The 288,358-nt window shown below is 35.2% G+C and overlaps 5 protein-coding genes and 2 long non-coding RNA genes across 12 annotated transcripts; 3 read left to right on the forward strand and 4 right to left on the reverse strand.

Annotated features, from left to right (window-relative positions):
- Positions 1-824: 824 nt before the first annotated feature.
- LOC123563603 (inhibitor of nuclear factor kappa-B kinase subunit alpha-like) lies at positions 825-45,825 on the reverse strand. Its single transcript, XM_045356481.2, has 20 exons — positions 45,683-45,825; positions 36,591-36,721; positions 35,246-35,461; positions 32,715-32,873; positions 30,465-30,554; positions 29,796-29,920; positions 28,998-29,105; positions 28,649-28,781; positions 24,832-25,023; positions 22,745-22,879; positions 21,622-21,713; positions 20,924-21,025; positions 19,800-19,852; positions 19,205-19,269; positions 16,280-16,392; positions 13,411-13,460; positions 10,276-10,378; positions 9,277-9,421; positions 3,814-4,034; positions 825-3,468 (listed from the first exon to the last, which is right to left on the reverse strand). Exons 2-20 carry the CDS (start codon positions 36,678-36,680, stop codon positions 3,366-3,368), a joined length of 2,295 nt encoding a protein of 764 aa, XP_045212416.2. The 5' UTR covers positions 36,681-36,721; positions 45,683-45,825; the 3' UTR covers positions 825-3,365.
- Positions 45,826-63,727: 17,902 nt separating this feature from the next.
- LOC123562641 (serine protease inhibitor dipetalogastin-like) lies at positions 63,728-69,281 on the forward strand. The gene is made up of 4 exons (XM_045355262.2): positions 63,728-63,861; positions 64,422-64,538; positions 67,864-68,028; positions 69,119-69,281. Exons 1-4 carry the CDS (start codon positions 63,822-63,824, stop codon positions 69,208-69,210), a joined length of 414 nt encoding a protein of 137 aa, XP_045211197.2. The 5' UTR covers positions 63,728-63,821; the 3' UTR covers positions 69,211-69,281.
- Positions 69,282-70,983: 1,702 nt separating this feature from the next.
- Positions 70,984-134,930, reverse strand: LOC123563604 (protein NDNF-like). 4 transcript variants are annotated; one of them, XM_045356485.2, is made up of 4 exons: positions 134,742-134,930; positions 102,247-102,471; positions 77,919-78,034; positions 70,984-73,966 (listed from the first exon to the last, which is right to left on the reverse strand). In XM_045356485.2, exons 2-4 carry the CDS (start codon positions 102,462-102,464, stop codon positions 72,597-72,599), a joined length of 1,704 nt encoding a protein of 567 aa, XP_045212420.1. In that variant the 5' UTR covers positions 102,465-102,471; positions 134,742-134,930; the 3' UTR covers positions 70,984-72,596. The 4 variants fall into 4 exon arrangements, with proteins under 4 accessions (XP_045212420.1, XP_045212418.1, XP_045212417.1 ...); XM_045356483.2 differs by lacking the exon at positions 134,742-134,930 and adding an exon at positions 115,383-115,967; XM_045356482.2 differs by lacking the exon at positions 134,742-134,930 and adding an exon at positions 115,006-115,364.
- Positions 134,931-141,901: 6,971 nt separating this feature from the next.
- On the forward strand, positions 141,902-190,855 carry LOC123563605 (ankyrin repeat domain-containing protein 50-like). Its single transcript, XM_053533643.1, has 12 exons — positions 141,902-141,972; positions 145,028-145,297; positions 148,192-148,310; positions 152,313-152,526; positions 156,496-156,642; positions 165,561-165,674; positions 169,534-169,671; positions 171,644-171,769; positions 173,370-173,446; positions 173,884-174,010; positions 183,738-183,958; positions 184,658-190,855. The coding sequence occupies exons 1-12, from the start codon at positions 141,942-141,944 to the stop codon at positions 185,276-185,278; spliced, it is 2,205 nt and encodes a 734-aa protein (XP_053389618.1). The 5' UTR covers positions 141,902-141,941; the 3' UTR covers positions 185,279-190,855.
- A 12,126-nt stretch (positions 190,856-202,981) lies between these two features.
- On the reverse strand, positions 202,982-213,591 carry LOC123562642 (uncharacterized). The gene is made up of 2 exons (XR_006688594.2): positions 213,456-213,591; positions 202,982-208,647 (listed from the first exon to the last, which is right to left on the reverse strand). It is a non-coding gene; the product is annotated as an uncharacterized LOC123562642 (long non-coding RNA).
- A 3,100-nt stretch (positions 213,592-216,691) lies between these two features.
- LOC128552620 (uncharacterized) lies at positions 216,692-217,855 on the reverse strand. The gene is made up of 2 exons (XR_008369124.1): positions 217,120-217,855; positions 216,692-216,851 (listed from the first exon to the last, which is right to left on the reverse strand). It is a non-coding gene; the product is annotated as an uncharacterized LOC128552620 (long non-coding RNA).
- Positions 217,856-235,451: 17,596 nt separating this feature from the next.
- Positions 235,452-273,289, forward strand: LOC123563607 (transmembrane protein 104-like). 3 transcript variants are annotated; one of them, XM_045356489.2, is made up of 10 exons: positions 235,452-235,615; positions 248,807-248,928; positions 249,321-249,399; positions 250,888-250,960; positions 255,832-255,881; positions 257,737-257,767; positions 258,106-258,205; positions 258,762-258,876; positions 259,752-259,845; positions 262,267-273,289. In XM_045356489.2, exons 1-10 carry the CDS (start codon positions 235,571-235,573, stop codon positions 263,025-263,027), a joined length of 1,470 nt encoding a protein of 489 aa, XP_045212424.2. In that variant the 5' UTR covers positions 235,452-235,570; the 3' UTR covers positions 263,028-273,289. The 3 variants fall into 3 exon arrangements, with proteins under 3 accessions (XP_045212424.2, XP_045212425.2, XP_045212426.2); XM_045356490.2 differs by lacking the exon at positions 250,888-250,960 and adding an exon at positions 251,621-251,651; XM_045356491.2 differs by lacking the exon at positions 235,452-235,615 and adding an exon at positions 251,621-251,651 and having other exon boundaries at positions 248,869-248,928.
- Positions 273,290-288,358: the final 15,069 nt, after the last annotated feature.

Consider the following 288,358-nt stretch of genomic DNA (forward strand, 5'->3'; position numbering starts at 1 on the left):
CTTATTTTTAGTAACTTTTTTATTATTGGCCATAGGGAAAAACCGAGACCACTTTTCTGTGGTACAACATGGATGGTAAGAATTTTTTTTTCTTTTTGGTTAAATTTCTTCCCTTTGTTGTTCCTGTCCTTTGGACTTAGATATTATTTCTGAGGACCTTCTTGCCCTCAAGTGCAATGATAACAGGTGAGCGATATAGGGCCATCATGGCCCTCTTCTTTCTTTTTCTAGATCAATTACCAACCTCACTGGGTCAAGTCCCATAACTCTGACATGTATTTTGAGCAAATTATGCCCCCTTTTGGACTTACAAAATTCTGGTTAAAGTTTTACATGCAAGTTACTATCTCCAAAACTAATACAGATATTGAATTGAAACTTTACATGTGTCTTTGGGGTTATAAAACCAGTTGATAGCACCAAGTCCCATAACTCTGACCTCCATTTTGTCCAAATTATGCCCCCTTTTGGAAAATCCTGGTTAAAGTTTTGCATGCAAGTACACTCAGCTATTACTAAAAGGCATATAGATTTGAAACTTATTTTTTTCTTTTTCTAGATCAATTACCAACCTCACTGGGTCAAGTCCCATAACTCTGACATGTATTTTGGTCAAATTATGTCCCCTTTTGAACTTAAAACTCTTTTGATATTTAACCTTTTTGGGTAATATTTTCCTGCTTCTGGGACAAGATTTCAAATAGTCGAGCTTGGCTGTCTTATGGACAGCTCTTGTTTTCATTGGAATGATATCAGGATTACTGGAGTGTGGTGGATAAGTGTCTTTAAGACAGATAAACTGTAACAGAAAACAACGAAGCATGTGCTTCTCAATAACCTTTATTTCATCCTTCAGTACCTTACTGAACACATTTTAGTTATGATACAATAAATAAAATTTCAGTACATAAGCTTCATGTTATTCATAACAAAGGAATACATTTTAACATTATTTTATTGTCTTTTTAAATGCTTGCTTCTTAATGGCATTGTATTACTGGCGCAAAATGTATTATTTTCATCAATTAAAAGTAAAATTTCATTGGTATAAAAAACCAGACTTGTGAATTTATATATTTATTAGGTTTTGCAGTATATGTATCTACATTACCAGATTTATGTATAAAATATTGAAACTTAAGAGCCATTTCCATTTGGTGTGAATTGTAAATAAAACCTAAAATCAAGTATAATTTTTGTAAAGGAGTTCTACATTGTCTGTTTTTAATAAAAACTTCACAGTCTGTAAAATGTAGAAAGTCTCTCTGCATAATACATAGTGAAAAATAGCAGAAACTTTCCTCTACTGTGGATGTTTTGCTTACAAAATGTTAATGCATTTGTTGTACTGTCAGAATATGACTAATATATAAGGTAGTTCTGCACGTTTGATAAACCTGAAGTAGTGGCGTAACATCATCTATCCGGATAATGTAGTATAAAGCCTGGATTCGGTGTACGGAAATGAAAGTAATTCTATGAATTAATGGCAAACCGTGAGTAAATTTATTACAATGGCAACGTAACTATCTTTCTAAAGTTAAAATATGATATTAAGATATCTGACACGTAAATAATTCAAAACCTGCTTGAGATGTGTGTATCACTTTAATCATGGGCAAATCTCAAAAACAAGCACACGGACCTATATAATTTATTTCACCATATTAATTATAGGCCATATGTTTATTTACGACTGAGAAGTTTCATTAAAATCTACATTGTAGAAAAAATTCTATTTGCCAAAATGTTATGAAAGTTGTGATTTTCCCACAGATTCCCATTATGAAAAATTGCTTGATGTCCTAATTTTTCAAATCAGTCTAACAAAAAATCAAGCACACAATCCTTTCTTTTTTATTTGCTGAATTTTCTAAGTATATTCTGAAGTTTTAAAAAGTCTGGGTTTAATCAAATTCTACATTGTAGAAGATCCAAACATACAGAACTACCTTAACTGATAAACTTTTATTAATGTTGTGACACATGACTGGAGGCAAGCCCCTTCCATATCACAGTTTCAAATACTTCTCAATAACAAATGCTTAAATATTCTGATATAAAAATATGAAATATTTACATTAATTTACAGTCATAAACAACACATAATCAAAATCTCTTGTAACAGTCATGACTTACTTGCATAATACTGTAGTACAACCATTTTTAAAAACACCTGAAATATTGATATTTTTGTGCTTGCTATTTCCACCCCAAACCCTAGGCAAAGCTCCTGACAGAAAGTTAAGTTGGCAGTTTTCTGATGTACATTTATAACTTAGATAACACAATACTGCACTAACAATGAGTTTTGAAGGAATATTCATTGGCTAAAAACAAACGCACATGATGTATATTAATGGTGAATCATATAACTATTGTTTTATAATGCAGGTCATGCTAACAAATTCTCAACACTGTCCAGCTGTCAAAGGTCAGAAGTTATAAAACAACAAGCATAAGTACTTTTTTTTAACTGAAATAAAAAATTAAGAATATATGTGCTTCTTTTTATGTTGATCCAGAAATTGGATGCCAGCTACAAACAACTACTTAATAACAATTATGGAATTAACTATAGCTGAAATGATGATCATACTGACATTCTCAAAGTGATCTGAATCTTATTTCCAGATTGTACGACAAACAACTGTTTTATTTTGAAGGAACTTTGTTGAAGGCTGTTGAATTTACCAGCAAACCAGTTTTTCCTTGAAAGTATATTAGGTGAAATGTTATTACGGTATGGCTGAAATATTCTGCAGCTTCAACAAAAAATTCAAGTACAGTTTGAAAAACCTCAACAGTGCTCTCATACATTCAGTCAATATTTTTGTATAAAATAAAGTTTTTCTGTATTGTACAATAACAAAAACGACTACACAACACGTATTAAAATCATGAGCTTTTGCACATTTGTTTAACAAACTTTAGTTGCAGTCAAGAGTTAAGAAAAAATCTAATATACATGTAATAACCTTTTCAATTCAGGTGTCGTATAAATAGCACTCTTCACTTATATCAGTGAACATTTCCTTTCTACTTAAAATGAGTTTGCGAAAGAGCTCACCGGTTTATTGCATCATCCACACATCTTACAACACTGTGATGATAACAAATTTACATAGCTCAATTTCTATAGAACTTATATCCATACATAGTTCATTCAGTAGATATCTCAGTCATATTCCCTTGTAAAACTGGTTTTTATTTAGCTCTTTCACAGAATTAACAATACTGATACAAGTATGTTGATTTGTTCCTGCAAACTGCCAGTATCTGTGATAATCAAGACCCATAGAACACCAGCAGCTTACACCACCAACAGAAATTTATTTCGAACTCTTATCTTTACACAGCAGACATCAAGTATTTGCTGAATTTCCTACTCCAGAGAGGTCAAGGTCACTTATCAGTGTTGTGAAATTTTCATGCTCGTCCATAAAGCTCCCTAAAGTCTCTTCAAACCTGTCAATGCATCAAAAAACATAACTAACACAAAAGTAGAACATTATTTGACTTAGTCACAAAGCTTATTCATTTCAAAGGCAGATCAAGAGGGTGCTGATCAGTGCACCATCTTGCGTAAAATATGTTTAGTATACATTTTGCATGACCTTAAAAAGAAGATGTACGTCATACTGAACAGAACTTTCAGTTTGTTTTCACTGTAAAATGTGAACAGCAATAGACTCGTAAGAGCAGCTGTTAGGAGGGCACAACCACTAAAGAAATGTAAATGCACAAGATACTGCAGATACAGTTAGAAAAGGGTAGTTTTATCAAAAAGGGCAAGAAATGTACAGCACTTACTTTTTTGATGTTGCCCTTGAATCCTCAACTGCTTTTAATGACTCGACACTTGATGACATACTCATTACTGACTGTAACATACTCGGAGTGCCAGCATTACTACGATTACTTGTGGACAATTCTGGGCTAGGCAACATCTGAGGTGCCACCATGCGTGATACGTCCATAGAATCTGTGAGTGGTGACGGCAACTGAGGCTGAGATTTTTTAGCTTGCTGAACCTAAAGCATGGTAGAAAAGATCAGTAAGAACTTTTATAGATATACTTTGGTCAGTTGACTATCACTTGCTAAACATTTAACCTAGGCCCTTCTGAATATGCTAAAATGCAGCTATGTAATAAAACATCCCAAAAAATTTAAATACAGACAGGTAGAAATTTGAAAACATGGAGGTACAATGTCACATTTGTAATCGGTACGAGTACAATATAGCATCCAAGGTAACATCTCTATCATCACAGTAAGTTCTTCATTATTTTGTGAGTGAGCTACCAGAGAAAATGTTTTGTTTTGTTTGTTTTGGGTTTAACGCCGTTTTTCAACAGTAATTCAGTCATGTAACCGCCGGCAGTTAACCTAACCAGTCTTCCTGGATTCTGTACCAGTACAAACCTGTTCTCCGCAAGTAACTGCCAACTTCCCCACATGAATCAGAGGTGGAAGACTAATGATTTCAGACACAATGTCGTTTATCAAATAGTCATGGAGAACATACGCCCCGCCCGAGGATCGAACTTACGACCCCCGATCCGTAGACCAACACTCTTACCTAAAATGTGAATGTAGTTGCAGAGTTACAAGCAACATACAACAAATCGATGGGTCAGTGCAACACGGACGTAACTCAGTTTTTGAAAACTTTACAAGAGAAGCAAAAAACCTTTTGTATTTAAATGATGTAATGAAAAACAATACAATCTATATTATTTTTATCAAATAACAGCAATAACTACAATACTATGGGAAAAAATGTCAAAAAAATGTTCACTGAGGAGTTATCTGAAAGTTTTCCAGTTACGACCATGTTGTGCTGAAATGTGTGGAAATTTGGTAAAAAACTTAGTGCAACAAAGTCGTAACTAAAACATAACAAATAAATTATTGGAGATAATTCATAACACAGATGTTTATTCAAAAGACTATTTATTCAATATTTTTAAGCATATCCATTTATCTTTATCTGTACTTTCATTGACTTGTTTTAGTCGCAAAAAATGTCAAAAAATCATATAATATGTAGAAACAAAAATGTACACTACAAAAACACATTTTAAATTATTTAAAAGTATTTTACAGTAAATAGACAGTAAGAGCTTGACTGGTCCAAGATATTTGCATATTTTACTGAATATAGGCACTGAGAGCCTTTATAGTCAAAGTTATTTCAGTATTTTACAGTAAATAGACAATACATTCTCGATTGGTCCAAGGTATTTGCATATTTTACTGAGCACAGGCACTGAGAGCTTTTATTGTCAAAGTTATTTCAGTATTTTACAGTAAATAGAAAATAAGAGCTGAACTGGTCCAAGGTATTTGCATATTTTACTGAGTATAGGCACTGAGAGCCTCTGTGGTCAAAATTATTTCAGTATTGTACAGTAAGACAATAAGAGCTTGACTGGTCCAAGATATTTGCATATTTTACTGAGTATAGGCACTGAGAGCCTTTAAGGTCAAAGTTATTTCAGTATTTTACAGTAAATAGACAATAAGAGCTTGACTGGCCCAAGGTACTAGAATATTTTACAGTATGTAGACCCTGAGTGCCTTTAAAGTACAAGATATTTGCATACTTTATAGAATATAGGCATTATGAGCCTTTAAGTTATAGGGTATTTGAATATTTCTATGTTATTAGATTTTCATCAAGAAATATGCACTGGTTCTGCAGCATAAATAATGCATGCCCCAGGAGCACAATACTATTCTGCAAAAGAACATTGTGCATGCTTCTCAATACAAGTCTGAAAGTCTTTTTATTACATAAAAATCTACGCCTAAACAATTATCAATGGTATAAATTTGCTCTTAAGCTTGAGTGAAACTAAAGATGTCATAATTAAAGAACATGATAAACACTACAACAGTGTCACATGAAACTAACATCAAAAATGATGCCGGGGGCCTCCGTGGCCGAGTGTTTAAGGTCGCTGACTTCAAATCACTTGCCCCTCATCGATGTGGGTTCGAGCCTCACTCGGGGTGTTGAATTCTTTATGTGAGGAAGCCATCCAGCTGGCTTATGGAAGGTCAGTGGTTCTACCCAGGTGCCCGCTCGTGATGAAATAATGCACGGAGGGGCACATGGGGTCTTCCTCCACCATCAAAGCTGGAAAATCGCCATATGCCATATGACCTAAAATGTGTCTGTGCAACGTTAAACCCAACCAAAAAAAAAAAAAAAAAAAAATGATGCCACACACCTGATGTGAAATCTGAATACCAGTATGGTCTGTTCCTGGAAAATTTTGAAATATATATAATACTAGGAAATGGCAGCCTCTGGTGCATTTTTTTGTCTCAATTGTCAGGTATTAAGAGCATCCCCACCTCCTGTTAGGTGGATCAGGGAAGTCTCCCTCTGGGCATTTTTGAAATATAGGTATAAAGTGGAAGCCTCTGGTGCCATTTTGGGTCACAACTTTGAGGTACATGATGGGATACCTCCCTTCTGTTAAGGGGATCAGGGGGATCTCCCCCTGGATTTTTTTAAATATAGGTATGAAACGGTGGCCTCTGGTGCAATTAGGTTTAAATATAAAGGTAGAAAAGGGAATACAAAGGTAGAGAAGGGTTTCAGAGGGTTTCCCTTAGAAATTTTTGAAATATATTATTATTATACCAGATAAATATAGGTATACATAGTGGCTTCTGGTGCATTTTTTGGTCTAAATTTTGTGGTACAAGAGGGTAGACCTCCCTCCTGTTAGTGAGACTCAAGTCAGGTGGGGGGGGCTCTCCTCAGGAAATTTCTGAAATTTAGGTATGGAATGGTTGCATCATGTGCATTTTTGGGTCTAAATTTTGAAGTACTGCAGGGGATACCTCCTTCTGATTTGGGGAGGGGGGTCAGGGGGCAGGGTCTTCCCTGGATTTTTTTTAATTTAGGTATGAAACTAGAGCTGCTTTTGAGAAAAGCACATGTCTCCCACAACTGCCTAATCATCTGAATAGTAGCATAAGATAGCATGAGAAATGTTCGAGCATAAACCTTACTCCTTTGATATTCGTAATTCCCAATCAGACTTTCAGTGCTTTGATTATCAAAAACAACCCAATCAGACTTTCAGTGCTTTGATCAGGGTTAAAATTTAGACAAGCATACAAGCTAAATGCTAGTGAAATTTTAGAATAGCTAGAGGGCTTGGAATGTACTAGCTAATTTTAGCTAGTCAATAATTATAATATACCAAGCAAATGTCTTCAGAGCTTTAATAGTTTGTTTTGCAGGTACACATTTTTTCTTCATGAAAGGAACACATGTTATCATTTTATGTTTATAAATGATATTTAATTGTTCAACAAAACTCATGCCATTGTAGCTTGCATTAAGTTAACTTGGAAGGCACTGACTTTAGCTGGTTAGTGGATAAAAATGCCACTAGATATTTTAAGCTAATAGAAAATATTTTTGTTTGCTACTGGCTACTTAAAGAGATTAATCAGTTAGTAAGTTTTGGCCAATAAAATACAAATAAAGTAATTAAATATTATTGTTTAACTTTAACTGGTAACTTTTCGTTTTAGCTAGTGAACAAAAAAGGCACTAGCTAATTTCAGCTAGTAGAAAATGTTGTTAAATTTGATCCCTGTTTGATACAACCCAATCAGACTTTCAGTGCTTTGATTATCAAAAATAATGTCTCAAGGCCATAATTTCGAAGTGCCTGGGCCAATTTGGCTAGTTATCTAACTTGGCCGAGGACTTATTGGCAATCACATTTTGTTCAAGTTTGGTGAAGATTGGATGAGAAATGTTCAACTTAAGAGTGCAGACAAGATTTGTGACAGATGGACAGACAGGAGTAAATATGTCTGCCACCACACTGTGGTGTTGGAGACTTCCCTCCTGTTATGGGCTCAGGGGCATCTCCCCTCCTGGACATTTGGAAATTTATACAGGCATGAAATGGTGGCCTCTGGTGCAGTTTTGGGTCTACATTTTGAGAAAATATTATTTGTTTTCCAAAATAGTTGTAATTACAAGTATAAAAAGGTGCATTTTTTCCCCTTAAAATTAAGTCAGGACATTATGAATAGGGCTTCTGATGCTAAAAAATACTGAGTTTGGAAGAACTTTTGCTGAGAAATAGTTAACACAGTAATTTTCTAACAGAATAAGTGTTCTGGAAAAGTCCTAAATATGGGTCAATGCATTCTTAACACCACTATGGTAACAATATTAGTTTTATAGTATTATACCATTTTCTAAGATGTTTAAAAGCAAAAATCATCCTTATTTATCATTTAACTATTGTAATATTACTCACTTTAATGTGAGTTACAACCATGTTGCACAGAAATTTCAAAGTAAAATGGCATACTAACTCTGTGCAACAAAGACGTATGTTGAGTTACGACTATGTTGCACTGACTGAAAGTGTCTTCTGAGATACAACCTTTTGACAATTTTACTTTTTTCACTTTAATTTTAGGAATGTGATTTAGATATATTAACAAGTGATGTATTTATGTTAAATAAGGCAAATTATGTAAAAAAGTGTATTTGGTAAAAAAATCAAGTGACGACCATGCTGCACTAAGCCATCGAAATGTAAGTTCCGTTAATTTTTTGTTTCTCCCTTAGGCTACACAAAATCAAAGTTATGTTCCTGGACCTTTTATTCCTGCACTGCAATCATTTTATGTCAAGAAGGATCCTAAGAATTTACCAGACAAAATCTAGCTATCTGGCGAACAAAACATTAGAGATCTAATGCATAAAACCTAAGAATATAGGAGGTTAATCCTGAGAATGTAGCTAACAAAACATAGGTATCTGGTAGAGAAAACCTAGGGATCTAGCAGACAAAAACTGCGAATCTAACAGACAAAACCTGAGAATCTAGCACACAAAACCTGGGGAACTAGCAAAACTAGAATTGTGTCCATTGGGGAATGGATACCCCCCACATACTGCACCATCCTCTAAATAGCAAAGTTTTTAATACAGACCATCTTCACCTGAAGGATGTTCATCTAAAAGTTTGAAGTAAATTTTATTCAGATAAGGTTGTAAATCTGAGCAACTCTGAATCCATTCCTTCAAAAAGTGAAGATTTATGTGGGGGCATACAGCACTGCTGCTGTCCTTTCATCTGTCCGTTTGTAAGTCCGTCTTTTCTTTGAACAGGATTGAGAGGAGATGGGGAGCAGTCAATAATTAAAACTGATAAAGCTGATGACTATTTGGTATTCTGAAGATTTCAGGGCAACCATTGATAAAACAATCACTCACAGTTATTTCTAGCAGCTTCCATATGGCAGTTTGTCTTTGCTTCTGGTAGTCTAACAGCTTCCTAGAATTACTCTGTATCTGTTGTAAACATTCCTCTACTTGTGGCAGTAACGTGTACACGTCTGCTTTACATGCCCCGATTTTTCTGAAAATTTCACCTCAAGGATGTAAACTACTTTAATAGTCACTTTCTGGCAGGATACAACAAACTTCTTCATATTGATTAATGATTATCAATACTAAAGTTTTAATTTCTTTGTGATGTTCAACGAAGTTCTCTCATCATACAAACAATGTTAGAAAACTGTGGCTCCCAATCTCACCAGACTGCATCAAGTGAGGTTATTATTCTCACCTGCAGTCGACACCATCATGATAGCTGGGTAAAGACTTAAAATATCGTGTTCCATTTGGACCATCAAGATTTTATTTTCCTGAGCCCCGTATCTAGGAAGTTGAAATCACGAAACTAATATGATGAAAGTCGAAACCATGATGAAGAAAACATGAAACCATGCTAGCACATTTTCATCATAGTGTTTTCATGATTTCGATCCACACCATCATAATTTAGTTTCACCATCGTGTTTTTAATTTTCATCATCATAGTTTCATGATTTTAATTTTTAAGATAAGGGGTTCAGAAATAAAAATGTTGATGGTCCAAATGGAACACCGTACTTAAAAGCCTTTAACATTTTAATTTTTGATAAAAGTTTAAAACAATAACATCTAGAAACAAAATCTCTGCTTTTGGCTAGTAAAAAATGTCTGAAAGTAACATGGTGGACGACTTTTGGAATGGTCATGTAAGTTTTTAAGGCTTCTATGTTACAAAAACCTTGATTAAGAGAGCTTCTTGTAATTTTTGTATTTTGTCACAAGACAGCTGAATTGCAAAATTCAGTTAAACACTGACTTGACATTGCAAATGCACTGCTTTTTTCTTCTGATCTGGTTGTTCTTTTCTCTTTAGATTGCCTGTACTTCAGCACTTACCCTAGGTGAGCATATAAATCAGGCAGTTTCTTGTCTCTCCATAACACACACTTCACAACGACAGACACCATTGGTTTCTGATCTTTCACAGCATCTCTATTCTCTAACAAGGAAACAGAAAATTGTTTAAACACTATGCAATGCCATTATCAAGAAACCTTTATATTTAGTTTTAAGGAGGTAGGTTACCTTAATATTGTATGTGCGCATGTTCAACCGGAAGCTAACGTGACGATTTACAACGACGTTTACGACAAACTAAATGTGTTTGTATATCCATTCTTCTGGAAAAAAAACATAAACCTGTCTCCGATCTGATGCTTTATGGTTTAATAATGCAGAAAAAATGAATAATTGTCGCAGAAACGCTTTAAAACATGTTGCCTTAAAATGACGTCATTGACATCGTGACTTTATGTGTCAGTTACCGTGCAAAATTAATAGCTTTTATTTTGAAAGTACGTAATTCTGTGCATTTTCTTTATTTGAATTATTTTCAAACAGCCATTATCAGTCTTTTGCTCTGAATAATAATCAATATTTTGTTTCTTTTATGTAGTTATATTGAAATGTTAATGCGGAATGTAAGAAAATGGATGATGGTAACCAATGTTATTTGGAATATTGTTAAGTTGAAAGGTTACTTGTTACAGTCATTTTCAAATAAAAAAAACTGGCAGTTTGATTTGTAATACCTATTTTTCAGTTTCCGTTGATAATTTGTTACTTATATACTAAAACTAAGCTCTAAAATTGTTCAAATTTCAGCAGAAAATTGTGCTTTCTTGAACTGACGTTACCATGGAAACAAAGTCTGTGACCAATATATCTAAATGTAAAATTCAAAAGCGTTGACACTGGTCTATAATTATAGCAGCATGCTGAACAATTTTCCCATGAAAAATGCCAGACAAAGGGTACTGCTGTAAGTATTTTAAGCTGTGAAATTTGTTTAAATAAATGCAAATAACACGAAAATATAACTTACGTTAGAAATAATATGTTTTAAAGCTACATTAACAAGAAAGATAATTTTATTCAATATTAAATTATAAGAAATTACGACAAAAAGCAATATATAAGCTATTTTAAACATCTCTGTTGCCATGGTTACTTTAAACTTTTAAGAAAAATAGGGTACCATGTAAAGTGCTTGGTATTTTGCTAATAACATTATCCAAATATTCCATGTTGGTCATTAACAGAATGGCACCGAAGCCATCAAAAACCCTGTTTTTATACATAGTTGTTTAAAACTGAGAGAAAATGCATTACCATGAAAACACGAGCCCTGCGACATATACAATTTAAGCTTATACTAGAAAGCTAATGCGCATACTAGTAAAATTATCAATTTTGCAGACTTCAACAGATATCAATGAAACTAAAATACACTGAAAAGTGTTAAATATCCATATTTTCCTTCTTTCAATATAAAATACCTTTGGAGGGTCATGTTTTTCAAACGTGGATAAAAATGGAACTTGAAGGGACAGAGATAAATGAAATTGAGATTGTAGCAGTTAAAACATCATATTACACGAAATAAAAAAATTGCTGCAGTTCAACTAATTTGTATTTACCCTGGTAACAAGGTAACTTACCTCCTTAAGCTCAAAAATCCAAACTTGGAATTTAACCTAATCACTTTCTGTAGATTAGGTAATTTTATGCAGCATTTACTTTAAGATTTGGTAGACTAGACTTCAGTCATATCTGAGATGCAAAGTATGCAAAGTTTACAGCTGGTTTACTTTTAGTGATAATGCTGTCTAATATACAACACTGTTTTGAACTAGCATAACCTCCTCTAGGCCTCCTAATGATGCCCCAGGTCTGGTTTTTACAAAGAAGTGGTCTTAAAACGTAACAACAGCTCAGCTTTCATTGTGCTAATATTCACACAGGAGTTATGCTAGTTTAACACAGTGTATTGTGAGACAAATCTGCAACTTTTGTCATGAGTTTCTGACAGACACCTTTAGGTTAGATCATAGATTTCGGAACTGACATAAATCTAATACACATTATCCTTACTCAGAATAATTATACTCTCAATACAGATAGCCTGCAATTACATGTATTAGATACTGTTACTATCAACAGCAAGTTTATAACAGTTACAAATTATTTCCTCTAAACAGAGGCTGATGCAGTGACGGTACAACAGAAAAGTCATTAACGAGATGGTTTAGAAGTTTAAAACATCTGCATTATAAGCTCGGTCCGACTGCAACTCCAAAATACACTAATAACTAAACAATAATAAGTCACTATAATAGTAATATTTTCTGCCATATCTTTAACTTTTGTCTTATTTCAATTACTGTACAAATGATCAGGACAAACTTTCATATTGATCTAAGTTTTATTTATTTATTTATTTTTTTGTTGGATTTAACGTCACACCGACACATGATAGGTCATATGGTGACTTTCCAGCTTTAATGGTGGAGGAAGACCCCAGGTGCCCCTCCGTGCATTATTTCATCACAAGCTGGCACCTGGGTAGAACCACCGACCTTCCGTAAGCCAGCTGGATGGCTTCCTCACATGAAGAATTCAATGCCCCGAGTGAGGCTCGAACCCACATCGATGTCGGGCAAGTGATTTGAAATCAGCGACCTTAACCACTCGGCCACGGAGGCCCTGATCTAAGTTTTAAGTCTGAAACTTAGACTTAATCTCTTAAGCCTTACCCTGCTAAATTTCTATAATGAACCTGTCAATGTTTCAATATGGACAATACTATTTACTGTTAAAATGGAAACAGTGCAGATCATGATAAGACTGCACGGATGAGCAGGCTGATCATGATCTACACTGGTCACAAAGGCAGAAGCAGTTGTGTCCAGCATGATTAGGGTTAAAGCAGCAAATATTCTATTGGCCATAACTTTGTCTACAGCATATTCAAACTGCTGAAATTTTGCAGAGTTATCATTCGTTGTTGAGAGAAGATTCCTGCAAATTTCCTTGCAATCTATACATTACTGACAATGCTTCAAAAGAAATGAAAACTTAGCATTTTAAAGTTTAAGTTTCAGACGTTAAACATTGACCAATATGATCACTGGATGTAGGCACAAATCAAATATTCATATATGCCTTCGACCTCTGAACTCTATCACTCACCTCTTGCAGTTTGTCTGAACTCCTGGTACACACTTCTAGCTTGCTTCGCTCTACAAACAAAATTAATATTATTGCTAAATTAATATGCACTATCTCCTATTTTATATACATCAAAATGGAGAAATGAGACAAAAGAAAATTGTAACTGATTATTTTTTCCATCAATTTATCATTCAAACACACTACCAGACATGGAAGACTTGTAGATATTTTGTGAGCGTAGTGTAATTACTTACCATCTGATACATCTTATCTTTAACAGCTTTATATTTCAAATGTGGATTTGAAGGTATATTTATAAAGAACTGAAAAATTAACATATCTGCACTACACATGTGGACACACTGATCATGAGGGCAGACGCTTTGCTACAGAGGTTAAATTTACAATTTTACTGTAAAGAATTCAGTCTCTGTTCTATTACAGTCTGAACATGACTTTTTCATTATCCCAGTCACTACAGGAAACCATGAACTTGTATGAACTATATTTATGCCAAAAGAATGTCATAATGACAGAAGATTGTGTAAACACAAGAAAATACTGATACAGTAAACCTCGCTTATAAGGAACAGCTTGGGACCTCTAAAAATTGTTCCTTATAACCGAGGTTCCTTATATCCGTATAGCGAACTAATTCCTTGTAACCGAGGTTTGTATAATGAACACAATTTGTATAGCAAACACTATCTGACTGACGTTTGAAAAGGGCCCCGGGTCGACCATGAATCTTTATGTGAGAAAGTTGTGAGTCTAGTACCGGTCCTCTAGAGAGATGGTAAGATAAACTGACTGCGTGTATATGACTGAAATAGCGTTGAAACACGGTGTTTAAACCTAAACTAAGCCAAAATGTATGTCGGTAAGAATGACGTGATTTGTGTTTATTGTTGTCGGCTATTTCTATCTTCTTTTTAGGAGAGCACTACATTATGATTATAAGATATGTTGCAGCCCTTACCTTACCCGGCAGCATGTTATGTGAATAGGAATCAATGCTAATATAAAATAAATGTTCAAATAATTAATAATTTAATATAACAAGAGCACCGCCTTGCGGGTGCTGACGCTCATCTGATTTTTTTTGTATAATAGAAATATTGTCCTACCCATGATTTTCTAAGTCTAAAAAGGGCCATCACTCTTGCAAAAAGCAGGATAGAGTTATGTTTCTTGATGTACAGTGTCCACTTATGATGGTGAAAAACTGTTGCAAGTTTTAAAGCAATAGCTTTGATAGTTTATGAGAAAAGTTTTTTAAACATAATATTCAACCAAGAAAATGATTTTCTAAGTCCAAAAGGGGCAATAATTATTGCAAAAAGCAGGATGGAGTTATGTTGCTTGCTGTACAGGGTCAGCTTATGATGGTGAACAAGAGTTGCAAGTTTTAAAGCAATAGCTTTGATAGTTTAAGAGAAAAAGTAGACCTAAACATAAAACTTAACCAAGAAATCTGATATTTTCTAAGTCCAAAAGGGGCCATAAATCTTGCAAAAAGCAGGATGGAGTTATGTTTCTTGCTGTAAAAGGGTCAGCTTATGATGGTGAACAAGTGTTGCAAGTTTTAAAGGAATAGCTTTGATAGTTTGGGATAAAAGCTGACCTAAACATAAAACTTAACCAAGAAAACTGAATTTCTAAGTCCAAAAGGGCAATAATTCTTGCAAAAAGCAAGATGGAGTTATGTTTCTTGATGTACAGGGTCTGCTTATGATGGTGAACAAGTATTCCAAGTTTCAAAGCAAAAGCTTTGATAGTTTAGGAGAAAAGTTGACCTAAACATAAAACTTAACCAAGAAATCTGATAATTTCAAGTACAAAAGGGGCCATAAATCTTGCAAAAAGCAAGATGGAGTTATGTTTCTTGCTATACAGGGTCAGCTTATGATGGTGAACAAGTATTCCAAGTTTCAAAGCAATAGCTTTGATAGTTTAGGAGAAAAGCTGACCTAAACATAAAACTTAACCAGGCAACGCCGACGCCGACGCCGACAACCGCTCAAGTGATGACAATAACTCATCATTTTTTTTCAAAAAATCAGATGAGCTAAAAATGTTAAATTAGACTACCAATTAAAATTTAAAAGTAGGGTGTTTATGACATACAGTGCATTACGACTAGACAACGGCGCCATACATACCGACTAAAGTGTAAATTATACCTATAGTTTTGCTATTGTCCATTTTAGCACCTGATATAATTTTTACAATTGAAAATTTGGTAAACTGGACTGTTTGCCATTGTTAATCACGCGTAATTAACAAATTTATTTAGGATAGTATGACATGACTGTGTCCACGACTTATTTTCATTCAGTATTGTTATCATGAAATACCTTATACATGTAGCTCTCAAACATAATCTCGAGTAAATATAAATTAATGATGATATTATTTATTTTCTTTTAAACATATCTGTGAAATAAAACAAACTAAAGATCATAGAAATGAAATAATATGTGTTTATTCATGTGCATAAAAGCGCGTAAAAGTGCCGACATTACTCTGACGTCATCAGCAATTCTCCTGTTTATTTCCAGTTTTCAATAATTTTTTATTCTTTATGTCTGTTCGCTATGACCGAGGGGTTTCCATTGAATTTCGTACCTTGGGACTAGAAAAAGTGTTCCTTATAACAGAGTGTTCCTTATAACCGAGTTCCCTATAACCGAGGATTTTTACATTGAATAAAGAAGGAATTAAATCGGGGAAATGAAAACTGTTCCTTATAACCGAGTGTTCCTTATATCCGAGTTCCTTATAAGTGAGGTTTACTGTACTCTACTGTCATCACAGGTCCACTGCCTTATATCAGTTGATATACTCACTGACTGCATACAGGGAGAAATAATTTAGATATACATACAATTCCTCCAGAGTATCATCCTGTTTTGTTCTGGCAAATGGACTCTTCTGAAGCTCCACTATTTTAGTCTGCAGGGCAACAGCTTGACTTTCTAACTCCGACACCTTCAATTTCTGAAAAATTTATCATAAAATTAATTTTAGTGGGGTAAGATAAATGACCATAGGATGAAATAGACACTCAGCATAGATGTGTACAGAGAAAACAAAGTAAGTTAAGTAAGTAAGCAAAACAAGTGCCAAACATCATTTTAGATTATAAAAAAATTTCAATTATTTTGGTTTTCAAATTTTTTCAAAGATGAAACTATCATGAAATATCACGTCTTGAAGAGTAATACGTTGATGATATAATTTATCAGCAAACCACTAATTTATAATTCTTTAATGGCTAAAATAACTTTATGTCACAAGTTAACAAGAGTGCAAGAATGTCACAATATACGCCCGTCACAGCAAATTTCTTTACTCTAGCACCTGTATTTGCAAATGGAATTTTAATTTTGTGGTTGTTTAGTAATAACTAAGTGTTTTGTTTTTCTAAGTCCACAAAAAAACTCCTTACCAGGTAGAGATACCTTAAAATACACCTAAAATTGGAAAGTAACATCTATGTTGTACCACAGAAAAGTGGTCTTGGTTTTTCCCTACGGTCAATTATAAAAAAGTTACAATATAAGTTATTTATAGTAACAACTAAGGGAAGTTAATCTTAAAACAAGAGCACCGCCTTGCGGGTGCTGACGCTCATCTGATTTTTTTTGTGTAATAGAAATATTGTCCTACCCATGATTTTCTAAGTCTAAAAAGGGCCATCATTCTTGCAAAAAGCAGGATAGAGTTATGTTTCTTGATGTACAGTGTCCACTTATGATGGTGAAAACTGTTGCAAGTTTTAAAGCAATAGCTTTGATAGTTTATGAGAAAAGTTGACTTAAACATAATACTCAACCAAGAAAATGATTTTCTAAGTCCAAAAGGGGCAATAATTATTGCAAAAATCAGGATGGAGTTACGCTGCTTGCTGTACAGGGTCAGCTTATGATGGTGAACAAGTGTTGCAAGTTTCAAAGCAATAGCTTTGATAGTTTATGAAAAAAAGTTGACCTAAACATAAAACTTAACCAAGAAATCTGATATTTTCTAAGTCCAAAAGGGGCCATAAATCTTGCAAAAAGCAGGATGGAGTTATGTTTCTTGCTGTACAGGGTCAACTTATGATGGTGAACAAGTGTTGCAAGTTTTAAAGCAATACCTTTGATAGTTTAGGATAAAAGCTGACCTAAACATAAAACTTAACCAAGAAAACTGATTTTCTAAGTCCAAAAGGGGCAATAAATCTTGCAAAAAGCAAGATGGAGTTATGTTTCTTGCTGTACAGGGTCAGCTTATGATGGTGAACAAGTATTCCAAGTTTCAAAGCAATAGCTTTGACAGTTTGGGAGAAAAGTTGACCTAAACATAAAACTTAACCAAGAAATCTGATATTTTCTAAGTACAAAAGGGGCCATAAATCTTGCAAAAAGCAAGATGGAGTTATGTTTCTTGCTATACAGGGTCAGCTTATGATGGTGAACAAGTATTCCAAGTTTCAAAGAAATAGCTTTGATAGTTTAGGAGAAAAGCTGACCTAAACATAAAACTTAACCAGGCAACGCCGACGCCGACGCCGACGCCGACAACCGCTCAAGTGATGACAATAACTCATCATTTTTTTTCAAAAAATCAGATGAGCTAAAAAAAAAAAAAAAAAAAAAAAAAAAAAAAAAAAAATCAAAAAAAAAATTGTAAGTCCACACAAAAATCTTTACCAGGTAGAGACTGGTCAAAATACACCTCAAAATTGGATGTAGCATGCATGTTGTACTACAGAAAAGTGGTCTCGATTTTTCCCTACGACTAGTAATGAAAAAGTTACAATATAAGCTATTTATAGTAACAACAAAGGGAAGTAATTCTAAAGAAGGGAACTGCGCATGACACTTCGTCTCATGATGGTGTATAATTGTGTCAAGTTACATCAAAATCCCTCCATGCATGAAGAAGAAATGCTTCGGACAAAGTCATTCTTGTATCTGACCTTTGGCCTCTAAGTGTGACCTTGACCTTAGACCTAGGGACCTGGTTCTTGCGCATGACACTACGTCTTGTGGTGGTGAACATTTGTGCCAAGTTATATCAAAATCCCTCTATGCATGAAGAAGAAATGCTCCGGACAAGGTTTTCATTCTTGTATCCTTTGACCTCTAAGTGTGACCTTGACCTTACACCTAGAGACCTGGTTCTTGCGCATGACACTCCGCCTCATGGTGGTGAACATTTGTGCCAAGTTATATCAAAATCCCTCTATGCATGAAGAAGAAATGCTCCGGACAAAGTTTTCATTCTTGTATCCTTTGACCTCTAAGTGTGACCTTGACCTTAACCTAGGGACCTGGTTCTTGCGCATGACACTCCTTCTCATGATGATGAACAATTGTGCCAACTTTCATCAAAATCCCTCTATGCATGAAGAAGATATGCTCCGGACAAAGTCATTCTTGAATTTGACCTTTGACCTCCAAGTGTGACCTTGACCTTAGACCTAGGGACCTGGTTCTTGCGCATGACACTCCGTCTCATGATGGTGAACAACTGTGCCAAGTTTCATCAAAATCCCTTCATGCATGTAGAAGATATGCTCCGGACAAGGTCTGTGGACGCCGCCCGCCCACCCGCCCGCCCGCCCGCCAGGGGCGTTCCCATAATACGTCCCGTTTTTCAAACAGGCGTATAAAAAGTAGTATTAAAGCTGTGTTTTTGTCATTTTGATTTAATGCTTTTCTGAATTGCATTAAAAAAAGCTTACTTTTAATCATTACTTTACAAAAATAAAATTGCAACTTCAGCTATAGCTAAAGATAAGACACGTGTAAGAAGTATTTACTATTTGCATAAATGTCTGCACTTCTTTCTGCATTTTCAACCACTTGGAAAACATACTCTCTGAACCTGTACGAAAAATAAACAAAATTGCCAAGGAAGTGCATACTGCTTTTACAGTTTAGTAACAAATTTAATAATTTACGGGAAATACATGAACAACTGTACCAAAGATCTATTTTAAGATACCAAGCACTTCTGCATAAACTGGTTAACTCCATTTTCAACTTGCCATAATTTAGATAAACTGTATCTTGCTCTGACAAAAGTACTTTATTATTTCTTTTTTTTCCAAAGAGACTTGATAAAATCACCTTGGCAGCTGCTATATGTTCCTAAGTGTATTATACGTTCTCTATTTAGTAAAATGTTATTTCTCAAATGATTGCAAAGTTATGCTACAAGTAATGATTCAAACCAACTCCATGTTGTTATGTGCCACTGATTAATAACAATATTCTGTAAATTTCCTGTAATTTGTTTAACTATGAGTTTAAAAAATGGAACTTAAGGTTTTAAAAATCATAATGAAGGAATCAACTGATCTGTATCTTGCAATATTAGGTAGTATGTTTGTATTGGAAAAAAGTGATACATACTGACTCCACCATTGTTTGCTTGTTCATTGTAAAACATCATGTCATGGTCCAAACTGCAAACAGATGAAAACATAAACAAAGGTGGCTGGTAGTACTTGAAATGCTGTCATTAATATTTCATATTCATTTGGAAAAGTGCATTTAATTTTTTTATCTTATAGAAATGACTTCTTTATATACATGCTTATTGCAGTAAAACTCAGTTATAACTTATAAGGCACTCGCTGGGGTCACAAAAAATGTTCACTTTAACTGAAATTACACTATATTCATACAGTAAACTGTGTTTGATGTAAATGAATTGCATAACAAAATTTAAATCACCTGACAGAAAACAAGAGGGCCATGATGGATGTAGATTGCTCACCTGAGTTACGCTGCTTGCAGTAACAGTTTTGGTAGACGGTTATGCAAGGAAAATGTTTGTGAAATTATATTGAAATAGTGCCAGCGTGGAAGGTTAAATTATTTTAAGATCAGGCCAGCAGTTTCTTACAAGAATTTTTTTTTAAGCTTTCACAATATACATACAGGAAAAGGCGACCACACTCTCTGGCAGCCATGTTTTTTGATGAATCAGAATAATTTGAACACTCTCAATAGAATGTCACATGAGTAAAATTTGCATGAAATTATTTTAAAATTGGGCCAGTAGTTTCACACAAGACATTTTTAAAGTTTCCACTACATACATATAGGAAAAAGTGACCAAACCCCCTGCACCATGTTTTTTGACAAATCAGAATAATCTGACTGACCTTGGTAGAAAGTTACGTAAGGACCATTTTGTGTGAAATTATTTCAAAATCAGACCAGCGGTTTAGGAAGAGATGTTGTTTGAAGATTATTTGTTTTTTGCTATGGCAGCCCCTATATGCAACAAAGAGGAACTGTTTGATCAACTTGGTAGAGGACCACCCAAGGAACATCCAGGCCAAGTTTCATCAAAATCCATTCAGTGGTTTTGGAGGAGATTTCGTTTAAAGAAATTGTTGACAACAGACGGAGGACAGATGCATGACAGAAGACGGACACAGAGCGATCAGAATAGCTCACCATGAGCACTTCGTGTTTAGGTGAGCTAAAAATGACATAAAAGAATTAATTGCAAAATAATCACTTACCTTTGTAAAAAGAAGTCTGACTTTGTTAACAATTGGTCAAGTTCATTGGTCATTTTGTTTTTTGCTTTTACAAATACAGAATCAATTCTAATTAAACTTAATCTGAAAAAGACAAAAACACACAAAATATCACTAGTTAATAGCAACTCACTACACTGTGTTTATACATCAAACAGTACCTTTTTTCTAAATGTTCACACTCTCAGTCTGAATTAAAATTCCTTGAGTTTTAATAGAATGTTCATGTGGTGATTTCTATTTATAGAAGAACCAATGTGCATTTTAAGGCTCAAGATGAGTTATTTTGCAGAATTTGAATCAATTGCTGGAAAGTGTAGGCATCCATTATGGCAGGTTCCTGCAGCAGACGACTGTCATTACGTCATTGTACTGACATTGTATTACTTCTGGCAATCAAAGAGTTGAAAACACAACGGTAAGTCGTCTGCTGCAGGAACACCTTACAATGGATGTCTACACTTTCCAACATCAATTTTTAAGACTGGCAAACAATTTAACATTCAGTGTTACTCTAAACTCCTTTAAGTAGTGAAAGAAATATTGACTTATGCGAGAGATACAGCTTTGTTACCATATGAATTTTTTAACCATATGCAAGGGAAGGAGTATGTGATTGTTTGTGTTTTAAAACAACTATGATATACATCAACTCTCACACTAAATAAGTTAAAACCTACATGGCAGCTCTTTGACTTAGAACAATTCTTTTAAATTCCAGGTACTGTTCTTCACAGTAGAAAACTGATTCAGCCCAGGCTCTCTTTTGATCCTGTAAATATAAAATGCGTATTTATGGGATGCAACAGGGCAGTGTTAGACTCCTCACTTAGAGATTATGGGTTCAAACCTCATCAAAGCAGAGTTTGGTGTCTAAATTCCTGCACCAAGGAGAGGACACATCAGTATGGTGGAAGTGTTTGAAATGAGCAGTAAATATCATAATTTTTCAGATTTGTTTTAGGTTCAGCTTGTTCTATTTCAAATGCTAAAATAGTTTGTTTTAAGCTGTAAAATCCTGCAATACCTCTTTTCTCTTCTAAAGTCAATAAAATAACATTACATAAACACATCAGGATATATACCCTTTTCATATTTATATTATATGTCAATGTAACATTACACAATTGACCTTAGAAAAGAAAAAAGATAATCACTCAGGATCTCACAGCTTATACATGTATATAAATAAATGAAAAATCAAGTACATGACCCTATCTTTTTTATTTGCTGGCAAGGATGCTTTGAAATATATATACTAGTATTAACAATATATGACCCAGCCCTAATTTAGTATACCGTGTCATATGTCTTAACCTGTAATCTGGTAAATAATCAAACAGGCCTATCTCACCCCAGGGTTCGAATCCCAGTCCAGGCACTGGCAATTTCTGAGATGCTCTTAAGTATCTCCAACCAACTAAGAGGCCTGTACTGGTTCTTCCCAGGAAAGACAGCTTTGTGTGTATCAGTGCTATACACCGGGCATGTTAAACAAGCAGACTGTCTATTTGCAAAGAGCTAAGCTAAGTTAGTCAGTATCTAAAAATGATTTCTCTCTATCTGTTCTGGGGACTTTATCTCACTCTGTCCCACAGGTCAGATCGCTCTCTGTCTGTACTAGTAGAGGATGAATTTCACACCCTGTGTGGCTGTGTTTGCTATATGTATAGCGCCTTTGAACGTGTTTATCATGAAAAGGGTGCTATATAAATCTGTTATAATAATAAAAAAATAAATAGTATATCTAAATCAACTTCGAGGCAATTAGAATTAATGCTTGGATGGAATATTCAGACTTACATTAAATGGAATCATTGTATTTGGATCTTTTACAATTGTCTGCACCGCTGGTGGGAGTAATTTGTTTTTCTTTAGTCCATTCTCGAAGTCTCTATTACCATGCTGGAATAAATACACATAACTGCCCTCCTCCGTCTGAAATATTCAAGTGAAGAACTGTAGCAATTTTAAACTATTCGTCATAGCTGTTCCACATTTAAACCTTTGTAACTTATCAAAGCATTCATAATGCAGTGCTATTAAAATCAATAAAAATCTCAATATAAATCACAGGAAATCAAGATCAAGAGCCATAAAGGTATTGCACCTGACCCATTTTGTTACCCTTAATGATCCAGTTTCAAACTTGACAAAGATTTCATTAAGAAATACTTTCTATACTTTGACCTTTGACAGGAAGTGGGGAAGCAAGTTTTCTACACACACATGTCTTGTTTCTGCTAAGATGCTTTATGAATATGTAAAATGTGACTTCTAGGGTGTTAACAATGTTTTTTAATGATTTGCCAAACTGACCTAAGCTAACCCACATTTGACGACAATTATTCTGACTGGGTTTCTTGTAGATCAGGTAGAAATTTTGACTTTGTTTGTGTTCAAAACTTTTTTCAATGAGGTGACCTAGAGACTTTGTTTTTGACCCAGATGACCGATGACCAAGTCTAACAAGAGGGTCATGATGACCCTGAAGCGCTCACCTGAGTAATATGAGCCACATGTTTCAAATGACAAACTGATGCTAAAATATTAGAAAGTAGCTCAGTAGGTCACATTCATAGTCACCGAAAGACAGATTTAAGATTGGTGTGCAAAACTGTACATGTCATCCAAATTTCAAGGCTGTATCTTAAAAAACAAGAAAGTAGGTCAGTAGGACACAGTCAAGTGATCCCTAATCGCTTGGGTCATCAGGTAATTATAGTTAAACAGTCTAGGAAATATGACCTGATAATTTTTGAAGTATTTTTTCTTTTATAACTCATAATTATAACAAGTGACCCACGGGGCAGGGCCTCTTTTCACCCTAGGGGCATAATTTGAAAAACTTGTTAGAGATCCACCAGGCAATGTTACACACCAAATATCAAATGCCTAGCCCTTGGACTTTCAGACAAGAAGATCTTTATTTTTTTTCCTATATAAGTCTATGCAAAACTTGGTACCCACTGGGTGGGGCCTCTTTTCACCCTATGGACATAATTTGAATAATTTTGGTAGAGAAACACTAGGTAAGGCAACATACTAAATATCAAAAGCCTAGGCCTTGCGGTTTCAAGCAAGAAAAAGTTTTTTTCCCTATATAAGTCTATGTAAAACATGAGACCCCCCCCCCCCCGGGCAGGGCCTCTTTTCATCCCAGGGGCACAATTTGAAAAATTTTGCTAGAGGACCACAAGGCACTGCTACATACAAAATATCAAAGGTCTAGGCCATGTGGTGTTAGAAAAGATTTTAAAAGTTTTTTACTATATAAGTCTATGTAGAACTTGTGACCCCTCGAGCGGGGCCTCTTTTCACCCCAGGGGCACAATTTGAACAATCTTATAGAGGACCATAAGGTGATGTCACATGCTAAATATCAAGGCTCTATGCCTTGCGGTTTGACAAGAAGAATTTTAAAAAGTTTTTCCTTTCGGTTGCCATGGCAACCAGAGTTCTGCATGGAATTAAATTCTTTGAATAATTTTAAAAGGGAACTACCCAAGGATCATTCCTGTGAAGTTTGGTGTAATTCTGCCCAGTGGTTTTCAAGAAGAAGATTTTTTAGAAAATGTTGACAGACGCACGACTGATGACGCACCACTGACGATGGATGACGGACACTGAGTGGTCACAAAAGCCTACATGAGCCTTTGGCTCAGGTGAGCTAAAAATGAGACCTCTTGACTTAGTGAACTTGAACTGAACATTTATAATTTGAATATGTCCGAGGGCAGTTTGTAACTCCTCGGTATTCCATGTGTCATCAAGCTAAAAAGTCAAAACCTGTATTTCTAGTATTCCGTAATATAGCTGAAAGAAATCGAGTGTTCACAGGGTTTGTATGACAATTCTCAAAATTGCATAGATAATTTTAATAAACTCACAGGTTCAAGCCAGCACTGAGCAGCTGGTTTGTCCTTTTCTGGTGTAACTCCATTGGCAAGTATCACATCTTGTTCAGTTATAGGTATTTTTGTTTCCTCTTCTATACGTTTATGTAGATCTAACATGTTGTGCTGGTCTATCACAGGGTATGTCAACAGTTCATTTGAGGCTACATGCAGGAGGTATATGATCTGTAAAAACAATGAAAAAAGATTCACAAATCTAAACCTTTCTAATGAAACTTTAACAATGCATTTACTCAGTTCTCTTTGTTGGTATTAAATTTAGTGGGTTATCTCAAAAAGATACACTTGATTTTGGCTCATTTGCAGAAACATTTGATATTCTGGTCACTCTAGCCAACATTAACCTTTTACATTCAAGTCATTCAATTTCAATAAAGGATATTTTTCACCTTTGAGTATCCCACATGTTTTATCCAATGGGAATTACTGTTGAAACTTTATATCTCAAACTCACTTATCTTGAAACTAGATCAGCTTTTGAGAAAAGCGCATGTCTCCCACAACTGCCTAATCATCTAGATTGGCATTTCTTCTCTATTATGCATCTGAGTCAACCATGCTCCAAGACTTGTATCGCTGGCATCAGTATTTTCGGTTCAAGGGCCATAATTCCGAAGTGCCTGTGCCGATTTGGCTAGTAATCGAAATTGGTCAAGGACTTATTGGCAAACACATTTTGTTCAAGTTTGGTGAAGATCGGATCAGAAATATTCTTAGGAGTGCGGAAAGATTTGTGACAGACTGACGGACACACACACAGACAGGAGTATATTAGTATGTGTGGGAGACATAATTCCAGCTCTCTTGAAGACATTTTTAAGTCCTGTCCCGAAAACACATGCACAAAATATCATTTCAAGACAAATTTTAGTTATCTCGTAGTAAAATGCTCGATCCCCTGTAACTTGAGATACTGAGTTTCAACTGTAATTTTACATTAATGTTCATCTACAAAATACTTTTTGCCTTTATCTTATTTCTATGAAATTTAAATGTTCAACTTTGTTTGCAAAGGTGTTACACACAGTACACACATGTATAATAAAAATTTGGCAGTACAGGAATACATGACAAAACTCTACAGGACTTAAGAATTGGTGGTATCTGGAATTTTTCTTTCACTGGGAAAAAATTCTTAAGATCTTGTGATACTGGAACCTTTACTTTTATAGGAAAAATTCCCAAGAATTAGTGGAGCCTGGAATTTTACTTTTACTGGAAAAATTTCTCAAGAACCAGTGAAACCTGGAATTTTACTTTTACTGATTTTTTTTTCAAGAACTAGTGAAACCTGGAATTTTACTTTTAAAACTGGAAAAAATAGTCAAACACAAGGAATGCCTGGAACCTTTACTTTTTCCCTAAAAAAATTCTCAAGAGTTACTGACACTTGGAATCTTTATTTTTACATGGAAAAAATTCTCAAGGACTAGTGATACCTGGAATCCTATCTTTTACTGGGGGTGGAAGGGAAACAAGAGGACCATGATGGTCCTGAATCGCTCACCTCTTCCCACATGACCCAGTTTTGAGTATGACGTCGTTTTTTCTATTATTTGACATAGTGACCTAGTTTTTGAGCTCATTTGACCCAGTTTTGAACTTGACCTAGATATTATCAAGATAAAAATTCTGACCAATTTTCATGAAGATCCATTGAAAAATATGGTCTCTAGAGAGATCACAAGGTTTTTCTATTATTTGACCTATTGACCTAGTTTTCGAAGGTACATGACCCTGTTTTGAACTTTACCTAGATATCATCAAGGTGAACATTCTCACTAACTTTCATGAAGATCTCATGAAAAATATGGCCTCTAGACAGGTCACAAAGTTTTTCTATTTTTATACCTACTGGCCTAGTTTTTGACTGCACGTGACCCGGTTTCGAAAGTGACCTAGATATCATCAAGGTGAACATTCAGATCAAATTTCATGAAGATCCATTGAAAAATATGGCCTCTAGAGAGGTCAAAAGATTTTTCTGATTTTAGACCTACTGACCTAGTTTTTGAGCGCAGATGACCCAGTTTCAAACTTGACCTAGATATCATCAAGATGAACATTCAGACCAACTTTCATACAGATCCCATTAAAAGTATGGCCTCTAGAGAGGTCACAAGGTTGTTTTATTATTTGACCTACTGACCCAGTTTTATATGGCACGTGACCCAGTTTCAAATTTGACCTAGGCATCATCAAGGTGAACATTCTGACCAATTTTCATGAAGATCCATTCAAGGGTATGGCCTCTAGAGAGGTCACAATGTTTTTCTATTTCAAGACCTACTGACCTAGTTTTTGATCGCAGTTGATCCAGTTTCAAACTTGACCTATATATCATCAAGATAAACATTCAGACCAACTTTCATACAGATCCCATGAAAAGTATGGCCTCTAGAGAGGTCACAACGTTTTTTCATTATTTGACCTACTGACCTACTTTTTGACCGCACGTGACCCACTTTCGAACTTGACCTAGATATCATCAAGATGAACATTCTGACCAATTTTTATGGAGATCCATTCACAAGTATGGCCTCTAGAGAGGTCACAAGTTTTTCTATTTCAAGACCTACTGACCTAGTTTTTGACCGCACATGACCCTGTTTCGAACTTGACCTAGATATCATCAAGGTGAATATTCTGACCAATTTTCATGAAGATCCCATGAAAAATATGGCCTTTGGAGAGGTCACAATGTTTTTTCTATTATTTGACCTACTGACCTAGTTTTTGAAGGCACGTGACCCACTTTCTAATTTGACCTAGATATCATCAGAAGGAACATTCAGACCAACTTTCATACAGATCCCATGAAAAAATGGCCTCTAGAGAGGTCACAAGGTTTTTCTATTATTTGACCTAGTGACCTAGTTTTTGAAGGCACGTAACTCAGTTTCGAACTTGACTTAGATATCATCATGGTGAACATTCTGACCAATTTTCATGAAGATCTCATGAAATATATGGCCTCTAGAGAGGTCACAAGGTTTTTCTATTTTTAGACATACTGACCTAGTTTTTGATCGCACGTGACCCAGTTTCAAACTTGACCTAGATATCATCAAGATGAACATTCAGACTAATTTTCATACAGATCCCATGAAAAATATGGCCTTTAGAGAGGTCACAAGGTTTTTCTATTATTTGACCTACTGACCTAGTTTTTGATGGCATGTGACCCAGTTTCGAACTTGACCTAGATATCATCAAGGTGAACGGTCTGACCAATATTCATGAAGATCTTGTGAAATATATGGCCTCTAGAGAGGTCACAAGGTTTTTCTATTTTTAGACCTACTGACCTAGTTTTTGAAGGCACGTGACCCAGTTTCGAACTTGACCTAGATATCATCAAGGTGAACATTCTGATCAACTTTCATAAAGATCCCATGAAAAATGTGACCTCTAGAGTGGTCACAAGCAAAAGTTTACGGACTGACGCACACACGCACGGACGCTGCGTGATCACAAAAGCTCACCTTGTCACTTTGTGACAGGTGAGCTAAAAATTCAAGAACTAGAGATGGAAGGAAACATTTCTCAAGAGCTAGTGAAACCTGGAATGTTTAGTTTAACTGAAAACAAATCTGAAGAATTAATGATACTTGAATTGGAACCTTTACTTTTACATTAAGAAATGCCTTGAATCATTTTCAAAGCATGAGAGGGTGAACCATGACTTGGCACTAATTTGAACAGAAATTTTTCAGTTCTTAGAATGCTATAATGTGACAGATTTCTCTTTATTTCTCTTTATCATTTTCAATTCATATTTTATGTTTACCTTCATTTGTAAGATATTATCAAGCATCTGAAAGACAGCCGGTCTCCCAGCTTTCACAAGCCCTCCCCCTCGTGCTTTCGGATCCCATCGTAACATATTCCGCAACCACTGCTCCAGATACGTCTGCATTGATCTATTGAATGTATGTAAATTTTGTTTCACAATTTTCTGCACAAATGACTTCAAAAATTATTTCTCATGAAACAATAGATGTTCCTTTCACTTTTTATGCATTTTAAAACCATGTACAATCTGTAATGCTAAAATATGAAATAAAACCTATGCCATGATTCTGAAGAAATATGTAGGAATATATTAAACTATTTTGACAAGTCTTATGTTTTGCTACCTGCTAAGTCTGTTTGCTGTTGGTACTGTTTTATAAAATTTAACTTCCCCGTGGTCGTCAATCTTGGCACAGATATCTTCTGGAGACTTCTTACACACTTCTTTATGCCTGTAAATATATTTAGTAAAGTGTAAATCAGATAGATCCCCATGAAGCCACATATAACTAGCATCGGTGTACTTGTGATAATTAGCTGAATTTAATACTTTATCATTTCAGCCAAATTGCATCACAAAAGTTGGAAGCTTATTTCAAAATTACTTGAATCTCCTTTTTTTTTTTTTTTGAAAAACATTGAAATCAGCACTGAATTGTTTACAGCAATAACTCAGAGCTCAACATTTTCAATGTGCAGCACATCCACAACCATGGTCCCTTCTTATCCATACAAAATTTAAACTCTATATGAGCCATGCCATGGGAAAACCAACATAGTGGCTTTGCGACCAGCATGGATCCAGACCAGCCTGCGCATCCGCGCAGTCTGGTCAGGATCCATGCTGTTCGCTAATAGTTTCTCCAATTCCAATAGGCTTTAAAAGCGAACAGCATGGAGCCTGACCAGACTGCGCGGATGCGCAGGCTGGTCTGGATCCATGCTGGTCGCATACCCACTATGTTGGTTTTCCCATGGCACGGCTCATATGTTAATCACAACTTTTGACTTCCTATAGAAAACAACAGGGACCCATTCTCATGCGAAAATGTACAGTATAAACATTTACACAAAGAGATATACCAGTTTAAATATAAGCCCCCAAAAATAGTCCCTCTCTGTGAAAATAATAAAGAACTGACCACTGGACTGGAGGACTGTTAGGAAGGAACGGTCGATATCCTGTGATACATTCAAACACAACTGTACCAAAAGACCAGTAATCTACAGTACATGTGTACTTCTGACTGGCAAACAATTCTGGAGCCTGAAATATATTAAGCACACTTTATTTTTTATCTACTTCTTATCTACCCTTACAAACCATAGCTAACTAAATGCTGAGTAAATACCAACTAAATAAATATGGGCTGGTAATGTGACCTGACCTCTCACCCAAACACTCCCACTTCCGTGAAATTATTTCAAAATCAGGCCAGTGGTTTCTGAAAATTTTAAAGTTTTTCCTTTTGGTGGCAACCAGAATTCAGCATGGATGACCCACATTTGAAGGAAACTGAAATGGGAACACCTAAGAAATATTCCTGTGGAGTTTGGTTGAAAATGACATAGTGGTTTAGGAGGAGATGTTTTTTAAAGAAATTATAGAAGACGGACAGACAGACAACAGACATCTGATTATACTAAAAGCTCACCATGAGTACTTTGCTCAAGTGAACTAAACATTCAGCCTTCAAAAGTGCAATTAGAAATGATAAATTCTTTTCTCTCCATAAATTAACATATTTTTATGCTTAATGTTGAAATAATGACACTTGTAATATTGTATATATTTAAAGCGTTTTACTTACTAGATATTGCAAAGTTCCAACAAATGAGGTGCACACACTGCCTTGGTCCAACTCTTTAGCATAACCAAGATCTATAATCTTATATACAATCTGAAATAAAGTAAAAATAGGATGTCAATTTTAAACATAAAATCATTAGTAAAAAGAGTAATAATGATTCAAAAAGACTTCAAGATTGTTGTTTCCTTGGCTGGATGCTTCATACAGGTAAGCCTGCAGTACATTTTCTGTATGCATAGTCTGACTAGCACAACTGGGAGGGGGGGGGGGGGGGGGGTTAATGGGGTGGTTGTAATGTTACTTTTTAAGATATGCTCTTGACACAAAAAATGATGAGACGATCTGACCTTGCTGTGACCTTGATCTTTGATCTAGCACCCTGCTTCATGCACTCTGCACTTTGTCTCATCATCACCTACCTACATCCCTAGTTTGAAGTCAATACCTTGCATGGTTAATAATAAGTTATGCTCTGGACACAAAATATGACAGACAGATTTGACCTTTGAGCTCAATTTGTGACCTTGACCTTAAACCTACAGACCAAGTTCATTTCTCTGCATATCGTCTGATCACTACCTACCTACATGCCAAGTTTGAAGTCAACACTTAGAATGGTTAACAAGTTATGCTCCGTACACAAAATATGACAGACAGATTTGACCTCAGCTCAGTTTGTGACCTTGACCTTTGATCTACAGACCAGGTTCTTGGGTTTTGCACATCATCTCATCCCCACCTACCTACATGCCAAGTTTGAAGTCAATACCTTGCATGGTTATTTAGTTGTGCTCCGGACACAAAATATGATGGACAGTTTTTATCTTTTAGCTCAATTTGTGACCTTGACCTTTGACCTACAGAGCTGGTTCAATCGCTCTGCACATCATTTGATTGCCATCTACCTATATGCCAAGTTCAAAGTCAATACCTTTAATAGTTATAAAGTTATGCTCCAGACACAAATTATGATGGACAGTTTTTATCTTTTAGCTCAATTTGTGACCTTGACCTTTGACCTACAGAGCTGGTTCAATCGCTCTGCACATCATTTGATTGCCATCTACCTATATGCCAAGTTCAAAGTCAATACCTTTAATAGTTATAAAGTTATGCTCCAGACACAAATTATGATGGTCAGTGCAATCATGCAAGTGCCATCACATTATACGTCCCGTTTTTCCAAAACAGGCATACAACAATGTATTTAACATGACTTTCTTTCCTCATTTTGAGTTTTGTAATATAACTGTGAATATTTCACATTATGTTTCTGTTTGTTTACATTTTGCCGAACATGTGCACATGGCTGTGTCGTTTAGAGCAGAAGTTCACTATAAGGAAGTTCATCCAAGCTTTTTCTGTAATGTCGACAAAAGCATAAAATACACAGAGTGTCTCTACGATATGAAATACTCAGACAATGTGACTGGTGCACGATGGAAGATAAATTGCCACTTTTTCAATATGCATAGTACCCATTTACTGAACCGTGTGTTTAAGGTGAAAAATGCGCAATTGAAACTGGTTAAACATTTTCCTGTTCAACTCCATGGTTTTTATAGTATACCTAGGGGTAGTGTATATTATGTACAGTGTCATTTTCTTTCTGGTCTGGTGCCAGTGTTTTTGACGCATAAAAATTGCTTTCTAAACAACATGAAATTTTGATTTGTTTGTTTTGGGTTTAACACTGTTTTTCAACAGTAATTCAGTTATGTAATGGTGGGCAGGTAACCTAACAAGTGTTCATGGATTCTGTACCAGTACAAACCTGTTCTCAGCAAGTAACTGCCAACTTCCCCACATGAAATAGATTTAGAGCGAATGATTTCGTCAAAGTGAACATATGCCTCGCCTGAGGATCGAACTAATGATCAGTAGATCTGCGCTCTCCCTATTAAGCTAAGTGGTCCAGCTTCAAGTTATCCTTTGGGAGCAATGATCTGTCTAAATTCTTTGCAGAAATCAATTACACTACTTAAGGATCAAACTCACTTTCTACGACTCAAACGTAATACTGTGTTGCATGTTGGTTATAATGTTTATGCCAAATTATTTCATAGTCCCTTGATGTAGTATTGATATTGACATGAAAAAGCAGACAGGCATACTAATCAAAGTACAAGACACTGTGATTTCTACATGCCACTCTTTCACAATAAAACATGTAAGTACTGAGGCAACCTATAGCTTTCATACTGACACCAGAAAGTATTAAAATTCTGATAAATAATACATTTAACACACCTTGTCTTCTACAGTGTTAAGGACAATATTTTCTGGTTTCAGATCCCTGTGAATGATCTTTTTGCCATGTAGATATTCCACTCCTGCAGACACGTCATGTATCAAACATCGTATTGCAAACTCCTTCAGCCCGCAACAATTCTGTGGCTGATTCAAAATCTGAAATAATACATAATATTATGATTTTACAGTATAATGTTTGTTTCTAAATTATATGTATTTGCAAAGTTCACATTAAATGCCATCTGTTATGTAACAGATGTTATGCATAAAGAATATATAACTGATCAGTGATGAATAAGTAACCTAGATGTCCATCACTTTAGGCTACCAGTAAGCATTGTCAATACATGGCTAACATATCTACTTTCAGGGGCATAGCTGTGTATGTAAATTATTTTGAGGTGTCTGGAGACATGCTTGCCTGGGAATTTTTTTTTATCCTGAAGCAATACCTTGGGCAACTCTGACTGAATTTAAATAGTGTATATCATTAAGAATGGTATTACCAATAGCACTACAACATTCATCAAATCTATTCTACAAACAGTTTGGAAGTTTAAAAGAAGACAAGAGCTGTCTGTAAGACAGCGCGCTCAACTTTTCTCAGTGCTTGACTCTGAATTAGAGCTTTGCCAGTAAAAAAAAAATCCAAGTTAAAAAGGAATATAACTCTGTCAAATTTCAAACCAGAGTTATGGGAATTGTGTCTCCTGGTGTAGACTTTGATAGTAAATAACTATTTTGAGTTTCAAGTCAAAAGCTTTATTAAATAGTAACAAATATATTTGACTTTATCAAATATTTTAACAAAACATTCTAGTTTAAAAAGGGACATAATTCTGTCAAAATTCAAATCAGAGTTATGGGGATTGTTTCTCCTGGTGTAGACTTTGACGGTAAACAGATTTTAAGTTTCAAGTCAAAAGCTTTGATAGTAACAGAGATATTTGACTTTATCAGAAATTTTAACAAAAAAATTCTAAGTTAAAAAGGGGCATAATTCTGTCAAAATTCAAACCAGAGTTATGGGAATTATGTCTCCTGGTGTAGATTTTGATAGTAAATAACTATTTTAAGTTTCAAGCCAATAGCTTTGATAGTAACAGAGATATTTGACTTTATCAAAAACTTTAACCAAAAATTTTAAGTTAAAAAGGGGCATAATTCTGTCAAAATTCAAACCAGAGTTATGGGGATTATTTCTCCTGGTGTAGACTTTGATAGTAAATAACTATTTTAAGTTTCAAGTCAATAGCTTTGATAGTAATACAGATATTTGACTTTATCAAAAACTTTAACCAACGGCGACACCGACGCCAAGGCGAGTTCAATAGCTCTAATTTTTCTTCAAGAAGTCGAGCTAAAAATGCAAACCTTGTGAAGTTTCAAGAAAGTAGAGCCAAGATAAGCAGATGGTAACACATTTCTGTTTTTGATTTTAAGTTTATTCATACGTTTTTATGGGGAACTGTTGTTTTCTCATTTCCATTTCACAAGTCTGATTATTTCAGAAATCATAAACAAAAGCACTGTCCAGATGAGCCATAATAAGAAAGTAATCTTGGAATAAGATATTGCTTTCTGTCCAACTTTTTGCCAGATTAATTTTGAAAATTTTAAATAGTATGACAGGCTGGTTATTGTTTTTGTTTTTCTAAAGCAATATGCTGCCTCTCAATCGTTCTCACTGTTATCATTCGATGCTTCGTAATCAAAATAACAATGTCAACACAAATTTTAAAGTGCTTGCCAGTCATTGTGCCCATAATGTACCCCCAACACCAAAAACAATTAAAAATAAAACAAAGTGTACCTCCAACACCAAAAACAAGATAAAAATAAAACAAAATGTACCCCCCAACACCAAAAACAAGTTAAGATAAAACAACAAAACCCACTGGCATTAAGTAGGCTATTTACAATACACTACTAACATTTACATTAATGAATTTTGAATGTTTCAAGAGATTCAATGTATGACCAACTTAAGACCATGTATGATGCTCGCCAGTGTAGTGGAAAAACATCTTACAGTCTGAAAACAGAATAAACAAGAGCTGTCACAGGAGACAGTATGCTCGACTATTTCGATGATGGATAGTGAAATTGGGCAACCCAAGGAAGTTGGAGCCGTCACTGGAGTGTCAATTACTCAAATGTGGATGAAGATATTGGACAATAAATGTAGGGGCACAAGAAAAGCCTGCCAAACTCAGAGAATCAAGTATAACAATTTGGATCTTTAACCCTTTGCCAGCTGGCGGCAGTAATTCTGCCTTTGCGACCAGTGCAGACCAAGATCAGCCTGCACATCCGTGCAGTCTGATCATGGTCTGCACTGTTCGCTATTCAGTCAGTAAATTTTCAGTAAACACCCCTTCGAATAATAAATGGTATTGCCCAAATTGAATGATGGACCAGTCCATTATAGAAATTTAGCAGGCTAAGGGTTAAAAACAGAAATAAAAATAAGACAACTTACTTAAAACGTCCACTTACATAGATAACAACATTATTGTATCACTTACTCTTCTTAGATCTCCTCCTGAACAGTATTCCATGGCAAGTAATGGAAGCTCAGTGGGTTTTACATCCAGAACTGTCGGGACATTCATAGCAGAGATCACATTGTCATGTTCTAACCGCTGCATGATCTGGACCTCAAGCTGCCAACGCTGTTTGTGTTTATCTGTCATCTCATTCTGCAGGCGGCATTTCTTTAAAGCTATCTTCTCACCGGTTTCCTAAATATCAGTTTTTATAGTATTTTTGTGAAGAGAAAAAATCACTTAAAGATACAATACTGTAAAGCTAGAAAAGCCAATTTCATTAGGTATATGTTTGTTTTAAACCAACATGACTGAAAGTTGCATTCTGCACACAGACTCAGTAAGGTTAACATTTGCACCAACTTTGATCTTTTCAAATCTTCCAAGGGTGCAAAAAGATATGGAGCAGGCATGAAACATTAAATTTTGATCTTTTATTTGACTTGAAACTGAACCAACACTGATGAAGTTGCACTATGAAGATCCTCTCATTATGGTGAACATTTTAAAATTCTTCAAGCTGTTAAAAAAAAATCATGCACCTAAGAAACACTGCTTTTTGACCTCTGACCTAATTGTAAAGCCTTGAACCCATATGAATGAAAAGTGATTTCTTGCATGTCTTCTCATGTGTGCCAAATGATCTGAAAATCCCAAACAGGTTAACAGATATCTATAAGACAAGAAGCACCTTTGACCTCTGATCTCACGCAATTATTGTGACTTCCTTGACCTTTCACACAATACCTCCTCTAGTAGGCTCTACCTTTCACACAATATCTCTGACCTTCCACACAATACCTCCTTGACCTTTCATACAATATCTCTTTGACCTTTCACACAATACCTCCTTAATCTTTCATACAATATCTCTTTGACCTTTCACACAATACCTCCTTGACCTTTTATACAATATATCCTTGACCTTTCATACAATACATCCTTGACCTTGAACAGACAATGCTGACAGCTGCACTCTGTATGCTGTACCATTTGCCAAGATCCCAGTATTTGCATTTGTATACATTGTAGAAAGAGACAGAGGTGACACAATTTTGTGACATACATGTATTGCTTTTCCCCATTTAAAACTTTCATTTCACTGTTTAAGCAACCAAAATAAATCCCTAGATATGTACGCGCACTGTTTTATGATGGACATGCAGATAACAGTTACTATACTAAAATTCTAAAAACTATAGATAGAAGAATAACTTTACTTGCTGGTAGTGAACTATTTTTAACTTTTTAAGTACATGTACTGGCAAGTCAAAATTTACTGACAACCTCAAACAAAATCCAAAATGACATTACTTGTACATACCTCATTCTTCCATAATGTGACAGCCCCAAACCCTCCAGATCCCAGCATTCTCTCCTCCTTCCATGGTCCTTTTCTTATAACCTGAGACATATCCACACACTTGATTCAACAAGGACATTAATAACCTGAAACTATTTCATTTTCAACAATTCAAATTTAACATCATCAATGAAAGTCTAATTCTTAGTAAAAGCAAAATGTTATTATATAAAGAAACTGCCATGGCCATCTGAGTAGACTACATCATGTAGCTGTCAATTTTCTCAATTTCAACTATTTGATGACATTACCTACAGAGTGACAAAGGCTAATTATCAAACTTGGCCAAGATAATATGAGCTGCGCCATGGGAAAACCAACATAGTGGGTTTGCGACCAGCATGGATCCAGACCAGCCTGCGCATCGCGCAGTCTAGTCAGGATCCATGCTGTTCACTATTAGTTTCTCTAATTCCATTAGGCTTTGAAAGCGAACAGCATGGGTCCTGACCAGACTGCGCGGATGCGCAGGCTGGTCTGGATCCATGCTGGTCGCAAAGCCACTATGCTGGTTTTCTCATGGCATGGCTCATATGTCAATAACCATTCTGTCTAAGTTTGGTGGACTCAAGTTATTAAGCTGACACTGTCATATTTCGCTATTTTAAGTAATTCAAGGGCCATTACTAAAGACTGACAGGGACTATCCAAATGATTATTGAGCTTTTATTTTATGCCCATAAACACTGTGACCAACTTTGGTGTACATAAGATAATGCAACAGGGAGCAGACACTGTCAATTTTGCCTCTGATATATTTTTTTTCCCGGCACTTGTTTATTACAAGAAAAATATTTTATATTTCAAACATATAATACACAAGAGGACCATGATGGTCCTGAATCGCTCACATGTCCCCACATGACCCACTTTTGAACTGAGTATGACGTCGTTTTTTCTATTATTTGACATAGTGACCTAGTTTTTGAGCTCATGTGACCCAGTTTTGAACTTGACCTAGATATCATCGAGTTAAAAATTCTGACCAATTTTCATGAAGATCCATTGAAAAATATGGCCTCTAGAGAGGTCAAAACATTTTTCTATTATTTGACCTAATGACCTAGTTTTTGAAGGCATGTGACCCAGTTTCAAACTTGACCTAGATATCATCAAGGTGAAAATTCTCACCAATTTTCATGAAGATCTCATGAAAAGTATGTCCTCTAGAGAGGCCACAAGGTTTTTCTATTTTTAGACCTACTGACCTAGTTTTTAAACATACGTGACCCAGTTTCAAACTTGTCCTAGATATCATCAAGCTAAACATTCTGACCAATTTTCATGAAGATCCATTGAAAAATATGGCCTCTAGGGAGGTCACAAGGATTTTCTATTTTTAGACCTACTGACCTAGTTTTGAACCACATGTGACCCAGTTTCAAACATGACCTAAATATCATCAAGGTGAACATTCTGTCCACTTTTCATGAAGATCCATTGAAAAATATGGCCTCTAGGAAGGTCACAAGTTTTTCTATTTTTAGACCTACTGACCTAGTTTTGAACCGCACTTTACCCAGTTTCAAACTTGACCTAGATATCATCAAGATGAACATTCTGACCAACTTTCATAAAGATCCCATGAAAAATGTGACCTCTAGAGTGGTCACAAGCAAAAGTTTACGGATGCACGCACGCACGGACGCCACGTGATCACAAAAGCTCACCTTGTCACTTTGTGACTGGTTAGCTAAAAATAAAGAATTATATAGGAATATATATATCACAAATCTTATTATCTTTATAGGAAGAAAAACATGTTTTTAACTTTTCAATATTCTACCTAGTTTATAAAACTGATAAATATTTATAAAACATGGCATTCAGTAACAACGATGGATGCTCCCTGTCACGGAGATTGTGTTAACAGTGTTTTTATTAAGTTTTGGGGGAACGGTGGCGGGCCCTTAAGGAGGGGAAAACTGCACCGTAACCACTAACATAGAGGAAAAATTGTGTCGAGATAAAAGCAATATTTTTCATGAATATGTTACATTAAAAAAGAAAATGATTTAAAACATATTTTAAATGATACAGTTTTCATTATCATGTACATCTAGAAAGGGTTTTGTTGATTGAGATATGTAAAAAAAAATATAAAAATTTTGGAGGGGAATTATGCTGTCAGCATGACTTGTGATTCTTTAACACTACACTCCCTCTAACTGATCTCTATGAATATATGAAGTATCAAGTCAAACCTTATATAGTGTTCCAGTTATGCTCAGGACAAGGTTTTCAAAAAAGGGAGATAATTAAAAAATTGGACCATCACAAGTTATGGTTTTTTGTCACTGCACTCCCTCTCAATGACCCCTATCAATACGCAAAGTAAGAAGTCAATACCTTACATAGTATTCAAGTTATGCCCGAGAAAAGCTTTTCAAAAAAGGGAGATAATTCAAAAATGGGACCACCTAGAGTTATGGTTCCTTGTCCCTGCACTCCCTCTCAATGAGCTCTATCATTGTGTGAAGTTACAACTTAGTTTCTTCAATACTTTTTTAGTTATACTCTTGACAAGAAGTGTGAATTGTGATGGACTGACAGATGGACAGACAGACAAGGTGCTGACTATATGCTCCCCCCGCCCCTTCGGGAAGCATAACAAGAGCTGTCGGAGGACAGCAACGCTCGACTATTCAACAGCCTTGTCAGTGACAAGTGTGTGAAGTTTCAATCCATTCCAATTAGTGGATACTGAGATATCAGATTACATACAAAAATTTAACCAAAAACTGCTAAGTCGAAAAAGGGGCATAATTTTGAAAAAAAAAAGAGTAGAGTTATGGGACTTGCTTAGTGCATGTCAGATCATGTCAGTGAACAAGTATGTGAAGTTTCAATCCATTCCCATTAGTAAGTACTGAGATACCAGCTTACATACAAAACCTTAACCAAAATTTCTAAGTCGAAAAAGGGGCATAATTTTGTAAAAAAGCAAAATAGAGTTATGGAACCTGTGCAATGTAGGTCACTTCATCACAGTGAATAAGTGTGTGGAGTTTCAATCCATTCCCACAAGTGGTTACTGAGTTACCAGCTTACATACAAAACCTTAACCAAAAATTTCTAAGTCGAAAAAGGGGCATAATTTTGTAAAAAAGCAAAATAGAGTTATGGAACCTGTGCAATGTAAGTCAGTTCATCACAGTGAATAAGTGTGTGAAGTTTCAATCCATTCCCACAAGTGGTTACTGAGTTACCAGCTTACATACAAAACCTTAACCAAAAATTTCTAAGTAGAAAAAGGGGCATAATTTTGTAAAAAAGCAAAATAGAGTTATGGAACCTGTGCAATGTAAGTCAGTTTGTCACAGTGAATGGGAGAGTCCAATAGCTCTACTATTCTATGAATAGTCGAGCTAAAAAGGAATTTGTTTCTGTCTTGCCAACTTTATTCGTTCTGAATTTAAACCATGATCTGGTGAACATTTGTTTCTTATTTATTATTCTACATTTACTGAAATACATTGAATTCTTACAACTTCATTGCACACATCTTCATGGTTAGTGGGAACCCCACAACTGCCCTCCAATTAGCTACTATTGCATAATCACCGATTAGCGGCAGATGTTGGAGTTGTTTATTGGATGAGGGGGGTGGGGGACACTTATAATATATTTAAGAAATAATTTATAGCAAAAGAGTGTGTTAACACTATTTATGCACGATGCACCCTTGTGAAATTATTTGTATGACGTATTACCGCCCGAGTGCATAAATAGTGTTAAACTATGGTTTTAGTATAAATTATTTAGATTCTTATATGCCCTTAATCTGAAACAGTAGATAAAATATAGTAGCGCTCTTTCTTGGTCGCAACAAAAACACTGACGTCATTCTAGAGTAAGAGTGTTTTCACAGAGAAAAGCATATTAGAATAGTAGATCTACACCTTTAACATAAAAGTATTCAGATAATCATATATTTATGTAAACTAATCCATTACATTTGAGCACCACTGTGCAAAAACTAGCATTAGGGCTTTTTGACCAGCATGGACCCAGATCAGTGCACATCCAGGGCACTAGACAACTTTTGGGGACAGGTACCTATACCCTCAGGAAGGGGAATTTTTTGTCCTTTTAAGACAAAACGGGGAAGATTTTAGCCATATATAAGTACTACTTTTCACACTTATTAATACTGTTTTCAATCATTTCTAACTAATGTAACTATATTGCAGCAGTAACCTTCCTTAGAGGCACTATAATATAACTTGAAAGAGAGTTCATTATCTAGTTCTGTCAAACAACCTGTTATCAGGGGAATTTTCTTCTGAGAAAGGGGAAAAAACATTATTTTATGAGGGGAATGGGGCCCATATTCGACTCCAAAAATGGCCAAACGAGTGCCCTGACATCATAGTATACCAATTATTCGTCCCTGCATCTATTTCAGCACTTGTATGCAACTGATAAGTAAACAGTCTGACGTTGGTTTTTGCACAGCAGTGCTCATTTGTTACAGTAATTACAATGTAAGATCTAATTTATTAAATTTGAAAAAAGGAGCAAGTGCAACCTTACAGGTAACATTTTTTTGCCGTAACTAATTGTAATTCAATAGATTAAAATCACTAGCTTAGTCATCCAACTAGCTACGCACTGACACATTTAGTTTGTTTGTTTTGTTGGGTTTAATGTTACATCTACACCATAGGTCATATGGCGACTTAAGCTTCCAGCTTTAATGTAGGAGAAAGACCCCAGCCAGTTGGCTGACATGAAGAATTCAATACCCCGACTGACTCAAACCCACATTCGTGAGGGACAAGTGATTTAAAGCAAGCGACCTTTATCAGGTCCCAGAAATCTCACAAATTAGCTACATAGCTAAATTTAGCTATATATAGTTAGAATTAGCTATAAAACCATAACAATTACACAGAATATGCCAAAATCAAATGCAAAATAGTCATTTTCCTATCCCAATGGTTTATATTTATTGATTTTTTATTTTGTTGGGTCTAGTTTTTGTTTTTGTTGTGTTTAAAGTCACACCGACACAATTATAGGTCATATGACGACTTTCCTACAGCTTTAATGGAGGAAGACCCCAGGTGCCCCTCCATACTTTATTTCATCATGGGTGGGCACCTGAGTAGAACCACCAACCTTCTGTAAGCCAGCTGGATGGTTTCCTCACATGACGAATTCAATTCCCCAAGTGAGGCTCAAATCCACATCGATTAGGGGCAAGTGATTTGAAGTCAGCGACTTTAACCACTCGGCCAAGGGGGCCCCCAATGGTTTATTAAGATGAACGAAAATTATACTAAACTAAGATCTTCGATATCCTATTTTCAATTAATTTAGGAATCGTGCCAGATTTAGCCATACAGCCATATATATTCCAGATGATTGGGATCTGTATTACAAACTGTAGAAGTAGAAATACCATCTAATGAACTTGCTCATCTTTTAATAGTCAGTCCCAGACAAAGCACCTCCCAGTTATAATCAGTATTGACTGTTGGGCAGTAAACTGTTGATGTAGATAGCTAATTTGTGACTTTTCTTGGACCAATTTATAACCACTTGGTCACAAAGGTCCCCTCTGTAGTCCAAATAATAGGATGTTTCGGGACAGCGTGATAACTAACATTTGACTGTCGCTGTCTCAGTCACGTCCAAACTTATTCTGCATATTTCTGTTTGGAAATCCCCAAATAAAATCCGTTGGGAACATTTTCTGGTATTTGTAATGAATATATTTTGTACATCTCTGGTATTGAATTTATGTTGAGTCATTAAAGCATAAACTTGCCTCGCTGACATTTTATGTATGTATATTTTTTGTTTTATTTCTGTAATTTAGTGTCATATTGGCAGTCTGCTGTTACTGAAACCGGTGTCAGGGTAGACATCTCCTTGCACCTGTCACATCATATTTTTGAAGGCAGTGGCTAGGTAGCCGGTTCCGGCTGCCTAGACTAAAGGTCTAGGTAGCCGGTTCTATATATATGCATTATTATGTACACTGAAGTCAAGGTAGCTGGCTTTGATAAACTTTATTATAAAGGATCATTATATAAGTTAAATAAATTACATTTTTGTGACTTACTATTTACTTAAAATTTGTGATTTACCTGTTTATTTTGTCGTATTTACAAACTTGTATCATATCGGCCGATATTAAGTTATGTTATCAACAAATGATCAAAGTGTTGTTATCGTCATCCGCGTGTTTGAATGGCATGTTTAATAAAAAATTTAATAAATTTTTGTAGTTTTGAAATTGAAATAAAAAAGATAGATGATTTCAATTGTCTGCGATCCTTTAGAATTTGGCCCTTAGAATTTAGTCTTTTGATATGTACATGTAATTTCACATTTAACATTCATCACGCTACCTCAGGCCTCGATCTTAACCTACTTTTGCTGGTAGCCAGCAGGGCTACCAACTTGTGAAATCAAGTAGCCCGACCAGGTTTCTGGTAGTCCTGTTTTGGAAAAGAGAAGAATATATTACAGTCTTCGCCTTATTTTTTTCAGCACTTGTCCTTTCGGGCAATTAAGTTAAGAAAACCACTTGCCCGAAAACATTTTTAACTGTCCGAAATCATTTTGTTTATAAATATGATGTATTTTAGTTTATGCTTGATTCAACATTCATTTATTTAAATGGTAGGCAACTAACCTACCCACACCATCCATGGGCAGGCTAAGCAAAAGTAAGTGAATAACATGCTGCAATATTCAAGTAACTAGCAGACAGAAATTATGGGAGAAAACTGTAGAAAAAAAGTAAGACCTATACCAGTATTTAGTTATATGCCAGGCATGGGGTTCAAATTTGCACTACCCTTCTAAAACTTACTTTTTTAGCCAGGGCCTTTTAAATATAGTGTAGCTGTTCAAATTTAACTGCAATAATGGATCAGGCGGTATAATTGCCCGAGATTGTCATGGCATTACGTCATGTTTTCGCGCCATGTGACACATCACTGTCTGATCGTACGGCCTCGGTTCTTTAAATTGCAGAGAAGAAATCAGTAAAAAAGGTTTATTCTTTATTTTTTTTAAAGCGAATGTGCAATATCCCGTATAAACTGACAGGTAAATGTGTCAAACAATAATAGTAGATTCCTACCTCTGTTACCTATTTGCCCTCAATGAATTTACATTATTGTTTGAAAAGAATATCTGACATAGTGTCGAGTCAAATAAGACATGTACAGATATTCATTTACTTATTAAACTTATTAAAAACCACAACGACATCATACTGCTTTATGTTAAAACAATCATTGTTTTTATTTACGTTCATGAGGTCCCGTAACCTATTCATCCGTACTTGCAGAAATCTGTTTGCCAAAAATCGTTTTACTCGATGTATTTAAATTGCTGCCGCTTTTTCATTATTTAAGATGTTTTAATTCTGTTTTTTTTTTGTACTTTCTTGTCAAAAGTCTGAATTTTATGACCATAGTATGTATTATTTATTTACTTTTAGAAATAAATAAATAATTAAGATCGCGCTGTTTGAAATTTTACAAATTTCTAATTGTATGAAACTTCGATAGTTTTTATTAAATTTTGCCTACATTTCTATCGACATCTTATTAAGCTCGTTTTTGAATTCAAACTGTATTACTTCTAAAGTGGGGCTGAAAGTTTGAAGCAATTATATTAAAACATGAATGCACTATAAGCGTTTTATGTGTACGTGTCGATAAACATTTAAGTAACGGCGATACGATAGGTCACACGTGCTCGTGGAATGGAAAATTACTAGCATGACGTTTTGATATCTTTACGATTTGCGGGTAAATTCCAGTCAATCCAGGTAATTTTCGTGTTATGCTGACCGAAAATATCGTCGTCATTTAAAAGGAAACATCAGATAAATCGGTGAAATTTCATGCTTTTATTATTAACAAGTTTGAAAACTTAGTAGCCCGACGGACTACCCAGCTTGGGAATTTCGGTAGTCCGTCTGAAAAACTGGTAGCCTCGGGCAACCGCCAAGATCGAGGCCTGTACCTTAGAATAAATGTTCAAACAAACAATTAAAACCAATCAAGATCATTGACTTATATACAAATCGGCGAAGATATTAATAAGTAATTAGTTAATTAATTAAAGACGCACATAGAAGTGCGAAAGTGATGGTTACTTAAAATTTTCACTTAAAAAAAGGCATACGAATAGATCAAACGCCGTTATGTTCAGTAGAACCGCATCATTTAATGTATGATGATGCTCTTTGTTTTATGTTTTCTTAACTGTTTGTTTTGTTTTCTTTTAGGCTTCTTTAAAGATTGAATCAGTGTATCTCGAATATGTATCGAGTACATTTTAACATAACAAAATGTCCGCCGATATCATATGGGTGCGTAAATATGGCAAAATAAACAGGTATTTAGCATAAATAGTAAATAATTAATCACAAGAAATGTATTTTATTTAACTAATATAATGATCCTTATAATCCTTTATAGATACAGTTTATTTAAGCCGGCTACCTTTACTTACATGTTCATATACGATATGTATATATAGAGCCGGCTACCTAGACCTTTAGTCTACGTAGCCGGAACCGGCTACCTAGCCACTGCCATTTTTGAAGATTTAAGTCTCTTATTTAAAATTATAGATTAAATTCAACCCATATGAAGTTTCTACATCATTATTAATGTTTGATTTATTAAAGCAAGTAAGTCTGACCAGTATATTATGACTTTTTTTAATCGTTTCAAGTCTTTGTTTTCATAACAGTAAAATGCAGATATGTGTAAGGCTTAGAGGGATGACAACTATTAAATATATCAGATCATAAAATATGTCACCACAATACAAATGAGTAAGGCTACCTCTGCCACATTTTGACAAGGCTTTAGTTGTACATGCACTGAACATGTTCAACATATGGAATGCGACCACTATACTTTAACTCCTGACACTGAGTGGTGGAGGGACTAAATTGCTATGCCAGATGTGCGTTATCTATGAAGAAAATTTGACCGAAAATCGCTAATCCGGTTACATGGCGACTTTAATGTAAATTTATGTGATGGTGATATACTGACTCTATATATTACCTGTAATGTTCATTTAAGCGTGTAAACACATCTAACAGGAAGAATACCTTAATTTACGCTAATTATGTTGAGTTTAACAAAAACAAAACAACTTTGACGAAAAAGGACGGAAATTCCTATTGGTCACGTGATTACATCTATTTTTAAACTGGGAAAGACCCATACAGGTATGATATAACTAAATGTATTAGGTTGCATGACCCATACAATAATCTGGAACAATGATATATTTCTATCTTCTTCCCGGAAATAATTTATTAAATCTCGAGGCATCATTTTCAATACTTTAGAGCATTTTCAAAATATATGAAATAAAGGTCAAAATTTATCCAGCACCGGTCTACTTTCCGATGATTCCATGCTGTACAAGAACATTCGGTCTCAGGACCGAATAGTTTTATTAGTTTTACTCGTATTTTATTGTGTTTTATAGCGTAAACTGTACGCTTTGAAGTTTTTAAGACTGCTAGGACATTTTAAACGTCACATGGAGCGATCGATTTTAAATGTGAAACTTGAAAAACTCTTTGTTGAAATGTGGCGCGGAAAGGCTGTCGCCATATTGAAGACTGAGAAAAAAACTCAAAATTTCTTAAACTAGCAGTCGAAATTTTAACTGCATATAGAAAGAACATTTTAAACTTTTATGGATGAATTTTTATAATGACTGTGTGTTTTTAAAAATTGAAAATATGAAATCTTGTCGTTGGTGACTTCGCGAGATTCTGGCGTGACAGCCATATTGAGTAGTTGGACAGCTGTGAAAAATCTATTAGTTTTAAAAGACTTGTCTTATTATCTAGTCTTAATTGATTAGTATTGTAGACTGCATGCACCTGTAACGTTGATTAATTTTGACCAGGAAGGGACCTTTTAGACTTGACACAGCCGTAAAATTCACGATGCGGTCCAGAATGAGGGCTGTCAAGGTAAATGGTGAAGAAAGGGCAGATACTCGGTTGACAGTGCAGAAGTTGCGTAGATCTACTAGTGATTCTGGTATGAACAAGAATGCGCGAGGACAGAAGGTAACATTTACAACTGACTATGATTTAAATTTAAAAAAGACTGTGGAAAAAAAGATTTTAGCAGCAAAAAGAACATTCAATATTGAGGGTAGCGTCACAGGAGGAGGGCTTGTTGTTACAGCAGATGCAGCAACCTTCGAAATTTTGAAAAATGCTGCCATAGAGTATTATGAACATCTGAGCACGAGTAGGGGTCAACTCCACTTTTCTAATGTTACTGACAAATCTGGCGGCATAATAGTTCAAAATATTACCAGAGTCTTCGTGGACGCATTGGTCGATAGGGCTAAGACGCTTTCCTACGGAGGTGAAGGCCCCTGGTTCGAATCCTGGCTACGCCCATTGTGGTGTGTCATTGGGCAAGGCACTTTATCACGATTGCCTTAGTCGACCCAGCTGTAAATGGGTACCAGCAAATTGCTGGGGGTGAGGTATAATTGATTTTAACTGTTCTTAATACAGGGTCGCAGAAAAGCTCTAGAGAGCTTATGTTAATTGTTTCACCAAGCGACGGTAAATAAAACTTACCTTTACCTTTACCTTTACAGAATACACAAAAATACAAAACTGATCCTTGAGATAGATCTGCCAGGTATACAGCAGAAGGTTAGTAGTGCAATCGTGAATGGACAACCATTAGATATTGATGAGTTGAACTGTCTGATTATGGAGGGATTGAAAAACTTTTCTTATGTAAATGTGAAAGACCAGGAAAGTACAGTACCCACGGTCACCGCCGCAACAAGTAAGAACTCTGAAACCGATGACATAACATGTGTTAAATGCAAGAAAGACTATCGTTCAAAGAGTGTGTTTTGCACTAAAATTACAAATGCCTAAAACTAACTACTGAGGAAATTTCTCAAATTGAACAAAATGACAATGACGTTAAATCTGTTTGTTCACTGTGCAAAGATGTTTCTCTAGTTATTCAAGGTCGTACATTGCTGCGGTCACCCGAATCTTCAGCGGCAAGTGAAATTCTTCAAGATGAAGTATCCATTTCTGAATCAGTGAGTAATGCATCTATTCATGTATACATCACCCTGGAGTCTGGTGATGAAAAATTAAAAGACAGTGAAGAAACTATTGTGAAAGGTAAAATTTCTTCTGATAAGTTATTAAATAATACATCAACCATGGAGCAGAAGGAAAATTTTACTACTCCTGTGCAACAGGAATTTTCCAGTGAATCGCACTGCACGAAATGTGAAAAAGCGGCGGAGTTGAGATTGAAATCAAATAGACTAAATAAATGGGAAAATGAATTAAAAATGAAAGAAAGTAAAAATGCAGAATTGATGAAATCTAAACTTAAGGTAGATACATAGGCAGAAAAACCCTAGAAAACAGTTAATGAACTTGAACTGACAATATCGTCCTTGAATAGTAGAATTAACACGGTGGGGAAATCAAGAATGCAACGTCATAAAAAAGCAGCGCAAATGAGCTGACCACACACAAATTTACGTCGATTCAGGTAAGAAAAGTCTTGTAACTTTTTTATTACTGCAGCTTTCGCCTCGAGATAAAGAGCACCGTACCCGGCCTGGAGTATACTATTCTGCGGTAGTGTTCCATATTGTATGTATAGCTTGGTTTTTGCTCGAAAACGCGAACAGTTGGCAAAGAGGGTATGAGCTGTACCACACTTTTGTCTAAGAAAGTGAGTTTTGACCGTATTTTCGTGAAATGAGGACAGATTTGACGCTCATTTAATATCAGTGACTAGCATAATAGTCAACCATTGTTTTATTTTGCAATTTACAAGGATATCTGACGATATTTTATGCAAAACAAACAACATTATTAAAATGAGAACGTCCACACTGACGACTTTGTTGGAGAACATCCACACTCTTAATTACTATTATTGCAGTTATGCTTCCTAAAAGCTGTTTCTTAGGCAGTCAAGCTACGTTGTTCAACAACAAATGTCGTCTATACATACAATCAGCAGTTCAAACCATTTACCGCGAGGCTGTAGACCAGTTAAAATAGATCTGCCAAATCATATAGCAATGGTTGAGCTCATGTTAGGCTAACATTAATCTTTGTGTATAGTGTGGCATAAGGACACTGTGTTCAGATTGATTGCATCTTAGGAAAAACATTATTTTAAGATAACAAGACAAATTCGCATAAAAGTCCTGCACACAAAGTTCAAAAGCAAATAAAGGATTGGAATAATTATTGTATTGTTATTTTGTTTATAACTATATCCATCCCAAAGTGCATAAAACCCGGATATTTAGTACTTTAACTAAATATTATAACTGTAAGATATTTTAAATCTTATTTCAGCAAATGGAAGTCTCCTTCAAATATCAAATACAATCCAACCTTATACATAAAAGGGCATTATCACTTAAGGTGATTATGCACATTTGATAAACCGGCAGGAAGGCATACAATGTATTATCATTACGTAGACTAAAGCCTGGGTTCTGCATACGGAACCGAAATTTATTTATTGAATGGCAATCCCATGACAACAATATTATATTTCTAAAGATAAAACATGATATTAAAATTGTTCAAACATTAAATAGTTCTAAGCAGTGTCTTTAAATCAGCTTGAAATGCGCTGATCTCTTAAAATAAAGGCAACGTCTATAGCCTAGTGGTAGAGCGTCCGCTTCGGGTGCGCGATGTCGTGGGTTCGATCCTTGGCCCCGTCATACCAAAGAGCAGAAAAAGCACATGACACTATCGATTTACATTTGCCAAAAGTTGCAAGTTTATTCTATAATTCGGAGTTTAATCCAGTTTAAAATCAGTGAAGAAACAAAAATGGATCCGAACTTGTAGAACTACCATAAGCATCAATCAGGAAAGATTTTCATGTGACGCCTTAAACTTTCATCAGTATTTATACACCTTTCCACACTCCTCACATCCTTGGTTTTCTCTCTCCGCTGTGACTGTCTAAGTGTTCCCGCAGAGCAGGTTTTCCGGCTGAAGCTTAGCCTCTAACATCGCACTTCAATCAAATGCTGATTTATTAAAATAAATTTCCCATAATTTGAAATGTACTGCAATGCTATTGGACAAAAAATAATTTCAAACACTAAATACTGTTAGGCCACACCAAATTAATTTCTTGGTCATCGGATTTTTTCCAAAAAATTTAGGAGCGAGCGAGCGAAATAAAAATAAAAATATTTGTTTTTGGATTTCACCTATTTTTGGAGCGGGCGAGGAGCGATTTGAAGAAAAAAATAAAAAACCTTGTCACAAAAGTCAACAAGCACTGCAAAAACTTATCAAAATGGCTTGAAAAGACATACAAGAACCAAAGATCTTTAAATGTTGAAGGTTTAATTACAAACTGTTCCCAAAATACATTACAAACATTTAGACATTTAAACAAACTGGGGGGACAACAGGCGGATACAAGAAAATCTGGCAATTTGACCGTATTTCTAGTGTATAGAACTAATGTGTTTGCTAAGTTTTATCCTAGGCAAGCCAGTACCCTGGCCACATAAAGGGTTTTGCCTTAGATTCTATGTCACTACATAAGAATAAGAAAGCTGTTACTCTCATGTAGTGTATAACAGAAATCATTATATATATGGAAAATTCTGCAATCACCTCACCAGTACATTAGGTATACTCATGACCTATATATCATAGTGTCTGTCAACTTTCAATGCAATTTCACAAGATACCAGGAAATCCATCATCCACATTGCCAAATTCACTTGTAAATTCAATGACAAATTTTACACTTTCTGTTGTTCTTTGATTTCACATATAACTTTGGCAGATAAAGAAATAAAATCTGGAAAGTAGATCCCTCGGAAGCACCGAGAACAAAGCACACAGTGAAAATTGCAACTCGGTTTTATTGAGTCTGTTCATGAGCAGTAATGGAATATGTAACACTGCCCACGCCCACTAGCACCGGCATTTTGTTACTTTTGATGATGCAAGTCTTAACAATAAATGCATTATCATCTTCAGTTTCTTTTTGATAAATAGATCTGATGGTACCCATTAAACAAATCTGAAAAAGGATCTATAAACAGTTATATAATATTCTTGTTTTTCAACTCTGCTTGAAAAATAAAAAAGTAAGCCTTTTGTTTTCTTGGATTGTGAGTTTGTAAGCTCTTTAGGATTCCTTTGCCCTAATAAAATTCCATGTGCGCATGAAAATTGTGTTCATTTTACATAGCTGATAGAAGCAATGTTCCAGTCCTTAAAATCAAAGTTATTTAAACAATATATTATTTATGATGTAACACTGTATGTGAAGTCCAAACTGAATTATACTGCCTGTTCATCATTTAAGTACTACCAAATTACTGCTGATATGTGTGTATAATTTTAAGGATTGCAGCAAAACGTTGTTTTAATCACCAGCCATTATTAAATGACACTGTTTTAAATAATGAGATATTGGTGTTCATCTTGAGGAAAAAATGTTCTGCGGAAACTCTTTCTGATGATCTTTCAAAGATTTATTTACACAATCTAACTGTCATTTCAGCTGTCAGTTTTGCAAACTGGGGCAACACAGAGCCTCAAACATGTTCTTCTGGTGTTTTAATGGACAATTATGATTAAAAGTATTAAATTTTATGAATTACTGTCGCTTCACAGTGATAATAAGGCCCCTAAACAGTGAAAAACGCCCGCTCTGAAATTTTGAAATCAGTCTGCAAAAACTGAAGCGAGCGGAAGCTGATTTTCAAAAAAAAATATTTGTTTTTGATTTTGGAAAAAAATGGAGCGGGAATTCCGTTGACCAAGTAATCAGTTTGGTGTGGCCTTACAACTGTATTAATAAATTTACTAGTTGCGGACACCTATTCACATTAGCAGATCTTAATAATTTCAAACTGTTTTATAGAGTTTGAGCCGTATTGTTCGTTAATAGTAGTTCAGCCCGGAAAATTGTAAGGGTGTTTAAGTATAGGTTTGTGGTTTGGCAAAAGAAATTTACATATACTTTGTTATCTCGCATATGTAATTGGTGCCAAAATAATTTAAATGGGAGGAGAAGTTTTATTTTTCTAATTATTGGCTAACCTGTTAAGTGTTTAAAATTATTTTTTGTTTACATATTTAAGCTCCGCGTACAGTATGTGACTTACCGGGTTAATAAACGACTAGAAGTAAAGTTGATTTACCAAAATTACTTTCCCCATAATTCCAAAAATACTGCAATGACAGTGGAGAAAAATAATTCCAAACACTAACAAAAGTGCCAGAATGTCACAATATACGCCCGTCACAGCAAATTTCTTTACTCTAGCACCTGTATTTGCAAATGGAATTTTAATTTTGTGGTTGTTTAGTAATCATTGTAAGTCTTTTGTTTTTAGTCCACAAAAAAACTCCTTACCAGGTAGAGGTGCCTTAAAATACACCTGAAATTGGAAAGTAACATCTATGTTGTACCAAAGAAAAGTGGTCTTATTTTTTCCCTACGGTCAGTCAAAAAAAGTTACAATATAAGTTATTTATAGTAACAACTAAGGGAAGTTAATCTTAAAAAAATCCAAAAAAAAAAATGTAAGTCCACACAAAAATCTTTACCAGGTAGAGATTGGTCAAAATACACCTCAAAATTGGATGTAGCGTGCATGTTGTACTACAGAAAAGTGGTCTCGATTTTTCCCTACGACTAGTAATGAAAAAGTTACAATATAAGCTATTTATAGCAACAACAAAGGGAAGTAATTCTAAAGAAGGGAAACATATGATACTTCGTCTCATGATGGTGTATAATTGTGCCAAGTAACAACAAAATCCCTCCATGCATGAAGAAGAAATTCTCCGGACAAAGTCATTCTTGTATCTGACCTTTGGCCTCTAAGTGTGACCTTGACCTTAGACCAAGGGACCTGGTTCTTGCGCATGACACTCCGTCTCGTGGTGGTGAACATTTGTGCCACCAAGTTATATCAAAATCCCTCTATGCATGAAGAAGAAATGCTCCGGACAAGGTTTTCATTCTTGAATCCTTAGACCTCTAAGTGTGACCTTGACCTTAGACCTAGGTACCTGGTTCTTGCGCATGACACTCCGCTTTGTGGTGGTAAACATTTGTGCCAAGTTATATCAAAATCCCTCCATGCATGAAGAAGATATGCTCCGGACAAAGTTTTCTTTCTTGTATCCTTTGACCTCTAAGTGTGACCTTGACCTTAGGCCTAGGGACCTCGTTCTTGCATTTGACACTCCGTCTTATGATGATGAACAATTGTGCCAACTTTCATCAAAATCTCTCCATGCATGAAGAAGATATGTTCCGGACAAAGTCATTCATGAATTTGACCTTCGACCTCCAAGTGTGACCTTGACCTTAGACCTAGGGACCTGGTTCTTGCGCATGACACTCCGTCTCATGGTGGTGAACAATTGTGCCAAGTTTCATCATAAACCCTCCATGCATGTAGAAGATATGTTCCGGACAAAAGCTGTGGACGCCGCCCGCGCGCCCATCTGCCCGCCAGGGGCATTCCCATAATACGTCCCGTTTTCCAAACGGGCGTATAAAATGGTGGAAAAAAGATTTATGTTTTCTTTTCCATTTTTATATTATATATTATATTATATATAACACGATCTTATTCATGTAGAATCTACTCTACTGAATATTCATATAGATCAAACGCCCTATATGGATTGCAACAATATTTTCAAATTGACATTATTAAATTTATGTCATAAAAAGAAATAAATACTGTCATCCGAAACAAAATAACGAATGACGCGCAGATTGAATGCAGTGAAACTTATCACTTTTACTTTACTTTTTTACATGTCAGATTTTAAAACAAAAACGGTTTTGTCTTAGATTTTTCTAAATAGTGCATGATAATAGTGTGGATGTTCTCCAACAAAGTCGTCAGTGTGGATGTTCTCATTTTAATAATGTTGTTTGTTTTGAACAAAATCTCGTCAGATATCCTTAAAAATAGCAAAATAAAACAATGATTGACTATTATGCTAGTCACTGATATTAAATGAGCGTCAAATCTGTCCTCATTTCACGAAAATACGGTCAAAACTCACTTTCTTAGACAAAAGTGTGGTATAGCTCATACCCTCTTTGCTAACTGTTCGCGTTTTCAAGCAAAAACCAAGCTATACATACAATATGGAACACTACCGCAGAATAGTATACTCCAGGCCGGGTACGGTGCTCTTTATCTCGAGTCGAAAGCTGCAGTAATAAAAAAGTTACAAGACTTTTTTGACCTGAATCGACGTAAATTTGTGTGTGGTCAGCTCATTTGCGCTGGGTTTTGATGACGTTGCATTCTTGGTTTCCCCACCGTGATTAAGTCACTCGAAGGAAGTGAATGTGCAACGGAACCATCTATATTGACGGGTAGTCGAAGTGTAAAGAACAGAACTCTGATATTTCTAGTAGTAATCTTGAATTCACTGACAGTTTTAAATCTTTGCATAACAGAATTAGTGGAATTGTATTTGCACAGATAAACAAGTAGTTAGATACCATTGAAAAACCTATGAATGAACCTGTACAAAAACAACCGTGTGCTGAAGCCCCTGGTGATGTAATTCAGACTTCTGAGCCGCCACCAACTGCAACACAAAGTCAACAGGTGTTAGATGATATGCAAAAAACAGTCTGTTGAATCTCCAGTTGAAGTGTCCCAGACCCCTGTTGGGCCACCAACTGCAATCTGTACGCAACAACTGACAGGTAATCCGATTTTTTTTATAAAACTTCTAAACTCGCAGCGAAGCCGAAAAATAGTACCCAACCTTTGGGACATCAACAACGTTCACAGTCTCAGGCCCATGTGCAACAGAGTGATATGGTCCAATTGATTGACCTAACACGTCCACTTCCTGTGATACCTACGGCTCCCTCTGTTACTTCAGTGACCATGAGTAACGGCATATCAACTCGGCTAAATGCGCAAGGTCTACAGACAGGAAATATAAACCAAGACAATATCACGAGGACTGGTGAACAGCCGCCTCCTTTTTGGCAGGCCAACCATCCTCAAAACCAGTTACAAACGAAAAAGACCGCATGTCCCTGCGTATCGCTTCTTTCAATTTCAAGAACGTTAAGACTTCAGCATTTGCGATAAATGAACTGTTTAAAAGCTGTGATTTTATATGCTTACAAGAACATTGGTTATTTCAGGCTCAAATTAATTTGTTAGGTGAAATAAACTCTTCCATTGACATTGCTGGTAAGGGAGAGATTGTAAAAACCCGTTGCCGCCAATCCAGATGCCACGTGGGTATGGAGGTGTTGCCGTGCTATGGAAGGATTGGTATAGTAGATTTGTTACTGTACTTTCAGATGGTTCAGAGCGCATTCAATGTATTGAACTTTGAAACAAATCCAATAACTCTCGTAAAACGGACAGCTCAGTGGTTTGCACACTGGCCTTCCAATCCTGAGGTCGGGGGTTCGATCCCCGGCAGCTACTCGGGAATTTTCAGAAACGCTTTTCAGTGTTTCCCACCCAACTAGAGGTGTACTGGTCAGGAACCCAGGCAATCCTTGCGTGTATCAGTGCTATACACTGGGCACGTTAAAGAACCAGGCTGTCTATTCGCAACGAGCTAGACTAGGTTAGCCGGACAAGCCTGTATCTGATTTCTGATCTCTCTGTCATGGGGGCTTTGTCTCACTCTGTCCCTCTGGTCAGATCGCTCTGTGTCTGTACTAGTAAAGGATGAATTATGCGCCCTGTGTGGCTGCATTTGAACTATGTAAAGCGCATTTGAACTTGAAACTGATCATGAAAAGGGCGCTATATAAATCTGGTATAATAATAATGTTGATGAGCTTTTTGAAATTTTTGTTAAATACTTACCTACTCACAATATTCTAGTTGGTGCGGACTTGAATGAAGACCTTAATAGAAACGGTACTGATAGGAGATCAGTTTACATACGTGAATTTATTACAGACTGTAGAATACAATTCAGTTGTTTATCTTCAACTTTTATTCATCCAAATGGACATGATAGATCTGAAATAGATTACTTCTTCATATGTGGTGACCCTTTTTTTGCAAACTGTGATAAAGAAGTTGTCGAACTTGCATTTAATGTATCTGACCATATGCCAATAGTTACGAATATTTCTGTACAGTTGAAAAGTCTAGATAAATCAAGCTCTACTGGGAAAAGTAAATCACTAACTGTTAGAATAAATTGGGATAAGGTTGATAAAGAACTGTATTTGACTTCGGTGAATGCAAAATTGGAAAATTTTCTCCGAGTGATAGCATTGAACACACTGTAAACCAACTGAATAAAGTCATGACTAGTGCAAGTGTAGATGCCTCTGGTAGAAAGAAAAGCGGGAACAAGTCAAAACCCAAATTTTCGGTCTGGAATGAAAATATATCCAACACCTTAAATGCAGCTGGCATAGCACATAAAGCCTGGGCACGAGCTGGAAAAAAAGCTGTAATCCGAATGATTCCTTGTTTATTAACGTAAAAACTGTAAGAAAGAATTTAGGCGTCAGTGTCGTATTGCCGTTGCTGACGAGTTTGCAAATGAAAGAAATGAGATAATGGCTGCAAGGACTGGTAATACCAAACATTTTTTATAAGCTAATTAATAAGCAACTTGGTAAACTTAAAAATGCAGTTGATGATCTTTATGTAGGAGGGAGGTGCTATTCGGGTGAGGACGGAGTACTTGAGGGGTTCAGGAAACATTTTGAAGGTTTGGCAAAGTCTTCTCAAAGCGATATTTTTGATAAGACATTTCACGAACAGATAGAGAAAGGCTTTCCAGTTATTGCTGAAAACGTGAAAAATAAACCGATAGAACCGGTTACACTCGAGGAATTAAATAAAGCGTTAAAATCTAGACACACTGGTAAATCTTCTGACGTATATGGTGTTACTGTTAAACATATCCTTTTTGGCGGTGAATTTTTGCAGTATGAACTGTTGAATGTTATTAATGATATTTTTAAGCTCGCAGAAATTCCAACATGTTTAAAATCTGGAATTGTTTCCCCATGCAGTCTGTAAAAAATAAGGGACATCCATCAGACGCCGCAAATAAGTTATCGAGGTATAAAGGTATTACCAGTAGTTTGTAAAGTCATTGAACCTATCATAAGAAATCGTATTCAAGACAATATTATGTTAAATCAAAATGTTACCCAACGTGGTTTTACGAAAGGGTCATCTCCCTTAAATGCAGCTTACATACTGGAAGAGTTTTACAGAGGATGCGCTGATTTAAAACTGGACGCTCACATTGTTCTGTTGATGTCGTCTGCCATACCCATTTAATGAGAAGGCTTTATCATGCCGGAGTACACGATAGGCACTGGCTACTTGTTAAATCGCTACATGAAAATACTACCAGTGCGGTAAAGTTAAAACATCTCACTAGTGAATGATTCAAGATTTCCCAAGGTGTACGTCAAGGAGGAATCCTCTCCACTGACTTGTATAAAACTTATGTAAACCCTTTACTGAACCAGTTAAAGTTAACGAAAATTGGAGGGAAAATCGGTACTATGACTTTAAACAATTGTGCATGTGCTGATGACATATGTTTAATGAGTAACGTAGAGTATGAAACACAACTGCTGATAAACATCGCCAGCAACTTTGCAAATGAAGAACGATATCTTTTACAACCGTCTAAAACTGTATCCATTGAATTAACAAACCTAAAACAAACTAGTAGTAGGTGCTCAAACTTCAAACTGGGTAGTGAACAGTTAAGGAACGTAAACTCATCACAACATTTGGAAATCACAAGAACGTCGTCTGTGGTAGAAAATGCTGAAGTCAATGTGATCAGTAACCTGACTAAAGCAAGGAGAGCATTATATAGTTTGTTTGGAGCAGGTCTTCACGGTGAAAACGGACTTGACCCAGTAACTACAATTCATTTATATACCGGTAGAACATATGTTTTACCAGTTTTGCTATATGGAATGGAATTGTTAATGCCATCTCAAAAGCTTGTAGATAAACTTGAACTATTTCAAATGAAGACATTAAAGCAAATCTTGTCACTACCAGAAAATGCGGCTGATCCGTCGGTATACATCCTGTCAGGACTGCTTCCAGTACCCTTCATCTTAGATTGAAACTACTGACAGGAATATTTGTCCTTAAGACAAATCGAGCTATATTTAATCAAAATGCTGTGAATCCTGAATGTCAACTGTGCTATGCCGCTGAAGAAACCGTGGAACACTTCGTTTTTCACTGCCAAGCATTACAACATGTTCGTGGTCTGATTATTGATTCCATCACTAACAGTCTACGAGAGAATAAGTTCTATATCACCAAGTGACTTTTTGAGGTTGATTATTGACTATTCGAGTGTACTCCCCTCCTACATGCAAGGAACACATCTTTGTGACAAAATCGAATTTGACTCCCGAAGGCTTATATACAAACTATATAAAACAAGGGAGACCATCTACAGAAGTTCTCTTCCGTGTTATCAGCTGCCGGGTGCATGCGGTCTATATGCTCAGTAGTCAGGTTTTAAATTTATAAATATTGTGCGGTGAAGGACGTTTTAAGACATTATAATTGTGTTCATTCTGGTGGTGGATTACCTTACCTAGGGTCACCAGGGTTCGCCATTGTTGGCGGTCAAGAGAATAATAATAAGAAGAAGATGACGGACACCAGCTGCAAGCAGATTTTGATCTATGCTCGGACTAGCAGTGTCACCAGCATGTTACAATAGAAAAAGTAGAAACTTCACAGGTCGCTCAACACGACAAAAACGAAAATGTTGCAGGCTCGGTTTGATTGAGCCTGTTCATGGACGGCAGTGGAAATGCATGCTACCGTCCACGCCCTCTAGTCCCGGGTTGAGCAGAACTCTGATCTGAAATACAACAAACAAATACAATACACATTCTAAATATTACACATTTCTTAGAAGCAGCAATAACTGTAAGTTTTTCCTTCCTAATTTTCATTGCGCTGTACACATATTTTGCAAGATATCTAATGGTTCTAAAATTTGAACTACACATAACATTTGTACATTTGGCAGCAGATGCTCCTTTCCTTAAGTAAATAAATTCCAATTGTAATTTAAGTCCTTGATTTGACCCAGATCTTACGAGGTTAGATGTTTATTTCTATATGAACATCTTTTTAAAAGGAAATGTCCATCAAAGTTCCAAAGGATATTCTTACAGATTTTATTTAAAATTTTAAATATCATTTGATATGGTTGTTTTGATTTACAAAACAGCTTCGCCACGTGATATATTAATCCGAGTGCGTACTAAGTCATATCAAAGACATCTTATGTGCTTCAATAACTTTTATGATCCGGTCTAATTATGTGACATCCTTGAAATCTGTCTGCCTGTCATAACAATAATATCCCGTATATTACTTAAAACAGCAACTTCAGCGATAAATATCGGGCGCAGTGGTCCGGTGGTAACACTGTCTTACTACGAAACCAAGGGTCAAACGTTCAATACTGATACATTTTGGCCATGCATGGGGAGTTAGAGAAAGTAAAAGACTGTCAGGTTTCCTAGGCTACTCAATCCACCAAGTGCTTCATGACAGTTGTAATAAAAAAAGGTACAAAAACCTAACACCTTAATTCCCTTAACTGCAAAATATATATACAAATAAACTGTTGTGCAGACAGGAAGACGTTAATAGGGTTAAAAACAGAATAATAGCAAAAAGATTTGTACTGGAATTATGGTGTAAACATCAATGTAGCCAGTGCTGATTTGAATCCGGAGACCGTTTCAACATTGACTACATGTGGTGGTTATGTGTTCCACTGAACAACTCGTCACCTCAACGCAAGAAGTGAATAACTGCATTGACTTAAAGAAGGACTTGATCATTTTTTGCGCAAAGGTGACGAACTGTTCTAGGGAAGAATGATTTTTTTTTATAATAATCAGCTATAGCAGATGGTATTCTGAAATGCCCGATGACTGTAGTGTCTGGACTGTATTGTGTAAGGAGTAACATATTGTTTAGGATCAACATCTACATGGTAATAAACCATTTTTTGAAATAAAACTAGTCTGCTATATTGTCTTCTAGATTGCAAAGTATACCAATTTAAGTTTTTTATGATACTTGAGACTGTGTCCGGGGTTTTGCTGTAATTGTTTGTTACAAATCTTGCAGCTTGTCTTTGATTGTTTTCTAATTTATCTATATCATTCTGATGGTAAGGATCCCATACACTTGAACAGTCTTCTAAAGTTGGTCTTACAATAGTGTTATAAGCAGCTGTCTTGGTGGAATGAATGTTCCGTTTTAAGAAACCTAAGCTCTGACTAGCTTTGTTAGAAATCTTGTTTACATGAGGAGACCAAGATAAATTTGATGTTATTTCCACACCTAAATAGGTGGTTTGACTGATAATAGACAGAGGCTGATTGTACAAGGTGTAGACTGTATTTAAAGGTTTTCGAGTCATAGAGACATGCAAAATGTGACATTTGTTTACACTGAAAGACATCTTCCATTTCTGCTCCCACAATGCTAAATTGTCATGGTCCCCTTGCAGCTGAGCTGAATCAGACTGTGAATTTATAGTCCTATAAATTATACTGATTCGAGACCAGTTGATGATTCCATGAACACCTTAAACCTGAGGTTTCTTTGGTCCTCTGTAGTTTTTTGTTTTCCCTATATTGTTAGTTAAAAAGGTTTTACGCCTTTCCATATATGTACTTTTGTGTTATCCACTGTTTTTATTCACACTTATATACACTGTTGTACATTCAGAAGTGTTCATATCACTTATGTTGTAAAACTATTTATAATGTCACTTCACATGCCATAACTCACTTGTCTATCACTCATAACGTTTGGCGTAAAATTTCAAATGTTTATTTAGCCTAGCTTTAAATGCATTTGTGGATGGTGCTGTGACCACTTTATCGGGGAGATTATTCCACAGGTCTACAATTCTGTAATCGAAAAAGCCCGTCCTAAGGTCCGTCCTTGCCCTATTTTTAAATACCTTACGTCTATGTCCCCTAGTTACTGTATCTCTGAATGTAGGCATTTTATTGATGTTATTTAACCTTATCAATTCTTTTTGGGATTTTGTAAACCTGATTCATATCTGTTCTATTCCTCCTATATTCCAAAGTTGGTAGACAAAAATTCTCTAACCTTTCAGGGTACGAATCACTTGCCTCCTACCGCGTTTGGTTTCAGACCTTGATTGGAGATAGAATTGCTTTATGTCTGGAAGCCATAAAATTGGCTTACGGATGGCCAGTGATTCTATAAGGATGAACGCACATGCCTGAAATTCTACCCGAAGGGCGCCTTGGGTCTTCCTCCACCACGAAAATTTGGAAAGTCGCCATATGACTTATAATTGTGTCGGTGTGACATCAGACCGAATAAAAATTGTTCATTGGAAGGAACGGTCTTAATGATACAGAGTACAGTACCTACACTTATCAGTTATTGAAATAGGATCCTTTCAGAACGCAGAAAATCCTGTTACATATTCTTATCAGTTATAATTATCATGTAAAGCCGGGTTCAAGCAGTGAGGTAAGTCTAGGGAAACAACAATTTTAAAACGCATCTGTTACATTCTAACTTTTCTTGAGTACAGACTTTTCAGGATGTATAGGTGCAAATCCTATACACAAGAGCGCTTTATATTTTGAAGGAATTTGACAGGAAGCGTCCTTACGAACTATGAGCTTGCTGAAATATTAATATTTTCATTTTTTTAGAAATGTTGGTTTTGAATACTGTATCTGAAATTTGTAAGTGCCATTTATCCGACAAACAACTGTAGAAACCAACTAATTTTTAATGTCCTGAATGAAACGTCTTCTGCTCATTGAATGGATTCCAAAAATAGTGTAGGCATTGTAACTGAAAATACAAACTTCAAGTAGGAGCTATCTATATTATATGTATGTGAAGTTAACTGCATCAGAATACAAGGACTGAAAAAATTATCAAAATATCATTTCCTGAAAAAGAGTTATTTGAGCTGAAAAAAATTATCCCGGATGAAATATTTGGAAAAACTGGAGACAACTCCGCAAAGACTTTATGATAGGCTTAGGTGACAATTGACCTAGTACCTCATCCAAACTACCCACTGTTTACCTCTAACCATGATAAAAGCATGCACATTTGCCACATGGATTAGCAACCTCAATACAAAATTATGTAAAGATCAAGTAATTGATTGCCCTGGGGAAAAGTAGGACATTTTTGTGGTGAAATTTGTCAACAAACAGACGATTTTTTTTTAAAAGAGTCAAAACCCACAGAATTTCACAAGGTGAAATATGTTGAAAAGGCTACTGCTGGAAAGAGAACAATCTCAACTACCCATACATATGCGTCAAAGTATGGGAAAAAAATCTAGAAATATGAGAAAATCGAAGAAATCAATTTCAAGACTGTTAGATGCATAACTGTGTAATTATACATGGCATTTATCATAGATAGGTTACTTTTCCTTTGCACTGGTATAACATGGGCAGGATTAGGATTAAGAAACGGTGTTCACTCAAAAATTCCACTATATATTTAGATTGTTTCCCTTGCGTAAAAAAGGCTTAGGGTAAATCTCTACTACAGTAGTGTTTGACTTATTTAAAACTACAATCCATTCCCATTAGTAGTTACAGAGATAACACCTTACATACAAAAACTTAAACAAACTGGAACGCGGACGCAGACGCGGACTCCGACGCACGGATGAGTCCAATAGCTCTACCTATTCTTTGAATAGACGAGCTATTACTGTGTTGCCAATCATACAGACGAAAATATGTCCGTTCCCGTTATTATTATTATTATTATACCAGATTTATATAGCGCCCTTTTCATGATCAATTTCAGGTTCAAAGGCGCTTTACATAGTTCAAATGCAACCACACAGGGCGCATAATTCGTCCTCTACTAGTACAGACACAGAGTGAGACAAAGCCCCCACGACAGAGAGATCAGAAATCAGATACAGGCTTGTCCGGCTAACTTAGCATAGCTCGTTGCGAATAGACAGCCTGGTTCTTTAACGTGCCCAGTGTATAGCACTGATACACGCAAGGATTGCCTTGGTTCCTGACCAGTTCACCTCTAGTTTGGTGGGAAACACTGAACACTGAAAAGCGTTTCTGAAAATTCCCGAGTAGCTGCCGGGGATCGAACCCCCGACCTCAGGATTGGAAGGCCAGTGTGCAAAACACTGAGCTATCCGCCCATTACACATGTAAATAAAAATCCTTTGAGAAGACATTTCTGTACAATAAAACATTTCAAGTAATCGAGAACAAGGTTGCCTTACAGTTCACCCTGTATACGTTTTCCATGTGAACACGTTAGTACTCGAAAGACTCACAGGAATAAATGCCACTGATGGACCACATTATTATAACTTAAATATAGAAAATCTGTTAAGTTTTAAAGTCTTCGTCGGGCAACGATACGGATCAGATCATAAGCAAATATTGAAGTTCAACCGCCTGTAAGCCTGATGAATCAGTCCTAAAACACACGAAGAATGGGAATTACTGTACATTGAAGAGTAAATGGCAACTGTAGTGTTAAATGTTTGGTTCAAAATTTGTCTTTGTGGCTTCTACTGTCCGGAAAATGCAGGCAGGTAATGTCCACTTCAACACCTAAAAACAAAACAAAAACTAGAGAATATGACTACTTTCACTTGTATTTCTATACGATTGTCAACCTTTCTTTCAAAGACACTGCCTTATGACGGACCTTATTTCAAGATATTAACGTAAATAAACAGGACACGCACTAGTTGACCAGTGATGCCGACTTTGTTATCTAGGACATCAGTTATTTAGAAGATGTTCCTATGTTTCATGGGCGTAGTTGGTTTATTGTCGGGGGCAGTTTGCCATTGATTTTCTCTTACTAATAATAAACAGGAAAATACCAGAATTTAGCACTTTTTCAAAGCAAAAAAAAAAGAAAAAAAAATTTAAGAAATATTTAAGTCATGTTATTTTTGTTTTCATTATATAATAATCAGACTATTTTATCATCGCCAATATGACACCTTGGTCTACACGCTTGCTATAGTTTGGTTTGATTACGATATAAAATCCACATATCTTTCATTGTTTTCCAAATTTTCAAGACATAAGCATGTTAGCCGGAAGTCTCAGTTTTGTGATCTTAATCATTTGTAAGTATGAAACTTCTATCACTGTCTTATTGTTCTTTAATGTCACACCACCTTATACATGTAGCTTATTTACTTAGGTAAGCGGATAATATGTTTAGATACTACCAACTCTTCTACGCAGACAACAGTTTAATGTGTACACTGATTATGAAGTTTTAATAAAAGGCAAATTATGCCACGTGAGAGTACAAAGATAAATCCTCTCTATTAACGTAAATATTAGGAAATCATCTTTACAAAATTAGTGGTGTGACGCTCTTCATAAAATTCTTCTGGAGGATTTACACTAGAACCAGTAGTATAGTCTATGGTGAGAACACCGATAGTTCAAACTGTAGTGCAGACCTCGTACTGATGTATTGTTCAAACTTTGGTTACTGGTTCCAAATATTCAATGAAAATCAGTTAATCGTGTACCCGTTATATGTACTGATATACCCAGTTTCCGCCTCACTTGACCACTCGCCAGACTAAAGCTCTAAGTCAAATTTATCCGGTTGATTATAAACATAGTAACATTTTTTACTATCAGTAATAATAACCCTTGTTCTAATTTACAGTTGTACATGCAGGCCCACTTGAACGTCATCCTGCTCTCAAGGCGGTCAATGCATGTCCTCTATTCTGCGCGCAAGATGTTTTAGACCAGATGTGCGGATCAGATGGACGAACTTACGGTATCTATCTTAACTATCTATCTGTTGGTACTGTTGCACTTCTCTGTTGATATTCTGTACATGAGTGCATGTGATGAAATTAGTGATTAGCTGATTCTTTCTTGTTTCCGTTGGATTTAACGTCACACCGACACAGTTCTAGGATATATGGCGACTGCCCAGATTTTGGTGGTGAAGGAAGACCCCAGGTGCCACTACAAACACTTTTTTCATCACGGACGGGCATGTGGTTAGAACCATCGATCTTCCGTAAGCCAGCTGGATCGCTTTCTCACATGAATCATTCTACAGCCAAGGAAATATTAAAATGATACTGGGTAAGGTTCTTATGGGTAGTAAGAGTGTGAAAATAAAATCAGGTACCTTGTTAACTGGAAAATAAAGTAGAATAGAGAGAAAGTTAAAAGTAGTAAGACCAAATGTTATAATTCTGATACGGTCTCCTTGAAGGAGTCCAAGTCAGGCGTGGCAGAAATGTCCAAAGTACTGAAGCATGATATTTTGAAATACACGTAGTCCTCTTCAACATGAACGTGGCGAAGTCAATAAGGATGGATAAAGTGGATTATCGTAACAGAGGTTTGAAGATATGGGAGCATCAGTGTAGCGACTAAGTTATAATGCATAATAAGCCTGACGTCATTTGTACGATGTTCATGGGATCTCCAGATCTAAGCTGGATTTCATTTTGGAGACACTGGTAGAAGTGAACTAGTCTAATTATATTCCCAATCTGATTTGCACGGCGCTGTGCAATCTCAATGTCATTCATGTTTTAGTGTTGGGTTACTTAATTTTTGATGCGTATTCAGGTAAGGGACGGATACGTGTTTCACAAGCGAGCGAATGTTTTTAGTAACACTGTTTCTGCAGTTGAATTCCGATGTTCGGTTGTCTGTGGTGCTGACATTGTTGATGTGGGTGTTCTAAGAAACATCTAAAGAAATGTGTACCCTTAGATATTTTGCATTTCGTACTACATTTTGTAGTTTTAAAGCTTTTCCCGACCCTTGCTGTGGCTGTACTGTATGTCATACAGCGCTTTCTATTTTGCTTATGGCTGACAAACACGAAGAGCAGAAAGAGAAAAGGAATAAGTATAGAGTCAATTATTACTCTAGATATCTAATGGAGCATTTCCAGAGAGAAAATAAGTTGAGAACGATAGAGAAGAAAATATTGAACCAAGTTTTATACCTGGAGGAGAACATGATGGTTTTGAAGTATATAAATTATACATGTAATAGTTTCAGGTGGTTGACATTGACAAAAGCCTTAGATGTTTCCAGTGTTTTGTCCTTGCCTATGGATGTTATGAGATTATAAGCAATGTCAAGAAATTGAATCTGTCAAGAATATCTGCTCCGGAATCCATACTGCAGATCGTAAACGATTTTATGACTGGTAAAATGAGAAAATAGGTTAGATGAGACAATATGCCCAAGATGTTTGCATATGATAAATGTAAGGGAAATATGGTTATACAAGTAATTGGCTCAAACGCTGGGGTTGTCCTTCTCAGACAGTTTTGCCGCATTTGCGTGGAAGAGATCAAGATGATACATCGTTTAGAAGATAAGACAGAAGACATGGACAGTTTCTTTCCTAGGTTCGCGTAAGACAAGAGGTTTGACGAGAGCAGGTCTAGCAGGCAGCTTTGTTCACCTTAAGATTGGAGAGAAGCTTACATATACCGTGTATTTAATCAAGCTGCCTATCTTCTTAACTGATGTACCTCTTTCAATACTTGAGTGAATTGTGTTTTGAAATCATGTCCATATCTCTTCTACCGACAGCGAGTCTCTAGCTTTCTAAAAATATATGCTTTGGATGTGTTAACGTATGATTATTTGCTTTTTAAAATATGTATTTTAATTGGAGTTTTGGCCTTATATCAACAGAACCTCTCCGAAATACCATGATATATTTCTAGATTGTAAACAAGTGTGAGGTTAAATGTCTATTTTCGTAACGTGTATTTTCGCTTACTATTTGAGTAAGGCTGTGTGCGTCAAGAATACCAAAGAAGTTTTCTTGAGATTAACCACATCCTGATTTCATTGAAGGTACATGATTGGAGTCCCAGGAAAATTTGCGGAAGTTAAAACCACAAGGAGCCACTTCATGCATCTTTTGAACGAATTTAATTAATCAAGAGAGTTTTTAAGTTCGTGAAAGTTATCAAAGTTTGTTTCGTGTGGTCAATATTATAATGATGCATACAACCGCTTAGGACCTGTTAATTAATCTTGACACATAGTACTAAGTAGCTGCTGTTCAGATTAGATAGTGTTTCGGATATAAGTATAAAGACACTGTCTTCTCTGCCTTAACCTGAAATTACTGGAAATAGTTCAGTATTAAAATGATCTTAAGGATGTACGAACGTTTTTTTTCTTCAAGATATCCGTTATTTTGAAAAAATGTTTCTTCGAATATTTCTTTCTAACAAAAGTTTTGCCAAAACATTATGCTAGATAATTAAAGTATGGCTAACAATGTACCATTTTACCAACTTGAAACAGATTCTACTTGTTGCGATGTTTTTCTCACCCTTTATTTTTGCTGGCATTTGCCCGAAATTGATGTAAGATGTACAATGGGGTAGGGATTGGTAATTTCAAATATCTATGAAAGTAGATCAGGTTTGGTTCTGATATTTTTCTGACTGATATATATAATAATAAGCTACAACTGAAATAAAAGTTTTCAAAATAGCAATTTTTATGTTCCAAGAAATATCAGTTAAAACAAAAAGATCTAAAAATATAAAAAAAAATCATGTTTTTAAACATTTTTTTCTAAACAAATCTCTTAGATGCATAGTGACCCCAACTTTTTCTTTCCATTTTGAAGCAATTTTACGTGTCATTAAAGTTGCAAAATATTTTTAAAATCTTAACGTCAGATTTTTTTAGTAGATTTAAATGCGTTTATTCCATTTTAAAAAAATAAGGTGGGTGGGGTAATTATGTCAGCATGTAAAAATGAAAGAGATTTGTTAGTGACATTTATGCTTATACAATACTGATATCACCTTGTATTCATAGTAACCGGTAAGATCTGAAACCCCTATAACATTTAGATCTAGTGGGATATCATATGTTTTTTTTCAATTTTACAAAATTTCAGAAATGCTTAAACAGTGGGTGAAGAAATACTGAATATAACTCCCATGGACAATCAACCTAGTTATGAAATATTTGTGGCTAGTCCAACTCTGTTGCATTACCCGAAAATGCCATTATATGTACATGTATACACCGTTGATGCTTTGACACAAGATTTGACCATTTATCATTATATCTCTTTGATTCTTTAACAGACAGTATGTGTGAATTCCACCTAGCAAAATGCAGAAATCCTCGTCTTCAGATTGCGTTTAGTGGACAATGTCCAGTCCCCGTCCAGTCAAGAGGAATAATTTGCACGACACCCTGGTGCTGGCCCTTGGATGAACCAGTTTGTGGTTCGGACAGACTGACGTATAGTAAGTGATTTTACGTAATCGAAAGCAAAAATGATGTTATATAGCAATCAGAATTTGATGTAACTTTGTCTTGCAATCATTAGCATTGTGTTTCCGCAATGGAAAAGGGTTGAAGCTACACTCTGTACACAGGGCATGACGTCACTATTTACGTCAGTGAGTAATGAGTGACAAACTTGAACTGCTTTCTTTTACATCTATAGATATGAATGATAATTATCAGTATATGTCGTGCCTAGCTAGAGGACAGAAACGCTTCTGTTTACATTTACATTGTATGTAAATCTACATTTTTTTTTGTGCGACAACTTACGGTCTTTTCTCATTGTCTACTAAAGGACAAAGTTCACTTAAGCCTTATATGGCCTATGCAATTTTGAAAATTTTCAAATTGGCTAAAATTAGAAAAAACTATATAATATTTGCTACCAGAATGTCTATCGATTGTAAGAAATTAAGTTTTTTTATAAACAGTTTTATTATTTTGTTCAACACATATCACTAAATATTGCTGAAATTGCAGATTTTTAAGAAAATTGGCATTTTTTGCCATATTTTAGGTCACATAGGAATATTTTTAGTAGTGTGCACACTCAAGGACCACAAAAATATTTTGACCATAGGTCCAGCTTCTTTCACAGAATTTATGGTCATTTTTTGATTGTGGTCGACAGCTGTGCTCATAGTGAAAATTTCAGATATGTTTAAAAATTCTGTTAAAAACTTCAGGTTTCCCATACCCATAATGGTACACGTATTTTCAGTTAAGTCAAATATTTTCTTATATAATGAATATATTGTAAAGTATTTCGTGCAGTTTGATAAAAGAATACTTCTTGATGAAAGAAAATGTGTTCATTACTCCATTTAGAGACTTTCAGTTTTTAGGCCATTTTGAGGCAAAAGTGAACCTTCTCCTTTTAGTAAAATTGAGGTGCTAGTGTTTCAAAAGTTCTGTCACTTTTCAAATATACGAAAATCACAGCGCTTTTCCTGGAGTGAAACAGAGTTTAATAACATGAAAGTATATTAATAATTTATTATGTTTTCTTGCAAAGAAATTGAAGTTAATTGTTAGTATATTTTGCAGAAAACCAGTGTGAACTGAACAATGCAATGTGTGATAACGAGAGCCTTAAAACAGAGCATCAAGGACCGTGTAATCCAGCAACATCGCAATAAGTTTGTCATCTTTGTTTATCAGGCTGAAATATATTTAAAATTTACAGACAGTAAACTATGTTTCAAAGATAGAGTGCCATTTTTATTTTTATTTTAAGGTCATTTACTGATACAAATGTTAAATACCGTCTGTACTTATTTCTTTACTACGTTCCTTCAATAAGGATTTACCGTCACCTAAATTGGCATCGTCATTGACCTTCCGTGCTCCCGAACACATAAACTCTCTGCCAGTCTCTGATTTTTTAAATTCTACTTTTTAAATGGATTATTTGCATGATTGGTTTATTTGTATGAATCTGCTCTTCCTCAGGGTCTTCTGTGTAACCTTTACAAAAAGTTCCACTAGGCTACGGAAATATTAAGATCTTTCATTGTCCCTCGTCCATCTCCGTTAGATTAAACATATTTTTTGTTTAAGAAAATCGTGAATCATTTCAGGATTTGGACAGAAAGCTGTATTAGCTTACGGTTGTCCGTCTCCATTAATATCTGTCTTCAAACAATATCTCCTCTGAAACCATTCGATGAAAATTCATGAAAGTTCATGAAACTTGACCTGAATATTCCATTAAAAATCCTTCTACAAACTTATTCAAGCGGCTCGGTTTCATGTCATGGCCAACATACATTTCAACCTGAAAATGCTAACAATATGCAAAACTAGCCATGTTACTGAGCAGTCCTTCACGTTATGTTGAAATCCCGCAAGTATTTTCAGAGGAGTAACTTGACAAATTTTGTGACAGACAGACAGACTGAAGGACAAGAGAAAATCGATATTTCTCCTCACATAAAGGGCGACATAATAACGCGTCCTATGTATTCTTATTTTTGTATAGGATCTTCTTACAGATTTTATTAACTATCACAACAGCAGACCTGGGGGATCGTGGAGTTGATTCAGTTTTACTTAACAGAATTCCGCTTAACCCATTGCTGTTGGGGACGGGGTGAGGGGTGTTGAACATAACACTGCCTTTCGTCAACAGATTCACAGGTATTATTTTGCTTGGTCGCGTTGATCTTACTAATTATGCTATATTTTTCTTCTACATTGTTGCTATGCCGTCAAAAGAACTGGCCAGGTTTACTGGACTGATGATTTGTTTTTTTCGTTACAAATCAAATATCATGAGCTTTCCACAGGACACCCGGCTTCTATAGCATTGATGAAGAAACTTCGTGAAAAACTACATGTATTTTAGAAATTCTTATTTAGCATTCGTGATATGGATGTATTCAAATAATTTGGCAGCTACTAGTACTTCTTTGCAAAATCAAATATTCTAGGAATTAATCAATTAATCAGCTACATTTCTGCCAATTAATTAGCAGTTTCAAGTATAAGTAAACAATGGTTTTAGCAAATTGCAATTATTACCAAAAGTAGCGTATTTGTCCTTAGTGGGAGAAATTATTTTTCAACAATTTATAATATTTGTTAATGCACCTTTTCGTATATATATATTGCACAAGACAAACTATATAAATGTGACGGATGTATGTAAACAAACGTAATATATAAATGTGACGTATATAGATAAACAAACGTATATCGTATACATGTACATGATTATTGCCCTTTTTAATGGACGAAATATTTCATCAAGCAAACTCATTGGTCAGAATCGCTCGCCAATACATTTATTTAATACATTAAATGCAACATATATAACGCTATCACAGCCTGATGGGAGTTTGACGGGTATACATAAGGCAGTCTTAGTGAACTCTGAGCAGCTGAAATGAATTTCAAACACCAAAAACACATAATCTTTTATTCATTTTATTTACAACATTTTCAATAAAATATTCATTCAGACAAAACATAGTATTAACAATGAAATAATTTATACGGAATTACATAATATAATGATAAAATTAAATACAAAATTTGATTAAAATCATTTTACTGACCTTAAAATTTACAAATTAATACATATGTTCAACTGGGAATAACCGTAGAATTAATCTGTCAGGCCAGCGATCCAGTCCTTAATTTTAATACAAAACGGATGCATGAAGTAACAATGTGTCTGTTGTGTGAACAATATGGTTTTGCTTTTTCTTTTTATTTTATACAGCATTTATACCATATAATTCTTACGGAATTTTATAAACACAATTATTTTCGTTACATAAGTTACTGATAAACTGTTTGATTGTAATTGTATTTTGATTATTGACACTCCAGTCTGAACTATTCAGACGATTGTGTTCTAAGAACTACATTCTATATCATTCGGATTCCCTTTACTATTTTCGTACCATTTCTTTACCGTAAAGATAATTTATTTTGCAATATACCTTTACAATAGTGTATCAAAACGTAAGAGAAAAGAGTAATTACACTGTCAAGTACCGATATACAGTATTGGTGATCAGATTCCTGTCATATGAAATAGAAAAAGAACGTAGTGGTATTTTTCATGCTTTCTTGAAATATTTGAATCACGTAACATTATGATGCTCCTAATTCCAGTTAGAGAAAAATATATATTACTGAATAATTCATTATTTCTGTGCTTAGTTTGCTGAAGAAATACTAAATATTTGTGAAATCTTCATAGCGATTAAAGTTTTATAGTCGCACAAAAATATCCATAGCACTGACTTATTTCATTACGATTTTCTCCGGTGATCTGTTCTGAAATAAATGTGAAATAATATTTTTATATTAATATTTTCATATTTTTATGAATATATTCTTTTCTTTAAAACTTTTAAAAGTCATAACGAAGCTTGAAGCTTGTTGAACAGGTAAACAATAAATAGACTGGACAAGTTCAAACTATTGTACTATAAATGTATTTAACAAGGAACGTCTGAACACAGTTTTCAAATACAGCTGTGGCGAAGTTCTTTCATCGGTAAGAGTGTTAAAATGAAACAATATCGTTTTTGAAACTCCTTTCTCCGATATTTATTTGCTGGTTATACATTATTTGTGATTACAAATGCACTGATACTGTACGTGTATTGATACTGTACGTGTATATCAACAAGTAAGATATGAATAGATGGTATTTTACAACGACTTTCTTATCATGATCACTTCTAAAACCATCTTAGTGTGTTTTCAAGATTCGCCTCAGTCAACCTTTCATTAAACAATCTTTTACAAACTTTCGAGGTTTTCTTCTTGTTTCTAAGCTTTCCTGCAAGAATTCTCCGGTGAAATTGTTACGATATCCATATGCTCCATTGATACGGAGCTCTCCCGTAGGCTAGAAACAGTATATATGTGTATTTCGAATCCATCAGACACGTGATTACGACTGAGACGCCGCCATTAATACTTTCTTGGCACAAAAATAACTTAATCACATCTCCCGCCGTTCCCAATGATATACCTTTCTCCCCCGATAATTTAATTTACCACCTCATGTCGGAAGGTAGCAATCTGTGCTAGTTTTCGTCCGTACACTATTGTATGGAAATGAAAAATAATTTCCTTTATTTACAAATACATCGAATATATATGAAGTGTCTGGTTTCAAGCCAGTAACTGTTATTGCTAGAACAGATTTTTCCTTTTTGCGATACCTAAATTTTTTGCACGTAATTTTCTGTGCACCATTTTGGTGTCTATCAAACGCATCACACTGATTTAGTTTCTTTGAAATGGAAGTTGAATTATCAGGCGATGAAGATAACTCAGTTTTATATAAACAATACTTTTGTTTCTTTTCCGTTCCCATCCAGGCAACGGTTATACTATTACAGGTTGTAAGATAGTCAAATACTTTCACCGTTGTATCATCAGGCAACACAGGCATTTTCTTCGCCTTAATCTTTGAGGTCATTGAAATGTACACAGTTTGTCTCTTGGAGACAGACTTTGATAATGCTACAGAATACATTCCTGACTGCAAGTTTTTTAATGACAAAACTTGCGAAGATTTTATTCTAGATTTGTGGAAAGTGCCATTTTTAGACATAACCTCTACTAAAGTTGTCCCAACACAGGTACTAATTGCAAGATGGACATCTCTTGTCGACCGTTTTATTTTAAAGGAATAGGTATGTTTTTTCTTCTTACGAGAAAAGTTAGCACTTGTAATCTTTCCTTCTTTAAGTCTTGAAAACTTTCGTTTTCGTTTTTGTTTTGTTTTGATAAACACTCCATGGTATTGTCTGGATTTGCCGGATTGGTTATTTTTAACATAGACGTCCACAAAATACCCTTTTCGGCCTCGAATCTTATCGTAAGTAAATTTTCTATCACGACCGACACACTGAAAATATATTGAACCCTTTTTGGCTGGTTTGATTGGCTTTGCCGTCTGCCTAACAAGTTTTTTCCTAAACACATCAGTAGAAAATCCGAACCCGAAGTTAGGAGGTAACGTTGGCTTCGGATCTCCATGCAAATGAGACAACACAGAACAAAGTGTTTTGTAACTTCTTTTCCTATTCACAGCAACGCAATATTCAATATCTTTTCCAAAATGTCTTTCATCAGGGCTAGCATTCCAGACAACTGTGAAACTTTTGGCACTTTTTTCTATTTCTCTAACATGGCTGTCTTGCGGTAGTTCTGGGAACCTGTCAACGTCTGGCGAAGTGGTGGCAAATACTTTCACATAACTCTCAGTTTTGATTGATGTTATGTCTACCGTGTAGATCCCCTCATCGGGGGAGTCGATTCGTAAAGTTTCGGCGACCTCGCCTGATAATGTATACAGAGTATCTTTCGTATTGATGACAGGATGGAATCCTACCACGGAGCTCTCAACACGGTTGCCAAACTCTGAAATCATGAACAAACCAATTTTAAGTTCAAGAACCATTAAACAAGCTACTATTTTGTTGGAGGATACAATGATTTAAATATCAGACAAAGTACTAGTAGTTCTCGGCAATAGGTTTTGCAGACATGCCCTTGATATATTATTGTTGTTTTCGTTTCGGTCGTTTTTGTTTTTACTCCATTTGATAATCCTGTCTACATTTTGTTCTAGGACAATCTTAACAGTTGAAATGAGTAAGGAAATGCTGTGTTAGTGATACTCTTATACAAACGAAACGTCTACTGTAATACGGATATAACGGTGACTAAAAAACAACACCTAACGAGCAATTCGAACAGATCGAGTATATCTAGAGTCAGCACGAAAATGACAATTCATTATTTATTTGTATTAAAACCCGTTTCGGCCTCCGTGGCCGGGTGGTTAAGGCCGCTGGCTTTAAACCACTTGCCCCGCACCGATTTTGGTTCAAGCCTCACTTGGGGCGTAGAATTCTTCATATGAGGAAGTCTTTACGCTGGCTAACGGAAGGTCGGTGGTTCTACTTAGGTGTCCGCCCGTAATGACATAATGCCTGGTGGGGCACCTGGGGCCTTCCTCCACCATTGAAAGTTGTTAAGTCGCCATATGGCTTATAATTGTGTCGGTGTGACGTTAAACCCAACAAAAACAAAAACTAAACAAATGTGTCTCTTTGCCGTCACACAATGATTTTTTCGTTTGTCAAAGAGATAATGAAATAGATTCTATAAAACAAAATGAAGTTTTTGATAAAAGTCCTTGGTAAAGGCATCTCTTTATATCTTCATAAATGGTAAGAGTTCTGCATGTACTGAATAACAGAGTTAAAGAGAAGGAAATAAGATTTTTACACAGTTATATTAACAAACAATCTTTTCCGTTGTATCTTTTATTGAATACTATTACAAGCAGCCCATTATTCGTAAGTTTGATAACACTGGAAACCAATTAAACTACTATTGTTCTTAACTGATTTGGTTTTGTAATTTCATGGAATTTTATACCGCCGAACTATTTCCAGGCTTTTCCTCGTCACTGAAGACGATTTTTTTTTCAATCTAAATTTCTGAGACCTTATTACAAACTTTTAGGGTAAATTCAACGGCTTTTCATTAAAAGGTGCCCAAGTCTATCAGCTAACTAGATATTACTAGCAGCATGCTTTATAGTGTACTCTTAAAGTTAATGGATTCTTTATCTCGATGTGATTTTACGCACAATCTATCTTTATCCACCTCCTTTAATGGTGCAAAAACACATTTGTAGAAGCAAGTAATTGGATAAGAATTGCAATTCACAGATCGCGTTGATATGCCTCAAATTTTATGCGATTTTAAGTGATATCCTTCAAACGTATTATTTAAAAAGTTAATTCAAGAGCTATATTTTAGTAAACCTTACAGCGAAGTTAGCTAAATTCATCACAAAAGAAGGTTCTTTGTTTAAATGTAAAACAGACTTAAGCTTTATTTAAAATATCTTTTGCCTAACGCAAAAACTATGCATGCCCGATGTCACCCCACCGTTGCTATGGTACTCTATTTATTAAGTTAGACCATAAAGGATATTTCTTTTGGATTGTGCTCTTTCCTATTTTTTATAACTATTCTGTTAATATCTTTATATTTCCAGTAAGGCAAACTGTACAAATTTGCAAAAAACATTAATATCATCATCAGACAATTAGTTACACAAGACCCCGGAATGATGAAAATGCATTAATTCAACTTTTCAGAGACCAACTAAATTTTCCAATTTGTAAACTGTTTACAGTACAACCAAAAATTTGTTCGGAACCAACTACTCAGTTTAAGATCGCAAAACATTCAGATAAGACTTGGCAGATCCTCTCCAGTTATCTGTCTGCAACTGTTAAGCATTTCTGTTTTCTTAATGCATTTGTCTAGTAGTTTTGAATCAAATCTAAAAAAAAATCAGAAAAAAGTTTTGGCAGTATCTCTTCGATACGGTATCACCCTTTGTCGATAATCCCAAACTATAACAGGATCGGCCTTTTCAATGATTTATCAAAGAGTTGGCGTCGACCTTAACGTACCCTTTGGTCAACAAAACAACTGAATTACTGGCATGGGATGAGAAAGGAAGATTAAGGACATGTTTCAGGGTTTCTGAAAATTGCAGTTTCTGGCGTCGACCTTAACGTACCCTTTGGTCAACAAAACAACTGAATTACTGGCATGGGATGAGAAAGGAAGATTAAGGACATGTTTCAGGGTTTCTGAAAATTGCGGTTTCAGTCATGCCTAATACTGATAGTTAAAACTTTGATATTAGTGCCAAAGATAAACTGTAGTTGCCCTTTACCTAGGCTTAGTGTTGGTATTATTTCTGGCTTACTGAGACCATGGAGCCCATTCCAAGTTCTTTTGTAATAGAGATCCGCTTAAGCCAGTGCAGGAGGAGGGATGGGGCATGTTTTATTTACTTTTCATAATCTCTCATGACTATACTCAAACATTCTTGGCTGAGTTCTATGCTCCCGAATGATTTTGTAGTTTTCTGAATTAAGGAATTTCTAGATACTGCAAACGCTATGGTCTTTGTTTATTCGCTCTGTCTTCGAGTACTAGAAGTATTACAGATAACTTGCACTTTCAACATATTTAGCATTCGAAGTTATGGACTACAGATTTCCTAAGGTACTTTATAAAACAAAAACACTCCTTTCCAGAGAAATCTTAGAATACATGTAATTTGTTCGCAGTTGGTAACAGATGAATTATTCTCAATTGGGCAAGGTAATTGCACATACCGTTCTGGGTAAATATAGAAACAATTACGAACGTAAACAAAATGACAAAATAACAATAATTTACAACAGTAAACTTCATTTGATCCAACTTGCATTAATTTCCGCTCCCCCCCACCCCCTCCCGCACCCACCCCTATCTTATAGCTTTTAATCAAATTTTAAGTCATAGCAAAAACATAATATCAGGCATGAAGTCTAATGAAACGGATGTAGAAACACTACCACAAAATAAGTTATAGTTCTAGAGTTACATGTCAGTTGCCATTCTTATAATTATATTAATTTTCATGTCAAAAATATGTTTTCATAATAAAGATTCAAGCAAAATGGTTTGATTGAACTTAACTGTGTTTGAGAAGTAATGAAATATACAATAACCTAAACGCTCCTAATGTTACGAATATTTGACCAGATATGAGCCTCATGCTCACCGAACTACCTAGTTACTGTTTTACTGTTCGGCGTGAACACTTGGAACGATTCTCAACACAACTGATTAACGATGAAATGTTACGTGTTATTCAAAATGTTGTACAATCACAGATACTTCAGAGCATATGTAACAGATCACCTTAAATATCCATGGCTTAGACAGCGTCGCTAAGTACAAGGTCTGATGGTACAGATTAATCATGGTACCAAAAAAAAAACAGCAAAGTGGGTCATATCTTTCAGAGAGTTTCGAAATTGCTTATTTATTTATTTTGTTACATATAAAAGCCCTATTAACGTTTTTTAACATTTCCCAAAGAGCGTTTCTCAGAAAAGGAAGCTTTTATTGAATACGTGAAGAAACATACTTGTGAAATAAAATGGCATTTGCGCTCCCAAGAGATATGTGATGCTATTAATCAATGTTAAGACAAATGATTGATGTTAGTTATGAGTTGTACTTAAAGCGATTAATGTGTCTCGTCTAAAATATAATGTCTATCCTGCGTATTCATGTTACTCATTCGGGACTATTTGCATTACTAAACATGGATATATATTCGATATGACTCATGGAACGTTCCGTGAAATGTACACATAACCTATATTTCGGGACAATGTACGATTCTAGTATTGGATAATATGGACAGTGTCTGAAGAAATTTTCATCCAAGTCGGTATTCTACAGAATAAAAAACATTAACTAATATAAGCTAAGGTATTACCGTATTGCGTAGAATCTTTTCTTTGTTTGTACGTAACTTGCCAAATGATTGGTGACGCACAAGGTGACACTGTTATTTCCAGCCGGTCTATTTTCGATTCAAGAAGGAAGAAAAATCTGAAAATAAAGAAATAGGTTTAGTTGATGAACCGTATCGTCCGTTCTTACCCGGTTTCTCTTGCTTTCTTTTGTCACTGGCTGCTGTCGAATGTGTTCATCGTAATGCGTCGTTGATATCAATTTACGTATTTGTTATCGTCAAAACGTTATAAAACGGCACTTTAAAATTGACATCAGGCTGTTCTCTGTATCCAATATTTATGAACAATCTGTACTAGTTTAGCATAAAGTCAAACGTGTGCTCTCGTGTTACCCCCCTCTGCAAAGGCATTGAATACATGCGTACGTGTCCTTTAATAATTATTTACCAGATCTTTCTTGTGTTTAAATTTTGTTTCTACTTCCTGTGTTAGGAGTGCAACTGGCTGAGATTGCTTATATTTGTAATGTCCTATACCTTGTGAACATGGTGGGGATAAAGAGGGGAGTTTGTGGACAGTTAACCGGTTAAAACGCTTCATTGGTGTTCTTGTCTCTTACCACTCTAATGAGGAACACCTTCGTGTCCTTTATTTGTTCATCTTTTAGCTCCTTTTTTATATTCTATACATCTATGTTGAATTGTGTACACGACATGCAATGGTATGTGGGCTGTATTCTCGGAACATGGCTTTTCCTGTTGGATACTTTGCCCTTTTATGCTTCATGTATGGAAATTCATAACGACAATATTACACACACTCGTAGTGCATTTGTGTCATATGAGAAAAATATAATATTAGGACCTTTTATAAAGAAAAACTTGATAATTTTATCAAAAGCTATTTTATTGCAAATGAATATAAAACGTTACTGTGCTTTTAACAAGTGTGAATTCATAGCTTAAAATGTTGGAATTAGAAACGTTCTTACAATATATAAGAATGAAGAAAATTTTGCTTATTTGCTAAAATATGGTTTGACATCTGTAGGATAAGATTACTTAAGAAAATGTATGCACCATGCTAACCGCACTATTTCATACCTTCGTATTGTTTTACGAGGAGACGTGCAAGACAGTAAACGACCGATAGAAAAACATACAATAAAGAAATTAAACAGAAGCTAATGAAAACACATATCAGTTTGAGGGGATTCGATCTTGCATAATAAATACTTGATTATGCGATGATTAGTGTTGATTATGTGCATAAATTTAAAGTCAAAATGCACTTGTCCAATGAGCCTTAAAACGTGTAGGCGTGACATTTAAAAGGTCACTGTATGGTGATGATGCGATTTTGAAGTTACGAGACGTTGCCTGGCGAGAGGATATGCATCGTCATGCTAAAGATATAACACTCGTGGGTATTCACAGTACTCGTATTCAAAATCTATTTACGATCACTGCATCATCTAGGTGAATATATTCTCTTTGGTAGTTCGATATTGCTGCCATTATGTCAACTAAGTAACCAATTCGCAGTGACCTGCGTTTATTTTGCAACACGCCCAGTTCCTTACCAGGACACTTACCAGGATTCATACAAGGAAAGAGCGAACGAACACTGACCAGCCCCGGTCCATACCAGGACAGAGAGAACACTGACCAGCCCTGGTTCATACCAGCTCTGGCTCATAACAGGACAGAGCGAACAAACTCTGGCCTACTATAGTTCATGCTAGTACACTGACCAATCACTTAACCCACAACATTTATTTCTTATTTTGAAATATCAGCGAAGACAATGTCAAAAATACGGCTCGTATTTTACAAGTAAATACGAACAGGCAGAAATAAAGGCAGACAAAATCCGTATTGCACCTTTTGTATTGTTTGTTTAACATCGGTAAACTGTTGAAACACGATAACAAAACGATAAACAAAACTGTTAAGGTATATTATAAAAAGGGTCATTATAACAAAAGCTAGATCTGGGATTTTGTATTCGGCTCTCATGGATTTTGCAACGTCAATATTTTATATCTTTAAGATGTAAAATTTGTTGATTTTGTAAGTTTCAGAAATTACGAATCGTGTGCAATTTCAATACCACATTTCACTGTTCTGCAAGTTTTAAAGTATTTGAACGTAAAAGCAACATAATTATGCAGTTTTCAGTACTTTAATTTCGCCTCTATAAGTTTCATTCATAAATTTATACTCCGTTTTATTTCGTTTTAACAAAGTTCTTTTATGTAAAGCTGTAAATGTCACCTAAAACGGATCTTCGTTATGTATGTCAAAATATTCATTAATAAATGAGACACAGTATGAATATTCGTATTTTGTCTTTTATTAATTTGACGTTTCATTATACCCATTCTTGTTAGATAATAATTATAATGAAATATGTTGTGATTTTAAGGGTTCTTCAACATAACATTTGTGTCATAAATAAGTACATTATATTATTTTGTGTTGTATGCACGCGTAAATATGTCTTTCTAAACAATGCGATCAGTAACACCGATAGATACTCCCCGAAATTACAGTAGTATAAGGGACATTTTAGTCACGGAGAAATGTGGTCAGCATGAGTTGTAGTTCTTAAACACTGCACTACCTCTCACTGATCTCAATATGTAAAGTATGAAGTCAATAGCTTTCATAGTATTCGAGTTATGCCCCGGACAGGGTTTTCAAAAAAGGAAATAATTCAAAAATGGAACCACCTGGAGTTGTGGTTCCGTATCACTGCACTCGCTGATTTCTATCAATATGTAAAGTATGAAGTCAATACCTTACATAGTATTTAAGATATGCCCCGAACAAGGCTTTCAAAAAAGGCAAATAATTCAAAAACGGGACTACCTAGAGTTATGATTCCTTGTCACTGCAGTTCCTCTCAATAAGGTCTACCATTGTATAAAGTTACAACTTGGTATCTTCAATACTGTTATCCTCTGGACAAGAAGTGTTAATAAAGAAGATAATTTAAAAATGGGATCACATTGAGTTATAGTTCCTTGTCATTGCATTCCCTCTCATTGACGTCTACGAATATAAGTGTGAAGTCAATTCCTTACATAGTATTCACGTTATGCCCCGAACAAAGTTTTCAGAAAAAGGGAGATAATTCAGAAATGGGACTACATAGAGTTATGGTTTCTTGTCACTGCACTCCATCTCATTGACTTCTATCAATACGTAAAGTACCAAGTCAAAACCTTATATGTTATTCGCGTTTTGCCCCGACAAGTTTTTCAAACAAGAGGGCCAAGATGGCCCTAGGTCGCTCACCTGAGAAACACACCATAACACAACATAACAGTGTATACATGTTTGACCTAGTGATTTCATGGGAAAAAAATATTCTGACCAATTATCATTAAAATTAGAGCAAAAATCTAGAGTATAAGTAAGTATTTTCTTTGATTTGACCTAGTGACCTAGTTTTTGATCCCATATGACCCATATTCGAACCTGACCTAGACTTCATCAAGGCTATCATTCTGATGAGATTTCATGAAGATCAATTGAAAAATACAGCCTCTATCACATACACAAGGTTTTTGTTTGATTTGACCTAGTGACCTCATTTTTGACCCTAGACTATCCATATTCGAACTTGACCTAGATTTCATCAAGGCAACCATTCTGACCAGATTTTATGAAAATCCAGTGTAAAATGCAGCCCCTATTGTATACACAAGGTTTTTCCTTGATTTGACCTAGTGACCTAGTTTTTAAACCCAAATGACCTATATTCGAATATGACTTAGATCTTATCAAGGCTATCATTCTGACAATATTTCATGAAGATCAGCTGAAAAAAATTAGCCTCTATTGCATATACAAGGTTTTTCTTTGATTTAAACTAGTGACCTACTTTTTGACCCAGATGACCCATATTCGAACTCGACCTAGATTGCATCAAGGCAATCATTCTGACCAAATTTCATGAAGGTCAGTTGAAAAATACAGCCTCTATTGCATACAGAAGGGTTTTCTTTGATTTGACCTAATGACCTAGTTTTTAACCCCAGATGACCCATATTCTAACATGACCTAGATTTTATCAAGGTAATCATTCTGACTAAATCTTATATATATCCAGTGTAAATTGCAGCCCTTATTGCGTACACAAGTTTTTTTTAATTTGACCGGGTGACCTAGTTTTTGACTCTAGATAACCCATATTCAAAGTCGCCTAGATTTCGTCCAGACAAACGTTCTGATCGAATTTCATGAAGATCCGATGTAAAATGCAGCCCCTATTGCATACACATGTTTTTTCTTTGATTTGATCTAGTGACCTAATTTTTGACCCCAGATGACCCATTTTCAAACTCGACCTAGATTTTATCAAGGTTATCATTCTGACTTAATTTCATGAATATCAATTGAAAAATACAGCCTCTATCGCATACACAAGATTTTTCTTTGATTTGACCTAGTTTATGACCCCAGATGACACATTTTCGAACTCGACCTAGATTTCATCAAGGTAATCACTCTGATTAAAATTCATGAACCTCATTTAAAAAAAAAACAGCCTCTATCGCATACACAAGGTTTTTCTTTGATTTGACCGGGTGACCTACTTTTTGACCCCAGATAATCTATTTTCAAACTCGGCCTAGATTTCATCAAGATTATGATTCTGACCAAAATTCATGAAGATCATTGAAAAATACAGTCTCTATCGCATACACAAGGTTTTTCTTTGATTTGACCTAGTGACCTAGTTTTTGACCCCAGATAACCCATTTTCATATTCGGCCTAGATTTTATCATGGTTATCATTCTGTCCAAATTTCATGAAGATCAGTCGAAAAATAAGCCTTTATCGCATACACAAGCTAAATGTTGACAGACGACAGACGACGGACGACGGACATCGAGTGATCAGAAAAAGTCACCTAACCATTGCTCAGGTGAGCTAAAAAGGGAGATAATTAAGAAATGGAACCACCTAGAGTTTTGGTTTCTTGTCACTGCACTCCCTCTCACTTACCTCTATCAATGTAAAGCATGAAGTCAATATCTTACATAGTATTCAAGTTATGTCCCGGACAAGGTTTGTTTTAAAAAGGAGATAATTAAAAAAATTGGACCACCTAGAGTTATGGTTCCTTATCACTGCAGTCCTTCTCATTGACCTATATTAATACGTAAAGTATCAAGTCAATATCTCACATAGTATTGCCCCGGACAAGGTTTTCAAAAAAGGGAGATAATTCAAAACGGGACCACCTAGAGTTACGGTTCCTTGTCACAATGAGGTCTGTCAGCGTGTAAACGTACAACTTAGTACCTTCAACTCTTTTTTTTTAAGTCATGTATATCTTCCGGACAAGAAGTGTGACGGACGGGCAGATACGGAGGGACAGACGGACAAGGTGTCGACTATATGCCTCCCGCTACCTTCGGGGAGCATAAAAATTAGTAAAGCTAGAATTCTAAACCTTATAATCAAGAAACTGTAAAATGTCTTAAAACTGTAGATATTGTCCAGTGAATAAATCATGATATTTTCACAGACACTGATTATATTCCTACTGCAATTGCAAATATATCAAACCAATATAAAATAGTTTCATGAAAAGTCCTGCGGTAAATTTTGGATATATGTTGTTAACACTTGCATAAGATGTTCAAAATATTGCACACAACACAATGCATATGAAAATTAAACTTTACTTCATGTAAAATGCCATAACGGAACTGAAAAAACCTACTAAGATACATTTTGTCTCTATTAATTCACAAACATAAAGACCGTGCCATTAAGATTCCCAGATTATGACTTTCAAATTCGCAAGTTTGAAATATTTAAGAATTATTGGAGACATGCCTAAATCCCTAAAGCCCAAACTAATGACACACTGTTGAAAACATATTTATAGAAATGTCAGTGAATAGAAATGAACAAAATTATGGAAACGAAGTGTGATAGTATCTTGTATGGCATTTACATAATGCTGTCTTCATAAATATAATCTCTTGAGAAATCAATTTGACAAGCTGGATGAATGTTTCATTTAAGAGCATACAAATTGTATGGTCAACTGGACAAAAGCATGATTCGTATTGTTGACCAGTTGAGACGAAACTAGGTCATCTGAATGATCGAGGTCAAGATAGTAGAAAATAAGAGCAATGAGCATTTCTTCCAATCAGTAACTTTCAAAGTTTAGATATTTCAAAATTTCGTCTCAATACTTGTATTAAAGTGTCCAACAACATTAAAATGAAACAAAGCAATGATGTGTAAAAAGTTACTCACAATATTTGTTTCCAGCGTATTTGTATGTAAAAATGCAAATCCATGATCAGAAATTATTTGCCCTAAAGATTTAAAATAAAACTCCGCATTTCAGCTGCAAAAAAGTTCGACACTCCTTCAATTTACTACTTTATGTTAGAAATTGTTTGTAATCCACGCGTAAACATTTTATTTATATGACATTTTGTTTGATATAGAAACAAAATCTGTAAGAATTATAATATTGTAATTCATAAAATTAAAAAAAAACCACATACACACAAAAGCAAACAGTCATTTTGTTTTCAGATCTAATTAAATTGTATTGTTGTATCGACAGAAATATTTATGACACATTCTACTAACTATAGGATATAGTTGGTGAACATCACAACATATCAAGAATACAAATTTCTTATTTAGATTTATGCTGATCAAAAATAACAGCTTCCACCATTTTCTTATCAAAAACATGCAATTGTGACAAGTGTTCTTGATATTACCAACTAAAAAAGATATATAAACCTGAAAATCAGAACAGGTCATTTTCTCTGACAAGTACTATTAACTTAAGCGAAAGTCAAGCGATATAACGTCTGCTTCCGAATATTAATGAAAAACACACACACGATAATATACTGTAAATAAATTAAATCTTTTCTCTCAGTTGATTTTAAATGTTATGTACTAAAACTTAAATTTACCACTCTACCGAATGAATTACTTGTTACAATAAACATTCCTCAAGACACTGAAAATAATTTGTATAACATTCTAAAATATAAACTCTTGTAAAGTTCAGCACTGCAGCGAATCAAGAATGAATATATTATTTCCTAGATTTTTTTCTCCTATCAAGACTCTTTTGAGCATGTCACTTTAGAACTTTCAACTGCTTTTTCGTCTTGGACCCGGTGTTGTTATATTTTCTGGTCCTTTAGGATCATGGAGAACATTCATATTTACTGTAATAGAATTCCGCTTAACCCGGTGCTAGGGGGCGTGAGAGGTGTTGCACATTTCATTACCTCTCATGAACAGACTCAATCAAACCAAGTCTGCTATTATGTTTCTTGGTTGCATTCTGTGCTTCTAAAGGATCTTTTCAGAAATTGTCTTGGTTACGAGTGTATGCATGCCGGTCCTTGCTGAGAGTTTTGCATTTATTTAAAACAAAGACGCCTATCGTTAAATTGACCTATCAGAAACAAGAACCGTTATCACACTTTTTCAGGTTTAGGGACGAATATGCGCTTTCTCAAATGGACTATGGGGAAAAAATGTTACAACGTCCTATATAGCTGCTTATACTCTTTCAGCGTGAATACCCAATAAGTTCATATATGTGACAGACGGGGACAAAATACTTGCATACTTTGCTTGCAATAACAACATAAATTGATACAAGGCACACCACAGATAGTTTTTTTATGCAATGAATATAAAAGTGTCGTCTCAGCATGACATCTCAGTTTCAGGACTGACTAAAGGTTGATTATGGATGCATAAATAATGAACATAAACACACTGTTTACAGAAACTGTTAAATGTCAGTGGACCGTTAATGCACATACACTATAACGCATTAAAGGCTGCGAAATATCTTGTCAGGTTACCACCACATCATTTGATATTCTATTCTCGTTTTTTTTTCCTTTTTGCTATTTGCCAATTGTAATATAATTTTCATTTCATTTAAGCCCGTACACGGCTCCTTTGAATAGCGAAAAAATACCACCACATTTAAATGGATTTTAACTATATTCGATGCATCGAAAAATGCAAAGCGCAGATTTTGTCAAAAAGGGTCAGTGGCGCAGTGGTTAGCAGATCTGACTACAACGCCAGATCCTGGTCAAATTCCCAGTCGTGGCTGATATCCCGATTATTGTTCAGTGCAGGGTGATTTACTTAAATTGCTGTTGTTTCCAACAGTATTGGCCTAGACTTTGTGCTGGTGTGGAAAATTTGACACCTGCCATGGGATAGGCTGGAAGTAAGTTGCGTGCAAAAAGTTGTTAAGTGCATTGATATTAAGAAGCAGATAATCACTTATTGAACTGAGTTGTTAAGTGCATATTGATATTAAGAAGCAGATAATCACTTTTTGCACTGAGTTGTTAAGTGCATATTGATATTAAAAAGCAGATAATCACTTTTTGCACTGAGTTCTTAAGTTCATATTGATATTAAGAAGCAGATAATCACTTTTTGCACTGAGTTGTTAAGTGCATTGATATAAAGAAGCAGATAATCACTTTATGCACTGAGTTGTTAAGTGCACTGATATAAAAAAAGCAGATAATCACTTTTTGCACTGAGTTGTTAAGTGCACTGATATTAAGAAGCAGATAATCACTTTTTGCACTGAGTTGTTAAGTGCACTGATATTAAGAAGCAGATAATCACTTTTTGCACTGAGTTGTTAAGTGCACTGATATTAAGAAGCAGATAATCACTTTTTGCACTGAGCTGTTAAGTGCATTGATATAAAGAAGCAGATAATCACATTTTGCACTGAGTTGTTAAGTGCATTGACACTAAAAAGCAGATAATCACTTTTTGCACTGAGTTCTTAAGTGCATATTGATATGAAGAAGCAGATAATCACTTCTTGCACTGAGTTGGTAAGTGCATTGATACAAAGAAGCAGATAATCACATTTTGCACTGAGTTGTTAAGTGCATTGACACTAAAAAGCAGATAATCACTTTTTGCACTGAGTTCTTAAGTGCATATTGATATGAAGAAGCAGATAATCACTTTTTGCACTGAGTTGTTAAGTGCATTGATATTAAGAAGCAGATAATCACTTTTTGCACTGAGTTGTTAAGTGCATTGATATAAAGAAGCAGATAATCACTTTTTGCACTGAGTTGTTAAGTGCACTGATATTAAAAAGCAGATAATCACTTTTTGCACTGAGTTCTTAAGTGCATATTGATATAAAGAAGCAGATAATCACTTTTTGCACTGAGTTTTTAAGTGCACTGATATTAAGAAGCAGATAATCGCTTTTTGCACTGAACAGTGCATTGATATAAAGAAGAAGATAATCAATTTTTGCACTGAGTTGTTAAGTGCATTGATATAAAGAAGCAGATAATCACTTTTTGCACTGAGTTGTTAAGTGCATTGATATTAAGAAGCAGATAATCGCTTTTTGCACTGAACAGTGCATTGATATAAAGAAGAAGATAATCACTTTTTGCACTGAGTTATTAAGTGCATTGATATTAAGAAGCAGATAATCACTTTTTGCTCTGAGTTGTTAAGTGCATTGATATAAAGAAGCAGATAATCACTTTTTGCACTGACATGAACATTTAGTTCCTAGTTATGTTTTATTTCTGATAATATGTAATTTCTGTTTTAAAGACAGTGAATTCCTTTTGAATCAGCTGTTCAATAAAAAAAAACAATTTATCAATCTCTGTATATTAAACGGAAAAGCCTCATGCTATTCACATAACAATATTCATCAAAATATTATATTCGAAAGAACACAATTTTATACTTAATTTGAGTCGGTTGTATCTAAATACACATTTTGATACACATTGAAAACAGCGATAGCTCCTGGTCATTTCGCATTGTCATTATTTGTAAAGAAAATATTTAAGATAATCCATTTTTGGTAAAATCAACAAATAATATATTGGGTTACATATTTTCCTTATTTGTACAACATAGTACGGCGTTGAGGACAGTACCATATTAAAACGTCTTCTTATGAATGAACCATTTCAAACATAATATCATAATAACTTTAAACATGTTATAGGGATTATAGTGCAGTTACCATCTCCTCGTAAATGGAATCAAAATTCTTACAGTGTAACGTAAATAAATCATACCATCAACTTTTGGCAGTTTCTAATGAATATGCATTTCTTTATAACTGGATATTAATTGATTGGACTGGAAATTATTTATGTCTACAACACACGTGCTACTTCTAACGTTGGTGTAGCAACATGGCTAATACCAAAGGTTTCATACCCCATACAAAACTATTTGAATGTGGGTTAAAATACACACATGCAACAACCAAATATCCTCTAAAGAAAGAGTCAGCTATAAACATATACTAGTCCATGGACAAACAACAAATCTCTAAACGGCACAAATACAGAAGTACATTCAGATAAAAACTTTAATATCATTGCAGATACGGAGCACACAAATGCGTACATACACAAGTTCTTACGTCCCACCCAAACAGTATACCCTCACAGGCCCTCTTACATATAGTAGCACTGCATTACATACAGAGTAAGTAATACTAACACTTACAACAAAATAACTACAATACAGTTACGTTTACGTGAACATTACACACATATCTTTTAGCATATTACAGACCACCTGTAAGAAAGGTAGCAAAGAATGAACAATTTAGCATTAATATGGTTTTATCAGCCTAGATTACATGTAATGACCCTAGGTTAAGAGTATCAGAGGATAAATATTTGGAGCGTGCAGGGTCATGGCCCGTTTATAATTTGAAGCTGATAGGAACCGTGTCTGGATTATCGAGGAAGGTATGATCAAGATAAATGATACGGGATTATCGTAGTGTTTTATGAGCAGGTTTTCTTTACTAGTTTGCTTGGTGTATTCATATCCACTGTAAGAAAATATAACTGAATTTGATCCGGCAATGAAATACATTTCTATCTCGTAAAGCCACAGAAATACATGTTTTATATATCTAACTTATATCTAAATGGAGTGATATCCCCATTAAATGATCTTAGAACAGTGAAATATGGTAATAATATTAAGATAAAATATTCATAAATATGATAAATCGTCCGTGTGGACTTTGTTCTATTTGCGTTATTTTCATGGATTTGATTGGCTGAATCAATCAATCAAACTGAGTGCTTTTATTTTTCTTGGTTGCATCTTGTGCTTCCAAAGGATCTTTTTATAGATTTTATTACTGTTTTCTTCTTGTTTTGACCAAATGTTAACGCCATTGATTCCTCTATTTAAGAATAGAATAGGACAGAAAGGGACATTGACATGTTACCATCTGCTCTCAAAAACAGATTTTCTACTAGTAATGCTTATAGCCAATTTCCTCTTGAAGAAAAGGGCTTCTCAGACATAAAACAAATCAGTAAGGTATAAATATAATGCTGAATAAATTCACCCCTCTACTTATAAAATGAGTAATATTATGAAGAGGTGTTTATTGGGTAATGAAAGTGCAAGTAATGGAAATCTCAGACTATTCGATGGGATTATGTCATTTTCAAAATCGATAAAGAAGGTATTACACTGATTGTAGAGGATTTGAAAACACGGATTTGGCATGCCTCCACAAGGTATTAGCGCTGTAGACATTTTGCGCAATATAATATCCCCTGGAAGGGCAATCAAACTTTGATCCTGTATGATTTCTCATACCAAATGCATAATTACCAGCTAACTGTCCGGTGAAAGATCAGAATTAATCGTTGGTGTAACACGAAATTGCTGGCCGAAAGTCATAAAATATCTCGAGATGAAAGTGTTACCACTATGATCAGATTTATCACTGTCTAGAATACTGAATAAAACTTTTTTTGCAAGTAATCACAAATAGTGTCTGCATAAATGTAACATAATTAACTGTGTGGGTAATTTCTAGAAGAGATGGAAAGGAGTGTAATCTACACATGTTCGTTTGAAACTGACATAAAATACCAAAAAACTGCTATTTAACTGAAACATCTGATTTGTGTCTTTCCTATTATTTCAAGCTATAATTCTGACTTTTCGAAACAACTTTTAACATCCATAAATACTGGTTTTACCTTCCGGTGACAATGCGTGAATGTTTTTCTCCACTATGGGAAATTTACAAAAATGTATTTGAGAATGTAGAAATATATGAACAGGATTACATTCTCCAAGCAAATTCCTGAAATAACACTTTGACTACTACTGCTACGGGCAAAACTACCAATGAAGATCGTGACATCTTTATATATCTAAAAAAACTATTGTATGGTTGGGTGGGATACATTAAGCTGCCAAAGATTTTGATCTTTGTGTTGTGTTTTAACTATTCGGGTGTTAAATCATCGCAACTTGTGATTCCGGTGCGTCCCTAGCCTAAAAGCGAACTTAATCCGCAGTCAGTATTAGCCAAAGGTATGATTTTTGAACACAAAGTAGGTAACTGTTCGATCCATTACAAATGTAAAACAAATACCACGCATACAAGATCAATGAATTTAGTAAAAAAGCAAGATTATTATTTATCCAAGGAAATGCATTTTGAATATACATCTAAATAGTTTATGTATCTGTATCATCAATCCTTGTCTATATTGGAGAATGGCATTACATCGATTTGTGCATCACGGAGCACTTTCACATCTATCTACAGACATAGCAATGGAGTAAAGGGGCATTCAGTGTGCACAGGGTATCTGTGTAAAGAATGTTAAGAGACAAACAAATCAAAGCTATCACATTTTCTCATAAGTTACTCATTGTGTCAGTAGGTCGCCAGAATCGTCAAAGAAACACTAACTAACAAATTGCTGTTTCAAGAACCACTTAATTATTGTTAGTATCTACAACATCGAAAGTCACAAGTACTGAACATTAATCCGAAGTTGCAATAGCGTGTTTGGCTTTGTAGAAATTATAGTTCAAAGAAAATAACTTCTTGTAGTTAGGCGTGCAATGCTGGCATTCTTTGCAAAATGTCTTTTGTCGGCCAAGACAGCGGTACAAAGGTTGGTGGTACTGCACTTTTCTTACCTCCGACTATTAAACGGTAACTGTCATTGAAATAATTCTAAATGTCTTAATATACTATTTTACCGAAATACATATCGGCTATTCACAGGATTATAAGTTTGAGAATGAAAACATTTTTGCTATTTACAGTCTAATCATATAGACCAGACAGCGCTCACGTCCTTGAATACAAAAATGTTTTATTACAATCGACCGCGTTTACAGGTTACATTAGTTAGCAATTCATTACCCAATGATCTTTATGTTGGTACTAGGTAAATTCCTTGTAACATCTTAAAAGTCTAGCACTTTTTACTATCATTTACATAAGATTTAGCTCGGCGCCAAAAACATAAATTAAGAAAACAACAATATTAGTGTAATCATCAGTAGGCAGGTAGCGTATCTATTATCTATTAGTGTGTGGAAGCAATTACGGCAAGTAGAGCGCACTTATCCCCTGGAGTGGAGAGAATAGCTTTCTCAAAGTCTGGATTAACACACGAACAACGCGATGCTAACAGGTTGTAAAGAAATGGTAGAGAAAAAACAAATCCTCGTAAAGATCTGATTGTTTTCAAAAGCTTCTAGGTGCATATCTCTTCGAGTGGTTTAATTCATGTTTGATGTAGAGGACATCATTCAAAGATTTTCCAAAGTTAGATATAGATTAACAGGGTTTGCAAAAAAACATAAAGAGATATTTAGAAATTGCGTTTTATATGATCAAGTCTGATTTCTGAATAGAGAAATGAAAATGTCTTTTCTTCAAGAAACGACACCTATAATGTATTCAACCTTCCCAAGCAAAAAAAAATACAGACACTAAAAAGCAAATTAATATACGCTTGACCTTCTTCCTGAGTTTGAGACCTGCAGTCTGTCTCAGGTAAAGGGGTAAAGCTCACAAATACATTCTGATCGAAGTGGGATGTCCTTAACTATGAGAAAAAAAAGTTACATATGTAACAATTATCTTCTTGTCTTCTTTGACGAATTACATAAAAAATTTATTTGATAAGCTAACTAATTCGTGGTAATCGAAAATTATATCATTTATCAAAAATCAGCTGAAACTACTGGTTTTTACCTATTGCAAAATGTTACAGAATACACGATATGTTCCCTACCGCACATGGTAACTGTAAACAACGTATGTAAACAACGTATGTCTAACACCTTTTTCCCTTTGTCTGTTTGATAATGCGCTGCATAAGTGTAAATAAAAGGAATAAAGAGACATGTACAAGCAACATGTCAATAGGATACTTGTTTTAGTAACTATAATGAAAGAGTTATACTCCTTTCAATAACAAACCACCTAACGTATTTGTTTTGAGTACTTCCAGATTGCCAGCAATAGACTAAATATTTGGTCTCTAACACGCAACTACATTATACAACTATCCAAAAGCTAGATGTATGAAACAATAAAAGAAATCAGACGCTATTGTTTATGCTACGTTTATGTGGGATTACAGCCTGTTTCAATTAAAGATGAAAACTTCTAAAGCCAACTATTGAGTGTCCTGTATACATTATTATAGATCACTTGTAAGTGCCCCCTTTGACAATTGCCTTTTACTTTTATTTATTAATGCGTAGAAATCTAGGCCATATCTACGTTTTATTCAAGTTTCCCGATCCGTCACCGACAGCCATAGTTTGGTCCACATACGGAAACAAAAGCAGGAATGAAACTGTAGTAGCAAACAACACCTTTTTCGAGAGGGCTATTTCTCATGAAAGAAATTTGCTTATTTGGTCCACTAATGTCTAGTAATTTGTAATGTTAACGACATAGTGTTTATAACATTTGTTTATAAAAGAGATGACAATTTTAAGAGAGATATCACAATGTCTGATACATGTTCAGTCTTTACTATCTCTGGGATATTTGAAACATTTTTTTTTTCAAAGCAGCTAGATAAAAGGTCACACTTTGTTATTGTTATTTCCGCAATTTTGATTTATCATTGTATACTGTTTATATCAGACAAGAGTACATGACCTAGAGTTTATATTAATGGCTGCAAATCTACCCGATACAGGGTAAAGGCGCGTATGTAATTTGTTAATAAATTACCAGAGGGACGTACACATTTCTGTTTTATAATCTAATAATTTTAAAAATCATATTTCATACTATTTACAAACTGGTAGTGTTTAAAAAGATATTTCAATTTTAATTTCTTTTTATGAACTGACTTTAGTTTTGTACAAAAACTTAATTTCTACGATATTATTTTTTATTTCAAAATCAGCTGATAAACTGAAAAGATTATAACATTTGATTTATTTGGAATATTATAAGAATTTGAATCACTGGTAAAAAGTGCGGATGAAAATACAATGTTTAAGCGGTAAAGAGTCTATGCAGAGTGAGTTAAAGCAAAAAAGACAGTTATCCGAGAGCTGGATATATCCATCCGCACCAACAACCTGTGATGGATCCTATGTCTCGCATACTGAAGTTTTCAAATAAAAGACGTAATGAAATAAAAATGAATGCTTTTCATATAAGCACTACTTTATTATAGGTCTTCTGGCGTATGAATTTACGCATTCATTTACTCACAGTACGACAGTCATCTTACAGCCTGGATAAAAGACGAGTTTTCCAGCAACAAAACACAGGAAAATTCTGTCTGGCATGCAAGAAACTACACGCTTCACATTATTTACTTTGTTTAGACAATACATTCATAAGTAGCATATTAAATAGTATTTAGCATTTCTTGTAATCTTTATACACAAAATAACGCGGTGTCTTGCTTACTAAGTCTACTTTCTGATGATATACTTGGGTAAACACTATTCTGATATACTTGGGTAAGCACTATTCTGATATACTTGGGTAAGCACTGTTCTGATATACTTGGGTAAGCACTGTTCTGATATACTTGGGTAAACACTATTCTGATATACTTGGGTAAGCACTATTCTGATATACTTGGGTAAACACTGTTCTGATATACTTGGGTAAGCACTATTCTGATATACTTGGGTAAGCACTGTTCTGATATACTTGGGTAAGCACTATTCTGATATACTTGGGTAAACACTATTCTGATACACTTGGGTAAACACTATTCTGATATACTTGGGTAAGCACTATTCTGATATACTTGGGTAAGCATTGTTCTTAAATGCGCAACAGAATGAAAGAATGAAACTAATATTTTTATGAGTTTATGCCATGAAAAACATTATTTTTTGCAATTTAAATAATTGTAAGATTACAATTCATGAAGTTAATTTTTCATCTCTGTAAGTTTTTCATACTCATTATTCATACTTTTGATGGTTCATTATAATATTGTGTAGTCATCAACAAAGATAAAGTATATTTAATGAATCATTTTCAGTTCCCTTTCAAAGACTACAATTAACAAGAGCTACTTCAATTAAATCATTTCTCTCTCTATTTGATACGTGTAAGAATAACATGAGTCATTTCTTCACGCTGCTATATACATCTTTAGCCACTCAGTCAAAATCCATGCCCTTATTCAGCTTGCTTATTACATGCTTTGGTATTTGTATGTTCTCCTCTCACATCTACATCTACTAGAAGCTTAAAACAATAGTCTTAACGCATTAAGCTTAACGAGAAGTCATTTTTCTTCAAATGTATTTTCTGGATCTAGTGCTGTTATATAAAGAGAGTTTTCTGCATCTTCAACAATGCATTGTCCTAATATATAATTTTGAGTACACGAGGAAAGAATTCCTTTAATGGTATGTCAAACTGCTCCCGGTGATTCACAACAGCGTTATTCACTGCTTCTGATAATTCAAGACAGCGTTCCTCAGACGATTTATCAAACTGCTCCCGATGATTCAGGAGAAAGTTCCTCAGAGGTTATGGCAAGCTGCTCCTGATAGTTCAGGAAAGCGTTCTTCTGGGAATTTGTCAAACTGCTCCCGATGATTTAGAAGAGAGTTCCTCAGAGGATTTGTTAAACTGCCTCCAATGATTCAGGAGACAGTTCCTCAGAGGTTATGGCAAGCTGCTCCTGATGGTTCAGGAAAGTGTTCCTCTGGGAATATGTCAAACTTTTTCTAGTGATTCATGAGAGAGTTTCAAGACGATATGTTAAACTGCTCCCGACGATTCAGGAGAGCGTTCCTCTGGGAATAAGTCAAACTGCTCTTGATAATTCAGGACAGCGTTCATCTGAGGATATGTTTAACTGCTCCCGATGGTTCAGGAGAGCGTTCCTCACGGGATATGTCAAACTGCGCTCGATGATTAGGGAGAGAGCTTCTTAGAGGATATGTCAAACTACTCGCGATGAATCAGGACAGCGTTCCTCGGTAAATATATAAAACTGCTTTCGATGATATATTCAGGAGTAAGTTTCTAAGAGTAAATGTCAAACTGCTCCCGATGATTCATGAGAGAGTTTCTTAAAGGATATTTCTAACTGTTCCCGATGATTCAGGAGAGAGTTTATTAAAGGATATTTCTAACTGTTCCCGATGATTCAGGAGAGAGTTTCTTAAAGGATATTTCTAACTGTTCCCGATGATTCAGGAGAGAGTTTCTTAAAGGATATTTCTAACTGTTCCCGATGATTCAGGAGAGTTCTTAAGAGGAGGAAATGACAAACTGGTCCCGATGATTTCAGAAGAGAGTTTCTTAAAGAATATGTTTAACACCTCGCGATGATGCAGGAGAGAGTTTATCAGAGGATGTCAAACTGTTCCCAATTATTCATAAGAACGTTCCTCCATGATTAAGGAGAAGGTTTCTCAGAGGATATATCGAACTGCCACCCGTTGATTCAGAAGAGAATTTCTCAGAGGATTTGTCAAACTATTCCCAATTTATAAGGAGCGAGTTTCTAAGAAGAAATGTCAAACTTCTCCCATTGATTCAGGAGAGCGTTCCTCAGAGGATTTGTCATATGTCAATTCAGGAGAAGGTTTCTCAGAGATATTGTCAAACTGCTCGCAATTATTCATGGTAGAGTTCAACACAAGATTTATCAAACTGCTCCCGATGACTACTTTAAGAATATATGTTCATCTTGAGCATAAGAAGATGCTTCAAAACTGGATATGCTAAATATTTTACCGGTCAGTAGAATTGAAACATTCAAACTGAGTTCCAGTAGTTATAACGATGAGCAATCACGAATGTCTTTGACAATACATTCACCTTAGTCTAATGAATATCGATTGAAAAATTCTTCTTAAATTGTGGACAAAAAGTTAATAATTTAAGGACAGAAGGTTGATGTCCATCTGTTGAATAACACAAGCCACATATTCGTACTCTTTCGAAGTATCTTTCTTTAGAAGTCTTCTAGTCTAAATGTACACGACTGCAATATACCATCGGTACATGTTGAATTTTTTGTCTAAATACGTTATAATGAATTATTATAACAGGAAAACTGTATATTTGATAAACACATATCTATGTAGCAAAACCAATGAAGAGATAATTTCGCTTCTGTCTTTGGTTTCAAACACTTAAATCTTCCAGTTTTGAAATTAATTAGTGCACAAGTGTTTACAAAAAGGCATGCTTTCAGGAATTTCAGATGGGTATGAGTGTAGATTGCAAACATGCCAACATGCCAACATTGTGGATCCAAGTTTAAGACGCATGCACAAAATATGATAGAAATGTTAAGGTACATCAGGAGCAAAAGAAAGCATTGCAAAAATCGTGATTACTTAAGTACAGGAACACTTAACATACCAGAGACAGAGGCTAATTTAGCTAATGGTAGAACTATATGGACATCTATTGAAGTGATGTGGTTTCACAATGAAAAATACTACTGGAAGAAAACTTAAATAAAAATGTATAAGAAGCCTGCCAACCAAAGCACTCAGTACATTTGAATATTTCTTTGCTGTTCTCAGGTTTTAATTGTTATGTTGCATAGCTTTGTAACAAATGATTGCGAACTTCGTATAAATGCATGGTCTTAGTATTTTAATAATCTCCACCAGTGGAGAGTTTTAATTGTAGACTTGGTCTATGATTTTAATTCTTTTCTAAAAACTGTTCTGCTTGTTTGCCTCATTTAAGCAAGTAACGAAATACCAGTAAACATCATCCAGTCAAAACTTTATAGCCCCTATTACAGGACGATGATAACAAAACTATTTAGGAAAGCGGCATCGTCTTATAGAAACTACATCCTTGTTGTCTATATGCATCGCCGTATTAAATGTGGACAATGTAAGAACCTTTTTAGTTTTGAACAGTCATCAACATTGCATCGGCATTCAGACAACAAGTCTTACTGCTGCTCAGTAATTGGTGTTATAGTAAAAAAATCCTTTTCATTTGATAAGAGTGAGCTTTTCTTATAGCCCGGCAGATGACCATTCGTAATGAAGAAGTTAAACTGCTTTTGAATTTGGTATACCGACGCGGAAAAGGAATAAAACTCATAATTTAGAATTGATTTAATGATATTTTATTGCTTTTTTTCAGATGGCAATACAAATGTACAAGACATGCATGCTCAAGGCGAACTAAATTTAAGAATTTCATAGATGCATGGGTATACAGATTATATATAGAAGCAAAACAACATTAGAGGGTTGGCCCTTCCCAAAATTTATATCACCAGAGTTTCTTAAATACATCTAGAAAGTTAATATTCACTCTTTCAAAGGCCCTGTTATTTTCTCTGAATCAATGTTCTAATAAGATTTTATCAAGTCCCACTTTCTAAGCAATATCTCATCAAATGACCTTAGATCAAACAACTAACATGATTTGCCAGCTGAAATATAGCCAATCAGTTCACAACTTAACACCAACTTGCCGATTAAACAGAGAATGAAGTTTGGCAACCTAAAACACGCACTGCAAGCCCTGCAGATTCACTGCAAAGATAATTCTACACCGGTTACGGTTGTAGCTGACATAAAACTTCATTCCGTACAACGGTAGCAAATAACGTAGAGCATTAGGAGATAGCTTTCGGCTCTGACCTATGATAAGTAGCCCATTTATCTTAATACACGTCCAAAGCTTTTGTTATTCTGTATAGCATATAAAATATGTTATCTTATCTGCAAGTGACAAGATAATAGATCCTTACTGTCAAGCCGAGGATGACTGTGTGCCAATTCTAACAGGTAAAAACTTTACTTCAAGAAGAGAGGCATTTTCTTGATCTGGCGTTATGATAGACCTATAGCTAACATCAATTTTGGGGGATGTTCGTTTTATCAAAGTATTACTGTAATAGAAACAAAACAAGGTAAGAATGTGTCTTGTTAGAACATAAAAAATACTTTTGTAGATGTAGTATACTAGGAATCAAAAACTTAGTGATCTTTTTGTGCTTTGTTTGATAATCTTGAAATTTCCACCCAAAACTTAATACTCTCTTGGGAGTTGCACTGCACAACCTTGTAAATATCCTTCTTGTATGTTGACATGTTAAAGTGTAAAAAAGGAAGGAACATGATGTAATAGGGACTCACAAAAGATTAGCATTTTAGGATAAAAGGGAAACTTTGAAAAAAAATAGGACATAATGTAAAATACGAAAACAGCAATTCAAGTCTGAATATTTTGATGAAGTTCTAATACATATAGAAAGCAAAATGGTGTTGTTAACAATGCAAGAACTATAGCCATCTTGCTCACTTCTTTTTCTATCGTTTGATATGACCAGAATGCAATTTTCCCTCATAATGAAGTCAATTCTAGTTGTGTACAGCATACATAAATATGTTATCTTATCGGAAAGTGACGAGATTATAGACTCATACTATCAAGACAAGGGTAATAGTGTGCCAGTTCTCTCGTTTTATGATGTACCCATGACTAACATTAATGTTAAGTATTTTTCTTGTCTTGTGCAGTTGTAGGAACAATTCTTAATGTAGATTACTTAAAAAGCAATGAGAAATATCCAACAGGGAATGCAACGTTCCTAACAACGCACCCTCCCCAAATCGCAACTTACAGCATGTGGAAGACCAAAACACGCACGCACGCTCGCACGCACGCACGCATCAACAATCTTGTTAATGAAACAAATGTAAATCACATTTGAAGGAATTGATCTTTTAAGGAAAATAAAGTGCATAATAACATGAAACATACGGTACACATTTTACTAAGTACAGCAGCAGCCTTATAACAAACATATTTCAATTCCATGCCAGAATATTTTAAACTTAAGGTTAAACATAAAGAAAACACATAACAGTGTTGTTTAAGACAATTATGGAGTTTTAATGAAAGTTTTACAACAAAAGATAAAATACAATAACAACAAACCAAACTTTAATATGGTGGATGAACAAAGGCATTATGTTGTTGACAGAAAATGTCGTAGATATATTTCTTCTAACACAATGCCTAATTTAACTCATAAAACTCTTACAAAACATGAATTCCTCTTCATAATTAAATCAATTCTAGTTTTCCATTCAACAGAGACAGACGAATACAAGAGTGGCAGAACGCTTTGCACAGAAGAGAGCCTGCAAATTTAATTGATGTATGGTTTATATCGATATTGAAAGCTTTTAGATTTGGAACATCTTGTATCAACATTGTGGTTATCTCGTGTAGCATGCCTCCCGTAGATAATCATCTGAAAGTATACCTTGCGGTTGCTAGAAAAATGAAATTAATAGCTCTGCTGCCAATTACCACAAAGCAACGCTTCCTAAAGAACCCCCATGCCAGAGACAATTAGCTTGTATATATTACTTGCCGTTTAATTATAAATCATACAGGTAGAACAATTGGAATAAACGAAGTACTTATATAAATGGTGTGAAACGTTTGATGTGGAAAAAGGAAACGATAATGTTAGTCTCTAATGTCTTGTGATTTCAAAATTTTATAGTCAAACGCGACGGCAGACGTTTTAGGTAAACTTAAAAATTGTACACACGACTCCTTTACAAATGCATGAAGGTTTGTTACACATTTCTGTCACACATGTCAAGTTTTCTTTTTCATTTTTCGATATCTTAGCAATTCAAAAATATATATTCACGGAACGTATCTCTTTGTTTCTTATTTTTCTTTTGTCTTAGTCCACTTTTTCTTTTAGACGTAGAAATAACCAGGTAAATTTATACAAAGCTCTAATACAGACTAGTAATTGTTCCACAATACCACATCTCAGATTATGAAATAGTTCTTTGTCACTGTGCATCTAATTATATTTTGTTTATATCTGAATAAAAGAGAATCAAAATTTACATTTTATCATAATTATTAAACAAATCTGTTAAAAATGACAAGACAAACATGTTGACTCGCGGCAAAAACACCAAGTCGGTTTATATTATTAGATACCAAGCAAATTAAAAGTCAACGAAAATGAATTAAATTCAACAAAATGAAGATTTTAATGTCCAAGTTGAGAGATTGAGTACAGATGACAACTTCTGTCATCATATCTTAATAAAACGTCACTATAGTATCCTAAATATGCCTGCACAAATTTAATATTTCCTTGATATTTCATTCAGAAAATAATTATAGCCGTAGTTGTAAATGTTAGTGAGGACAAAAGTGCATAATTGTAAACACATGTTAAACGTCACTTGTCCAATTATATATTTTCTCAGGTAAGGTCACAAAATATTAGTATATACAAAAGTGATGTACGTTTAGTATGAACATTTTAATGACAGCTCGTCGATTTCCAGACAAACCTTTCACATATTCTGATTTGAAATATATAAAAAAAATACAAGGGACTCGTATGTATATCTTTTGGATACCTCAATCAGTTTGACAGATTAAAAAGTCCAAAGACGGCATTGCTTTGAATCATAGTACTGATAATAATAGTATAACGGATGCATTTGTATTGTATCATATATTTACACACGTTAATTATTTTAAAATGTCTTATTTATTATTACTTGTGTACAGATCACATGATAATAAATAAAATTATTTGTTAAGTGGTCAAGCGTATGCTTTTGTTACGTTTTATGGAAAAGGTCTTATCTAGTGTTTCACTGTATTCTATTATCTTGCTATTATATTATGTTTGTAAATGAGGTCTAATATTATATGGTATTGAAGATTAAAATGGCAACTTTAAACTTCCATAATCAATTTTGGTTGCTTATTTTACGCATTTAGGATTCAAATTCCATATCGGAACATGTTGCTGTTGCATAGTTAACAAAACCGGAAACACGTAATAAATAGATTTACATAAGGAAATGGCCAAAAGAATTGCTTTTGATAATATTCGCGAACAAAGACACTGAAAATCAGACATTCGTCTTCACAAATACATTTAGCGTCAGTCAAAAGTTGAGAAGCTGTAATTCTTACGAATCAAAAGAAATTTTATGATGAATGGCTGGTTTTAAACGAATTTTGCAGATGAATATCAAAATTTGATAATGAAAGTCGGAAATTATTTATGAAACTTTACTTAAAGTTTCCAAGCTGTCTGTTACATTTATGTTAGATTATACACCAATGTAATAAAAGCAATTAGTTTAAAAAGTTTAAGCAAATTAACGTTTGAATTGTCTAGAAAATTTGGGCCTTTTTCTTATGCAAATCCTACGTACCCCTTTTATCTTAAGTATCTTAGGTTAAATCAAAAATACAAATTTTAAGCCACTCAAAATGAAAAATAATGCAAAGACTGGTTTGAATTTTTATAAACATATGAGCCGTGCCATGAGAAAACCAACATAGTGGGTTTGCGACCAGCATGGATCCAGACCAGCCTGCGCATCCGCGCAGTCTGGTCAGGATCCATGCTGTTCGCTAACGGTTTCTCTAATTGCAGTAGGCTTTAAAAGCGAACAGCATGGATCCTGACCAGACTGCGCATCCATGCTGGTCGCAAACCCACTATGTTGGTTTTCTCATGGCACGGCTCATATCTGCAAACGTTAAATGCAGATAATGATGCAGTGAACCAGAGACCCATTGGAAGGGTGTACCTACTCCTTTGCGATTCTTGTTATTGTGAAGATAAAGACTCGAATGAAGATGATTACAAATCGTCTTGTTGTGAGAATTCCGCAAAAACAGCTCTAGGAATTTGATGTTGAATGGCATTTTATGACTTTTGTTTTCGCAGTTTTTGAAGGAAAGAACTTTTATGTTTACCTTTTTTTGCATCACAAAATTCTTCTTCTTAATATATAAGTTCATTTTTACATTGTGAAAAGCATCCAAGGTAAACCTTTTCAGAGAACATTAATACTTAAGTTGTTATTTTCTCTCTGTGCTCAGTTTTGTTGTATTAATGACGGTATCTTTGAAGAATTACAAAACCTGGAACACACTGCGCGATCTCTTCTTCATTGTTTACGTTGGAAAACAAAATGATTTGTACTTACTTTTTAGTAGTATTGAGAAACAGGTACGGGGAAACTTCTATGCCGTCGGGAATTCTGTTATTATCATAAAACAAATTCCTTTGGTTGATTCCGAACGCATAGTCCGTGTCTCGCGTTGGAAGCTCCTGGTTGTTACTATATTTAGCTATGAAAATCCACAAGAACACTCTTATGAGCAGAACTGTACATCCGGTGCTGTCAGGGAAGCGTCGCCACATTATTGTCCTAGTAAAAAGGAGAAAAATATTTTATGGTGACATAATAATACAACAGCCATACATATTCAGGTAACATTTTTAAGCTCTTCATATTATATGTTGTCACAGTCTTTATTGAAATGATTCACGAAAATTCATGGAATCTGCTAGCTATCAAGAAAAAGATTTAGGGTAAAGCTTAAGGTACCATGTCCCAAATTTAGAGCAATACGAGTCGCATAATATGCGTTGTTAATTATTATTTGTTCATTTCATATTTCAATACTGATACGTGCGCTTTATACTAAAAATACTATAAGACAAATGTTGTAAAATCATCATATCATTAACCTTGTAGAGTGCAGATTCATTATTTACTGCTATAATACTTAAATATCATTATTACTTTCATGTTTTAGGACTACACGTTTTGTCTTGGAAATAAACAAAAGTATTGCAATGATTAAAAGAACTAATTATAAATATAACCAGAGGGTACGTAGGATTTACATTAAAAAATGTCCCCCCCACCTCCTCCAATTTTCAGACATTTCGAAAGTTAAACATGTTTTTGTTGAACAGTACAAAATTGCACCATAGTCGCACTGAAGATGAATAGAAAATGTTTATCTAGTATCACGCGGAAGCAACGGCTATAAAACATCGCACTTTTCGAGTTCACGCCAATATCAGTAACATTCGGGTGCAATTATTAGTTTTTTTCATGCTAAAACACGTTCTATCTAAATTTGTTTGAAAATAATCTTAGTAAAGTATTCGGTGCAATTATTAGTTTTCACGCTAAAACACGTTCTATCTAAATTTGTGTAGAAATAATCTTATTTCAATTTGTATATTCCATATATATATTACTTTTTTCATGTTACTTTTCATACAAACGTGGGAAAACCGATGCAAATATATCCATAGCCGGGGAAAGTAATTTTCCAGGTGAAAAGAGTGTCTAAAACATGTCCTAGTATAATGACCTCACTACATGATATAAGCCAATAGGCGAGGTGGCTTAGTCAGTTTAGTTTAGTCACTAAACAATACCAAAAAACGCGGCTTAAATGATCTTTATTTAATTTTCGAATAAAACCGTTTCTTTTTTTTTTCTTTTTCTTTTTTTTTTTTTTTGACATTTCCATACAAGTACCATCCTGTACCTGATATTCGAGAAACAGCATCCCACAAAATAAAAGGTATTGTCTGTACTGTAACAGATTAGATTTAGAAGACGAATAACATTTTATTTTAGTTTGTCCTTGTTTTACGAACTTATGAAAAAAACATTATTATGAGAAACCTAGCATGTATAGGTTTATAGATAAGAAATGCAAGTTATTTCATGTTTATATTTAAATATCAAACATACATTGAACTATAGAAGCCAAATCTTATATGTAATGTAAAGTAAAACGAGCTTTACCTTGCTACGATATATTAACCTTCATATATATTGCCCTGCTCTTACATGTATTAAAAGATCTTGCGTAAAGTAAAAAAATATCAAATATTTTTTACTTTTTTTTAAATAAAGGACTTGTAAAACGATAAAATATGTTCTACCTAAAACTAAATCGCCTGGTAGCTGTAAATGTGCCATGTCACGTGATTACTCTATAGTAATTATATATTTTGTTAACATATAGATACTGTTCTCTGTACAAATCGAATAAAGTATATGACTCATGCGACTCATTATTCTACTTTAATTTACAACTGAATATCCCAGGTAACAAGAATATTCTTTTTTTCTTCTTTTTTTGGCACGGAATGACTTCGATATTTAAACATTTGGGCAATTTTTTCTATAATTTGTAAACTGCAAGATTATTTACAACAAAAATATATCTTGAATAACAACCAGTAAAATACATTGGTTTTATCAAATAATGTTGAACACGTACAGCTTGAATGTCTCAGTTATAGTTACATAAATGTGTGGCCATTTTCTGTACAACACGACAAAATTTCAAAACTCATTTCTCCTCACAAAGTGCTTTACCACTAGTCATACGTTGATTACTAATAATTATTTCAAAGCAAACGTTATTACAGAGGGTCCATTTCCTAAAAGAATTTCGAAAAATGTCCGATTTTAAGAGTTTTTGTACACGAAATGGCGTATCAATCTATACATAGGATAATTTTGAAACAATTTCTTGAACCGTAACTAAGATTTTTCATTACACGATATGTATTATAGTCCCTCACTTTCGAAGCTTCCAAAAATTTGGGGTCCATTCATCATGTAAATCCTACTTTGTCCTTTGCATGTTTAAACTTTGTTTTTAAATTGTAATATCAGATTATCCTTTCCTTTTATGCTATCCACTGTCAAACCCTTCGTACAAATATGACATAAACAGTTCACATGCATGTGTAATAATTTTCTAAAAAATTGTCATCAAACAGTTACTAACTTATAAGAAATACAGCCAAATATGTATATTGTGCGATGCAGCTAAGAAGGAAAAACTGCTGCTTCATAATGATCACCATATTAAGAACACGTATTTGTTACTAATGTTGTCGTGCAGTTGCTTATATTTTTTATATTGATGTTGTTTCTAAGCTTATATTTGTGATATCTTGCTCATCCTCCCAATATTTATAAATGGCCAAAGGTATATTTTATATGGCGATATGTCAATACGTCTGAAACTTCATTTCGTTTTTTCGAATACTTATCTCCAGTTATGTAAAATTATTAAAATACCAAACACCCGGGTTTTCAGGAGTTTGTTACTTTAAATAATGTTTGATACATTTCACAACGTTATGCTATTAAAGCTAAGCTTGAGAATTACCTGATTTGGGTTTAACACCGTATTTTATACTACTGTAAAAACAAACTTGAATAACAGTGTGTATCCAGATATCTTACTACCTTTTCCATCTTGGTCAATCTGACTAAAGTACATATCCTATTACGCTACGTTTAGAAGATCAAGTACTTTAGTCAGATTGCATCTTGGTGTATTTGAATTAAATAACTTACTGTGTTTGTTTAACGCAGTACTCGTAAAACAGTTACGCCATTGGTAAGATACGCCACGCTAATAATGTTAATAGATTTATCAAAAATCCTTTAGATATATCTAAACATGTAATCGGTTAGAGTCATTTCATTATAATGTCTCAAATGACAAAGTAAATTTGAATATATAGGCAAACGGCGTGAACAACCTGCTCTTTGGTCTCTAGACCAATGAATGTTTACATTAAGGACCAAAAATTGTTTGCAGAGAAACTTTTGTCTCACTTGTGTTGTGTTATAAAAATGATGTAAGAATGTGTTAAGAACTTGCCAATAAAATCATACGAAAGGTTAGTAGTTCATATTTAATTTTAATAGCGAAACAATGACTTTGCATTTTTATTCTGTTAGCGAAAGGACAATCGTTTCTATATATGATAAAATGATTATTTTAGTAAATGGTTTCGATACAGCGGGTTTTATTTTTATTACAAACTGGGGAACCACGAACATCTTAGGCAAGACAAAACTAACAGAGTCTCGCCTTCCTCAGACCACGACACCACCTCCTTATAACGGTGGAATAAACATGGTTCATCATTTGACATACCGTATTTCAGAGTTCAGTTGTCCGTTATCCACGAGTACCTTTGGCAGAGTGGTTAAGTATGGATGCCTTGGGTATTTCCATTCATATTTTCAGGTCTTAAATCCCAAGCTTTAGTTGTAGTGAAACTTAAAATGAACCACCTCGAGTATATATGAGCCGTGCTATGAGAAAACCAACATAGTGGGTTTGCGACCAGCATGGATCCAGACCAGCCTGCGCATCCGCGCAGTCTGGTCAGGATCCATGCTGTTCGCTAACAGTTTCTCCAATTCCAATAGGCTTTAAAAGCGAACAGCATGGAGCCTGACCAGACTGAGCGGAGCGCAGGCTGGTCTGGATCCATGCTGGTCGCATACCCACTATGTTGGTTTTCTCATGGCACGGCTCATATGATTCTTATATTATCTCAGTTATTACTACTTGTTGAGCACTACCAATAGATATAGACAATAATTTGCAAAACGCTATCGAAACAGATCATCAATTGTAATACACATTGTAGGCATGCTAACTGTAGGTATGGTACAAGTTACCTTACAGTTTTAATAATGTTGTGAAAATGTGACTTGAGAAATAGCATGATATCCCATGTTCATTTAGATACTAGCTTACATTTTTTCCAGCTGTACAAGCCATCACTGCTAATCATTTGTCAAGTTTTAAAGCAGTGAATTTATTGTTTGCATAGAAATGTTTTCAAATTTTCAAATTGGTAATTAGATAATAATCTTTTTATGACCAAGTTAAACAATTATTTTACCATAACGAATATCAAAGCAAAGCAGACATAAAAATTACATACTTTTTACATGTTTTATACTTCCTGTAAATCGATTAGGCTCATTGAAATTACAATAATACCTTACAGTAATATAAAATCCAGTTTAAATTAGCTTGGCCTGCAGAAATTTAGATAATATTCATTGTTTAACTTTAGTTTTTAAACTTTACATCCTGCTTACAATTCGAAAATATCTTTTTACTTAATCAAAAAACCTATCCCACAAAAAATATGGAATTTTGTCAAGCCCAGCTAATGACTTCAGTAAGATCCAACGACTTGTCATGATTAAATGTAACGTTATACGTTCACAAATCCCTTCTTGGCTATTTGCATATAAATGAAATGGTTCTTTCTACACGAAATACCATTTCTGTAAATTCCCAGACAATCCTGTCTTTTCATTCATTGATATTGCTCGTCTCGCCAGACACATTTTCCTTTCAATTAGCGGCTCGGATAGAATTTTCCAATTCCAGATCTAACGGTATAGTAAATTTCTTTGATGTATGATATGATTGTCCTTACTTCAATAAACTTCAAGACAGTTTTCTTCTGCTTTTGTGGTCGAATATGGTCGTACTAGACTCAGTGCTGTTATATATTTTCTGGCCCTTTAGGACAGACAATGAAGCCCATACAATGTGCCCGGATAATACAGCTCCGCTTAAGGCGCGAAGCTAGGGGACGTGGTGGATGTTGCAAATTTCATTTCCCCTTTTCAGGCAGAGTCTGTTATTATCTTGCCTGGTATCGTCCTGTGATTCTAAAGGACCTTCTGTAGATTTTATTATCTTCCCTGAAACATTTATTTAGTATAACAACACTATTGATGGTAGTTTGCTAAGAATTATCATTAGATATGAAATATAAAACATGAGCTTACTTATGACACTGTACAAATAATGAAATTATATTCATTTTTAGCTGTCATTTTTTGAGAGATTTGAACAAAATTGTCATGAGTGACATAAGGGTTAATAAGTGTATTGTGTTTATGTTTAACACATAATAAGTACTTTTTTCATGCTCAATAACTTAATAATACATGTTACAAATGGACAAGGGTAGCGTGCGCTTCTTTCCTCATTAGTTAAGGAAAACAAAGCAGTATGATTTCGTTAAATTTTCAAAGAAATATCATCCTTTTAATCCCTTATGGATGGGAATATCTAAAGACTTACTGTCTGTGTTATTCATATGTTTGTTACCAGGCATACATATGTAATGTTAGGATTTAAATAAAAAATATAAAACTCTAGTTTCGATTCCTTCATTAGTAAGATTTCGAAAATACCTGATTGTATTTGAAATGGCCTACTAGTATTCACGATCTCGAATATCGATAGTGATAGTGGGCACTTATTTATTTAAAAGGTACTATTTTCTTAAGGATTTTCCTGGATAATTTCTTTGCAGTAAGATCTGTTAACAGGATATGTACTTTAAAATGACAAGTCACTGCTATCATGCACGTTTCTATAATGAGTTATTTTATGATCGTAATAAATGAACATGATCCATATTGCTCTTTAACAGGCAAAACAACACTTAAATAAGGATTACTTTAGACACGAACATATTAGATATGACGCATTTTCAAATATTTTAGATCTAAGAGAAGCAATAAATATTACAAGTAAACTTCTTTCCGTTTAGTTTTTCATACATAAAACGTAACAAAATGTACTTGCAGTATTGTATTGCACTACATACCTTAACCATTTTTTTCCATTGAACGATACGTTTGATTATGCATTCACAGTGGCAATTACCGTTGTATATTTTGTCATACTACTGTCACTGCATTTCAGCAATAAAACTTGATTTTTTGACCTTTATGATAAAACAAAATATCTCCATATCATGTCCGGTCTTTGTATTCATAAAATTTATGAATGAATATTTCCACCAACGCTAATTGTCAAATATCGGAAAATAATTCCCTTAGTGTTGGGTGAAGCACATTTTTGTCCCGAAACAAATGTTGTTTACTTATTAAAGTTGTTTAATATTTATTCCAACCAACATTGATCACATTTTACTTAACATGCATTAATCTAGTCAAATATATATATATATATATATATATATATATATATATATATATATATATATATATATATATATATTTAAATTGTACAAAAGTCACGTAATTAGAGGTACACGAAATTTGAATGCAATTCCTCTTATCATAGATCCCTACCACCCAACTTTCATTTTTGTTCTCACACTATAATATAATGGAAGGTGCATTACGTCCAACCAAGCCAAATATCTTCCCACCACTGTCCCAGCCTTGTATACTTTGAAGACCCCTGATTTATTAAAGTATTCTGTTTCAATAGATTGTAATGGATACACTGATGACTTTTTAACTTTTAAAAATGTCAATTTTACATGCAATTTAGGCCCCCTGTACGTATAATTATCATTTTCATACGAGACGTTCACAGTATGAAAAGATATAGCCACGACTGTTTTAAACTGCATATCTTCAAGGCTTTGTTGGAGGGGGTCGGCATTTAATATGGTAAAAATAGATAAAACTCCTGTTTGGTCGAAATTTCAACAATTATCACTAATAAGTATACTCCCCTTGCGATCAAAGGCATTACTTATACTGATAAATATAGCCAATAAGTATTTGTTTGAAATCTCCAATGATAACACTTCATTTAAATACAAAAGAGACAATATTCTCGATGATACATGTACTATCATACCGATCGCTGATCATCTATCTGATTGAATAACAAATTTCCTGTCGATAATACAAAACGCATGCTTATACGTGGTGAAAGAAGAAAATACTATCTCGCTTAAGGTTATTTCGACAGCTTAAAGAAAAGCTTTTTTTCGGAAGCTATTTCACGTTTTATTCAAAGCAACGCCCTAATACTTATGCTAAAACTTTTCTTTCTATTTCCGTTTATAAATTTATAAAACTTTGAGATAGTAATGTACTTTCTACGGGCAATATTATATGTTACTGCATACCAGTAAATATATTTTAAGGGTGCGTGTAAGGGAAAAGTTTAATTACATGTTAAAATGGGACTGGGAATACACTTAAACTCTTGACATGTTACCCACAATCGCGAAGATTATTAACTTGGCCTCATCGTACGGAACCCACACTGGAAACAACAGTGCATTCTAGACCTATGTTTTATATTCAAAAGGAACCATAACTTAATAATTATCCAAGACCGATTAGGATTCTTACATTCAACTCTTCCTCTCATTGTCCTATGCCATTATTTGAAGTTTCTTTATATTTTCTTTAAATGGTTTCTAAGTTTTCAAGATGTAAATAATGAAAATCAAACGTACAGATAACCATTACTATTGGAAAAACACGGGGTTATGGGTGTTCCTCTTATATGTACTTTTTCCGATTTGGGTACATCAAGTAATACGGAACGGACAAGAAAACTTGTCTATTAAATCTTTGACCTTGACAGCCAGAATGCAGGGTTCGTAAGTCGGCTCATGTGATATGAACATTTATGCCAAGTTATATCAAAATCAGTAATGCGGTTTAACATTAATACGCTACGTGCGGACAGCTAGCAGACATACGAACTGACTGCCGGACGGGCGTTTGCAACCCCATTACGGTCTCGATAAAGTTACCAATTTATATCATTGTCTGTTGCTATAAATGATGCACACGGTTATAAATCCGAAAAGACCGTCAGTGTAAACAGGTACTAAGTTCGATAGAGACCCGTTAGAGGGCGCCTGGCATGCCAGTGGCAGCTTAGTGTAGACTGGAACGCTTGAAATCAACGCAGTCTGCTGTTGGGTTTTCTTTAAAATGAGATTAACCATCCAAAGTCACGTTTAAAGCACAGAGAACGGTCCAAACCGGACACTGTAACCAAGTTCAAACAGGTACATTTTATAATACCAGACAAAGGTTTTACAATCACACTATTATACATAAGATATGTTGTAATTTTTTTTTATCTGATGATTATGTCTCACTATTGTTAGCTTTCGTGTATGTTTCACGTGTACTTAACATTAACACGGAATAAAAACGACATGAAATTATCATATTATTTCCTAATAAGATCCAAAAGTAGTGTCATAAAATGCTCTTATATGTAACAACAGCATTTCAACTGCTAATATTAGATGCATACATAATGAACATTTATGTTTTGTCATGCGATGATATCTTTATTATGAGAATTTGGTAGTACTGCAACTTTCTTTTTAACTGCAAATTTACCTTCTTTAAAGCACAATATGCATGTAATTTATGTGGATCATTAAAGGTAGTCATTCACATTTAAACAACATTTTACAGCATTTATGACATTTTTACTTTTAAAAAAAATCTATTAGAGATTTGTTTAAGGAACAAAAAGACCAATTACACAAAATACGATCCCAATTTGAAAGATAGTTTTTTTTTATAGAATTTGTAATTACTCCCCTTTGATATGGAGGTGTTTAAAAACATGAGTGTTTCTTTCTTATTTCAAAATAATTTCTAGTTTTACCAGTGTATTTGATAGATATTGCCATATTTCAACAATCTAACACAAAGGGAAAGATTAAAAATCTAAATTCATTTATTTCTAACATAGGCAAAGGGAGGTAATATTAGTTTTTTTTAACTTTCAATTCTAACGAATCTAAACAAAATATCTAATTGATAATGCAAATTTTTAATAAATATAATACATTAGATCTTATATTTTAATAATTGTTTAGGCAAAGTATGTTTATCATTTTTTACTTATATTACAAACATATTTATAGTAAATTAAATATTTATACTTATGCTACAGACACTTTTATGGTAAATAAAATATTTCCCATTCTTAAGTTCAAGCGACTTTAGATGTTAATGAATATGGGTCCACTTATTTTTGATAAAGATCGCAACCAGGAGTCATCCTGTAACAAATTGCTGGCACTTAAGGCTATCATCTGTTAGCAAAGTTATCATTTACTGAAAAGATTAAACAAAAAAAATTAAATCGCATTTCAACTATTCCCCATGGATGAATTCATAAATATGTTAAAACATGAGTTTTTTTCCGTTTAACGAAAGAATAAAATAATCTAAACAGTAATCAACTGACAGGTATAACGCTTATAGGTCAAATTTATTTTATAAAATTATAGTCTTTCTGAGTGCGACTTTGGGTCGTGACATCACAAACTGCAAACATTTCCTTATTCAGATCAACTACCAAAGATAGACACTTGTTAATGAAATATTTATGGCTACCTTTACAATTTTTATCTAAACATTTTAACTGGCCGATGTCTATTTAACACACAATAAGGAATGCGTCTGCTTTTGAAATAAAATTATGAACTTTAACTGTGAAGATGACACAGTCAAAACCGAATATAAATGAGGAAGTAATAATAGGTTGTGTTTCGGCCGCTTGCAAGTCAAAAGGTACGGGATATTTATAAAATCTTTTATCACCAACTCCTATATAATCAAACGGCGTGGAATGTAAGCGATTAAAAGCCTTGAAAAGGTAGTTAAAACTAGGTTGTCGTAACCGAGTTAGTCAGACTGCGTCATCTGTTCTTCAAACATACAAAACTCTAAGTCTGGTGTACTGCATAGGTACATTTACCTTAAACTATTTCATGAACTAACACGCACGAAGTTTTGACTATCTTTAGTGTAAAACTTTTTTCAAAAAAGGGAAACTTTCTAAACGAAATTGTAAAATTCTTGATTCCATAGATTTAGAAAATGAATTGAAAGCAAACTTAAACCTCTTTAGCGTAATTTTGACGACCAGGACGACCTTGAAGATGTTAACTTTTAATATTATGCCCTAGTTTTATTGTTGTTAATTTCGATAACAGTTAAAATCACATATGTACAAATAAGTTTATTATTTCGTCATCAATAAGAAATGACTTACACCCATACACACTTCAATGTCCTGCTTCCGAACCACATTGTAGATAATACCGCATTAACAACCATATAGTGGATGTTACAGTTTGGAAACCAATGCACAAAAGGTGTATGGTTAAAAGAACGTGCTGCTATCTCAAATATAAAATATCACCTTATGATATCTTCTTATCTAATATATTTGTTATACAAGTATTATTCATTATTGTTCATAAACGTACGCATCCTCCCTTCACCATGCAACATCAAGTAAAAGTCCGGGGATCAACTCCATACTTATATGTTATATTATATTTCTTACACAAAAAAACTTCACGTTCCGTATCTGTGAGCTGTTGTAGTCTGTTTTTAGGATTAATCAACATAATGACGTCTTAATTGCACAAAACATATCATTTACATATGCATAAACATGATTTGACATTTCTAAAAATTGTCACTTAAAGATGCCCAGACTAATATATGTGCTGCAATCTAACCTAAGTCATGTATTGATGTTAATATAAGGTTAAATATTCACCACGCAGCATGAATTAACAGATTCTTTCTGCTTTTAAATACCATACAATTAGATGCCCACACGTCTATCTGAATAGTAAATTATACTTTAGCGAGAAAATTGTCTTGCAAGTTTTGATGAGAAAAACATACTGAGTTGTTCGTTTGTAAGCCGAGAAATAATTCCACTAAGGAGGCATATAAAACATAATAAGGTATCATTCAAATTCATACGCGAAATATTTGTTCAAACTTACGTACGTTTCGCACAGTCAAGTTGCGTATGGTCACATTTTATGTATATAAAAAGGACAGAAATGCAATGAGAATAGCGACGTTCTAAGAACTCAGCCCCTCTTAAACAAAAACCCTACAGCAGTGTGTAATATGGATGTGTACAAAATATATCTGCACACGAAGACACACAGTATGCAAACAACGAGGAAAAAATATTAAAAGAACGAAGTGCAGAACCGCCAAACACCACTTAGGAATATAAACCAGCTAATAATAAGATTAACTGTACACCATTATAAATACTTACAATACAAACGTAGCCATTATGGAATTTTCATTACTATTACTCAATGAATAGCTAGCATCTACGATGGAAAAAAAGAAGAAATAAAACTAAATAAATATACTTGACAACGTTACCTTAAACAACCAAATTTGATTAACTTCGTTGCTTTAGTTATTTTTCCTCTATGTGGACGAATTAAAAGAACACCACTTTCCCCATATATATATATATATGTATTGTATCTTAAATATTGTATAACACCTTGTCTGTCCACAGTCTGAAGAATTTATTTAATCATGTTGTTACTATTATGTAACCTGATTGCAAATAAAAGTAATTGTTGTTGTTGTTGTTACTGAAAGGGAATGAAATCATTCAGTTACCTAGGTAGTCGAAATGTACATAGCCATGCAAAATATTTGTACCGAGGATTGCTCTGATACTTTGTTCTTTCCATTTCAAACGTCAAAACGCTCTATTGCAAGATCCGCATACATGTATATAAAATCGGACAATCGTCCCCGTATAAAAAAATCTTAAATTAGGAACGTCATGGATTCGTAAATGAATAATTAGAAAATGTGGAAACTCCACAGGTCGCCCAACACGACAAAGATAATTTTAAAATGTTCAGGCTCGCTTAAATTGAGCCTTTTTCATGGGCGTCAGTGTCGGAATGAATGCTACCGTCCACGCTCTTAAGCAGAAATCAACATTCACACATGTTGCAAGTACAAAAAAAAATTATATTACATCTAGAAAGATCACGACTTGTTCTGCAAGAAGTGCTGGTGAAAAACAGTAAAAGATATTTTTCTAGCCCACCGCCTCCCCATCCGCAATAAACCTGACAAATGTGTACTTACCAAAACCAAAAACGGAAGGGCATTCTATAGTTCAAACTGATTGTAAAGCCCCCAAAAATTAGTTTAATCACGAAATGCATAATATCTTAATAAAATGTTAGAAATTCATCACGACTTTCTATAACGCTGTATTGCAAGTACATTTCTGTATGATTAAGCCGTTCTATCAATACATTTCCCAAAGGTATAAGACCCAAACGGTATTTTCATTTAAAAGCTCCCAACTCACAACAAGTTTATGCTAAGTGTTCATTATAAGACCATAAAACTACCTTAGACCAAACAAAGTTAACGATTCAATTCTCTTTAAAATCATAAATTCTATACTAACATGTGGCATTATTAAAACTTTACGTTAATTATAAATGTACATGTATCAATGCTTACCAAATAAATATCCTATTTAAGCGGGGAATGATTAAATCCCTTTGTCTTCGACATTCAAATGTACTTTTAGGAACGCATTGCTTTTGCGCACAAATTATAGATTCGTGCGCTGTGATAGTATTTGCATTAACAGTTTACAAATTACTCTTCGTAAAAATTGAATCTTTTAACGTGAAACACAGAAGATCCAACGAGAGCGAATATCTAAAAATCCAAGATCTTGTTCTAAAAATTTGGTTGCTTAAAATAGTAAAATCCATCAATTTGCCGAGGTTTCGTGCAAGGATTCTATAAACACTGTAAGAAGCTGTTAGCTGAGACGGGGCATGTCGTTTACCTCTTTTCTAGATATATAACCAGACGTAATGTAAACTTACCATCAAATTTCGGAAATTCATCTCCTAAAATATCATATCTACTCCAACAAGATAAAATTGTGTACTTAGCGCTCTCCAATTAATTTTGTAGAATCAGCATTTGAAAAACAAAATCCACAAAATATTTATTTTAATTCCATAATTTCAAATTAATTTGCCTTATGTGCAATCCATCACTTAAAATGTAAAGGCAAATGTAATCAACAAAACAAGTATCGCTTTTATATTCTATGAACTCAGAAAGCAATATATGCCTTTAATATAGATATATTCCGCTTCTCTATATATCAATAATCCAATTAAAGAAATATCCGCACGAGCTTACTACTATGATACCAGTATGGCACAATTTTACTGATGGAAGGTGGTTTTTGCCACACTATGATAGTAGCAAGTCTAGCGGAGCGAGCAAAACGTTCGCCAGTACTACACCGTATAATACTTGTATACCTGTCTACCAAGTTAAAAACTTTCTCTACCGTAATCAGTACAATCATAACACATATCATAGATTTTACAAGTTTAAATAATATCACATTTTTGTATCAAAATTGAATCTTATTACATCGTTAACGGCTGTTTTATACCATAACGGAACAGTAAACTCCACCACAGTGTTCTTCGGGATAAATAACAGATTCATTCCGTATCATTTTGAAAAGTAGCTACAAAATTCCAAATAGGGGTAGCCACGTCCAAAGAACGCCAAAAATCCTCTAAAATCGAATCTGTACTGATTTATTCATAAAGTATATGCATAAACAAATGCAGAGAAATTGGGATAAAACAAACAAATCGGAACACAGTTGTGCACTGCCTTGGAAATGTCACTCGAAAAAAAAAAAACACTGAGGAGTTTAACCCGTATATTTGCGGTCAAACGCTCACTTTTAATTTTTAGTGTTTCAAATCTTCAGGACAATGTAAAAACTATCCCTGCCATGTTAATACTTTACACGCGTAATGGTAACAGAATGAACGATGTGCAAACCACAGACACATGCCTGTGTAAATATATAAACAAGGAAATGCTAACCAACCATATACGCATGTACATAATGCATTTGCAAAAACAGATCAACAAGAGAAACGCTATCAAAATTCATACAAAACAAGCCAAAGCAGTACAGTTGTTGAACTGCCCAATACGGAGTCTTCCACCTAATCCATTTGACACAATCAACTGGGATAGTGTAGAGTCTAAGAAAAGGCCTAAATAATGGTGTGCGTTGAACAATACTCGGATCATCCACTTTTGTTTACCCTTTTCTTATAATTTTATCGAATTGACAAATATGACGCAGAATTTTACGAAGTTTGTAAATAACATCGCAGTGAATGTCACCTTGTGATATTTCTTGTCTCAGAAATATTTAGATTACTATCAAATTTAAAACCAATCCGAATTATGGTAAGAAAAACAAATAACATATACGTTCATTGCGACTACACGCACTATCCAAACCTTATTTAAATTTGCGGAATGTGTATCCCCATGAAATGCTCCTCTCATATAGATCTACATATATAAGTACCAAGACAAAGATATGATAAGAACATTAGACAGAAATTAAAGATATTATAGTGAAACTTTCAAACTGACATAGATGAAAATTATTTTGTACAAAAATGGCTTTGTTTAAAACTCGTTAGTTAAGGAGCCACACGTTTGCGAGTAAAGCAGGATTATCATAATTCCTTACAACGATGTAATCATTTAAGTGTGACGTCATATAACATTTTGAAATGTATCAAGTCGGCAAATGCTTATTCGAACGTGTACGGTATACCTGAGGAAAGCAAGGCACGCGAAGGAACGCAGTCATTATTTTCGCAGAGGCAATTTGTTTCATCAAAGAAAATTAACGGTACTATCATGTTACTGCCTGGGATCGAAGACGCTCAGAAGCCGTTCGTGATAGTGCTACGATATCTTTATTACAATTTTATACACATTTAAATCTTCATTTATTGCGTTTAATGTTCTTTCTATATCTAAATGTTGACCTTGTATATTACCATTTATATTTTTTGTTTTTATTCCATGACCGAAATATTCCCTCTTTGGTTTTATTTTAAATGTTATCGTAATTTCCATGCCGTTCAACAGCTTTCACGGCAATAGACTGTTTTATCTTTATCGTGATAATGGAGAATTGTGATACAATTATTTTTGCTATTTTAATATACTTTTGGCATTGAATATTCTTCTTGAATTTGCAGTCATCGATACAGAAAAACTTGGTCAAATGCTCTCATTTCTTCTTGTTCTCTTTTACCAAGAACAACCATATTATCTCAAACTGCCTCGTATTTTTAAGTAGGAAGTTACTTATTAATTACAAAACTCTGCACTTTACTATTTCCGTTAGGACCACCGTTGGTTCACCCCTTCGCTCTATAGACTGGAAAGAGCAGCAGTGCGATAATACGATGCGAATGCGGGAAGATGCGATGCGAAGGCGGGATAATACGATGCGAAGATACGATGCGAAGGCGCGAAGATACAACGCGATGGCGTGAAAATTCGATGATACGATGCGAAAACAAGTTGCGAAGACTTTCGCACCATGTTTCTGCGTGTTCGCATCGTATTATCACATTCGTTCGTGGACCTCGGGGCGATATTAACATCGCACTATCGTACTTTCTACATATGAGATAGCTGCAGTTTAAACGTAAGACAATGAATTACTTTGTAATGCCCAGTTTATGTATTCAAAGCTAAACTCGGGACAAAATATTTTAGGCGGGAATGTCTAGGCAGTTGTATTGGAAAATATTTTATATCTCTTGGTAAATGGAAGTGCACATGCAATCCTTCTCAGCGGTTCTTGCACAAGTAAGTTCACAGGGTCATAGCAGCAATATAATTTCTAAAAACATTTTATACTTATACGAATATGGTTTAATTTGATTTTTTAAGTACATAGACATCTAGGTTATGTTCATTGGGTGCAAGTAATTTGGTGATATAAAGTAACAGCATAGGTGTATCTTCTTACAGTAATAGCTTATAAAGTTTTATGACTGAAAACTTCAGTAAATTTCAGTTCATTTGTGCTTTAATAGCATCGGATTACTGTATTCCCTTGCAGATTGTTTTGTGCAGATTTGTTATACACACTAACTTATATATTTAGGACATATCAAATTTTTGACATTAAATTTATACACATTGAAATAAATTACTGGCTTTCGTACATCCGAACAGTCTCCCCACTATAATTGTATAATGTATATTTTCATTTGAAATATCAATTTTATTGTCATTCGTTATAACAAAATTTCAAAAATGTTCTGGTAAACCAGTTCATCTTTTTTGCATATATAACTCATAACTTGTATATATCATATGGTAAGATTACGACAAGTTAATAAAATACATTTATTCCATTCCTTCGAGGCAATTTTTATCCAGATTTGGTTTGTGGAACATACTTTTAAAAATCCCTTAATGTTACCAAAGACTAAAAATTATTTTATACGAGAACTTGATAAAAGGTATGTACGTGTTAGGTCCCTATACCACATTGGGAAAAAGAATTCCTTTCTTAGACTAAGACATGTTTGCAATACTTGGACATCATTACAAAATTCTCGTCTGTGAATAAAATCAAATGTCGATACCTTCAATACCTAAAGCAGGTCTTTGTTTTTATTTGGTTGTGTGTTACTGCCACATGAAGAAGTTCTGTTTAAAAGTGAAAAAAATGGACGTTTTAATTTATTTCAGCTGTTTTGGTATTGCTCTTAATTTTATAAGCAGTTTCGTCTGAACAAGGGAAAGTTAGTTAGTAAAATCATCAAATTCATTGATATTAAACTATTAAGAATATAACCTAAAATCTAAAGTATTGTTTCACCTACATTATTCATTTTGGGACTATGCTGAGTTATGCGTCTGAAATTTGGGGTAGCAGTCAATCGAGTTAACATAAAACTTTGTAAAAATATATAAAATACTAAACTAAACACCAGCATGTTGAGGTTGCTCCTTATGCTTTATTTATAAGTAGGTATGTAAGAATTATGAAATATTGGTTCAATTAGTTACAAAATGTTAATATTATTCTAAGAGAAGTTTATAACACGGTCTATGGTGACTATCGGCAAGGAAAGAAAAATGTGGTTATCAAATGTTGAAAATATATTATCTTCATATGGTTTTGATAATGTCAAACAGAATCCAGACTTTTTTGTAGTGAATCTTTTATTTCGGAATTTAAACAAAGAGTAATTGAATGCTTCGTACAAAGTTGCAGATAAACAAACATGTTCTGTTTAAAATTTGTACAACAATGTAAGAATACATATGTATATGAAACTTATATAGAATTGACACCTGTTAGGTTTAGAACTTATAACCAGCAGATTTAGGATGTCCTTATACTCATTACTGGTACGGACTGGGCCAGGGTAAGGGTGTAAACAGAATAGCTAGTAATGATAGATATTGTATATATTATGAGATGAAGAAGATAAATTATACTAAGGATGAATATCACTTTATGATATGTCCAATCTACAATGATATACGTAATATGTATTTATAAATTGCTGCTTTGTAAGAACAAGTATGTTAAAATTTGTCAAATGTTTGTCATTTGATAAAAAAAGGCCTTACTTAATCTATCATATTAATTAAAGCAGCAATGACACATAAAAAGTCTATAACTCATCGTTCATTTTTGTTAATCTTTTATTGTAGTATTGAAACCTGAAGTGTATATCATGTTTGCGTTGTTGTCTATGCTTATACAATAAAAATACGTCATGTTGTTCATGTACATGTATATGCTTTCTAGATAATGATATTGAATGATTGAAAGTCTATTGTCTCTGTTCCACAACTTTAAAGACAAACTGCAGACATAGATTACGACGTCAGACCGATTTTAATATTCCAATACATTGAGTTTAACTGTATTGTCATTACTTGCTTTGTTGGCCTACATACAAAAACAAACTCGAGACAAAGAAGCTATGCGACTTACTCCTGTTTGTTATTTTGCTGTTCTGTTTTGGAACAGATTGTATTTTCATTTTACTATGGCTTTTAGTGACACGGATGTTTGTATTTCAGTATTAACGTCCTTTCTCGTAATAATGTTGCCAATTTTTGAGTATATTCGAACTTCATTCAGCTGTCTTATTTATTTGCAACAATCATAAATTACGAACATTAATTCTTCACATGTTAAGCTATGATACTAGGTACACAGCACATAACTGACAGCTAAATGCTGATGAGCCTTCCAGCTGTACATGCTCTACCAGCTGTAATAACTTGTATGTTAGATTATATCATGATTTATGATATCATTTAAAATTATATTCTTGTCATCTTCAAAGATAAGGATGTGTTCCTTCTCGAAAATTACATCATTCAACGTAACTCATCGTTGCTCTCTTCTTATTTCTTTGAGACAACAAATTGTGATACTGTGAGATAATCTATATTATCAATAAAATAACACGTTATCCTGAAACGCAATTGTAAAGTCATTACATGTTTTGTCCTTGAATTTCTTTGAAGGACATCGGGTCTTGTTTATAATCGTTAACAACTTATTACATAGTATCAAAGGTCAAGGACATTCTGATTTTGCTAAACGTTCATGATGGTAATGGCTGCTAACTTGTTTCAAGGATATTGAAAGTTTGCTGTTCGTTCATGATTCTAATCATAGATTATTATAAATTTTCATAAGAGTGCATTATTGTTGTGCGTTTATTGTGGCTTGTGTTTCACACTATGCTTCAGTTCTACGATCATGTCATGTTTATAATTGTTGATAACTATATACAAATCATTAAAGATTGCGTTCAAGAATATTTTGTCATATGTTTATGTGGATAACTGCTGCTAATATATCATAAATGATTATAGATTTTGTTTAAAAGACATTGTAATTTTGTCATATATTCATGATGAATATTGCTACTATCTTATCATAGATGCTTATAGAACATTGTAATTTTGTCGTACGATCAGGTTGAATATTGTTGCTACCTTTTTTCGTTTTGTTTTTATTTTTCATAGTAATAGATTTTAAAAAAAGATGTTCTGTAAATGCATTGGAATTTTGTCGAACATTCATATTGATAATAATTGATAACTAGCTGTAAGTCATTATTTGTTATTATCATAGATTGCGTTTGAAGCACATATGAGAATTTTGTCGTACATTCATGTTGATCATCATGGGTAACTTAGTATACATAACAATGTAGACTTGTAGATTGTGTTGGGGAAAGCCCTAAATATAATGGTGTGACATTTTTGGTCCAAACTATTTGTATATATTTGTGTTAATGAAATGTGATTAACCTAAACATATTGTGTTTCAAACAAAGACATTGCCATTTTACCGAACGTTCGTGTTGATGATAATTGTTATACGAAGGCCCTGCAAAAAAGTTATGTCACTAACGGACTTGCGTAGTTTTATCCCAGGTATTTTTCAAAACGCTTCATGCACTTGAATGGTGAGTCCAATAGCTAACGATATCCGTTTATTTCGTGCAAATTGCTTCTCAAATGACCGAGTTATTTGAAATTGAAATACATGCAGCCATATACTCTGATCAATTTACTTGTCACATTGTAAAACGGACGAAAAGACTAAAATTCTTAGCTATTTTAAATGCCGCATTAGGCTTGATATAGATTCAAAGCAGATATTTGATGAATTACATATGGTATATATGGACCTCAGACCATTTCAATGCCAACAGTTTTTAGGTGGGTTAAAGCTTTTAAAGCTTACAAATTATCTGTCGAAGATGATACCCGTTCTGGTAGACCTAAAACCTCTGTTACCAAGGCAAAGTAGCTGTAAAAGCTGTGGTCGAACAGGATGCACAATTGTCAGTGAAAGATGTAGCCAGTTGTACTGGCATATCAGAAGGCAGTGTGCAAACAATTCTGAAAAAGCGTTTGTACCTGAGAAAGGTTTGCGCCTGGGTGGGTACCTCATTTGCTCACTGAGGAGCAAAAGAAAGAAATCCTTAAATTTGCACGGGAGCTTTTGAAAACATACAAAGGCTGTGATAGTCGGGTTATTTCTAACTTGCTAACAGGTGACGAAACCTGGGTGCACAAGTTTGAGGCACAGAGAAGGGCTGACAATAAGCAATGGAAGCTAAAAGATCAAAAGCGCCCCTGTATTGCTAAGAGAACCATAAGTTCGAAAAAGATGCTGTACGCAATTTTCTTCGATTCTATTGGGCCAGTCGCTCAAGTGCCTTGTCCATCCGGCCATGCAGTCACTTGACGATTCTACAAAAACTCAGTACGAAGAAAGTGAAAGTGTTTCACAATAAGAAACGTCTAAGCCACGGATGGTCAGGAGTCCATCTTATACACGACAACGCCTCCTCTCACAAGTGCGAGGTTGTTAAGTCCTTTTTTTTTTGGCTTCTGAAATGGTGGAACTTGTAAACCATCCACCGTATTCACCTGACCTGAGTCCCTGTGACTTGGTTTTCTTCAAGGCTTAAGAAAATGCTTTCTGAAAAGAAGTAAAAGTCCAGAAGTTCTCTTGGCAGCGCCATTTATCAGTGTCTCCAACAGATACCAAAAAGAATACTATTTATCTGTTTTTCGCGGTTGGGTAAAAAGTTACAAAAATGTGTTTCGGTAAAGAAGAATACTTTGAAGGTTTGTAATATAAATAATTTTGATAAAACGTAGCACTTAAGAAATCCGAACCCAATGACAGAACTTTTTGCAGGACCCTCGTATTTATGGTTATAGATTATAATAAATATTCTTCCAAGGCATAAGGTTTTTGTCTTAACTCTATGTTGATAATCATTTGATGATTAAACATTTTCTTATGGCATTGAAATGCTTATGTGCGATCATGTTTCTGTTGATACTCGTTGCTGTATTATCATTATCAGTTCTCATTACTTTGTTTTTTATAACATATTTTGCGCAAGAAATTATATTCGTTTCTATCAGTTATCAAATCAAACGTGATTGTGGCCTTCTCGATTCTTCCTGTTTTAATGGTTATAGCGTGTACCTTGTCTGGTATATGATAGTATGGAACTATGCCACATGACTAATTTTGCCGATGAATGACATATAAAGCTGTTTTCAGTTTGTGCTTCTGTGGAAGTTGGGACCATTCATGCCTTCTACACTTTAGAGTTTGAAATAAAACACATACAGGGTATTCCATAATGTGTTATACCATATTTAGTGTCTTTATTGCCTACGCACATTTTTAATGAAACATAATAGTCATACAAACATATAATGCATACGTTAAAGTTTTACTTTACATATAAAATGCATATACTCAGTTCTCAAAAATAAGATATTCACCATTTCCATGAAATATGCTTTCACATGTACCAAATATGCACAAAGTGACGCCCCTTTTCACGAATTTGGACCATCACTTTCCTTTCACAGACGTGTATGTTTCAGTTAAAAAGCTTCACATTTCCTATTTTACAGAAGCTTTTTCAATCAACTATTTTGCAAACGTATGTTTGTAAACTCCGTTGTTTTTTTTTCAAATATCCTCCTTTCCTCCGGACAGTCAGATTATGTGAGCTAACGTCATACGTTGTGAAAACAAGCGTCATATTAGAAAACATTCTGTAAATAATACTGAATATCTTCAATATTCAAAGGTTAATATATACATGTTATATATCAAATGAAATTATACATGTGGCAGTTTTTATATGTGGCTACATATTATAAAACTCTTCATAGACAATATTAACATAGGAAATGGTATCACATATTATGGGGCACCCTGTACGTGACGCACAGCATGTTGTATCAAGTATGGCAAAGGTTAAAGGTGAGTGGAAATGCCTTGTGCTTGTTCTACTGACTGTCGTAAACATTTTCATTAAACCCAACTTTTCTTCAATTATCCTGGTCGATATCTATTTTGATCAGGTCAACATTGCACAAATTATGATAGCAGTATCTTTTAGGGAAACAGTATGCAGATATTCAAAGTATTTTGCAAGTTTTAAATATGGTCGATTGGTTTAAAAGTAAAGCAGATACTTTCAGAAAATAATAGACGAATTAACATTTTTTTGTACTTTCTTAACAACGGAAGTAAAATTCCGCGTATGCGCACTAGCTAGGGTAGGGATTTCCGGATAAATACACATGTATATAAAGGTAGATTTTTCAGAATAAAGTTATTTTTCGGATTTAGACGAAAATGTTAAAATAATAATGTTCTTACACACGTAAAAACTGAAAGTCATTCCGTGTGATGTAAATATATTCATACACTTTACATGTGCGATTACATCTGCACTTAAAATTTCAACGATGACATTTTATATGATCAAATATCTCATATAATAAACATTCCTTCGTGTAAACTTCATTATCATTAGTGTAGACACCCTATAACGAAATCTAAATTATTAATTTAAACACTGTAAAATGAATTTCAATTTAATTTAATGGTTTTAAAACTTCCGAAGGTTGCGCTTTCAAACTTACAGACATGCATTGTCATGCTGCGACATTTCTCTCACGCGGAGGAACCTATGTTTATATAAAGATGCAATTATCTATCATCAAAGATTTGCACAAGACAAATAAATCTGATCAAATAATGAACTCTTTAGTTAAAGCAAAGTACAACTGTTACCAAAAATTCAGATTTTTAAACATTGTTACTGCGTAAACGCTCATCAATTGTTATGAAACTTTTTATTACAATTTTTTCAGAGGACATGTTATAAGTTTATACCAAATGAAATATCTTGAATTTTTTAAAAGTCGAAGTAAATGCTTATACTTCAATTAAAAGAAATGTAGGTTAGTAAGCCTGGGCAACATTGACCTATTTATCTTTTATCATTTTTATTATTTTAAAACGCAAACAGCGCCATGACCGGAGAAGAAGAAACCTTGCTCCAATTCATTACAATATTTTTTTCAGCCATGTGGTTTTTCAAACAGAACTCATTATTAGTATTCATGTTCAATGTTCCAACACCAGATACGGAAATGTAGCGTTAACAGCTCAACATTTTTCTCGACGTAATGATCAATTTTTGTTTCAAGCAAATTAACCTAGATTATGTTGGTTTTTTTTGCTGGCAAATGATAAAGCAGTTGGTACCAAGACGGACCTGACTGAAGGCACTGACAAACAACCTCCAAGTAATAAAACTGAACTTTGTAAATGGAATCATTTGAAACAATTTTGCACATGTGTGGTGATTTATAGATACAAATGTATTTAAAAAGAAACTGTTTCTGTGTTTTAACCCTTAACCTACTGGCGGCAAGTGATTCTGCCTTTGCGACTAGTGCAGATCAAGATCAGCCTGCACATCCGGATTTCTAAGCGAACAAATACCGTTAAAGAAATATTTCAGTATCAATGTGAATTGTATAGCAACTCTTGTTTATACATAAATCATATTTATATGCGAATAATTCCATGTAAAACCTGAAAACCTATTTTAGCTACGAAGCAAAGTGCTAACGATATATACCTCTTCAGAACTCCACGGCACAGTAGTGTTAAAATTGTTTATCAAGATACCTTACTTTAGTAAACAATAAAACAGATATGCTTGTAAACCAGATACAGTTCGCACTCAGTAGAGAATCTTTCAATTAAACACTACGTGTGGGTCTGGAAAGAACATGATTAGGGTCAATAGTCTATGGCGAAAAATCGTCAAACTTTTAAGTCCTAACAGCTTTATAATGTTTTGATGGCAATTACATAGAAATTAGAAATTGTTTAGAATTAGCATTACCCGGTGTTTTATTCAAGGTTTTCTGCATCCTTATACCGTTTAAGCTCAATGTTGTAAATTATTTAGAATACCCGCTCCTATTAAAAAAAAGACGCTGTATATATTTTTTTGCTCAAGTCGGTCGGTCGGTCGGTCGACATTTTGATTTCCGATCAATAACTAGAATACACTTTGGTCTACAGTATGATATTAAGCTCTTATCAATAAATTTAGGTGCCGATAGGGCAAAGGTATAGGTGACACTGAGGCCGAAAACGGTTTTTGCACTTAGGCCTACATTTGTCGCACTTTATGATATTTTTACATGTAGTCGCTAGATCATAGTAGATTACCTCTATTGTTTTGGAATCAGTAGGACAAAGGTTAAGGTCACAGAGCACTTAATACGTTAAACGAAATCAGATCAATAACAGGATAATGTTTTGGCCTAAAAAAGTCAATTTCCGTAGGATGAGTGCTTTTGGTCAGAACATGGCCCTATTATTTTATGGGTTAGTAAGTCAAAGGTCAAGTTCACATTGACGTAAATACCGTTAGGGAGAAGAAGAGTGCGTGGGTCTATGGCCATCAGACTTTACAGCACCATTGACTATGTTCAATGGATGACTCCTATTGATAAGTCCATGTTCACAGTGAACTTTAGACTTACAGTTGTCTCTAATTACTGTGAACCTGGAATGTCAAACTTCGACGAATGACTGTCTGTAGACGAACTTCATGTATACTATTTTAAAGGTCGATAGATCAAATGACAAGGTCACAGCGCCATTTAGACTAAAATTGGTTTCTTATCGAATTCATATCATTATCAGTAGATGGCCTCTATTGTGTTGCTGCTCAGGAAGTCTCATGACATTGAGATTAAATGAGTTTAGGATCTATAAAAGGGAAACTACGAGAAAACTTAATATGATGTGTGTCTATGAATAGTAGACGATTTCTTTTGTTTTGGGTTTATTGGGTCAAATGTAAAGGCCGCAGAATTTTTTTTTTTTTTGAAACTGAAAATAGAGAACAATTTACTTCCGACAGGCCATTTGTTTTACAAACAGCCTTTGATCTTAAATTGAGTGTTTGTTCGTACCTTAGTTTATTCACGCCCATATGGGTGACTCCTTCGGAAGGACGGTAGTCATTTTATGTTTTTTGGATAGTGAAAGATTCAAAAGATGCTACTATTCGAGTTTTTTAACGTGCAAGGTGTAAAGCTGTCTATACGGCACCTTGATTTCAAGTTACACCCGAAAAACATTTAGTAAGTTTTGTCGAAGGAAGTGGGTAGAACTCTCGACTTCTGATTTCGTAGTCAGCACGTCTTGCCACATTACCACTGCGTCTGCGTCTGCGTCTGCGTCTGCTTTTAATTAACAATCATCTAACATTCCATTATTCAATAACAAGAGACATTCATTATCATATGAGCCGCGCCATGAGAAAACCAACATAGTGTGTTTGCGACCAGCATGGATCCAGACCAGCCTGCCCATCCGCGCAGTCTGGTCAGGATCCATGCTGTTCGCTTTCAAAGCCTATCGCAATGAGAAAAACCATTAGCGAACATCATAGATCCTGACCAGACTGAGCGGATGCGCAGGCTGGTCTGGATCCATGCTGGTCGCAAACGCACTTTGTTGGTCTTCTCATGACGCGGCTCATATTATATCATTTTAGGCGTGTTTTTGTTTTGTTTTCCATTCTCTCTAGCTTTAATAGTCGGTAATTGAAACTGGAATCCATGCGTGGTGTAATCTTTAAACAATTAATAATCGGTCATACAAATATATAGGAAATACCTCTAAACTTCCACACATTTATTAAAGTACACATGTATAAGCACTCTGAATTCATCACTCTTAACTGAAAAAGGTGTATCTAAATTACCCATTTGCACAATACACTATGGAGTGCTACCATCCAGTAAACAAATCGTAACATGATTGAAGCTCTGTATGCTTCCGGTCCGTTCAGACTAATTCAAATTGACCAATTGTCGCTGGAGTAGAAGAGACGCCTTCAAAATTGAGGTTATCACAGGACTGTGAAAACCAAGGGCAAATCATAATGCAACACAAAACGGTATGTCCCTCTTTATCTTTAAGAAAACATGAGAAAAAAAGAAGAGAACTCGTGCAGCTAGTAAACATTAAATGCTAAAATTTCCTAGTTGGTGATTTCAGAAACATAAACTAGAAAAATGAGAGAACACAGGTATTATGGTACTATCTACACTTTACGTTCAATAGTCTATAAACTACATCTACAAATTGTTCTTACCCAGTTTTCAATTACTTAGTTCTCTAAAATTACTATTACAAATCTTATAGCGGACATAGCACTCATTCGTCTGGAATACGAGGGAGGTTCAAAAAGTTGCGATACGGAAGGTGTACATCCTCAGTATTTATGTTATTCGTCCGATGTTTTGTATACAAATCATTTGAGCTGTCAGACATTAAAATGAAATTGTTATCAAGGTAAGATCGGTAGAGCCATCGACCTTCCACGAGCCAGTTTGAATTTCTGTTGTGTGATCAATCATATTATATGCATTGTATAATTTTGTCAAATAAAAGTAAAAACATTATGACCTTCGATTTCGTGTTCAACCTTGTCCTTCCTCCGGTCCTAGTTTTATACAGTACATATTACTTAAAGCAGTAACAGGAGAATGGTATTTGTTTGAAACCAATATTTACATTGTTCTGTATTTGATTATCCTTCTAAGCTTCAGTGCGGACAAATCAGAACCAACCAAAACCACGTTTGCAGCTTGCATATCTGTGAATTAGATAATTGTAGTTTTTTTGCATCTAATTTAATGTTTCTTGGATAGCACAGCCTCGTTGCATGTCTCAATTACAAAGGTTTTGAAGTTCAGATACGTTATTTGTCCGCTAGAAGAAGCGGGGGAATGAATGGTACTTCTAGAAGATCGATTAAAAAGTAGCCCAAAATATAGGGGTCAATATTTAACTTGATTTGCAAAACGGTATGCTAAAAACGTTAAATACCTAATCCAATTTAGAAATTTAGAAATAAATAACTAACCTTTCTGAAATAGTGACTTCCATTGACAAACCCTCTTGGTCCGTACCGGAGGAATAAACAATATAATGGATAGATATATTAATTAACTGTACGGACGATTTGAGAATTTGTCAACATTTGTTTTATCGTGTACATAATATATAGTTCATATTTACCATGTTTACATTGGTTATTTATGTGTGAAATATTGTAACTGTTCACTTGTTTTAAATGAGATATTGAAATTCGGGTAATGTTTTTAGAAATTTTGTTTAAGTCTATGTGATACATAACATGTTAAAGGAAATACCTTGCTACATTTTATTTAACAAACGTTAGGACGGATTTGCGACGCAAGACGGCAAAATCACAATAGACGTGTAAATACCAGTAATTATTATTAGTTAATAAATCTTTGTATTTCAACCACGTTTCGCTTGTGGTGGCCAAATTCTGTTTTCCTACTGTGGAAACTTAATTAAATTAGATAAACATTTATGTTATTTACTAGCGCACAGCATTACAGCCAACATCGTACCGAACAAACTTAAAGGCCGTGCCAATTTATCTTGTTGTTTGATGTTAACCCTTACCTTGCTTAATTTCTATAATGAACTTGTCCATCTTCCAATTTGGACGGTAGCATTAACTGTTAAAAGGGGTGCTTACCAAAAAATTACTGATTGAATACTATATACTGACCCGATGCTATCTTATATTTCAGACTTGTTTCGCAAGGAAGAAATTTCGGGATATATGGCCATTTAGTGAAACATAATTATATAAGTCTGTTTATGTGAAGTACTGTTGCGAGTGTCTTTTTTTTTCGTGAATACGGGTAGTAAGCGAATACAGAAAAAATAAATCCACCGCAAAAATTGTTGCTTTTTACTGTACATGGAATAGGCCCTACCAAAGACATTCCTGTATCAGCATGCATATGATTTTGACAGGTATATGTAATAGCCGGCCATAAAGAGAATTGACCGGAAATTGAAAAAAACAACTGTAATTCAACTTGACACGTGGGAACGCACCCCCCCCCCCCCCCCCCCCCCCCCCCCCCCCCACCCACACACACACCAAGAAAATTACGTTGTTGTCAATTTGTCAACTGTAAAAGAAACAATTATTTACCATTGGCCTTAACTGATGTGCTATGGAAAGCATGCTGCTGATAATATATTCACGTATTTCTGTTCGTTTTTCCCTACTTTGTAATCAGTTCCCTTTTTTAAAGCTAAAAATTCAAGACGGATTGAAATTTCAGTAGCAATAAAAGACGCAATTTTAGCCGTTGATGAACTTGAATAAGCTGTAATTGTTACATTAATACGCCTGGAGGTATTTGTACTGATAAGATTTCATACAAGTTGCAGACTTTATAAAGAGAAATTTTAAACTTCGTCACATTTTGTAAATGAATTAATTAAAAAGCATTAGTTGACACATTGAAAGTTTAAATCATTTAAGTATTTACTCTTTGACACGCATCCCCACGAAAAAGTAAGTATCATTTTGTTGGTAAACACCATTCTTGAGCCTAATATTAAAAGTATCTGATATCTCCAGCTAGGAATTTTAAGCAATATAATGCATAATACGTTAAAATTGATTGAACGAAAAATAGGTTTAAGAATGTTGACGTCAGTGGGCACAAATTTTACGAATATTTTGTGATAAAACTCTAATTTTATATCGATTCCAGCGCCATTACGAAGCAGTCTGCATTGAGGATTAAGAGGTTGATGATAGCCGATGTTGATAACCCATGTTTTGTGATTGCAGTCGGAATTCGTGGTGGTCTTCTCTTATAGATACTGTGAGTGTACTATATAATGTCGTATCTCTAACTTATAGATCATAATAATGTTAAAGCTCAATATAAAACTTATATCAAATAATATAAAAGTTAATCATCGAGTATTCAAACTTTCATCAGTTTGTCTTTCATTGGGCAACATTTGTTGAAATCACATGCAAGGCCTGTGCTCCAAACAATCACACGTAATCCCGAAAACTTGCATTATAACCACAACTACACTTAGTACCAAAGTCACAATCGAGCTGCGACAACCATGCGGCCATGTCAGTCCAGGCTTGGTCCAGCTGTGCATTTTTAGATGTCAGCCTAGCAGTCATGCAATAGGACCTGGCCTCAACTAGTAGATGTGATTTTTATTAGACTGATGGCATGTCTTGTGGCAGGACCTGGGCGATTTCTCATACCATAATCCATGTCTACCTACGATTGTCAGGAACCAGCCGCACGGCTAGTTACGACTGTTCATAACTTGTTACGACTGGTCATGCAACTGGCCGCGACAGGCCGTGCGAATAGTGGTGCAAAGTCATGCGACTGTTGGACAAGGGAAGAGTCCCATCATCAACCAACTACATTGTAGAATTAACAACTCAAGACCTGTAGCACAAAATGTGCACAGCTGCTGAAGACCTATGACCAGTTTGGACACAGGCACGCTTTTGAGCATGTTCGGAAAGCTTCCGTCATGCGACTATCTAATACCGCCCAAGGCTAGAACGATTCCCTGCGATTCGACTAGTCGCCGGTCATAACCTGTCATCTCTCATTGTGAATGGGGATTTAGTATGAGATTTAGTATGGTGGCTGATTAAGGACATTTAGATATGTCGTGTTGGCACGTGCAGTTTATTTAGCACATTTCGTTGTGCCGTCCTGGTGCGCACGCCAACGCGCCATATAGTTTTCTTTCTTTAAACTTGTTAATAATGACTGACAAACTTTCTAACACTGGTCATATCAAATGTCCGACAAGACTGTTGCGTGATAATGTCCGAAATCAATCTGCATCTGTAGGGGACGCAGTCGCTTACTCAATTAGGCTATACTCAAATAAAAGCAGAGTACTTTTGCATATTCAAATAAAAACTAAATTATTTCCGGAATGTTATCTAATTACAAGATCAATGTGACACATTTTATGCTGCACATTATCCAAACAATAATTGATAGTAAATTGTTCTGCTTTTACATTAGTAACAGCTCTATCTAGTCATTTCGTATTTTCTATTCTATTTCAAGGCGTTACCAAACGTATAATATTACGGTATTTAAATCCGTATCTAGTCTAGCTATATGTTTAATTAAAGACTATTGAATACAGGTGCTTTTCATGTGTGCTGATCCGTTATTAAAATTGTATCTGTCTATAAAACGTCTCTGCAAGCTGTTAAATATAATGTCTGCTTTTATTTTAGATTAATTCATTCCAGTACTTCAATCATATGAAAAGAGATTACAGGCGGATTAATAGGCCATAAAAGAGCTGCACTTTTTGCGCATGAAGGTTGCCTGAAGCAAAGGTATATTGTGTATACAACAACAATCAGCATACAGAAAATCAAACATAGAATGGTGAAAATTCCGGAGCTGTATGAAGAAAGAACGAAGTCACTGCGTTTGAAAGACTCGGAGAAAATATTTCAAAGTTATTACTTTTAACCTTCACTTTGCTAAATTTCTACAACGGACTGGTCTATCATTCAATTTGGGCAGTACCATTTATTATGCGAAGGAATGTTAATTGAAAGTTTACTGACTAAATAGCGACAAGTGCAGACCAAGACCTGCCTGCACGGTGCAGGCTGATCTTGGTCTGCACGGGTCGCAAAGGCAGAGTCACTTGCAGCTAGCAGGCAAAAGGTTAATCATTCTTTCATTATACTGTGATTTTCATCGCTTTACTAAGTAAATCCTATATTTTTAACCGACCAATACATAGTGTTTCCAAAACAAATGACTTAATAGAAAGAAGATACTGTGAAATCAGGACGTGTAATTACATACTAGTAATTTGTTTTACATAATAAAACTCCAACGCTATCTTATCCCATTAATATTTTCTTAATCGCAGCGGTAGCCTAGTGGTAGAGCGTCCGCTTCGGGTGCTGGAGGTCGCGAGTACGCTTCCTGGCCGCGTCATACCAAATAATTAAAAATGATCGAGAAACGTCCTCGCTTTGAGGACAGCTCTACGACTGGTTAGCCCTGTACATGTCAGTACGAAGTGACTGGGTGGGATATCATGTCATGAATCTACCGCATGATATTCCAGCGATGCAGCATTATAAAGTTTGACATTATGCTCACAGCTACAAGTAGCCACCGTCGCCTTTTTATATGACTGAAAAATTGTTGAAAAAGACGCCTGACCCGAACAATCACACATTAATTCTTTAGTTTATATAGAATAGCTGTATCGGGATGAGTTATAGTGCCAGTGCGTGTTATTTCTTAATTCAAAATATCGACTTACTTACTCGAACTTTCGACTTAGTATCTCAAAATTTCGGCTCGCCAACTAGGTTTTCATTCGAAATTTTGAGTTAATACATAACACACACCTGGCACAAATGCCCTTCCATAGTCTACAAACTATATGAAAATAGAAGCTTTTTGCTCTTCCCAAACAAATTATTATCGTATATATTTCGTACATAAATCGTAACAAATAAACAGACAGACGACTATCCCTAGCTAATGTAGGCGTTATTTAATATGCGGGGTTATGGGGAATCTTATTTCAGGACGAGCGACAAAAGTAAGAAAATGTCATAAATAACTGTATAATAAGTATCTTATTGAACAATCAACCCACGCTACGCTTCCGGGATCAAGTCAGGCTTAAGTGGGCTCTAGACACATTATGCGTTTTAGTTCCAGATCTGCCTAGATTGTTTTTATCATCTGAGTGATATAGAAAGAATTTTGTTCTGTAAAATGTTTTCCATTTTCTATTTTTGCATCTTTTACAAGTTTTGAATGTTTTGATGGCAATCCGTATGTTTTCGATACAGGACGTTATAGCAACATTTGAAAGATTTAGGATACACTTATCGTGGTATTCAACATGCATCATTAAAGTTCAATAAAACAATTAACCCTTTACAAGTGCACACAGATAAGATTATTCTTCTGTCATTGTTTATTTACGAGCTGAAGCAACCTTTTTTTTTAGTTCGCAGGGTACTTACGGTAGTAAAGGTTAAAATAAATTTATTTACAATAGAATTACAATCGTTATATTTAATTAAAAGAAACAAGTGTTGTTTTTTTTTCTGTGCATAGTGCATAGTACACATATTTCTTATGATTCAGCAATAAATTAACAACTGAAAAAGACATTTCTGCAAAAGTATGTTCTTAATTACTATACATAAGGCGGAACGCGGTTCCCTTTGCACATTTCTTATAACGTAAAATACTCTGAGAGATATATAGCTACGTTAAACATACATAGGGCATAAGATTTCATTTGTATATTTCATACAAAAAAAAAGTAATTAATATTTAGCGATAGCAAAAAAAAAAATGCAGTATTGCAAAATATATTTTCTTGTTTCCTCAACACCGTTTGCAACATATTTCATAATTAATATTTAATAACAGGACGCATAGCAAAGTATCTACAATACAAATTTTTCTGTTTGTACCGAAATTCCATACTGTCATAAGGTGGGACAGCGGGTACATATCCATAGAAATAATTGAACAATTTTAAAGTTATTACTTACCCGCGTCGCCTTTGATAATTTATCCAATAACATAGTTGTCAAAGTAAAAGTAAACTATCGCTACGAAGATGCGACAATAAATAGTTATGTGATTATCGGATGATATATACCCCGTTGCGGGAGGCACTTTAGCATTCTTTCTCTTATACCGTCTGTAAACAAAGAACAGTTTTGGTATTTTAATGACATAATCCATTCTGAACACGAAAACCCTTGATTATCTTCATGTTTTCATCTAAGACTTGTATTTTTATAGATTTGTTATGTAAATCTGTTTGTGTATCAATTTAGCTGAAGTGCCTGATTGCTGTTTTGTTTCAAGTGCTTCTTTTTTTTACGAAAGATACGCGAATACGATAAAGGTAGGAGAACTCCTCTGAAAGGAATATTTTGTCTTTGTATGCTAATAACATCATAGAATAAAATCGGCCAGAAAGGAACCAAAATATGTACAACTCTGAATGTTTGTCTGTGTGACTGTGAAAAATCAGTTACTTAAATGTTTTTGACGCGTTCCATTGAATTAGGTATATCTTGCAAGTGGTTAAGTGGCCGAAATTCCTAACTTCTTGTATGACTAATAGTAAAGGCCGTATCTGATACTGCTGACTTCCACTTCTCTGTCATTTGTATGTAAAGCATGATAATCAGTATAATGTTTTTAAGGTTTTCGGACAACCAAATAATTTTGACTTGTTTCTGTCTTCCGGCGTCATTAAGGCAGTATCAATTTCGAGAAATGAGCCAATTTACAGGAAGTAAACCTATGGTGTACCATTTGCGTCAAAATCTGCCTTCTGTGTGCGCACATTTCAAAATATACGTGCACACATTCTTTCGTAGGAGTACAGGGAGATCGTATATTTTGAAATGTGCGCGCACGCAAAGTAGTCTTTAAGCCAAAAGGAATTAACGGTCGCACAACTTAAGTAATTTATATACAACAACATAGAACCAGCGCATGATAGTCCGCTGCATCCATTTGTCGTTGTAAAACTGCCTAGCTGTATCCGGTATTTACATAAAAGTTTACACCTTTAATTCAGCAATAAATTAAAATAAATGTTGATTTCATTCAAAATGAGATAATATAGCCATTTGTCATATAAATGTTAAGTGCACGTTTCTTGTCATATCAAGCTTATGTAAATTAAATTTGCACAAAAATTCTTTGAAATGTATCCTTTATGAGACCGCCCACTTAGGGAGAGCGTAGATTTACAGATGCAGGGTCGTGAGTTCGATCCCAAAACGAGGCGTATGTTCTCCATGACAATTGATAAAATCCATTGTGGCTGAAATCACTTGTCCTTGACCTGTTATTACTGAGGGGAAGTTTAAAAAAAAACGGCGTTAAACCCAAAGCAAATAAACAAACAAATCTTTACGTAAATATAGCGGTAGGAGATAAGCCCGTCTGAAACTCAGGAAGCATTTTAACTAGCTGTTAGATTTTTTCTACAATAAAAATATTTCTTTTACATCCTTTTGGACAAAGTTACTCTGATAAGTATATGCACAGCCCTGTCCAGCCGAAATTCGGGCCCGACAGCACGGAATAAACGTTCAAAAGCTAAATCAATTCTAAACTTGAGACTGGGTGTTTGGAAATGTATCCAGCGTCTGTTATTTAGAACAACAAAGTTTTATTTATGATAACAAGATTTTGAAGTAGGTCAAAGATTTAAAAAGAAAGAAAAGTCGAAACTAACTTCAGCTTGATATTATAGCGATTATGTTTCACCTTAGCGGTTGTCGTATGCCTTAAACTGATTGCCTATATACTTAAAGTTTAGAAAGTTCTTTAAAAGAAAGATATGCAGAGAATGCTTTCAACAATGACTTCTGACCAGATATGGCCTATACAATCTTAAGAAATACTTTATTTGGGTATCATAATGAATAATGTCCTTGAATAAGGAAGTTAAATAATTTTCGTTGAAATATATATTATATTTGCTGTATCATTATGATATTGTATGTCTGGTAGTTTTAGATCTCATTTCCTAAGAAAAATGGGAATCTCAAACGACAGGGAAATTAATGTTTGTTACATTTTAGATTTTTTAAAAGGAATATCAACAAGTGTTTACACCTAGTTGGAGACAGACATTATCGGTCCTATCATAAGTCGCACCACTGTTCGAGAATCGATGTGTCGCCGTACCAGCCATACTACCGTAAAACCTCAGTAAAACAGGAGAAAAATGGAAAGTACCTAATAAAAACATAATGATAAACATCATTCAGTGTCTATCGCGAGAAAACAGAATAGCATGAACATATAGCAGTATAACCTCTGTATCAAATACCTCCGTATAAAGGCAGATATTTCCTCAGCAATTATTACTTGTTTATTTCGTAAATTAATCTCACCAGAGAATCAGCATCGGTTCAAAAAGCAAATGCTGCTCTTCTAGCGGTGTTGTTTTGTAGAGGTTGCTCTGTATTACCCCAAGAACCTGATGAAATCGATCTGTAACTAGGTACTTTTAGACAGAGTAACATTATAACGTCAGATAGGGAGGGAGTTCCTGTTTGTCAATGATCTTTCAATCTCAGTTTATCATATTGGTAAACCTATCTTTGTTTCCAGATATGTTTTTACTTCCAATTAATGATGAAAATGATAATAATATGATATGCTAACCGTTTTGTATGATACAGAGATTGTTTCAGTTCAAATACAAACGTCATAGGCACTCCTGACATCAGAAGCCGCGCATCATATGGAAATTAAGTGTATTATATCTTCTACGTCCTCAACTACCAAAAGTGACTATCAGATCGATTTCCTATCGTATCACAGGTTCTATAATATCGCGGTATTTGCATATCGTTTGAAACTGGAAGAGTAATGACGTAAATGGGGTGATTACACCTATCATCAAGGCTCGTCATAATTTGATCCCAATTCATATTATTTCAAACATATTTTATTTTGTTAACAGGTATACTATTATCCTGATACACGCCATGATATGCAAAAATGTGATTTCCATTAGAAAAAAAATGAAGCAGAAACCATGGAAACAAATTTACGTCAGATTTTGGCTGGATATAAACTTGTCACACTTTTTATCAAGGATATTAAGAAGCGGTCTTTGTCGTCTCTTCAAAGACACATAAAAAGAAATAAACAATCGGATTCGTTAGCTGAAAGGAAATCTTTATTTATATCTGTCAATTTCTTTTGTAGACACCAATATCTTCCAAGGATATAGTTATGAAATATCTTTCCCTGGCATTTGACAAATGATTTTTTTGCCTTTATTAGTTGAATTTTCATTTTCATTGCGCTCATGAATTTCCACATTCTCATCAATCAGAGGGTTGTCAAAATCCCGGGACTGTCTAGGGAACCATGGCAAACCTCTGGTATGCGAGAGAGAGACCGCGACATCATAGAAAATGCTTCACTGGGTCAGAGACCACCAATTCAAAATTACTGGGAATGAGGTAAGTATATACCTGGGAATAAGGTAACGTCTGTGCGTTCTGATTGGCCAGTCATGTAAACATACCCAAGAAGCTTTTTTTTCAAAATTGAGATTTTTTACTGCATTTACAGTATTTTATCATACCTTTTGACAAAATTTGTTACATTTTATGTGTATTGAAAAAATGGTTTTATGAAACGAATTTCTCCCGCCATGCGTACAAGGTAAACAGGGTGTCATCGCATTCACACGAAAAATACTTAAATTAAAAAGTATACTATTCATATGTTTTTCGTCCGATACTTTGGGAGAACTAAGATAGTTCTTGAAACACATGTAATTAGATATACATGTTTCGATTTATGGAAGACTGTACACATATTGTTATAATGTAAGTTTACGGGAAAACAATTGGTGGTCTCTAACCACTATATATTACACTTGTCTGCTGCATAACGTAATTTACGCAGTGCTGACAGCAGTTGTTTTGTTTCAGAAGAGCTTGAATGTTTGGAAGTATGACGGCATTATATTTGAAACATGCTTTTTGTAATCTTTTGGGCTTGCCTTCCAAACACAGCAAGTAGATCTGTCGCAAAACCATAGAACCACACTTTACATAATTGTATGAAAATATGTATCTGGTACTATCACACTTCTCTTCCGAATGTTATAATCAGGTGCCTGTCATGATTAGTAAAGAGAAATATCAAAATACTATCGGGAAAGTTCCAAGTAGGAAGCGATAGTTTGAACATTTTAAATGTAAAATGAGGTCGAGTGAGTGAGAAAGGTTGAAAAAATGTGATAAAAACATCCAAGAAAAAACGAGTCAAAGCTAGGCATTGTTGCAAAATGACGAGGCAGTTGTAGCATGAAGACAAGAAAAAGATATTTTGGAATAATCCGTGTCAACATGATCATGGCGGAACCAATAATGTTGCATAAGGATGAGACTGGGGATAAAGAGGGACTTGTGTAGGACTAAATATTATTAAAACATAGTAAGCCTGGCATAATTTCTACAGTGTTCAAAGGACTCTAACCAAAATTTAACTGCAATTTGTAAATACTGGAATAAGTGGAGTAATCATTTTTACCCATCTTAAACGAACGGCACTGCAAGCATTGCTTGACTATATTTGGTTAATGCGTACTTGAGCTAGGAACGGACAAAGCTTTATTAGCAAGTGATCGGACATGTTCAACCTGTATGCGCGCGCGCGTGTGTTTTGTCGTTATGTTTACTTTAGTGATGTCTGTGTTCTGAAATGTCCAAGATATTTTGTACATGGTACTGGTATTAAGGATTTTCCATAAACTGTATATTTTAGAAATATAGATGAAATATGTAAGACCTCAATGCCCCTAAATTCTTCCAATATGACTGCCGGAGGTCCTGTAAAAGGGTTTTGCTGTATGAAATGGATTTGATGATGATATAAACTACCGTGCTGAAATGTAGGTCGGAATGTCTGAAGGTGGATCGTTGATGTAAATTAGAAAAGAAGACAACCAGGTACAGGGCCTTGAGGTAGGTCTACTCCGGATATTACCGGAACTTCATAGGAGAAAACACCCGAGACCGTCGAGGTAAACAGTTCGAGAACGAACGAGAATAAAAGATTTAACTCGGTTATTTAAATTATCAATATGGGAAGAATCACCATGCTCTCTTGACGCTTATATGAGGGTTTTTGATTGTAAACTGGCCATTTCATGGTCAAAAGCGTCAACGGCATAGAAATCCCGAAGGACGGTTATGACTGATATTGTGTAAAGATTTCAGGTCTATGAAACGGGCCTATAATTTGCTGGGTCGCAAGTGCCAGGTGTCCTTTTTAGAGCTACCATTTATTCCGTACAACCAACGGCGTAAATTCCTTTGTACAACTTATAGTAAATTAGGGAAAAGTCATCTCGTTGCAATCCCCGTTGGAGATTATCTCATCCCCAATGACACGTCATTATCAATGTCTTACACGTTAACCTCTACAATCACAAGCTACCAGTGGCGTAGCTAGGGTAAAATAATGTGTACGCAAAGCGGTTTGAGCATCGAAGGTGCGAACGTTCTAGGGGGGTCCGGGGGCATGCCCCCCCTGGAAAAATTTTAAAACGAGGAAGGCCAATGGTGCGTTTAAAATTGATTTGAAACCGTTTATTATGAGTCGGATTTTTGTAATATTGAGTCGTACATCTTAATTATTTTTCAAGTTTAGTCAAAATCAATTTGCATTTTTATTGATATATTATAGTGTACAGTACTGACATGTACTCAACATTAAGGTTTAGTTTTGAAAAGGCGTTTCAATGTAAATACTCTACACATTTTCATTGATTATGAAATTCCATTTCCTATCTTTTTTTCTGGGAAAATATGTCAAGTACTGTCTTTGAGCACAGGTGTTTTTCTCTGTAAATGTTCGGCAGGAAGCCATCCAGCTGGCTTACGGAAGGTCGGTGGTTCTACCCAGGTGCCCGCTCGTGATGAAATAATGCAAGGAGGGGCACCTGGGGTCTTCCTCCGCCATTAAAAACGGCTGAAAAGTCGCCATATGACCTATCATGTGTCGGTGCGACGTTAAATCCAACAACAACGAAAAAATGTTCAGGAGCCCTAAACCAGAAAGCCTCTTAGTTATCATAGTGCTCCTGAGGTAAGTCTTCACCCGACGCATGGTGCTAAATGATCGCTCAGCTGTAGCAGTTGACACTGGCATGGAAGCAAACACGTTCAGAATTGTATAAACGTTGGGATAAAAGTCCATGTTTATACTGTTCAGAGTTTGGGTGATGTTGGACGAGGCCTTGTTATTTCCAACCAGCGTGTTTTCCATCGTCTGGTCTCTGCCAGATACAAGATTACATAGACCGACAAGGCCTGATAGAATATGTTCAGTTGTAACTAATGTCGCAATTAAGTCAAACTTCTCAATGGTGCATTGATACGCTCTAACCTTTGAATCCCCAAGTTCTGCGGCCAAATGTCCGGGAGTTGAGTAGGCTACAGAAAATGACGATTTGAACGTGTATAATGCTTCAGAACGTGCAGCCCATCGCGTTTCACATAATGGTTTCAGCTACTGACGTCTTTCCATTTGTTCCTTTGCCATTTCGAGACATTGACATTATGTTTGGATTAAAAAAAGAGAAGTAATTTATATCTACTAGCTACTCTCTTATCATCTGGTATTATCTTCGGATAAATTACCCTACATCCCCAACCAAAAATCATTTTTATTCCATTTTTGGACTTTCTATTTTTTTTCATATTTCAAACGATGTGTACGCAACAGCGTTTTTGCGTACAGGTAGCTACGCCACTGGCTACTACTTTTCTCCAGGACTGCTTTGTAGTAGGCTATACGTCCTACGGTTGAGCAGCTCACTGTTACAGTTAGCGACATTGAACATGCTTCACCATAACCCTGCTTTTCATCACTGTCTTTTAAATCACAGATAGAGCTAATACATGTTTTTACTTTTTTGTTTAGCCCAATTTCCTTCTGTAGACATATCTATTATTAATCTTTGTGGTTTGACACGCACTAAGTGTCTTCGCCGCTTTAAAGGATTAGGCAATAAAGAAAGATAGATAGATAATGTCTTTAAGGGAACCATTAGGGACTACCATATATTGTCAGCAAACAAATTCGCCCTCAGCAAATGAGTATCAAAATATCACGGTACCCGTGCAGAATGTTGCCTCTTGGTTACTCTCCGTGTAAACTCTTCAAAAAGGAGGTTTTCGCCAAATATGGCCAGCAATGGAAGAAGAAATGCAAGAGGTATTTTTGCGTGTTTTGGGTGATTGTGAATATGTATTTGCATCATATTTTGAGTTATACATATTGACACATGTTCACTTACAACGCACTCTGCGTTATCTTGGATATTTACATCGTTGTACTTTTATACGCAAAATTTAACTTGTAGTATTATTCGGATAATTCAAATTTTCGAACGTTTGGTAAAATTGTCTAACTAGATTTGAATATGCTGTCCAATATTTTTCAGACATTTTATGCACACAAAGTTATAAAGGTTAATAGTAGATGTAAAAGTGAATTGGGACATACAGAGCAATGTCGGCATTTATCAACACATTAAGCATTGACAAAGGATAACTAAATTTGTTTACTTATGATAATCTTAGTTAAAACCAATTTTCAATGTTATTAATTATTTATCAACATCTTTCGATAGTCCATATAGCAACAGTAGTAAGGCCATACAAATGTAAGATAAGCACACATACAAAAAGTCAGGGAGGCAGTTATTGACACCATTCGGCAGTTATTGCAGTGATTTTTTTCTCCAGATTGTAAATGCGGTCCGGTACCAGGAAAATTGTGAAAATTAGTATTGTTTTTCTCAAAATTGTGAATTTTTCCCCCCGTAATTGTGAATTTTTTAAAATTCTTTGTAAATCAAAATCTTAGTAATGGTGTTTCCCAATGCACATGCGTGGTACTCCATGAATTAATGCCTCTTTTATGTTTTTTGAAGTTTTTTCTATATTTTTCACAAAGTTTTCACACCAGTTGTGAATGGGTCAAGCAGACCCAGTTTGAAAATTGTGAAAGACCATTTGCAATTGTGAATGGGTCCGATATTCGGTACCACTTATATAAGGAAAAAAAATCACTGTATGGACACCCTTACAAAGTTACAAAAAAACAAAGAAATAAGTATGTTGGTTCGAGCCCCGGACTGACTGCATATTTTTCTCACCCTGTGACATTTGGCACCCAACGTTGTTAGTCTCCGACGCCTGTAATTGCTTATATATAAAGTACCCGCTGAAATTCGAGGACAAATTTAAAAAATGTTGGGGAAATATGTCATGGTATAGGACTTGAATATTAAAACAGGGAGAAAATGTGTAGATGGCTGGGTAGCTCAGTCTGTAGAGCATTGGAACGGTATTCTGAGGCCCCGGATTCGAATCCCGGTCTGCCTGCCCATTTTTCTCATCCTGTGACATTTGGCGCCAAACTTACGACGCATGCAATATTATGTACGTCCGGAATTCGAGGACGAGTTTCCAATTTGTGGGGGTGTATGTCATGGTAAGGACTTTGTCACATTAGGGGAGAAGATGTGTCAGGCAGCCGGTTAGCTCAGTGGGTAGAGCACTCACCCTGTAAGCGAGGGGTCCCGGGTTCGAGGCCCAGACTGACTGCACATTTTTCTCACCCTGTGACATACAGTAGATCATTTTGAAGGGTGAAATGCAACAATTTTTTTATGTCTACAGTATAAAACTGTAGAGAATATATGAATTGTCCAAGCGCCTTAGCCTAACCCTAATGTTTTATAACACTTTTTCGAGCATAAGTTTAAGTTTTCATATGCACTTGCATGTCTATAAACCTACCCAAAGCATGGACCTAACGTTTATAACAGCAGTAGAAAATCTAGTTAATATGTCTAGAGTCTAGAGCTGATAATCATAATGTAGGCTACAATAAATGTTTTTCAGCCAATTATATATATAGACTGACAAACTGACATATGCATTAATATACTAACAGACAAAATCCCGGCCATTTTCTATAAGAAACTAGGTTTACCACTGGTGCAATTATCATTTGAATAAGGGAAGCTCTGAAAGTCTCAATATATTTTATTCTGAAAGAAGCAATAAAGATCTAGATCAACAGGTTAGGGAAACAATTTATGAATGTTTCTACTGGGGTCGAAAGCTGCTGACACTATGTTTTTGTGTCGGCAGATATTGACACCCTGTTCAGTCTTGTATCCTTGGCATCTTGGTAATATTTTCCTCCATAATTGCTATTAAGGACATCTTTTCCATCAGTTCTCATGCTACAAACTCGAAAATAACTGAATTTTCAAAAGCAATTTCAAGGTGGAGAACACAGTCCACCTTACGACTTGCGATAACTCTTCCAAATATTGCTACATAGGAGAAACGTCATATCATCAAAAACAGTAACTTGATGTAAAACAATAGCTTAGACTTGCAGACTTTTATGAAGAACTTTTGACCTCATAACAACGTCACAGAAAATGTTACAGCCTATGGCAGTACCATTAATGGACACTTACAATTACGGTGTCGATAACTGACAACTGTCGGTATTACACGAAATTACTCTACTATCATCTTGGGTATTTGGAATAAGTCTAAAATGTGGGTCATTAGCATTAGATATATATGGCTTAAGACAAATATACTGATAAAAAGTAGAAAAATGTCATTTTTGTAAATGTACACAGCGATATGTGGCCATCCGCCTTCCTAACTGGAAAATATTTGAGATTCTGCTTAAGGTCGCCTTTAGGCAGACATTGTGATTCAGGCAACATTAGAAAGAAACCGCCATACTTTTATGTGCAGTTTCCGCCCAAACTATAAGCATACTTTTTCGTACCTGCTGAATGAGGCTGATTAACCACCTCTGTAGCTTAGTGGTAGAGCGTCCGCTTCGAGTGCGGGAGGTCGTGGGTTCGATCCCCGGCTGCATCATACCAAAGACGTGAAAATTGGTACAAATAGCTCCCTTGCTTGATGCTCAGCCTTAAAAGGGAAACTGGCCTCTTCTCTCATTACCCTCGTGGCAATGGATTCCATCAGGAATGAGGTGTCGAGAGTGATTAATATAAGTTGTAAAGCTTACTTCACAATCAATTGAAAATGAATTATGTATAAACTAATTAGGGTGAGCTTTTTTTCTGCACATTTTTTTCACAGATGTTGATTTTAGCTTGTGTTTGGTCATGAGATGCCACAGAATGAAGATCTGTTGTCTAGTATTATTCTAGTACCAGTCATGTGATTTGAAGTGAAATTGCTTATGACTTTCATATTTACAGATAATTCTAGGGCTGGTTTTGAAAAGCGTGAAAAGAGGCGCCAGATAAGGGCACTCCAAGAGGCCATAGACAATCATTCAACAGAGTCAGTACAGAAAATATTGGAGAATGAGTTTGATGTGGATTTCCAGTACCGAAGTCAGACGGCTCTGCAACTCTCTGTCAAGGAAGGATGCTATGACATCTGTAAGATCTTGATTGACAAGGGAGCTAATGTGAACATGGCTGATGCTGAACAGAACAACTTGTTAAATATGGCAGCTTGGAGAGGTGATTGTGAAACCAGTTTTAATCTGTCATGAATTTATAAATTATGTTGAAGTAGTGGATCCTCTCAATCAGTGTGGACAAGTGGTTAAGGTCTCTGGTATCGAATATGTTGCACCACACTGCTATAGGTTCTGCCATGTTGCCTTTCATGCTAAGATTAATGCCTAGAGCCTTACCTACACTGTCAATGATAAGTTGACTTTTTAGCTTGACTATTCAAAGAATAGTAGAGCTATTGGACTCACTCATACGTCAGCGTCCCGATTTGGTTAAGGTTTTGTATGTAAGCTGGTATCTCAGTACCCACTAATGGCAATGGATTAAAACTTCACACACTTGTCCACTGTCTTGATTTGACATGAACTGTGCAGGTCTCATAACTCTGCTTTGCATTTTGTCAAAATTATTTCCCTTTTTCTGACTTAGCAGTTTTTGGTTAAGTTTTTGTATGTAAGCTGGTATTTAAGTATCCACTAATGGGAAAGGATTGAAACTTCACATACTTGTTCACTGTCACGAGCTGATTAGCACTGTGAAGGTTCCATAACTCTTTTCCCATTTTTACAAAATCATGCCCCTTTTTCAACTTTTGTTTTCATTCAATTGACAAGGCTTTTGAATAGTCTAGCGTTGCTGTCCTCCGACAGCTCTTGTTTTCTACTGTTATGATGATTACTATTTAAATATTTTTTAGCTCACCAGCGCACAAAGTGCTCAAGGTAAGCTATTTTGACAGGTCATTGACCAGCGTCCGTTGTGGTGCGGTGTGCATTGTGTGTTGTTTGTGTGCGTCAACGTTTGCCTTGTTAACACTCTAGAAGCCACATTTATGACCCAATCATTATGAAACTTGGTCAGAATGTTTGTCTTGATGATCTCTAGGTCAAGTTCGAAACTGGTTTATGTGGGGTCAAAAATTAGGTCACTAGGCCAAATCAAAGGAAAATCTTGTTAACACTCTGGAGGCCACACTTGTGATGTAATCTGTGTGAAACTTGGTCAGTTTAAACAGTTTAAGTTTGAAACTGATGAGAATTGGTCAGAATGTTTTGTCTTGATGACCTCTGGGTCAAGTTTGAATCTAGGTCATGTGGGGTCAAAAACAAGGTCACCCGGTCAGATCAGAGGAAAAGCTTGTTAACACTCTAGAGGCCACATTTGTGATGTAATCTCTGTGAAACTTGGTCAGCATGTTTGTCTTGATGATATCTAGGTCAGATTTGAAACTGGATCATGTGGATTCAAAAATTAGGTCACTAGGCCAGATCAAAGGAAAATCTTGTTAACACTCTAGAGTCCACAGTTTAAGTTTGAAACTGATGAGAATTGGTCAGAATGTTTGTCTTGATGACCTCTAGGTCAAGTTTGAATCTAGGTCATGTGGGATCATAAACTAGGTCAAATCAGAGGAAAAGCTTGTTAACACTCTAGAGGCCACATTTGTGACGTAATCTTTGTGAAACTTGGTCAGAATGTTTGTCTTAATGATCTCTAGTCAAGTTTGAAACAGGGTCATGTGGGGTCAAAAATTCGGTCACTAGGCCAGATCAAAGGAAAATCTTGTTAACACTCTAGAGTCCACAGTTTAAGTTTGAAACTGATGAGAATTGGTCAGAATGTTTGTCTTTATGACCTCTAGGTCAAGTTCGAATCTGGGTCATGTGGGGTTAAAAACTAGGTCACCTGGTCAAATCAAACGAAAAGCTTGTTAACACTCTAGAGGCCACATTTGTGACCTAATCTTTATGAAACTTGGTCAGAATGTTTGTCTTGATGATCTCTAGGTTAAGTTTGAAACTGGGGCATGTGGGCTCAAAAGCTAGGTCACCTGTTGAAATCAAAGGAAAAGCTTGTTAACACTCTAAGAGTCCACAGTTTAAGTTTGAAACTCATGAGAATTGGTCAGAATGTTTGTCTTGATGACCTCTAGGTCAGGTTCGAATCTGGGTCATGTGGGTCAAAAATTAGGTCAGTAGGCCAGATCAACTGGTGAGCGGTATAGGGCCATCATGGCCCTCTTGTTTTTATTTCTTTTCCCTTTCAAATTTTATGCTATTATTTCAGTTCAACATAGTAAATGAGCTATTTAGTCAATGCACTGTGCTTGTGCATGGGTAACCAGTCCCACTGGTATCAAACTGTTTTGAGCCACTCTCATTGCATGAAAAACATTAGAATTTTATGTAAGAAAAAGTCTGTATAAAGAGCTAGATGGAAAAAGTTCATGAAATTCTAGAAAATGGTTCAGGTGCCAAAGGTCAGATTGTCCCAGTTCTATGGAAAAATATGCATTAATTATGCCTCCCTTCGAAGAAGGAGGGGTATATTGTTTTGCAGGTAGTGGGTCTGTCGGTCGGACCATAAACCATTCGGTTTCCAGATAATAACTCAAGAACGCTTGGGCCTAGGATCATGAAACTTAATAGGGAGGTTGATCATAAACCAGCAGATAACTTCTGTTGAATTTTAGATCAGTAGGTCAAAGGTCATGGTCACAGTGACCCGGAACAGTTAAACCATTTCGCGACGATAACTTGAAAGGCCTAAGATCACGAACTTAATAGGGAGGTTGATCATCACCAGCAGATGACCCCTATTTATTTGAGGTCATTAGGTCAAAGGTCAAGGTCACATTGACCCAGAACAATAGAACTTTTTTTGCTAAAGAACTAAAGAATGCTTTTGTTTAAGATCACATTTGATAAGGAAATCACTTATGACTGGTAAATGACGCATAATTATTGATTTGAGGTCAATACATCAAATGTCCAGTGCATAGTGACCAAATAATTTCTGTTCCTTCTGCAGTAACTGAATGCATCGGGATCGGGGCGCATTTTGTGTTCTACGAGCTCGTGTTGTATATAGATATGCAAGAATTGTGTATTTGACAGGTTATTTAGAAATAGTGGAGCTACTGATTGAAAATGGTGCTGACATTGATGATCAGAACATAAATGGGTACAGTGCAATACATACATGTGCTTCACGTGGACAGACTGACGTTCTTCAGGTAAGTATATTTATTGTGGATTTTAATATACTGAAGTTTTGATATCTTTATTGTTTACAAGATGGCTAGTTTGTTATGTGAAATGTACCAAAACAAAACAAATAATGTCAAACCTGAGTCAAAATGCACCTGTGAATAAAGGCCACCATTATAAAACTTGCTTATAAGGGCCACCATTGTCTCTTCCCATTCAATTTATCTCTTTTAAGGGACCACCTGTCAGCAAAGACTACTGCTTATTTTTTTCAATTCCAAAGGGTGATTTTTACAGACCGTTTTGACTGTAGTGTATTTGCCTCAGTAGATAGACCACCTGTGAATTAAGACCACTGTTTTCATTAACAAAGGGTTGTCCTTGCAGACAGTTTTGACTGTAGTGTATTTGCCTCAGTAAATAGACCACCTGTGAATTAAGACCACTGTTTTCATTAACAAAGGGTTGTCCTTGCAGATAGTTTTGACTGTAGTGTATTTGCCTCAGTAAATAGATCACCTGTGAATTAAGACCACTGTTTTCATTAACAAAGGGTTGTCCTTGCAGATAGTTTTGACTGTAGTGTATTTGCCTCAGTAAATAGACCACCTGTGAATTAAGACCACTGTTTTAATTAACAAAGGGTTGTCCTTGCAGATAGTTTTGACTGTAGTGTATTTGCCTCAGTAAATAGACCACCTGTGAATTAAGACCACTGTTTTCATAAACAAAGGGTTGTCTTTGCAGATAGTTTTGACTGTAGTGTATTTGCCTCAGTAAATAGACCACCTGTGAATTAAGACCACTGTTTTCATTAACAAAGGGTTGTCCTTGCAGACAGTTTTGACTGTAGTGTATTTGCCTCAGTAAATAGACCACCTGTGAATTAAGACCACTGTTTTCATAAAGGGTTGTCTTTGCAGATAGTTTTGACTGTAGTGTATTTGCCTCAGTAAATAGACCACCTGTGAATTAAGACCACTGTTTTCATAAACAAAGGGTTGTCTTTGCAGATAGTTTTGACTGTAGTGTATTTGCCTCAGTAAATAGACCACCTGTGAATTAAGACCACTGTTTTCATAAACAAAGGGTTGTCTTTGCAGATAGTTTTGACTGTAGTGTATTTGCCTCAGTAAATAGACCACCTGTGAATTAAGACCACTGTTTTAATAACAAAGGGTTGCCCTTGCAGATAGTTTTGACTGTAGTGTATTTGCCTCAGTAAATAGACCACCTGTGAATTAAGACCACTGTTTTCATAAACAAAGGGTTGTCTTTGCAGATAGTTTTGACTGTAGTGTATTTGCCTCAGTAAATAGACCACCTGTGAATTAAGACCACTGTTTTCTTTAACAAAGGGTTGTCCTTGCAGACAGTTTTGACTGTAGTGTATTTGCCTCAGTAAATAGACCACCTGTGAATTAAGACCACTGTTTTCATAAAGGGTTGTCTTTGCAGATAGTTTTGACTGTAGTGTATTTGCCTCAGTAAATAGACCACCTGTGAATTAAGACCACTGTTTTCATAAACAAAGGGTTGTCTTTGCAGATAGTTTTGACTGTAGTGTATTTGCCTCAGTAAATAGACCACCTGTGAATTAAGACCACTGTTTTCATAAACAAAGGGTTGTCTTTGCAGATAGTTTTGACTGTAGTGTATTTGCCTCAGTAAATAGACCACCTGTGAATTAAGACCACTGTTTTCATAAACAAAGGGTTGTCTTTGCAGATAGTTTTGACTGTAGTGTATTTGCCTCAGTAAATAGACCACCTGTGAATTAAGACCACTGTTTTCATAAACAAAGGGTTGTCTTTGCAGATAGTTTTGACTGTAGTGTATTTGCCTCAGTAAATAGACCACCTGTGAATTAAGACCACTGTTTTCATAAACAATGGGTTGTCTTTGCAGATAGTTTTGACTGTAGTGTAAATTTACTCATGTTAAGAGATCACTTGTGAACAAAGACCATTGTTTTCGTTTCCTGAAGGTCGGACTGTACAGACAGGTTTTTAGCACATCTGAACTTTGTTCAGGATGAGCTGTTAGTATAGGTGGATAGTCCGGTGTCCGTCGTCCTGCATCAACATGTTTCCTTAAACATCTTCTCCTCTGAAACTACTGGTCAGAATTACACCAAACTTTGGTCAGTATCATCCTGGCATGGACCTCTATCAAGTTTGTTCAAGTGGTTCACCTTGGCTCCTTTTAGGGGCCACCAGAGCTAAAAATAGAAAAACCTTTAAAGAACTTCTCATGAACTGCTTGATAGATCTTCATCAAACTTGGTATTTAGCATTATTATAAGGTCCTCTCCTAATTTTATTCAAATGGGGGTACTTGGCCCTATTAGAGCCACTAAAGCTAAAAGTACAAATACCTTTAAATTATGTGAAAAATATGGTTTGTATTTCACGAGGAAATACCAACAGGCAGAAAATAAATCCGTATGATACCTTTTGTATTGTATGTTGCCAGACTGCTTTCATTTTATATGCATGACCTGACACAGTTCTACAAATAGTGTGCATGCAAACCTACAATCAGCTCTGTTTTAACATCAGCAACCCATTGAAGATTTGGTTTGATAACAAAACAACAAACAAAAAGGTGGAGGTATATAATAAAATTGTCATTATAACAGTAGCTAAATCTGGGATTTTGTATTGGGGTCTTGTGGATTTTGCACAGACCGATCACCACTTGGTGCTTGTTTGCCTCGTGATCTGACCTGGCAAAATCCACTCAAGCCAAATACAGCATCCCAGATCAAGCTACTATTATAATAACGCTATTTTATTCGCTACCTAAGTAAATTATTTAAAAGAGCAACAGCTGGTAAACAAACACAATTTGTTCTTTCCAGAGGTGTTAGCTCTAGAGAAATTGTACTGTTTTAGTTTACTTTAACCACATGGGACTAAGAAGGTAAATGCTTCACTGGGGGCCTCTGTGACTGAGTGGTTAAGGTTGCTAACTTAGAATCACTTGCCTCTCACCGATGTGGGTTCTAGCCTTACTTGGGGCGTTGAAGGTAGCATGTGAGGTAGCCATCCAGCTGGCTTACGGAAGGTCAATGGTTCTACCCAGGTCCCCGCTCATGATGAAATAATACTAAGAATGGCAGCTGGGGTCTTCCTCCACCGTCAAAGCTTGAAAGTTGCCATATGTCCTATAATTTCGTTAGCGGGATGTTATACCCAACAACAAAAATGCTTCACTGGGTATGTAATGTGTGGATCACCTCACAAACTTCTTTAAATTAAATAAAGATGTTCAAAATCTTTAATGAAACCATTAACATATACTTCAGATAAAACCAGTGCTATAAATAAAATAGCTAGGAAAACATTAGTTTAGGTAGCTTGGTTAAGGATTAGGCTTGAAACCTGAAGATGAACTGTTTAAAGCCAGTTTAAAGCTGATGAGTGATAAGCTTCCCTTACAGTCTTAGACTTAGGAGCTTTAGGCTATCACAAAATTTCTGCTTGTATCTACATTGGACTATTAAAGTTTTAATGTCAGAAATTTACTGATATATTTAGTATATATTAGGAGTGTTGATTTTGAATACATTTAAATTATTTGTAAATGAATAAGCATATGCATTGCACAGACAGTTACTACAGGATAGAATGGAAGCCTGCTAACCTGTAACTTCACTGTTGTTCTAGGCGGACATACATACAGAGATACATGTATAGACAGTGTAAACCTCTCACTGGAGCATCAGTAGCTTGGGCGTCTGTGCTCACTTGAGCAGTTTATTTGGTACCCGGCTGTTTTACCTTATACTTTCTGTGTTTGGATCACGCAACACCGTGGATAAATCAAGCGTTTGACTTGTCTGTTGTGATCTTGAGAGTTTACTGTTTTACTGTAATCTAGATATACATATAACTTTAAATGATATATGGAAATGTTGGACATTTATACATTGTATTTTCATAAAAAACTGCTCAATTTATGTATCAAGATTAAAACAGATAATTTGACCATGGAATATAAAACAAGCGTTTATGTATTTTCAGCTTTTGATATCGTCCAATGCAGATTTAGATTCACTAAACAGAAACAGTGAGACTGCTTTACATGTTGCTGTGAAAGAAAGGAATACAGAAATTGTCCAGTTACTGTTGTTAGGGGGATGCAAAATGGATAAAATTGATGAGAACAGGAAGACACCACTCATGTATGCAGCTCAGTATGGTTTTGATGATGTTGTGCAAATTTTGATCAACGGAGGTAACTACCTGTTGTTTATTAATCCCATATAGGTTGAAAACCAGTTCAAGGGACAATGTTTACACCTTGTAAGTCTGTCAATTCATCCATCATGCCACCAGTCTGTCATTCCATCAGTCCATCCCATTCTTGTCCAGTCCTTGGCCATCCAAGAAGGGATTTGGATAGTGTTCTCAATGATGAGACAGTATGTGAGGGCACAAGGTCATGTTTCTAGGTCAGATGCTAACAGGGCTGTGTCTGTCAGTGGATTTTGATTTACTTAGCACATATGTTCCCCATAATGAGAAGATAACCCAAACCTGTCTCAAAGATTAAGGTCATGGTCAGTGTTAAAATATTTTAGGTCATTATTCTTGTCTTGACTTACACTTTTTAGCTCCCTGTGGCGAAAGTAACCAGAGCTAATGCAATTCCCATGGTGTTGGTGTCGGCACCTTGTTAATGATTCTCAGCGTGTTCATATCTCAGTTACTACTCATCTCAAATGAATGAAACTTTGTATATGCCTTTCCCTTGATCGTACCAATAGAATAACTCTTGATTTCCTTTTTGATGAAGGTATGCCTCTTTTTTTTTGTGCCATTTTTTTTTTTTTTCAACAAAGTCTTTTTGTGGTTGTCAGATAAGTAGTATCTCAGTAAATCATTTATGTAGATCACAACTCAACTTAACCCTTAGCCTGCTGGCGGCAGATGATTCTGCCTTTGCGACTAGTGCAGACCAAGATCAGACTGCACATCCGTGCAGTCCGATCATGGTCTGCACTGTTCGCTATTCAGTAAGTACATTTTCAGTAATACCCCTTTGAATAATAAGTAGTACTGTCCAAATTGAAAGATGGACCAGTCCATTATAGAAATATAGCAGGGTAAGGGTTAATAAAACTTCATACTCTTCTTTGTCATAGTCATACCAACCGAATAACATAGCTTTCATAACTCTTGCTTTCATTTTCATGACATTATGCCCCTTTTTGTATTTGGCCGTTTTTTTTTTCAACAAGACCCTGTTTCCAGTTCTGAAGTTAGTATCTCAGTAACTACACCCCACAATTAAAGGTGGATAATCAGATTTTGGCTAAGTAACGGATTTGTTTTAAACTTTAACATCTGATCATTTACACTCATTTATGTTCAGTTAGCGCTTAACATGGCTTAATACAGGTTAGGTTTTCACTGGAGATATTTTTAATAATTGGTTTTCCTATTGCAGTTGCCCAACCAAGATCGAGTTATTTTATCATAAGTATAAATGTGATAAACATACTTTACCTAAGAAAATGTATAACTAACCGATATTTTGTATTATATTCGTAAAATAATTGCATTAACAATTACATATATAGATTGAATTCATTAGAAATGCAAGTTTGAAAAATTATTATTACCTCCCTTTGCCTATCTTGGTTGCGCAACCAAGATAGAATGGAAAAAATGAAATTCAGAAGCTACATGCATTTTAAAACCCACCTTTTGATTCAGATTGTTAAATATTTGGTATATCTATCCAATGCGAATGTAAAACTCGGAATTATATGGAAATAAAAAGAAATACCAAGCATTTTAAATATTTTCATATTAAAGGGGAGTAATTACAAATTTTTATGAAAATCAGTAAAGTATACATTTCTAACAGGGATCTAAATCTAAGTAATGGGTATTTTTGTTTCTTAAATAAATCTCTAACAAAATATACAAAAAGTAGAAAATGTCACTAAAGTTTGCTTAAATGTGACTGACCACCTTTAAACAAAACTTCATAAATTTCACTGCCATCGTAATACTAACTAAATGACATAGGTAAGTCCCATAACTTGTGCTTTTTGCCTGCATTTTGAAGAAATTATGCTCCTTTTTGGACTTAATCTTATTTTTTGTCTGGCCCACTTTTAGTGGAAGTGAGACTAAGCAATCCAAATTCAGGAGGCGGCGACTGCAGCAAAGACAGTGGCAACAATTGTGAATAACTCAAAAATAGTAACATATATTTCTTTTAAAAACCTTGTAGGATGTTTTAGAAACTAATTTTACACTCCCATGGTGAGTTCTTTCCCCCCCCCCCTCGTGACCTTGACCTTGAAGAAATTAGCATTTGCCACCTTCAAAAATCAAAAAGGAAACAATTTCTCAAAAATTGTTGCATATATTGCTTTGAAACTTTGTGGGATTGTTCAAAAACTCATTTTACACCCCCATGGTGAGTCTTGGCCCTTTAGTGAACTTACCTTGAAGAAATTAGCAGTTTTAGATTTTTTGATGCCTTTGAAAATTCACAAAAATGACAATTTCTCAAAAACCGTTACACATATTGCTTTGAAACCTTGTGGGATGGTTAAAAAACTTGTTTTACACCCCAATGGTGAATCCTGCCCCCTTTAGTGACCTTGACCTTGAAAAAGCAGCCTTTGAAAATTCACAAAAAATGACCATTTTTAGCTCGACTATTCGAAGAATAAGTAGAGCTATCCTACTCACCACGGCGTCGGTGTCGGCGTCGGCTCACACCTTGGTTAAGTTTTTCGTACCAGTCCACATTTTGACAAAGTCTTTTGAGATAAAGCTTTGAAACTTTCAACACTTGTTTCCCATCATCATGGCCAGTTATAGGCAAGAGCACATAACTCCATCAAGGATTTTGGCTGAATTATGGCCCCTTTTGACTTAGAAATCATGGTTAAGTTTTTCGTACCAGTTCATATTTTGACAAAGTCTTTTAAGATAAAGCTTTGAAACTTTCAACACTTGTTTAACATCATCATGGCCAGTTATAGGCAAGAGCACATAACTCCATCAAGCATTTTGGCTGAATTATGGCCCCTTTTGACTTAGAAATCATGGTTAAGTTTTTCGTACCAGTTCATATTTTGACAAAGTCTTTTGAGATAAAGCTTTGAAACTTTCAACACTTGTTTACCATCATCATGGCCAGTTATAGGCAAGAGTACATAACTCCATCAAGGATTTTGGCTGAATTATGGCCCCTTTCAACTTAGAAATCTTGGTTAATATTTCGTACAAGTTCATATTTTGACAAAGTCTTTTGAGATAAAGCTTTGAAACTTTCAACACCTGTTTACCATCACCATGTCCAGTTATAGGCAAGAGTACATAACTCCATCAAGGATTTTGGCTGAATTATGGCCCCTTTTGACTTAGAAATCTTGGTTAAGTTTTTCATACCAGTTTATATTTTTTGTAAAGTGTTTGACATATGGCTTTGAAACTTTTATCACTTGTTTAGTATAATAGTCTTTATCTGTAGAAAAGAGAAAATAACTCTGTCATCTATTTTGGCTGAATTATAGCCCTTTTTGGACTTTGAAATTAGTTCTGTTTTCATACAAGTCCATGTTTTGTCAAAACTATTTGACATATGGCTTTTAAACTTTAAACACTTGTTTATCATTATGATTTCCATCTGTAGGCAAGAGTACATAACTATTTTGACTGAATTATGGCCGTTTTTGGACTTTGAAATTGGCTCTTATATTGCCATTTAGTGCAAGACTTATCGAAATCATAGTAATACAGGAACATTGTTTGTATCTATTTATTTCTTTTGTCTGAATATCCGTGGAAATATTTTGACCCCATTCTTAAGCAATTCTTCGAATAGTCGAGCGCGCTGTCATCAGACAGCTCTTGTTTAAAAAATTGTTACAGAATAGCTTTGAAACTTTGGAAGAGTGTTTTAAAACTCATTTTGCACCTATTTCTTGAGTCAAAGCACCTGCGAGTGAGACACTTTCAGGTGGTGGCCTTGTCTTCTTTTTTTCTACAATATTCTGTTTGCAATTGTCACAAAATTAGTATCTCCGTAACTACTCATCACAACTTAATATACACTCAGTTTTTTGGCCATAGTAATACTAATTAAATGACATTTGTCCCATAACTATTGCTTTTTGCCTTGAATACAGCATGAATATTCCTGCATATAAGTTATGAACTGCTAATTTATTTTCAGGTGCCAGTGTGAATTTGCAGGATAAGTTAGGGCGCACAGCTTTGTTTGAGGCAGTGCACAATGGTCACCTGAATGTTGTACAAACGCTGGCCAAGATGGGGGCAGATGTCAACCTTCCTGTCACTAAAGGAGCTTCTCCACTGTTAGGTAATTCTACTCACCCTGGCGTCAGCGTCACACCTTTGTTAAAGTTTTGCATGGGAGGACATATAGCTATCATTTAAAGGCATATCACTTTGAAACTTATTTTTCCTTGTTCTAGGTCAGCTACCAACCTCACTGGGTCAAGTCCCATAACTCTGACATGTATTTTTGCCAAATTATGCCCCCTTTTGGAAAATCCTGGTTAAAGTTTTGCATGCAAGTTACTATCTTGAAAACTCTTGCAAATATTGAATTGAAACTTAACATGTGTCTTTGTGGTTATAAAACTAGGTAATAGCATCAGTCCCATGACTCTGACTTGCATTTTGGCCAAATTATGCCCCCTTTGGACTTATAAAATCCTGGTTAAAGTTTTGCATGCTAGTGCATATAGCTATAATTTAAAGGCAGATAGCTTTGAAACTTATTTTTAGCTTGTTTATTCAAAGAATAAGTAGAGCTATCCTACTCACCACGGCATCACACCTTGGTTAAGTTTTTCATATCAGTCCACATTTTACAAAACCTTTTGAGATAAAACTTTGAAACTTTCAGCACTTATGTACAACCACCAAGTCCAGTTTTAGGCAAGAGGACATAACTCCATCAAGGATTTTGTCTGAATTATGGGACCTTTTTACTCGCAAATCTTGGTTTTTTGTACCAGTTCATATTTTGTGTAAACTGTTTGATATATCGCTTTGAAACTTTGATCACTTGATTATTATAACAGTCTCTATCTGTAGGCAAGATGCATAACTCTGTCAACTATTTTGGCTGAATTCTAGCCCTTTTCGGACTTGGAAACTTTGAACACTTGCTTATCGTCATGATCTCCATCTGTAGGCAAGAGTACACAACTCTGTCAACTGTTTTGGCCGAATTTTGGCCCTTTTTGGACTTCGAAATCAGTTAATTTTTCGTACCAGTTCATATTTTGTTTAACCTGTTTTTCATATGGATTTGAAACTTTGATCACTTATTTACCATCATAGTCTACATATGTAGGCAAGACTACATAACTAGGACAAGTTCTTTAGCTCAGTTATGGCCCTTTTTGACATAGAAATTTGTTACGTTTTGCATACCATTCCATATTTTGTCTGAAGTGTTTGATAAATATGGCTTTGAAACTTTGAACACTTGCTTACCATCATTGTCACACATTGCCATTAAGTGCAAGATTTATCCAGTTCCACAAATACAGATACATTGTTTGTCTTATCTATTTTTAGCTTGACTATTCATAGAATAGTCTAGCTATTCTACTCACCCTGGCATCGGCATCGGCGTCACACCTTGGTTAAAGTTTTGCATATTAAGTACATATAGCTATCATTTAAAGGCATATAGCTTTGAAACTTATTTTTTGCTTTTTGTAGGTCAATAACCAACCTCACTAGGTCAAGTCCCATAACTCTGACATGTATTTTGGTCAAATTATTCCCCCTTTTGGACAAAGAAAACCCTTGTTAAAGTTTTACATGCAAGTTACTATCTCCAAAACTAATGCAGGTATTGAATTGAAACTTCACGTGCCTTCGGGTTTGTAAAACTAGGTGATAGTGTCAAGTCCCATAACTCTCACATGCATTTTTGCCAAATTATGCCCCCCTTTGGACTTAGAGAATCCTGGTTAAAGTTTTGTTTTGCAAGTACATATAGCTATTACTTTAAGACATATAGCTTTGAAACTTACTTTTTCTTTTTCTAGGTCAATTACCAATCTCACTGGGTCAAGTCCCATAACTCTGACTTGTATTTTTGGCAAATTATGCCCCCTTTTGGACTTAGAAAATCCTGGTCTAAGTTTTGAGTGCAAGTTACTATCTCTAAAACTAATGCAGATGTTGAGTTGAAACTTCACATGTGTCTTCAAGGTTTTAAAACTAGGTGATAGCATCAAGTTCCATAACTCTGACATGCATTTTGGCAAAATTATGCCCCCTTTTGGACTTAAAAAATCCTGTTAGTTTTGTGTGCAAGTACATATAGCTATTACTAAGAAGCATATAGGTTTGAGACTTACCTTTTCTTTTTCTAGGTCAATTTTGAACCTCACTGGGTCAAGTTCCATAACTCTGACTTGTATTTTTGGCAAATTATGCCCCCCCTCGGACTTAGAAAATCCTGGTAAAGTTTTGCGTGCAAGTACATATAGCTATTACTTTAAGGCATATAGCTTTGAATCTTAGTTTTTCTTTTTCTAGGTCAATTACTAACCTCACTGGGTCAAGTCCCATAACTCTGACTTGTACTTTTGGCAAATTATGCCCCCTTTTGGACTTAGAAAATCCAGATTTAAGTTTTGAGTGCAAGTTATTATCTCCAAAACTAATGCAGATGTTGAATTGAAACTTCACATGTGTCTTCGACGTTATAAAACTAGGTGATAGCATCAAGTTCCATAACTCTGACATGCATTTTGGCAAAATTATGCCCCCTTTAGACTTAGAAAATCCAGGTTAAAGTTTTGTGTGCAAGTACATACAGCCATTGCTTTAAGGCATATAGCTTTGAAACTTAGTTTTTCTTTTTCTAGGTCAATTACCAATATCACTGGGTCAAGTCCCATAACCCTTACTTGTATTTTTGGCAAATTAGACCCCCTTTTGGACTTACAAAATCCTGGTTGAAGTTTTGCATGCAAGTATATATAGCTATTACTAAAAGACATATAGGTTTGAGACTTACTTTTTCTTTTTCTAGGTCAATTTTGAACCTCAGTGGGTCAAGTTCCATAACTCTGACTTGTAATTTTGGTAAATTATGCCCCCTTTTGGACTTAGAAAAAACCTAGTAAAGTTTTGCGTGCAAGTACATACAGCTATTACTTTAAGTCATATAGCTTTGAATCTTTGTTTTTAGCTCCACTATCCGGAAAATAGGGGGGCTACACTACTCGCCCCGGCGTCGGCGTGACCCTTCTTGGTTAAATTTTTTGGCAACCTTTGTTTTTCTGTCATATCTTTGTTACTATTGCTTATATCTTACTGTAACTTCACATAAACATTGTCCAGTATACAAACAATGTATGTATAGGGGCTGAGTCCATTATACCCAAGGTCAAGGTCACCAAGCTGTTATACTAAGGTTGTTTTTAAGGTTAAAGTTTTTTGGCAACCTTTGTTTTTATGCCCCCGAATGGAGGCATATAATTTTTGAACCGTCTGTCAGTCTGTCAGTCTGTCGGTCTGTCCGCAATTTTCGTGTCCGGTCCATATCTTTGTCATCGATGGATGGATTTTCAAATTACTTGGCATGAATGTGTACCACAGTAAGACGACGTGCAGTGCGCAAGACCCAGGTCCGTAGCTCAAAGGTCAAGGTCACACTTAGACGTTAAAGGATAGTGCATTGATGGGCGTGTCCGGTCCATATCTTTGTCATCAATGGATGGATTTTCAAATAATTTGGCATGAATGTGTACCACAGTAAGACGACGTGCAGTGCGCAAGACCCAGGTCCGTAGCTCAAAGGTCAAGGTCACGCTTAGACGTTAAAGGATAGTGCATTGATAGGCGTGTCCGGTCCATATCTTTGTCATCGATGGATGGATTTTCAAATAACTTGGCATGAATGTGTATCACAGTAAGACAATGTGCAGTGCGCAAGACCCAGGTCCGTAGCTCAAAGGTCAAGGTCACACTTAGTTGTTAAAGGATATTGCATTGATGGGCGTGTCCGGTCCATCTCTTTGTCATCGTTGGATGGATTTTCAAATAACTTGGCATGAATGTGTACCACAGTAAGACGACGTGTCACACGCAAGACCCAGGTCCGTAGCTCAAAGGTCAAGGTCACACTTAGACGCTAAAGATCATTTTTCATGATAGTGCATTGATGGGCATGTCCGGTCCATATCTTTGTCATTCATGCATGGATTTTAAAATAACTATGCATGAATGTGTGACACAGTAAGACGATGTGTCGCGCGCAAGACCCAGCTCTGTAGGTCAAAGGTCCTAAACTCTAACATCGGCCATAACTATTCATTCAAAGTGCCATCGGGGGCATTTGTCATCCTATGGAGACAGCTCTTGTTCTGTCATATCTTTGTTACTATTGCTTATATTTTACTCTAACTTCACATAAACATTGTCCAGCATACAAACAATTTATGTGTATGGGCCGAGCCCATTATACCCAAGGTCAAGGTCACCAAGGTGTTATACTTAGGTTAATTTTAAGGTTAAAGTTTTTCGGCAACCTTTATTTTTCTGTCATATCTTTGTTACTATTGCTTATATCTTACTGTAACTTTACATAAACATTGTCCAGCATACAAACAAAGTATATATAGGGACTGGGCCCATTATACCCAAGGTCAAGGTCACCAAGGTGTTATACTTAGGTTGTTTTTAAGGTTAAAGTTTTTTGGCAACCTTTGTTTTTCTGTCATATTTTTGTTACTTTTGCTTATATCATACTCATTACTGTAAGTTCACATGAACATTGTCCAGCATACAAACAAAGTATGTTTAGGGGCTGGGCCCATTATACCCAAGATCAAGGTCACCAAGGAGTTATACTTTGAACTATTTTCATGTTAAATTTTTTTTGAAAGCTTCGTTTATAGACATATCTTTGGTACTTTAAAAGATAATGACTTGATATTAAAAGTATTTTTTTATAATCATCTGCATATGTGGCTACATACCCCATAACTCTAATAATAATTTTGACAGAATTATGCCCCTTTTGTACTTGAACTTTTTTTGCAATCTTTGCTTCTGGATATAACTTGAATGCAATATAAGATAAAGACTTGAAACTTAAAATGTATCTTTGTCATCATCATCTGCATGTGTGGTACAATCCCCATAACTCTGATTTGTATTTTTGACCGAGTTATGCCCCTTCTATACTTAAAGTTTTTACAAACTTCGTTTTCTGGACATAACTTTGGTACTATATAAGATAATGACTTGAAACTCAAAATATATTTTCATCATCATCATCTGCATGTGTTGTAACAATCCTAATAACTCAAATTTTTGTATTTGATGGAATTATGTCCCTTGGTGTATCTTCCTTTTAAAGTAGAGGTCTCTTATTCAGACATATATTCATTTTACTGTCAAATCCCCAAATAGTGGAACGCGCTGTCTCACAGACAGCTCTTGTTCTTTTTCTAGGTCAATTACTAACCTCACTGGGTCAAGTCCCATAACTCTGACTTATATTTTTGGCAAATTATGCTCCCTTTTGGACTTAGAAAATCCAGATTTAAGTTTTGAGTGCAAGTTACTATCTCCAAAACTAATGCAGATGTTGAATTGAAACTTCACGTGTCTTCAAGTTTATAAAACTAGGTGATAGCATCAAGTTCCTTAACTCTGACATGCATTTTGGCAAAATAATGCCCCCTTTTGGACTTCACATGTGTCTTGAAACTTCACATGTGTCTTCGAGGTTTTAAAACTAGGTGATAGCATCAAGTTCCATAACTCTGACATGGATTTTGGCAAAATTATGCCCCTTTTGGACTTAAAAAATCCTGGTTAAAATTTTGCGTGCAAGTACATATAGCAGTTACTGAAAGGCATATAGCTTTGAGACTTACTTTTTCTTTTTTCTAGGTCAATGTTAAACCTCACTGGATCAAGTTCCATAACTCTTACTTGTATTTTTGGCAAATTATGCCCCCTTTTGGACTTAAAAAATCCTGGTTAACATTTTGCATGCAAGTTACTGTCTCCAAAACTAATGCAGATATTGCATTGAAACTTCACTTGCATCTTTGGGATTATAAAAGTTGGTAATAGACTCAGGTCCCATAACTCTGACATTTATTTTGCAAAATTATGTCCCATTTTGAACTTAAAAACTTCTGGTTAAAGTTTTGCATGCAAGTTACTGTCTCCAAAACTAATGCAGACACTCGATTGAAACTCTGTTAATATAATTCATACTTCTGGGACAACAATTTGAATAGTCGAGCATTGACTGTCTTATGGACAACTCTTGTTATGACTTTAGTGTCTGTCTGTCCCCCTAACTGCTTTTGACAATTAATTGTGTACACAAGTCACTTCAAACAAAACTTGTATTATGTCATCAATATGAATTCGACATAATTGTCTTATGTCTGATTATTATAACTTCAGTTATGCACCTTTTTAGGTTATGAAAGCTTTATAAGTAGATACCTTGTAAATGGCTCTCAGAAAGCTCATATCTTAATATTACTCATTGCAACTGAATGGAACTTAAGTCATGTGTTCAACCCACACTGATGATACCAAATGAATCTTTTGCTTTAATTTTGTTGCTTTTTAGGATACAATGGGCTTAGCATGTGCAGATACCCCTTTTAATGATTCTCAGCAAGCTTATATAGATCTCTGTTTGTCGTTTTTTTATGCCCCCGAAGGGAGGCATATTGTTTTTGAACAGTCTGTCTGTCGGTCTGTCCGAAATTTTCGTGTCCGGTCCATATTTTTGTCATCGATGGATGGATTTTCAAATAACTTGGCATGAATGTGTACCACAGTAAGACGACGTGTCGCACCCAAGACCCAGGTCCGTAGCTCTAAGGTCAAGGTCACACTTAGATGTTAAAGTTCATTTTTCATGATAGTTGGGCGTGTCCGGTCCATATCTTTGTCATCCATGGATGGATTTTCAAATAACTCGACATGAATGTGTACCACAGTAAGACGTGTCGCGCGCAAGACCCAGGTCGTAGCTCAAAGGTCAAGGTCACACTTAGATGTTAAAGGTCATTTTTCATGATAGTTGGGCGTGTCCGGTCCATATCTTTGTCATCCGTGGATGGATTTTCAAATAACTTGGCATGAATGTGTATCACAGGAAGACGACGTGTCGGGCGCAAGACCCAGGTCCGTAGCTCAAAGGTCAAGGTCACCCTTAGACGTTTAAGGTCATTTTTCATGATAGTGCATTGATGGGCGTGTCCGGTCCATATCTTTGTCATTCATGCATGGATTTTAAAATAACTAAGCATGAATGTGTGGCACAGTAAGACGATGTGTCGCGCACAAGACCCAGGTCTGTAGGTCAAAGGTCCTAAACTCTGACATCGGCCATAACTATTCATTCAAAGTGCCATCAGGGGCATTTGTCATCCTATAGAGACAGCTCTTGTTTTAGTTTAACATCACATTGAGAATTCCATACCCCAAGTGAGGTTTTTGGCTCTCTTATTTCATTTTACAATATTACAACTGCATTTCTGTATTATGTGCTCAACTCCTCTTACAGTATGTATCATATTCAAATGAAACTTGGTATACATCATCTACAAGTGTAGATATGCACATATTTCTAGAATTCCTTATCCATTGTTAAGCTCATCTGATATTTGTTTAAGGTAATTCTGCACGTTTGGATCGAAATTTTTTCTACAATGTAGAATTTGATTAAACTTTGACATTTCAAAGTTTCAGAATATACTTAGAAAACTCAGCAAATAAAAATGATAGGGTCATGTGCTTGATTTTTTGCTAGACTGATTGGAAAAATTTGGACCTCACGCAATTTTTCATAATGGGGGTCTATGGGAAAATCATAACTTTCATAATATTTTCGCGAATAGATTTTTTTCTACAATGTAGATTTTAATGAAACTTCTCACAGTTGTAAATGCATATATGACCTATAATGTGGTGAAATAAAATGTATATGTCCATGTGCTTATTTTTGAGATATCTGACCATGTTTAAAGTGAACCGCACTTTTCACTCTAATTTTAAGACATTATTTAGAATTATTTAACCTGTCAGATGTTTTAATATCATATTTTCACTTCAGAAAGATAGTAAAAATTTCATTGTAATAAAGTTACTCACTTATTGCCATTAATTCATAAAATGATCTTCATTTCCGTACGCCGAATCCTGGCTTTATTCTACGTTTTCCGGATAAATGACGTTACGCCATCACGTCAGGTTTATCAAACATGCAGAACTACCTTAAGATGAGCTATTACTGTAGATGGATGGTCCAACATCCATCATTCTGCATCAGCAATTTTACATAAATATCTTCTCCTTTGAAACTGCGAGTCAAAATTGTATTGAGTTGGTCTGTAGCATCTCTCAAACTTATTCAGATGGTTCCACTTGGCCCTTTTTAGGGGCCACCAAAACCTACCGGTAAAATAGAAAAACATTTAAATTACTTCTTTATTTGAAGCACATGATAGATCTTCACTAGGGTACCTCCATGGCTGAGTGGTTAAGGTCGTTGACTTCAAATCACTTGCCACTCACCGATGTAGGTTGAGCCTCACTTGAGGCATTGAATTCTTCATGTGAGGAAGCCATCCAGTTGGCTTACGGGAGGTCGGTGGTTCTACCCAGGTGCCCACTCGTGATGAAACAATGTATGGAGGGGCACCTGGGGTCTTCCTGCACCATCGAAGCTGGAAAGTTGCCATATGATCTATAATTGTGTTAGTGCAACGTTAAACCCAACAAAAAAGAAAAAAAAAGATCTTCACTAAACACTGATGTTGTGGTCTCTGGAATAATCCACCTTGATGTGTCATGAAAGCCAGGAAAGTTTATTATCAATTGTAAACACACGGGTCATATAAGTTTATATTTGTGAGTGGAGAAATAATGTTAAAATATTGGACTGGTAAAATTTGACAGAAATGTACCACTTTCAGTGTACATCTGTAAGGCTTCTTGCTTCTTTGTCACTGTCATAATTTAATGTCATCAAATAATCATTAGATCATAAAGGCATTGCTAGTTTTTCAGTCCTGCAAATCTTTTCAAGGGGAAGGCATTCCTGGTATATCAGTACAGTATCAAGATGAGAGTCAAGTCAGCATTTTACTTGTGCCTTTGAACAACTGGAAACATGCTGGAAATGCTCACATCTTTTCACACTGAACTGCTGAAATGAATATGTTCAATGCTGTTTTATTTGTTATTTTATAATTTCAGAGAGTATTAATCAAGACCACACAGATATTGCAGTTTTCCTGATTGATGCCAAATGTAACGTGAATCAAACTGACAGACTTCATCAGGCACCCATACACTCAGCTGTTGCTAAAGGTTATACATGTATATAGAAATTCATAGATAATTCCCGTATCTTGAGTAATAAAAAACATTTATTATATAAATATTTTACCAGGGCCTGATGATGAGTTTGAGTGAAGGGTGGTGTACGAATTATCCGAGTTTGAGTAAACAGAGTTTGACTTTATCTTTTTTTTTTGTGCCCCCCCCCCCACCCCAAAATCTTTGGAGGTGCTTTTAGAGTTTCCCTTGTCTGTCTGTCTGTCCATCTGTTCATCTGTCCATCCGAATTTGTGTCATGCATATCTCAAAAACTATTTGACCCAGTGTCATCAGACCTTACAGGATTGTAATTTGGGTTTTCACACAGTCACACCAATGGCCCTTAACTTAGTCAAAAATATGCATTTAAAAGGGCCTAAATGTTTGTATCACATGTATCTCCAAAAGTATTTGACCTAGAATTCTGAAAAATTACAGAATATTATTCAGCATGTGAAGTTGTGCACCTAGAGTTTTGTTTCAGATTTCACTCAGCCAAGCCAGGGTTATGGTCCTTGACTTTGTCAAAAATATGTGTATAAGGGCATAAAAGTATGTCACCTGCATCTCAAAAAGTATTTTACTTAGAGTCATAAAGCATAACAGGATTGTTATATAGCATGTGAAATAGTGTACCAGGTGTTCTGTTTGGGGTATCACTCAGCCAGACTAGAGTTATGGTCCTTGACTTTGGGAAAAATACACATGAAGTGCTTAAAAGTTTGTGTTGCATATATCTTAAAATGTGTTTGACCGAGAGTCATGAAACCATGTAGGAATATTATTCAGCATTTGAATTTTTGCACCTGAGTTTTGTTTTGGATTTCACACTGCAAGACCAGAGTTATGGCCCTTGACTTAGTTAAACATATGCATTAAGGGAATAGAAGTTTGTGTTGCACGTATCTCAAATAGTTTTTGTGCCCCCCAATGAGTGGTGGGGGCATATAGATTTGCTCTTGTCCGTGCGTCTGTCCGAAGTTCGTGATGTGCCTAGCTCAAAAAGTATTTGATATAAATTGATGAAACCTTGCATGAGTCTTTATCATGATATGAACTTGTGCACCTTCTATTTTTCGTCAGGTTCCGCCCCCTAATTTTAGAGTTATGGTCCCTGAAATAGTCAAAAATGCACATTTTCACCTTGTGACATGCCAAGCTCAAAAAGTATTTGATATATATTCATGAAACCTTGCATGAGTCTTAATCATGATATGAACTTGCGCACCTCCTATTTTTCATCTGGGTCCGCCCCCTATTTCTAGAGTTATGGCCCCTGAAATAGTAAAAAATGCACATTTTCACCTTGTGACACGCCTAGCTCAAAAAGTATTTGATATAAATTGATGAAACCTTGCCTGAGTCTTTATCATGATATGAACTTACGCACGTCCTATTTTTCGTGTGGCTCTGCCCCCTATTTCTAGAGTTATGGCCCCTGAAATAGTAAAAAATGCACATTTTCACCTTTTGACATGTCTAGCTCAAAAAGTATTTGATATAGATTCATGAAACCTTGCATGAGTCTTAATCATGATATGAACTTGTGCATCTCCTATTTTTAATCTGGGTCCGCACCCTGTTTCCAGAGTTATGGTGCCTGAAATAGTCAAAAATGCACATTTTCACCTTGTGACATGCCTAGCTCAAAAAGTATTTGATATAAATTGATGAAACCTTGCATGAGTGTTTATCATGATATGACTTGCGCACGTACTATTTTTTATCTGGGTCCGACCCCTATTTCCAGAGTTATGGCCCCTGAAATAGTAAAAAAATGCACATTTTCACCTAATTATGTGCCTTACTCAGAAGTATTTGAATGTAAATTCATGAAACCTTGCTTGAGTCTTTATCATAATGTGACCTTGCACACATGGCATTCTTCTTGAGAATTTTAGCGTTTATTACAGAGTTATGGCCCTTGAAATAGCCAAAATAGTGGATTTTTTGTTTGTGATGCTCATAGCTCAAAAAGTATATGGTATAGAATAATGAATCCTTTTCATATTTTTTTTTTGAGGCTATACCCCATTAAGACTGCAGACATTTGAATTATTTCCCCTTATTTGTGACAAATGTACCAGTGTGGAGGCACACCCTGTGTCCTACAGACACATTCTAGTTGACCTAGAGTCATAAGACATTAGATAATTGTTTTTAGCTCGTCTGATTTTGAAAAGAAATCTACAAGGTATTGTCGTCACTTGATTGTCGGCGTCAGCGTTGGTTAAAATTTTTGTTTAGGTCAACCTTTTCTTAAAAAGCTATAAGAGCTACAGCTTTGGAACTTTGCACACTTGTTTATCAAGAACCAAAACTCATACCTGCATTTTGTCAGAATTATGGCCGTTTTTGTATTTAAATATTCTGAAATATAACTATTTCCTTACATGTTGTCCAGCACTTGCAGATGTGCGATGGCACCCGCAGGCAGTGCTCTAGTTTAGCATGTGTTGTGAACCTGGTGTTCTGTTTGGGATTTCATTCAGCCAGAGTTCTGGTCCTTGAAATGTTATTTTGCTGTTACCTTAAAAAATATTTCACCTAGAGTCATGAAATCATATACAGTGACAGGAAGTGGGTATATGTCTGTGTCTTGGGGGAGGAGTGAGAGATTCACCAGTGACCTATGGACTTACATCTAGTATTCATTTAAACAGTTTTTATTTGTCCAGTGTTGCATACTTTTAAAGTTAGAATTCTTTGAAACAACAAAATCCTCCTTTAACAGTAGTGAAAAGATGCAGATTCCATGAGGTAGATTTTAGCTTAGTTTCTTAATATATTTCATTATTTATGATGAGTAAGTAAATGTTTCTGAAACTAATTTATTGCCATTGATTTGTATAAGCTGTACTGGTTCGAGTCGTAAATTCGGCCAGGTTGTAAATATTCGGCCACCCACTTTAAAGCTTTTTCTCGAGCCAGATGCTCGTTCATAGAAAATTACATGCAAGTTACTATATCCAAAACTAATGCAGATATTGAATTGAAACTTCGCATGTGCCTTCTAGGTTATAAAGCTAGTTGATAGCAGCAAGTCCCATAACTCTGACCTTCATTTTGGTCAAATTATGTCCCCTTTTGAACTTAAAAATCTTTTGATATTTAACCTTTTTGGGTAATATTTTCCTGCTTCTGGGACAATATTTCGAATAGTCGAGCTTGGCTGTCTTACGGACAGCTCTTGTTTCATGTTGACGTCATTTCCTTTTGAGTGATCCATTTCGGGGCCGTAATACGTTTATATAAAAAGGAATTATAACAGCACATGAGTGCGAGAATCTCTTTACTCTCCTAATAAAACACTCCCGAAAAGTTACAAGAACAGCAGTTTTATACTAGAATTTGTGATAAACAGTGATGTAAAAATTGAACTACGTCATGCTGCTGTGAGAAGGATGACAGGCACTTTTTAAATCTCTGTTGGCAAATATTTCCCACGAGGTATGCTTTTGAAAACTGATTGCAGTTTGTTGAAAACAGAACGATTTTGCAGTAGCATCGATTTATTTCCAACACAATGTTGAAAATATAACTAACTTTGTTTAAAAAGTGGCCGAATATTTACAACCTGTCCGTTATTTTAAGCGCTATTTTATCGTTTACAATACTGTAAAAGGCCGTTAATGATAACAATCAATGCTGCTTGTATTAAAGCACATATGGTAGAAATTTTGAACAAATCAATTGTATAAAGAAAGAAATAGTTATGAAAAATCGCAAAAAGTGGCCGAATTTACGACTCGAACCAGTACAGTAGAAACCCTCATTAAGACCACCCCTAAGGTAAGACTCTCCCAGAACTTACTGGTCGTTGGATAGGTATCTTATGATATATTTGCAGTGTCCCAGTTCTTCCAAGAGGAGTCTGAGCAAGCTGTATTCTTGGTGAGGAAACTTGTTGAGTCTGGCTGTGACCTGAATGTACCCAACCAGGAAGGAGAACGACCATTGTATCAGTGTGCATGTGGAGGAAGTGTTGGTAGGTACAAAAATTATACATGGCATTTGTTTAATTTTCACACCTGGCAAATCTCTCTAATTGAGCTTGAGTCACACAGTCAAATTTCTATTACACAATCACTTTCAAAAGGTTTATTAATTTATGTTCTTTGGCTATTTGGATTCTCATTGCCATTTCCTAGTGTGAAAGTTTCATACTTTGCTCTGGTCCAACAAATTTGATGCGATCCTATGAAATATTGAGTTAGTTTTCTTTTGGGCAATATCTCCACTTGCATCAAACACTCGAAAGACCAAAATAGTGGAGGAAGTTTTCAATAAAATTGTCGTCACTGTCGATTTTGGGTTTAAATGCTGATTTTGTTGCGAATATGGGATAAATTGAAAATTATTAAACTTACATGTATCAAAAGGGGATTCAATTCCTCATTGGTTTATGTAAAAATTATCAAATATTTTCCAAAATTACGAACTTTCTGGTGATTTAAATCTATGTATGTACTGTACATGATAAACGTTTACCATGTTGTGATTTATCCTCCATTATTTTGGTCCTTCAGTTTTTGACGGTAAGATTGCCTGTTACAAATATAAAGCAGTCTGACCGTCATATTATTTTAACTAACTTCTGCTCAAGATATGATACCCAGTGTTTTCTCATTATTAATCAGAAGTGGGTATTTTCACCTTAAACTTTGAAAAGTTTTGTCCATGATCTAAGATACATCCCTTCTAATGCCTGATATTAGATGGTCAGTGGCAAGTTTGAATCAAACCAATTATTTTTATAAGCCCGTCTCTGAAAGAGCGGGGCGTATTGTGTGAACAGCCAGGGCATGTGGGAGGTCAGTCGGCGTCCAAAGCATGTCTGCTCTCTAAGTCAAACAGTTTTCATCTGATCTTCACCAGTCTTGCTGACAATGTTTGTGGGCATAATATCTAAGCCAAGTTCGATAACCACCCCAGTCGCACCAGGCACTCTTCGATTATGGCCCTGAATTACTCGAAATCTGTAAAATTAACCTTGTCTATTCAAACAGTTTTGATCCAATTGTCAATATCATCCGACATGAAACCTCACAAATACCTTGATTCCTTCTTACTCTTTTTTAGGTTAGCAAGGCATACAACATCAACATTATTTCCTATATGATACATAATTGAATATTTAGACAGGCGTATTTTGTGACAGTCTGGCTCTCTTGTTCTGTGTTATTATGGTTGGATGAAGATCTGCATTTTATTTTTGATTATGAAACATGAGCAAGGATTTCAAGAAGACAACTATGTTCTGATTTAATTTCAAAATTTCTTCAGATCAGGTCAGTAAGTGTTTAAAGATAGTTTGTTTTACTGGAGGCTAGCAAAAGAGAGTTCTTAGACCTGCAAGTCTTGAATTTTATCATATGGCTTAATACATTTGCCTTTAGAAAGAACAAAGTGGTCTAGAGGTAACAGTGTCTGGGAGAAGAGGGATCACAAATTCGCTCCTCCAGGTTACAATACGAACTTTGAGATAAGAGCCTTGTTTATCGGTGCTTCACACATGGCACACTAGAGAACCAGGGGAGCTTCTGAAATTGGAGTATCTTCTTTATCTTGCACTATCCTTCAACTTGTGAATATAAATAAAATTGAATGCAGACAAACAAATGTTGGCCCTCCATCAGTGTACCTGTGTTTGTCACTGTTGTGTGTTCATTAAGAATGAACAATAACTATACTTATTTGAGCCATGCCATGAGAAAACCAACATAGTGGGTTTGCGACCAGCATGGATCCAGACCAGCCTGCGCATCTGTTGGCTTTTAAAGCCTATTGGAATTGGAGAAACTGTTCGCAAACAGCATGGATCCTGACAAGACTGCGCAGATGCGCAGGCTGGTCTTTACCCATGCTGGTCGCAAACCCACTACGTTGGTTTTCTCATGGCACAGCTCAAAATTTTGTAATTTTCTGGTTGGTTATCAGATATATTGTTCTCATTTCAGAAATGGTGAAGTATTTGTTAAGTAAAAGAGTTGACTTGAATGTGAAGACTAAAACAGGTGACACAATTCTACATGGTGGTGTCCATAGCAACAAACCAGAGATTGTAGATGCTCTCATTCAGGCTGGTATGTTAGTTACAGGGTCTTAATAAAGTGAGTGTGCAATATTACACAAACTCATAGGTGATGAAATGTGCGTAGAATTGTTCAGTTAAAAGATCCTGATTGCTCCAGACTTGGCAAACTTTCCCATTTTGAGAGAAAGACAGTTAAACTATTTGAAGAATAGTGAGAGCTATTTACTTCTCAAGTATTGACATTGGTGTCACACCTTGTTTAATGTTTGGTGTGCAATGCTGTTTCTCAGCGACTATTGCATTTTTTAAATTGAAACTTCCCACACGGCTTCCCAGTCATTGTAACCTGCTGAAATAGCTAAGTTAGATAACTCTTGGATTATTTTTGCCTGAATCACAGAAAGAACTTATATATTGGATTGAAACTTCATACAAGGTTTCCTAGTTATCAAACTTACTTGATGTAAACAATGACAGTATCATGTGTAAATCTCTTACTCCTAACAAGATCAAGACCACACTTTAGAATTGGTTTCTTGTCCATTCTTCAACTCTTTTGTGCATGGTTGGATATTTGAATAACTTGTAGTGGCACAGGTATCTTCAGTAACAAGATGATGCCTTGGGTACAAGATTCCAAATAATTGCTAGTTTAAAAGTGTTTTATTGCAATTTTTATGCCCCCCTTTGAAGGAGGGGTATTATTGTTTTGCAGATGTCTGTCGGTCGGTCAGTATGTAGACCAATCCGTTTTCCGGATGATAACTCAAGAATGCTTGGGCCTAGGATCATGAAAGTTGATAGGGATATTGGTCATAACCAGCAGATGACCCCTATTGATTTTGAGATCAGTAGGTCAAAGGTCAGGGTCACAGTGACCCAGAACAGTTAAACAGTTTCCGGATGATAACTCAAGAACGCTTAAGCCTAGGATCGTGTAAATTGACAGGAAGATTGGACATGACCAGCAGATGACTAATATTGATTTTGAGATCAATATGTCAAAGGTCACAGTGACATGGAACAGTAAATTTGTTTCCGTATGATAACTCAAGAATGCTTTTGCCTAGGATCATGAAAGTTGGTCATGACCAGCAGATGACCCTTACTGTTTTTAAGGTCAGTAGGTCAAAGGTCAAGGTCACAGGATCATGAAAATTGAAATGGATGTTGGTCATGACTAGCAGATGACTCCTAATGATTTTAAGGTCAGTAGGTCAAAGGTCAAGGTCACAGTGACCCGGAACAGTAAAATGGTTTCCGGATGGTAACTTGAGAACACTCCGGCCTAGGATAACGAAACTTGATAGGAAGTTGATCATGATCAGCAGATGACCCCTATGTTGAGGTCATTAGGCCAAAGGTCAAGGTCACTGTGACCTGGAACAGCTAAACGGTTTCCAGATGATAACTCAAGAATGCTTGGGCCTAGGATCACGAAACTTAATAGGGAGGCTGATCATGACCAGCAGATGACCTCTGTTGTTTTTTTAAGGTCAATAGGTCAAAAGTCAAGGTCACATTTACCCAGAACAGTAGAACTTTTCTGTACAGTGACCAAATCATTTCTGTTCCTTGTGCAATTACTGAATGCATCAAGGGGGCATTTTGTGTTCTACGAGCTCTCGTTAATGTTTTATTTGTTTCAGGTTGTGCTTTGAATGAGAAGAATAACATAGGGGAGCATGCTTTACTTACAGCAGTAATATATCGTGCTGATTTACAGGTAATATATGAGCCGTGCCATGGGAAAACCAACATAGTGGCTTTGCGACCAGCATGGATCCAGACCAGCCTGCGCATCCGCGCAGTCTGGTCAGGATCCATGCTGTTCGCTAATGGTTTCTCTAAGTGCAGTAGGCTTTAAAAGCGAACAGCATGGATTCTGAACAGACCGCGCAGATGCGCAGGCTGGTCTGGATCCATGCTGGTCGCAAACCCATTATGTTGGTTTTCTTATGGCACGGCTCAATCCCCTGTTTCATGTTAGAGTATCATTTCTGCCTATCACTGATGATTTGCAACCTTAATAAGATCACCTTTCAAACATGATATGCCACCTTAACATTATTTATTTACATTTATATTTTTGCAGCACATTTTAAGCAAAGACATTACAAGCCTTTAATATACACATTACACAATAAGAAATCCTATATTCAGATAGTGGATGCATTGATTAAAGCGGGAAGCAGTCTGGACATGAGAGATAAAGCGTCTGGCAACACATCTCTACATAGTGCTTTACTTCACTATAACAGTGAGGCTGCAGAGCTTCTTATTGATGCAGGTAATGTATAAATGCAGGTATCTTATTTATAAAGGGTTATTATCATTGGGAAATGTTTAATACTGGTAATTGATGATAACCTGAAAGCAGTTTTGGCATGAGAGAATGTTTGATGTTTTGACCAGCTACAGGTTTGAAGTTGACATCTTTAATTGTGTGGTAAACCTGGGTTTTGGCTCAGAAACATTTTGCTTTTTGTAAATATCTAAATAAATAGTTTTAGTTACCATGTTCTTTTACCGTACATTAAAGAATACATTATGACAGAGCTTTGCTGAAAGTTTGACCCTTATTGAGTAAATATTGGTCGAGTTATTCCCAAAAATATACCTAAAAAACTCCCGACTTCCAGAAAGTTTATCAGCAGAAACCACTAAATGCTCCTAAATACATATTTTATATTTTGCCATGGTATATCCACTTTCAATATATTGTAAATATATGTCTTAATATTTATGTAAAGTTTGAGGACATGACATTATGTAGCTTTAAAGTAATTATGAAAAATCTACTTTGCTTACATTTTTGCTAGTCCACTTCTTACAGACTAGAGCTGACCAATGAAAATATTTTTTAACAATATTTAGAGATATTGTTCAGGTCTGAAACTTTACTGTCATGTCAATGATATTAATTTTTAGTTATGTGAAATTTTGTAGATTTTTTAGAATCCTTGTTCTGTTGTAATCCTTTAAAAATGGCCTTTAGATGTGAAGACTGATTTTGGCAGCCATATTGGATATCTTTGGGAGAATTTGTGTGTCAACTCTTTGACACTTGATTTAAGTGCTTTTAAAGCATTATTTGTAATTTGAAATATACTGATAAGGTGCAGTTTTTCCTCTAGTTTGTGTTTATGTAATTGGTTTTTGATGACATTTATTCTGTTTCTTGCATTTGGTGAGAAAAGTTTTACATATTTGGGAAATGTCATTGACCAATCAGATTACAGCATTTTTGATGCTTCTCTATAAATATGGGCTTATCAGTTATTTCTTGGCGCTTCTAGTTTACACTTTTGGATTAAACACTTCTCTTAGTTAGGAAATTATTGAAAATTTGGAGCCAATTTTAGGAACTTTGGACTTTACTTTTTATTGGGGAATAACTAGAAATTTGGAGTTTAATTTATTTGCTTAAGAAAATTACTGGAATTATTACATGCATTTTATTTGGACTTTTCTGATAATTTTGACATATTTTTAAAGGAACTAAATTGCATAATTGGTGTATATATTAATTGCAGAAGAGCGTATTCATAGACACAATTTAAATCTTTGTAGTTGTGAATGTTTTGGGTTATATGAAAGGACTTTAGATTTTAATAGATTTATAAAATTGGACTTACTCTTGTGTTTTCATTTAATTCTACATGTGTTGATTTTCTCCAATTTATAATCTAAGTGGTGTTATAATAATTAAACTTATTATTACAGCACTTGGCATTATATTAACTTTAAAATAGCCCAGAAAGTGGCTTTATAAGGAATCTGGCTTTTCCTTAAATTAATTAAGCCAGTGGTGTCGGTCATCCTGAACATTTACCCCCTAAACTCGAGCAATAAGAACATTGCAAACAACCACAATTAAGGTCCTCGTTGAACAATTTAACCCCGGGACTGGGGTTTACGACAAAATTGGTGTCAGAAGTGGGATTTCATACAGGAATATTATTTGGAAATAATTTATACTGCAGGAATCATTTTTAAGAATCGGACCTCAGCAGTTCAACAGGACCTCTGGATTATACTCTTATCTTTGAAACATAGGTGATAGTAGGGAAGACCTGTATTATACACTAGGCTTTCTTCTATCGCTTATTGCATCACAACTCCTTCTTTCTTGTGGTGATAGTGTGAAAGGCCTGTGAATGAACTAGGCTTTCCTCTATTGCTATACAAAGCTTCAGTTGGGTGATTGGGCCTGTGATTATTAAATCAGGTCATTCACTTTTTCTGAATTCCAAATCCTATCATAGTGTTAAGTGCAGGGGAGCACGGCATCGGTGCGCCTGCCACAATTTTTCAAACTTAGTGTTAAGTGCAGGGGAGCACGGCATCGGTGCGCCTGCAACATTTTTTAAATGTTAGAGTTAAGAGCAGGGGAGCACAGCATCGGTGCGCCTGCTACATTTTTTAAACCTTAGAGTTAAGGGCAGGGGAGCACGGCATCGGTGCGCCTGCTACAATTTTTCCTAACTTTAGTTGTAAATGCAGTTGAGCCTTTAGTCTTTGCTCCTGCAACATTTTTTCCTAACCTTAGTGTTAAGAGCAGGGGAGCACGTCATCGGTGCGCCTGCTACATTTTTTAATCTTAGGGTTAAGGGCAGGGAAGCACGGCATCGGTGCGCCTGCCACATACTTTAAACCTTAGAGTTAAGAGCAGGGGAGCACGGCATCGGTGCGCCTGCTACATTTTCAAACTTTGTTAGATGCAGGGGAGCACGGCATAGGTGCGCCTGCAACATTTTTTAAACCTTAAGAGTTAAGGGCAGGGGAGCACTGCATCGGTGCGCCTGTACATTTCTTTCATAACTTTTGTTGTAGATGCAGTTGAGCTCTTAGTCTTTGCTCCTGCAACATTTTTTCCTTACTTTAGTGTTAAGAGCAGGGGAGCACGTTATCGGTGCACCTGCGACCATTACTAACCTAGTGTTAAGTGCAGGGGAGCACGGCATCGGTGCGCCTGCTACATTTTCTTTAAACCTTAGAGTTAAGGGCAGGGGAGCACAGCATCGGTGCGCTTGCTACATTTTTCCATGTATTTTACTAAGTTAAATGTTATAATTAATCCCATAGATGCTCTTTCTTCAGCTTTCTAAAGTGGATTATCATAGTTTTGGGATACTTACATCAAAAGAGGATTTAAAACCCAAATTTTGTGACAAAGGCTAAAAATCTGTATCTAATGTACAGAAAAGCTATATATCATTTAATGGAGTAGACAAAGTGATTCATGAAAGTATGTAATAAAGTGATTTAAAGTTGATTCTAGAATGGATTTTAACAGTTATTCTTGGATGTTATGATGAAACTGATACCAGTGTAGGGAAATTGTGACTTAAGATAGGAATCACACTCCAGAATATTTCCACAATTCTGAGACAAGTAATAAAAAGTTAAGGCTTTGGAGTAGAATCTGTAGACATGGTGATTCTAAAATGGATTTAGTAAGTGATGTTAAGATGGATTCTAGAATGAATACTGACTTTAATTCTAGAATGCATGTAGGAATTAATTCCAAAATGAGAAATTGTGACCAAGATTGGAATCACACTCCAAGCTACCTGGACCAGTATGAAGGAGACTTTTATGAACCCAGATACAGACTACCTTCCTACAATGGGAAGCAAGGTTTTTTTGAGGCTTTCTTATGGCAGCTACAACGGTTTTCTAAATACTATGCATGGACAGATGAACAATATAGATTACAGTTAATCTTGGCCTTAAAAGGTGATGCTGTGAAATTTGCCTCTACCTTATCCCCAGATACACGTGAAAACACACAGACACTCATTAAGGCTCTAACAACTCGTTTTGGGCAGAGTGCGGTGCCAGAAATCCATAGGATTAATTTGTACAGTATTCAAAAACACCCTTCTGAGACACTTCAACAATACAGTGCACGGGTAAATCAGCTTATGGCAAGGGCATATCCAGGGATGATTGGATTTCAAATATACAAACAACTTGCTGTGGAACACTTTCTAAGAGGACTTCCAGACCAAAGACTGGCTTACGATGTCCTTACAAAGAAACCTAGAGACATTTATCAAGCTGTAGAGATGATTACATGGTTTGAGACCTGTAAGAAAAATACAACTCGTTTCATGGGGAAAAGTACTCATGTTGGGCGCCAGGGAGAGGACTTTATGACAGAGTACAATCAATGCGAAAGTGTGTTATCAACATTTTGCACAGACTTAACAACTTCCCTTTCCAGAATCGAGGAAAGTGAAAAGAACAAAACTTCAAGCTCGAGCATACCAACAATGAAGTATAGGTCACCATCTAATAAGGCTCGTGACAAGCGGAGGAGACAACTTTTGACCAACTCATCAAAAAGACTTTGTGACAATAAATGTTAATTTAACATGTTTCCATCTATATTTGACTATTTCATTATAGCCATATATGATGAATTTTGCTGAAGACAGTGACTTCTTTTGTAAATATCTGTAAATATAAACTTGATGCTATAGGACCAGAATTGCAGAACTGTGCTGTCTATTCAAATGTGTGCTATTTAGACAGCTAAGACAATGTAACATTTTATATGATGTTTCCTTGTAGAAAAAATATCAATAGATTTGATGGCTGGAATCCGTAAACTTCCAAGAAGAGTAATAGATGACTTTGAGAATTATTGATCGTGAAGTGGTGGACATCAGAAGTTTAATTTTGTGTTGAAAATGGAACTGAACTTTTCAGATCAATCAGACTAATTAACTTGTAAGACTCTTTATAAAGTTCATCTATGGTTTTATTGGACTTTGAACTTTATTGAGTAATTTGTGCTATTTCTATTTGTGATGGATTGGGTGTGTCTATTTTTAAAGACTGTCTAGCCAACTGTTATTACCTTTTTTGTTAATGAGTTTGTAGGTTTTGCTGGGATTTGTTGAGAAGACCGCCTGCCTGCTGATTCTGGATTTAGCATGGTACCGTTCAAAGGAATTGAGCTAGGATTTACCATTGCACCGTTCACTGGTGGACTGGATTACTTCTGATTTGTATGAAAGGCTATTTTGAGTATTTCTATCTTACATTCATAGTGTATCCAACAGTTATATACTGTGTAAAATATAAATACTTTTGATGCAATATGGTTAGAGATGTGATTCTTAAAGATATTACTGTTTGGTATTTTTGATGTCACTTAAATTAATGCATTCAAAAGTTATGCATTTCTGTGTATGTCAAGTTTGTGACTGTTCATTCAATATTTAAATTGCCAGGTCGAACACTTACCTGTCTCTATATTGTTTGAAGTTTGTCAGTAGATTGGTAATACTTTGCAAGTCTGCAGGTGCTCATTATGTTACATATGGTGAAAGTACATTTATACCTGATTATGTTCAATTGTTCATTATTTTGGTTTGAGATTTAATGATTTTTATTGTGAATCACAAATTATTCAGTACAAGTGCATTTTAAGGTGTCATATTGGCAATAGTGTCATTTGTTTTGTGAGATACTGGAATAAAGAGTAAGAATTATTTCAGCTGATATAGAATTGAACCAGCTGATAGCATATTGCTAATATTTGTGTGATGTTGATTATTGCTAGTTTCATGCAATTTTAATTAATACTGTATTTTTGCCAAAACCTCAGTATTACATAAATGTTGTATGTGACATTCCGAGGCCGGAATGGAATGCATTTTGGTCAAATACATTCTTTCCAAAGGGGGGAGCTGTGTGGTAAACCTGGGTTTTGGCTCAGAAACATTTTGCTTTTTGTAAATATCTAAATAAATAGTTTTAGTTACCATGTTCTTTTACCGTACATTAAAGAATACATTATGACAGAGCTTTGCTGAAAGTTTGACCCTTATTGAGTAAATATTGGTCGAGTTATTCCCAAAAATATACCTAAAAAACTCCCGACTTCCAGAAAGTTTATCAGCAGAAACCACTAAATGCTCCTAAATACATATTTTATATTTTGCCATGGTATATCCACTTTCAATATATTGTAAATATATGTCTTAATATTTATGTAAGTTTGAGGACATGACATTATGTAGCTTTAAAGTAATTATGAAAAATCTACTTTGCTTACATTTTTGCTAGTCCACTTCTTACAGACTAGAGCTGACCAATGAAAATATTATTAACAATATTTAGAGATATTGTTCAGGTCTGAAACTTTACTGTCATGTCAATGATATTAATTTTTAGTTATGTGAAATTTTGTAGATTTTTTAGAATCCTTGTTCTGTTGTAATCCTTTAAAAATGGCCTTTAGATGTGAAGACTGATTTTGGCAGCCATATTGGATATCTTTGGGAGAATTTGTGTGTCAACTCTTTGACACTTGATTTAAGTGCTTTTAAAGCATTATTTGTAATTTGAAATATACTGATAAGGTGCAGTTTTTCCTCTAGTTTGTGTTTATGTAATTGGTTTTTGATGACATTTATTCTGTTTCTTGCATTTGGTGAGAAAAGTTTTACATATTTGGGAAAATGTCATTGACCAATCAGATTACAGCATTTTTGATGCTTCTCTATAAATATGGGCTTATCAGTTATTTCTTGGCTCTTCTAGTTTACACTTTTGGATTAAACACTTCTCTTAGTTAGGAAATTATTGAAAATTTGGAGCCAATTTTAGGAACTTTGGACTTTACTTTTTATTGGGGAATAACTAGAAATTTGGAGTTTAATTTATTTGCTTAAGAAAATTACTGGAATTATTACATGCATTTTATTTGGACTTTTCTGATAATTTTGACATATTTTTAAAGGAACTAAATTGCATAATTGGTGTATATATTAATTGCAGAAGAGCGTATTCATAGACACAATTTAAATCTTTGTAGTTGTGAATGTGTGGTTATATGAAAGGACTTTAGATTTTAATAGATTTATAAAATTGGACTTACTCTTGTGTTTTCATTTAATTCTACATGTGTTGATTTTCTCCAATTTATAATCTAAGTGGTGTTATAATAATTAAACTTATTATTACAGCACTTGGCATTATATTAACTTTAAAATAGCCCAGAAAGTGGCTTTATAAGGAATCTGGCTTTTCCTTAAATTAATTAAGCCAGTGGTGTCGGTCATCCTGAACATTTACCCCCTAAACTCGAGCAATAAGAACATTGCAAACAACCACAATTAAGGTCCTCGTTGAACAATTTAACCCCGGGACTGGGGTTTACGACAATTGGTTGAATTGCTTAGATAAACTTCAGACTGGGATTTGTATTAAAAGGTTGTGGATGTATATTAGATAAAGTAAGTAAGTAAGTAAGTAAGTAACGACTTTATTTATAGTGGATGACATATTTGGCAGAGCCAATTTACAATATGGTCCACTGTATAAATATGTACAAGTACAATAAACATGATTATAAACAATAATAAGAGAAAATTTTTTTACAGAACATGACAGCAACTGTTATGAGATATAATCCATAACTACAGTTACAAAAAAAGCAATATGAACTGAAATAAAATTATATACATGTATAAACAAACAAAAATATTCTAAGTAAAGTTAATGACTTACATTAAAAGTCTGTACATGTAGAAACTTAAAGAATTTGGTAGGCAGTATTTTCTGATAGTAATTTTGGGTGAGAAAAGTGCCATTGAAGATAGGATTGTTTGAATTTTGCAAGAGTATCAGATGAGCGTATATGATTGGGTATGTTATTCCAGATTGTGGGTCCAGAGTAGCTCAAAGATTTACGAAAAAATTCTATTCTTGGTTTTGGTACCTTTAGTTCATTGTTTTGATTTGATCTAAGTTCACGATCACATGTTTGGTTTTGGTTGTGGTTAAATTTTGAAGTAAGATAGTCCGGCGATTGCATATTTATTGATTTATATACTAGGATAGCTTTTTTGTATTTTATTCTGTCAGGAAATGTCATCCATTTCAGTTCAAGAAATAATTCTGATGATGGAGCATTGAAATCTTTGTCGAGAATAATTCTTGCAGCACGCTTTTGGAATTTTAGAACAGTTTTTAATAGCTCACCTTTACAGTTCCCCCAAATGGTACAGCAATAATCTAGGTGTGGTAGAATGTAGGCATTGTAAAATAACTTTCGAGAATGTAAGCTTAGGTATTGTTTTATACGTAAGAGAAGATATAAATTGGTATTGCATTTTTTTAGGGTTTGTTCAACTTGACATTTCCAGTTTAGGTGTTCATCAACATGAATTCCTAATAATTTCTCATTTGATGAGTATGATATAGGTTGACCTTGCAATTGAATATTGTTAGAGTTTGTGTGATCTTTTATCTTGTTGTTGTTATAGGAAGCAGTGATATACATAGCTTTAGTTTTTGATATGTTTGGAAGCATCGAGTTGCCTTTGCACCATTTATCAACAATATCAATGTTGGTCTGCAGAAAAAGTGGTGTCCACTCAGATTGTTGAATCTGTGGATCTTTAAACCTCCAAATTAAATATCATACCGACTGCTTAATTTTCTCAGGAAATGTAATTGAAAGTACCCAGTCATCTTCAAGCGCTTCTTTTAAAAAAACTAAATGTAAACTGATGATCGAAAACAGAGGAGTCTAGTTTTCATAAATCTATTAAAATTATTTTATGTTAGTTGTGTGTGTCTGATCATAGAACCTTCTCTTTAAAATCAAAACTTGTAAACCAAGTACATATCTATAAGAATACTGATGATAAGTGACGAGGATATTTTACATTTTGAAATTATAAAGTACAGTAGTCTGTGTCAGTACTTACAATATTGTCATTTTAGATTTTATGAATCCCCACAATGTCATTACTGTTAATTATGTCTCCCACCACACAGTGGTGTGGGAGACATATTGATTTACTCCAGTCTGTCTGTGTGTGTGTGTGTCTGTCACAAAGCTTGTCCGCACACTAAGTCGAACATTTCTCATCCGATTTTCACCAAACTTAAACAAAATGTGTTTGACCATAAGACCTCAGCCAAGTTCGATAACTAGCTAAATCGGCCAAGACACTTCGGAATTATGGCCCTTGACAATAATTTATGAATCACCTAGATGCATAAAAATGCTGGTCTTCATTCTCAAACATGCACCAAAAACCATTCATTTTGTCCGCACTCTAAGTCGAATATTTCTCATCCGATCTTCACCAAACTTGAACAAAATGTGTTTGACCATAAGACCTCAGCCAAGTTCGATAACTAGCTAAATTGGCCAAGACACTTCAGAATTATGGCCCTTGACAATAATTTATGAATCACCTAGATGCATAAAAATGCTGAAGTCTTCATTCTCAAACATGCAGCAAAAACCATTCATCTTGTCTGCACTCTAAGTCAAACATTTCATATCCGATCTTCACCAAACTCGAACAAAGTGTGTTTGCAAATAAGACCTTGGCCAAGTTCGATAACTAGCCAAATCGGTTAAGACACTTCGGAATTATGGCCCTTGACAATAACTAATGAATCACCTAGAATCATAAAAATGCCGAAGTCTTCATTCTCAAACATGCACCAAAAACCATTCATCTTGTCCGCACTCCAAGTCAAACATTTTTTATCCGATCTTCACCAAACTTAAAAAAAATATGTATGACCATAATTCCTCTCTCAGGTTCGATAACTAGCAAAATTGGCATAGGCACTTCAGAATTATGGCCCTTGAATTACTGAAAATCAGTCATTTTACTCTTCAAAGGTATATTTGTTGTGACTAAACAGTATAAAAACACTGACTTAGTGTTTAGATGATTAGGCAGTTATGAGAGACATGCGCTTTTCTCAAAAGTAGCTCTAGTTTTAAACTGTGATTATTGCATTGTAATTAGTGATTCTGAAGACCACTATAGTGAACTACTGCTTGCTTGAGCATTTATGACTCGAGTTCTAGGGCTGACTTGAGCAGTTCATGTGGTCTGTGGTTGTTTTTGTTCTATGTTTAGATCATAACTTGAGCATTTTGCTAATCTTGTTACTCAGAGTGATCTGTGTCCTGTGTATGACAATTTCAAAACTTGTATTTAACACGTGTACCTTTTCTGCAGGCTCAGATGTAAATGCTTTGAATGGAAAGAGACAAACACCATTGTATATGGCCTGTGAGAAAAATGAGGACAAGGTTGTACGAAAAATTCTGGAAAATAAACGGTTCTCTCCGAGACTGTTCAGTATTTCGCAGATACCACAGCCGTTGTTTGCAGCAGTTAAAAACAACCATGTACATCTTGTGGACTTACTGATAAAGGCGGGATGTGATATTAATATGGTAAATGTTCATGTGTACATCACCTTGAATGTGTTTATTGATACATTTTTCTGAAATTTATTTTTCACTTGTGCTTGAGAGGTTTGTAATACACATTCCTATTTTATTACCTCACATGGCTGGTAGATACTCCATCCATCTTGTTTATGGAAGAATGGTGGTTATACTCAGTGACCGCTCATGCTTGAAACAATGCTGGGAGCCAGGGCACCTGAGGTTTTCCTCTACCATCAAAAGTTGTGTCACTGTGACTCTGAACCCAACAAAAACTAAAAAAAAATTCTGGTTTTTAGTGATACCATCTTTCATGGTAAGTGATACCATCTTTCATGGTAAGTGATGCCATCTTTCGTGGTATTTTTCCAGAAATCTGTCTTTAGTGCTTTAAATTTACTCTTTATATTTACAGATTTTATTGAGTGACCATTCATTTGCCTCTTAACAACACTGGTTGGAACCTCATTAGATTAAATTCTTTCATGTGAGGAAGCCTTTGTGTAATCTAAAGATCAGTGGTATTAAAATAATAATGCACCTGCAGTGTACCAGGGGAATGATTTTAGTTGTCCTTGTATTTTTTTACCCTTGCCATGTTTCCATTCATAGATTAAGTAAACTTTAACACTATATCTAAGACTATGTATTTTCTAGTAAAATAGCTAAATTCAATTAAAAGACACCATGTATTTTTATTTTCAGATAAACATAGAAGGCCTGTCTCCAGTTCTGATGTCTATAAAAGAAAACTGTTCGTTTGTCACTAAGCTGTTGCTTATGTATAACTGTGACCTTGAAGCTCATGCCAAGGTCAAACGTCTTTTCAAATGTTGCTTAGAGCAAGAAGATCAACATCCACACTTTGGCCTTGAACCTTTGTTTCTGTCTTTGACTCACCGTAGTGTGGAAATGATAAAACTATTGGTTAAATGCTACTGGAAACAACCAGTGACAACTCTGAAAACTTTGTATCAGGTGTTTTCCACAACACCTGAACTGTCTACGCATTATTCTCCTGAACTGAAAGCAGAAATTTTAGAACTGTTTCAGGTTTCAATGACAACTCCACGAGGTCTACAAGAAAGTTGCAGAGCTGTCATACGGCAAAAGTTAGGTCCTTGTCCACAGTTGAAGTTAGACAAACTGCCAGTAGCAAAAACGTTGCATGGTTATCTGTTGATGGATGAATGTTTTAAGGACTTGTTTGATAAAATCAGAGAAAGAGAAATTAGTCATCCAAAAGACTTTCATGACTTTCATTCAGTAGGATATATTCCAGATGACCTTGACTTTGGTGAAGGGTCAGAAGAAGAAGACACCTAAGAGAATTTTCAGTGTAAACAAGCACTTGGGCGTTGCTGCAATAGTATAATCTTTGATCTATAGGGTTTACTGTGAAATTATGAATATTTGTGGGGGACTTACTTTCATGACTTTAATGGTTTTTCAAGCCATGGAATTAAATCCCAGCTGACAATTGAAATTTACCGTCATTTTATCTTTTATAAGTTGAAATACACAAATTTATGACCTGATGAAATAGCTGTTTTTGGCCAAAAAAAACCCCACATATTTAATGCCCTGAAATTACTGGATTCCACAGTAATTTTGTCTCTCCATATCTTTGTTTGTCTGTTTACTGCTGATGCAAGAGGCAGCATTTGTATACAAATTATTAGCATATCTTTTCCTTTGAAATGGAATTTTGAAAGTTGTAAATGGAAATCAAATTTGAATTTTGAATAGAAGGAGCTCATGTAATGACATTGTATTTAACTTGTAGACATTATTCAGGCATTTTGTAGATAATATAGACACATATTTACTCAGAGATGTTTACACTTTTTTTCTGTAGTTACTGTAATGTGGTTATTTTGGTAATTTTGATGTATATCTAACAAGTTTTAGCTTATTCTGAAATATTATTTTGAAATCTATTTTTTTTCTTCTGAAATCTGGCTTATATTGATGATTTTTTTCAGGAGACTAGATTGTTCCCAGAGTCTTGTTTATTTTAGGATGTGGTTCATTCAGAAATGTAATTTATTCTGAAATCTACGCAATTCTGGAATCTAGTTTATTCTTATATCCGATTTATTTTGAAATTAAGATACTTCTGGAATTTAGTTTGTTCTGAAATGTAACTTATTGTGAAATCTAGTTAATTCTGGAATCTTCCAGTAAATTCTTCTGAAATCTGGCAATATTTAGCAGTAAATATCTTCAAATTTTTAAACGTTTAAACTAATTTATAGCGTTTTTAAGTGATTGAAGTAAAAAGTCATATTTAAACCACTGAAAGAATGTTGACAACAGGGAAATAGAGTTAACTTGCGTGTCATTTATTTTGTTTTGAATTGATTGTTTAAATATGTTTGATCCTGATAGACTGAAATTCATTTCTGGCATTTTTTTCTCTCTTTTTTTCTTATCACAATCTTAATGAGATTGTAAATATTCCTATGCTTTACGATTGGTTTTGTTTCATTAAAAGTAAAATGTTGGTTGCAGTTTATCACATGCTAATAGTTTAAGACATTTCATTTGTTATGATATTGAAAATAGATGTATAAAAACATTCGGGGCCATACATGCCAAGATTTTGGATCTTTCATTCCAAGTCTGAATTAAGTCATGCTTCAGAGATACCGGAGCACAAAGGTATCCAATAACGCCTCTTTTTTAGCTTGACTATTCGAAGAATAGGGGAGCTATCCTACTCGCCCCGGCGTCAGTGTGAGCGTCACACAAATGTTAAAGTTTGCGTACCACTCCAAATATTTTCGAAGTCCATGGAGATATTGCTTTCATATTTTGTATACTTGTTACCATCATGACCCCAGTCTGTAAAAAGGAGGAGGCAACTCTATCAAGCATTTTGACTGAATTATGGCCCCTTTCCAACTTAGAATAAATGTTAAAGTTTGCATACCACCCCAGATATTTTCAAAGTCCATTGAGATATTGCTTTCATATTTTGCATACTTGTTTACCATCATGACCCCAGTCTGTAAAATGGAGGAGGCATCTCTGTCTAGCATTTTAACTGAATTATGGCCCCTTTTCGACTTAGAATAAATGTTAAAGTTTTGTACCACCCCAAATATTTTCAAGGTCCATTGAGATATTGCTTTTATATTTTGCATACTTGTCTATCAGCATAACCCCAGTCTGTTAAAAGGAGGAGGCAACTCTATCAAATATTTTGACTGACTTACGGCCCCTTTTCCACTTAGAATAAATGTTTAAGTTTGCGTACCACCCCAGATATTTTCAAAGTCCATTTAGGTATTGCTTTCATATTTTGCATACTTGTTTACCATCATGACCCCAGTCTGTTAAAAGGAGGAGGCAATTCTACCTAGCATTTGGACTGAATTATGACTCCTTTTCGACTTAGAATAAATGTTTAAGTTTGTGTACCACCCCAAATATTTTCAAAGTCCATTGAGATATCGCTTTCATATTAATTTAAATTTTGCGTACTTGTTTACCATCATGACCCCAGTCTGTAAAAAGGAGGAGGCAACTCTATCAAGCATTTTGATTGAATTATGGCCCTTTTTCAACTTAGAATATGCTTATTGTAGTGTTTCACAGTAATCCTATAGCAAGTTTAAAAAGAAAATTCCAGTTTGTCAAAAACATACTCCACCAGAGGCCATTTTCTCTTCTTCCTATATGTAAAAGAGGTTCCTGTGTATATTTATAATATGTACATGGCCAAGTGGTTAAAGGTGCTGACTTCAGATCGCTTGCCCCTCACTGATGTGGGTTTGAGCCTCTCAGGGTATTGGATTCTTCATGGGAGGAAGCCATCCAGCTGGTTCACGGAAAGTCAGTGGTTCTACCCATGTGCCTGCCTGTGATGAAACAATGCACAGAGGGCCACCTGGAGTCTTCCTCCACTATCAAAGCTGGAAAGTTGCCATATGACTGTTTTTTGTCAGTGCAATGTTAAACCCAAGCAAACAAAACAAACATATAATTATGTACATAGTTTCATGAAAAATCTTGTCAGAAACCACAGGCCCAGTTTCAGAATAGTTTAAAGATGTTTTCCATATATGAACTTTTGCCAAAATTGTCCAAGTCTGCTCTGAAACTTGGGTGAATGATTTAGAGCCGTCATGGCCCTCTTGTTGTTTTATCTTCTTGCTGGATTAATTATTCCAATAGATTGTATGTCCACAAATTAAAAAGATTGTTTTCTTGACAAAGTGTAGATTGTTTAAAAAAGTATTATTTTGATAAAAATTGTAACATTGTAACACCTCCTGCCTGTCTTAAGATCAAATGTCTGTTTCTTCAACTTTTATCTGGTCTGTTTTTGTTCTATTTATAAAAAATGTGTTGACTTTGTTCTGTATATATTTTTAGCAAACAACTTTTGAGCAAATATAATGGAATCACTTTGTCCTACCTGTCTGCTCTGTCTGCCCTTGCTTCCAGAACCAGTTAAGACAAAAACATTGATTTAACTAAAGAGAATTGGTTATAACTCAACAAAAATGTAGATGGCAAAAAGAGGAAGTGAAGAGTACAAAATTCAATCTACATATCTTGAATATTGACCAAACCTACCAGTTTGATTTACCCAATTATACACAATCTTTAAGACAATTATTTTGATTCACAATCAGGCAATTTAATGTTTTGATAAAATGATAGGTGGTAAAGGGATGAAGTGAAGAGGTATAGTTTAAGAGTTAAACTATGTATGAAATAAAAATATTAATTAGTCACCTACCAGTGTTTCACCTGAGTGAACTTATTGTTTGTGCCCTGTTGTCTGTCTTGTCAGTCTGTCACACTAAGTGGCATCTTATGCTACCTTACAAAGTGCAAGATATTTTGTCATGAAATTTGTAATGTGGTTAGATGCAACATGGGGAATAAGCACATGCTTTTATTTTGTTGTTCTGGCAATTATTGGGGTTGGAATTGATAGATGTAGCTTTAAAGAATATGGTAAATGTTATAAATTACCAGTGCAACCTTTTCAAACAAGACTCAGTGTGGGTATGAATTACTTCTAGTGATAGATCATGTTGTAATTGTTGTGCACAGTCTCAGTAATCATATGAAATATTACGCAATTTTAAAAAAAAGACCTGTTAAAACAATTATTCTGTTTAATTCTGCAGAGGCTGACAGCATGTTCTTTATACTCATTTGATCTCAGAATTTTGTTATCATGCACCTTGTACATTCTCTTTCCAAAGACATTTCTCCATCGGTAAAAATCTACTGCATATTTTTTTTAATTTTGTCAGATTATATGTTTACTTTAGTATTATCCTATAATATGTTTAGTGCAGTTGTACTGTATATGTTTAGTTTTGTTTGATATTGTCAAGTAATTTAACCATGTCAAGTTTGAACTTCTGAAATGGCATTCTTCAAATCATATTTTTATGTCACTGGAGCACAAACTTCGCAAGGTAAGCTATCATGATTGCCCTGTGTCCATCCTAGTGTGTTGTATGTCATCAATAGTTTTACTGCTAATATTCTGGAGGTCGTAATTTTGGGCCAGTTTTAGTGAAACTTATAATGAGTTCAAAACTGAATCATGCAGGATAAAAACTAGGTCAGTACGTAAAATAAGCATTAAAAAATATGTTAACACTCCAGTAGCTGCATTTTCTACCTGGTCTTTGTATTTTGTCAGAATGTTTGTCTCTATGAAATCTCGGTCAAGGTTGAAACTTTGTTATCTAAAGCTGGGTCACTAGGTAAAACCATAGAGAAACCTTGTTAGCACACTAGATGCCACATTTTCTGCTTGATTTTGATCAGAATGCTTTTGTATGAAATCTACGTTAGATTTTAGTCTTTTTTACCTTGGGTACGAACTAGGTTAGATGAGTGATACAGGGCCTTCATGACTGTCTTGTTTATGTAACATATCATATTATTTCATTACACATCAGCCATATTAGATAAAAAAGAGCGTACATGTAATAAGTAACCTTCATAGAAAACCTGATTATAATTATCGGTGATGCCTTGGTTTTTGTAAAAGTAAGGGTGAACAAGGCATGCAGAAGTAAGGAAAAATTGTAACCTGACTTGTGAGAATTCCTACTATTTTGAAAATAATCAGTTGTGTCTCCTACCACACAGTGGTGTTGGAGACGTATTGATTTACTCCTTTCTGTGTGTATCTGTCTTTCTGTCAGAAATCTTGTCATTGCTCTAAGTCGAAGATTTCTCACCCGAATTTCACCAAACTTGAACAAAATGTGTTTGCCAATAAGTCTTCGGCCAGGTTCAATATCTAGCCAAATTGGCCCAGTCACTTCGAATTGTGGCCATTAAATTACCAAAAAATACTGATGCCAGTGATACAGGTCTTGGTGGATGTCTGTCACAAATCTTGTCCGCTCTTTAAGTAGAACAGTTTTCATCTGATCTTCACCCAATTTGAACAAAATGTGTTTGCTAATAAGTCCTCGGCCAAGTTTGATAACTATGCAAATCGGCCTAGGCACTTCGGAATTATGGCCCTTGAATTACAGAAAAATCTGATGCCAGTGATACAGGTCTTGGTAATACATAATGGAGAAGAAATGCCAATCTAGATGATTAGACAGTTGTGGAAGACATGTGCTTTTCTCAAAAGCAGCTCTAGTTTTTCATAGAAATCACAGTCTCACATCACTTTAAGTTACATTGAATAAGCCGATTTCTTTTTCACACAGAAATGTGTGTTCATGTTTTATTATCTCAGAATTCACGTGTTGTGCAATTACCATGTGTTCAACTTTGCAGTTAATCTTTTTGTTTATTAGTTCATTTTAGCAACCTTACAAGAATTGAAACTATGCAATCCTATTTAATAGGAATGTTATATAAATTAGTGATACAAAATAAAACAAAGTCTTTATGTTGAAATATTTATTTGTTCTCTAATGATCAGTAATGTCAAGTTTGTATTTAGACAAAGAATTGGAACTGTCCTCAGCCCTTTACTGTGAAAAGTGTAAAAACTGGACCAGTTGTATTATTACTATTCCCCCCCACCAAAAACGTCAAAATGGTGCTTGGTCTTCTTTGTATTACACTGATTTTACCTGTGTTTATTTGGTATCAGTTGTAAGACTGCAAGAGGTACTGAATCTTGACTAAATGCCATTGTTAACCTTTTATTAAGTACTTCTTTAAAGAAAAAACACACAAAAAAAGCATTGTCAAGGAACATCTTCATCATGAAAACTAGCTTTACCCTTCAATTATAGTTTGTTTGTCAAGAGTCCTGTTAGTAGGTATTCTTTGATTAGCTAGTCCAGTGTTTGAAAAGTAGATTTTTAGCACGACTATACGGATGGAGAGCTATCCTACTGGACCCGGCTTCAGACTTAAAATAGTTATTCCTCGTCGTCACCCCATCATATGACAGAAGGGTCATAACTCCCACAGTAATATTTTATTAATTATCTTCCCTTTTTACTTAGAATTTCAGGTTAAAGTTTTGGTGCACTTTCATTCTATTTCAGTTATTACCAAATGGATTTGAATCAATCTTAAAATAGTTGTTTGACATCTTCACCTACATCACATGACACAAGGTTCATAACTCTGAATTTACATGAATTACGCCCCCTTTTTAGCTCACCTGAGCATTGCTCAGGTGAGTTTTTGTGATCGCTCAATGTCTGGCGTCTGTCTGTCAACATATAGCTTGTGTATGCATAGAGGTTGTATTTTTAACTGACCTTCATAATATTTTGTCAGAATGAACACCTTGATAAAATCTTAGCCAAATTCGAAAGTGAGTCATCTGGGGTCAAAAACTAGGTCACTAGGTCAAATCAAAGAAAAACTTTGTGTATGCGATAGAGGCTGTATTTTTCATTTGATCTTCATGAATTTTTTGTCAGAATGATTACCTTGATGAAATCTAAGCCAAGTATGAAACTGGGTCATCTGGGGTAAAATACTAGGTCAAATCAAAGAAATACCTTTTGTATGCGATAGAGGATGTATTTTTCAACAGATCTTCATGGAATTTTGTCAGAATGATTACCTTGATAAAATCTAGGTCAAGTTCGAAAATGGGTCATCTGGGGTCAAGAACTATAGTGTATTCAGAACAGGAATCCTGTGCGTCCAGAAAAAAAAGACAAATGGCAACATATAGCAAACTGTTAGACAATGTCTGAAGGTCACAAAAAGACAAGTCGCCAGTCTGAGTTCCGCGACAGGACCGATCTATGACATCATCAAAATGGCGGCCAAATTTGAAAATATAACATTGCTTATCTTAAAATTTACTTAAGTTACACAGCAAAATTTTATATTATTTTCTTTAATTTTCTACCCTGGAATATATACTGTCAGTATAATAACAGTATTGAAGTATACAAACAATTAAATGATGTGAAATAATGAAAATATATCTTACCCCACTTGCTTTATTTCAACAAATTTATTTCTTTTTGAATATATTTGTTTCGTGTAGGATTTACCATTAAAATATATGAATATCATCATATTCCAACAGTGGTGATGTTTTTATATGTGCTTTTAACTACCTAAAAGTGATGTATACATGTCAATTTCAATATTTATGTAGCCTGTAGTTGAACATAGCTCTTTCTCTGCTGCACATTATAGTGGTAAACATTATTCTACAATGATATTAAGGATTTTGATTCCATACCTCATGTTTTTATTTCGACGTAAATGAGACGTGAAACCAAAATTTGTAGTCCTGTTTGGAGCCATATAAACTATACTGTATCAGTGTGCCGTAAAACCCAAATAGATAAATAAATGAACAATAATGGAGTCTTTGAACAATACACTTTCCTTAGTCCAAAATTTGCATTGTTACTGTCATATTAGAATATTTCGGCTATTTTAGGCAAGTCTGTGGCATGCAATTTGCGAGAAGCAAACTTTTGAAAATTCCAAGGTAATTTCATCAATGGTCAAGGGCTTGCAAACAATATCTTATAACATTTTTGGAGAGTTTTCATAATTAATAATTCTTTGACAGCACTTTTGCTATCACACGTATCTTTCTTGAAATCACATTTTCAACGGCTAGGAACGTATGGCGACCATTTACAAAGTTTTCTTCTTTTTTTTTTCAATATCTTCACCCTAAGTAGAGAACGAATGCTATATCTTATTATTGTCTGGTTATTATCTGAATTTGGTGTGTTTTAAGAAGTTTTTAGTCGAGTACTTCTTAATGTTGAATGCATGATACTCCGATTGCAAGTTGTGAATGCTATTAGCTGTGACCACGAATTAACAGCGGCAGGCTTGTGGATGTTTGCATACATGCAAGTATCGAACACATAAGATTCTGTGATGAGTTGAGAAGGCAGTTGTCTACGACATGTTGGAATTGTCACTTTTGCTTTCCGTGGAAGGTCCCAGAATCACCCAATGTTGAAACGCGCAATAAAATAGGTAGGAATTCCAAAGAAGATCTTTGTTATCAGCCCTAACTGTTACTGATCCTGTTAATACTAGGACTGAGTAATATTTTCCCCTAAATTATATAGCTGTAGAGGAATTCTAAGCTCTTGTACAATAACCTTTCCGTCCAAAATCTAAGTTGCATTGTATTCTTTTCATAGACAATAACTCTATTTCTGAAGTTTGTGTTGTCAAGTTATGTAGTTAGTAACATAGTTTTTACAATATCGATGCTATTGGCATTAGCATATTTTGTGATTATTGCTGAATTTAGACGTATTTCAGTTGTATTTTTACCGACAGAGCATTGGTCTCTTTGAAAAACTAATATTAAATGCGATTGCCTTTCTTGACAGAAAACAAACAGATTATTTCCCTGAAAAATCAACATAACTTCAAGTAAGTATTAGGGTAGTTTCTTTCTTTTCAGTCACATTTCACTCTACCGCTTTTGCAATGACAATCAATTCGTACCAGATTTTATTGCGAACCATTATGTTCTTGCTTGCCGCGACTCTGTCACAATCTCTTTACCAAGATGCAAAGTCAGTCTATCATGTCATATCACGATCATCGTATTAAATGCAAATACCAGAAAAGACGTTGCATAAGTGCTATCACTAATCAACGTGCGTTAAACATACTATACATACTTTCCATATCCTACAAAGATGTGCTCTTAGGGCTTATGTCGGTGTGATTAGACATTTTGATACATTTTTACAGGTACAAAACAAAATTAGTTAAAAAGATAATTACAGAGAAGTTAAATTATTTTCAGTAAAATACTAAAAGCAAAGTTACTGATGTTTTTCAGAGAATAGAACATTTTTGAAATGATTGTAAATGTCTCTGTTTTCACTAGATGCTAAGTCTATTTTACGAAATGGTATGTGATATTTCATGGTTTAAAGGTTTCGCGGCACAGCGATTTAAAAGGGTGAATAGTACCGATATAATTATGAATTTCACATCAACAGCAAGTAAGGTAGAAAGTAATCACTCAATGTAAAAATGAAATTATATGTAGTTATACATACTATTGGGTTTTATTCAATTATAGTGGTGTCCATTTGAATTAAATAGAAAAACGACTTCATTCGAAAGAAAAGCGTTCACTCACGCAGAAAGATTCGTGAAATAGCACACGCAATTACAGTATATCAATTAAAATTTTTGAAGGGTAGTGAGTTCAAGCCCAAGTGAGGTGATTGTATGTTTGGTTTGAAGTTGTTTTTATGCCCCCGAAAGGAGGCATATTAGTTTTCAACTGTCCGTCCGTTCGTTCGTTAGATAGTTCGTTTGTCACAACGTTAACTATTTGCATGAAGGCACTTTACTCGCGAACCACTGCACCCAGGACCTTCAAACTTCACATGCTGATAGTACTTATTGAGTACACGACCCCTACTGACTTTGAGGTCACCAGGTCATAGGTCAAGGTCACCAGGTCAAAGGTCAAGGCGCTGCGGGGGCATTTGTCACCATTAGTGACAGCTCTTGTTTGTTAATATAATAACATTGTGTTTAGTTATGTAAGTTTATTATTATTAAACAGGATTCTATACTGGTACTGATGATAAACCCGAACAGAAAATGAGGTTTTTTACCTGTAACTTTTGCTGAAAACTTTACATAATTCAAATTTACATTTAGTAAACAAACTCACACGAAGTGAGGCCCTGAAAGGGGTATGTTAAAAGGGGACTGTATGAACGTTGACTGATGATAAATTCGAACACTTTGTCATTTACAAAATTTTCTTGGTATTATTATATTGAAACTTTCCCCAAAAAGCTGCAACAGTTATTCCTGATCAAGTAATGAAAAGTTACCAAATGTCAGGCCTTCATGTTTCGACAGTGAGCATGCGCAAAAAACACCCTCTTCCCCAGTAATTTTGGATAAATATTTTTATACAAATTTATGTAAGTCATTTTTTTATACAGAATATTTACCAATATTGTTTTTGTTTACACTAGTTGGTGTTATAAGTGGAAACTATTAGATGGTGTGTTCAACTTTATAAATAACCGATTGCAATCGAATATTTCCAAGGTGGTCGACTTTATCATCTGCCCGGGTTTATCATCAATACCAGTACTAGTATTTGATTTACATTTTATTACGATACAGCAAAGAAATGACTTCATTAAAGAATTTGTTTTATTCCATGCTCCTTTAAAGATGTACTATGTTCACGTAAATATTTCATCATTGCAAATTGATTTAAGTCTAGAAAATCCTCATCAGACATTTTTTAACTTAGCTAAATATATTAAATAAATGTGTTTGCTGCAGTCACAATTACATGTCTGTATAGTAACAACCATTTGTTCTAAACAAACTTCCATATTTTTTGTGGCATAACATATCCAAACTGTGTGTGTGGTGGCTGTAAAAAGTTTCCCAGTGCTTGGATTCAAGGTTGTTATATTTTCTGGTCTTTTTGGTTCATGGAGTTCATTCAATACCAATGTAATACAGTTCTGCTTAGGCCGATGCTAGGGAGCATAAGGGGTGTTGCACTTTCTGTAACCTCTTAGGAACAGACTCAGTCAAACAGAATAAAATTATGCTATTACCTTGCTTGGTTTCTACTGTGCTTCCAAAGGATCTTTTCAGATTTATTTTAACATTCCTCACAAACATGTTTATCTTACTATCACATAGATAGTATGTGTTAATTTTTCATATATTAAGATATGAAATTTTGGCATAATATATCTTTAACATTGTATAAATCACATTTTTTTATTCAAAATAACAAAATGCGAGATAATAATGTGTGTGTACGATGTAAACTACAAAAAAATCACTTTTAGCATCAAAATCAAACAGCTCTGATCAATCATTTGAAGATGATGATAGATTTATTTTTAAGAAATGACCGCCATTTCGATGACGTCATAGCTTGGTATAGTCGTTGAATTCGGACTGGCAGCATGGCTTAAAATGAACTTCAGACATTACTGAACACATCGGTTTATGTCGCCTTCAATCTTTTTTCCAATCGCACGGGACCCAAAGTATGGCTCTAAGCAAGATCGCTAGGTCAAATCAAAGAAAAACCTTGTGTATGTGATAGAGGTTGTATTTTTCAGCTGACCTTCATGAAATTTTGTCAGAATGTTTACCTTGATAAAATCTAGGCCAAGTTCGAAAATGGGTTATCTGGGATCAAAAACTAGTTTACTAGGTCAAATTATAGAAAAAATCTTGTGTATGCAACAGAGACTGTGTTTTTAATTGATTTTCATAAAATCAGGTCAGAATAATTGCTGTGATGAAATCTAGGTTGAGTTTGAATATGGGTCATCCGGGGTCAAAAACTAGGTCACTAGATCCATGAAATCACTAAGTCAAACATGTTTACTCTGTTATGGTGTTTTTCTCAGGTGAGCAACCTAGGGCCATCTTGGCCCTCTTGTTAGAAATTTTTGTAAATTTTTATGCATTTTCACTGTATCCCAATTACTGCAAAACGGAATTTGATTCAGACATAAACTAATTGTTCAGCATCATCACCTACATCATTTAACATAAGGGCAATAACTCTGATACCTATAGTTAATGAGTTATTCCCCTTTTTACTTAAAATTACAGGTTAAAATTTTGATGCTCTTTCACTCTATTATTACCAAACAGATTTGATTCAAGCTTAAAATAGTTGTACAACATCATCACCCACATCATATGACACAAGGGCAATAACTCTTGCATCAATATGAATAACCCCTTTTTACTTAAGATTTCAGGTTAAAGTTTTGATGCATTTTCACTCTATCTCTGCTTTTACCAAACAGATTTGATTTAATCTTAAAATAGTTGAACCACATCATCACTAACATCATATGACACAAGGGCCATAAGTCTTGCACCAATATTTCTTGAATTATGCTCCCTTTTCATACCAGATGTCTATCATAGTAGTAATTTGAGCCTGAAAGTTGGACCCATTATTCCTTCCAAAAAGAACGTAATTTGACAATAATGACATTAAAAAGAATCACAAGAGTCATTGTCTACTATCCCAGGATTACGTTAATTCTGATCTCTGTAAACTTTGGAATGGAACATAAACTATTTACATTAAGCAGAATTTAGGCACTCATTTCGAAACATTCACACGAAAAGAGACACAATTTCTTAGGCTATAGGCTTAATGAGATTCTGTTGGGTTTAAAAATTTCACAGTCCAAGTTTTTAGCTCACCTGTCACGGAGTGACAAGGTGAGCTTTTGTGATCTCTTTTTGACCGGCGTCCATCGTCCGTAAACTTTTACTTTAATCGATATCTCCTCATAAACCATTAGGCCAATTTCATCCAAACTTCACACGAATGATCCTTGGGTAGCCCCCTTTCAAAATTGTTTAAAGAATTCGAATTCCATGCAAAACTCTGGTTGCCATTATCAACCGAAAGGAAAAACTTTAAACATCTTCTTGTCCAAAACCACAGGGCCTAGGGCTTTGATATCTGGTGTGTAGCATCATCTAGTGGTCGTCTACCAAAATTATTCAAATTTTTTCCCTAGGGTCAAATATGGCCCCGCCCCGAGGGTCACCTGGTTTATATAGACTTATATAGGGAAAACTTTGAAAATCATCTTGTACAAAACCACATGGCATAGGGCTTTGATATTTGGTATGTAGCATCAAGGTGGGTAGGGGAAGTAACTCTTAATGGAGTAAAAGCTAAGGTCGATTAGAATGATCTCCCTTTGATTTTGCAAATGGCGTCGAGGTGGGTAAAGGAAGTAACACTAAATTTAAAAAAGAAAAGGTCGGTTAGAATGACCTCCCATTAATTTTGCAAATTGCGTCAAGGCGGGTAGGGGAAGTAACTCTTAATGGAGAACAAGCCGAGGTCTCCCTTTGATTTTGCAAATGGCGTCAAGGCGGGTAGGGGAAGTACCTCTTAATGCAAAAAACCAAGGTGGGTTAGAGTGACCTCCCCTTCATTTTGCAAATGGCGTCTAGGCAGGTGGGGGAAGTAACTCTTAATGCAAAAAAACTTAGTTAGAGTGACCTCCCCTTACTTTTGCAAATGGCGTCAAGGCGGGTGAGGGGAGTAACTCTTCATGTTAAAAAAACTGAGTTAGTGACCTCCCCTTAATTTTGCAAATGGTGTCAAGACAGGTAGGGGAAGTAACTCTTAATGGAAGAAAACTGAGTCAATTAGAGTGACTTCCCCTTAATTTTGCAAATGGCGTCAAGACGGGTAGGGGAAGTAACTCTTAAAGGAAAAAACTGAGTAAATTAGAGTGACCTCCCCTTAATTTTGCAAATGGCGTCAAGACGGGTAGGGGAAGTAACTCTTAAAGGAAAAAACTGAGTAAGTTAGAGTGACCTCCCCTTAATTTTGCAAATGGCGTCAAGACGGGTAGGGGAGGTAACTCTTAAAGGAAAAAACTGAGTCAGAGTAACCTCCCCTTAATTTTGCAAATGGCGTCAAGACAGGTAGGGGAAGTAACTCTTAATGGAAAAACAGTCAGTTAGAGTGACCTCCCCTTGATTTTGCAAATGGCGCCTAGGCTGGTAGTGGAAGTAACTCTTAATGGAAGAAACAGTCAGTTAGAGTAACCTCCCTTAAATTTGCAAATGGCGTCAAGGCAGGTAGGGGAAGTAACTCTTAATGCAAAAAACTGAGTCAGAGTGACCTCCCCTGGATTTTGCAAATGGCGTTAAGGCAGGTAGGGGAAGTAACTCTTAATGGAAAAACAGTCAGAGTGACCTCCCCTTAATTTTGCAAACGGCGTCAAGGCAGATAGGGGAAGTAACTGTGAATAGAAAAAACAAGGTTGGTTAGAGTAACCTCCACTTAAATTTGCAAATGGCGTCAAGGCAGGTAGGGGAAGTAACTCTTAATGCAAAAGACTGAGTCATTTACAGTGACCTCCCCTTAATTTTGCAAATGGCGTCAAGACAGGTAGGGGAAGTAACTCTTAATGCAAAAAACAGAGTGACCTCCCCGTAATTTTGCAAATGGCGTCAAGGCTGGTAGGGGAAGTAACTCTTAATGGAAAAAAAAACTGAGTCAGTTAGAGTGACCTCCCCTTAATTTTGCAAATGGCGTCAAGGCAGGTAGGGGAAGTAACTCTTAATGGAAGAAACAGTCAGTTAGAGTAACCTCCCTTAAATTTGCAAATGGCGTCAAGGCAGGTAGGGGAAGTAACTCTTAATGCAAAAAACTGAGTCAGAGTGACCTCCCCTGGATTTTGCAAATGGCGTCAAGACAGGTAGGGGAAGTAACTCTTAAAGGAAAAAACAAAGTCAGAGTGACCTCCCCTTAATTTTGCAAATGGCGTCAAGGCTGGTAGGGGAAGTAACTCTTAATGGAAAAAAAAACTGAGTAAGTTAGAGTGACCTCCCCTTAATTTTGCAAATGGCGTCAAGGCAGGTAGGGGAAGTAACTCTTACTGGAAAAACAGTCAGTTAGAGTGACCTCCCCTTGATTTTGCAAATGGCGTCAAGGCAGATAGGGGAAGTAACTCTTACTGGAAAAACAGTCAGTTAGAGTGACCTCCCCTTGATTTTGCAAATGGCGTCAAGGCAGATAGGGGAAGTAACTCTTCATGGAAAACAGACAGAGTGACCTCCCCTTGATTTTGCAAATGGCGTCAAGGTAGATAGGGGAAGTAACTCGTAATAGAAAAAACTAGGGTGGTTAGAGTAACACCCCTTAAATTTGCAAATGGCGTCCAGGCAGGTAGGGGAAGTAACTTTTAATGCAAAAACTGAGTCAGTTACAGTGACCTCCCCTTGATTTTGCAAATGGCGTCAAGACAGGTAGGGGAAGTAACTCTTAAAGGAAAAAACTGAGTCAGTTAGAGTGACCTCCCTTAAATTTTGCAAATGGTGTCAAGGCTGGAAGGGGAAGTAACTCTTAATGGAAAAAACAAGGTTGGATTTTGCAAATGGCGTCAAGACAGATAGGGGAAGTAACTCTTAATAGAAAAAACTAGGATGGTTAGAGTAACACCCCTTAAATTTGCAAATGGCGTCCAGGCAGGTAGGGGAAGTAACTCTTAATGCAAAATCTGAGTCATTTACAGTGACCTCCCCTTGATTTTGCAAATGGCGTCAAGAAAGGTAGGGGAAGTAACTCTTAAAGGAAAAAACTGAGTCAGTTAGTGACCTCCCTTTAATTTTGCAAATGGCGTCAAGACTGGAAGGGGAAGTAACTCTTAATGGAAAAAACTGAGTCAGTTAGAGTGACCTCCCCTTAATTTTGCAAATGGCGTCAAGGCAGGTAGGGGAAGTAACTCTTAATAGAAGAACCAAGTTTGGTTAGATTAACCTCCCCTTAAATTTGCAAATGGCGTCAATGCTGGAAGGGGAAGTAACTCTTAATTGAAGAAACAGTCAGTTAGAGTGACCTCCCTTTGATTTTGCAAATGGCGTCAAGACAGGTAGGGGAAGTAACTCTTAATAGAAGAAACCAAGATTGGTTAGAGTACCTCCGCTTAATTTGCAAATGGCGTCAAGGCAGGTAAGGGGAAGTCAACTCTTAATGCAAAAAACTGAGTCAGAGTGACCTCCCTTAATTTTGCAAATGGCGTCAAGACAGGTAGGGGAAGTAACTCTTAATGCAAAAACAGAGTGAAACCCCCCGTAATTTGCAAATGGCGTCAAGGCTGGTAGGGGAAGTAACTCTTAATGGAAAAAAAACTGAGTCAGTTAGAGTGACCTCCCTTATTTTGCAAATGGCGTCAAGACAGGTAGGGGAAGTAACTCTTAATAGAAGAAACCAAGGTTGGTTAGAGTAACCTCCGCTTAAATTTGCAAATGGCGTCAAGGCAGGTAGGGGAAGTAACTCTTAATGCAAAAAACTGAGTCAGAGTGACCTCCCGTTAATTTTGCAAATGGCGTCAAGACAGGTAGGGGAAGTAACTCTTAATGCAAAAAACAGAGTGACCTCCCCGTAATTTTGCAAATGGCGTCAAGGCTGGTAGGGGAAGTAACTCTTAATGGAAAAAAAAACTGAGTAAGTTAGAGTGACCTCCCCTTAATTTTGCAAATGGCGTCAAGGCAGGTAGGGGAAGTAACTCTTAATAGAAGAAACCAAGGTTGGTTAGAGTAACCTCCGCTTAAATTTGCAAATGGCGTCAAGGCAGGTAGGGGAAGTAACTCTTAATGCAAAAAACTGAGTTAGAGTGACCTCCCGTTAATTTTGCAAATGGCGTCAAGACAGGTAGGGGAAGTAACTCTTAATGCAAAAAACAGAGTGACCTCCCCGTAATTTTGCAAATGGCGTCAAGGCTGGTAGGGGAAGTAACTTTTAATGGAAAAAAGCCAAGGTCGGTTAGTGACCTCCCCTTGATATTGCAAATGGCGTCAAGGTGGGTGGGGGAAGTAATTCCTAATGGAAAATATAACCAGGTCTGTAAGAGTGACCGCCCCTTAATTTTGCAAATGGCGTGGTAGGAAGGTGAAGTATTCTTGTGTGGAAAAATCCAGGTCGGATAGAGTGACCTCCCATTAATTTTACAAATGGCGTTAAGGCGGGAAGGGGAAATAATCTTAAATGGAAAAAAACATGTCGATAAGTGACCTCCTCCTAATTTAACAAATGACATCAAGGCGGGAAGTGGAAGTAATCTTAAATGGAAAAACCAGGTCGGTAAGTGACCTCTTTAATTTAGCAAATGGCGTCAAGGCGGGTAGGGGAAGTAATCTTTAATTGAAAAAGAACTGGTCGGTTAGTGACCTCCCCTTAGTTTAGCAAATGGCGTGCAGGCAGGTAGGTGAAATATTCTTTAATGGTAAAAGAACTAGTCGGTTAGTGACCTCCCCTTAATTGAACAAGGCGTCAATGCAGGTAGGTGAAGTTATCTTTAATTGAAAAGCACAGGTCGGTTAGTGACCTCCCCTTAATTTTGCGAATAGTGTCATGGGGGTTAGGGAAGTGACCTTTAGTGGAAGAAAGGTCGGTGACCTCCACTTAATTTTGCAAACGGCGACAGAGCTGTTGGGGAAGCAATTTCTAATAAAAACATGTTTTGCAAATCAATGGGATAGGGTAAGTAACTTTGCATGGAAAAGAGGTCTTAGGGCAACCTCCCATTCAGGAATGGCGTTTATTGGTAAAGGGAATTAGTTTTGGATGAAAAGTTTGTCAGTTAACCTCCCCTTTTATGGGAATAGATGTAACAGTAACTCACCCATGATTTTGCAAATGCTGTGCTACAAAGTTCCTACAAATTACTAGGGGGTAAATAAAGAAGCTGTAGATAGAAAAGGTCGGTTATATATATATATATATATATATATATATATATATATATATATATATATCTTGATTGAAAAAGAAGCAGGTTATGCAACCTTTCGTTTATAATGCAGATGGTGTCAAAGGGGTAGGGCAAGTACATATAAATGGAGGTATTTGCAGATGGCGCCAATATGGGAAGGGAAAGTAACTGCATGACAGCAGACGAGTCGGGGTAATCTGACAGTACAAGGTAACAACTGTAACCTGCATTTTGCAAATGGTATGAAGGAAATAAACCTATTAAAGGAAAGGAACATCAGTAATCAATGCAACTGTATGTTATATTTTATTTAAACAAAATAAACAACACAACTGTATGGTATTTTATTCATTTCTCAAGCTGCAATAAATAGCATACGTAGTCACAAATGACATTGTAGAGTATAACCATAATGAAAATATTCAATCTGAAGAATGTTTTTAAAATTGAATACATGTACAATAAAATCATTGCTTTGAACTATGCTTTCACTAAACACGTAAAACACCGCCAGAAAAAATGTTATCGAAGGAATATATATAAAGTTTTGACTGTCATTAAGAAACAACCAGCAAGCAGAACTAGAACTGTCACTGGAGTGACGAATACCCCCACAATACCGTCTTGTCACAGAAGAATGGCAATCATAAGAAAGTCATGTCCAAAAGAAAGTGCAATTTAAATCGAACTTGACCTGTATTTTATGATGTGTGTTCAGTTGGTGACCTGTGTACGAAAACATTTATATCTGTCAAGAATTGTCACTGAAGTGTTTGATTTGACTCCAATGGTGGATGAAAATTGCACAATAGCCTGGTCTGTGTTAAAAATATCAAGTTATAAGAGAGGTACAAATAAAGTGTATGAAAACACTATATTAGTACAATTCCAACCGAAAAGGGGACATAATTCAGAAAATATTGGTGCAAGAGTTATACAACTTGTGCCATATGATGTGGGTGATGATGTGGAACATCTACTTCAAGTTTGAATCATTTGCATATCGTAATAACTGAGACATAGTGAAAATGCATCAAAATTGTATTTTATGATGTTACACCTGTGTGGCAAAAAATTTAAATCTGTCAAGAACTGTCACTATAGTGTTTAATGACTACAATGGTGGATAATTGTTTCACAACAGCTTGAGTCTGTGTTAATATTTCAAATTATGAGAGAGGTGCAGATAAAGTGTAACAATTTCAAAACATGAAACAAGTAATTTTTTTACCAAAAAGGGGGCATTATTCAGGAAATATTGGTGCATGAGTTATGCACCTTGTGCCATATAATGTGGGTGATGATGTGGAACGACTATTTTAAGTTTGAATCAAAGCCATTAAGTAATAAACCCCTTCCAGGCACAAAAGTTGTATATATAAGATATACTGAAAATGCATCAAAATTAACCTTAAATACAAAGTAAAAGGGGACAAAATTCATGAAAAAATTGTGTCAGAACTATGCGCCTTGTGTCACATGATGTGGTTGAAAAGGAGGAACATCTTTTTTGTTTGAATCCATTTAGTAATAACTAAAATATAGTGGAAATGCATCAAAACCTTAAATTCTAAGTAAAAGGGGACATAATTCATGAAAAATTGGTGTCAGAGTTAAGCATCTTGTGTCACATGATGTGGTTAATAAGATGGAACATCTATTGTAAGTCTGAATCAAATCCATTTAGTAATAACTGAGTGTGAAATCGTATAAAAACTTTAACCTTAAATTCTAAGTAAAAATGGGAGAGGGGGCGGCATAAGTTATGAAATATTGGTGTAAGAGTTATGAACCTTGTGTCATATGATATGGGTGAAGATGTTGAACAATATTTTTAGTTTGAATCAAATCCATTAAGTAATAAAACCCTCCTAGGCACAGAACTTATGGATCAAAAACTAAATATCTGACCTTTGACCTTGAAATGTGACCTTTGGCTTTGGCCATCAGGCATAGATGTCTTCAACATGACATTGTCATCTGGTCTTGAGGAATAATAATGTGAAGTGAAATTTCTTCACGGGAATATCTTGGGAACATAAAACAAAAAATATCTAACAGCAGTTAAAATGATTTCAGTCCTAGGTTGTGAAAACTTACTTTTAAGCCATATATCCTCAAACTATGGATGTTTGTTACCTACTACTGCTGTAAAAATATATAGAAATGGGACATGTGTTGGTTTCCGTATAAGATCGAAATTTCTTTCACCGAATAAAGTGAAAACTGGTGTTCCCGAGTGAAAGTTAATTTTCGGCATTACGAGAAAGTTGATTCATCATTATTATTATTTTTATTATTATTATATCAGATTTATATATGTATATATGTATTGCGCCTTCATCTTTATTCTTAATGTTTAATTAATTTAAAAACTTATCTATCTTCATCATCATCATCATCATTATTATTATTATACCAGATTTATATATGTATACATGTATTGCACGTTCATTTTAATTCTTAATTTATTACTAATTGAAAAACTCATCGCTTCTTTTTGTACCGCTTTATTATCTTGCAGAGTTAAAATAAATTTATCTCATGTTATCTTGTTTAATTAACTGCGCTGAGACCTGCGCCATGTGTAACGTCATGCTATATTTCATGACGTCACAATGCTGTTGGAATAAAGTTAAATATGTCTACGCGATATACATATTTCTTTTAGGTTTTAATAGTTTGGCGTGTATTATTTTAGTGTTTTTGTAAGAAGTATAATAGAGACTTTTTTCTATTTGAAGCAAATTTCCAGTTCTTACATACAATTAATATCCTTTTGCGTTCAAGTGTTGTTCCGTACTAGTGAAAAATCATAGATTCTATTTTAGTTTCTCTCCGTTTGAAACAATGAGTTTATCATGTTATAATTTAACGTTATATTCCAGTAATCATTTAAAGCGAGGTCTAAAACCTAAAAATTTGCCAGCAATTCTACTAAATATTTGATCAGCTAAACTTTCGACCCATCGTTCTTAAAGATTTACCAGATTAACACATTGTTAGATCTACTGACAATGGACAGAGTTGCTTCAAAAGTCATTTTAGCCTCACGAGTTAATGCTAGTGCATAAAGTAAGGTGTCGATTATGTGTTATACCAAACAGTGTAAAATTCAGTGAACAAGAAATGAGGCTAAAATTACTTAATACCAACCAGACAAAGTGCAGTAGAAAGTGTGTTTGAATAAATAAAAGAGCTATGATTTTATCGCTACATTTTATAGTTTTATTGAATTTCTTGCCATGTTTTCAGCTATTATTGAAATATAACGATAGGTTATACCCTGATAAACCCACTGTTTCAGAAGTAAGAAATCCAAATACAGTTTTCACTTGCACGCAACATCAATTTAACACGAAAGAATATGAATTATAACGTTACGCGCTGGGTGAGATGTTATACTTGTAAAATGTGTACAATTTAGTACACGTAGATCTATATTTAATTACATAATATAAAACTTCTTTGATTTATAGTATACATATATTTAATTGCATAATATAAAATTTCTTTGATTTATAGTAAAATCGATTATTTTTCACGCTTGAACACCAGAGTTTACATTGTAATAAGCTGTATTTAGAATGATTTGATCGATCTTACACTGAAACAAACAAATATCTCCCGCCCTAAAATCAATGATTACATGGCAGTCTGAAAGACAGCTAAAACCCCCGCCACTGATATGGATAGTAAAAGGGTAACTTGAACGTTTTACCTTGAGCTGTGACCTTAACCTTGAACTGCCATGACTGACTTATGAATTCTTGAGGAGTTGATCATTTGATCAAAGTTTTCTGAAAAAGGGGTTTAGAATATACAGAGCTCAAACTTTTGACCTTGAGTTGTGACTTTGACCTTGAGTTGACATAGCCGAATCATGAGTTCTTGATATGGTAATCATTTGGTCCAAGTTTAATGAAAATCCTTCAAGGGGTATAGGAGATATAGTGTACACAAAATGGAAGACTCATACCTTTATGAACTTGATCTTGAGTCGGCATGGCTAACTCACAGATTCTGCACATCATCTTGATGAGGTGATCATTTGACAAGGTTAAATGAAAATCCTTCAAGGGGTTTAGGAGATACAGAGTGGACACAAAATGGAAGGCTCAAACCTTTGATCCCAAGTTGTGGCCTTGACCTTGAGCCAACATGGCTGACTCATGAGTTCTACACAGTGTCTTGATGAAGTGATAATTTGACCCAAGTTTCAGGAAAATCTTTTAAGGGGTTTAGGAGATACAAAGCGGACACAAAATGGAAGGTTCAAACCTTTAACCCTAAGTTGTGACCTTGTTCTTGAGCCGGCATGGCTGACTCATAAGTTCCGCACATCCTCTTGCCGAGGTGATCATTTGACCCGAGTTTTATAAAATTCCTTCAAGAGGTTTAAGAGATACAGAACGGACACGAAATGGAAGGCTAAAACCTTTGACCTTGAGTTGTGACCTTGACCTTGAGCCGACATGGCAAACTCATAAGTTCTGAGCATCGTCTTGATGTGATCATTTGACCCTAGTTTCATGAAAATCCTTCAAGTGGCTTAGGACATAAAAGTGTTACGGAAGGGCAGACGGACGAGCAGACGAATGGACAGAGACCATTCCTTTATCCCCCACACCCACCCCACTACCCCCAATAAAGCAAATGTTACACATTTATGCCACTAACACCTGATCAACTAAGGTCATCACTGACGTCGATTAATACCTCAGACCTCACTTTGATAAAGGGAAAGTAAATTTTTGTCATCATAACTTTTGATTTTTAGGTGTGACCTTGACCTTGGACCTAGCGATCTGAGTTAATTGTGTCTGCTCGACTATAAGGAAAATGTTTAACAAGATTTTGTTATCATTACAAGTAACTGTGTGAGATCGAAAAGGAGTTTTTTATCCTTTTTATGGAGGGGGCGGGGTAAGGGGCGAGGGTAAAGGTTAGGTAAAATGGGGTGGAGGTGGTAGGTGAAGACAGCGGAGTAGAGGAGTTGATGGAAACATGAAATATAAGTTTTTGTATGGAATGCATTTTTGGCTTGATGTCGGGAGGAACGTAGATGAAGTATGGGTATAGCTAAAAAGGATAGGACATGAGGGATACCAGTTCTAGGAAACGTTATGAGATATAAGTCAAATTGAGAAATGTGCCACAAGACTTTAACCAACACTGTTACAAAATCTGACCCCAGTAACCTTGACCTTTGAGCAACCCGACCCTAAACAAAAAGATTTCTGCCAAGTTCTAAGATCAATCCTTATGTGAGGTTTATTGTGAAATTGAGAAGCTCATCATGAAACTTTAACCAGCACTATCACAATATTTAAGACAGTGACTTTGACATTTATGATACTTGTTCCTAAACTAATACATGTAGATGTCTTTCTCTTACCAAGACCAACACTTATGTGAAGTCTCATGTTAAATTATTTTAAATAAGGGCAGTAGTAAGAAGATATACAGTGACGCTAAGAAGCTTGTCCTAAAATTTTAACTTTCAATGCAACGGTGACAGTGACACAGACGTCAGGGCAGGTACAGTAATCCTCCTTAATCTTCTAACAGTCAAGCTAAATGTTTTAAAGCCGTTTAGACAATTAGAGCGGACATAAAGCTAAGGTATTTGACCTTTGACCTCCACGAGTAACCTTGACCTTGGGCCTTGTGACCTAGGTTGAGCGCTCTGTACATCGTCCTGATGTGGTTTATAATTTATGTCAGTAGTATGAAAATCATACCAGCGGCCATAGTGGACAAACGAACGGACGGACGGATGGACTGGACATGCGTGACTCCAACATAGCCCAATATACTTTGTACGTTGGGGTATAATTATATACAAGTTAGCTTATGTCTAATTTGTTTAACTATGCTTTTGTCGTGGAGGCTGTTGTGGCGTCATGCTTTATGCTTGTGCCAGGTCTGTCGTGGATTTATCATACTTGGTTCTTTCTTCTGCATATATTTCTCACTAGAGTGTCTGAAATCAATCTGAAAATGATGACAAATAATTAGGATAAAAATACTTCAAGATGTAACTTAAAGGTAAAATCAACTTAAACCAAATCTTCCTTTTTTTCTTCTCAGAATAATCAGTAGAACTATACATCTCCTCTTCCTTTGCAGGAAAAAAAATACCAAAAACTAGTGACAGCACGCTCGACTATTTTGATGCTACGTAGTGAAACGGGGCACATATGAGGAAGTTGGAGCTGTCACTGGAATGTTAAATGACTCCAATGTAGGATGTAGATATTGCACAATAGCTTGAGTCCTGACAAAATATCAATATATAAGTAAGATAAAGATAAAGTGTATCAAAACACTATATAAGTATAATTATAAGCGAAAGGGGGGCATAATTTATAAAATATTGGTGCAAGACCTTGTGTCATATGATGTGGATGATGATGTGTTACATCTACTTTAAGTCTGAATCAAATCCATTTAGTAATAACGGAGACAGGGTGAAAGTGTACCGAAACATTAACCTGAAATTCTAAGTGAAATGGGGGAATAATTCATGAAATAATGCTGTTTGAGTTATGCACCTTGTGTCATATGATGTGGGTGATAAGGTGAATAACTATTTTAAGTTTGAATCAAATTCGTTCAGTAATAACTGAGATAGAGTTATGTGCACCAAAACTTTAACCTGAAATTCTAAGTAACAACCTGAAATTCTAAGTAACAAGAGCTGTCCGTAAGACAGCGCGCTCGACATTTCTCAGTGCTTGACTCTGAATTAGAGCTTTGCCAGTAAAAAAAAGACTTTGATAGTAAATAACTATTTTGAGTTCAAATCAAAAGCTTTAATAGTAATATAGATATTTGACTTTATCAAAAATTTTAACAAAATTTCTAAGTTAAGAGCTGTCACTTATGGTGACAAATGCCCCCGCAGCGCCTTGACCTTTGACCTAGTGACCTTGACATTTGACCTGGTGACCCCAAAGTCAGTAGGGGTCGTGTACTCAATAAGTACTATCAGCATGCGAAGTTTGAAGGTCCTGGGTGCAATAGTTCGCGAGTAAAGTTCCTTCATGAAAAAAGTTAACATTGATCCCTGTGACCTTGACCTTTGACCTTGTGACCCCAAAGTCAGAAGGGGTTGTGTACTCAATAAGTACTATCAGCATGTGAAGTTTGAAGGTCCTGGGTGCAGTGGTTCGCGAGTAAAGTGCCTTCATGCAAAAACTTAACGTTGGCCCCTGTGACCTTGACCTTTGACCTGGTAACCCCAAAGTCAGTAGAGGTCGTGTACTTAATAAGTACTATCAGCAGGTGAAGTTTGAAGGTCCTGGGTGCAGTGGTTCGCGAGTAAAGTTCCTTCATGCAAAAAGTTAACGTTGGCCCCGGTGACCTTGACCTTTGACCTGGTAACGCCAAAGTCAGTAGGGGTCGTGTACTTAATAAGTACTATCAGCAGGTGAAGTTTTAAGGTCCTGGGTGTAGTGGTTCGCGAGTAAAGTGCCTTCATGCAAAAAGTTAACGTTGTGACGAACGAACGAACTAACGAACGGACGGACAGTTGAAAACTAATATGCCTCCCTTTGGGGGCATAAAAAGGGGCATTATTTTGTCATAATTCAAAAAAGAGTTATGTGAATTGTTTCTCCTGGTAAAGACATTGATGGTAAATAAGTATTTTAAGTTTCAAGTTAAAAGCTTTGATAGTAACAGAGATATTTGACTTTATCAAAAACGTAAACCAACAATTCTAAGTTAACAAGAGATGACATTAAGACAGCGCGCTTTACTTTTCTCAGTAACTGACTGAATTGGAGCTTTGCCAGTAAAACAAAATCCAAGTTATAAAGGGACATAACTCTGTCAAAATCAGAGTTATGGGAATTGGGTCTCCTGGTGTAGACGTTGATAGTAAATAACTATTTTGAGTTTCAAGTCAAAAGCTTTAATAGTAACAGAGATATTTGACTTAATCATTTTTTTTTGACTTAACGTCACACCGACACATGATAGGTCACATGGCGACTTTCCAGCTTTAATGGTGGAAAAAGACCCCAGGTGCCCCTCCGTGCATTATTTCATCACGAGCGGGCACCTGGGTAGAACCACCGACCTTCCGTAAGCCAGCTGGATGGCTTCCTCACATGAAGAATTCAACGCCCTGAGTGAGGCTCGAACCCACATCGATGAGGGGCAAGTGATTTGAAGTCAGCGACCTTAACCACTCGGCCACGGAGGCACCTCAAATATTTTAACAAAAAAATTCTAAGTAAACTAGAAATGTGTCCATGGGACACAGATTCCCCCACTACATGACATAAAAATGACAAATTTTTCCTAGGTCAGGGGCCGTAACTCCTATAATACTGAATGAATCCGGACGTGAAATCCCAGGTGCACAACTGCACATGCTGACCAACATTCCTGTAAACTTTGATAACTCTAATTCAAATACTTTTGGAGCTACGTGCAACCAACACAACCTTAAAATGACCAAGTTTAAACTACTAGTAAGTCAAGGGCCATAACTCCTACACGACTTAATGAATCCGGACGCAAAACCCTTGGTGCACAACTGAACATGCTGACCAACATTCCTGTAAACTTTGGTGACTCTAGGTCAAATACTTTTGGAGCTAAGCACGACACAACATTAAAATGACCAATTTTTTAACTAAGTCAGGGGCCATAACTCCTACATGACTGAATGAATCTGGATGCAAAACCCTAGGTGCGCAACTGCATACGCTGACCAACATCCCTGTAAACTTTGGTAACTCTATGTCAAATGCTTTTGGAGCGACACAACATTAAAATGACCAAATTTTTACTAAGTCAGGGGCCATAACTCCTACATGACTGGATGAATCTGGACGCGAAATCCCAGGAGCACATGCTGACCAACATTCTTGTAAAGTTTTGTGACTCTATGTCAAATACTTTTGGAGCTAGGCGCGACACAAAACTAAAATGACCAATATTTACAAAGTCAAGGGCCATTACTCCTACATGTCTGAATGAATCCAGACGCAAAACCCCAGGTGCACAACTTCATATGCTGACCAACATTCCCGTAAAGTTTTGTGACTCTACATCAAATACTTTTGGAGCTAGGCGCGACACAACATTCCCGGAAGGACGGACAGACAGACGGACGGACAAGGGCAAATCTACATGCCCCCTACCCCCAAAGTGGAGGCATAAAAATGAACATAATTCTGTTAAAACTCAAATCAGAGTTATGGAGATTATTTCTCCTGGTGTAGACTTCGATGGTAAACAATTATTTTAAGTTTCAAGTCAAAAGCTTTGACAGTAACAGAGATATTTGACTTTATCAAAAACTTTAACCAAAAATTTAAGTTAAAAAGGGGCATAATTCTAATTCTGTCAAAATTCAAATCAGAGTTACGGAAATTGTGTCTCCTGGTGTAGATTTTAATAGTAAATAACTATTTTGAGTTTCAAGTCAAAAGTTTTAATAGTAACAGAGATATTTAACTTTAACAAAAAATTTAACAAGAGCTGTCGTAAGACAACGCGCTCCATTATTCGGGGATGTGACAGTAAAATGAATAGATGTCTGAATAAGAGACCTTTGCTTTTAAAGGAAGATATACCAAGGGGCATAATTCCATCAAATACACAAATCTGAGTTATTAGGATTGTTACAACACACGCAGTTGATGATGATAAAGATATATTTTGAGTTTCAAGTCATTATCTTATATAGTATCAAAGTTATGTCCAGAAAACGAAGTTTGTAAAATATTTAAGTATAAAGGGGCATAATTCAGTCAAAACTACAATCCAAGTTGTGGGGATTGTTACCATACATGCAGATGATGATGATAAAGATACATTTTAAGTTTCAAGCCTTTATCTTATATTGCATGAAATGTCTATAAACGAAATTTCGAAAAAATTTAACATGAAAATAATACAAAGTATGACTTTTTGGTGACCTTGACCTAGGGTAAAATGGGCCCAGCCCCTACACATACTTTGTTTGTATGATGGACAATGTTTATGTGAACTTACAGTATGATATAAGCGAAAGTAAAAAAGATATGACAGAAAAACAAAGGTTGCCGAAAAACTTTAACCTTAAATATAACCTAAGTATAAGACCTTGGTGACCTTGACCTTGGGTATAATTGGCCCAGTCCCTACACGTACTTTGTATGCTGGGCAATGTTTATGTAAAGTTACAGTAAGATATAAGCAACAGTAAAAAAGATATGACGGAAAACAAAGGCTGCCGAAAAACTTTAATCTTAAAAATAACCTAAGTATAACACCTTAGTGACCTTGACTTTGGGTATAATGAGCTCAGCCCTTACACATACTTTGTTTGTATACTGGACAATGTTTATGTGAAGTTACAGTAAGATATAAACAATAGTAACAAAGATATGACAAAAAAAACAAAGGTTGCCGAAAAACTTTAATCTTAAAAATAACCTAAGTATAACAGCTTGGTGACCTTGACCTTGGGTATAATGGGCTCAGCCCATACACATACATTGTTTGTATGCTGGACAATGTTTATGTGAAGTTACAGTGAGATATAAGCAATAGTAATAAAGATATGACAGAAAAACAAAGGTTGCCGAAAAACTTTAACCAAGAAAGCTTAAGCCGACGACAACGCCGACGCCAACGCCGGCGCCGGGACGAATAGAATAGGAGAAAAAAAACTTTCGCCAAGAAACTAGCATAATGGCTACGGACGCCGAGTAGGATAGCTCTCTATATAATTTGTATAATTGTGTTTAAAACAAGGTATTTCAGAATAAATGGTACAAAATTAATCATAAATTTCTTACAGATAGTATCTGGCATACACCGGACTCTCCCTTCAACTGTCGAAAACAACAAACACAGGACGGCACGATCTGGAATCGATTCTTTTTCTTTCAACGATGTAGAACACTGTCTTCCTGTCGTTTTAAACCTGAAAAAATATCATACTTATAACAGTAACAAGCGAAATTCATGCAATTCAATGAAAATATGCTATATATCGCTTAATAATTGGCAATTGCACATATCTGCGTGGGTTCAAGTCTCGCTCGAGGTCGTTGAATTCTTTCACTTCAAGGAAACTGTTTTGCTGAAAGTTGGTGGCCAATATTTAAACTTAATGACTTGAGCAATAAGCAAGGGGGGAAATTATGGTTATAACATTGTTTATACAAAATAAAATATATAGCAGGTCAGAAATTCTAACTGACTAATCAGAAAGATGTTTTTAACCTCACATGTCTTAGAGGATGTTAAAATGAAAACATTTCAAGTTTAATTTGGATACTAATAATATTGATTACTTTTATTTAAAATAAAATTTGAGGTTTTAAACAGGGGTTCTGTGATAAAGTCCGAGTAAAGTGGTAACCCGAATGAAACGAGTACCATTTCGCAATGTTACTGTGAACTACTAGTATTCACGCCAAACTATGCCTTGTGCTAAAAGTGTGCTTTATCTCTAATAATTTACGTCGTATCATAGTTTACCTGTAATGCAGGCAAAAATGATTATTTTCTAAGTACATCTGAAAAAAGTTCTTAGAGGTGAACAGTTTGCAAATAACAATGTGTATATTTCTTGGACATCCGTTGGTGACATAAATACAAATAAGATCTGAATTTCAGAGTGACTTGCTCGCTAATTTTAAATACATTTGGTTGAAACAGCTTCTAGAATTCATTTAACAGATTCGTAGAAAGTAGTTTTGAAATCATGTTTATTTTCATGATTTTGCTAGCTGGTTTCTAACTAGTACCAGCACCTCATCAAAAGCTGTGGTCAAAGTTCCGTCAAGTCGAACATTATAGCCGGGTGAGCACACCATGTCACGAATTTATGTGGCAAAATGATTTATATAGTACATACATGCCCGAAGAATTGTTTTCCGCAATGCCATGTTAATGGAATCTAATTTCATCATCTGCATACAAAGTAGATAAAATAACGTTCAAACTAATAGAAAAAAAAAACGTTATGAAGTAACATTTCTCTTTACCTGAATAAATTCGTCGCCTACCTTGAGGATTCTGATATGTGCACGAGTTGTGGAAGAGCTCTCTACCATCACCAGTACAGGGCAAATACAGACGATATGTCCACCAAGGGCTGAATTCCACTAGAACCACTTTATCTTGACCAATCGAACAGTGCTGAAATTTTTTATTACATTCTCACACACTCAGTTATAAACTCCGTTAATAAACGTCAATATTTTCACATTTAACGGGGCCTAGTAAACTTAGTTTTTTTTGTTAAAATATTTGAGGGGCCTCCGTGGCCGAGTGGTTAAGGTCGCTGACTTCAAATCACTTGCCCCTCATCGATGTGGGTTCGAGCCTCCCTTTGGGGCGTTGAATTCTTCATGTGAGGAAGCCATCCAGCTGGCTTTCGGAAGGTCGGTGGTTCTACCCAGGTGCCCGCTCATGATGCAATAATGCACGGAGGGGTACCTGGGGTCTTCCTCCACCATTAAAGCTGGAAAGTCGCCATATGACCTATCATGTGTCTGACGGTGCGACGTTAAATCCAACAAAATAAATAAATAAATTTCACTTTAGATGCGTATGTAATATAGAAATTATTAGATTTGCATCGATAATATGCACTCGTTTTTTCACGAAATATTGCGCCCTGAAGTCGCGCAATAATTCCGCTGCATAACTCATGCATATTTCTCGATACAAATCTAATAACCTATAAGTCCTACATTTATAAGTTTTATTACACTATTAGATATGACAGTATATGCCAATAATTATTTTTCAAGTCAGTTAAAGGTCCATTACTAAGGGAAAGTGAGTTGGCAATTTTTTTCATAGCCAGTGCATAGACTTCTGCAAGACACTAAATAATGAAGATTGGCAGGTCAAAATTTACAGAAGGACTTTGGAACTCAAAGAAATGTATGTGTATTATGTTGAAATTTCAATGAATCGACAGAATGACCCCCCAGGTCTTTTTAACTTTCTTCATACTTCATAGAAAAATAATTGTACATATACTGCGATTTATTTCGAATTTCTACATACCAAGTTTCATTTTCCAATAAAATGAAATAGTTTCTGTGCTTTTTAAAAGAAATTAAAATGTTCACTTTCCTTAGTATTGGACCTTTAATCTTGTGAAACAGTCGATCCGTGATTTGTAAAGTTATACACTCTTCAGTTTAAAGGTTTTTTTTTTCATTTCCGGAACAAACGCATCATAAATGCATCGCCTTAAGGGTCTGCAAGTTATACAATCCAGTATAAGCGTACATAATGACGACAATATAATCCTTAAGTTTAGTTACCGAAATTGTAAAATTTAAATAACTACCAGCGATTACATAACTTGAAAAATCTCTCAATATGTTCAGGAAAAAAGGAAAGTTATGTCACAGAACCAAATGTCAGCCTGTATCAACAACAGCTTTTCGCTGTGCGTGTCACGTTTAACATTGTCTCAGATAAGTCAGAAACCGTAGGTGTAATACAAACTGTGGCTCGAACTCGCGTCGCTTAAATAGCAATTCTAAAGTGATTTAGTAGCCTACCTTGTCGAGGACAGTTGATTATTATGTTGACATAAGGTGTCCAGAACACCTCTGATGAGCGACATCGACCAGTGTCCCTGGTTATCGGCATCTTTTTAGTACCAGTAAGGCAATTCTACGACAACTGTAGTTCCATCAACTAAATTTTTCTTCCTGTTGATACAATAAAATAAACAGCCACGCTGTTTTTCAGAAACCAACACTTACACATATGAAAAGATAGATATATCCTCGTTTCTTTACTGACAGAAAACAAAAGTTTGTTATAAAATCTTTGATACGGTTTAAAGAAGAAAATGGGTTTCAAAGTCACACACCAAAAATCACGAATTCGAACCACGTCTCAGGCTTATACGGTAGCAAACGCTTGCCTGTTTAGACCGCAACACAGCAATTAGCCCGACGTACAATTACACCAATCATGAAAACCTACTTGGCGTAATTAAACTGATTTACCGACCTATATTCAAAGTGCAATATAAATTATAAGCAAGTACTTACGTGTATGGTACAGGAAACTGCTTCCTGTCGGATAGTTCGGGTTCCTCCCCCGATAGCCCGAGTTTCTCATCGAATAGGTTTGAGTTTCTTGTCCGATACGTGGAGTTTTACTTTCACCATAGCCAGAAGTTGAATGCACATTCCCACGCTCCAGAATTACTATGAGAAAAATAGTTCTTTGCTTTCTAAAGGTTTAAGGTTACGCACTGCTTAACTGAATACTGGTAGTTATTATCTAACAATTAAGAAAAATCAGAAAGCTAAAAAAAGAATTAAAACCATGTACGACCATACGATAACCAGAAAATATAAGATTTATAGAAAATTTATTAAAATGAAAATGAATGTGCGTAACTTGCGGGATGAAAACTGCAAAAAAGCTATCAAACGAAATTATCTGATTGTACCGGTCAGAAAAATTACATACCTTAGAAAAAGGATCAAGTTGCAGAATCCACTTAACCAATGTGAATCTACAACATGACATCCACGCGCGTGCTTGTAGTCAATATCATGTACAATAGCTGCACCATCCGCTAAACCATTGCATTGTCTACAACATAATATATTCACAGGTGCTTGTAAACATCAGCCACTAAGGTTGTAAAAATGCATAAAAAAGGATAACATAAGTAGCAATTTACATACCTGTTCATCATAAGACAAACGCACATTTTGCTTGGTCTGCATTTCCATGTCCGTCTGCGTCTTTTTTCTTCAAGTATACATACCCCAGCATTCTAGTAGAAACAAGAAATGCAAAACAAAAAGAGTAAACGCAGAAACAAAATAAAACAATTTCGCGCGTTCAACCCAGATCTCGTCTGCACCGCATGTCTGTCGTCTGCATATTTCAAGGCATGTCTTTGCAGCCTTCGCGTGTTCAATCCTGATCTCGCCTGCACCCAATATCTGTCGTCTGAAAATTTCATGACATATCTTTGCAGTTATCTAAAACTGATGGAAAACGTAAAACAAATTAATCACAGCGCAGTAAATGTGTACATATAATGTATTGCTAATGGCAGAAAGAAAATCATCTTGGACCGGAACGAACTATGAAGAACTAAATGCGACATACAATTCGCACCAAACGCCCATTTTAACAAAACAACACAAACATGATAAGACCACACAGAAGACACCAAAAACACAACAAACACCAAAACACCACCACAAACACCACAACAAACACCAAAAACACAATCAAATAGCCAAGCAAATCCCTGACAAAACAGCAAACACCGAACACCAAGAATTACACAGAAAAACACTTGCAAGGTAGATTGAGTTTTCAATAACCGCACATATTATCCAAATGTTTCTTTATATTCAAGTTTTGCGGGTCCTAGGAAAGCTTAGACTATTTAAAGCTAAGCGTTTGTCACGTGATCGTTATCGGTTGCAGGATTTCTCTCACTGCTGTTCGTAGATTTGGACGCCGCCATTCACTTACACCATTGCCTAGATGTAGAAGTTAGTTTTCATGGTAATCCTGTTGTGTTTATAGATACAGAGGAGTATGTGTAAAATGAAAAACAAATATATCAAAGTGACATCACAAAGAAAGAAACAAAAAGTAAACATACACACCCTTTTTGCTCTAAAATCTGCTGTATGACTTTGTACATCTAAACGTTGCCCATCCAATATACCATTGCCTAGACATTGAAGTACGTTTCCATGGTAACCCTGTTAAAGTTGTATGTATTAATACAGAAAGGCATGTGTAAAAACAAAAACAAATGCATCAAAGCGTTGCCACATAATTTAAAAGGAAAAGTAGACAAACATGTACTAACCGTATATGCTCTAAAATCTGCTCATTTGAACGTCAGTCATTGTCTATATGTATTTGTGGCGGTACGTTCCCATGGTGACCCTGTTGCGTGTATACATACAGAGAGGCATGTGTAAAAAGAGCAACAAATATATCAAAGTGTTGCCACATGTAAGAAAAGGTAAACATACACACCCTATATTATGCTCCAAAATCGTCGTAAAACTTTGTACATCTAAACGTCGGTCATACCATTGCCAAGACGTGGTGGAAAGTGTTCACGGTAGCCCTGTTAAATGTACAGATACAGGGAGGCATGTGTAAAAAGAGAAACTAGTATATCAACTTTTGACCCTGAATCGCTCACCTGAGTAATATGAGCCACATGTTTCAAATGACAAACTGATGCTAAAATATTAGAAAGTAGGTCAATAGGTAACATTCATGGTCACTGAAAAACAGTTTTAAGATTGGTGTGCAAAACTGTACATGTCATCCAAATTTCAAGGCTGTATCTTAAAAAAACAAACAAAAAAAGTAGGTCAGTAGTCAAGGTCACAGTCAAGTGATCCCTAATCGCTTGGGTAATCAGGTAATTATAATTAAACAGTCTAGTAAATATGACCTGATACGTTTTGAAGTATTTTTACTTATAAAACTCATAATTATAAGTGACCTCCGGGATGGGGCCTCTTTTCACCTCAGGGGCATAATCTGAAAAAAACTTGTTAGAGAAACACTAGGAAATGCAACATATTTAATATCAAAAGCCTAGGACTTGCATTTTCAGGCAAGAAGATTTTTAAAGTTTTTTTCCTATACAAGTCTATGCAAAACATGAGACCCCCTCCCCCCCTCCGGGGCAGGGCCTCTTTTCACCCCAGGGGCATAATTTGAACAATTCTGGTAGAGGACCACATGGCAATCTACATGCAAAATATCAAAGGCCTATGTCATGTGTTTTAGACAAGAAGATTTTAAAGTTTTTACTATATAAGTCTATGTAAAACTTGTGACGCCGGGGCGGGGCCTCTTTTCACCCCAGGGGCACAATTTGTACAATCTTGATAGAGGACCATAAGATTATGTCACATGCTACATATCAAGGCTCTATGCCTTGCGGTTTTGGATAAGAAGATTTTTAAAGTTTTTTTCCTTCCGGTTGCCATGGCAACCAGAGTTCTACATGGAATTAATTTCTTTGAACAATTTTGAAAGACAACCACCCAAGGATCATCCCTGTGAAGTTTGGTGTAATTCTGCCAAGTGGTTTTCGAGAAGACTTTTTTTAGAAAATGTTGACGGACGCACGACTGACGACGGACATTGAGCGGTCACAAAAGCTCACCATGAGCCTTTGGCTCAGATGAGCTAAAAAGTAAACATACACACCCTGTATGTTCCAAACTCTGAACGTTGGTCACCCATTTTACCAATGCCTAGACGTAGAGACACGTTTCCATTGAGCCCCTGTTGCAGTTGTGTGTATAGATACAAAAGGCATGTGTAAAACAAATGTATCAAAGTGTTGCCACAAAAAAGAAAAAGTAAACATACATGTACACTCCCTGTATTTTCCAAAAGCTGCTGTATAACATTGTACATCTGAACAGCTGCCATCTGTTTATTTCATTGCCTAGACGTATGTTTCCGTGGCTACCCATTTTAGTATTTCCTTTAGGGAAAAAACAGAACGCTATGTGTAAAAACAGAAACCTATATTAATTCTTGGGGCACCTTAAGGGTACCTTAGACATTCCAGACAAAGAAAATATGAAAACATACACATCATTTATGCTCCAGATATGAAAATACCTTAGTCCTTGATATGTACACACGGTCACCTAATGATAATAAACAAATGTGCAAAGATTCAAAGCTGTAGCTCGTATAGTTTTAAGAAAAGGTGGACCTAAACAAAAGTTTTAATCAAGAAACTCAAATTTTCGAAGTACATAAAGGGCAATAATTTTGACAAATGCTTATCAGCGTACTCATGATTCTTGGCCTACACACAGTCACCTAATGATGATAAACAAGTGTGCAAAGATTCAAAGCTGTAGTTCGTACAGTTTTAAGAAAAAGGGGACCTAAACAAAAAAATTTAACCAAGAAATTCAAATTTAGTACAAAAAGGGCCATAATTTTGACACAATGCATATCACAAAGTTCTGTGGTTCTTGGTCTACACAGTCACCTAATGATGACAAACAAGTGCGCAAAGTTTCAAAGTTGTAGGTAGCTCTTAGAGTTTACCAGAAAAGGCGGACCTAAACAAAAAAATTAACAAACGCCGACGCCGACAATCAAGTGACGGCAATATCGCGTAGACTTTTTCTCAAAAATCCGACGAGCTAAAAACTTCAAACAAAAATGAAAAAATACACACCTTTCCTGCACCAAATCTGAAACCACGTCAGTCAATGTTGTGTATGAATCATGGACGGTCTCTCATCTATGCAATTATGCCACCATAGCAACCTGGAAAACTGCAAAAATAAAACACGATTTGTTAAACGTAAATGTCTCACTTGCAGTTAAAGCTATGAAGGCAATTTTAAAATATTTTTATACTTGTATGATACTTTGCAATCGATAGAAAAACCCGGAATCTGTATTTCCGGATATGATTAACGTTAAAAGTTGGCCCTAAACTAAACCAATAAACGATTTTTTGTCTATAATGGTTTAACAACATATATATAAAACAGTATTGTCCGTAAGTATTGACCTTTCGCCAATATTTCCGGGCGGTTTCGTTATTTTACGCGATAGCTGTGTCCTGAAAATATCTAGATTTATCAAAAGAATCAATTTAGAGAACCAACGGTACAGTAGTGTAGTGGTAAGCTCTCCGACTTGGAAATGCATTACCATGCGTTCGAATTTTTTTTTAACCATTTCTTAAAATATAATTCCTTTTGTTTATAATTGTACCAATGATAATATTAGTTTATGGAACATTTCATTCCGTGTCGCTTACAACAGTTCTTTGAATTGTATGGAAGCCCTGGGGGCCATTTTAAATTAATATTTAAAATTTAAAGCTTATTATTTAATTCTCCAGGTCTTCCATACTCACGTGCTCACTGATTATTTCCCGCCAGCTGTATACCGTAACTAATAAATTATAACTTATAAATTTTAAGTAATAACTTATAAGTTATAAATTATAGGTATTAAGTTATAAGTTATAAGTTGTAAATTATAGGTAATAAGTAATAAATGTCCCTCCACGGCTTCCGTAGTTTTACGTACTTAAAAGAATGTTAATCGATAGAATCTAGTAGAGTATTTCGTTGATATATCATGATAAGTGTCTGTAAATTTTACAGATAAAATAAAAACAAACAAAAAAAACTGAAACAATTTGGTCATAGGACTCGAACACAAAACACTGAGATTAGTGGTAAAACGCTTTGTCCGCACAGCTATATCTGCACATGATAAATGATGGTATATAATGGGCTTTTCAAAAGTTATATCGTTGTTGAGACTATGTCACCGAAAATTAATTTACAGAAACATACGGAATATTCATGAGTCCAGGTCAATACTTACGGACAATATATAACTTTATTTTAAATCAATATTTTCAAATTAATTTTCAATTTAAATGGTAGAGCGGAAGTCTGTTGTATGCCACACCATGCGTCCCTTTCTGCACAATTTTTCGTGGATGCTTCAACCAGCTTTGCAGTAAAAAAAATACGTGCCAATACATAATTTGACTGTTTCCATACAAGCCCAACCGGCAATAGATAGTACAGGCGAAATTCATAAATAGTTATAAAATGGCAACTATAAAGGGGAAATTAATTGTCTAAAAAAATTTGAAACGCTGGTTTTACCATTAAATTACATCAGTAAGAATATTCTTTCGAACAATCTTTTCAGTGTGGGATCAAACTGTGCATTAGAAATTTTTTAATTTCTTTTTAAAATTAATTATTCACTTATGGCGAAAAAAAATTGAAATTTTTACAAGTTTTAACGAAGAAATGAGAGATATAACGGCAATAGAATAGAAAATAGAATAGTAACGGGTGAATTATATTTTTACTTCAAAACGACTTGATAAAGATTAAATATGTCACGAAGCATGCTAATGAATGAGCATACAGCTGATGGTTGATTAATAAAAGGGAGGAACTGTTACAATACATGTTTTGCTACGGGCATTAAGTTGCGATGCCACCGCACATTTTCTATGTGCGAACTATGACTTTACATTAAGAGATCTGATTTTTACATGACATTTTTTTTATTGGTGAACATTCATGCCAAGTTCACATTAAATCTCCATGCTGATAGGAGAATATGCTCGGACAAATTCATTTGAACCTTTGAGTGGTAAACATTAGTTTGCCGGGATGACCCGGCTTTTTCATGAGTTAAGTTGTCCATCTATTCAAATTACATTTCGATAAAATGGGTCTCCGAGCACTAGTGACACAGAAGTTGCATAAATCGAGTCACGAGAGTGCCTATCATTCAAACAAATAACAAAAATACGGAAAGCAAAAATGGAAAAGGGTATATAGTTCGTTATGGTAAAAGCGCAACCCACATAAATTTGAAAATAAAGAAAACAAAACAAAAACAAAAAAACCCTCGTGAGGATTCGAACCACAAAACGATCCGCTTACACCCAATCATTGTCTGCATTTTATCCCACTGACTATGTTGCCATATACTTTTACTGGATATTTGAAATGAAAGAAATACTAATGTTTGCTTGTCAAGTAATGTGCAAGCATTATGAATGGTTATTTCATCAGTTATCATGAATTAGACTCGTCCTCGCGTTTCGGCGGGAATCACGTTATCATTGGGGATTAGTACAACCGTTCACTTCAGGCAATAGCAAAAAGTACAGGCGAAAATTCAATCATACCTATCTAGTTTGTGCATAATAATGGCATCGGTCCCTATAAGGAATGAATGCGTGCTGAAAAAAATTTCGAGAACGACTGGCTTTTCACCCCCATTAAAATACATTAAAGCTAATGAATATTCTTTGGAATCAATCTTTAAATCAGTGTGAAGTAAACAAACTGTTGCATTAGAAATTTCTCTAGAAGTAGTTTCTTGCGTTTACAGGAATTCAATGATAATCACAGGTAAAGATGGGCGAAAACCACAAAATGAATCATTTACAAGTTAAACGGAAGAAATGAGAAAAGAAATAACGACAGCAATAGAAAGAAAATAGAAAAGAAAACAGGGAATAAAAAATTACATACCATTTTGTTACGCGCCTCTCTGAAAACCCGGACTTGCTATAACAATAACAATATGTTGTCACGAAAGTCACGTGCTAAGTGAACTGAGCATAAACAGTGCCTCGGGAATAACGCGTTGATTAACTCACAAAGGTTGAGTGAATTGTGTAAGACTGTGTCAAACATGTTTTGTACGAGTTCATTTAAGTTGCCGGGTCATTGCACCGCACTACTGTTCTATGTAGCAATATATGATATACATTCCGAAATGAGATCAAGTTGAGATTTTTGCATGTTACATTATTTTTTTTTTTTGGTGTGGGGGGGGGGGGGGGGGGGGGAGTTCACAAAAATGCCGATTAAATCTCATGACTGATAGACTGACCATTAGTTGCGCTTCGGACCCATTTGCTGTATCTCATATGACGATACCTTTGACCTGTGCCGGTATAACATTAAATTTTGACCCTGTTGAAAATTGACCCCATGGGTCATTTTTCAACGTTGAGAGTTGATCCCGTCAATATTTCAACATTACATTTTGATAAAAAGGGTCTCCGAGACACTAAGTGACACGGAGTTGCAAGAATCAGTCACTGATGCCTAGTCACTGTCTTAACAAATACCATAAAATCGAAAACAAATATATGTGTATTATAGTTTTCTCGTTTATGGTAAAATGCGCCACCCCACATTTTAACGGACTGTTGTAAAATTTTAATAGGTATTTCCAAGGGTGTTTTTATTCTCAATATCTCTGCTGTATATCTTCAGGAAAAGTGTATCTATTTATGTCCCTGATATTTTCGAACAAGACCACTATATAACGTCATCTTTTGAAGACTGCGCAAAATGACATGCCTGACTTCGAATCACTTGCCATACACCGATATAGGTTTGAGCCTCGCTCAGAGCGTTGCATTATTAATGTTAGCAAGCTTTTACATCTTTATCCTAGATCTAGACTGGATGTGGGGCCTTAATTCAAAGCCCGGATGTTAGATTTAGAACAAGTCTGCGTAATGGTGGAGGTATAATTGATTTGTTTTTGTAATGTTATAAGTATTCGATCAAACTTGTCTAAAGCTCCAAATATTGAACACGTTATAAAAATGTTAGATAGATGTTACAAAAATGTTTTATATAACGCTTCGTCCGATAAATGCAATGTAGCTATATGTAATTTAACAGAAATTAGTTTTGTTTGAAAACAGTGTTTACTCTATGTTTTTAAAATGCTGCCGTTTTTAGTTATTAAAGGTATTCCCTGTTCTGTGTTTGATTTCTTCTGAAAGTTTGAATTTTATGCCCGAAGTATTTCACATATATTAACGATGAAAACGAAATAGCTATTTACGATCGCGCTGTATGAAATATTACAGGTGATTTTATAACAAAAATCGGTTGTTTCTTATTTATTTGCTTAACATTCTGCTTTTATCAAAATTGCTATAGAATTCGAATAATGTTTATTTTCTAGCGGTAATCAGGTTTATACTATCAAATGATGAATGCACTACGTGCGTTACTCTCTCTGTGTGTCTCTCTCTCTTCTTTTTTGTGCGTGTGCGCGTGTGTGTGCGTAACGGTTAAATTTCGCGGTGTTTTGATTACCTACTTCGTTGTACTTTATTTACCTTCTCCCTGACGTCGTCTGGTTTTGTACTGTACAAAATCACTACTGGATTTTCTTATGGTTTCCTCTTTCATATACCCATTTTTCTGGACAGTGCGCTGTATGCCACCATAGGTCCCGAACACATATATAAAAGAAGGCAGTGGCTACGATTACGGTACCGTAATCCTAGCCTCCGATTCTAGGATTACGGAAGTTCCGTATTCCTAGACACAGCTATGAGGATAGGCTAGGATTACGGAAATACTTAAGAGGCATCAAATGTATGTTAGGACATGGACAAATGTTATTGTAAACTAACTTATTTCACTAAAAATATCGTGTGTGTTTTTTTTCATGCCTGCCCTATTATTTCGTGCTCTCGATCAGCCATTTCGGGTTAGTATAATCTTAAAGAAACAGGCGAAATCAACATCCGATTTATAAATAAGTTTTTCTTTCCAAAACCACACTTAATAAATATATTTCTTGTTTGAAAATTGGCAGACAAATGAAGAATTATATATATTCTTAATAATAGCTCAAAAATATTTTTTAAAATATTTATTCCTTAAAAGTTTATGATTTGATTTTGCCAGTCACTTTAGATTTCCTCGCATATAGAATCGTGCGAAATCAACACCAGTATTCGTTTTCGTATTTCATTGCGCTATTTTAAGTGAAAAAAGTAAGTTTACAACATCATTTATGCATGGATTATATTTGATGCCTCTTAAATACTTCCGTAATCCTAGCCTATTCTCATAGGTATGTCTAGGAATACGGAACTTCCGTAATCCTAGAATCGGAGGCTAGGATTACGGTACCGTAATCGTAGCCACTGCCATAAAAGAATGATGGTCTAACTTTAAATGCTTATTTTGTTTTATTTTTGAATGGGTCCTTATAAGGTTAGAGGGCCAATACTAAGGAAAGTGAACATTTTAATTTCTTTTAAAAAGCACAGAAACTATTTCATTTTATTGGAAAATGAATGTTGGTATGTAGAAATTCGAAATAAATCGCAGTATATGTACAATTATTTTTCTATGAAGTGTGAAGAAAGTTAAAAAGACCTGGGGGGTCATTCTGTCGATTCATTGAAATTTCAACATAGTACACATACATTTCTTTGAGTTCCAAAGACCTTCTGTAAATTTTGACCTGCCAATCTTCATTATTTAGTGTCTTGCAGAAGTCTATGCACTGGCTATGAAAAAAATTGCCAACTCACTTTCCCTTAGTAATGGACCTTTAAGGTTGAGGCCATTTCTATTAGTTTCATCTAGATTAAAGTTTAAACTAAATTTGTTAAAACTGAATCGATAGATCGACTGATAGAATTTGTAACACCTGATAAAATCAGAGCGGCCTTTGCCGCAAAAAGGAAAACACAAAGACTCAGATTTCTGACTTATTTATGTAAAAATATCTTTAAAATTTTATGCTAAAATGATAAATTATAGTTAAAATGAATTCGTAAAAACCAGTGACTATCTTTGCCGAAATTTAACATGGGTGTAAGGATATGTCTTCAAATTTTTTAAATCCTGGCCTAAAATATGTTTATAAGGTTTCTTCAATTACCATAAATTGTAACATTTTGATTGAAAATACCAACAATAAGAGCTTTAGATATTTTCTGCAAATCAATTTAATTTTCAACGGGGCGGGGGGGGGGGGGGGCAGCTTGCCTCCCTCCCTCCCCCCCCCCCCCACCCAACCACCACCAGGGCTCTGCCCTGGACGCTTACGTCTATAAACCCCTCGCCAATTTGGTGAAGCCTTCCGGCGCGCCTGTATAGGGTCCATTATCGTGAATTTTCAATGTGACTAAAGAATTTTAATACATATCTGTAAAACCAAGAGTGTGTCGGGATTGCGGATCCTATGATCCATCCCCTCTCAGCTTGGGGTCCGTGTCAGCAAGACATTTATGGAGTATGTTCTCATACGGGTCTTCCTCCACCATGGAAGCTGGAAAGTCGCCATATGACCTAGCATGTGTCCGTGCGACGTTAAATGAAAAGAAATGTTCTCTTACTGAAGGGGTTTTCATATAAATTCTGCTCACTAACATAGCATTTGGTCACGTGGTATCGCCACAGTGATAATTATAGTTAAACCTTTTACAAATGTCACCTTACAATAAGGCAAAAAAAAAAAACAAAAAAAAAAACAACAAAAAACTTGCATTTGAACCTAGGTGACTTGCGTTTTGAAGCATCCTTGCTCTATTATCTCAATGTAGGTTCTTAAGCAATATTAGAACAATAGTCTTTCTTGAGAGGTGTCTGATTGCACAACATTGACCGTTTGTCCATCCAAAACACCAATTGATCAGTATATGACTGTACAGAATGTTAAGTCACTATTCATTGCTGCGTATTGAGAAGCTGTTGGGGAGGTGAAGAAAACAACAGCAACAGCAATACCCTCTAAGTAAATACACCAACGTAATCGTCAACATGTAACACTTAGGTTCCTTTGAAACTGAGTTTCACGTCCCTAGATGGGATAAAATGATGTTTGTTGTGTTTCATTCATTGTATATTTTAGTCCTTCCTCATCATTTAACTTGAAAGTATCATATAGAGTTCACATTCCTGATTAGACATTTATCAGAATAATGGTCTTGATAACATCTGAGCTAAGTTTGAAACTCAGTCATTTCGGATGAACAACTATGTAAGTCTGAATTTAAGCACAATCGTTTGTATACAATACATTTCATTTCATATACCAAACTCTAGAAGTCAATGTCGTATATGGGTCATGATTAGTCAATAATTAGGGTGGCAACGTTAAATGTCGCAACGCCGCTAAATGTCGCAACCACCGTTAAATGTCTCGAGGTTGACGTTAAATGTCGCAACCACCGCAAAATCGTCTGCCGCTAGATGTCGCAACTTTAACGTTAAATGTCGCAAAAATTTGCCCACCGTTATATGTCGCAACACCAACGCTAAATGTCGCCTGGAACAACTGATACGTACGTATTAAACCTTCCTGATGTCGCACAGCAAAATAAGGTAAGTTAAACAGTCTTCACAACTTAGAGATAAGACTGGGTAATGCATGCTTGATTTGGGAAGGGCTGAATTGACCTTTCACTCTAATCTGTACGTTTGCTTTTCAGTGGTTCCGCACCATACATACGTTATATATTTCATATCTAAAGGTTTGAGCACTTACGTGGAACTCGCCACAGTACTAGATTTATTTCAGATCTGAATTATGTAATTCTATAGAGTCCTGTTTAGCTCATGAGACATTAAGCTCGCGCTCCGTATTGTCGCGCGTTGTATCGCATGTCTTTAGTCGACCTGAATTTCGTTACACAACAGGCCGGGGCCAGAATTCGTTGACGGAGGATGGGAGTGGGGAGTGCGGGGGTGGGGGGGTGTTACCAGTTTAAAACAAAAGCGTCACCGGCGACGTGCGGTAGGTACAGGGTTCCTGTGTCCGTATTTGTGGGAAAGTTTCTTTTTATATACAGGTATTAAATGTTTGCCTGTGGTGCATTTTTGTCTATTTTTAGGTACGCACTAGTGGGGCAGTCCCCTTATTTTAGGTGGTTAGGGTCTTTTCCCATTTACAATTTTGAAATACAAGTATGGAATGCTGGACTTTTATTGCATTTTTTGTTCAAAATGTAACATGTTTTATGAACGAGACTTAAATACACAATAAATATTTTTTTTCCATAAGATAATGGGACAGTGATTGAGTATTTACTTGTATTTGATTAACAGTATTTTTTCCTGAATACAGGTTAATTGTTCGATATTAAAGTATAGATATATAGAACACGTGTTAAAAATTCGCCTAAGAGTGAAAATATTATACTATAGAAGTTTTGTGACAACATTGTGAAAAATTGTCGTTTATTGATTTATTAGTTTATTCAAAGAAGTATAAAATACATTTTTAATTTTTTATAGCTCTTTGGTTTATTGTCTCTCCTGAAAATTATTATGTACTTTCTCTGCTCCATATTATATAATGCTTTCACTTGCTGTAGGCATTGTATTTATGCAATAAATCGAAATTGAATTGAACTGAATGTACGCACAGCTAATCTCAAGAAGGTATAGCACGCGCTAAAAGATATGAAAAATCTGTAATCCCCCCTTAATATAGTAAACATATTCGTGATAGTTATTATGAATAACCTTTACACTACATTAGTATCACTTTATCCTAAATCTTTTCTAAAAGACTTTTTTCTATGGTGTGCTTGTTTTATTCTTAGGTTTTCCACTTTTTATTTTAAAAATCTGACATTTATTAAATCAGTCAGTCAGTCCCTTTTGAGAAACCTTGAGAAGTCATAATTCGCACATACTTTATTACACGATGACTGGCTCGGGGGCAAATAGGTCACACTTCCAATTAACAGGCTCTGGTGTCATTAAAAGATACCTTTTAACATTGTCAAGTATGTTTGCTAGTTTGTTTTTCTGTTCATTTTTCATCAGTGTGTGACAATATGTTTTTCAAATGTTCATTACATAGCAAAATTAATTTTAACAAGTTAAATATGATTAATAACAATAATAAAAAACGCATTTCACATCTATTTATAATAACTGAAAATGAAATTGTCAAGTTTGTAAGCACTTTTAAAAAATATTTTTTTTTCCTGCTTTCTATTTTTTAAGATAATAGTAGTTTCATATACATGTATGTTATGCTCGCCAAATATACATGATTTTGTGTATTTATATTTGTTTTTATGTCTCAGTTTCTTTAATTTAAAATATAAAGAAGATAATATAGTGTTGATCATATTTTCATATACTATGCCAAAGAAGTATAAAACACTTTTTTTATAGCTCTTTGTGCAAAATAAAAGAATAAATAACGTAGTGTCTTCTTTTTTCCGCTCCTTATTTTACATTATTGAAAAACAGAATTAAACCAAGTTGATGACAATATTTGCTGTTGTTGTTTTACCGGTACTTAAAATTGGTGTAAAATAAATCACCTTTCCCACTACGTTTTTACAGGAGATCTCTAATCTATAATCCTTGATTTTTTATGATCGGCACCTCCCGTGATACGATAAGCGGAGATAGCCGAACCATAACGATCTAAAAAATATCCGATAGTGATCGATATTTAGCTAGACGGTCGAAGGGAGACAACAAGGTATAGCGTTGATCTCAATAAACAAGGAAAGATAATAGAATCGATTTTTGCCCAATTCTTCAGTATGCTTGTATTGGAGGGGTTATCCCTGTCATTTTCGAGGGTTCATGGTCTCTCCCCAGGAAAGTTTGAAAAACAGGTATAAAATCGTTGCCTCTGGTGCATTTTTTTCTTAATTCTAAGTTACTGGAAGGGTACTCCCCCCCATTTTAAGGGGTCAACGGTTCTTCCCCCTGGGGAATTTTGAAATATAAGTATAAAATGTTCGCCTCTGGGGCGTTTTGGGTCTACATTTTGAGAAAATATTATTTCCGAAATAGTTGGGTGCAACTTTGATGAGTATAAGTCACTAGCAAGCAAACAAGGGTGGGGTTTGGGGTGGGGGGAATAGGCTCTGGCAACAATCCAGGCCTGTTACACAACAGGATGTTCAACTATGAACTATGAACACGAAGACTGTGTCTTGTACCAGCTGTAGAAAACGAAGATTTTCTATCAATCAGCCATGGGTTCTATTTCTTTGTTTGGAGGTTTACATTTAAGTCATAAGGTAGCTATCAAGCTTCAATGGCGGAGAAAGAACCTATGTGGTCCTCTGTACATTCTTTCAGGTAAAGCGGGAATTTTGATATTATTTTACTTTTAGTCTTTTAAAATTGTTTGGTTTAGTCTCATTCCCCTTATTATCCTACTTTTCCGCTTACCCACACATAACCCGCCCCCTCCCCCACCCCCCACCCCCCCCCGCCCCCCTCCCCCCACCCCCCGCCCCCTTCAGAAATGTAAGTATTTATATTTTCTATTAATTGTCTTGGTGCTGTGTGTTTGTGTCTTAGATTTCTGTGTCGTTATTCACCCCGTTCCCCACCCATACCCAACCCCCACAAACATACAACACTATTAACAAATCGTATTTAGTTAGAAGAAACATCAGAATATTTCTGCCCTAAAACACTGGCCCTATTACAAAAATAATTTCACATATATTTTTCTGGCGTGACTGTTCAAGGAAGGTGTGGAACTCAGGTGAGCGATCTAGGGCCAACAAGGCCCTCTTGTTGCTATACGTAACAGCACTTATCATTAAGATAATTGTTTGTATTACATAAACCTGTTAATTTTTCTTCCCTCAAAAAAGTAAATATACACAAGGAATTGATAGTCATAGTGTCAAATAGGAAGTGCGACATTTAGCGTTGGTGTTGCGACATATAACGGTGGGCAAATTTTTGCGACATTTAACGTTAAAGGTGCGACATTTAGCGGCAGACGTTTTTGCGACATTTAGCGCTGGTTGCGACATTTAACGTCAACCTTGCGACATTTAACGGTGGTTGCGACATTTAGCGGCGTTGCGACATTTAACGTTGCCACATATGAGAATAAAAATCCTGTTCACTCTATAAAGACAAATTTTTTCTCCAACATTCATGAAACCCCATCAGAATGTCTGTTAGCTTATGGTCTACAACAAAGACACAAGTATCGTTATATGATCTCCTGTTCTGTCAGTACTACATACACTGCTTTATTTGGCGCGGAATTTCCTTTTGCTGCATCTTGCGGCAACTTTAATACTTGTCGGTAATATTATACCCCTTATCCGGTTTCCATTAACTACACATTTTTCCACCGAGATTATTATTATTATACCAGATTTATATAGCGCCCTTTTCATGATCAATTTCACGTTCAAAAGCGCTTTACATAGTTCAAATGCAGCCGCACAGGGCGCATAATTCGAGCGATATGACCAGAGGGACAGAGTGAGACAAAGCCCCCACGACAGAGAGATCAGAAATCAGATACAGGCTTGTCCGGCCAACTTATCCTAGCTCGTTGCGAATAGACAGCCTGGTTCTTTAACGTGCCCAGTGTATAGCACTGATACACGCAAGGATTGCCTGGGTTCCTGACCAGTACACCTCTAGTTGAGTGGGAAACACTGAAAAGCATTTCTGAAAATTCCCGAGCAGCTGCCGGGGATCGAACCCCCCGACCTCAGGATTGGAAGGCCAGTGTGCAAACCACTGAGCTATCCGTCCACTCAGATTGCCCACGTTACAAAACGGCTAAAGTCATAAAGTGTCCTAATTTCAGCTGAAAGCATGGAATTAAATGTGCCCAAGAAGTGTTTTCCAAATATTTTGCCAAATTGCTCATCAAAAACTGATATAGTGTCTTACCATACACTAGGCAATTTCTCTTGTTAAATGCGAAAACAAATACTTTCTTTTTGTCTGACACACAAGTGATAAAATTATGAGTAATAAACAACCAGGTCAGTACTGTCACTCGAACCAACGGCCACAAATCGATGAGAGCTTTTGAATTTGAATTTAACATTGAAAATGACCCGTGATGATTTGTCCATTAATAAGCATCCAAAGATGTGTAACTGGGTTAAAATTTCTATTTCTGACCAGTGTCTGCAGAGTCAGGGTTATTGCCGATGAATAATTATATATTATTAGCTCGTGGCGCGCTCGAATGTAAAACTAAACGTTCATTACTTAAAGTTCCGAGAAAAATAATACAGAAATATTAATTTTTCATCTGTATGGTAATAGGCATATTGCGTAAAATTATTAGGATCAGTTTTCAGCGTTGAAATATGACTTGAATATAATTGATCACTTTTCATCGAGGGTCAAATTTTTACGCGTGGTGGGTTATTAAATAACGGGAAGGGTCCATTTTTAACGTTGAAAATTGATCGGTAATTCATGGGGTCAATTTTCAACGGGTCAAAAGTTAATGTTACACCGGGGCCTCATAGTTGAATATTCTTATGTTCCTCACATCTGCTGTATTGCTCAAGCCCATCTATCTCGTATTTATTGACACTAATGTTAGCTTTAGCACGATCGAACGACTGTTTTCCAACACAGTTCTCTTGCATACCAGATTTAATCACTGTAGAGATTGCTGACAATAAGATTTCTGCAAGTTCTTTTGCAAGGTTTTTCGTTTTAACTGTTTTATTTTTACTCTCATTAATAGAGTCCATAATGTCATCGAGCATTTCATCACCGCCACGATCACTTATCTGGTTAGCCACATTACGCGGTTTACAGTAGATCTAGTTTCTATTTTAACAACGTTATAGGCTGATCACTACCAAATACAATGTAAGCCTCCGCAGGTCTAGTCACTTCTTTTGAAATCGGCATGTTCCTATCGCATGCTAGGTAAAAATGGCTGCGTAAGAATTTAATGTCTCGAAAAGAGAGATTGAAAGAAGCGAACAAACTATAGTTTTCTTATATTAAAGTTAATACCCCTTTTCTTCATGTTTTTCTACAGTAGCGATCTAGTTTTTTTATGGGAATTTTAGTCTCTGAAAATCTGATATGCTAGAAAATGTTTAAAAACCGTTATGAAGTAAGTGAATTTTATATGAAATAAAGAACAGCTGGATTTAGTGGTGTTCAGCCTAATAGGGACAATACTTGGTATTTTCTGAAACTCCTCTAAAAATGAATGGAAATGCCATTAATCTATTCTTTCTGATGTAAAACGGTAACATATGGCTGAAAACTCTTAAATTTAACTTGCGTTTTTGGAATTTAGATCAAATTTCCGACCAGGTAGCTCTATTTTGGTCCGTTTTAGGACCTAGTAAATGTCTTTCTTTTTTTTTCGCATTTTAGCACTACAATTGTCTAAATATTATTGAAATTAGCATGTTTCTGAATGAAAATGACAAACATCGTAACGATTATATGAATCTTAAATAAAAATTCCACGAATAAGGTAAAATAAATTGAAATATTGCTTGCACAGGGCTAAATTTCGTGTATTTTGGGGTATGTGGGTGACTTATAATGAACTGTCATTTCTCCAAATTTTCTCAATATTTTGCACCAAAACTAAGCAGAATCATTGCAAAATATGTGTACCTTGAAAATGAATGCTAGTTCGTAGAACAATCAAACAAACATTTTCTCTTATAGGCTGATCACTACTCCCAAGGACACACCGCAATGGGAGTAGCCAGGATTCGAACCAGGGGCCTTCACCTACGTAGGAAAGCGTCTTGGCCCTCTCGGCCAATGCGTCCACTAAATGACGATTCATTATAGGTCACCCCCATATCTTATAATTGAGCCTTGCCATGAGAAAACCAACATAGTTGGTTTGCGACCAGCATGGATCCAGACCAGCCTGTGCATCCGCGCAGTCTGGTCAGGAGCCATGCTGTTCACTTTCAAAGCCTATAGTAATTAGAGAAACTGTTAGCGAACAGCATGGATTCTGACCAGACTGTGCAGATGCGCGGGCTGGTCTGGATGCATGCTGGTCGCAAACCCGCTATGTTGGTTTTCTCATGGCACGGCTAATGGCAGTGGCTACGATTATGGTACCATAATCCTAGCCTCCGGTTATAGGATTACAGGAGCTCCGTATTCCTAGACAACCCTATGAGAATAGGCTAGGATTACGGAAGTATTTAAGAGACATCAAATTTATGTTAGGACATGCATAAATTACAATGTAAACTTACACATTTCACTAATAAAATATTATAGAATTATCTATGTTTCGTATATATCTGCATTTTTTTTTGTTTATAAATCATAAAATTCAAAGTATATAATTTTTTTTAACTTTGACACTCATATTTCTAATATATTTCCGCGCGCCGCCATTAAGATTATACTAACCCAAAACGGCGGATAGAAAACACGAAATAGTAAGGCAGGTATGAAAAATTAAGTGAAATAAGTAAGTTTACAACATCATTTATGCATGTCCTAACATATACCTCTTAAAATACTTCCGTAATCCTAACCTTTCCTTTCTAGGAATACGCCTAGAACCTACACCCCCTTTTCTTTTTGTTTTTCTAAAGTAGCGATCTAGTTCTTTATGGGAATATAAGTTTCTGAAAATCTGATATACTAGAAAATGTTGATAACCGTTATGAAGAAAGTGGATTTTACATGAAATGAAGATCAGCTGGATTTAGTGGTGTTCAGCCTTCTAAGCAGCTGGTCATATGACAACAACAACAAGATGTCTTGACAATTCAGAGTTGTTTTCGTCATCTAAAAACAGATAGTTACCATCTAATTCTGCTTTCAAACAGTACATTGTAATCATGGCAGGCGATATCGGTGAAGTAGGCACACACTATTCAAAAAGTGTAAGAAATCTATTCATGATTCCTTTTACGTTGAATAATCATCGGACAATAAAATTCCGGATGATACGAAAATTCTCAAATCGAGCTCGAGGAAATCATATAGGCAGTAGCTAGACCTGTAGTCTAGAGGCCTGCTAATTGATATCCTATTACTGTATAACAGGTGTATACAGTGAAATCATTGAATTTAGCTGGCAGGAAATTACACGGAAAGGGCAAAAAAACAGTTTCATGCGGAATAAATTAACGCATTTTCAGTATTAGATATAGATTTATTTATTTTTTTAGCTCACCTGAGCACAAAGTGCTCAAAGGTGAGCTTTTGTGATAGCCCTGTGTCCGTCGTCCATCTGTCTGTCATCAACAGTTTGACTGTTAACAATACAGAGGTCACATTTTCATTTTTGGCTCAATCTTAATGAAACTTGGTCAGAATGTTACCCTTAATAAAATCTTGGACGAATTTGATATAGTGTCATCTAGGGTCAGAAACTAGGTCACCAGGTCAAATCAAAGGAAAAGCTTGTTAACACTCTAGAGGTCACAATTTTGGCCCAATCTTAATGAAAGTTGGTCAGGATGTTACCCTTAATAAAATTAGATAGGAAGTGTCTAGGGGTACGGATCCGCACCTCTAGACAAGCCTCTTTGGGGTTTTCTAGGGGTACGGACCTACGTTTTTCTAGAGATTACGGGTCATTTACATTTCAAATTTTGTTGAAAATGAAATAACAAATAACATTTCATCAGAATTCACCTTAAACTTGGATCTAAATGGTTTACAGATAACAACATTCATCCGATTTGTTACATTTTCTTTCGGAACGTAAATAACTGAGGAACACCAAATAAATCACGAAATTTCGAACTGGCAGTAAAAAGATTAAACAAAATAATTATAAGTATGTTGGGGAAAAACTATTTTTAAATGATAATTAGCCCTTAGTGTATAAAATTTACGTTTTTCACACATTTGGTAGCCGTTACGAGATACATGGGACGTTTTCACAAACAGTTTCTTTTACTTAATGTCGCTTAATTGATTATTAAACAATCAGTTCCGTGCCGATTATCATTATACAACAATGTTATTGTACATTGTTAAATAACAAAATAGATTGGTGCATATTATTATGCCTAATTTATTTATTTATTTATTTGCTGAATTTCAAGTAGAATTCATTTAAGGGATAGATTCATTAATCTAGCTGTTATCAACAGTTTATTTGACAACAAACTAATTCCTATCGGCACAGAACAGTGTATTCATTTGGAGTTCCTCGGTTATTTAGGTTTTGAAAGAGAAGGTAAACAATCGGACGAACGCTGGTATCTGTAAACCAATTAGATCCAAGTTTTAAGCGAAGACTGGTTAAGACTTAGTTGTTATTTCATTTTCAACAAAATTTAAGATATAAATAACCATAAATCTCTAGAAAAAAGAGGTCCGTACCCCTAGAAAACCGCTAACAAGCTTGTCTAGGGGTACGGATCCATACCCCTAGACACTTCCAATTAGATATGTCCTAAAAACAACCTAAATTCCCAAGCATATGTGTTTGTAACCTGGGCTACAGGTTACAGTTTTTCTCACTATTAAGGACATTTTTTCTTAATGTACCATACCATATGATAATGTTTAAGGATATGTGGTAACAAGGGTTACACCAGGCAACAGGAGGTTACAGAACGTCACAATGCTTATAGCAGAATGCTTTTTTGATACAGGGTTACAAGGGTTACACCAGGCAACAGATGGTTACAGCAGGTCACAGATAAATATGAAAACTCAACTTCAGCTGAATGTTTTTGGATACAGGGTTACAAGGGTTACACGAGACAACATAAGGTTACGGCAGGTCACATAAAATATGAAAACTCAATTTCAGATGAATGTATTTGGATACAGGGTTACAAGGGTTACACCAGGTAACAGGAGGTTACAGCAGGTCACATAAAAATATGAAAACTCAGTTCCAGCTGAATATTATTGGATACATGGTTACAAGGGTAACACCAGGCAACAGAAGTTTACAGCAGGTAACAAACAAATATGAAAACTCAATTTCAGCTGAATGTTTAGGATACAGGGTTACAAGGGTTACACCAGGCAACAGAAGGTTACAGCAGGTCACAAATAAATATGAAAACTCAGTTTCAGCTGCATGTTTTTGGATACAGGGTTACAAGGGTTAAACCAGGCAACAGGAGGTTACATCAGGTTACAAATAAATATGAAAACTCAATTTCGGCTGAATGTTTTTGGATACAGGGTTACAAGGGTTACACCAGGCAACAGGAGGTTACAGCAGGTCACATTACTTGAAATTATTAAAAATCAAATTACATCTGTACATTTTTAGATACAGGGTTAAAAGGGTTACACCAGGCAACAGAAGGTTACAGCAGGTCACAAATAGGTATGAAAACTCAATCTCTGCTTAAGGATGAGAATCAGACCTTGAGAAACAAAACTCAAACAACACTAAATCATAGAAAGAAAGAGCTGTTTGACATGAAAATTGAACAGCGTGTAAAGCATGTATATTACTTTACGAAACTAGTGTCAGTAGACTGATAAAAACATTGAATTCCGGAAAAGGACCGCCTAAAGGGGCTCCACTTCCGGACAGTTAAACGCCTTTAAAAACTGACCATTTTTAAAGAACTGTTACACATGTTCGTTTTGATGCATTTGCAATAGCATGCGAGTGATGAAATTTCGCATAACAAAGTGGAACACAGTTTTCAGCAATTGTTTATCTTTATTTCTTTACAAATGGCATTCATTGTCAAAGGGAGACAACTTTTCCGGAATACTTTAGGTACAAATGGCATTCATTTTCAAAGGGAGACAACTTTTTCAGAATACTTTAGGTACAAATGGCATTCATTTTCAAAGGGAGACAACTTTTTCCAGCTATTTTAAGTAATTGTCGAGAAAAAGTTGTTTCCCTTTGAAAATGAATGCCATTTGTAAAGAAATAAAGATAAACAATTGCTGAAAACTGTGTCCCACCTTGTTATGTGAAATTTCACCACTCGCACGCTATTGCAAATGCATCAAAACGAACATGTGTAACATTTCTTTGAAAATGGTGAGTTTTTAAAGTGGTTTGACTGTCCGGAAGTGGAGCCCCTATAGACAGTCATTTTCTGGAATTCAATGTTTATATCAGTATACTGACACTTGTTTCGTAAAGTAATATACATCTTTTACATGCTGTTTAATTTTCATGTCAAACAAATCTTTCTTTCTTTGATTTGGTGTTGTTTGATTTTTGTTTCTCAAGGCCTTCTTCGTAACCTTAATGTTTAGGATACGGGTTACAAGGGTTACACCAGGCAACAGAAGGTTACAGCAAGTCAGTCACATTAAATAGGAAAACTTATTCAGATGAATGTTTTTAGATACAGGGTTACAAGGGTTACACCAGGTAACAGGAGGTTACAGCAGGTCAAATATAAATATGAAAACTCAATTTCAGCTGAATTATTTTGGATACATGGTTACAAGGGTTACACCAGGCAACAGGAGTTTACAGCAGGTAACAAACAAATATGAAAACTCAATTTCAGCTGAATCAGGGGTCACACTGGGAATTTTTTTCTCTGAGCCACTGCTTTTCCGAAGATAAAATTATGAGGCCAACAACGGCGAAGCGCATAGCATTGATGTTCTTGTAGGGCTACATTATATGTACCAAAGTACTCATACTATTCAAGAAATTAATGTAGTTATTACATATTAGTCTTAGTAACCCTTTAAAAAGATATTTAGAAAATCAATTTGTGTTATTTTCTAAAATTATCATTTTTATAAACATCTGCCATTTAATAAAAAAATCTTAAAATCACATTTAAAATAAAGATGTCAAAAAAGAAAAAAAACAGTTTAAAAAAAAAACAGTGTTTTATTTTGCACATTACCTATAAGTGGGTGGGGTTCGATGCCTTCGCATGTTTTATTCTCGAAAATTACTTCAAAATAAGAGCTCCTTTTGCAACATTTGTCATATTTTTCTTAAATGTAGACTTTTTATTGGCTTTTTATTAAGATTGCAATAAAAAATCGGACGGGTGACAAATTCGGAAAACGTAAGTTAGAATTAAATATTTGATAAAATACCTATGTTTTATTGCTTTTCTATCATCATAGCTGTTCAATACTTACAATTTCTGCTTGTCTAAAGCATTTTTATTTGTTTTGCCCAAACTAACCCTCGGCAATCATAGAAAATTTGTCTAACGGCCGACTGCTCATAAAATCGTATCAAGTGCACAAAATGAAGATTATAATTATCCAGTTTGTTATTCAATAATCTAATTATCGCCAATTAACTGCCTGATCAAATAAAAAAAAATGCAAATTGGCTCCCTCCTTTTCAATAACGGATGTTGTGTCTACACAGATTATCGATTTTTCACACCTTTTGGTTCGTAAAACTGGCAATATTCGTAGTTTTGCAGACAGACATAGCTTTGGGCCATTTTCGCCAATTAGAAAATTTCGGAGCCACATTTAATTTTTTGTCGCAAATGGCTCAAGTGGTGATCGACAGCGTGACCCCTGTGAATGTTTAGGATACAGGGTTACAAGGGTTACACCAGGCAACAGAAGGTTACAGCAGGTCACAAATAAATATGAAAACTCAGTTTCAGCTGCATGTTTTTGGATACAGGGTTACAAGGGTTAAACCAGGCAACAGGAGGTTACATCAAGTCACAAATAAATATGAAAACTCAATCTCAGCTGAATGTTTTAAGATACAGGGTTACAAGGGTTACACTAGTCAACAGAAGGTTACAGCAGGTCACAAATAAATATGAAAACTCAATTTCAGCTGAATATTTTTGGATACAGGGTTACAAGGGTTACACCAGGCAACAGAAGGTTACAGCAGGTCACAAATAAATATGAAAACTCAGTTTCAGCTGCATGTTTTTGGATACAGGGTTACAAGGGTTACACCAGGCAACAGAAGGTTACAGCAGGTCACAAATAAATATGAAAACTCAATTTCAGCTGCATGTTTTTGGATACAGGGTTACAAGGGTTAAACCAGGCAACAGGAGGTTACATCAGGTCACAAATAAATATGAAAACTCAATCTCAGCTGAATGTTTTTAGATACAGGGTTACAAGGGTTACACTAGTCAACAGAAGTTACAGCAGGTCACAAATAAATATGAAAACTCAATTTCAGCTGCATGTTTTTGGATACAGGGTTACAAGGGTTACACCAGGCAACAGGAGTTTACAGCAGGTCACATTACTTGAAATTATAAAAAATCAAATTAAATCTGAACATTTTTAGATACAGGGTTACAAGGGTTAAACCAGGCAACAGGAGGTTACATCAAGTCACAAATAAATATGAAAACTCAATCTCAGCTGAATGTTTTAAGATACAGGGTTACAAGGGTTACACTAGTCAACAGAAGGTTACAGCAGGTCACAAATAAATATGAAAACTCAATTTCAGCTGAATATTTTTGGATACAGGGTTACAAGGGTTACACCAGGCAACAGAAGGTTACAGCAGGTCACAAATAAATATGAAAACTCAGTTTCAGCTGCATGTTTTTGGATACAGGGTTACAAGGGTTACACCAGGCAACAGAAGGTTACAGCAGGTCACAAATAAATATGAAAACTCAATTTCAGCTGCATGTTTTTGGATACAGGGTTACAAGGGTTAAACCAGGCAACAGGAGGTTACATCAGGTCACAAATAAATATGAAAACTCAATCTCAGCTGAATGTTTTTAGATACAGGGTTACAAGGGTTACACTAGTCAACAGAAGTTACAGCAGGTCACAAATAAATATGAAAACTCAATTTCAGCTGCATGTTTTTGGATACAGGGTTACAAGGGTTACACCAGGCAACAGGAGTTTACAGCAGGTCACATTACTTGAAATTATAAAAAATCAAATTAAATCTGAACATTTTTAGATACAGGGTTACAAGGTTTACACCAGGCAACAGAAGGTTACAACAGGTCACAAATAAATATGAAAACTCAATTTCAGCTGCATGTTTTTGGATACAGGGTTACAAGGGTTAAACCAGGCAACAGGAGGTTACATCAGGTCACAAATAAATATGAAAATGCAATCTTGGCTGAATGTTTTTGGATACAGGGTTACAAGGGTTACACCAGGCAACAGGAGTTTACAGCAGGTCACATTACTTGATATTATTAAAAATCAAATTACATCTGAACATTTTTAGATACAGGGTTACAAGGGTTACACCAGGCAACAGAAGTTTACAGCAGGTAACAAACAAATATGAAATCTCAATTTCAGCTGAATGTTTAGGATACATGGTTACAAGGGTCACACCAGGCAACAGAAGGTTACAGCAGGTCAAAAATAAATATGAAAACTCAATTTCAGCTGAATGTTTAGGATACAGGGTTACAAGGGTTACACCAGGCAACAGGAGGTTACAGCAGGTCACAAATAAATATGAAAACTCAGTTTCAGCTGCATGTATTTGGATACAGGGTTAGAAGGGTTAACCCAGGCAACAGGAGTTTACATCAGGTCACAAATAAATATGAAAACTCAATCTCGGCTGAATGTTTTTGGATACAGGGTTACAAGGGTTACACCAGGCAACAGGAGTTTACAGCAGGTCACATTACTTGAAATTATTAAAAATCAAATTACATCTGAACATTTTTAGATACAGGGTTACAAGGGTTACACCAAGCAACAGAAGTTTACAGCAGGTAACAAAGAAATATAAAATCTCAATTTCAGCTGAATGTTTAGGATACAGGGTTACAAGGTTTACACCAGGCAACAGAAGGTTGCAGCAGGTCACAAATAAATATGAAAACTCAATTTCAGCTGAATGTTTAGGATACAGGGTTACAAGGGTTACACCAGGCAACAGAAGGTTACAGCAGGTCACAAATAAATATGAAAACTCAGTTTCAGCTGCATGTTTTTGGATACAGGGTTACAAGGGTTAAACCAGGCAACAGGAGGTTACATCAGGTCACAAATAAATATGAAAACTCAGTCTCAGCTGAATGTTTTTGGATACAGGGTTACAAGGGTTACACCAGGCAACAGGAGTTTACAGCAGGTCACATTACTTGAAATTATTAAAAATCAAATTACATCTGTACATTTTTAGATACAGGGTTACAAGGGTTACACCAGGCAACAGAAGGTTACAGCAGGTCACAAATAAATATGAAAACTCAATTTCAGCTGAATGTTTAGGATACAGGGTTACAAGGGTTACACCAGGCAACAGAAGGTTTCAGCAGGTCACAAATAAATATGAAAACTCAATTTCAGCTGAATGTTTTTGGATACAGGGTTACAGGGGTTACACCAGGCAACAGAAGGTTATGGCAGGTCACATAAAATATGAAAACTCAGTTTCAGCTGAATATTTTTGGATACAGGGTAACAAGGGTTACACCAGGCAACAGAAGGTTACAGCAGGTTACAAACAAATATGAAAACTCAGTCTCAGCTGAATTATTTTGGATACAAGGTTACAAGGGTTACACCAGGCAACAGAAGTTTACAGCAGGTAACAAACAAATATGAAAACTCATTTTCAGCTGAATGTTTAGGATACAGGGTTACAAGGTTACACCAGGCAACAGAAGGTTACAGCAGGTCACAAATAAATATGAAAACTCAGTTTCAGCTGAATGCTTTTGGATACAGGGTTACAAGGGTTACACCAGGCAACAGAAGGTTACAACAGGTCACAAATAAATATGAAAACTCCATTGTTCGGTGTCTGTCTGCATCCCTCATCAGTCGTCCGTCATGCGTTGTCCATCAACATTTGCCTTGTGAACTCTATAGAGGCCGCATTTGTGACCCATTCTTTATGAAACTTCGTCAGAATGTTAGTCTTGATGATCTCTAGGTCAGGTTCTAAACTGGGTCATGTGGGTTCAAAAACTAAGTCAGTAGGCCAGATCAAAGGAAAAGCTTGTGAATACTCTAGAGGCCACATTTATGACCTAGTCTTTTTTAAACTTGGTCAGAATGTTTATCTTGATGATCTCTAGGTCAAGTTCGAAACTTGATCATGTTGGGTCAAAAACTAGGTCAGTAAGCCAGATCAAAGGAAAAGCTTGTAAACACTCTAGAGGCCACAGTTGTGGCCCAATATTTACGAAGTTTGGTCAGAATGTTTGTCTTGGTGATTTCTTGGTCAGGCTTGAATATGGGTCATGTAGGATCAAAAACTAGGTCACGCGGTTAAATCAAATGAAAAGCTTGAGAACACTTTAGAGGCCACAGTTGTGACTCAATCTTTATGAAACTTGACCAAAATGTTTGTCTTGATAATTTCTAGGTCAGGTTTGAAACTGGTTCATGTGGGGTCAAAAACTAGGTCACTAGGCCAGATCAAAGGAAAATCTTGTCAACACTCTTGAGACCACAATTTAAGTTTGAAACTCATGAGAATTAGTCAGAATGTTTGTCTTGATAATCTATAGGTCAACTTTGAACCTGGGTCATGTGGGATCAAAATCTAGGTCACAATGTTTGTCTGAATAATCCGTAGGTCAAGTTTGAATCTGGGTCATGAGGGGTAAAAGACTAGGGCAGTAGGCCAGATCAAAGGAAAAGCTTGTGAACACTCTATAGACCACAGTTGTGACTCAATCTTTATGAAACTTGGTCAGAATGTTTGTCTTGGTGATATCTAGGTCAAATTTTAATCTGGGTCATTTGGGGTCAAAAACTAGGTCACATGGTCAAGTAAAATGAAAAGTTTGTGAACACTCTAAAGGCAACAGTTGTGACTTAATCTTTATGAAACTTCGTCAGAATATTTGTCTTGATGATCTCTAAGTTAAATTCGAAACTGGCTCTTGTGGGTTCTTCACCTGTGTACAGGACAGGGCTCCAATAACTGGAGATAGAAATAAAATTCCGGTTCCTTAGCCTATGCACGATACTTTAGCTAGAGAACCGGTTCTGGACGATTAAGTTTGCTGTCTAGGGAACCGATTTCGACTTACTGTTGTCGAACTTCGTAAGATGATTACCTGCCACTAAAGTTTCAGGTGTCATTTGAATTAAAGTCGAGGTCACATTGAACTGCTCCTCAATGACTAAAGAATGCTTTGTCCTACAGTCATCAAACTGTATAGAATAGAGAAAAGTGGAAGCTTCACAGGTCGCCCAACACGACAAAAACGAAAATGTTGCAGGCTCGGTTTGACTGAGCCTGTTCATGGATGGTAGTGGAAATGCATGCTACCGTCCACACCCTCTAGCCCCGGGTTGAGCAGACCTCAACATTTACACATGCTAAACGTACAAAAATCAATTTAGAGACATCCGCAGATGTATTCAAACAGCGGTGAACCTGGAATCTTAAATGATACACGTGTTGAGGCGTGTAATTCCATGTAGAGCGGCTTTGGTCCCCAGATATTTAGTAAAGGGTTAGCCCCAAACGAGAAAACAATGGGCAGAACTAAACAAACTGGAATTTAGAAAGGGGATCTGAGGTTATGGAGCCTGCGTATCACAGAAACTGTCAAAAGACAAAATTAAAAAGCAGGCACCATATCCAAGGGGTAATTATACAATACCCAAGGCTATGAAAGCGGGAGTTTTGGAACCACCCATACCGAAATGGTCATGTTGAGAAACTAAACAATACCAATAACATGACATAGAATGATTGTCCTTGATCAGTTGAAGACCACTGTTATATCAGGGGTCAGTAGGTCAAAGATCACAGTGATCTCTAGACTAAAAATAGTTTCCACTCAATAACTGATGAATGTTTTGGTCTGAAAGTTGTCAAAAACATAGGATAATTGCAAGTGTCCATAAATGATCCCTCTTGTTTCAATGGAAGTAAAAGATCAAAGTCACTGTGACCTCAAGACTGATTATGCGCAATAATTGTCTCCCACTAAATAGTGGGTATCTTTCTGTCTGTGTATATGTGTGTCTGTCTGTCACAAAACTTGTCCGCACTAAGTCGAACAGGACTCAGCTGATCTTCACAAAACTTGAACAAAATCTGTTTGACAATAAGTCCTTAGCCATGTTTGATAACTAGCCTAATCGGTCCAGGCACGTTAGAATTATGGCCCATGAATTACCGAAAGTACTGATGCCAGTGCTATAGGTCTTGGTGCATGGTTGACTCAGATACATAATGGAGAAGAAATGCCAATTTAGATGATTAGGCAGTTGTTGGAGACATGCGCTTTTCTCAAAAGCATCTCTAGTTAAAGTATGCTTTGACTGTCATTTAGGATAGTTGCCTGTTGTCAGTAGATGTCCCTTGTTGGTTTTGATGTCATTTTGTTTGAAGATCCGGGTCGCAGCATGCAAAATTACAGTACCACTTGCCTCCGACAGCCCTGCAGTGAGAAATGTGTTTTACAGAATAGACTTACATAATTGTCAGACTGATACTTATGTCCAGTCGAAACTCGGTATCTCAAACTCGCTTACCTCGAAATTCCACTTAAGTCGAAGAAATATTCAAGTCCCGTCAAATTTCCTTCATTATATGTGTAATTCAACTCCGGTTATGTCAAAATTTGACTTACTGAGACTTCGGATGTGTCAAGAGGGTTTTTCAGTTCCGTCATTAAAATTCAAGTGCATTGTAAACTCGGTAAGTCGAAGTGAGAAAAATATGCAATAAAATTTCACACATGTCATTGTGAATGTGGTTGGTTTTTAACACATGTCCATGTTTATTGCCTTACCAGAAAGCCGTGATGCCGACATATCAAAGGTGCGGCGAATATCAATGTGAGATGATGTCATACTTGTTTGCACGTGTCATAATGTTAATTGTTTCATGTAAACATTAGATTTCTTCAATCAGCGGTCATTTGTTTTTGAGACGTTATGAAAATTGCTTAAAATTTAAACTAATGCATTAATTAGTTTGAACAGTTGGGATCTTTAATAAGGATTAATAAGAGGTAATCACGATGAGATTGTATAACAAAAAAACTTCTTTGGAGAAAGCATCATCAAAATGTCAGATCGAAATGCTATTATCCGGGAGAGAAACATGGTACAAAAAGGAAACTTGACTCAAAAAAAACATTTGAGTTTATTATCATTTTTATTCTTCGAAAAATTGAAAACTTTGATAAACACAAACTGTACGGAATCGTGTACGCGTTAAGTGCCGAGTGTACTGAATATTGATGTGGACGCGCGTATGCCGTAAATGTTACTTGACCAACATGTATGTGTAGATTGTGTATTTCTGATTACGGTATGTCTACATGGAAATAAAATCAAAATAAACTTTAAATTTGTAATCATTTTGTGATGCGTTTTTAAAAGATTTATTGCAAGGTATACAGTGGAACTTCCGAAAACCGGACCTTCTAAAAACCGGAAACCTTTGAAAACCGAACGAAACTCAAAGTCCCGTTTTTTTTTGTTCTTATTCTATCTATTTATACTGCAACACTCCTCTCGCGCGCCTGTACCGGAAGTTAAAAGTAGATTGGATAGGAGGATAAAAGTAATACACGGTGTGTATTGCAAGTATGAATACAGTTGATAGTGTTAAAAACAAGAAGGATTTACAGATAAAAGCAGTTTAAAAACAGGTCTATCATGTTAAGCATTGTGTACAAGTTTGGTCACACCCTGCTTAAACTGATTCAGGGTGGGGGCTTGCACAAGTTGTACTGGAAGGGAATTCCAAAGCACTATGGAAAGAAAGAGTACTTATAGTAATTACAGGGAGTAAGGATCTGAGTATAGGAGTGGGGATGCATATGTCTTGTTAGACGGGATGGGGGGCTGACATGGGTGGGGGGGAGTGGCACAGCAACCAAACCATTCACTATCTTGTAGAACATAAGAAGGCGTGAATCAGATCTCCTATCTTCAAGGGTACGCCATCTCAGCTGACAATAGCATGTTTGTGACACTGCTGTTAAAGGGGAGTAGTCATGATTAACCCATCGCGCTGCCCTCAGCTGAATCATTTCGATCTGGTGGATGTTTTGTTGGGTGTAAGGGTTCCAAACACAGCTAGCATATTCTAGCTGTGGCCTGACGAGGGCTTTATAAACTATTTCTATATGTCTTTAATTTCTGAAAACCGGAACTTCAGAATTCTGAAAACCGGACGATTTTTGAAGGACTGTTTATATTTTAACACTAAAATTGACTTCTGAAAACCGAACAGCAAAATATTCGCCGGATTAAAAGTGCAACCTGTCTTTAACATATTGTAAATCCAAAAACGCTTGTGGCAAGTTGTCAACATGTTTTTTTGTTTATCTATTAATGACGAAATTTTTTTTGACACAATGCTCATTTGATGCAAAAGTTTTAAGAAATAATCAGCGATTACTTTAATATGTTTTCAATTTATGAAAAGTGATGAATTAAATATCTTACATGTGGAAAACTTCTTAATGTTTGAATGAAAGAAAGATCAATGTTTTGATTAATTTAGTTACATCGTTTAAACTATGCAGTATCAAAATAAATTAAATATTGATGAACTCGGAACATCAAAGATGGTAAAATATCAGTGGAAAATGTTTTAGTAAATGCTATTATTGTTTTATATACAAAAATGGAACTTTATCATACAAAACAGAACAGCATTTAATGTTTGTAATTTATCAACTCATTAATAATTAATCATTTAATTAATTACTTTAAACAAACTTGTACAATTATAAAGGATAATAATCCCCTTCATCCTACGTGTAAGAAAACATAACTTTAGTGCACCACGTCCACTTTGCCTGCAAACTTCCGAACTTCTAAATTCCGGAAACTTCCAAATACCGAACTTTTAGGCTGGTCCGGAGGTCGTTCGGTTTTCGGAAGTTACACTGTACTATATTTATAGTGTGCCAAATAGCTGGAGATTAAAAAAGGTTTTGGAACCAATTTTTTTCATCATTTCGTCAATATACGTCCCTCCTCATAACTCGAATTTCGGTTATCTCGAAATAAAAAGCACGGACCTTGGAATTCGAGATACCGAGTTTCGACTGTACTTAGATGTTGGAACAAAATTTATTTCTTTGAAAGTAGAAATAAGATTTACAGCCTGTGTTGCTGAATATCTCTTTGAAGTAAATACTAGTGCATATCTTGTTATTCCTGAAGATGTTTTGGACATTCAAACTTTATATCAGTCAAAATCATTGTTGATATGATTTCAGGTGGGGCTGATTTATGTCTTCAACCTGATTGTTGGGACAGGAGCTCTCACAATGCCAAAAGCTTTTGAGCAGGCAGGATGGATACTGAGCCTCATCACAATTATCATACTGTCTTTCATGAGGTAAAACATGCAATTTATGTACTTCTACTTAAAATGTGTTGAATGTTAAAATGTTCTGAAATATTTTGAAAGGTTCCGGTGTACTTTAAAGATATAAAATTTAAAATGATGGTGTTTGCCAATTAGGCATGTCATGATAATTGAATCTCTCAGTATATTCATAATGGTTTTAAAGATCAATAATGAGCTGTAGAGGTAATTAATGTTCTCAAAGTTGATACTTTAACACTTGGTAAAAGGGCAATGTGCAAGAATGAAGATACTTGACCTCATACTTAAAGTAAGCACATGTTGTATACTATGGTATGATATATTCCTAAAAAATCATGTAATCTTTTAAGAGCCACCCCAAAAGTTTTCAGTTTTATGTCAAATATATTTTTGTTTTACAGTTTTCTGACAGTTACGTTTGTCACAGAAGCCATGGGTATAGCTAATGCTTTACTGAAGAAGAAAGACACACAAAAAGCTGTAAGATAATCTTATTTGAAACTGTTCGTTTTACTAGAAAGTACTCATAAAGTGAGTACAAAAGTACAATGTACACTGTACAGTCATACAGGTTGATATAAGGGACCATCCATGACTGTTTCTTGCCACTTAACTAGAAGTATATGTATACATTTCTTCAAGTCTTAGACTTGAATGCATCATTTAAACTACATTGTACAAACGTTGATTGTCTTTTGTCTTGAGATTTATAACAAATTATTTTCAGGTTATTAGAGACAGTTGATGGGGGAAACAGTATCCATTAAACATATTAAATGATTTAAGAATACTTGGTCCTTGGTCAATAAGATGAATCTGTAGATGCAACCCTTCTTGAAAGGGGTCAAAGATCGAGGTCATGATAAAGTGGGGAATGGTTTCTGATAAATTTTATTTTTCAGCTTGGTTATTTGAGTAATAAGGAGGGCTTTTGAACTGATCCTGGTCGTTGTGATGCTTTCAGGTTAAAGTTTAATGGCAAACTTCTCAATCTCTGTCTCATTAACTGTATCCCCTGACATCAAACTTTACTCTATCTTTGTAAGGGTCAGACAGTCAGGTGTCCCAAAAGTCAAGGTTACTGTATTACTATTGTAACAGTGTTGGTTCAAAACTTGTGGCAAACTTCTCAGTTAGAAAATAAAACAATGACTTCACATAAGGATTAGTCTTCTTAGGAGACAGACATCAGTCTTTTAAATTTCAACTCGTTACTGATGTTTTAGAGCCACCCTATCCTTCTTCCCTGTTAAAGTGTGTATTCCATTCTCCCTCTTATCCTTTTCTCATATAAATCCGTACAGAATTTTACTGCCCCCTATACTCCTCCTTTTATCCCCTCCCCTGATACACTTATCCTCCCAATTTTGTTGTTCTTAAGTCTTGTCCTGTTTCTTTCATTTTCAGTTGCTTGTGTTTCGCTGTATTGATTCCTAGTTTCCACTTCCACATAACACCACTTCCCCTTCACACATACACACAATGGTAAAAACTTCTGTACAGCTCTTCTGTTCTGTCCTTGGCAAACTTTTTCAGATAGTCAATCACACAGTCCTTACAACAGCACTCTTTATGTCCACATCTACATCTACATTGTTACATCATACTGTCAGACTTTACTATTTGATGGTCGATTGCCCTTGGTCCATAGATGCCTTCTACATATATATGTTGGCCATTTAAAATCAAGGTCACATTGCCAAGTAGCAGGGGGTATTATAGAGGACAATGCCTTAGGAGCCATCTGTAAATAGCAGCCATTCAGCTTACTTCCCAGTTTGACATTTTGTTCTTATTTCTACCTGTCTTAAGCAGCTACCTGCATTAAGCAGTCATTTTGTCACTCCCTTGGCTTGCTTCTTAATACAGGTTTAACTGTATATTATTTTAATCAGAAACAGTAAAATGATTCAATATAAAAGAATTATTTATATGATTTACTGAAGAAAATGTTACATTTTTTACCAGAGTATAAATGTTGATGATGAAGATGAAGATGAGGAGGATCAGCCATTATTGCCTCATAACAGACTTGTCAATGGTGAGAACTAGATATAATATGGGTATCGTGATAGTTCTTTAGATAAGTGGATTACAGTGAGAATGGAAAAATGCCACAACTGTGTTGTAATTATTGACTATAACCTGGAAGTGTTAAAGCAACACAAATGCTTTCAGGAATGTAGCCTGAAGGCTAAGGATAGAAATGGTTTATTTTAAAGACCCTCTACATATACTTTTTTGAGAAAAGTTGAAATCTTCACACCCATATCCCCAGGAAATAACCACTTTGACCACAAGATTTAATGTTCATAAAATTGAATAATTTCACAGCATAAGCAGTTTTTAAATTCTAGCTGTAATCTATGTATTATGGTTTTGATATATATCCAGATTTTCTTTACCTTTAGAGTTGCAGAAAATCATCGTATTGAAATGGAGGCCAAACACAGTGTGAGGTAACTGATTTTATGTTGCCTAGGAACTTTTCATTGCATGGATATATAAATGCTTTCAGAGGGAATGTATTTTCTTATCTTTGCAAGTCTGTTTTGCTATTTCAGGTATTCAGTAATGATACAGTGCTTTGATAGACATCAATAGTTGTTGGGCTCAATTGGTTTTTGACCTTTTATTTTACACAAGCGTCCTGATTGATTTGTCTGTAGCAAATAAAAACCTTGCATGCTTGCTTTTGCAGATAGAAGATTCAGAGGAAACACCTTTGATTGGTAAAAAAATATGGTTTGATGAAAAGAGTCACTTTTTGCTGTGTTGTCTGTGAAATTAACATTGGAATTCCTAGAAAAAAACATTTATAAATGCCAAAACTCATTCTGATATTCCAAAACTGGCAGAATTTTTATGTTAAAAAAATAGATTCAGACTAAGATAGTTTGATGGTCACATTTTGTGGCCTCAGCACAAGCAAGTTATAACTCGTATGTGGAAACATTAATTTTTCAATTTGGGAATTTAGAGAAAAAATTGCTAATTTTGCAGGCTCACAACAGTGGGTAGGTGTAGAGATATATCCAGTATACAGAATTGTCTTTTTCTCTCTTCCTTACCAGTAGTTTGTTTCTTTACAAATTCTGGTTTTCTTTTTACATCCTACTCATTCAGTCAGTCGGTCAGTTGCAAGCTTTAAGCATTCTTGCATTCCAGTTTCATACATGGTTTGTCTTAGAAATGTTGAATCTCAGAAGAATAAGAATGCATTCAAGAGGTTCTTCGTAGAAACCCTCTTTCTGTTTTCAGATTAATTTTAACACACTGTAAGATCAGATGTTTTTGCAAGAGATTTATTTTCAATAAATTTATTAACTGTCCTTATTCTGTTGTAAATTAAGTGGCCACTATATTGTGAATATTCTGCAATGCTAGCCAGCTCCAGTGTTTGATATAGCAGTGTTTTACTATGCAAAACCACTTTTTAGGATGTTGAATTATCTATAATCAGTGAGTGTTTTTTCTTACAACAAAGAGATCCTAGCTGTTAGCAGAATCTTTTTCTTTGTTAAGAAACCAGACTCATCAAACATTCTTTTCACAACTTCATAATTTCTCTGTTTTTTGTATACATTCCAATGTGTGAGTGTGCGTGATTGTCACAAAATACTTACTTATAATAACAGCACTGAGTAGTATTTGAAGAACTATGCTTGATAACAGTACTAACTTTCAAAATGGTAAAATTTTATCAAAGATGTGACTGTAACCCTCTTATGATTTGAATTAAATATTACCGGTAGTTTGATAATTGATTTCTTTGATTTTATCATAGTCATATTTAAATTCATTTCAGAATAAATAAATGAAGATTAGATATTTGGTTTGTATAGATTTGAATCGCAAGATTAATCAGTGCTATATTTAACATGTTATTACCTCCCCTTGTTTTTTTGTTGAGACAAAATGAAATTAGGAAATACCTGTGCATATCTTAAATTAAAGGACAGCACTTGCCACCATTGAGACTCAACAAAAGTGTCAAAACTCCTTAGAAATCCCAGTTCATCTCACTTCTGCTCTATCTGTTTATAGTGTAATGTTTTTGAAATAAATTTGCCCTAGCGTTAATGATATTTGCCAAAACTGACAGTGTCCACTCTTCAGTTTGGAGAAGTTCTTATCCTATGTTCTCTGATGACAATGTTGGTGGGCATAGCATCTCAGCCAGGATCAATAATCAGGATGATCCTCCAAGTATCTCTGGAGTTATGGCCCTTGAAATACTCAAGATAGTGAAAATTGAGAGTGTTTGCTCTCTTACTTAAACAGTATTTATCCAGTGTTCACTGAGCTTGGTCACAGATTTGTCAGTTTAAAGTTCAATAATCATCCAGATTGTCTAAGTGACCTTGGTGTTATGCCTTTTCAATAACTAACAATCTTAAACTTGACAGTGATTGGTCTCTAATTTGAATTAGTAGTTTTTTTCCAGTGTTCACCAAACTTGGTACAACTTGCAGCTGGCCTTCTAAGCTCAGTAGGGGGAGCACAGATCTAATTGGATTGTGGGGTCCTGATTTTGATCCCAGGGCCGGGCGTAATAATTATGTTCTCCATAATGATTTAATAAAAGACACTTGTGTCTGAAATCATTCTTCCTCCACTACTGATTCAAGTGGGGGAGTTGGCATTTACTTGCGGAGAACAGGTTTGTACTGCCGGCAGTTACATATTAACTGAAATACTGTTGAAAACAATTTAAAAACCAAAACAAACAAGCAAACTTACAATTTTCTTGCATTTCTATTGTTTGAGATAGCTCACATGCTGACCCAGTATATTCCATATTGGGTTATTAAGCATCATTCTGATAAGATTCTGCTTTAAACAGAATGGCTGAACATTGCTGGCACTGTCAAATGGAGTCAGTGATTGCTAAAAAACTGAAGTAAAAGGTAGTTGGCATGTTAAAATCATTATGATAGATAGTTTGTTGGTGATCATAATATTCAGGATATGCTGTGTCTCAGAAATCTGTGTCAGGATTGTGCTTTGTTTTCTCTAATATAGATTGATCAAACATCAACAAACCATGTAACTTTTACTATCTGAGACCTTTTTATTGCAAGACTGAAGTGATAATTTTTAAGCGCCATTCCTGTTTTTCCATTGTACTTTTTTTACTTTTTCAGGAAAAGCTGACATTGCACTTATTTTTAAAATATTTAGATGTTTAAAATAGAAAAATAGTTAATTGATTTCTTCGATTTGTATTATTTTCTTTGTTTGAGTTTATGATAGGCTTATGATAGTTATAGGTTATTAGATTTGCATCGAGAAGTATGCATAAGTTCTGCAGTGGAAATATTTCGCAACTTCAGGAGCCCCAATATTATTCCGCAAAAGAACAGCATATTGTTCAATGTAAATTTAATAATCTTCCTGTTACATACGCATTTATACTTTAAATGATTACATAACTGATGTTAAGTTGTTCTAAAGCCTAAGTAAAATTGAAAATATATTTTCGTTAAAGAAATTTTATTTTCAAAGGCGAGGAGATACATGAAACTGACATCACAAATGACGTCAGTCAACCCGATATGAAATTTGAAAATCAGTACAGAAAAATATTAATGTTTAAGGTTCATTGAAACTTAACGGAGTTTATAAATGAGTATGTAATAAACCTATATATTTACACCCACCTCCCTCATTTGAAGCAGCTAGGATATATTGGTTGCTAATATGTCTATCAGTCTGTCTTTTCTTTGACAGACAGTAGACAGTGGTCATTAGATGGGCCATAGTGCTTATTTAAAGTATAGTTATGTTTAGAAAAATTCTGTTTCACATAGTGCTGTTAAAGGTCCATTACTAAGGGAAAGTGAGTAGGCAATTTTTTTCATAGCCAGTGCATAGACTTCTGCAAGACACTAAATAATGAAGATTGACAGGTCAAAATTTAGGGAACGTCTTTGGAACTCAAAGAAATGTATGTGTATTATGTTGAAATTTCAATAAATCGACAGAATGACCCCCCAGGTCTTTTTAACTTTCTTCATACTTCATAGAAAAATAATTGTACATATACTGCGATTTATTTCGAATTTCTGCATACCAACTTTCATTTTCCAATAAAATGAAATAGTTTCTGTGCTTTTTAAAAGAAATTAAAATTTTCACTTTCCTTAGTATTGGACCTTTAAGATGCTAGCCTGTGTGAAGCATTGTGTTGTATATTTACAAAATAGCCTGTCAGTGTCTTGCTCCACGACTCTCTTACTGATGAAAGTCAACTTAAGCAGTTTTGGGGGAGAAATATAAGTTAGCCGGAAATGTCTGTATCTAGAATGTTCTCTCTGTCTGTTCTGGGGGCTTTATCTCACTCTGTCCCTCTGGTCAGATCGCTCTGTGTTTGTACTAGTAGAGGATGAATTTTGCGCCCTGTGTGGCTGCGTCTGCTATATGTAAAATGCCTTTGAACATGTTTATCATGAAAAGGGCACTATATAAATCTGGTATAATAATAATAATAATAAATAATAATAACAATAATAATAATAATAATAATAAATAGTAATAGTTTAATCTAGTTTATTAACAAGAAGAAACAAGTCTAAAATATGGTGATAGCAGCAAAGTAAAGCATACCGGTAATAAGAAATTGCATTTGAATGATATCTAGTACCAGTACATTACAATCGCATATGACATCCAGTGAAATATACAATTTTATGTTGAGTGAATGTTAAGTGTAGCATAATTCAGTTGCTATGTTAGTATTTGTCGTTTATTGTTACTGGCTTTTAAGATTAAAGTTCAGTTATGAACTTATCCATGTTTGATATTTGGTCACTCATGATATCAGCTTAAAAAAGCAACTCAAAAGTGATATGTACACTGATTCTCTGAAATTATAATCCCTATGAATGACTACTGGTATTTTATTTTCAGCTGAACATCCAGACACAAATCCATTTGAAATTTCAATGAGGACAGAACTGGTAAGTTTCACGTAACTGTCATACAAAAGCTTTTAAAGGGGCAATAAGTTTTCAAGCAGAATTATTGTAATAACATGCAGTTCAGGGGGTTGTTTTGTCAGTGAAAATCCAGGCTTTAGTGCATTTGAAAATAGCTAATGCACGTTACCATCAGAATTTAATTGTTTGTAATAAGTTTCTATAGTAAATACACATCTGCGAAAGTCTTTTACACTTCAGAAAAAAAACATGTTTGATTTTCAAGAACTGACTGAAATTTGAGTTTTACATTTATATTGAATCCAGATAGAGATATTTTGCATCTGTCATTGCATTTATTTGCTTCTATATAATTTTTTTTTCTCTTTAATTACAACTTAAATGATAAATAGTTTCCATTTGGCTGTGAGCCTGCTTGATGGAGTTGTGATTTCACAATATGGGCATTATTTCATGATTTTTCAAATCGTGAAAACCCAAACCACAATAAGACAAAATTTCAATCAAATTTCCTGTCACACAAACCTTGGAGGAGGAAATTGTTTCGAAAAATTGAGATGAATCTTCTTTCTTTTATCACACTTCTGTTGAAATTTCACAAAAAGTCCCTGTATGTGTAAAACTGAAGATGATTTTATGATTTTTGCAGTTTGCATAAAATTCCAGTTAAAAAAAAATAGAACAGCAAATCCTTCAATGGAGTCTGAAATCCCTCTTCAGCTCTCTAGAAGGTTCACATATATGAAGACTACTTGTGTCATTCCTGATTTAAATGCAGTGAATTTTAACCCATGAATAATGACCACCAGTAAATGAGACCACTCTTGGGTAGTCCTTATATAGACAAGTTGACTGTATTTGTTATCCACCATGGAAAGGATATAATTTTGGTTGTTTTCAAGCCCGTCTTTCCATCAGTCCATCTAGTAGATATGTTAAATACTATATGCTACATGTAAATGCAGGCCTGCAAGTTTCTGTTGTATTGCCTCAGGAAGACAAGATTTATTGCCCTTTGTACTTGTAGATACAGTCCATAATTATATAGTGTTTTGTTTTTGTCCGTCTGTAGCTGTATCTGAGACATGGTTTGAATGACTTCAATAAAATATGGTAAAAATTTTAACTGCTATGGAGAAATGTGCCCTGGCAAGAGGATACCAATTCACTGAATCTGATGTTTTAAGCCCCCTACTGGTAGAACATCAGAGTGGACTATAGGAAGCTTGGTATGGAATAGAGAAAAAATTGTTTCTACTCCAAAACTCTTATATGCATTGATGACAGCCACACAAAAATTGGCCTTTTACATTAGCGAGGGATGTTTGGAAACCGGATTGACCTACTTTTGACATTTTACACTACACTCTATTTTCACTGTTCACAGAAAAAGCAGGTGTGCGCCAACAGAAAATCTTGAGGTCAGTTTTAAGCTTTAACAAAAGCCACACTTTGAATTTGAATATTAGTTTGGTTATCTTATGTATCTTAGTGCTACACACAAATGATCCCCATGATGAGACAATGTGTCAATGCATGATCTATGCTTGTCGGTTAAAGGTCAAGGCACTGTTCAAGGTCAAGTAAAAATTGCTTCTGCTCCATTACTTCTAATTACATTGAAGGATTCTTTTAGTACTACACAGAATGCTCCCCATGATTAGACTATGACCCATGGACATGACCCATGGTTGTTGGTCAAAGGTCAGGGTCACTATTGAAGGTTTTGTTTTTTCACCTGTTAGGGGACTTCTGTATTACCACTACAATTCTTGGTCACTTGTTTCAAATAGTGCCAGCAAGTAAAAGTCTTCACAGAAGTTTTAACAAGTCAGAAAACTTCTTGTATTTATAAAGCCATTGTTTTATTTTGCAGGGTCATATGGCTGGGTTGTTTTTCAACAAAAGTAAGCTGAGTTTGAATTTTGCATAAATTATTCTAATTTCACGCTATCAGCCTGGACATAAAATATTTAGGATACAATATAATTGCATATCAGTTTAGAAGTTAAATATAAAAGCAAGGATAAGGTTATATTATTAGATTTCTATTTGTAAAGTATAGGCTGGTGCTAACACATTATCATACTGAACTTAATAGAGTGGTTTTTATCATTTTTTGAAATTTTTCAAATATAAAAGCTATTTGTGACATTATAGTTTATTCTTGCACATTTGAATTCTATCGACCTTGTGTGAAGTGTCATATTAGGTGATTATAAAATCTTCTTTTTTTTTCTTGCAGTTGGGATTTTGGTGTTTAACCTATGTATTGTGATATACCTATATGGAGACCTGTCTATCTATGCTGCAGCTGTACCAAAATCTATCAGGGATATTGCTTGGTAAGTACATAAAGTCAGCTTTGGATGATTTAAGTCTACAATCTCAGATATTACCTAAGATGAAGTTTGTTTTAACACTGTTAATGGTGCATGTAGTGTCTTTAAGAATAATATTCTTATTGAAGCAATCTAGCAATTTACTACATGATAGACAAAATAATACTCACTTTACATCTCAATAACTAAATTCAACAAAACAGTTAAACCAACAGTGTAAATTGTCACTTAAGAGTATCAATGTATACACCTGAATTTTCAGTTTATTATATTATATTAATTGTTGGGGCCTCCATGGCCAAGTTAACTAGGTTGCTGACTTGGGATCACTTGCCCTTCAGTGATGTGGGTTTGAAACCCCACTTGGGGTGTAGAATTGTTCATGTGAGGAAGATGTCCAGCTGGCTTACGGGAGGTTGGTTGCTCTACCCAGGAGCCTGCCCATGCATGAAATAATGCCTGCATCACAAGCTTGAAAAGTTGCCATATGATCTTAATTGAGTTGTTGTGACTGAACCTAACAAAATATATATATTTAAACTTAAAGAATATTTTTCAGTACATACAAGCATCAACATAATGCTTCAGACTGCAGTGATACAGTACTAACAGACAGTGATCTATGTTGGTCCTCTAGCACACTGACCAGAATGTCCATGTACAGAATCTGTGTGGTAAGTCCTTTACACAATACTAACAGACAGTGATCCATGTTGGTCCTCTAGCACACTGACCAGAATGTCCATGTACAGAATCTGTGTGGTAAGTCCTTTACACAATACTAACAGACAGTGATCCATGTTGGTCCTCTAGCACACTGACCAGAATGTCCATGTACAGAATTTGTGTGGTAAGTCCTTTACACAATACTAACAGACAGTGATCTATGTTGGTCCTCTAGCACACTGACCAGAATGTCCATGTACAGAATCTGTGTGGTAAGTCCTTTACACAATACTAACAGACAGTGATCTATGTTGGTCCTCTAGCACACTGACCAAAATGTCCATGTACAGAATCTGTGTAGTAAGTCCTTTACACAATACTAACAGACAGTGATCCATGTTGGTCCTCTAGCACACTGACCAGAATGTCTATGTACAGAATTTGTGTGGTAAGTCCTTTACACAGTACTAACCAACAATGATCCATGTTGGTCCTCTAGCACACTGACCAGAATGTCCATGTACAGAATTTGTGTGGTAAGTCCTTTACACAGTGCTGGCCGACAGTGACGCCTTTTGGTCCTCTAGCTGGCCAGAATTCCCATGTACAGACTTTGTGTAGTAAGTCCTTAGTACATTACTAGCTGACAATGATCCATGCTCAAACTGATGATCATCTAGCAGTTTGACAATTATGTCCATGTACATAATTGATATGGTAAGTCCTTGATATAGTCCTAGCTGTCATTGAGGTATATGAAAGTCATTTCTACTATTCCAAGATACTGTTAAGAATAATCACATTAAAATTTTATGAATATTTTAAATTACTAAATTTCTGTGTTGCAAAAAGTAAAGAACAGACACAGTGTGTATCTTTTCAGGCTGGGTTTTTCCTGTTACTAGGTGGTTTTACATTCTTCAATGTACAAAAGACTAAATACCTACAGTTGGTGACAACAGCATCACGATGGCTTGGTAAGGAGGAGTTTAATCATATACCGAAGAAATCAAATATTTGTACCCCAGTAATTGAAGTTAAGGATAGGGCGTAAATTCAGCAAGATGTTGATGTCTGTGAGAAAATTTTGAAAGAATGTATGAATTTAGTTTTGGTACACAGATATATAACTTTAAAATTAGGTTAGAATTCAGGTTACAATCCACCAGTTTTAGCAGCATAATGGCCTCTTTTAGACTTAAAGTTTTGTTGTCGGTTACATAACTTTGGAATTGATGAATGTATTGGGTTTATTTTAAGTACACAGGTATGTAATTATGTAATACAGGGTTCCACCTATTGTAAATATCACGTATGTAAGTGTCACGTACATTAAGTATCAAAAATTATTATCCTCATGTTCTTTTTAGATCAACTTTTCGAAGATAAAGTAGAGCTATTTCACACGCCTCAGCGTCTGTATTGGCGTCGCTGTCACCGTTGGTTAAAGTTTTTGATTAAGTCAAATATCTCTATTAGTATTAAAGCTTATGACTTGAAACTTAAAATAGTTATTAACTATCAAAGTCTACACCAGGAGAAAAATCCCCATAACTGTGATTTAAATTTTGACAGAGTTTTGCCCCTTTTTAACTTAGAATTTTTGGTGGAAGTTTTTGATAAAGTCAAATATCTTTGTTACTTTCAAAGCTTTTGACTTGAAACTTAGAATAATTATTTACTATTAAAGTCTACACCAGGAGAAACAATCCCCATAACTCTGATATGAATTTTGACAGAATGATGCCCCTTTTTAGCCCGACTATTCGAAGAATAGGGGAGCTATCCTACTCGCCCCGGCGTTGGCGTGAGCATGAGAGCATCACACAAATGTTAAAGTTTGCGTACCACCCCAAATATTTTCAAAGTCCAATGAGATATTGCTTTCATATTTTGCATACTTGTTTACCATCATGACCCCAGTCTGTAAAAAGGAGGAGGCAACTCTATCAAGCATTTTGACTGAATTATGGCCCCTTTTCGACTTAGAATTTGCTTATTTTAATGTTAAAGTTTTACTCATTGCTTATTTTATACTATCAAGCACTGAGAATAGTCGAGCGCGCTGTCCACTGACAGCTCTTGTTTAACTTAGAATGTTTTGGTTAAAGTTTAAGTAATGTCCAATATCTCTGTTACTTTCAAAGCTATTGACTTGAAACTTAAAATAGTTATTATGTCTCCCACCACACAGTGGTGTGGGAGACATATTGATTTACTCCAGTCTGTGTGTGTGTGTGTGTGTGTCTGTGTGTCTGTCTGTCACAAAGCTTGTCCGCACTCTAAGTCAAACATTTCTCACCCGATCTTCACCAAACTTGAACAAAATATGTCTGACCATAAGACCATGGCCAAGTTCGATAACTAGCCAAATGGGCCTAGGCACTATGGCCCTTGAATTACCGAAAAATCCTCAGAGTGCATGCGCTTTCGTACACCCAAACCGTACCCTATACTACTTTTATTAGTAGTATAGGATACGTTTTGGGTGCAAGAAAGGGCATGCGCAAGTAGTATAGGGTACATTTTGGTCCAAGAAAGCGCAGACTGACTTACTATTTAGATGATTAGGCAGTTATGGGAGACAGCCGCTTTTCTCAAAAGCATCTCTAGTTTATTATCAAAGGCTACTCCAGAAGAAACAATCCCCATTACTCTGATTATATTGAGCGCGCATGAAACCATAGTGGTTGCGACCAGCATGATCAACAGCTCGCCCGCGTTGATCAGATCAGCGTCGTTCAAAGCTATTGCAATTATAGAAAGTAGCGACAGCATGGATCCTACAGCTGCGCGATCGCAGGTGCGGGTCTGAGTCGCAACCACATGTTGGTTTCTCATGGCACGCTCTTTTTATTTAATTAGCCTTAGCAAGTCTTTTCGGTAGCCTAGAAAGTCGAGGTGCTGCTTATGGACACTTGTTTAATATATGGTTGTAACATGAAAATCTTCAAGATACAAAGTCTTTGCAATCCACACATGCGATGTTCTTTTTAATTCCTTCAGTGTTATCAAAACAAAAAAGCAGATGTCTTGTATGAACATGATGAAATTGATAGAACATCTTTAAAATAAAACACATATTGGTAGCTTACTACTTATAAGTGTTTGTGTGTTAATATGCATGACTGGTGTATCCAAAGTATGCTGTTTGTTTTATATTATTTTAAAATTGATTACATTTTCTATATATATATAATTATTGTTATTATAAGTACTTAAAAAAATCATGAAAGGTGGATTACAAGACTAGACACTTAACTAGATCAGAATTTATCTTGCTCAAGATGCACATGTTATGCAACATCCATAGACACAAAATCCCGTTTACAGAAATTGGCTGCTTACACTTTAGTGGTAATTTGTGACTATTTACTTTATAAGATTATCTATTTCAGCATTTGGAATGATGATTGTTCTGGCTGTTATACGACTGGACAAAAAGAAAGGTCAAGGTCACCCACCGTACGCTGATATTTCAGGAATACCAAATTTATTCGGAGTATGCGTGTATTCATTCATGTGTCATCACTCTCTGCCATCTTTAATTACACCAATCAAGAACAAATCAAAACTTTACCACCTGTTAGCCTGTGATTATGTTTTAATCTTGATATTTTACCTGTTGTTGTCTCTGACGGGTATTTATTCTTTTAATGAACTGAACGATATTTACACTCTAAACTTTTTACCAGACCCATGTGATGAGTCTAAGTCTATAACAGACGTGAAGTTTATACAATATTTTTTAGCGTTGTTTCCTGTTTTCACACTCAGCACAAACTTTCCAATTATTTCAATAACATTACGCAATAATTTGAAAGCAATAGGATACAAAGAAGACAGGCCATATACATGGTGTGTAGACAGGATTTTCTTCCCTTTGTTAGCATTAGTTCCTCCACTTGGTATTGCGCTGGCAACCAATCATGTTGAATTTCTAGTAGGAATTACTGGTTCCTATGCAGGAGCAGGGATACAGTATGTGATTCCAGCAGTGTTAGTGTTCTGTGCCAGGAAGCAGACGTCAATGCTATTTTCAGAAAAGAATATACATGTGTCACCTTTTAAAGGAAAGTTTTGGATTGTATTTGTATGTATATGGGCTGTTGTTTGTATGGCATTTGTAACTGTCAATCATATAATAAGTGGTAAATAATTCCTTAACTGTGATATAGCTATATAGGCAGTGATTTGCTTTTTATACAGCGTTTTTTTATTATGGACTATTTGAAGAGGAAGGGGTATATTTTTTTGTTCATGTCGGCTTGTTGGGCCATTCCTTGGGCCATGTGGTTTCTGATTGGTAACTGGAGAAAGCTCGGACAGATCAAAAACTGCAGAATGCATGGGTTATTAGACATTTAGACAGAAAACCTTTTCCTTTCAAGAGCTGGGCAACACAGTAAACCTAAAAAAGACGATACCTTTGTGCCAGTAGATGACCCCTTTATTAAGTATTACTGAGTAAATGGTCAAGGTCACAGTGTTCTTTTAATTACATACGCAGTAATCTTCAGTAGGCTTTCATTGAGAGGATATATAATTTAATATGTTGGAATATACAAACAGCTATTTTTTAAAAAAAAGATCCTAGATTTGGAGAATTGAAACATTAATGAGAAAGTTACAAAGATTTCATTTACAGACTTCATCTCATAAAAGTTACCCTGAAGATCTCTGGTTGTGGTAAAAGATTTTTTGTAAAGACTTCTCAAAGCTGGTATCATTTTCATGTGTTATATTTCTTCTTATGCGTTTATCTTTCTTTAGTCAATGTATCATCTCTACAATTTTGTGTCTGTTTTATCTGTTACCCTTACCTCTTCTGTATCCTAACAAAATTTTCTTGTATGTTTTAATTCTTGTTTCATGCAATATCTTTTAGATTTTTCTATTGTAATTTGTTAAGTGCAATTTACTTTTAATGTTATTATTACTATTCTTCTTTGCTGTGTTGTTTAAGATTTGTTTTATATATTTTAACAGACTTTCTGGTTTATAGTTTAAAAGGGCATGTTTTAAATTTAAATTTCAAACAGTTTAAAAGGTGTTTTTATTATGTATTTATTTTGTGAATGCTAGTTATAAGTAACCTTAAGTTGATTCAGTGAGGCCCAAGCAGTGTTGAATGAAACCAGACTTCATTTTCAAAAATAGTGATTTATTTGTATGTTATATCTGTTTTGAATGTTTTTTAGCTCACCTGTCACATAGTGACAAGGTGAGCTTTTGTGATCACCCTTCGTCCGTCGTTCGGCGTCAGTCCGTGCGTCCGACCATGCGTGCGTCAACAGTTTCTTGTCTGCATGATAATGGTTTCATTTATGATTTTATTTTAACCAAACTTGCACACAACTTGTATCACCATAAGATCTCAGTTCCTTTCTTGAACTGGCCAGATCCCATTATGGGTTCCAGAGTTATGGCCCCTGAAAGGGCCAAAATTAGCTATTTTGACCTTGTCTGCACAATAGCAGCTTTATTTATAACTTGATTTTTACCAAACTGGCACACAACTTGTATCACCATAAGATCTTGATTCCTTTCTTGAACTGGCCAGATTCCAATATGGGTTCAAGAGTTATGGCCCCTGAAAGGGCCAGAATTAGCTATTTTAACCTTGTCTGCACAATAGCAGCTTCATTTATGATTTGAATTTAATCAAACATGCACAAAACTTGTGTCACCATAAGATCTCAGTTCCTTTTTTAAACCGGCCGGATCCCTTAATGGGTTCCAGAGTTATGGCTCCTTAAAGGTTCAAAATTGGCTATTTTGGCTTTTGCAGCCATATAGATACTTCATTTATGGTTTTATTTGATACAAACTTCCAAAATATCTTTAACAACAATAAATCTTGGATTCCATGACAAATCAGATCCAATCGTAGGTTCCAGAGTTATTTTATATCTGATTACCTGCCCTGATTGTAATCAAAATGGATTAATATCAGTAAGATCTTATAGGACTTATTTGAAATTTCATTATTGTCATTAGTTGGACTGAGCCAATGAGGGTAGATAACTATGGACTGATTTTATGTCAAATTACCTCCCTTTATTTCAAATTAAAATGGGTATATCTCCGTAACTAATGAAGATACTGATCTGAAATTTCATTTATGTCAACAGATTTATTTGGCAGATCCTTCTTTTGTTCACTTACAATAATTTTTTTTTTTAATTACTTCCCTTTTATGTTACTATAAATAGCTTATTCTTAGTAACTTTTTTATTATTGGCCGTAGGGAAAAACCGAGACCACTTTTCTATGGTACAACATGGATGGTACCTCCAATTTTTAGGTGTATTTTGACATATCTGTACCTTGTAAGAATTTTTTTTCTTTTTGGTTAAATTTCTTCTCTTTGTTGTTCCTGTCCTTTGTGGATTTAGATATTTTTTCTGAGGACCTTCTTGTCCTCAAGTGCAATGATAACAGGTGAGCGATATAGGGCCATCATGGCCCTCTTGTTTTTATTTGTGACAGATGTAAATCTGGCGTCTCGGCACATCAAGACTTTGAAAAAAATTTGTTCTAAGAAGGGTCTGGTATTGTGGTATATCAGCATGCCACTTTGCAGATTAATTATGCTATAATGGTGACCTTGGCTAAAAGACAGTGTACTCAAAAACCACAAGAAACAATTGATATTTTAACTGCAACAGAGAAAGTCATGTTAATTGAGAAAGGTAAAAGTCAGCCGTGTATTGGTGCCAGTGCTACTTTAGAACTTTCTTTGAAAACGGTTTTTGCACATTTTTAGAATAGAAAGCAATATTTTTGGGAAAATCCAATATTTTACAATTCACTTAAGAACATTTATAGGTATTCTTCAAATTAGGTCTAATATAACAGTTTATGCTCTGCAGTCTGTAATGAAATAAATTTCATGAAAAGACAAAAAAAATTTAAAAATTGAATATTTATGTTTTAGGTAATGAAAGAAAAATTATTTATTTTGGCCAGCTCATACATTTTTAGCTCCACTATTCGGAGAATAGGGGGACTATTCTACTCGCCCCAGCATCGGCGTTAGCTTTCTTGGTTAAAATTTTTTCGGCAACTTTTGTTTTCCTGTCATATCTTTCTTACTATTGCTTATATCTTACTGTAACTTCACATAAACATTGTTCAGAATACAAACATGCAGGGGCTGGGCCCATTATACCCAAAGTCAAGGTCACCAAGGTGTTATTTTTAAGGTTAAAGTTTTTCGGCAACCTTTGTTTTTCTGTCATATCTTTGTTACTATTGCTTAGATCTTACTGTAATTTCACATAAACATTGTCCAGCATACAAACAAAGAATGTGCAGGGGCTGGGCCCATTATACCTAAGGTCAAGGTCACAAAGTTTTTTTTTTTTTTTTATAATTTATTTCCATTTCCACATCCAAAGTATCATACATTCATCACAAACATTGATTTTATGTGCCAAAAAAAGATATTTACATAGAATATCAAGCGTAGCTGGAGAAATAATTCTATCTACATAAACAAGATTTTTTTGAAAGTTTACATGTCTATTCAAAAAAGAAATAAATTTACCTACATAAACAGTGTATAAATGTACATGTCTAAGCAAATAAACATTGTTCATTATCATCAAGTAGTATCATCTTGTATTCATATGGAAACCATTCTAAAAAGATAGACTAATAATATATTAACAGTGAAAAGACCGTACACATGATCAGATAGTTTTTCAAATGCTGTTTGAGTAACTTATCAGTAAATAAACTTAACTTGCAATGTTTGAGTCTACATTAATATCGTTAATAGTTGTATTATAATTTGTTATCCTTGCTCGAAAGAAAAAGAAGCGAGTACGAAAATAACAAGGACAAATTGACGAGTAGGTTCCAGAAATCCAATTACACACAATAAATTAGCAGCTTAATAAGCATACATAGTTACCTTGCTTAGCTTAACTGCAAGGTTTTTTATCATTAACATGATATTGATCTAGGGGAGAAAACTCTTAACAGATACTTTTCGGTGGAGATTGCAGAGTTGCATATCTTCTCTAAAATAACTTATTCAACAAGTTATATGTGAAAAAAAAAGGAGAAAAAATGTAGTTTAAAAAGTACAAGGTCAGAATGGAAAAGAGTCAGTAAAAATATCCATTAATGAAAAGCTAGAATGTTTCATAGATAGCATGTAATTCAGACCTAAGTTAATTTTTTATTGAGAAACAAAAACAGAACAAAGAAAAAAAACAGACAACAGGCGCAGTCACTATGAAGCCCCAGACCCACGTGTTACACTTCACCATCTACAAATAGAGTCCTAAAACTTCTCCATTTTCTATCAAAGCTATTCATGTTTTGGGATTTTTAGCAACATACTTCTCAGTTTTCAAATGTATTCTTAAACTATTAATAAACATCTGTAAGGTAGGAACCGCCACCTTAAATTTACTTTGATAAATAGTGTATTTTCCAAGCAGCATTAATAATAGAGTAGCTGCACTGAAATTTGAATTACCTAATAAAATATCTGATATTGACCAGTCAATATCTGCATTAGGACATTTTCTTTTTATCCATCTTTTGACTTCTTCCCAAAATGTTAGTGAAATTTGACAGTCATTTTCATTTTTTTCTAAACTTTTGAGTTTAAATTCAAAATTGTAATTAATAAAAATTGCTACCCCTCTTGACTGGCTACTGAAGTTGCTAAAGTAACACTCAAAACCCCACTGGCTACAAATAAAATTAATCTCTTTATCAGTAAAGTGAGTATCTTGTAAAAAGTACATATTGAATTTCTTCCCTTTCAGATAATTTAACAGATCTTTTCTTTTCCTACCATCTCCTAGACCTTGTACATTCATAGAAACAAAGGTCAAACACTCAGTCATTGTCGCCTGAGTAATTAAAATAGGTAACTAAAACCACCCACACAAAGTACTGTGAGTCAAACAGTGTAGGACAAGGATTCGAAACTCCATAGAGACTGCACAATCGTTTGAAAAAAAAAAAGACGAAGTATAAGCATCAGTGTTTTGTCAAAACTGAAAGCTGTTAATACTCTCTTAGTATTGAGAACAAGGTCACAAAGTTGTTATACTTAGGATTATTTTCATGTTTAAGTTTTTCGAAAGCTTCGTTTATAGACATATCTTTGGTATCTTAAAAGATAATTACTTGAAATTAAAAAAAAAAATCTTTATAATCAGCATCTGCATGTGTGGTTACAATCCCCATAAGTCTTACTGTATTTTTGACAGAATTATGCCCCTTTCATACTTGATTGTTTTTGGCAGTCTTCGCTTTCTGGATATAACAAGTACAGTATAAGATAAAGACTTGAAACTTAAAATGTATCTTTATCATCATCATCTGCATGTGTGGTTACAATCCCCATAACTCTGATTTATATTTTGAACCAAATTATGCCCCTTTCATACTTATTTATTTTTTTTTACAAACTTCGTTTTCTGGACATAACTGGTACTATATAAGATAATGACTTTAAACTCAAAATATATCTTTACCATCATCATCTGCATGTGTGGTAACAATCCCAACAACTCTAAATTGTGTTCTTGACAGAATTATGCCTCTTATGTATCATCCTTTTAAAGGTAGAGGTCTCTTATTGAAACATATATTAATTTTACGGTCAAATCACCAAATAGTGGAGCACGCTGTCTTATGGATGGCTCTTGTCACATACAATGGTCAAATGTGAACTAAAACTTAAACTTTACTAAAAATTAAAGTTTTATGAATAAAATTTCACATAAAACTTCAGGAATTTTGTTACAGTTGTTTGCATTTTGAATTTAAATCTGATTGTAAAAACAGATTTTATGTACTAGGAAATCAGACAAGAAAACACAGAATTTGTCTAGACCCATTCTCTTTAGATACATATTGAAATGCTTGATTATTTTCATTTTAGCTCACTAGAGCACAAAATGCTCAAGGTGAACTATTGCAGTCAGTTTGTGTCCATTGTTGGCATCAGTATTTTCTTATGACATCTCCACTTAAATCGTTTGGTGGAAATTGATGAAACTTAGCCTGGATGTTACTCGGATGGTTGTCTTCTAAAATTATTAAAACTGATTTGGATGGTTGCTTGTAGTTTTTTTTACAAATTAGAATAATTGAAACAATCTTTGTAAAGGGCTGCCTAAGTAACATTGTATAAAATTGTTTCAAAATCAGTCAAGCAGTTCTTGACTTGAAGAATGTAGAAGTTTTCACTTCGATTTCATACAAATATTTCCTGGGACACTCTTTCCCAAGGTTGTTAAAACTATTTTGATTTGTCAAAAAAAAATCATGGCTGTAAGCGGGCATGTGTTTACGTATATAGTGGTAAATTTAAATATCTCTCTGTCAGAAATTGCTAGCTTTATTTCAGAATTATTTTACTGGATTTTTTCTTGGTTGACCCTCTTTCAGAATTGTTCTGATTACTCACATTCATTAAAAAGCAAGGTTGCCAGATTCACTATAAGCAGAGTGGTGGAACCTATGCTCGCGGTATTCCTATGCTCAAAGTATTTCGATAGATATGCTTTCTGCAGAAGCACTGATGAAAATATTTCATCATGCTATGTTCAACACCGACCAGTGGTGAAATGCCTTTACAACAAATGTAGCAATAGCCGTGTGTGCCGCTCACGTGACGTATACAGCAGCCGGTACATTTTACGCAATCTGTATCCGTCGCACAAATCTCACACAAATATTTCAAAATCACTCAAATAAAGTTAGTTTTTTAGAAATCATGCATTACATTCAGATATAAGATACATTTAAGAGAAAGATGTGATGAATGTGATGCCTGGCTACACAACGAGTGCCTTTCGAACCATGAAAAGATCGATGTTGATCTTAGTATTTTGACAAATTCCAAATGGTTCTTTCTGAGATGTAGAGAGGAGTAAATTTCCTACACACAAAAGAAGTGTAGAAAACATTAGCGAGGTTAATCACTCTCGTTGTTTGAATCTTTAATACTTGAACATTCTGTTTTTAAACAACATTATTATACGTTTTTAAGCTTTGTTCTAATAGTGACTCCATTTCTGTAAGGGAAATATACACATAGAGGCACATACTAAATTTTATCCACATTTCTTTTGTTTTTCACATAATAAATGAGTAATGTTCTAAATATTATATTCGCATATGCTTGTTTGTTCATTTTTAACCTGCTGAATTTTTTTTCGCCCTTAGTTTAATTGATATTACATACCGCCAGCATAGGTTCCCTTCAGGGCGAATTTTTACCTTTTCACGTATGCCGTGTCGATAGCTCACGAGACAACTTAGTCATGTGATAACCCACATCAACAATATGTTTCGATAAAAAGAGGATAACTTTATGTTTTTGCATAGGCAAATCGAAATAATAATTTTTTCTTGCTTCTTAAAAAGATTATATATGTACAAAATACCGCGAGCATAGGTTCCACCACTCTATGTAGTGACAGCTTCTGAAAAAAAAATCAAGTTGGAAACTGTTTTAATTTTTTCTTTAATTCTAAAATAATTTCACACAAGTGACCTTTTACAAAGAACATTCAGATTTTTTCCGATTTGTCAAGAAACATGATTGCCAGAGAGTGAGGTTGCTTCCATAAATATATATTGTGGAAACTTTAAAAATCTTCTTGTCAAAAACTGCCTGCCTGATTAAACATAATTTTACACTCACTAACATTTTCATTCTAACCATTTAGCAAGATTGTTCCACTTATTCCAGTTTGTCAAAAATAGCTAAATAACTTCTCTTCTTAAGCCATTGGACAGATTTTGAAATAATTTACAAGAAATGTTGTTTGGGTGACAATCTGGTTAGTATTGGGCCAGCATGTATGTCTTGTTAATTTTTTGCATATTGTCCTATTTTGATATCTAATGTAGGACTAGCCATGTGCCCTGTTTGAATAAATTTAAGCAGAAGTTATTTCCCTTTCACTTTGTGCATACTTTTATTGTATTAATTTATTATGTACTTTCAGTTTATGATTACTTTATACTTGTAGTTATTGCAATGTTGGTACTTTTAGTCTCTTAAGATAATTGTTTTCACTCTGTATATAGACATATAGAATTCAGTTAACTGAAAATTTGTTTTATCTGCTATATATTTTATGTTAATATTTTTCAAAATAACCCAAACTTGCATATTGAAATCATCAATATTTGGAGGAGGGGCATGAAGTACTAATTTTTATGGACTTGCAGTTGTGTCAGTCCATGAAGTTAAACAAGCAAAGGTCCCATTTTTTTTATCTTGGTAAGTTGAAATACATGAAATCTTATTCCAACAAAATAGCCATTTTTGCAAAACGAGGAAATTTAAATAGAGATGAAATGATATTATTTTGACAATTTTTGATCATTGCCTGTAGAATTCTTTTTGTGATTTTTCTAGTGTTTATACTTTCCACAGCAGATATCACACTAACATGATTATGTTAAATGAATTAACCCTTAGCCTGCTAAATTTCTAAAATGGACTGTTCCATCATTCAGTTTGGGCAATACCATTTATTATTCGAAGGGGTGTTCACTGAAAATTTACTAACTGAATAGCCAACAGTGCAGACCATGATCAGCCTGCACGGATGTGCAGGCTGATCTTGGTCTGCACTGGTCGCAAAGGCAAAACCAGTCGCCGCCAGCAGGCTAAGGGTTAAAATATGAAAGAGTAAACTTCGTTTGTGCCAAATAAAGGACAGCTAGATTGCTCAGGTTTTGAAATTAAATATATCGCAGTTCATTCAGATATAACATATCGGAACATTTTATTGTGGCATTATTTGCAACTGTAGAATGTGATATATTCATTATAGTGTTATATGGTCCACTGCTGGTATGGGTGAATTAAACATTTCTTATGTAGGTTTAAGTATGATAATTGTGAAGAGGAAATTTACAGAACCAAAAGATCAATATCTGTTAGAATTCTTTGTGATGACATTTTATTGTTGGACCTATGGCAGTCTCACAAGGTTGACTGGATATATATATTTTTTTTATTTGTTCAAGCTACTTGAAGCATTTCTAGATACCTTTCTGGTCTATTTGTAAGAAAATTGAAAACAAATCAGTTATTAAATATGCATATTTTCACACTGCATTTTCACTCATGTAACTTCATTTTCACTCATGTAACTGCATTTTCACTCATGTAGTTACTTCATTATATTTTTTTCAGGACATTTTCTGAATACTTAAATTCAGAATATTTTCTGAATACTTAAATTCAGAATGTTTTCTGAATATATAAATTCAGGATATTTTCTGAATACATAGATATTTATTTTTATACAAGTCATTGTCTTCTTGTAAACTTGTGTGAAAGTTCTGCACATTTCTTTGGTGCAGTGAGGAAGAATGCAGGATCAACCTTCATTTACCTGGTAGTTTTAACTATGTATCATCTTTGTAATAATCAATGTATCTGTATTGTTACATTGAAGAACCATTGTTGTGACTGGTAATATTGTGAGCGTGCCTTCTGAAACCCTCGACTGTATCAGCATGCATTGCACAATTATTCAGATGGCACAACCACCTTTGTTTGTATTAAAGTAAAATGTTGAACCGTGATCACTTTGTGTCAAACTCCTGTCATCAACACTTTGACTAATAACACTGTAGAGTTCACAATTTAAGCTAAATCTTAATGAAACTTGGTCAAAATGCCTTACCCTTGCATGATCGTAAGAGGCGACTAATAGGGTCTTAACACTTGGCTTTGCTAAACTCTGCAATTCCAGTTGGTATGCAAATTTTGATTCCATACCTCATGTTTTTATTTGTCTATATAAATGAGATATGAAACCAAAATTTGTTGTCCTGTTTGGCGCCATATAACCTATAATGTGTTGGTGTGCCATAAAACCCAAATAAAAAAGAAACTCTAAATAAAACCCTGGAAGAAGTTGAGGGTCATCTGGGCTCAGAAACTAGCCCACTAGGTCAATTAATAGGAAAACCTTGTTATCACAGTGGAGGTCATTCTCTTGTTTGAGTTTGTCAGTGTCTTTTATGAGGTAAGCATCACAGATAATTGATTCGTATGATGTTCTAACAAGTGGAATGTATGGAACAGAACCACTTTACTGACAGGCCAGTGTAAAATATAAAGTCATAACCTCAGATTTGTTTATTCATACAAGATATTAAATCTTTTATAAGTATTTATAACTTTTGAAAAATGAAAAAAACATTACACCCATGACAATTTCTATGTTTAAATCAGTTGGTTTCTAGTGAAATAATCATCATCATTGAATACATGATTTAAGATGTACTGAAATTGAATATTTACCTATGTAATTGTTAAATAAATTGAAGTTTGGAATTCACTGTGATAAAATGTGTTTCAATGCCCTGTTAGCATTCCAGTTTGAAAATATAATAAAAGGAGAATTTGTGTTTTTTGTCTTTTTTGTGTCTCTTGTCAAAGATAAGATATTTATCTAACTTTGTCTTTCACAAGATCAGAGTCCATATCAGACTCAGTAACTAGTCTGGTCTATCACATGAACATTTTTGTAATGAACGTATGTCTTTATGTGATGAATCCATACCCAGAACAATATCAAAGTAATTCCATGGAGCATTTATCTTGCATTATTGTACATATCCTAATCAAAACTCAATTACAGAGCTATCATTCTGTCATCAGCGAGATGAAATTTAGATTAGTTGTATGCACAGTTCACTGAATGTCGTATGGTCTTCGATTTTCAGGAATTTCATGATTGGGTTTGTTGAGGCACAACGTAAGTTTTGATGGAAGTTCAGTGCTTTGTGCTCCCAAACTATTTTAGCAGAACAACGCAAGCACTTCTAAAAAGGTTTAAAACTCGTGTGTTAACATTGTATGCAGTCATGGTAATGTCACTTTTAAATAGGACAGTAAATGGCACTAAATATACAACTTTTCAATTTAATGAACGATATATAGCAGAACCACATTTATTTTATCGAAACACTTGGATACTAAAAGGTTACATGCTTGCGAATAATGGCACGAGTGTGTAGCCAGAGTGAAATTCACGTGGCATACAGTAGAGATATATTTAAGGTGGTTTTGCTATATATTATTTCGATTCTGATCTGTTCTTGATGTAAACAAGTAGATGAAATGGGGAAGCACTATCTTTGCGCATGTATGGCGTCAAATAAAGTAGGTCGGAAGAACTTCAACGCATGGACGTGTTTTAAGTGTTAAAACATGGGGAGTAAAATGTCCCGCGGAATAATTGGCATCAGAGGGGTTTTCGAAAATTTGAAGCACGCTCCGGATACTCAAAGTAGTACGTCTGTATTAAATCGGATAAAAAGTAGAGCACTTGTAATTTATTCTGTAATCTTATTTCCAACTCGTTTGTATTTTAATGTAATGTTACCTTGCTCTCGTATAGACAAACCGTTAGGGTGCAAAACCTTGCTAAGCTAAGTGTCGGTGCGTCCGTGGCCGATGGTTAAGGTCTACTTCAAATCACTTGCACCTCACCGATGTGGGTTCGAGCCTCATTCGGGACGTTGAATTCTTCATGCGAGGGAAGCCATCCAGCTGGCTTACGGAAGGTACGTGCCCGTTCGTAGTTTAATACACGGAGGCACCTGCAGTCTTCCTCCACCACCAAAGCTGGGATGTTCCCACATGGCTTAAAATTGTGTCGGCGCGACGTTAAACCCAACAAAATAAATAAATAAATATTAAATAAGCAGTGTCTTTCATAGAGTGAGTTTTAGGAGAAACTGAAAAAGTTCAAAAATATTAATACCGTTGGCATGTTACGCATTATAAACACACATACATTAAACAAGTCACACATTTGATAGGAGGTGTCCTCCGTGGCCCAATGGTTAAGATCACTGGCCAGCTGGCTCAGTACGAAAGGTCGGCTACCCATGTGTCCGCCTATGCCTGAAATAATTGAAGTCCTACAAAGACAGTTTGATAGGAGAATACACGAAATTTGAGTTGGGCTTCATCTGTGGAATATTTTAGCCCACCTTAACCGAAAGTTTAGGATGAGCTTTAAATAAAATGGAATGGTCTGGCGTCCGTCATAACCTCTGAACCCATCGGCTTGAATTACACTAAACTTCTTTTGTAGCATCCTGTCAAGTTTGTTCAAAGATTATCGATTGCCGGACTAAACCACAAAATCACTTTTTTTTCGGGATCCACAACATCTAAAATTTATATAAAAAAAACACCTTTAAATAATATCTTCTTATAAACCATTTGACATATCTAAAATAAATTCATCATGCTTAATGATCTCAGGTGAGAAACGTAGGCAACTTGGCCATTTTGTTTTAAAATACTTCCGGTCCACAGCATTGCAAAAACTCACGGACTGCTAGTTGGTCTCCATCAAACTCTGTACACCAGCATCAGAGATATGTTCAAGTATTTCTCCAGCAGAAAGGAACTAACCAACTAACAGGGTTACATACACAGCTGCTGACTTAGATCCAACTCGATTATCGTACATTTTTCCTGCAGGATTTCGGCTCTCAACTTGAAGACAGGATTGAACCTAAACTTTCACAAAATTTATGTAAATTAGTCCCAAATGCAGATCGGCTTAGAGATTTTACCACAACTAAATAAACAAAGGGCCCGAAAAAACAATTGGAAAATATGCGGCTGCAAAAAATATACTTGTATTATTTTTTATGTTATTGAACGGTTATATTAGCTTTTTCATTCTCTCAACACTTTGACCAGTCGCTACTGCAGTTGCAAATGAACCGATTTTTGCGTTATTTTTGAAGGCCTATTAGTATCATCATATCTGAAAGAACAGGATAGTGAAATATTAATTCAAGACAGAAATTATTAAACTTTTCCTTTAGGCTTACGTTTGACAAATTCAAAGTTAACACTGTTTCGTTTCACTTTGTATTATAAATCCTTTAGTAAGGATGTGGTATATCATATGTATTGCATGCATAATGAAGACTGATTGCGTTTTATTTAAGACAGAAATTATTAATCATAAAACTGTTTTATGGTGATAGGTAAAGTTACCGACGTAGTTGTTGCTTATTAACAACCATCACTTATAATTAGAAATATCACAAGAAACTTCAAAACTAATGATTCTTTAACACAGTGCTTTGTGGATTATATGGACATTTGATGTTTGAGTACTCCTCCTGAATTTCGATCATTTAGAAAATGTAAGTTGTGTGGAGGTAAATTGTTTACAACTTTTCGTGTGTTAGCAGTGACCTTTAAATAAAATACCATTTGTAATCTCAGAAACGCTAGGAACCAGTCAGAAATTTCGATTTTTTTTGGGGGTTTGTAAAAGATCACGTATATATATTGCTTTAAACAAAGAAAAACTTTTTCAGCAACTAAAATCTCTTTCTAACAAACAGGCAGACAGACGGATTGTGGAGGAAGCACAATAAAAGGAGAACCATATTCGTGTGTTCTCAAATACTTAGACAAGCCCCTGCACTATGACCTATAATTCTTAATTTTAAATTATTTAAAGTTTTGAATATAGCCAGTCTATATACTATTATTTTATTCAGTTCTCAATGAAAATCTGTAAAAATAAACAGGCATCTTTCATAGGATGAGAAAAATGTACAGTCAGACCGGTATTCGAACCCATGGCCTCGGAAAAGCGTTTCGATACTCTACCACAGAGCTAGCCAGCCGCCTGCACACTTTCCACCTGATTTAATATTCAAGTTCTACACCGTGACAAGAAAAATCACACAAATCTGAATGTCAGAGACAAATTCTTTATTATCAGTTTAGTTGCTAGTCTATCAAAGACGGGATACAGAACAACAAGAGTACAACCAAGGTCCGATGAGTCAGGACAGTTCTAAGACGAATATAAAAGCAGTTCCGCCCCAGTGGGTTTAAGAACCTGCCTGTCATGTAGTTTACCACATGTCTCATCAGAAACAAAGAGGAAATTGTAGCGCCCAACTGTAAACGGACTGAACACTCAAAAGACTGTTACTTAAAACAGCCGGGTACTGGCCTCGTTTAGTATACGCCTTTACAATTTAATATAGAAACGGCCATGACCAGAAAAAAAAATAATAATAAAAAAAAAAAACACCCACAATGTCAGATTGTCAAATTAATTCTGAATATTTTAAAATCAAATCGGAACTATGACCGTCAAAATAATGGATTTTACTACCGGCCGCAGTGGGCTTTTAGAAATGCATGTCATGGATTTCACTACATACCCCGTCAGACAAAATCAAACAGGAACCTTAAAGGGGCCAAACATACGACATGTCCCTAAATAGCCGGGTCATAAACTCGCTTAGTGAAACTTTTAAAACAATTTTAAAGAATACAGTAGGGAAAATGCCATTGCTCAGGATCTTACAAAGCTTGTAAATAACATTCATACAAAAGTTAGGTTGCTCTGATAAAACACAAAAAAAAAAAAAAAAAAAAAAAAGGTGTTAACGCGTTTACGCAATCTTTTCTTACGGTAGCTCTGTTGAATTAGTTTTGAAGCATGAATAAAGAATGTCCCCAGTCTAAAAGTATAAAATTCATATCTATTACCATAAATGTTTTATGGATATTATCTTAACATAATTTCATAAAGTATTATTTAACAAAAGCTCTGGTGGATAAAAAGTCATTATCTTATTATATGATGTAAGATAGATACACATTCAGAGATAATCGTAGGATAATGTTAATCTGATTTACTTCTATACCCAATCGTTTAAAATTTTTCGTACTAATCCACAATTAAAGAAACCAAATAACGATAAACATATAAAATGATTCATAGAGGTTTTGCAATTAAAGTATTTTTGTACTACAGACTGGTAGACCTTTGGAGGAGGCAACACGATGAACTACTACACTATATCGTCTAAAATGCACCATATAATCTTCTTTGACTATAAACAATGATAATCGGGGGATAATGTTAAAACGAATCATTTTTTTAATTTTTTTATTTCTATTCGTTTTAAGTATTTTGCTGTCTGATACCCGTATAAAATGAACGACTACACGAGTGGAATACTATTGTAAGCTGCAGCTGCAAATAAAGTTGTTTATTTTTTATTGTGAAATATTAAGATGAAAAGAAATGACAACATGAAATCGCTTTGGTATTCAAAAATAAGTAGATAACACAAGAAATGCACGGTGCATTTAACCATGACATCGTGTTGATAAGTATGATAAAACATGCGAGGCTTCTATCATTAACAATAAAAGGTACGAATAGATTCCCTGGAAGTATTGAGCACGGAAAACATAGTCACAGTCAGAAATGGCAAAGTAGGTCAACCATAAATAGAAACTGTAGTGAAAAGCTGTAGCAGACGGGTCCCTTTCAGATACCCATCAACAAATGCATTTTAATCACAAGGGGGATGGGCCAAACAAAAACGGCGGAGGACGGTAAGTGAAAGGGGTTATAAAGGATAGGGACAAAGTGTGTGGTGGATGGGGATGAAGAGACATAACACCACCAACATACGAGGCAATATACACACATAACATATAAAACGAAACGGACAAAAAGCTAGTTGAAAACTGGGACACCACCTTGAAATGGTCAGTAACTTTTATAAAGGTAACTGGAGGGTTTAAATGTCAACTTCACACCGTATTTACAACTAGATAAAATGAAACAATCCCCGCTGAGAAAAGCTCTAACAGTATATAAGCAGCAGCAACAATAGCAACAACATTATTATAATAGCAATGCATTATTAAGCACTTAAAAGAAATACTTGCGTTTTCCTGAAAATATTACATTTTATTGTTTCAGTAGGAGACGTAGTTATTGCATAAAACACCTAAACATACGTGGAGCTTCAGAATTTGTGATTTATGTTAGTTCTCCTTAACGCTATCTTTTGTGGATTACATACACATATTTGATGTTAAAGTGCTCTAATTCGAAGACAATCATTACAAAATTAGTTTAGTGTTGTTTATAGTTATTGGATAAACGATGAAAGTGTCTATTCTAATGTTAACGACCCCAATGTGCATCCATTCTTACACCTTTGAACAAGATATTATTTAAACATGCGGCATTATATAATGTAAGGTTGTTGGCTAAATCTGTTAAGACTGGTCCAAGGTATTTTGATATTCTATTTGATTTGTAATAGTTGTTTACATCTTGTAATAACTTTACACAATTTATGTATGATGAAATTATTAATTGTACCCTTTCCGTTTTACTCGTTGCATGTAAAACTGTCATACCATAGCAAACTTTGAGGCAGTTATGATTATGCGTCATTTTCTGTTGTATTAAATTACTTTGGAATTACGGTATATGCAAACATGATATGTTTAATTTTGATTACATTACAACTTGAAAGGCAAATAACTGACAACTGTTGTTTAAGAATCCTGTTAACGACTGTCTCAGGTACACATGTGTCTCTCTGAATATCCCTTATGAGATGCACGAGTGTTATCAATTCTTTCCCAATTTTCCTCAAAGCCACTCCAGTTTTTCAGTGTTGATGATAAGAAATTGAAGACTAGAAATCAAGGCAATATGTCATACTCTGTCAACATATGCTTTATGAATTGCTTTCCCACCTATAAACTTACGTCGTTTTCACTGTATAGTTCTGCCAATCTTAGTCTGAAAAGCCTATAAATCAAAACCTTCAAAAACTTCTTGTCGAAAACAATTTTATAAATCTTTTCTCGAGCTTTAACATCGAGAATTGGTTCTGTCAGTATGAATATGACGTATATATTTCGACTCTCTGACAGATTATAACTTAGAATAGAATCGCACGAGTGTAAATAATTCTCAAATCATGCATATCGGTCATTGTAATTCAGAGTTACAGAGGTCTCTTTCATTTTCTCTGCATTATGAACATGAATCTCCTTTTGCAGATTGCAATGTTTTTCATTCTCGAATGGTGCTTATATCATCAAATTCTAATTATTTCTGTACTGTAACGTAAAAACAGCCGTTTCCACAAACAATAGTTTTCATTTGCGCACACGTTATGTTTTGAGTGCGCAGGTAATAGCTATTCCGCGTGTGCACGTACAGACTGTAAGAAATATGGCGACTTGGAACGGTCAATGGTAAAATAAAGTCACAGCAAGTAATTTGAAATCACTTTGGTATTCATCAGAAAATGTAACAGAGGAAAACCAAGAACAATGTGCAACAAGAGAACACACACCGTAGATCGTGCTGCATTAAATATCACCCACCGTATTGTTGATTTTAATTGTGTTATAAAACAACCTCCATTTTTCCGTTGTTTACTAGTATAGTTAAGTGGGGTTAGTGCTAATATAATTGTTTACTGAACTGTCCGCCTTTGCACCGACAGATTATTTTTAATGTCACATTTAATTTCTTATCAGATTTTCTACTGTAAAATTCTGTTCTCACTTTTCATTGTATTTTAAACACGAAGAAAATATTTGCACATTTTACTGTTTACTGTCGTTTCGAACTCAGTGTCAGTAACTTTCCGAAACATCCTACAGGAGAAGTAGATCTCTTAAAGTTTCGTTTCCACATACATGTACTAGTGCTACCTATGCGGATAAAAAAGTTAGGAGTATACCAAATGCGCATCTATTGTGGGTTTGATCGTTACAATAGCGTTTCTTATACGATTTGTAGATCCTAAAAGAATTTGCATATAGAAGGCAGCTTTCAGGGCTATGTAACCTCATTCAGTCTTTTCAGTGTCTGTCTGCGTTATGAATCAAATTAATTTTACTATCGGCAATGTGTCAATCAAAGATTATAGAAAAGAAACACAGCTAAAGAAACTATTTATGTATCTTCCGAGATATAAAAGTCTTATCAAAACACTGAGCTATTCACTTAAATTTCTGAAAGCCCTTCATTAATTTTTCTTCGTAAATGAATAACATTTGTATCAGAACTTTCGGAGATAAGAAAACGTGGCGATATGTCAAAACCTGTCACCAGCTATCGTATTCTACAAACGATTTCTAAAAAAAAAACGATTTGACCTCTCTATAAAGACTGCTTTATGAATTGTTTTAGCTCATCCTTGGCACGAACGACATCTCTGATACTATTACTTTTCTGTCTGTCTGTCTGTAAGTTGATGAAACTTAGCCTTGATAGTCCTTAAGTAGTTTCTTTCACAGTTGTTCAAACAGTTCCGCTTGGACCGCCAGAAATCTGGAAACGACATCAAGTCCTAAGTCGTTGCTCTGTTTCGAACAAGTTTCAATTTTTCTTACTTTAACCTTTACCAAGATTGTTCAATTTATTACGATATGTACAATAATATATATTTTCTTGCCTTGTTTTACTGTGTATCTCAAAAGCTCACAGTGAACACGTAAAACGACTCTTGAAGGAAACGATTTGATGAATCTTTCGTCTGGCTTTAACAGCTAGGTTTGCTTTGTTCCATCTTATGCTTCAAAAATTTGATACATTTGATTTTCCATCTACGGTTACCGGAAGTAAAAGTTAAAAAGGTAGTATCAAACAACTTGAGAACATCTTGACTGATTTTCACGAACTATTACTTACCCGTATGACCATCCTTTTTTATTTATTCACATGCTTGCGCTCATCTGCTCATCTGCACAAAAAAATGAATAAAGTGAAATGTTCGTTTATCATAGTGTCACCCCTACTGTAAGGGCCAGCCAAGTTGGCTTATGAGACACCTACACACATTGAACAGCATGACTTCCCGGTTCCTATTATTAATGCCAGGCACCTGGCAGGTAGGCAATCGGTAACCATCATTTAACTAGCTGGCGGCTCACCAACCGGTCTCTCTTCAGAAATATTTGCCATTAAGCTGCACCAGAGGGATATCTGTAAAATATGTGAAACTTTTGTGCCACAAGTATTACATCTAGGTCTGTCTCCAACATCTTTATGGCTCGATGAATTCGAACGTGTGCTTCTTCCGTTTTGTAGACATGCGGTATTTCGGCTGTCTACCTTAAAATTCACAATTGTTAATCATTGTTGAATACGGATCAATACAGACTTTCTACCTTTTGAACCACATGACTGCTATAGTTTAAGAGGGGGTAGGTTGCATTTATTACAAGCACCGTAAAGATGGTTTTTGCGTTATTATAGAAATTTAAAAGAAAAGCGACAAGAGAAAAGATAAGGGAGCAAGCGAAAGAAACTTTCTGATCAGGTCTGACTCGTTACTCAGAAGGGGAAACTTCCCGTTCGGGAAGTCAACCACTTGGCTTTTCCCTACTTCCTGAACGGGAAACTTGATACTAAATATAGTAACTTGCTTCCCGTTCGGGAAATAAAATCATCTTTTTTTGACTTGTTTCATTCATAAAGCCCGGTGCATATGAGTATGCATGGTATCATTAAACGAAGTACACCATTGTAAACTTGGGAAATATATCTATAATTTTACCGTTCATTTTCAATACATCATAATAAATTTTTTATTCAACAAGGAAATTACTTAATTTCGAAATTCCACGAATTTGAAACTTAAATTCCCGATCTGCACGCTTATTATATAGATTTATATTGAATTTCTTGTCTTTTATGGCGTACTTAAGTTACAGAAGTAATATTAATAAACTCTTTTTAACATTGCCCTGCTTAATGAGTGCTAAAACAAAATATTTCCAGATGCTTCAACATTTATTTCTGACAATATTTGGAAGTTACGTTTCCTATTCGGGAAACTTTGAAATGAAGAAATATAAAAAATAGATAAAATTTTAATTACGACACTTAAAACAAATTGAATGGTAGAAATTTAGATAAAGTATCAAGTTAAAATGACACATCTGATTCAATTACACCATGTTTACTCTTTTGTACCGTGCCTTTTGATGGAAACATGTCAAAATGATGACTTTTGATGAAACAAGTTACTATATTTAGTACCTAGATTCCTGTTTGGGAAGTAGAGAAAAAACTTAAATTCATTTCAAGAACAGGGAGTTTACTCTACTGTTACTGTTAATACTGAACTTAATAGTTTTATATGTACATTCCGTTTAAAGTTAGATTTCCGAGCTTTGATGGTGTAGGAATACTAGAACTATTCTAATACACATTACAATATTGCAATGTTTCACTTTGTGTGCAGTATTAAACGCTTTTACAAAGAAGGCAACTTGCACGAAGTTCCTAAAAATGCAGAAAATATCCTTTTTTTTAACGACATAATTTTAAAGTACAAACAGCAGTTACCTGTAACGGAAAACCTCTTGCAAAACGTACACTTGATAGTAAACCTAATCAATGTTCCTTGCATCCATACATCTTTTAAAAAAGTTAGTCCATTATGTTAGTTTTTAATCAATTGTCATTGTTAAACGGGATGTACAAGACTTATCATAAGTACTGAATTATTTGTTTTCGATCTATAAAAGCCCCAAACATTATATCGGAAGCTTAGAAAGTACAAAACGTTGTGATCTATCATACGCTGCCATCAAAATATTTGACTGAAAGGCGCCATGACCTCTTTAAAAGACTGCTTTATGAATTGCTTTTTACGTATAAATGACTTACGTCATTTTCCCTTCACAGTTCTATCAATATAAGTCTGGAAAGCTTATAAATCAACACCTGAAATACTTCATGTCGAAAACTGTTAGATGAATCTTTACTCTGGTCTGAACATTCAGACAGAATTCTTTCAGCTTTTATTACTTACACTAAAAAAATCAGTAAAATGAGTCTGCTATTGTTTTGTTTGGTTCCTCTCTGTACGTCCTGAAGATTTTAGTTTCCAATCTACGAGCACCACAGCGAAAAGTAGAAGGTAAACAAGAAGAATTATTCTCTTTTTAATGGAAAGTTTGATTGATTTTCACGAATATCTATAACTGCTGCGTATGACCTTCCAAGTTTGTTTGTTATAATGCGTCTGCAAAAAATCTTTTAGAGCAGGCTTTATTAGAACAATACTTGAACTGCTACATTACTTGTCTCCATCAACATTTGTACAACTGCGTCGGAAAGATATCTTTCCTTTTTCCAGCGAAAAGGATTCACAAGGATTACTTATACAGCTACATGTTGATTGAAGTCTGACGCAAAAATGAAATCAAACGTCCTTTTTAAAGATTAAACCATAATTAGAAAGGTAAAATTTACCAACATGCACCACCCATACACGCCATTTTGTGCTCGGGTGATCGTTAATGTTAAAGTTTGAAGGTATGCCTCAACATAATGGATAACACCAAGGAAAAAAAAAAAATAAATATCGTCACATTTACTCTGTCAAAATTACAGAATAATTGAAAAACAGAAGGCGGCTCATTTTGCGGTGAAGTGACCTCTTTAAGTCTGTCTAAGCCATAGATCATTTTTGCAATTGTAAATGAATTGTGTCTCCTTGTTGTATTCACATCACTTACTTCTTGGCGGATTATCAATCTGAACAGAAAAAGCGTGAAAACTAAGCAAAATTCCTCCCTTGATCATTTCTCAGCTTGCTTTGTTGACCTTCCATATAAGCGTTAAGGAAGAAAATATGCCTGTTTTTTTGAAGACAAGGCAGACATGGAAAAGTTAAACATTTCCTTCGTCATGCAATTATTGCATATAAGCAGTAAAGTCACCTGTATAAAAATGTGAAGCGTAACATTTTAACTCAATATAAGAATTTTGCGTGTTAGATGATGTTTAAGCACACTGACCTTCTTGATTACACTGTTAGGTATTGGATACGAACTTTGATACATTAGGGAAGTACTTCGGCACCAGTTTGCATTAATTAGCAGTGAACGTCCTTTCTAAATCCGATAAAGAAAAACAAGAAAATAGAAGCAATTTTCTTCGTTTGTTAGTGTTTTGTTGTTTGTCATCACGTATGAAGAAAAATTTGTCTTGTCAGTTAAGGGATCTTTTTTTTTCAGACAGGTTGGCAGCAAAACAACAGTTCATTATTTCATATATTATTAGGCCTGTCAACATAGAGAAAATCCCATGATTGTACGAATCGGAATACTGGCATACACACAAAACTTAGCATGGTTAGTTATGATATTTACTAAATGCCAATGGCAGGGCAAAGTGCTATTTACCAAATGATCTATGCCAACTTCTAAATGTGAAAGCTGTCTAGTTCAATTAAAAGACTATTTGTAGGCAATTAAGAAACAAAAACACACTGAAAGATTCGATAAAAGAAATATTTAAAAAGTTGTTTGCCGAACCAGATGTTCAACTTGCATTTCGTTCTAATATGATCACTTTCAAACTGTTATTCACTAACTGATTTGTATTTTTAAGTTGTATATGTCTAAGCATATCTAAAGTCTAACGTGTACGATCATAAAGATCGCTTATAAAGAACATGTGTGTTAAGTTCATTATATTGATTAGAATGCATTTGTAAACATAATATTATATATGCTGCAATAATACATAATACATTTGTCCAAGCGTATTCTTATATGTTGATTCAGAAGTATAAAGAATTATCAATGTGTATATGTTTACTCCACTACAAAAAACAAAACAAAAAACAGCAACATAGAAACTTGTTGTTCCCATTATAAAACTCTGTAAGAGAGAAGCCTATCATTATAAGAAGTTTGCTGTAATTATGAATATCATGGGGATCTTTAGAAACTTATGATTTATGTTAGTTCCCCTTAACATAAACACCAGTAGATTAAGTTGATGTATTTGATGTTAAAGTATTCTGCTCTATAATCGTTGATTTTCGTAAGTTTGATTATGAGAACTTTCAAGGCCCAAATACTTTTTGATAAAAGTTCAGTTCTTTATGCTCCTAAATTGTTCAAAACATCGCAAATGTCAAATATAAGAACTATATCATAGTTAATGTGGCAAGAGCTGGAGGCATGGGTTGCAAACGTCTCTTGGTCGGTTGGAATCATGTCTTTAGATCTCTTTGCCATAAAATCCTTTCTTAGAAATATAATTACTCTTATTTCTGAGCCTAGAGAGAAAGGGGTTTTCTGAGGAAATACAATTGTCAATATGAAGATAGACTAGCTCCTAGACTATGATATACTTTTCTTTTACATTTTTATTATTCAATGCAGTAAACTGAATCGCTCTATCCCTTATCCAATATGATACTTTTAAATTCATTCCTATAATAAAGTCTTAGAATAGACTAGCTTTTGTTTCTATGAATCTGAATTAGACAAAGAAGATAAATGTAGAAATATCTATGGTATCAATGTAGTAGCTTGTCTAGTATGGAGAAAGAAATAAACATGATAACAGATTACTTGATCTCAACAGACTGCAAGTCTAGAATCATGCCTGTGTAGCTTGCCAGACCTTGCATTAACGAAAATGACCTTCAGTACAAGATTATGAACCAAAATTTACTAACTTTTAGTCCCGATATTAATCAGATTTAAAGTGAATTGCGATATAATTAATCACACGTCTTATCAGAAGTAACAAGTTACTTACACTTTCCGATTTCTAAATGATCCCGTCTGTTTTCCACGTTAATTATAAGCATTAATATCGGCATTTTGGAAGTTATGGCGATTTGGTTGTTGTACGCTGCCTCAATTTTTTTTATCGGAACTAATCATTTCTACACATCCCTCTCAACAGGTAATTCCTAGGAGGCGCCGTAACCTCCTCTTTAATTGATTCTGCGTTATAAATTGCTCTTCTCTTGTAAATGAATCAAGTTGTTTTTTGCTACATTTCAATCTGTTGTAGTCTGGAAAGCTTGTAAATCAATTAAAATACTTACGGTCTTGAATCGTGTGATGAACGTGTACACTGTACAACGCTCAGACAAATTTCTTCTAGTTGTGACCCAATCTCTCCGTTCCATGGGAGATAGTACCTAAAATTTTAAATTATGAAAATCAATTAAAATATTAACTTCGGATGTTTATAAATATAACATTTATGACAGAATATAGTACATAAGTCTTAATTTGATCATTTTGAAGCATGTTGTTTTAGATTTCTTAAACTTTTTATTTAATTTCCATGTATTCCCTCTTGCAGATAGTCCTACATATCAAGTCTGCTAATTATACTTGGAATTATTGCAGGAAGAACTTAACGCAATGCAAAAAAGTCAAATATATGATTATTGTATAACATCGGAAATGTTTTAAGTCTAATAAAATAAATTCAGATCCACTAATTAAGCTGAAATTTAGAAATAATGTTATTTCTACCATATCACACATCATATATATAAACAAGGAAAAACTCTTCAGCATTTACCATAAAATTTGAAATTACAATGAAATGATTTATCAGTTATCACTAAGTTTTTGACCATACAGTTACCTCTTTCTTCCTATAGCCCATTTCACAGGAACTTCGGAATTTATCGGAAATTTTCGTAAAATCAAATCACGTGGAGGCTTATCAGCTGATCGGCTCGACCAATGAAATACTGGTTCTTAATTCTACATGACTGTTTTGTGATGGCGAGTACTTCAGCAGCAGACGAGCACCCTTTTATTGAATTAAAAGACATTCTATTGGAAAACTGCCACAGACTTTCAGAAAATTCAGTATTCTTACTATTATTACTTATTTCCTCATTCGCATTCCGATTTTCGCTCAATCAGGGAAATTTCTTACGAGCACTACACGAACGGACATGTCTGAGTCATTATACATGTATTGGTATCGCAGCGTATGTAGGTCAAGTTCCAAGACAAAGAAAAATTAGTTGTGAAGTTTTTCCTGCTGGACTTTTGTCCTTTTTTCACATTACCACTCTCTGGTTAAACGCACTGAGTGATTGTATAAATAATGAAGTAGTTTCAGTTGACGTTTTTATAATAAAATCCATATTTCAAAAAGTAAATACGCACCGTTGTTTATAATTTATGTTACTATTTAAAGCTTATTTTGTACATGTATCCTCCAGCATTTGATTGGTCAGACGATTAGATGTTCAGATCATGATCGCCGTTTTTCGTGGATTCTCGTTAAAAACCGTAGTGAAATGGGCTATTAACTGGTGTAATACAGATGTACAGGTTAATGCATGGAAAGATTAATATTTGTGTCATAGATTGATCTCTAGTTCTATGTTTATATAACAAGTTCAATGGTTTTGATTCACTTCGCTATAATGTATTCTTTCGAGAAATGGCAATGCTGATCGGTCGTCTAACAAAGATTGTTTTCTCAAGCTGAAAAGGACAATCGCGGTGACACAAAAATCGGGTAAATTAGGACCAACTTGACCACCTTGTTGATATGCTTGTTCTTCCTACTAATAAACATGCAGGATTTCTAAATACTACCTCCCGTCCCATTGTTTGTTCTCATTAATATGTTTTCTTCATTAACAGTGAAAGTACCACTAGCATGTTGTCTGTATGTTGTAATTTGTGTTGCTCTTTGATCCAAATCTACGAATTTTTGGCAGCAAGATGAAAATGAGTAGAGGCTTAAAATTTACTTACAAACATTTGCAGTATTTATTGAAAATTAATTCAGCCTGATAGCCTAGCTATGGTTTTAAATATAAAACTTAAGGAGAATCGTT

The sequence above is a fragment of the Mercenaria mercenaria genome, chromosome 2 (genome assembly GCF_021730395.1).
Source record: "Mercenaria mercenaria strain notata chromosome 2, MADL_Memer_1, whole genome shotgun sequence".
NCBI lineage: Eukaryota > Metazoa > Mollusca > Bivalvia > Venerida > Veneridae > Mercenaria > Mercenaria mercenaria.

Coding starts and splice junctions, on each gene's coding strand:
- LOC123563603 (XM_045356481.2), bottom strand. CDS start 36,680: ATGTCTCAGGTTATAAGAAAAGGACCATGGAAGGAGGAGAGAATGCTG. Junction 30,555..32,714: donor TTAACACTGTAGAAGACAAG/GTGTGTTAAATG, acceptor ACTTTATTTCAG/ATTGTATATAAGATTATAGA. Junction 16,393..19,204: donor TGCAGACATTTATGCAAATA/GTAAATACTTCT, acceptor TAAATTTTTCAG/AAATTGAAGGTGTCGGAGTT.
- LOC123562641 (XM_045355262.2), top strand. CDS start 63,822: ATGTTAGCCGGAAGTCTCAGTTTTGTGATCTTAATCATTT. Junction 63,862..64,421: donor TTTTGTGATCTTAATCATTT/GTAAGTATGAAA, acceptor TCTAATTTACAG/TTGTACATGCAGGCCCACTT. Junction 68,029..69,118: donor TTCGGACAGACTGACGTATA/GTAAGTGATTTT, acceptor TATATTTTGCAG/AAAACCAGTGTGAACTGAAC.
- LOC123563604 (XM_045356485.2), bottom strand. CDS start 102,464: ATGTGGCGACGCTTCCCTGACAGCACCGGATGTACAGTTCTGCTCATA. Junction 78,035..102,246: donor TTTCTCAATACTACTAAAAA/GTAAGTACAAAT, acceptor CTTTATTTTCAG/ATTTTTCTTCCTTCTTGAAT. Junction 73,967..77,918: donor AAAAGATTCTACGCAATACG/GTAATACCTTAG, acceptor TCATGATTTCAG/AGTTTGGCAACCGTGTTGAG.
- LOC123563605 (XM_053533643.1), top strand. CDS start 141,942: ATGGCCAGCAATGGAAGAAGAAATGCAAGAG. Junction 165,675..169,533: donor ACACTCAGCTGTTGCTAAAG/GTTATACATGTA, acceptor ATATATTTGCAG/TGTCCCAGTTCTTCCAAGAG. Junction 171,770..173,369: donor AGATGCTCTCATTCAGGCTG/GTATGTTAGTTA, acceptor TATTTGTTTCAG/GTTGTGCTTTGAATGAGAAG.
- LOC123563607 (XM_045356489.2), top strand. CDS start 235,571: ATGGCAGGCGATATCGGTGAAGTAGGCACACACTATTCAAAAAGT. Junction 248,929..249,320: donor ATCATACTGTCTTTCATGAG/GTAAAACATGCA, acceptor TTTGTTTTACAG/TTTTCTGACAGTTACGTTTG. Junction 249,400..250,887: donor AGAAAGACACACAAAAAGCT/GTAAGATAATCT, acceptor ATTTTTTACCAG/AGTATAAATGTTGATGATGA.